At 39.8% G+C, this 288,358-nt stretch overlaps 1 protein-coding gene across 3 annotated transcripts; it reads right to left on the reverse strand.

Moving 5' to 3' along the window:
• Positions 1-22,118: 22,118 nt before the first annotated feature.
• Positions 22,119-145,313, reverse strand: GLRA2 (glycine receptor alpha 2). Of its 3 annotated transcripts, none has more exons than XM_069003311.1 (9): positions 145,064-145,313; positions 142,811-142,944; positions 119,996-120,063; positions 112,913-113,136; positions 99,459-99,541; positions 98,395-98,532; positions 95,938-96,014; positions 50,956-51,105; positions 22,119-23,607 (listed from the first exon to the last, which is right to left on the reverse strand). In XM_069003311.1, the coding sequence occupies exons 1-9, from the start codon at positions 145,129-145,131 to the stop codon at positions 23,329-23,331; spliced, it is 1,221 nt and encodes a 406-aa protein (XP_068859412.1). In that variant the 5' UTR covers positions 145,132-145,313; the 3' UTR covers positions 22,119-23,328. The 3 variants fall into 3 exon arrangements, with proteins under 3 accessions (XP_068859412.1, XP_068859401.1, XP_068859421.1); XM_069003300.1 differs by having other exon boundaries at positions 95,938-96,152; XM_069003320.1 differs by lacking the exon at positions 22,119-23,607 and adding an exon at positions 50,797-50,860 and having other exon boundaries at positions 95,938-96,152.
• Positions 145,314-288,358: the final 143,045 nt, after the last annotated feature.

Below are 288,358 nucleotides of genomic sequence, written 5' to 3' on the forward strand. Positions count from 1 at the left end.
AGAGGAGGGACTGTGCAACCCAGGGCTGGGAGCCGCCTGCCTGGCACCGTGCGCCCCGCAGGGTGGGGAGAGAGGCTCTGGCCGCTGGAGAGCAGGAAGGCATCAGGGGCTTTGATGTGCCCCGGGGAAAGGCGCTGTGGGGAGCAGGGACAGCGGCAGAACTCTGCCCTGGCACCTTGGGGTCACAGCACTCCTGCTGAGAGAGGGCAGCATGAGGCACCCCATTTCAGCAAGCCTTGTGCGACGAGTGAGAACAGTGGTGCCATTTTTCCTCCCTTACACAGCTTTCTCTGATGCTTTTCTAGTCACAACCTGATCGCTTGCCCTTACCCAGCCTGGAATACAAATTCAACGAATTTACAGAGGGACTGCTGTGATGCCAACAAATCCAGTACTTCTCCAGGTGTAAAATACCATCCCTGATCTTCTACTGGCATGAGAAGTGCTTTTGAGAACTTTTATCTGGTGGCATCTGACTCTTTGCTTGGTCTCTCAATGCACCACTGCTCCTGAAGCAATTTCCTGTTACTCTGCACTCCTTTCTCTTGCATTGACCCACAGTAAGATGTTATGAAAGGAACTGTTCATCCACCTTCGTATGAATTTGAGCTCTGAATGGTAAAGATTGTAAAAAACCCAATAATTTCTGAAAATAAACTAGTGTCCAGAATGCAATAGATGCTCTCCAGCAACAGAAGAAAAGGTGTAAACTTTTCAAATAAACAGCACAAACTTTAAAAGAGACATTCATGATTTTTTCAAACTAATTTTTATATTTATATCATTAATCACATACAAAAGAGAGAAAAAATATTTCTAGTTCATTGTGGCCAAACTCTTCTCTGTGCAAATTCTCTGATGTTGGGAAGCTATAAGAAGAGAGGATTTGGCCTTTCGTCTTGATAGTGTGAATGTGCTAAGAGCAGAAACAAAGGATTTATCAAAGATGACCAGTACACTGTACAAGTATTTATCAACAATTTTTTGGCAATTTTTTTTTCTTTTTTTTTTTTTTTTTTTTTTGTGGAGATGTCTCTATAGAAGACTGAAAGACAGCTGTGATTAAAGCTGCTGAAATGCTAGTTTACTTTTAAATGGTGTAGTAAAAAGAGAAAAAAATCCTTTTTACAGGAATCAGTAGTTACTTATAAGAGAGCTGATCTCACCCAGCGGACTGTGAAGTTGATAATTAACCAGAAACAGGCAGGTTCATCATTCTCTAATGAGCTGCCTGCAAAACCATCTGATGAATAAAGGCTGTCAAACAAAATCTCTTGGCATGGCACGCTCACCTGCAGGGCTTACTACAGATGGCATGACGGTGTCTGACCATCTGATTCAGTCAGGAGAGGCCAATGGAAACGTGGCGTGTGCTCCAAACAATATTTCTAATTCTTCACATGCTGCAGCAACAAATGATAGAATTTCTATATCCACAACTGAATTTCAGGGTAAGAAGGGAAACACAGTCTCAGTCCAGTGTTAGAAGCAAAACACAGCATAAAATAACAAAATTACATATGCATTATTTAACACCATTACTGGAGAGGATGCAGTGGTGGAGAAAAAGCTACTATAAAAGGATGGAGTCCCAGAGCATTTGTAATATCTACCTTCCCTGTGGCGCAGGCTGGCATACATACAACTAGCTACTATTTGTTGCAATTTGTTCAATTCAAAGCTATTTTCAACCCTTTTAAAAAGGCCTACCCAGTAGTCTTCACTCAAAAGAAAATTGTAAATGATAGTTTCTGAAGGCTGGAGCTCCATTCATCCAGTAATACAGATCTGAGTTGTGCAATGACAATTTTCAGTTTGTAAGGCTGTGTTGCAGTGCTGAAGGCACCACAGATGGTAAAGATTTAAGGTGCTTACAGGGGACCATGCAGTGCATAAAAGCCAATTGGGTAGAAGTATAGGGTGATAAAGAAACATATCTTTCCTTTCTTCAAACCAAACTAAACCAGAACATATTCTGGCTATCATTCAACCCCCTTTCTCAAGGCGAAGAGTTTCAATGGCACTTAGTCAACGTGAGTCACTGGGAGCTGACCCCAGGCAAGCCACACAAATGAACAGAAAAGGCCCAGCATGATCACGTGCATTTGGCCACATGGGTTTGCAGGATCTCATGTAGATGTGAGATTCCCAGGGCCAACTGCTTCCAGCAGTGAGGGAGCTGCTCGTAAACAGCGCAGCTATGGGGGCTGCACCATTCAGAGGGAACAAGGAGGCTGCTCTGCAGAGACCCTCATTATTAAGGCTCAGCACAGCTCCAAATACCTGCGAGCACCTTCTTCAGCTGTCAAAGAGCTTGCCCAGGGTGGATCACTCGCCGCCATTGCCAGAGGATAGTGTTTCCTGAATCATTTAGGCAAAATGGGAGCCAGCCATAGAGCTGCACAAGTCACCTCTGTGCTTGCATTGTGCCTCATCTCAGGTAGGGAGTCTGCCTGGACCCCGGGAGAGCCCAAAGGATGGGGAGATTTGTAAGGGAAACGTGAACATTGGCAGGAACAGAGTATGATCGGGCACCAGAAGGACTGGAAGAACAAAGGGTTAAATGCATAGATACTCCCCTCAAAAAACCCCCTTTCCAGCAGTAAAATGGAGACAAGGGTGGTTATACCAAGCCCAGAAGACCTACACTATGAAAGAGCCCAGCCCAGCCGACTCCACAGCAGACCCTACATCCTAACAACAGGAGAGTGGCATCGACATGGCAACAGATCCCATATAACATTGCATATGTGCTTTTTCCCATTAGACCACAAGGAAAATTTTCCAAAAAAGAAAAAAGCAACCTAGCTTAAGGATTAAAGACCTGAAATCAACAATGCTCATACTAGGGACTGCCCCATAAGAGATGACAGTTCCTAACAGTATGAGATCTGTCCAAAAAGAGATTGTATGGCCCTCAAAAAGAACTCCAGGGACAAATGGAAGACTTGGCAACTTGTGTTCTTTGTTCTTGGTGTCATACACAAGTGGTCCAGGTCAGACATCTTGTTGCTTGTACATATGTGGAATGAGAGAATGTGTGAATAAAGTGTATAGGGGAATGGCTGTGGACAGGTAACATCGACTTTCTCGTAGATGTTTGTAAAGAAATATCCCCTCCCCCTCCATCAGATTCTACACCAACTTTTGTACCACTGATTTCCATCCAAGTATACACATCTGCCCAGGTTTAATAAATCTGCTGCTTCCCAGGCAGGCTGGATATGGGTGAGTTGTGCTTTTGGTGCTTTGCCCAGCTGTAGGGATCATGTGACAGCTGCCCCTGGCTGGCCTTGTATGTGAAGAGCTTGGGTTTAGCAGGTTTGGTCCAGGCTTCTCACCAAGGTGGACTGGCATACCTGTTTTTCAAGGCACTCTTAGAAACAATATAGTCATGTTCACACCTAATAAACCTGGCTCCATGTGAGATGCCTATGATAGAGCTTGTTCATCAGTGGTGCCAAGGGATGGGTATTTTGGGGTGAGGTCAAATACCCTACTTCCGTTTTCTCTGGGGCCTGATTGGCTGACCAGTGAAGGATACTGATGTGCAAAAGGCAGGAACAATGCCTGATGTTCTTGTTCCACACCTGTGGGATTTCCTAGAGAGGGTTGTCAGCAACATGTTGACCTGCTGAATCACATAAGGGTCTATGATTATTGATTAATTCCTTGCAGAGCCACTTGCTGTGGTTTGTAAGTGCAAACCAAGAAGAGGTTGACATTTTTGTTGATGATATTGTTGGTAGCTTCATTTCAAGGTAATTGAGACTAATATTGCAATGACTAGAAAAAATATTTCCCGTTTCCCCAGTGCCAGCCCATGCAGGACACATATGACTGCTGTGGTGACACCATATGTCTTGAATATAATTTAATTTGTAGAATTTCGTACATGCAGCAGCAAACAGTGTACTGACTATGTTATTTGACTGAACTCACAAACCTTCAATTTAATTGTATTTTAAGGGGGGTTTTTTGACATTTGAGATAGTTTAATTATGAAGGTTAGGAGCAGCTCCATAGGCAGGGTTAAAATGAATTCTGTACTCAAAACCTCTCATTTTCTTAGTATGTGTCCTTCCCAAATGACACCAATTGCATTTTCTAAGGCTTTGCAAATTAAACATACTGATTCAAAATTAAAATTTATTCATATTAGTATGCCAGAGCACGTAACAACCAACATACAAATTTTTGTGCCTGTGCCCTTTATCTCCCTAGCAAAAACACACAATCTTATGTCTTGCTTTGTACAAGGCAACAGCATTACAAAAGCCCTCCCTCTCCCCATTCCGCCAAGCTGAACTCAAACCGACTGTTTACTCACAAAACATGAAGCCTGCAAGCTACACAAAGCCTGTCATGTCACCTGGTCTCTAAAACAGTCACAGAAGGGGTCAGGTTGGAAGGGACTACAGAGGCTTCTCCCTGCTCAAGCAGGGTCATCCCAGTGCACGTGGCAGAGGATTGCAGCCAGAAGATTCTTGAATATCTCCAGTGAGGGAGACTCCACACCTGCTCCAGGCAACCTGTTCCAGTGCTTGGTCACCTGCACATTAAAAAGTTCTTGCTCATGTTCAGGTGGAACTTCCTGTGCATCAGTTTCTGCCCCTTGCCTCTTGTCCTCTTGCTCAACACTGCCAAAGTCCCCTCTCACTCATCTCTTGTAGAGTCTGAACAGGTTGAGCTGCCTCAGCCTATCCTTGAAAGAGAAATGCTCCAGTCCTTTAATTATATTTGTTGTCCTCCCCTGAACCCACTCCAGGAGCTCTGTGTCTGTACTGAGGAGCCCAGAACTGGACACAGCACTCCAGGTGATTGTCACAAGGGCTCAGTAGAGGGGCAGGGTCAGCTCCTATGACCTGCTGGCAATGCTCTTCCTGATGCACCCCAGGATTTCATTGCTTTTCTTGGCCACAAGGACACTGCTGAACAGAGATGTTGCATTACCTTCAAACCATGCATTTTTAGCCAAGGTGTTTATAGTTAACGTGAACAGCTTATTGTCCACCAAGATTCCCAGGTCCTTCTCTGCAGAGCTGCTTTCCAGCAGGTTGGCCCCCAGCCTGTGCTGCTTCCGGGGGTTATTCCTCCTCAGGTGCAGAACCCTGCAGTTGCCCTTGTCGAACTTCACTGAACTAAAGCCCTGCTGGAGGTGTTATAAAGCATTTCAAGTGCTGACTTGCTATTTGACCACACAGCACGGAGGTGCAGCTCACATATATGGAAGTCTTATACCAGTATTCATCTCAATATGAATGCCCTCTGGAAGAAGCAGCGATCATTTGCAGCTGCTCTTCCTCATAAAGAACAATCCCTCCGACACCCAAGATGGCTGGTCACTGTAGTTTGCTAAAACAGGGGACATTTCCCGAAATATCTGCCTCTGCACTCAGCAGAGGTGAGGCCACACAGCCCTGAGTGGGGGCCATTTCCAGGACCACATTTCTGGTGACATTCTTGGGTCATGTCTACAGAAAGCTTCTATAAGGGCTTGTATTTATGACAAGTGTTGGGCATACAACAAAAAGAGTGAGTAGGAGAGGGGCCAGAGCAAATGGGTGCAGCCACCAGGCTGACCCCACCACCAAATCAGCCAGGCCAGACCAGGCTCCCACAGGGAAGCCACCTCCAGGTCACCCTGGGGCCTGCCATTGCTCTCCAGGAGGCTAAGCAATTTATTCCATGACACAAGGAATAAGAGATGGCCTCTTCTGAAAAAAACCCCAGTTTTTTGTGTAAGATCATATTTAGTTGCAGAAATAATGTCAAAACCAAATGTTGATCCAAAACACTTTCTGAAAATCATGAGATACTTGTATCTCCTCTGGAAAAGAGGAAAAAGGAAAAGGCAAGTGAAACTGTAGAAATATGGGATGTGTACAGGAGAAGTTGAGAGGTGGTACAGCTAACAGAAAGCTGTTCATCAGGAGTGGTGCCATAAAGCCCCACACTGTCATGAGCTGCTCCAGGAGACCAGGCAGCTGTCCATCCAGGTGGTCTTGTGCTTCCTGTTTCTTTAGCAGTAATTTGAAATGCACATTCTGGTTATTTATTTTTAATGTTTTCCCCTCAAGGTGTCACTGCAGGGTAGACTTAAGGCTGTTTACAGGCACCAGCTGAGTATTCTCATTCCTGAAATTGTTTGCCTTTCTTTGAAATAAAATGTTAACTATAAACACCATGGCTAAAAATGCATGGTTTGAAGGCAATGCAACATCTCCATGTGATGTTGGTCTCCTTCATGTTACTCTTCTTCACTTTACTTCTTTGTGTTTTCTCCATCTTTGCATATTTCATCTGGGAAGAGGAACACTTGTGAATGCCTAAGGCATTGGATTTAAGCAGCTCTCTTGCTGGTACCAGAGAAAAGCTGATCTGGGATATCACATGTCCTTCTTGTCCATGCAGTAGGGCTGCTGCCTGCACCAGTGAGCTATTGAAACCCCTCTCCAGAACCCCTTAATATTCTGTCAAAGTCTTAAATCCAAGATGCTATCAGCACTGACTACCTCTTTACCTGGCATTGCAGGTGGTGAAGGGCTTAGGGAGAACAACACAGCCTTACTTAGAGTGATTGCCTCTTTGCTGAACAGGCATTGAGATGGACACTTTTTTCGTTATTTTGTCTTCAAGTGGTGCCATTGGTAGGACCCTTCAGTAATCTGTGAAAGGAAAAAATCAGTTATTCTACTGGCAAGGAGAAATAAAGCCTTATACTCATAAACATTCCCTGCTTTACAGTAAGTTCAGTTTCCTTGTCTGTCCCTTGTGACAACTCACTCTGAGGGCAAAATACATGCCAGTGGCTCAGCTAGCAATTGTTACAGGTATGTGTTACACCTGAAATCTGCCTAACTCTTCATCAGGGAGATGAAGGGAATAATTTTTTTCCCCATGAGATCTTAGTTTTCACATATCTTTATTTTAAACATGGACCTTACCACCACATGTGGTTGCAGTTAGCCAGGGAGCTCAAGAGCTGTGATTCTTAAGCATCGTTTTCTTAGGACACCAAGCTAATGCATAAAAAAGATCCAGGAGATGAGCTAGGCAAGTTTCTTCTGGTATGACTCAGATCCTGCAAGATCACTTATCTACTTGCTCATACACAGGTTGCAGAGGTGTGTGAAAAGATGTAACACCTCATTGAAGCATCTTTTATAAAGGAACTAGTACTCTATTGGCATGGAAGTGAATAGGAGGCTTCTGGTACTTGGGTTGGTACCTGCTCAGGCCCCTGGTAATTCTATATCCTATACATAATGCATCCAGCTGCTAGTGACAAGTGCCTTCATCACAGATGGGGCTTGCCAAAAATATTCACCTCAGTTTTAGCAGATGCAGCGACAGAGCGAATCAGCCATGGGAACTGGCCCACCTTAGCCTCGATTGCTTCGTGCATGTCAAGCTCAAATATGTCTCGGTGGGAGATGGTAGCTCTCACTTGTGGTTCTCATTCCACTCCTGTCTTCTAGATGTTTTGACTCCAGGCTTTCTTAATTTTTTTCCTTGTCCCACCTGCTTAGCCAAGTACAGTACACAATGAGTGGGAGCAAAAGGAATCTTGTTTCTACCTCTCCTCTTCCCCTGACTGCATTTTGTCTTGCACCCTTCATCTCCTTCTTGTGACATTTCCCTGTTGTTGACAACAATAAGATATTAACATTGCTACTTTTGCTGTCAGAATGTCAGAGCTACCTCTCAGAAAAGTGATTGGATCAACAGTGGGTATTAGCAGGGAATCTGAATTAAAGCACGCTGGGCTGATGCATAGAGAGATATGAAACGAGGAGCTGTTAAGCTGAGCATCTCCCCTTGTGATGCAGTTGTGGTGATGTTTTAAGCCAGCCTCTGTGATCCAATTACATTCACTAACTATATTAACAGAGTGTTTTAAGAGTGATAATTCAATCACTCTGAAGTTAGAAAATACCAGCATTTAGGTTATCTCTGCAATCCAAAATGCATGTTATACAACAGTCTCCAATTACTTTCTTTTAAATATATTTTTAAAATCACCTTCTAAAATGAAATCTAAATACAAGAGCAGGACTTGGAGGTTGATCCAAGATGTGGGCTGAAGTCCTCCCTGTGGCTGCTATCCTAGCTCATAGGGTGTACATGCTAGTGAGAATTTGTTCACACCCCCCAGTCCATACCCCTGACAGCTTTCAGATACCTCCAGCCACCTCTTTTCTCACCCTCTGGTTCTGTTCTCTCAAATGACATTACTCTTGTACAGCAGGACAGGGGTGCACTGACCCCAACAGCCTCTTCACAGAAATAGGCTCCTACCTGCAGATTTCTGTTCAGTGGACACTCATCAGGATTTCTCCCTCCTGTCCTTACACATGCAGGCACCTTCTGTGGCAGGTGGACTTCACAGTCAACATTTAACACTGGGATTTTGTGAAATTTGGTTGCTGCCTGGTAAAAGGACAGAAATGAAGAATGGAAATCCCTTGGTGTACAGAGCCTGGGGGCCAGACTGGCCCAGAGTGATGAGTCTAGAAGGGCAGTCACCACCAGATCAGGAAAGCATCAATGTGCAAATCATTCCGAGGAAAAATCATCATAGATTACTACCCCTGAACCTACAAAGTTTATGTCTAAATTGCAGCCACAGCTGTGATTGCTCTATATGCTGGCACATACAAGCAAGCTTAACCTCCCGAATTCAGTAATAGTGACAAGTTCAAGCAATTCAATACTGGTACAAGCTCAGTCACAGTAACAACAGCAGTGCAGGTGTAGCAACAATAACCTCTCTGTGCTGCTCTCCAGGCAGCCAGGCTCTCAGGTGACTCAGACAGCTTGGTGTTACCAGAGCATAGGTTTCAGTGCGTTGTTGTCATACCTGTGCACTACATTAAAGCTAGCTCCTATGTGTAGTACAATGAGTACCTCGGATTTTATAACAGGTGCAAGAAGCAGCCTAATTTAAGAGGGCCATATACCATTTAACTGTCCCTGACTATGATTATAACAAATGTGAATACTGATAATCATTTATATAAGTCATGATTTAGTTTCTTCAGGCATGGTTAAGTGCTCATTTTCCGTAAGATATGAAAAATTTGAGTAATCCATGCCATTGCTTTATCAAGCTCATTAGAGCCAACCACTATGAAGCAACTTGCTCTGAATATGAAGAAAAAAAACGAAGGAAAAAGAAAAATATTCATTTGTGAAGAGAAAAGCATCCTAACCCATGAAAACTCAATATTTCTCTGGAGAGAAACAATGTATTAGATTTTTTTTAAGAAGTCCCTCAGAGCAACCCAGACTTAGACCACAGGGTAAAGTAAGGATGTTTTTTCTTTTCATAAAATAAAGGCAGACCTCTGAGTTACCCAGACCTGTTCCACTCTTCAGCACTCATGAAGGTGCAAATGTTGAGGCTCAGAGAACACAGCAGTCACCTTGTACTCTAGGATGTATAACAGCTCTATCCAATTTTACTAGCCCTGCTTAATGCAGTATGCCAATTCATGACATATTGATTCAACTCATAGAAATAATTTTTTTTCCAGTCCATTTAAATTATAGTTTAGACTGTACATGCGTGAAGGAGACGTCCATAAATTATGTCAGCTTTCAGTAAGTCTACATTGAAAAATGCAAAGTAAATGAAATGTGCTAACTAATTTTTGTTTAATTATTGATTTAAGCCTACTCTGCTTTGGAAAATGTAATTAAGAAAGTTGAATTTGGCCAGATCTACAGAGGGTTATATGGATTCAAGTGGTAAAGGAAAGAATTCAGTCTGTTCGATTAATGATGAAAAAGTGTCCTTTGACAGTGGCTCCAAAGAAGAAGTCCAACAGCATTTCAGAGTGCCTGTTTGTCCTTCTAGCCATTCTCCAAAGGACAGCAAATTTGAAGGAGTTTCTGGGTTCTCTCCAACATGGAATCTCACTGAAATACGACAAGGGTGATGCTTTTTGAATTAAAAGGAGGTCAATTAGGTATTGACCTGAAATGAATGTCTATGCATGCCTTATACACAAATTATACCTTCCTGGCTACCTATTTATTATCCTCAGAGGCTGTTTTATTTTTCCTCTATACCCCAATATTTACTTCTACAGCAGAACAGGGGAGTCTTCTCAGGAGGGAAAGAGACACTCCTGGAAGCATCTCTGCCATCCTCAAACCTTTGAAGTACAGAAGGACAGAGTCCCAGGCCCTGACATGAGAAGAGGCCCTAAATAAGGATTGCAGTTGAAATTGGTGTCATTCAAATGGATCCTGCATGTTGCCCAAGGAGACCACCCCCTAAGGCTTTATACACCCGGGAATCAATCAGGCCCTTGGGAGAGGTATTTTGACCAGGTTGCTCCCATCCATAATGTTTCCTCACTTAATCTTGCCAAACCAGCAGGTTAAAAAGTTTTAAACCAAAATTTTTAACATAACCTTTTCAGACTACCAAAATATTAATTCAGATTTTTTTAATGACTGACATAGTACTACTGAAGGTTAAATTTATTAGTCCTAAAAGATTTCAGTGCTGATAAAATAAAAATCTTTTGCTGATACATTCTTGAAGGATAATATTAGGTTTGTAGGTGGATTTAAAAGATTATTTGAGGGATTGTGAAACAATTCCTGGATAACCTCAAATTCATGTTTTTGAATGATGGCCGCTTCAGTGTAGAAACCACATTAGGAAGCTTTCCTTCCATTACAATTCTTCAGCTTGCTTTCTGTCAGGAAATCAGGGGGCCTTGAAGGGATTCTCTTTCCCAAATAATTTAGGTTTGCTCACAGCCCTTCTCCAATAGGAGCTGTTTGTTTTCCACTTGTTTGTACTGCTGAGCAATTAGCGGGTTGAGAAGTAAGTTGGGACCATCGAGGAGCTCAGCCACACTTGCTCTCCTCTGTCTGCTCAACTTGCCAGACCTTTGCCAATCCCAGCAATCTTTTTGGCAGGGCAGTATCAGGAATATTTGTAAAAGGATTTGGAAGTCAGCCAGGAGAATTCGACTGGAAGCAAATGTTGTGGAGGTCATTTGCTGCAGCAGGAATGCTTGTATCTGTTCAGGATCAACTGGGAAAATCGATCATGGGAAAATCCCTGTGCTCCTTGCAAGGCCAGGGAGCTGGAATCTGGTTGGGTTTTTTTAAAGGCTGTATATTCGAGAGTCTTTTCCTCTGTAAATCTTTGCTTCACATAGTACCTGCAGGAAAGATATTTCTGTGAGGAGCTGAGATAAAGTTGATGCACTTCTGCCAGGAGTTTTCTACAGACAAAAAGTAAACATGCTCTTGCCCTGCTTGGTCGGCAGCCGGGAAGAAGTCCTTGCTCACCAGGCAGCTGGGGTTGTCTCCCTCTGAGCTCTCAGCCAAGAGAAAACAGCTTGCAGCCCATGTGGCACTTCAGTGTGAGCAGTAAACATCACATTACCGTTTGTAGGAGCCCAATAACCTGTCACTGCGGGTTTGGCAGTGCTGCTTGAACTGCCCCAGCAACGGTGAGCCATGTGGCCGAGGCAGCTGGGAGCACTTAGGGACAGCTGGCCCCTGCCCCTGGGGGCTGCACAGGCTCGGGGGGGTGGGGGGAGCAGGGTGTATTGCCTGTGGCCAAGCCATCTCTGCACCCACCTTGTGAAGGAAAGCCAAAACTGAAATAAGGGGTAGCCCCCATGTGCTCAGCTCTACCCTGGCCCAGGGAAGGCTGGAGCAAAAGGGGGGGAATGTTGGTGGTATCTGACATGTGCTCACAGGCCAGGGCAGTGAGGAGGAGCAGGAGAAGACCCGTCAGGCCCTACACAGCCATGGGTTGGCAACCACTTGCCCAAAGAACAATGGAGATTAAAAGCCACTCCTGACTCAGTCTCTGTAAAGCTGCCCTGGGGCAATAGCTTCATAAAAATATAGGCTTTTACCCTTTTTTCCATTTTATTTATTAGTGCTGTTCATTCCTTAAAATAGAGACTCAATGTTTTGCATAGGCACGTGGACTGGAAAGCTGTACAGTTCTACCATAGCCAGGATAAGGATATCTGCAGGGAAAGACTGGCTGAGGACCCCTGGCTGTGTTATTTTGCAGGGGTGCTGCGGAAACCAAAGTAATTTCAAACACATGATGGTGCTTTCAGGAGGCTTCTTTTTTCCCTGGGAGGAGTCTCATCATCTCTCCTGTAAAAGCCCCATAGCCTGCCCTATGCTGACAGCAGTTTGTGGCACTGGAAAAAGCAGGGGTCCAAAACACAGGGAAAGTGCAAAACATGGTGACATGAGGAATCATGGTAGAGCACCCCACGGCTCCTGTTAGAGGACAATGGAACTGATGTGATAAATACATACATGCATAGTTCCAGGAAGGGACGAAACTGAGACCTACACTCATGGGAGAGTTACTCTTTTGAATATCGATATATTCAAATCTTACTTCTGAAAGCCTCTGCTGAAAATTATTCAGAAACAAACAAGGATGTGTTTTCTGGAAAGATTTTGGTGTCCTTCTTTAATCGTCTGCTATAAGGTACATAGGGAATATTAACATGATGGAATTACCTTCTGAACTTGCCTTTTTGCTAGGATGCTGCTCTTAGGAAAATGTCTGACAGGCATCTTTTCCAGTTTTTCTTTTTCCTGTTAAGCAAATTCCACAGTCCTCTTCTTACTGTAGAGATACAAAAAAACCCTCACCATGTGCCCAGGGGTTTTGGCCTCTGGTGAAAAGGCCAGGAATCTGCTCAGAAACTACTCTTTGGGAGAAGAAAGTAAAAGAGGGAGCTGCAAGTAAATGACCAGGAAAGACTCCAGGTAAAAGTAGTTTGACCATAATACTCAAGACTGAGATTTCCAAAAGCACTTAATGATTTTGAGTGCCTCACTTCTTGGGTATTCTAACAGAGAAGTCTTTGGAGGCCTTACACTCAGAGAATAAGTGCTTGGCATTTCCTGAAAGTTATGTCTCCATTAACATATTTCAAGTGGTGCATGAAGAACAGGAGCTATTGAAAAATCACAAGGCCAAGATATTCTTTAGTGACTTGAAATGGTCAGACAAAGCATATTGTCATGCTCAGACACAGCTCTTCAAGGATTTCGAACATTTTTTTTCTTTCTCTGAAAGAGATTAAATAATGGTATATCTGAAATCTTACACTGCACTTCAGTTGTGTCATGAAAGATAGAATTCATATTTGATATTAATGGAGCAGGTGAAACGTGAAATGATATTTCTTTAATCTTTAATGAAATTTCTGGTTTTAGCATTTAGGTTGTCTGTTCAATGACACAGAAGAGCTAATAATATCACTGTTTTTGAAGAATTCATTCACTACAGGCAGCCTGATTTTCTGAATCTGTTGGAAGCTCTTTAGGTGCTCCAATGACGCATGAAAAGCATAAGAATAAAAACATCCTTTGTCCTTGAAGCCCAGTGATCATAATTGGAAACATATAATTAAAAAAGAGAAAAAAAATCTCCCAATAAGCCACTACTCCAGAACAGGGATGCAGTAGTTTAGAAAATAACAGGTCTACAGGAATTAGCAGGAACAATGGGGTTTCAGGAACTCTTCAACCAAGTATGCTCTATAGCTTGGATGAACACCTATATATTCAACATCAAAAAGCTGAATGGTGCTTTCTGTAGCAAACTGTTTCTTTGCTGAATAACTTTGGTGTTTTAAAATCTAATAATTGCTTTTGTAAACCCCCATGAAACAGGAAAAGTTAGTAAAAATGCTGCAAGCTTTTGTGGGGAGAAACTGATTTTTTTTCTCATGGGGATATATAAATGTGAAAATGCTTTGCACAACAAAAAGTTTGCTATGAGACAGGGCAGGACTAAGAGGAGTTTCCAGGGGACACACACCCAGTATTCCATCTTCAGCCAGTCCCTTTGAGGCCAAAGTAGATTTTGCAGTCTCTTAAGGTCATTCACACTTTGATTTTTCATTATTTCAGCCTAGGATTTTAATTTTTACTTTGAAGGACCAATGCTGACCTTCTTGAAACAGAGGAACATTGGAGTAGTGTCCAAAGGATGCAGTTATACTTCCAAAAATCATAGATGCTCTCTAGTACCCATCAAAGCTGGTAATGGGGATAATGTAAACCTTGGCCATTCTCCCAGCTGGCTGTCCTAATAATAGAAAAGACCCTCTGAGTGAGTAGCTGATACTGGGGATCTGCCAGGCAATTTTCATTATAAACACAATTGGTGACAACATCCTTGGTGAAGATCTGCTTGTCTTACTCATATCACCATTGAAATGGGAAAGAGGACTCTTTCTGTTTTTAGTTCTCCTTTTGCTGTTAGAATTTTCTTGAAGTCTCTGATCTTTTTGAGATGTTTCTTAAACCTGCTCCCCTTTGCTTTCCAATTACACTTTTTTTTTTTTGCACACACAGTGCTACACCCTCTTGCCCTTTCATCAGCTCACAGGGAACCTCCCAAGCCTGTGTGGCTGAGATCAGGAGCAGCTCTCTGGGTGGTTTGGTGTTGGCAGGTAGGTTTTTTATCCATCTTTCTTGTTTTACAGATGAGCTGGCTCACTTCTTCTGTCCAGCCTGAAGTGTGAATAGCTAGCGAAAATCGGAGGGCAGCTAGAAAACCGCTCAGGGAATGGCCAGAGGTGAGATGTACATAAGGCAGTTGCAAAAGCCACCAGAGTGTAACTATGTGGGCACCTAACCTCAGCTTGAAAATAGAAGTGTGAACATTAGGGCTTGGGCCACCTTGAAAAGATAATTTGATCAAACTGTGGTGAGGAGAATAAACCACTTGTAAAGTAGCCTCTTCTTGGGCTGCTCCAAGGATGAACATTGCTGATAATGAAGTCTGGATGTCCCCTGACCTGTCTGTTGTTGCAATGCAGCCCCTCTATGCCCTGTGGGATGTCTGGGAGGTTGGGATTCCTTCCCCAGGCACTAGTGCCATGGAGACCCTCCCCAGATGCAAAAGGGGCTTATGGTATCCTTCTGCATTGTTGTGGCTCTTGTGCCTACAGCATGCAGAGGGAGAGGTGAAAGAGTTCTCCCTTTTTAGTACATGTTTCCCTTGTGATTTATTAAGATCAGGTTGAATTTTAAGTTGCAGAAAAGATGTCCGTCAGTAGTAACCACAATCACATTTTCTGCTGAGGTCTTCAGATGTGACCCAGAAACCTTATCAGAGAGCACTGGGCAGAGTGCCTGCTTAGCAAAACCCACTGCAGATACATCCCAGTACTGCCATTTACAGGATGTCTGAGCTGTGCCTCAGCTATTTCAGATGACATGTATATATTTAATCCATGCAGCATATTAGCAGATCAGACTTAGATTAATCAGGCTAAAGATAGCTTTTGGACCTTTTCCACATCTAGGTCAGAGGAAAAGAAGGTAGATACTCATCTGTGCTACAACACTAGCTAGCACTGTGTAGCAGATGAAATTTTCAGGGATATCAGTCAAAGAAATACTGTACTAAGACTAAGGGAAGCAAAGTGAAAGGAGTGTGTGTGTGTGCGTGTGTGTCTTTATGTGTGTGCACAAATGCAATACAAGATTTGCAATTTCCAGAAACTATCAATTTCCAGTGCAATTCTCTCTGCTATTATAGCAGCAAATATGCAAATTTCCTTTATGCTAAAATATCCTCCTTTGTTTCCTTAGTGCCATAAAACAAGCCCTGCCCACTGATATTATTACAGAAAACTACAGATAGAAAGTGCAGCTGTTCAAGGAAACCTTGCTGCATGTCAGGAACAGGCTTCATGTTTTCAGCCTTGGTGATGCCTGGAATAAGTCAACCAATGCATGGGAATTAGTTCCTTTAAAAATAGATTAGGTCACATTTAGGATGTTTAATGTGAAATGTTACTGTGGGTATTAATGGAGCACTTCTTTTCTGCAAATTAAAAACTGAGCTAGTGTTAATAAATCAAAGGAAACATTAAAATGCTCTTTAGCCTCTGCCAGTTTCCTTTTGAAAAGGCCTTTGAAAGACTATTACACACACAGATTCTGATGAGAGGAAAATTTCATTGAAATTCTAAATGTTCTTTAGCAAATTCTTCATTTTTGACCTCACTTACTGCACTTGCAGCACCAGAAGGGTCAGTGATGAAACTTCTCATTGTGGTAATTCAAGAAAACAAAGTCACTGGGCTCCAAAGTGAGAAGCAAATGTGCCATAACAGCAGACAGATAAGATGTAGGCTGAGACCCTGCCCATATTGAAATTTTCACCATCAACCTGTAACAGCTTGGCTTACATTGAAGGCCAGAATAAAAGTTTCTCTTGGTTTTGACTTGAGCTACTATAAGAAAAAATTGTCAAGCAAAAGTACTTTTTCTTTTTTAGCTTTGCTTCTTTCATGGATTAGTGGAAAACTGTGATATTCTTCCAAGCAGAAAGTATGCTTTCAGAACCCTTTTATATGTAATGTAATACACATGGAAGGGGAACCCAATTTTCCTGCAGCAGGCAACCATTTCAACTCTTGTTTTTTAAGCTAATGACTCAGTAACAGCCCTGCTCTTCAGCCCTCCTCTGAAGAGCATCTTTGGCAAACCCCAGTTAGGAGCCTCATTGATTATGTCCCTCATCTCTCCCAGAGGATAGAGTTCATTAGCTTATTACAGGCAAAATGTGCTCACTCTCCTTTTCTAAAGGTTAATTAGCTCATCACAGACATTTGTCTATGCTGTCCTCCTTGGTCTCCCCCAAATGCAGCCATACATGCATCCCTTTGAACTCCAAGCCATGGCTAAGAGGAAAACTTTAACCACACATTGGCAGTTTCTTCACTGCCAGACTCTCATGCCTTTTCATAGCATCTCTGTCTGACAATGCAGAGAGAGGAGGAGGTAGTGTCTCCAGTGTAAATTAAGTGATTAGTGCTCTCATTTTCTCACGGGAAAACCCTACCAAAGACTCTCTTCTGGTTCCCCATGCAACAATATGATTTCCTGTTTGGAGCATGGTGCCCAATCAAGTCTTCTGCCATAGAATTTGGATTTTTATAATGGGGTTGCACCCAGCAGATGAGACAGAAGATATTCTGTAAATACATATTTTAGACTTGACTCACCTTTGATGAGTTCTCCCCCTTCCTGTTAGTCTGATCTGGGAGGCTGCTCTTGGCTGTTACTGGACCACTTCCCACCCCTGGGAGTCCCCTTTCCTTGTTTCCCTTGGCTGGTCCTGCCCAGGGGACACTGTTGAGCATAGTAGGCTCCTGCCTCAGTCCAGGCTTGCAGAGCAGCCCAAGAAGGTGTCTGTGTTGATCGTCTCATGCCCACAGCTCCCCACTGCCTGTGCCCTTGAGCTCCCTTTCTTCTTGCACCAGCCCTTGGGCCTCTCAGATCCCTCACTGCATTCTTCTGAGTCAGGGAAAAACAATGTCCTGGCTGCTGCTATGACACATCCTCACACAAGGTTTTTAGCACTGATGCAAACACCAGTAATGCACTGAATTTACTTCATGTTTCATATATTGGCATAGCTCTTTTCTCTTTTGTACTAAAGGGAAATCAGGGAAGGTATTGTCCAGAAGCCAGGTGATAAATATGGGATTTCCAAACATGTCCAGCCACAGGCCTGACCCTGTGATGTCAAGGGAGGCACTCTTCATCACCTGAGGGGAAACGGATTCATGCCAAAGCAACGGTAAGGTGGAAATCTGTTGAGTCCTTCAACTGCTCTGTCTGAAGCACTTTCATTAAGCACTGCTATGGAAGATACTGCCTGTGTGCACTCTCAGGGATCTTGCCGTTTTTCCTGTGGAAAGAGGAGGGATGCTACCAGCTGCCATCTTCCTGGCATGGCACCCACTGTCCACCATCTTCACAACAGGAACCCACTCTGCTGGACATCAGATTCAAGCCTTGTGATAATCGGAAGGAGCTGGTTTTGAATCAGTTGTACAGCTGTTCAGATGATGAGAAAGGATATTATATAATTTGTCCCAGTAAAATCCCATTTTTAAATGAAATAAAATGAGATCAGGATTCATTACTTTCTTCCTAATAGTGCCTCAACAGCATTTCTCCATAGCAAAGAAAATTATTTAGCATGTTTATTTCAGTGTGTGTATTTCACAGAGTCAGTTTTCCTAATTATTATCTGAGATGCTTATTTTGACTCAAGTTTCTATTCCTCCTGAGAGGAAGAGAGTTAATCCACTCTGAATATTTTCCAGCTCAGATTATTTCTAGTGCTTAGTGTTGGAAACCGATCCTTTATTAGGAACTGATCTAGAAGCTATTGAAGATTTTTTTTTTTCCTTCTGCTTTCAGTAAGCACTGCACTGGATTTGGAAGTAAATTGGATGGATGAGTTTGTCTGGAACTGGTGAAGCTTCTCTTGTTCTGCAGCTAAGCCCTAAATGTGATGTTATTTCACAATTGCCTTGCAAAATTAGGAAACGTATCTTCAAATGGCAAAAATATCTTCTTTTTATCTTCCTCTTAAACTAGAGAAGATTAATTTTTAATGTAAAATCTGTGAGGGGCATTTATGGACACAGCATGTTCTTGCTTGAAGTATTTTCCCAGGCAGACGTTTCTCTAGGCAGCCTTGATTTTGGTTTTCTAGTTTTCCAAAACATTGTAAGACACAAACTTCTATGCCAAAAACCATTAGCATAAATTACTTTAAAAGTCTGGCAGAAGAGAATTTTCCACAGATACTACAATATAGATAACGAACACAAATATATTAAATAAAATTATTTTCATACTACTTTGTGTAATACAAAGCTCGTCTTTGTACAAAGATTTTGTTTCTTTGTTTATTGCTGTGTTCTAATTTTAAATGAATTAGAAATCTGTGCATATGCTTTTTACAACCACACATTAAATATATTTCTTCATTTATTTAGAAATACATTTCCAAATACAGAAGTGCCACTGTTGGACTGAGTCGGATTTTTGAATAAGTTCACAAAATGCAACTTCCAGGTGCAGATGCAGAATCCTGTTGCTGAGGCAGACACCACTTCAGCCCAATGAAAGGCCTTCCCAGGAAATGCCCATGACTGTAATCTCAAAGACTAGTTCAGATTCCTTCACAATAATTTCAGTAACATCAGCTACAAAAGACTGTAAGTTGTGGTTGGTTTGGGCAGCAGCTCCTGTGTCACCAATGTCAGGCAGGTTTGCATAAAGATGAAGAGCTGCAGCAGTTCAGCAGCAGTATACAAAAATCATTTTTCCATCAGCTCTTTCCTATTGCTTTCAACATCTCATGCTGGGAAAAAACGGAATCAAAGCGAGAAAATCTCAATGTCTGTGGATGAGGTTCACTCTTACTCCTCACCTCTGTAGCAAATGAAAAAATCTGACCCCAGAGTCATTGCATATCCTGGAGTTGTCCTCCAGCAGTTATGAATTGCTGATACCTGATATTGGATACTCCAAAAGCCTCTATTGCTACACCACCTTTGATTCAGTACATCACAAGTGATGGCTCTGACACCGAAAGAAATAAGGAGAGAAAAGAAACAGAAAAGAGTAACAAAGAGATCTCTCATTTCATATTGCACCTTTTTTTATTTTTCACTTTCCTCCTAACATAGTAAGGTTTGTTTTAAAGATCTCTTTTATCAATTAGGCTTTATCACAAAACCTGACAGCATCTATCTGGTGAAAAATGGCTAAACATTTCCCCTTGAGTATTGAACCACTCAGGTCCAGCCTGCAACAACAGGATGCCAATGATCTGACTTGATGCTGCATCCTTTAAAGATGTGCTTAAAGTTTTTTAAGATTTCTTGGTAAATTAGAAGTCATCATAATTGTTTTATAGCTAAATGCAAGTAGTTTAAATGCCCTAGGGCTTAATTTTATTTTACCAGCTAGAATTGTAGCATGCAGGCTTTCCAATATGTGTGGAAGCTCTTCAGAATTAATCCCAGGTCTCTTTCCTTCCATCCTGCTGTGTCTCCTGTTTCACAAAGGCTATTTGTCTGGGAGTTATTTTCTAAGCCATTCTTTTTTCTCTTGCAGTGGTGTCTTGAAATGAAACTGCTACACTATTTAATTCTGCTGCTTCCTTGAGAGCAAGATGACCATTTTTTGAGTCTTTTTTCTCTGTTAACCCTACTGAGAATTTGTTTAGGGAAGTTGTGTTCTCCTATAAGTCCTGCTATCCTTGTTATTTGATGTTTTATCTGCAGGCAGTTTCTCAACCAGTTTCTGGTGCCAGCCATGTTCTTTGAGAGAAGGTTCTTTAATAGATGGCCAGTATCAAACCATCTCTATGTCAGAGGGTTCACAGGCCACTAGCCAGCCTGTGACAACCCTTCTGTATCATGTGGCCATTCCTAATTGCCATGCTTGGTGGACCTTGTCCATCTGCATGCATATTTTGTTTCCAAAATTTAGTTAGGTAATTTCAATATTCATGACTAATTGATTAATTGCCATGTAGCCATAAATTCTGTCTTCAAAAGAGAGAGAGAGAGACCTATTCAAATTTTATGCACAGATTATTCTGATGACTGGACCAAAGTTTATACAGAAGGCAACAGCAGAGCAATCTTCCCATGGATACTGTCAGCAAACCTCAATTCTGATCAGCAAGACATTTTATTAAACTATTTAGTAAATGCTAATAGCCAAGCACTGCAAAGAGTGCAGTTGAATTTGTGGTGTGGATGCTGGAGGAACATAAGCTTCACCACAGAAAGGGACACAAAGGTATCCATCAGCTGAGAGTAGATTTGCATTCCTACTGCAGTGGTCTGCAGTCATTTGGGGAAACTGTGAGCAGTAGGCTCTGACATTCATTAGCAACACATCTGGGCACTGAGGATTAACCTTAATACTGGCATTACACCTTCATTAGAAGCAGAGTTTTTGGAACAAGGGGTAAGTAAAAGTGAGCTCTGAATGTTTACATACCAGTGAAGGCTCCTAACTTCCCATACAAACATGATTTACAGCTGGGTGTCCTCACTCTGCCACAGTTCATGGTGCTAGGATTGTGCTGGAGTTTTCCTCTACTACATTATCCATAATCAAATACCGTTCCAATTAAAAAATGAATAAAAGCAAATCTGATCCTATAAAAATTGCAAATATTATGATACTTGAATTTGTATCAGAAGTTTTTTCAAAGCAGAATAGTTTGGACAGTTGTTTTGAGTTCTCACTGGTTCCCCTTCCTGGGGCAGTCACGTCTGGATTCACGGTCTCGATGAGTTGCAGGTGATGTTGCCAGTTCCATTAGAAGTGTAAGCAACAGAAGAATCTACAGAGCTCAAGAGGGTATGGGAAGATAAAATGCATGACTGGCTTTTTGCCATTAATTTATTGTTCAGGAATCAGAGTTGTCATGATCTCTAGATTCCCTCCCCTCTCCTGGGGAGGAACAAAGCCTGGCAGTTACAGGCAGCCATGTGGAGAGAGATGGGAACACAGACACAGACACACAAATACAGGCTCAGACAGGCTGTGGAACCTGTATCCTCTCAGCAGAAGCTGGTCCAGGAGTGAAAGCAGAGTGAGAGGTGCTGAGGATTCAGTATGTCTCAGTACCACGTCTCATTAGAACAGTGGGAAATAAATGTCTGTACTGGGCAGCTACAGGGTGTGTATTTGAGCCTCACAAGGGAAGGGCAGAAAACTGAATGCAGTTTTTAATTTGATTTTAAACTATTGGTCATTCCCATGTCTACAAGAAGCACCTGGCATAGGCCAGCTCAGCATCGCCTTCAGCTCACCCAAGTGGTGAAGCTGTAAGAAAGTCAGAAGAAAGTTCAGGGTACCCTCAAGACAGGCACAGCACATGTGAGGCTGCGTTGTATTTCTTGCTGTGCAAGGATGCTGTGAGAGGGGAGCAGTGTCCCTCCTCCCCCAGGCCTGGCTCAGCACATACAAATGTTCTACAAACGCTCCCATCCTATCCTAGCCACGCTTCTGACACATTCTTTGACGTACTCCCAGGGGCTGCAATAGTCCCTTTGCTGCAGAATAGATAGCAGATTTTGGCATGCTAAGTCAGGTCAGCAGAAGGCTGCTTTTCACCCTTTCTGCTGACAGAGCAGTGGAAAAGCTGGGCTCTGGCATGGACAGCCCTGCTGCTGCTGCTGCAAATGAAGAAAAGAGTGAAGAAATGTTAGTACCACATTTAGCTTTATTGAAATTGAACAAATACCTTTTTTTAATAAACCCTTTTACAGCAAGTGTAAAATTTTAATGTTTTACTCTTCTTATGTTACAGGTTGTCTTCTTCCATGTAAGCAAAAATACCATCTTTTTTTTCTTCTTTTTTTTTTTAACTTTTTAAAATTTTCTACTTTAAAACATGTAGCAAGGATTTGAATAACGCAGATCTGGCACCAAAAGGTAACAGGTTCTGAAAATCACAGTACAGTTTTAAAATTCTTAGGTTAATTAATGATATTTAAAATGATAGCCACTTTGAGTAAAGATATAAATTAGAGGTCTGTAAACAAGTTGTGTTTACCTATAGAGCTATTGACTGCAGCTACAATGAGAGCGGTAATAGAAACTCAATGCTAAACTGAGCTACACCTTTGAGGAAACAAGTTCTTACTAAGTAGTGTGGTACAGGGTAGCACAATAGGTAAAATACAGTTTGGCACCTCAAGTTGCATGTAAAATCAGCAGAAATAAAATTAAGTAAGTGCACTGTCTCCCAACAGAAATAAACCAGGCAGTTTCACTGGTTTTGGAGTGTCAACTATCAAATAAATCACACGACGCACAAGTTCAACCCCAAAATTACAATTCTAGTAAAGCAAGATAATATTAAAATGCACACCCACAAGGATAGTAAAGTATAAATCTTTTTTTTTTTTTTTTCTTTTTTTTTTCCCTCTCCCCTATCAGTAGAAATAATTTACAACCCACAAAAGGACTCCTTGGTGAAACCACTACCTACAGGCATGGTCATGGAATGTAGCTCAGTAGACTTGTTTCAAATAGAAAGGCAACATTACCCTGAAAAGTTTTGGTCCTCTTATAACTCACTGTACTGTAGCCACCACAGTCTCTTGATAGATGTTTTAGGAGAATTGTTTGTTTTCTGATTCTCTATTGTTCTGAAAGGTAAGATCTTGCTGATAAAGCTGGGCAAAATTTGGCCCCAATTATAGGTGTCTGATCAATGCTGAATCTGGAAGAATACACTAGGAGTACATAGGGGGAGCCTCTTGACTGGTCTCACAGCATATTTTGTCATGGAATCACTTTTCCTTCTACACTTCTTTTCCTCTTTGCTAATTTTTTCTCCAGTGTTCTGGGGGAGTGGGGAAGAAGTCCTTAGTCCATATGACAGAAAGACATTTCACTGTTTATTTACATGTGGATCACTTTGGCTAAGAAGTCCTGGAGAACCAGAGTTGCCTATTTCTTGTGAATGTCCTCATGCCGTATAATTTTGTATGTAATCCAGTAAAAGATGTTGAAAATGAGGAAGGCGAGTGGGAACGCAGCACGGGATATTGTATCAATCCTTTTTGCACGGTCAACAAACTTCTTTTTGATGGACTCTGAATCCTTTGGTGGTACTGGGGGTGGGTTGGGTGGTGTAGCCTTGACTGCTGTGCCATCTTTGACTTGGAGGCAGTGGCCCATGCCATAGCCACTGAAATTGAATCGACTGTCACGAGCAACTTCGTCTTCCTAGAGGATAAAGAAGACAAATAAGACACACAATCACCTGTCTATAGAGCATACCATATAGCTGAGTAGCTGAGGTGCACCCTCCTAAGTACCTCAGCAGATCACCTGGTTAAGCAATGATACAAGGTCTGGGTTTTAAAGACAAACAAGAAGTTAAAACCCACGTAAAAATATGTGGAAATCAGGTGACTTCCAGTGTTTGTGAATCGGAGCTTTAATTTTTCTAGCTATGTCTAAATCAAGTGCCCTGAGCATCAAGCTGTATCCCAGCCCCACAGGGAAGAGATTTGACTCCACAGGTTTATCATTGCTCTCCTTGAGCTTTCTGTGGGGAGGAAACACGGTCATGTTGGTAGCAGGGTGTCTGCTCCAGCCGGGCTGAACTGAATGACCCAGAGATCCAGGGGCCCAAGTTCATGGGAATGTGTTTCCATTGTTCAACCTAGCAGCAGCCTTACAGCTCCATCTCAAACCTACAAACAAGGGTAGATCATGGTCCCTCCTTGCTCACAGGAGTGCTCTGACAATCAATACTTCAAAGTGCACTGGGCAGCTGGATTTAGTGGGAGCTGGGAGTCAGGTGCAGTAGCATGAGCTAATGTAGCAGCACCCTGCAGAAATCCATTCACTCTTGTCTGAGTGGGTGATATTTGTTTTCGGAGAGGTGAGTAACTACCACGGAACTTTATCACTATAATAACTGTGTGATGAAAGGCTTGTGACTATGCTGGTAAATTCTGCCTGAAGTTTCTCCTGTCTGACAGCACAGTAATACACAAGTTAACAGCCACTGGCAGCTCTCCATGAAGGATTCAAAACCAACAGACAAAGCAGCTCCATTCTTTTTCATTCCAGCAGGGATGAATTGCAAGTTCAGGAGCTTGTTCTAGTTAAAGACCTTTTCTTTGACCGACAGATGCTTCACTGTTGACAGAAAATGACCACTTCTTGGGCTGACAAGGAGCCCAATCCTACTCCCTCATATCTCTTACTAAACCACAGCCTTCTGAACTTAACAGAGCATCAAAAACTCCAAGAAAAAAAAAGCATCACAGCAGCAAGATATTGAATAATCACTATATTGGCTGAACTTGGGGGTGGGAAGAGAGGATAATTTGCATCTATTCAGGATGTAAATCACTGCTCCTTCACAGAAGAACCTCTTTCAATAGTTGCATTTTTCTCTCTCCCCAGCTTCAGCATTGGAATTAAATATATCACCCAACTTGCTCTCCTTACCTTGGAGTTGACATGCAAAGGTGAATAACCAGTAGTGTGATTCAAGGCTACCAAATGAGAAATAGTCTCTCTGACTGCTTATGGCATTGAATGTTTATGGAAGGAGGGTGGGCCGTAAACAGTGCATTGGAGACCCTGTCACTTCAGCCTGAAGGACTTTTCCACAATGTATCCATAAGCAGGTGGGACATTGTGTCATTGCAAGGCTGTTTGAGCACTTATCCAGGGCTTATAACCTTTTCATTTCAAAAGTTCACCATCAGTAAGAAAAAGACGGATGGTCCTCTCCTTTTTCAATTTTAATTATTTGCAGTTTGCAGTACCTTTGAAAACTCTGCTTGTCCTAGTGATTATATATACGTAAAGTATTTTAAAGATGAACCCACTGAGGCCTAAGTTCTGGACAGCCTTATTAGGCAAGGCTTTTCTTGCATGACTTAATGACTTAATAACACTACCAAGTCCCCCAATAATACAGGGAGATGCCTTCCTCTCAGTGTTTTTCATTTTACTGAGTTTGAATGATAAAATGCATGCCCAGGACATGAGAGGTGATTAAAAAGGGTAACAGATTTTCAGCAGCTGTGTTGCCATATGTACTTCATTCATTTTTTAAAAATTTAATTTCTGTTGCTCCTGAGAGATCTGTGGTAAGAATAAAAAGTACTGAGCTCAACACAAGCTTGGAGAGTCCTGACTTCCACTGTGCCCTGGTGGGTCACAGCTTTGTCACATGGGGCTGAGCAATTCATCTTCAGTGTCACAGCCTTCCTTTTGAGCTTACGCTGTGGCAACTTGAGCGGGAAGCCACCTGAGATTAGGGACAGGGATGTTTAAATCAAATTCTTTTAGGTATTTAGCACCCAGATTTTAACTGTAAGAAGCCACTTATGTCCCAATGGGATCTAGAGCCCTGCTTTTCCCACCCAGACCATTGTCTGTGTCACTTCTTTCTCACAAAAGCCAGAGGGAAGCGTGTCCAGTCCCCATGTTAGTTTTTTATTTAGGACTGCAGTAGATGCTATTTACCCTGGGTACAAGAGGTACAGCATTCATGAGGGGTATGAGTGATACATGCTCAGTTTCCCTCTCTGCTTCAGCAGATTTGAATCTCCTTCTCCCTGATAAATATCTGGATGAGTATGTTACTGTTTTCCCAACATGGAGCTGTTGGCTGGCTGCAAAAAAAATATGTGTTTATGTAGGGGTTTTTTAGCCTGCATCAGAAAAACCTTTTTCAAAGACTAAATAACCAATTAATAATATAGCATTGTGTTGCCATTTCCACTTGTTACTGTCTGATACTATGGATTTACACAAACACAGCACTAGAGACACCTAAGCTGTAGATGTTGGGATCATTTAAGTACCATCAGAAGCAAGGAAAGCCAGAGTCCTTACAGCCTGACCTCCAACCCTGGAGATACCACAGCTCCATAACCACCATGGGATTTTTAACAGTAAAATCCCCCAGCAGCTGAAGGGGCTTTGCAGTCTGGCATGTGCCTACACTCTGAGCACAGCCAGGTCTCACAGGCAAGACCTGACCCCATCAGAGCTCTCCTACCTTACCAGACATCACCTGAAAGACCTCAGGGTGGTGAGATCTCTGCCCTTTCCAATGAAACTGGCTAATAGTGTTGAAAGTTAACAATGAAACCCTGGACATATCAAGACCCACGTCTGTGCTAAGAGGATACTTTTCCCATTAGACTGCAGAAGTGGGCTTGTGTCCTTTTGACACTTTGAGCCCCTAAACAAAATGAAGCAGAGGGGACAGAAAGGCTTCCTCCATGCTGCTGAGGGGAGCTGGGGAATCAGCCCATGTGCTGGAAGTTCATTGTCCATGCTGCTTGTGGGTTAGCTCACTCTGGGGTGGATGATACCAAAAAGCTGTATCCCAGACAAATCTGCTCCACTGGGGACTGATGCTACACACTGCCATCATGAGCCATGTGGTGATATCTGGCCTCAGGAACAATAAAATTCTCCATCTGATTTACTTTAGCATTATGGATGTATTTAAAAAATCTGTCTTTAAACCACCATAATCTTATGACAAAACTACAATTTGACATTTCAAGTAATCTTCCAACATCCTGTTACATATAAAGGACCTGGGGGAATAGCCACAGAGAAAAAAAAAAATTATACACTTTGATAAAGAAACTTTTTTAAAATTATATTTCAAAATGCGAGATGAAGAACTGACCTCAAGCGCTTTCCCTCAAGTAGTGGATATGTCTTCCTTTAACCTAGAGGGTTGGTGAGCTACTGAGTGACTTACCTTGGTACCTTCTGGTGGGGTTGCAGAGTCACTCTTCATTCTCAAGGTCATATTCAGTTCATACCATCTGACATATCTATCATGGACACTCATCCATTGACAGTCTTCAAGCTGTTCACTAGCTTAGTCACTGATAAAATAGTCCAAATGACTTTTTCAAACATCTCTATCATTATTTTAATCAGACCACCCTTAAAACTTATTAATTTTAACCTGGAGAGGATCTCACTTGCATAAATCCCAAAATATTTATGTGTTTACAGATTTTAAAACCAAAATCAAAGAGCAGCTAGAAGCCACTGGACATCAACTGGAGTGGCAGAATCCACTGCCACTGAAGTTATTAACTTTATTCTTCTAAAGTGATATGAAGTGTTACATAATATGGAGTCACAACTCCATCTGTCTTTGATTAAGGCATAGGGAAAAGGGTCATAAGCTCGTATGAGAAACAGAAAAGAAATAAATAGCAAGATGAAAGTGTTCTTTTGATAGTTTTCTTTCAGGTGTTCACACCCTAAGTATTTTAGAAGACTTGTCCTTTGAAAGATAATTATATTTCCTGAGATTTGAGCAAATGCTTTCTATAGATGTTTTTTCAACGACATAAATTTATGTGTCTTGTCCTACGATGTCAAAATGAACAGGCTTAGGTATTGGCTTTAAACAATTTCCAGCAAACAAGAATTACATATTTTTCTCAATTTTAATTACCCTTTATGAATTTAGTAATTTTTTTGTGCTGTACAAAGTGATGGCATTAAAGTCTCTTGACTTAGCTTTACAGTAAGCAACACATAAATGGGGGTAATACTTCTGAAATGGCTTTTGTTTTTCATCTTTCATTTTTGTAAAGCTTTTATTTCTACTTCATCAGGTCTGGAATGTATTTCATACTAGTAGTTTCATACCAAAGCAATCAGAAATAGGGAAAACACTTCAGAAAATCTAACCCATTCAGTGCCTTCCAAGCACAGCTTTCTGTACAATGCATTTTGAAGTGCTTTGTCCTCACCACTTTTAAATGCTTATTGTCAGCATTGACTCAGTTTTAACAATGAGGAAAATGAGAGAGAGGCTGGCTTCAAACAGTGTATTTAATTTACTCTCTGATGTGATTTATTCTTTTAATTTTGCTACTCTTTTTCCAACATATGGTGGAAAAACTATTTAAAAGACTATCTGGTTTAATTAAATTTCAAGGACATAGATGATTAATTTTAGGTATAGGATAGAGAACATCAGAGAAATTTTCCTTTTGGTATTCATAAGCACAAAGTTAGAAACCCAGAATCAATTCAGATTTGAATGCAAAATGGAATCATTAGGGAATGGACACCAAAATACCTTTGGGATTTCATTCTTAAATCATCTTTATGACTTTGAGACACCTCCCATCTCTCAATATTTACATAATTCATGGTGTGGTTTTGCAGACAGTCATGCTTACATGGTTTCAGTTCTCAGGAGTCATTGAGTATGTGGACAAAGATAGTTCAGCTGAGAAGCATATTTGGACTTTCAAATCCCCTTTGGTTCCTCACAGAAGCCTCTTACAAAATTCAATTCAATTCAATTCAATTCAATTGTAAGGAGATGAGAGGGAAGGTCTTTTCATAGACTAACAGTCTAAAAGGCAGTAATGGAGTTTAGGAGTAAAAGATCAATTTCATAACTGGGGGATTCGCTGGAGGGGATCTCTGAGAATCTGTGTGAGAACCCTTCAGAAGGAATTGAGTTATAAATAAGTTGGGACAAAGGTTGCCAAGGGAAGGTACACAGGTGAAACACAGTATTCAAAGCAGACAAAGTTAAGCCAGGCTTTCCAGAAGGCTTCTAAAAGCTGAGTGACTAAGTAACAAAATGGCACTAAATGAAATACAGGGTTTATAAGTGCAAGGTAAAGCATTGCAGAAGACAACCCTAATTATACATAGAAGGTAGTGGGCTCAGAATGGTTTTGGGTTTTTTTCTCATGTGGGAGTTTGGGAAATTACCACATAGATGATTCTGAGAACATTAGTCTTCTGCTAAGCAGCAGTCAGGCAAGGGGCAAACAAAACATTAAATGCCATTCTGCCATTTTATCTACTCACAGTGCAATCAGTTTTTGGACACGAGGTATTTCTGGTCACTCAAACCTAGTGAAGACATAGCGGAAGTAGATAAAATACAGAGAAGAGCAGCAAGGATGATAAAAGCCTTTTTTTTTGCATAAGGAAGAAGAAAATTAATGAGATCCCCTCATCTTAGAAAAGCTGTGTTTGGAAGATGATATCACAGGATACTAACAAACTTCTCTGATTTCTTACCACCTGAAAAGCTCTGGATCTCAGCTCACCTATGCCAGATGTCATTCCCACTTCTCCTTAATCCAGACTTCAGAGGAGCGGAAGGTGATGTAAAATTGTCACCTTCTCACCTCAATCCTGCCCAAAGTATAAACCAAATACTTCCCAGGATTTTGTTTAAACATTGTTTCTCCTAAATATTCATCAAGACATTTAATCAAAAACACAGTCTCTGATCAATCCTACTGCAAGATGACACTCCATCAGGACCCATGATTCAGCATGTGACAGGGGCATTCACCCTGTTTCTGCCTCTCTTAACAGCAATTTTCCTGCTCACTGAGGTTTGCTTTTGGTCTCATTTGAACCCTCATGCCTTATGGAATCTAAGTAAAACAGACCTTGTATTATAAAAAGACATTTTAATTAATGGAAGAGAAATTGGCCATTGTTGTCTTTGGTAAGGGTTTCCAATGGACGAATTTAGATTTGCTTTGGAAATCTGTGTTTAGTAGTATGTCCTGTTTCCAATAAACAGCAGAAAAGTCTCTGAAGCATGAGTGATTTACTTACTCAGTCTGTAAGAACAGCAAGTGAACTGTTGCTAATGCAATAATGAAATAGTAGTTAATGCGGCTTCGCCCTTTTCAAGTAGGAATTGAACATTATCCAACCGAAAGAGTAACATAATTTAAACATGTTGTGAGCAAAAATGTTTTCCTGGCTTGAAATATCTCTAAGTAGAATCTAAATTTTTCAAGAATTACTTTAATAATATGGATTATACAATCAGTAAGGGTGACTGGCTTCTTAAAAAAAAAAATCCTTTTTCTTTAGTAAAGCAAGGCTTTAATCTCTAAATTTTGCAAACACAATTAATGAAAACTTCTTATTCAATTTCAATTTTTATATATAATATAATTAATGTGTTAATTTTGGGGGACGGAGAACCAGATGAACTACTGTTTTGCAAAACATCATAAATGTTATGATAGAGTCATTCCTCCTAAAAAAATAGCTTATTGATTCCTGACATAGTCTTGATTTCTTGGTTTCCCTTTATTTTAAATGAAAGTAATGCCTTAAAATACCCACATATGATGATCTGTGAGTCTTACAGGTATAATTTGAGTGGATATTAAATTCTCTTGGGACAGTAAAGTCTGGAGATTTGACTGCTCTTGGGTAACTTCTGCCAGTCTCTCTCCAAAGAAAAAAAGAGGTTGGCCAGTATATCAGTGGGGATGGCAAATTATTTTGTTTTACATCAGACAAAGATATGTTAGTGACCTAGATTTGAAGGATAATCTGCTCTGACCAGAAATCCGTTGGATAAAGGGCAACTGACTTCTGCTCATTCTGTCGGCATGCAGGGCTGAGTAAAACACAAAGCTGGCATTTAAATATGTGACTATTTCATCTAGAACATGAAATATCTGTTAATGGGCACATCAAACGAAACAATGTAAAGCAAGACTACATTTGTTAAAATTTTTGGAAGATCAAAAACCTAAAACATCAATGGAAATGTACCTAAAATTCACTTACTCCATTTTCTCTTGCTTTCTGCAGGATGTCTGCCTCAGGAGAGATGTGCAGACTCTCACCTGCCCCCTTGCAGCAGTCTTCAAGCCCAAGCCTCAGCCTTAAGTGCTCCCCCTCCCTGAAACCTGCTGCAGGGCCAGAGTCACAGGACAAGGGCACACAGTGTCCCCAGGTGTGTGACAGGTGTGGGGGAACTGCCACCACAACATGTGGGGCACCCACGCTCAAATACCCCAGTCACAGACAGGAATATCTCAGCATCGTACTCCACAGGATTTTTCACATCAGGTTCTCTGGTCCTTTTCTCAAAGCAGATTTAGATACTTTGGGGATGATGATTTTTATCACACCTTTGTGAAATTTCTCAGTGGCCTTTGCCTTAACTGTAATTGTCCTAGGAGACTTTGCTAGACCATTCCTGTGCCTTGGCTGTGCCATTTCAGAGTACCTCATTAGCCAGTCAGCCAAAATTAAAAAAGAAAAAAAGGCCATACAGGGCCCATAAACAGCACCCATGACTGGAGTAATGCAGATTACCCTCTAGAACAGTATATTGCTGGGGGTGTTTTACGGCTCAGGTTTTGATTGTCTCAGCTTCCCCACTTCTTGGGGCTGATCTGCAGCCCACCCTGTAGGCACCGTCCTCCCTGCCTGGGCCAGGGATGGGGATGAAGTGCTGGGACCTGTGGTATCTGCACTCCTTGCTGAGGTCTCCTGCTTGGTACCAGGAAGGGGCAAAGGAAGGGGATGGGCAAAGGGAAGGAAGAGGAAAAGGCTTTTTGCCTCTCTGGTTGTGGATTCTCTCCTCCAAGCCATTTTCTACAACAAACACCCAGAACAAATCCCAGCAAATGCAGACAGAGTTTACCAGGGCTTTCTCAGACATTCATGCATTTAATTTATGCAAATACTGAACAAAATGAATTAAATATTGCAAATTACTTTAGTAATTTAAATTCTGTATCTAAAAATAGTCAAGAATATTTGAATAATCTTAAAGTGTTCACATGCAAATTTTATAAATTTAGGGGGGAAGGTTATGGGGTTTTTTTTGTTTGTTTCCTTGGTTTTGGGTTTGAGTGGTTTTTGTTCCAGAAGGGACAAGCCTTTCTTTTCCAGTTATCAGTTCTTAATACCAGGCTTCCAATAAATAATGTTTTGGGGTTGATTTTATTTTCTTATCTTCTATTACACAAGTTACCCTTTCTGGCTTTCCATATCACTTAGTTCTCGTTGTTAGTCAAGATCTCAGTCTAGATTTCTCTAGCTATTCTTACATAGGTCCAAAGCATCATTGAGTTAAACAAAATATTTGCCTGCTATCTGCCCTTCAAACTTGTTTACAAAATTAAATTTTGCATCTTAGAAACATCTTGACTGCTTGAATGTATTAGACATTTACTACACATGTAGACATATAGACTTCTGTATTTTCATTTTTATTTGCTTCTATGAGGATTGCTCTATAAAATTCTGATATTATTTATTCTCAGGAAAATGAACATTCATGATGAGGTAAAAATTGATGACACTCAATGCTATAGCAACTTGACAGTGCAATCTCTACACAGAATTGTTGGGGTGGTTTTTTTCTCATCTGGTAAGTAATAAATCCACAACTTCTACAAGGTCATTGGAAGTATGCATATAGTGGAAATTAAATAATATTTCATTTAAAATGGGTTTGATAGGTTTTCTTTTGCTGTATTATACACACACAGAGACACAAGAGTGTACACACTCACACAGTCTGCATGCACCTGTCCATGAAGATATTTGTACCTACATATGGATGTGGGCATCTACTTAATCTAGTCCTCTAATGTGTTCCCTGAAGGCATTAGTTAGTGGCATATCTCACCTAGTGAGAATGTTTTTATTCCATTTTAAGATTAGAAGCACTCTTCAGAGCATTTATTAATTATTAATTTTGAGTAACTTCTCAAAATGCTAACTTTTATGCTAGCTTTTCCCCCACAGTAGTTCTGAGGAGCAGGATACAGAACACATGGGCAAGGGCCATTAAACCTTCCTTCTCTGTCCATAAACAGGCTCTTTGGTGGGGTGCTGGCATTTCTCCAGAAGGACCATCTGCCCAGGCCAGTAGCTAAGCAACAGATCTCCTGGTGATGGCCTTTTATTACTTGGCAACACTGATAAAAGGATAACCTGAAACAAGAGATTTAACTGTGTATGAGAAAAGTCAGTACTGAGAGGTACACACAGATGAAATGTGGAAGAATGTCTATAGCACTGGAAGAGGTATTCTTGGGAGAAAATCTCAGATACTTATGTGAACTCAAGTTTTGTTCAAGAATATCAAGGAAAACAGGAGAAGAAATGCCCAATCAATTTATCTAAAAGAGCGCACAAGAATAACACAAAAATAAAAGGTTGCTATACCAGTCATCTTCCTGAGATGTTCATGTTGTATATTTCATCTTTTATGTCCTGGAGTAATTCTAAACCAGTGTTTGCAGTGCCAGAGCCCTGGAGAAGCCTGTCATTAGGTACATGGAAGAGGTCAGGACTCACCCTGACTGCCTACAACCTCCTGACCTTGAGGTTCCACCTTTGAGAAGGGATGACACCAGAGGAAGGATTGCATTCAGAAAATATACCAATAGGCCAAGGAATGAAGCAAAGCAAGAGCCCCCTGAGAGAAAGGGAGACCATGCAGCACAGGTTTCTTCTTCACTGAACATCCAAGAGCATCATGAGCACCAGGCAGGAGCATTCTGCCCAGACCAGACAAGATGAGGTGTTTGGTGACAACCTAAGTACTGCACAGGAGGATATCACACACGCTGTGCAGTTACAGTAGGTGGGCATTAAACTGATTTGTTGTCCTCTGAGCTAGAAATATGAATGGGGTCTTAGAAACCCTAATGTGAAACACAGGCAGTTTGATATCTACTCCTGGTCTTCTGCTTCCCTGTTGTCTTATTTCTGCAACTGTCTCTTCTCTTCTTAACTCCTTTTTAACTTTTTTTTCTATCACACATTTTGCCCCACTAATTCCCAGACCCGTTTTTGCCCACCTCCTCTTTGATGCTTTCATCCTCACTCTTTTCCTTATATGTGGTCTATACCTTCTGCTTGCAAAATTCAGTTCCTTCCTTAAGTCCTATGTGCTCTGGCCCTTTCTGCTTTTTGCATCTAAATTATCTTCCTCCAAAGAAAAGGCAAGCCATAAAAGTAGAACTCCACCTTGCCAAGACCACCTTTAAACTGAGAGGTGTTGTTCTATTTTTGAAGAATAGCCAGGAAATAGGTTTCCTTTTCTTTTCTTTTCTTTTCTTTTCTTTTCTTTTCTTTTCTTTTCTTTTCTTTTCTTTTCTTTTCTTTTCTTTTCTTTTCTTTTCTTTTCTTTTCTTTTCTTTTCTTTTCTTTTCTTTTCTTTTCTTTTCTTTTCTTTTCTTTTCTTTTCTTTTCTTTTCTTTTCTTTTCTTTTCTTTTCTTTTCTTTTCTATTAAAACCTTCTGCTTTTGGGTATCCACTGAGCTGATAATTGCTCAAAGAGTTTCCCATACCATAAAGCATTTTGAAATATGATGCTCCTCATTTGATCTTCTGTTCATGACACACAGCCTGTCCCATTGCAGGCACAGAAAGCTGAACATCACTGAGTGTGTGGGCCCATGTAACACGGCAATGTGACTGTGTTCTGACTGCCCAGAACGTGCAGCATGAACCTTTTGGAGGCTTTGGAAAGTGATCACGAGTGCTGCAAAACCAGCAAATGGAATTTCATTTTTATTCTAAGTTTAAAACTCAGAAAGAAAGAGTTGTTGTTTGTGCATAGCACATGTTGTCCTAGTCTACTGAAAACTGAGTAATGTGGCAGTATATGCAAATAGTAATAGATTAAAGACTTGGCATGCTCTGGAATACTCCAATGACATGTCCAATCACAGCAGTACCATCTGCTTTTCCTTATATGTGCTAAATTTATAACACTGTGCTAATTTCTGTAAAAGTCTACTCACCAGTTTCAGGAAATTATACTTAACAGACATGCAATATTTGGGTTTTGTGACTTACTGTTAGCAAGCAGTTAGTAAATGTCTCTTCAGTTACTCATCTTTATTCTTAGACAAAGGACTTTAGAAATCAATAACATTGATTATAATTCTTAACCCTGAAGGAATGGCAGTGAATGGCAGTGATTTGCAATTCAAATGTTGATTCCCTACGCTTTTGCTCATGCTCGAATTTTGACCCAAAGGCAATCAGACTTTCACATGGAGCTTTGACATCAGTAAAATACAAGAAGTCTGGTATTGTACAGCTAAATTAAAATTAACTCCTTCTGTTTGGAGTGGAATTTTTATCAGGTTGCTTAACTGTACCTTCTCTTCAGGCAGTGTTCAGTTTGGCCCAAGGAGACTGCACAATATCAGCAATATCCCCCTCATAATTGCTCACTGACACTCTGAGAAACAGGAAAATAGAAAACAAGGCAAGGAAAGGCTCCCTTCAATGGCCATTTGGGGTTTCCATGAGCGTTTTGCCCTGTTTGCTTCACAGCTTTTTACTGCTGATACTGGAGTTCATTTAGAGTGTCTCTTCATGGTGCTGTGTTGAATGATTTCTTCCCACAGGATGAAAGGCTGAGTTATCCCTTCTTTGGGTCTGAAGGGAGCAGGTATTTCAAAGTGTGAGACCATTGAACCATCACCTGAGGGGACAGTGGTCTAGAGGATATTTTAAACGTGTTTGACACATTTAAATAGATGGTTTCAGCTTGCCAATTTTGGAATGGGTCCTAAAATAAATGTCACTATAACGAATAAGGCAATTGGTTTTGGATGATTAGGAGAATCTGGCTCATATATCCAAGGTGTGACAATTCCAATCACATCTTCATTTCAATTTACAGGAAAGAAATAAACTAGGCTTCATTATTGCTCATACTGTGGGTGCTATATATTTGACATGATAATCTACAGTATTAGTCAGTAAATTGACTCACTGGACTGCCCTTGATCATATGCTCCATTTTCCACTCAGCAGGGCTCTCTCTAACAGCTATATATAACCAGGGAGGGAAAAAAAAGAGAAGGCTCTCTCTTAGATCATTATAAAATGATGTTGCGTTCAGTTTTCCTGTTGCTTCAAAGGTTATAAGTGATGTGATCTTTTCACCATCACAGATAATATATGGCTGCTGTTTGTCTGACTTGTCAGCTCCTCACACAGAAATCCAATACTTCCCTCTTGTCACATATTCATTTCAGAAATGTGTTCTCTCGCTGGCCTGAAATGGTCTCTGTATTCCTATCTGCCAGTTTTCAAGTCTCACCTTGTGTGGTCCCTCCTTGTCATACCACGGTTGTCACATTAGCAACCCATATAAGTACTTGCAGCAAACGTAAAATCTCCTGATTGTAATTAAAATTCTGCATGCTTTTCTATTAAATAAAATAAATCATTATGCATCATAATTCATAGCTCTGCTCCTCTGCCACTGTTTTAAAATGTCTGATTACTGAGCTAATTGCTCAGGCAGGTTGTTTTTAGACTGTATAATGCATTTATGGGTTATATATCTCTGTCAAAATAAGTATTGGATTAATCTTGGCTCCTCATCTGCATGTCGACAAATTGCTTCTTCAGTCCAGACAGAAGTTAAAGCCAGAGGCAGCCTCTAAAACAGGCTAAAGGGTGAAGTGCAGCTAAAAAAGAATGAGGTCCAAGAGAAAAAAAGCAGACACCTCAGTAGAAGATTGGCATGTGCTATAAATACAAACCTGTGTAGCTGTATTTCAGCAGCATATCTGCAGCTGCGTTGCTGCTGAAGGAAGGGGAACCAAACACTCTTAGGACAGAAAGAGCCTATCACTATTCCTATCCCGAATGGTAAATAATTGTTCAGAGACTTTTTCACTCACCTCTGTTCCAGAAATACTTGCAAGTCAAAGAGAATTACAGGGTGTAAATCAGAAACAGTCAACTATGGGTCAGCATATCCACAAAGAGATGTAATTCAGCTCACAGTCTCCCTGAGGAGCAACCCCTGACAAATCTCTCTTAAACTCACTCCTGATATATTTGGCATATTACAGAAGAATGTTTAACAGCACTGATTAATATTTTCAGCAACTGTAAATTGTCCAGTGTACTGCCTGGTGCTGGCTCTGCCAGCTGGCTCTCAAGGGCTCTTCTGGTCCTGTTCCCTGCCATCCTGCAATTCTGTGCTTGTAGTTTGAAGAATAAAATAGAAATCAATAATTGTCCAGGCCAAACATCTTCCTCTAAATTGTAATGCTTTCAAAATGCAAAGAGGCTAAAGTCTAAGCCTCTTTGCTTCAAAGGTTTGAAAGCTGCCAGCAGAAAAGATCCCCAGATTCATATGGTACCAATTCCTAAGACAACTTTACTCTGAAATCAAAGGCAAGAGGGGATGACTTATGGTAAAAGAAAGGTCCAAATTTACATCCCACCATGTCATACTGATTACCCTTTGGGTACCCTTGTACCCCTGGGGTATAGTGCTTTTGGCTAAATACCTTTCTATCTCCCCTTAGATGAATAAGACCTCACCGTGGGAGAACAGGGTTCTGGTTTCATAGCTGAAGGAGGCAAATATTTGACAGACTCACAAGAGTCAGGTGTGGCAGCAATGAATATACAGCAGTGACAGGAAAAAAAAGTGAGACTCTGAGAGCACTGGCTGGGATGCCACATGCAATAAAAACATCACTAAGTTTGACATGGGGCTCAAAAAATATTCATTAAATAGCAGCTGTTAGATTCAAACACAGCATCTGATAATAAAGATTCGTTGTCATAATATAAGCCTGATCTACATCTACATCTACACAAATACCCACAAGAGAACTCACCAAACAAAGAGGAAAGCAGTAATGGTACAGAGAAGTGTGACAAAAGCATCAGTTTCCATGCATCAAAAAGTAAAAGTTAAATAGATTATTTTTACAGCAAAATAACACGATATAAGCCACAAGGGAAAGTGAACAAAGATCAAAGAGCAAATAAGAGACAGGCAACATAAACAGGCATCCCCAGTATCTAGAAGTAAAAGAACAGCAGCATACAGCACCAGAGCATCTTAAAAGAGCTGTCATGTATTTGGGGAAAAACATCCTTTGTGCAAACTTGAAAAAAAGGAGTATTTACATTTAGGAAGCAAGACAACATTTTCTGTGCCTGAAAAAAGCTACCCTCTCTGGACTTTTTATTACTTTTTCTTCACACTCCTGTTTGGTCCCTATGAAAAAAGTATAGTTTGTGTCTCCATTGCATGAACATCCAGCACAGATAACAGTAAGGGCAGAATAATAAAAGACCAACCCATTAGCAAAAAACACAAAACTGACTCCACCAGAGCTCATGACAGAAAAATCTAGGACATCTTCAAGGTAAGGAACAAAATGGCACTGCTCAAAGACACTTTAAAAGAGAACTGCAACAGCTAGATAATCAATTGCTTTCACATAAAATCTGAAGCCAAGGTGATGATTTGGAACAGCAGCACTGACTTAGTGTTTAATGATTTTCTTTTTTAATGTTTTTAATTATGAGAGCAAATAATCTTGTTTTCCCCATTCCTTTTCCTTCTTTGCATGGGCTAAGGACCACCAGTCGCCCCCCAATCACCATCTGAGAAACCTGAAATGGCAGAATGAAATTGTCTCATTCTAAATCCCCAAATGTGCTGAATTTGTTCCTGCTCTTGTTTGTGTAATTGTGCAAACAGAAATACATCAGATAAGGAAAAAACCTAGCACAACTACCTGCCCTCCTGTCTCTTTCAACACTGCCCTCCTTGCAGGCCCAGTCACTGAACCCAGGTTTACTTTGCTCATGACAAATACTCACTGAACGCTGCAAATATTCACTACAGTCTGCAAAACCATTAGTCATCCTGTTTGCTGTCATCAAATGCACAGCTTTGGTTATTTCTGGTTTTGAATTCACCTCACACAAGATCTTCCTCCACTTCCAATACCCTTTTCCCTCCCAGCATTCACTCCTGTTGGCTCCAGTGGCCATACATACTCCTAGTGCCACAAGCACTGCAGACTTAATAAGAACAACTCATAGCAAGTTTTAGAAATGTATTTTAATAATTCATAAATAATCACATTGAACTGACTGCTCTATCCTAAACAGAAAAGGCTGCTCATCACAAAAATACCACCTCTGGTTTAGAGAGTCCTTGAGCTGCAAAGTCCTGCAGCCCAGGAGAATGCATCAAGGACACATTGCTGTCACACAGAGCTTCCTGTGCAAGGCAGAGCCCTGGCCCAATACAGGACAGCCTTCCTGGAGTTTGTCATCTCCAGATGGAGCTTCCCACAGCAAGGAGATGTGGCCAGTTGCTGAACAACTGCCTCATGAATTTCAAAGCTACACTGGCTATTTAACTTAAAAGTCTGGATAACAACCCAAATAAATGTTCCTACCAAATCCCTGTGCTTTATGACTATAATGCAGCATGTTTAGCTTGAAAAGGTGACAAGTCTGTTTTTCCTAAGATGTAAACCTGAAAATAAGAATCCAAATTCAATGTTATTGAATTTCCATAGCCATTACTAAAACAATTGTTTACAAGCATTTAAAAAAATAATCTGTAATAGAGATATATTTTATTTCTGATAGGAATCCAGTTTTATGGGGTCCATGACAAGAAATTAGACTGTTGCTAGGTAGAAAGGTAAAGCTGAAAACAAACGCTACATGAAAAACACACTGAGTAGGTTGAAAAACTAAAAAACAGATTTGCAAACTAGGACAAGCATCTAAGCTCATACTTGGTAGGAAAGAGATGAGAAGTAATTAGAAAAAGAAGCTATATAGAGCAATAATTTTGAAAGTAGAAGATAAATTTAAAAAAAACCTAATCCTCTTTAATTTTGCCAGAGAATTCATAGCTAGAAATATTGGTGAGGCTACCTGGAGTGAGAAGCATGATACCCAAATGTAAGATGCTCAAAAGGAGAACTAGATTTAACAAATTCAGGAAAGCTGAAGCCCAGGCACAGCAGAATATGCCAATATATGGGGAAACTGGCAATTACTACGTAGACAGACACAAAAGAAATCCAGAGACCTCTATGGGAAAATGCCATGTAAAGCTAGTGTAGGGAAAATAATATCTAAAATAAGTTACGCCTCCTCTGCTTTTTTGTCTTGGACACACACACATACAGGTGTGTGTTCCAAAACAAATGCCTTGGAGGTATTTGTCTGTACCCCAAAAGGGACCTGTCTGATGGAAGATTAGCTGACATTATGGTCAAACAAGGAAATTGCAGTCAAATAGCTGCATAATTTGCCACTGTTCCTCTGGAAAGGATGGGGCAAGAGCTTGCAAATCTTGAAAGAAAGGCCATTTTCTTCTGCAAGAGTCACTGGAAAGTTATAAGTAAAACATATATAGACTATTAGTAGGGCAGGAAAATTACTGAACAAGAGCACATAGTGATTTTCAGAAGACTTGATTATCCGCTCGTTGGTGTATATGCACCCATTCTGGACACGCAATGAAACACTTGCACCAGACAAATACCCCTTAATTCATCTAACTAGGTATGTCATGGTGAAAAAAGAGCATTAGGACTTTGAAGTTCTTCCAGACAGAAGATATGAAGGACTGTAAAAGAGCATCCTGTGATGCACAAGTTCTCTCTATCTCACCAGCCTGTAGTGGCATCACACCTGATCAGACTTGCTAGAATTTCTGTTGCCTGTGAGGATCAGCACAGAAAAAAAGCCTGGAAGATGAAAATCCTGCTGATGGGGCAAATGAGTAGACTTGGTGTCTGACCCCACTGTGGAAGTCAAAAAGAAAGCTGGCATAAGTTAACAGACAACAGATAGATAAATTTCATGCAAAGTTTGTGCTAGAGAGAGTCAAGGCTGCAACTTGCAGATGCCTGTAAGACTTTACACCCTGAAGAGGAAATGCGCAACTTTCTTTACTAGAATGGTGTGCAAGATCTCACATTTGTGCAACTCAGATAATCTCTAACAAACAAAGTTTGTGATCTCTATTCTAAAGTAGTTATTCTTTTGACAGATGAAGATTACAGAGAACCTGAAAGCAAGTCTCTACCACCACCAGGCTTGTTGGGAAGGCTTAACAGAAAAATTAATGAGTCAGTCACAGGCAGAGTACTTCCACATGACTAGCAGAAAGGGTTATATCGGAAAACTACATGGAGAACCACTTGAAGAGAGTGAGGTGAAGCATGAAAACAAGGGTGTCATGTCTCCTAAGAGACTTGTCATGTTATTGCAGAGAAAATAAAACCTTGGACCCTTGGTAGAAAACTTGCACTTACACAGGTGGACTATTTGTATGTACAAACGCACACACAGTAACTGTATGAAAAATTACATATACAAGTCAGAAATTAAGTTACTTTAAGAGCTATGTCCTTGCTCAAAGAGAAGTTACAGGATCGATGAAGAAATTCACAGGTAGGATTCTGGACTTCTGGCACTTCATGTGTATTTGCAAACACTGAAGCCTTTTCTGACCTTTCCAATCTGCTTCTCTGGGAGCTAAAAACACTCTGACATACTCAGTATGCCAGATATATTCAACCAGCCACTGGAAAATGGAGCTTTTCAATAGTAAGTCCTTCTTGACATTGATCCAGCTCTAGCAAAGATGTATAGTGTGGGAAGAGCCATTACGACAGCTCTGAGATACCATTGAGTCTAATCACAGAGAGTGGAAGCGGGTAAATTCTTAGTGACATATGGTTGGGCTTGGCATGGAGTTTTCAGTTGCTCCCAACTTTAAATAAGTCTTTGTGAGGACTCTGGCAAGAGTCAGTGTGGATGCTAGCAAGGGCTAGCAGAGGAATTTTCCTGTGAAATTTTTCTTTCTCATAAGAAAGCAGTTAGAGAAATCCAGCTTCCCACAGCTTCTCTGTGAAAGCTTTTGTTCTCATGCAAATTGGATGGACAACAGTTTGAGAGAATGTAAACCATTTCTGCACCTGCAGGCTGTTGTGAGAACAGTGGAATTGTTTTCAGTCTTGTGAGAATAATATTTGGAAATGGGTGCCTTACTGCTCAACCTATCACCTTCAGAGGTGGTGGGTCAATAGGCCAATCGTGTAATTTCTCTTTTGGGAACCATGCTATAAAAGGTATGGCTGATCAAACCAGGTCGCTTCAGCCATATCATCTGACCTGGATTCATGTGGTGATTTTGCCGTTCTCTGGGGATAACAGTGACAAGTCAGCAACAAGTACTTGGAATATGTAGAGTTTCAAGGTGTAGCCCTAGCCCCCTCCTCATGTTGGAGAAAATAAAATCTCCTTCCTCACCTATCCATCTACTCCCAGTAACACGGAGTGCAAGATTAGTGTTATCCCCCTGCCCCCCCCCAAAATAAAACAAACAAAAACCCCAAAACCCACCAAAAAAAACCCCAAACACAAACAAATAATCAAAAGAATTAAAGTATCAGGCCACAAGAGAAATACCCAACTACAAATTATCATATTACAGTAAATATCATCTTTCTCCAGCAGTAGATCACGAGAAATAAATACATCTGATCATTAAATCAAGCCACATGTGTCAGAATCAGGCTCTGAATGATCAATTTGCCGTCAGAAAAGCTGTCAACTTGAACATGAATGACTATAAACAAGGATGTTTTCCCTCAGGAAAAAAAAAAAAGATGGAGAAATAAATGGCTTCAACATCACTTTTTTAAAAGTACTGTAAAAACTGGATTTTACTGGAACCCATGAAGTTTTTCAGACTTAGGAGAGAATGAGCTTTCAGCAGTCTAGTTAATACAATTTGGTTTTGAACAATGTCATTTGGACAACATCATTACAGAATGCTTCACAATTAATTACATTCAAATAGCAGCTTCTATCCCCTGTGGAGAACGGGATTAATTGGGTCAGATGTAAATATGCATTTCATGGATCCTACTGAACACTTGCCCATCTCACCAATTTACCATGTAATTTGATACAACTGGTGTAGTATGCTCTGGAGATCTACAGGGCGAGCACGGCTGCTAGTGAGGGTAGGAATACACAGATACAGAATGCTGGCATTCTCAGCCTGCATTATGCTTGGCTCTAACTGCTCGACCCCTTCACTATCTTGTAGAAATACTAATTTATATTTAATAACACTGAAATACTTTGCTGTTGAAAATGAGGCTTGGGACAGAACTAGAACTGATATGAAGCATCACGACAGACCCCCAGCAACGATGGATCAGAAACTGTTCTCCTCCTGGTGTCTTCACTTCCTCCATTGGAAAGAGGACTTGGCCATCACATCAGCCTGAGATCAAGGCCTAGGTCCTGACTGGGCACGGAAAGAGTAAAGGTAAGCTACCTACAATGAAAGAACATAGGAACCAATTCGGGGCAAAGTTATCTCTTGTGCTGCCTAAGCCTATATCTTGGGACTGTGATGGCTTTTCACTCTCTTTCTGGAGTCTTGGGTAGGGGCAGCTTAGGTTAAACATACTCCTTCTGAAGTCTACTTTCTTTATTTTTTTATCATTAACACATATTTGACAATTTTTTCACTGTTTAGGGTTTTTTTCTTTCCATTAAATGAGGTGGGCCAGAACACATCCAATGAAAGAATCACCATTTTCTAAAATTATCTGGAAAACAAAAGCTGGTGCCTGTGGCAGGCGGTTCTTGAAAAGCTACTTCTTGTTGCTTTAAAGCTGCAAAAATAAGAACACCATATCCTGTCTCTTTCTAACTTCCTCTGCCCTATTTTCAGTTTACACTCTCCCCTAGGTATAATAAGAAATAAGACATTTGCACCCAGCTGGAGAGTACCTTTCATGAGCTGGAAAACTGCAGCGTTCCTTTTTGGCGTGTCTCCTGCTGTTCATGAGTAACTACCAGGACAAACTCACTCGAGTGAAGTGCAAACTTCACTCCCTAAGGCTTGTCAGTTCAGGTCTGATCCTTTCAGCCATGGCATGCTGGGTAGGTACAAGAGAGGACTCAGAGTTTCTAAAGCAAAGTTCCACTATTGAGCAAACAAGAAAAAACTTTATCCAGTACTCCATCTGACTTTTCCAGTCTACATGTCCCAGGTGGCACAGCACACAGTCACTTCAGCACCTCAGACTGGAAATACTGCAATAGTGCTGTTCTGTAGCTTATGTCCTGTTCCTATCTTATTTAACCTTAAGGAATAATTTGCTTAAGTATTGGTAAGCTGGCCAACATGAGTCATTACACTGTATCATGTCCTGCTTGCCGCTTTAGTGCCATGCCTGGTCCCTACAGTTTGAATATCTGTCCCCTGTCCCACAGAGTACTCATTGTTGTACCACTGATCAGTTCAGTGGGTATAAAGAGTCATCATTCTGCAGCCTTACCTACTCCCCACCAGTTATCCACTTCTCCGTTTCCATCCTTTCTAGACTGGGCATGGTTTCCCTATTGTCAATTTCTGTGTGTTTCTTTTTGTTCGTTTGTTTGTTGTGGTTTCTTTTTGGTTTGGTTTGATGCTGTTTGTTCAGGTTTTTTTTCCCCCAGAAATTCCAATTTTTTCTCCTGATTTTGCTCTCCTGGTTTTTCTTCTACTCTGGTACCTGGATTCCATTACTCCAGCTTGTGCACTGGCACTCTACCCACTTCAATTATTGTTTAGATATCTGGGACTTGACAGGTGGAGGTCTTTCTCAGGAACTCATGTGACATGTTCCATAAATTAGTCTGCCTTTTATTACAGAATGTTTAAGGGTTTTTATTTGGCTTTCAGAATTCTCTCCCTTGAAATGAAACTACCCTTTTTCTCTTCTGTTTCTTGGTTTGGGGTGAAAAATCCACCCCACATAGTCCATCATCTTTTTGTGTCTGAGGCAGTAAATCATAAAATACAGATATTTGTTTAGAATTCTTAACCTTCCCTCCACCAATAAGGGAGGGAAAAGCTTTCATTTCACTTTCAATTACACTTGTAAACAGAACACCAGAAAACCCATTTTTTCTCTTCCCCTGTTTCTTTGTCTGTGTTTGCTTTTCATTGAAAAATCTACATTTCCAGTAAGCTTAGTTGCTCCATCTGGTCAGACTGCTCTTATTAGAATTTTTTGATCCATTGCTTGGATACCACCCCCATGGCTGAACTGCTTTTCTTCCCACAGGTTGCTCTTTCTTTGGATACTCCTGTCTCTAGACTTGTGCCCAGAGCTAGACTAAGGATTTATATAACGATACTTTTCAAATTTGAGATGATGCTTTTGTTTAAATGTTTAAAGTAAATGTGGTATGTCCATTTTATAAAAAATACACATATTTATACTGATATTAACTAGGGCCATTCCTAGCCTATTCATGCTCACAATAAAAAGACAGACAAGGACATTCAGATGAAGCCACCAAGTGACATGGCAACATGATGCAATGAATTGTGTCTATTTTTTAACTACAGCTAAATATTCATTTCAGTTGTATGTGGGACTATAACTTCAAGCTAAATGATCATTTTAGTGTATTTATCTCCTATTGGCTTTTTTCTGCACAGTTACATTAAAGTGCTAATGCAATTGCCCTGGAGAAATAAAAGTAACCATAGTATCTTTAGGGTGCTTATCTACAGCAGAAGCTACATGCTCTTTAATCCGTTAAGTAAGCAAGACAAGAGAGAGAGAGAAAAAGCCATTCAGACTCGGATTCCTGTTTTTCACAATGAAACTCATGTTTGAGCTCGCTCAGTGAGTTCCAAAAATAGCTTGGCAAAAGGGCTTTCCTTGAGCACTTCCATTATTCACATGATGCGGCACCTTACATAACGCGGAGCGTACACATCCTCCCGCCGAATGATGCGCACACGGACAACAGCAGGCAAACATTCCCACCAGGGACAGTAGTGCCAAGTGCTTTAAAGGCAAAGTCATGCTGGAGGCACTGATTTTTTTTTCAATGGGCAAGTCTAGAAAATCTTAGAAAATTATTTGGGGGATCTGACAGAGGGATTTCAGTATGATTAAAATGATAGAGATGGCTTATTAAAGCTGGTGCTACTCAATGCATACCTCTTCTCCTTTTGAAAGGTAGAAATACTGTATTATCTCAGTAATGTTGTTTTTGCATTTGTGGTACTTGCTTCACCACTGGCAGCTCCATCCAAAGGCCAACAATTCTCTGCAACATTCAACCAGGTGTTTCCAGCTTTGCTTAGAGGAGTTATCCTTTGCTTCTGTAATCACTTAGTCCCAGTCCCAGCTCTTTCATTTGAAAACACCATTTGTGCCTCCCTTTGCTAATCTGCATGCATGTGAACCCCCTTGGCTGCAGCATTGTTGTTTGTATTGCTCTGTGTTCCCTGCACATGGGATTATATCTGTCACATCTTCCAGCTGCACAATTTTTCATTCAAGATATAAAATATTGCTTTTAACACTAACAGTCCCAACTTAACCCCTAGTCTTGGTCACAGTGGTAACCAGCACACACATAATTTAGGAAGCCATCTCTGAGATGATGATATGAGTACTAGTGTACTGCAACTTATTTTGATTGCTGATCATATAATATAATAATTATTGTTTTCAAAAAGGAATGATTGAACCTGTGTAAACAGTTCTGCTTCCCTGGAAGTCCATCATTTTGAAAACTAAGAAATCACACTTGGTTATTAAAAATCGTATTTTAAAAAGAAGTTCATGTCTTCCAAGTGATCTGGCACCATGAAAATTCAGATTTTAATACAACGAAACTTCACTACATCCTCAGTACCATTAGACTCATGGCTTCTGCAGCCTGTAATCTCTCTGTGTATCATGATATACAAGAAATAGGCAACCATTTCTTTCAGCAATCAAGTATGGCTACTGATGGGTGTATTTTACTTGAGCAGAAAGACTACATGAACCTTTAGGACAAACTTTGAATGCTTCCTCCAAGAGAAACTGCATGGGGAAGACAGACAGGGTGAATAACCTGAGGATATAAGGATTTAGTCTGTGTGGAAGATGCCAACAGGTAAAGAAATCTTTTCAAATGATTCATCTGCACTACAATTTCTGGATGTTTCACAATACAACCCAGACTTTTCCTAGAAAAACATTAAGAATTTGATCTTTGACTTAAGAGATTTGATGGTCTCTTAAGATACCTGCTTTCATGCAATGGTCTGAGGGTTGCAGCCCTAAGAAGAACAAACCCAGCACAAGCAATAACAAAAGCAGTGCCAGAGATACAGGCTTACAAAAATGAGAGCAGGTATTTTCTTGTTTTGTAAATCAAGTTGCAAATCCAGGAACCATGGCCAGGTGTGATTTTGCACCTTTTTTCTCTCCCTAGATTAGCACCAAGTGATGCAGTATAGATATTCAACCAGACTCTTACACTGTCTTCTCTTGACTGTGACTTACACGTGCATTCAACACACGCTTTGATTCAGTGAGTAATACCTCAGCAAGTCAAGTTCCCTGCTTGTGAGGCTCTTTGTGGCACCACAGCCTCTATTCCTATGTTCTCTTCTGCACATAAACATCCTTCTCTTGAGCAGAAGAGGACCAAGCTGCAACCATGGCAGCATTGCTCCAGAAACCTCCGCCTTGCTACATCTCCTCTGTTGACCTCTCAAGTGTGCGTCACTTATGTGATGGGAGTTCTCCAGGGGAAAACAATGCCAGAGCAGCTCCAGCTCTTAGGGCTCTGCAGCAAAAGCACTGCAGCGACACGGCCCCTCTGTGTACTGCCCTGGCTGTCTGTGTAATACACAATATTCAAAAGGAAAAGAGAGGTTTCTGCAAGCTTCCCTAAAGGAGAGAATAACCACAACTTACACAGACTTTAGCTGGACTACCAGCACTTTGTGACTGGTGAGACATGCAGCACTGATACTTACTTTGACTGCTTTTGTAGTTTTATGGCATCAGCTTTTCTGTGGCAGCATACTAATACTGGTCATATCTCCTAGAGAGACCCTGATTTTTTTCTTTTTACATTCAGTTTTGTATATGTGCAAATATGATTATTTCTACAATAGAAAGTACCCAGAAATTAAGGCTCTCTTCTACTGCTTGCTATTGTAGCTCTGACTGTGAATGATTTATCGTATTGTGAACACTCTATATTAATTTTGCTGTGTAAGATGAACTGTGGGTTTTGCTTTGATTTTGGAAGCTACTAATTCCCTTTACAATGTATAAAATTCACTGAAATCATCTGCATCTTATAATCACATGACTTTACAGAGCTTGATCAAAGTTAGAGGCCCTTTACAGCTCAAAAGTGACTCAGACAATGTTTTTGTTCTGGGAAATCAAGTTGTGAAAGATTAAAATCCCAGTCCCATTTTATTTAAATGAACACATCTCATTCCTCAGCCACTAGTAGCAAGCAATGAGCTGCACGCTAAGCTCGTTTTTTTTTCTCCGTCATTGATTTTATTACCTCCACAACTCACCCATAATCTAGATCTATCAGCTGTTATCTTATTGCTTCTGATCTGCTACATGTTACACTGTGTTAAAGATTTCAGCCTCATGGCTCTTCTCCAAGCAAATAAAAAGAAACCAATTAAATACTTTTTTTCATTCATAGCTATTCATACTTCACTAAGAAGGGTTCAGGACATCATGATGAGGAGGGCTGCAGGTTGACAGTTCAGGAATAAATACCACACCAGTAAAAATGCATTTTTTTATACATACCAAATTCTGTTGGAATACGCTCACCTGAAAGATGACACAATGTGGGATTTACTGTCTCAAGGCGTTTCCTATGGCCCTGTCCCCCCACCCCATTCACTCTATCTTTACACAGGACCAAGCTACTGAATATCCATGCACTTTCCTTAAGAGGTTTGGAATAGGGGTGGCATAGCCCAGCCACAGGAAAAAGCAAGCATAAAGATGGGCCATAAGAATGTACAACATGAAACTGCTGTTCATGCTGGGGACAGTACTGTGTATTTTGTGGGGACATTTAGCAAAGAGAATGCAAGAGACTGCTAGTGATGCCATCAAAATGATCCATTTTGCTGATTTATGACATCGTTCCACATACTAAAACTCTCTTGCTTTCTCTTTCTCACTACAGTTTTACCCTCAAACTTGAATTGCCGATCTGATTCACTGTCCCGTAAGCTGATGACTCTTTGCTCCGCAAGCCATTCATGCGCCGCATGGACTCAACGCTCTCATTCCCAACAGTCATAGTCTGTGCCTGTCCCCAGAGTGTCAGCATAGATAGCAGCAGCAAGAATGGGAATACCACAGCAGCAACGTGACGACACACACACACACACACAACAGGCAAAGAGAAGAATGGCTTGGTTAGAGAAGACCATCATGCAAAACAGTGAGAATCACTTCCAAGGCAAAATAAACTGAGAAAATCGTGAGAGACAAAATCAAGTAGAGATGCAGAAAATACCTCCTAAAGAAACTGCCTTACTAACATTGCTCCCTATTTTGAAATTCATGCAAACAGATTCATAGGGAAAAAGCAACCCTCTGCAAATGGACAGGTGTCTCTTACTCGGCTGCATAGCTCCTTGTATTTAATTAGGTCGTTACCTATTTTGCAAAGAATCCATGCACCACCTGGCTTAGGATAAGCACAAGTCTTCTGCTGATTTGATTTTAAATATCTTTCTTTTAATAATCTTTCTTTTATTTTTTAATAAATAATAGTTTTCGAAGCAGATTAAGGACCGCTTCCATGGACCAAAATCTCATAAGCTTGAGTAATGTCACTAGATACTGTTACTTACCAAGGATGGCTTCTTACCTACTTGTTCACCTCTAAAAAAGACCTTGCATCCAAAAATGAAATTACAGATGCCATACAGAAGCTTCTGCTGCTGCCGTGCTGGGTTTGAAAACAAAGGCTTCCAGTGGCAGTGCATGTGGTCTGTGTGCCTGTAAACAGGCAGGCATCTCTCCTTTCTCCTGTAATCTAATCTTCATTGGAATCTCAATTCATCTGATAATAATATCAAACTAGAGAACAGCACTGGATTGCTTCCCAGAGCATCCATCAAATATTACATTAGCTACAGAACATTTATTAGACAGACCTGTCAAAACATAAATGCCCTGTGCCATTGTTGTCATCCCTCTTGTAAAGGAAACCATTATTTGTAGCTTGAAGCAGCTCAAGCAAATATTTACTTCACCTAGCAAATGTATATGTACAGTTTACAGTTCCCACATTCCGTAGATGTGGGAATGATCATGACTGGACTAAAACTCAATTTAATATCTACTCTTGTCTTCCCATTAACTGAAAAAAAAAAAAAAAATCCAGGACAGATGGACAGACTTCCTAAAATTATTTCTAGACTGACATCTAGGTTACAAGCAATCCCCTCTTCTACATTTCAGTCACTGGCACAAAATTATGTGAAAATGACATTCACAGATATGTCTTTTGCTAAAATTTTGAAGTTTATATCAGTGGCAATCTGTGAAATAATAGATTCCAGGGAGGAAACCCTCCTAATCCTTTTCCTTTTTTAAAATGACTGTGTTTCCTGGTTTCAGCTGGGAAAGACACCAGTTGCTGGTGGTCTAAAAGCAAGGGCAGAACTGCCAATCATTGCAATTGGCTATCCTAGGGAATCTCCCAATTTAGCATAGCCAGCTGAGGCAGCACTAGAAAAGACAGGCATGTTCTGATGACAGCACATCTGGATAATGCTGTTCCTCTATCTATGTCATTGCACCCAACAGTTCCTTATCCACTGGTGGTGCCACATAGCAGCACAGTATTTGTAGAGGTCCAGCTGCCTCAGCAATTGCACAAAGAGAAGAAAATTCTTGGAATTGCTGACCAATTACTGATGTTCAATAACTTCATGAACTGCAAATAAACCCAGCAGCCAATTATCAGATCTTTATCAAGGAGCAAATCACTCAAAAGGAAACTTTAGAATGAGACTCTCCTGCAAGGGCAAGAAGAAATGAGGCAAGTAATCAACTGCACATGAGCAGGGCTGCCAGGGCAGACCCAGTCACCCCAGGTAAAGAGCAGCTGTACCTTGTTTTGTCTTCTTTGTCTTCTTCGAAGCCTCAGAAATTCTTTGTGCTGCCGTGATACAAAGTTGACTGCTGCATATTCCAGCAAAGCAGCAAAGACAAAGAGAAGACACACCGCCATCCAAATGTCAATAGCTTTTACATAGGAGACCTAGAAAGAAATAGGACACAGCATGTTATATCTCAAACTACTTCATAAGCTGAAGATATCGATGCAAAAAAACAAAGACATTTTTGCACAGCATGAGTTCCATGAGGTGGTGTTTTTCTTGTTCTGTGTTTTGATTTGTTAATTTATTGGCTGATAACAAATGCATAATTTAACTATTAATGAAGATGAATGTCCACAAGGAATGCACAAATGAGCTACTGCCTTTAGGGAAAGAGCAGGACTACTCTAACAAAATACAAATGTTCTTTTAGTCCCAGTCAAAGTTTGGAAAAAAGAATACAAATACAAGGTGTGATAAAATACCTATTGAAAAACAATTGTAGAAAGTTTATAGGTTATACCTTTTTAATTTTTTATTAACCAATTACCATATTGTTTAATTAGCTATATTTGGTATCCACAATCTCAAAGTAAACTCAGGGTATTCTATTGTATGGGCTGATACCACTTTACCAATTAAATATTCAATCCTAGTTGTTTGACCTTTATCCAACATCTCTATAAGAAAAATAAATCTTTATAGATATTATCTACTAAAAATACCAGCTGCCTCTGTTCTAGTAAAAATCTATTCTGATTTGAATTGACTGGTCCACAACAAAATCAGATATATTACAGCACTGCAATGTTACAAGACTTTTATCATATTACCCTGGGCCAAACAGTAGCCAATTAATGAGCTACATACTATGTATATCAAAGGTACATTCTCCATAGGTGTGTTTGGTCTCTGCCTTTCTTTGTAGTCTTGCAGTTTTTAAGAAGAAATCTTATGATTAGGCAACAGCAGGTTGTCTCTGTTGTTGGTATTACCTCCTGAGTGGAATTACAATGATCTGACTTAATGTCTACAATGTACATGTGAGCAAGTTGCATAAACTACTTTGACATAAATAAATGAAGGAATGAAGAAGAATGGGCATATCTAGGATGCAATGCATGTGAACTGTTTTACATGTCTTCTCTACAATGAGATTAAAACCACCCAAATAGAGTTTCTTCTTCTTCATGTCTGTGAGGAGGAGCTTAGAACACCTCTGTAAGCAGACGCACCCAGGGCTTTACTCTGTTGTCCAAATAACAGCATCACAAACTGATACATTAGGTACCTAGTGCCCATTTGCAAATGCAGCAGAGCACAAACCTTCAGTATCTCATATTAACCAGTCCTCTACAGATATCTCAGATACTCAAGGTCACCTCAGTTTGGCAGAGACCCACGGCACCCCCACACAGATAATCAAAATAAGCAAAATGGATCGTACCTAAACCTTGAAATATTATAAACATTTGAATAATGCCCTGCAGGCCAAACATGTCAATGCAGTCAAAACACATAGTGGTCTGAAAAGGCTGCAGAAAAGGATGTGTTGTGTTCCTAATGCTCATGTTCAGGAGACCAAATCTCCACTTTGGAAAACTGCACCTCTACCCTTTCCATACACTATTCAAAATGACCTCGCTCTTCTGGCTGGACAACCATTTCATGATGGAAGGAATCACACCTCTATCAGTGGGTTTTGCTTGTATTTGCCATGTGCTTGAATAGCATCATTTTTCAAAGTCCATAGAACATCTTCTGTTAATGTCAAATGGAATATACTGCACTACATGCTTCAGCAAGCAGCATGAGCAGAGGAACTGGTATTTAAAGCACAACAGAAAGGATACAGAGCTTCACCCTGCAGATCCTGAACACTGAGAAGGACATTTTGGAGGAGCCAAGCACTGTTATCCAGCCTGCATCAGTGCCTTTCAGTAGCAATAATGCAGCTCCACATGGCAATGCCCAGCATACAGCTCGCATAGGCTGACACGTAGCAGGCTGAGGTGAGACCATGAATCTGTGCCTTTCAATTAGATACACAGCAGGTAAGTAGTTCACTCTCCCACACACAAAAAATTGTACAAGTTACATCTTTACTGAGCAGCTGTGAAACCCAGAGAAAACTCAACAATGTCCCAGACACTCTGTGCCACAGGCTGAGGCGCAGTAGGCATCAATTCACTGTAATTTGTATAAAATGCAGCTGAGTTTAGATTGTTTGCTGCTTTCCTTGAAGGGGCAGCTTGTTTTCCTTTACAAATGTCCTTAGGAGATGTATTAGACATGCATAAACAGCTGGACTGTGCTGCCAGAGACAGCACAATGCAGGGAGCTGAAGTCAGAAGAATCAGCACTTCTGACTGTGCAAATCCTGTCCTGGTGGGCTTAAAGCAGGGAAGGCAAAATGATAAAGGAAGCCCTGAGTTAGCCATCCTGCCACTTACACTGTGCTGCCATAAATGGCATCCATACAGCTGCTGAGCCAGCTGGATTATTTTAACTGCAGCCTGCTGGGCTGGAATCAGAGAATCATGATATACTTGGCAGACACATAGCTTGTTCTATTGTTTGGCCAGTGCCACACCGTGGCACAGCTGTAAATGAGAAAACAGAAAGGAATTGCTTCCAGCACCATATTAAAAGTAAATAAATGGTAACATCTTGCAATGAGTAAAAGATGACACCTTTGTTTTCAAATCAGTTTAGTTTACCTATGAATCTCTCATATGTACAGAATTGTGCTGCTAAATGCCTGAAAACATACGGAATCTTCTGACATGCTAACAGAAGCTGGAGTCTGCAAAACTGAGTAAATCATGATAGCATAAACACATCCATTGCTCAGGGAGGTTCTTCCATCAACCTCAAAAACAGTGTTATCAGCTAGGGGGTTTTTCCCCAGATCATAGTATAGCATGAAAACTCTGTTCAATTTGTTCAACTTAATTTGTTCAACTTAAAGGCTTATAGCATCTGCTTTGGTAAGGACTCATCAAACAGTACTGTATCTCCAGCTTTCCTAACTACCATGTCCATGCTTCATGCTCCATGGTCACTACTGGGTACATGTAGTGCAGTGCAGACTGATTTTTTGATGGAGGTTTTTTCTCACCTAACTCAAAAAGCACTATGTACATGTGGGGATTTTTTTTCAATTAATGCTAAGAAACAAGCAATTTTAGGACAAAATTCTTCTAAGTGGAACGTAGATATCTACACTATAGTCAAATAAACAGTACCCTAAAAATGCCAGTCTCACCTTTTTGACCAAGACTGGAGTTCTGGAAGGCTATTTCAGGCATACATGTATGCTTGATATACACCAACTTTGGCTAGATAAAGCCTATGAATTATCTCTGTTAGCCAGTACCTCTGCCAGCAGAGCAGAATAACAGAAAAGACCCCACATAAGCCTTATGTAATAGAGACTATTACCTGAGCATTTGACACCTTTCCCATAATTTCACTTGCAGCACAGAATCCAGCAACAATACAAATTCCAAGTTGACATTATTAAGCTAGCATGTATAAAATGAAAAATAAGTGGGTTTTTTTTTCAAAGGGAAGTCTTGTAAAAGTTCCTCTGAAAAGCCTGTAACACCGACAGCATACTGGCTCCATTTACTATAAAATACTTATAGAAGTGGATATTTGAAAACTCTGCCTTCTTCAGCATTATCATGTTCAGAAAGCTCAATAAGATTTTCTTGTCCTTTTCTTTCTTTAAATAGCTGCTCCATTTTTTACTGCATGTTGCCAAGCTTCCTCCCTAATGCTGTTTGGGAAGAAGGGATTTAATGGCTCCCACCAATAAAACCATAAATTATATCAATTATTCACATGCTTTGTAAATGTTTTAGGGCCGGCTAATGAGAGAACTTTTTCAGAATTAGAGTTGTCTGCATCAGGAGCCAAGTATTGTAAGGCTAAGCATAGTAAATCTGACAAAGCTGCTTCTTTCCCTTCATGATTTTCCTCATTTGTTATTTGGCCATACCCACTATATAAAAAAGACCAGTTTGTTCTCTGGACAGCAGTGCTGTAGCATCAATGATCCCAGTGAAGTTCCTGAAAATGAAAGTACAAGAAGAATTACACTGTTCATGAAGGACTTGCAGGGATTAAACCTTCCACCTCTCAAGCTCTTTTTATTTTATCACCCTGACTCTCCCACAACTCTTGGGCCCCTTTCAGCACAATGCTGTGTGTCACCACTAGAATGAAGAATGCTTTTGTGGAGAGAATCCAGGGGAAAACATGGTCATGGGTCCTGCAGCTCAGCAGTTGCCATTTGTTGACATTTGTGAATCAACCCAAATGTGAGCTCTGTTTTTACTACAATGCCAGTCTCATGAGTATCTGGACAACTGCTTTAACTCTCTGAGTCTGTCAAACAAGTGTAAAATGGAAATAAAGACACATCCATCCTCTCCCAGGGTTCTGCATTGTGAAAATAACTTCAATATGCAGCAAAAGGGACTCAGTTTGTGTTAAAAGACATATATCCACTTATTTTGGTAGGTGGAATCTTATGAAAAAATATCTTTTACTCATGATATGAAGCCCCAAACCTCTGTTTTTACACAATACCGTATTCTAGGCAAGGTTTTTTGAAAGAATAAAATTTTCAGCTACCATGAAATCTTACAATTTGAAATTAACTTCTCCTATGCATTAAAATAAACTCTTGGGGAAAAAAGTTTCAGAGAATTTTTCAGATTGGAAAGGTGGAAATAGAAAAAAGTATCATTTTAAATCAAAACTGAAACAAAAGTTACTTTAAATTAAAAGTGGAAAATTTTCAAAACAAAACAAAACAAGAAATAAGCAGGAAATAATTAATTTAAACAGGGTAAAAAAATGTCCTATCCTCCCTCTATTATTCAGATTCCATATGAAAGTATTCACCTAACTCAGCAGGGATTCACAAGTTGTTCCAGCCATCCAAAATTGCCTTTTTTTAGTGAATAAACTATTCATCCAAAATTTTTTGCTCTATTTCTATTGCTGGTTCTGCCAAGTCATGAGATGCTAAACCTCCCACTCACTGCTGATGCAGAAATAAATGCTGACTGCATTCAAGCCAGGAAATGTAAGAGAAACATTTATGGTTTGTTTTCCCTTCAAAGATAAAGGGAAATTTTCTTCAAGTCTTTAAAGAAGATCAGTGAGTTAAGGTATTTCCAAAGATGTTCAGAGAGCCCCCCAGGCAGGGGCCAGAAGAGGTGATCACAGGCATGTAACAAAATTCACTAGTAGGGCTAATAGCTATCTTTGTTGTCCTAACCAGGCCAAGATGCCAAAAATACAGACCTGGTTTGTGAGTTGTCACAGATATCTCTGCGCCAGTTCCATCCAACTCCCAGTGAAGAGAGAAAGCAAGATGCTCCCCAGTTTCAGAGCGGGGCTGGCCCCCGAGAAACTGCAGGAATTATCCAACACTCTGCAGGACATGGCTAACAAGTGACACAGGACTGTGTTACAGTACATCCTGCTGGATGTAAATAAGGGAGGACAGAGCAATAACTGCAACCAGAGACTGCCATTTCTTTATATCATCGAACTATATTCCACATGAAACATCACCAAAAAAAGGAGTAAACTTGTCTTCCAGATAAAGTAAAGCCACTTTAGAAAAGCAATAAAATATTTCTTTCTAGCATGGGTAGTGTCATCGACACATTTTGCTCTTTCTTCTCAAATTGTGTATTTCTACCTTTGAAAAATGTAATACCTTGAATACAAAATCAGTTAGCAGATTGGTGAAGCCAATACTGCTTGGGGTTTTTTTCCAAGGCCATATGAAGTATTGACACACTCATCATGTGTCATTTTGTGCAATCATATGTTGTAGTTGCCTTGTATTTCCCATTCCTGACAATTCATTCTTTCTGTACAGTAAATTTAAGACAGGACTTAGTACTTCATCCTGCTTGAGCAGGGAGCTTGGACCAGATGACCCCATGTGGTCCCTTCCAATCTTACCCATTTTGTGATGCTGTGATTCAAAAGCCCTCAACTTCCCTAAAAATAGTATGACTATTTTGCAGACAAAGAAAAAGAAGTCTGAGTGATAGCTTAAGGCAGTTTTTCTAACCGAGCAGGTTACAGCTGAGAAAACAAAGGCTTGTGATTTGGACAGATAATGGTGCTGCTGCTCAGCTTGGGAGCAAACTGTGAGATTTTCTTATACATTAATGATGCAGGGACAGGCTGACCTCTGCCACTGAGCATCAAGTAACACTAATTGAAATTGTAACCACAGTCAAAAGCCCACTTTTGCACATTGATAGTCAACTGCATGTTGTAACACTTCTCTCTAAAATGACAATAAAGTGGAAATGTCTCGTATGTCAGGAGTTCAAGTCTAGCTCAGACCACTGCAGAAATAGTTAACAATAAGATATAGAAGTGAAATGCTAAATTATTTGGAAACTGGAGATTCTGGTGGCCCCACGTGAGAAGTGTGCTGAGTTCATGCCTTGTAAACAATGGTAGAGTACAACTAAGATTGAACAGAGCCTTAGCCCCCTGTGGAAACAGATTTAAACTATAAAAAATGAGAGGGAAAAAATGCAATTTCCTCTGCTCATTATTTATTAGTACTTTGGTATGCACCAGAGCACTGCTGACTTTTCTCATTGCCCTGATCCTGAAAAACACTGGGGAGGAACAGGATGTGGACACCACCCCTCCCACCAGCTCAGCCACATCCTTCCCACTATGTGTAAATAGGAATTTGTGGTTCTTGCAACTCTTCAGCCTGGTTGCTTCTCTCTGCCCTCTTGGTGAAAAGATTCTGGCTTAGCTGGCCAATAAGTATGTGCTCTACAGTAGTGTCAGAGACCAAGAGACACCTCACCCCACCCAATGTCATGGGCAGAGGCAGTATTGTTTGGTCAGACTTCAGAGAAGCCAATAAGACCCACAGTCTGTGCTTGACCTGTCCCAGCAATAAACCTGCAACACCAAACATCAGCTTCTCACCATTTGTATTCTGCACATCTTTGCTCTTTTCCTTGGTCTCACTTTGTATGTTCTGTCTTCCTCTGTTTTCAAGAAATTGGTCTTGAATAAGCACTTACAACCATTTGATTAAGTTTTTTTCTTTTTTTTTTTCCCTTGAAAACCAACCAGACTTCCAATAAAGCTTTCTACAGTTAAACGGAGAAGAAATATTCCTGCCCCACAAAAACCTTAGGACTCTGTGCTCACACAGCCCCCATAGATTACGACAGCCCCACCATCTGAGCATATCTCAGTGCCCTTCAAACACTGTGAACAAAGCAAGTTCACATTGGCAGAAATAACATAAATAATACCAATATTTGCCATGTTTCTTGTGTATGAACCAAAGAAAGTAATCAACAGATTGGTGAAGCCACGGTGATCAGTTTACAAAGGTGACAAATAAGGATTGATGTCTCTGCTACAAGGAAGCAGCTTCTTATTGCAAAGTAATTGGAAGACATTTATCACACAGAAACACCCCCACATATAACCAGAGCTCAGTGCAAATTGAGAATTATATGTGGCCGCATTGAGACACGGATAAAAACATATCCTGTCAGCCCTTGCAGACAGATGACAAGTCAATCTTGGGTCTCATTTACAATCAGAAGATTTTGGCTCTTCCTTCCCAGTGAAATCAACAGATAATATTTCTTTAATGTCATTAAATGCTCTCTTGAATACTTGGACTCTAAGTGGTAAATTTTTCAGTGGATAAGAGCTTGGATAAAAACAATTACTCAGGAGAAAAAAATGAGAAAGATTGCATGATTGCTAGCAAGAACCACTGGCAGAGTCTTTGAACAATGTCATTAAACTCATAAAGAGAGTCAAATGCTGATATTGACCAAAGAAGCAGTTATATTTAAGATTCTTTTGAAATCAGGATTCAATGTGGTATGTATCTGAGCACAGCCAGAGTGCCTACTTCTGTAAGGACAGCTTTTCTGCTGCGATTATGCTTTTCTGAATTTTTTTTTCTTTTGTTAACTCAGCTTTAGAAAACTTTTTGTTTGTAGATCCAAAAGTTCTTCAACTGCCTCAGGTGAAAAGTAGTATTTGTTCAGCTCAGCCACAGCCATGCAGGTTCAGTTATTACCTTTGCCATCCAGTTAGGAAGAATTGCACCAAATTGTATTATTCATTGACCTTTGAAGAGTTAACTGACTTAGTGCATGACTGTTATCAAATAACAAGTCAGGATTTCATTTTTGCAGCAATAGAAACAAATCTCTTCCTTCCAAGTAAAGCAGGTAAGGGTCACAGAAGTGGCATATGTCAGCGTAGCTACTGTGATGAATACCAAGAACATGTGCACCAATATATACATATTCTGGTATTATTTCTCCATTGGATAGCATAAAAATTGTGTTAAATCTCAGGTGACTTCAGAACATTCTACAACATATTCTCTATGCTGTATTTCCTATTGTAGTCACAACTAAGTGAACCACTAAAAGTGATCCAATTCACTGAACCAAACAACAAAAATCTAAAATTAGAAAAGGATGCCTAGGGTAATATAGCTTTTTTCTTCCACTTTTGTTCTCTGCTGTTTGTGAATAGAGAGTTGATTTTCTAATTCTTCTCTAAGATTGTACTCCTAAATTCTGGATTTCCTAGGACTTTCAGCAATGAAATCTGGTGGGAAAACGCATTTGTTTATTTTTATGACTGCCAGTCTCTCTAGATTAGAGATGGGTAGATCAAAGTAATCCTTTGGTCAGAGAAAATTGCCTTATCAATAATAAATATAAAATCAGACTAAAAAAACCTGAGAATGGCATGGGTCATTACATTACTCAGTAACTCTATATCCTTCTTCCTCGACTATTACTTGATCAGTTACTTACTATTCCTGAGCCACTTATCATTCTTATCTTAGCATATCTTCTGGCTCTGGATTCTGAATTGTTTCTTTCATCTGATTAAACTGGAAGGGGAAAAAAATGCTTTTTATGTGGATAATTTAAGCAATTTGTAACTGACAATAATGGTGTAATAAATAGATCTGTATATACAGTCCATGAAATTTCTCTTTTTATTTTCTTTTTCTTCTCTTTCTATCTTTGAAAAAAATGTTTTAAGATGAAAAATAAAAACATCTGTAAAAACATTTTGAAGCTGAGCTCATATCAAATAAAACATAGGCTCTGGCAGGATAATATGGTCCATTTCCAATTTTAAGTGTGAGTGAGTTACATTTCATGTACAGTAAAGCACTTAAGGAAATGCAGAATTGAAAGAGGATGTACAATGGGAATAATAGAATATGGCAAAGGTGAAAATGTACATTGAAAGAAATTGATGGTCTGAATATTAATAAACAGAAAGAAAGAAAATGGGATAAGGAGGGCAGGTTAGAGGAAAGGAAATGGAATTCAAATAAAGGGGAATGAACAGCAGCATTTAGCAAGATTCACACAAAGATTTCTTTTTTTAATTTAACTGAATCAGTTCCCGTATTCTAAAGAGATCAGAGCTGCCACATTAACGTAAATGTACCTATCACACCCAAATTAGCTTGAGCCTGTAGGCTCAGGACCTGGGATCAACACTGCCTGTGGTGAAACCCAGGTTGCATGTCCAGACCTCTGTTTCTCACCTCACTTGGGATGATGGAGAAAGCCAAGTGATCCATACTTTCCCATGGACTCTTCCAACCAAGGATCTGCCTGACCCACTCTGTGGATCCCACTAACCAACTACAGACCATCAACCTGCACGACCTCTATTGAAGAAAACTCCTGGGCCTGAGGGCTCCTGGAGCACCACGCTTTGTGATAGAAGCAGACCTGCACAGTTTGAAACTACTGGCATGTACCTCCCTCCTTGTTTTTCCGAGTCACATTTTTTGAAATGTAATGATTTTTTTGTCCTCTTTTCTGTAGTACTTCCTAATCAAGATCTACCCGTCCTTTACAGGCAGAGATATCTGACCAATTGGCATTGTTAAGTAAATTATGCTTTCAATCCCTTCGTGGGAGACCAGCCCTGGAACAAAAAAAGCAGGAAAAATCTGCAGAGGAACACATCATTGTAGGCTCCCTTTTGTGTTCGTGTGGAACCAGCAGGAACATCTGCAAGGACTCACAAGGCTACTCAAGCACAGAAGAGACAGAGTCACCTTTCATGTTCATTTTCTGATGCAGATTTTGATTATTGTAATAACTTGGTGATGGGCTGCTGCACAATTGTCTCCCTGGAGATTCAAAAGACAAAGAAAATTCTGCTGATTTAGAGTAAAGATTGGTTGTCCCAAATCCTGAACCTTTGCTTCCAAGCAGAGCCTTGTACTAAGGTTTTGTTTGCAGCTATCATGTTTTTCACAGGATTTCATTTTCACCTGAGCTATAAATCTAAGAACTTCCTGAATCATATTGTAAGGTTAAACTGTCTCCAGGACTCATACCAAGAGCTTTGTTCAAAACAGTGTCATCACACATTTCACTCAGGCTGAGTGAAATCATTTTCAGTCACAATAGTTGGGAACTTAGTGCAAATATATAATCAAAGCAATAACTAAGAATACCACTGCTTCTCACTGAAAGATGTTTGTGCAGAAGCCTTTTAGCCATGCAGTGTCATGTACGGAGCACATCTATATTCCCTTCTCAACTTAACTTTGAGCCTAAGTATGGGACTTTCATAACAGGAAAATTGTTTTCTGAAGTTTATTTGATTGCTTAGCCTGTAGGCCAGTGTTTACTCCTATAAACTGCTCTTTTTTCCTCATCCCTTTTCTAAAGCCACAGCGGCTGTATTTGTTCTGTACAGTCTGCAGCTGTAGTTAAAGTACCCAGAGACTCTCCAAGGAGCCACACACCACGGAGCACCAGCAGTGCCCACAACACTCAGTACCAGTGACAGAAGAAGCCTGGAGTACAGATGGAGAGCTCTTTGAAGGACAGCACAGGCACCTCTCAGACTGCTGGATGGCCCTCAAGGTTCAAAGCACTGTAGCACAAGTAAAGGGAATGGTTTTCATGTCAGCCTGATACCACATGCTCAAGGCTTGTTGAACTCTGTTGTCCTGTGGCAAGCAAAATCTTGCTGCCAGAATGACTTCGTGATACTGACAGATGAATGTTCACCTCATGAAAAGGCTGGAGACAACCAGGATGGAGATAACAGTCCTGGAGGGAGCTACTGAGGATATCACCACTGCTCAGTGAAGATTCACACTGAAGATTGCTCATCTCTGCAGGAAGTAAGAACCAGACAATTTCTGATTTTCTTATTTCTATTTGCAACTTTATTTGAAAGGGTCTTGCATATGGTGTGTTGGGTTACATCCTTTCTACAAGAATGGCATTATAATCGATGGTATAGTCCTTTTACTTCTCTTGGTGTGCATGTTTGTGTGTGTGTTCCTAGTTTGTGTCACATACTGTGCCAGTAAAACAGTAAATAGATGAAGTTGAACCACCTACAAGGAGGAGAGACTTCTGCATCCTTGGGGAACTGCTAATCCTGCTCAGACAGAGAAGGTTCAAAAGCTTAAATGATATGGGATCTGGAGAAACTGTACTGAGAAACTCTCAGAGATGATAAACAAAACAATTTCCTGAAAGCTCAGGGGGGACCAAACTGAGTTTTCTGCCACTTAAAATCATTGGGATGGCTGTAGCTGAGGACACACTAGGTGGGAGGAGGGCTGTGCATGAACTTTTGCACTCCTGCTTAGCCTTATCTAGTTGCTCTGACTTCTGTTCATTAAGAAAAAAAATTAACTTTTCTTGTTTTATTCATGTTCTGATGAAACATGGGTAATTTTTAAGTCCAGCTAAAACTTTTAATCTCTTGTGGCATCTCATTGTGAGAAGAAGATGAAGACATCCACTTCAAAGCCCTGGTGTGGGACTGTTCCTCTTGCAAAGCCACAGACCTGGTGCCCCAGAGCCTGTTTTCTGCTATCCCTCCAATCGTAGGGACACCTGGCACAGCCACTGCACAAGCCCAGGTTCCCCAGGCTGGGCACAGCTCATGTCAGAGGTGGGAGAGGAAGGGAAAAATGGAACAGCTTTTCTGACTCTCAGGCAATTCTGGCATGCTCAGCTGACTCGTGTAACTTAAAAGAAGCTGCAAAACCGAGTCAGCCTACGCAAGAGAAGAAAACAGCCTATATATAAATAACAACCTATATAGCTTTCCCCCTGTCAGTTCCATAAGTAGCTGGAGAAGAACAAAGCTTTGAAGTGAGTCATGTTACCCCCCAACCCACCCCCAGTCTCTCTCTCTCTCTCTCTGAAAGTTCTAAGGAAGCTCAGAAAACACATTGGTCAGAATTTTAAGTCATGAAGATCAGGGTCAAACTATAACTTTCTCAGGAGATTTTAATGATCTGCCTAAGCCAGGAATTCTATCTGCATAGTTGGAAATGAACATGTGTCTTTCTTGAACCATTCTTTAGGCATTTGCTTTACTGGTAAGTCTAGGGTAGTAATAGCTCACCACCAGGTTTCTTTCCAGCACTAAATATTCTTACAACATGGGTCTGTTCCTGCTACTAACTTAAATGTAGGACTGCATACCTACATCATTTATATCCATGTGGTCATTATAACCTTCATTTCCATTATGACTCAGCACATATTACACAGATTTGACTCCTTTTAGATCAAAAGATCTGCTGGTCCTGTACAGAAGCCTGGATTGTATTGCTGTGTTACCCAGTATTCATGTTCAGCATAAATAAATATATCTTTTGAAAAATCCTCCCTCTTAATAACTCCAACCTCACTATCAAGTTTCTGAGGAGAGTCACACATGGCTAGAAATACAAAGACACACACTTCATATTATATTTAAGAGCTATTTTTCAATTTGGTAACTTATTAATAGACTTCAGAAATTTCACTTGCACTTGCTCCATCATTATTTAGAGCTGTGGGGAAGTACAGGGTTCACCAGCCTTGCCTGGCTGGTGAACCCTGTACATGTTTCTCACTTTAACTGACATTTAGTCACTTGCAATTATGGTGGAGATAGAAAATAAACAAACAAAAAAATAATTAGAGAAATATTTTGCATGGAACATCACAAGTTAGCAGAGAATAGATTGCATCTAATGAGACTCAAAGACTAAGGAGTATTTCAGGTTACAAGTATTTCAAAAAAGGAGTATTTCTCTGCCTCTTTCTTCTGAAAGATCTTAATGAAGAGTCTTAAAGAAGCTAATCCACCTGTTTCTCAATGAGTATGTGCAATGTAGGGAAATATTCTTAGCTCCATTTTACAAGTAGGGAAATTAAGGTGTGTATATGGTAAGCACCTTGCCTAGGTTTTCTGGAGGGGCCAGTGGCAGAGCTCTGAATGAAACCTTAATCCATGTTTTAGAGTTCAGATCATCCTTCCTGGATCCACATTGCTGCCTGCTCCACAGAACTGCCAAAACCCACAAGGATTTTCCTGAGGAGACTCTGCATCACTGACATACTACAAATGGGATTTTGCAAAAAATGCATATCTGTATCACTGTCAGACACATCAGGAGGAGAACAGGAGATAGACAGGGAAAAAATGTGCAATAATAGTGCCCACTCCTTCTTGGCTGTTGCTGTCAGCTTGGTTTTGGACATAATAAGAAGCAATGAAGAGAAATTAAAACAGACTTAGGTTTTTTTCAGAGTAGGCCATACTCATGGGTAAGGTGGGGGGAGGGCAAGGGAGATGTTCCAGCATATGCAGCTGCAAGAGAGATTTTTGCTTAAGTTGTCAATACAATGTTTATTTTGTAAACATATTTGTCAATTTTGCAACACTTACTCTGCCTAAAGGGTACCTTGGATCTAATGTTATTTCAGCAGCCATGACTTTGATTGATTGCACATCAGGAAGCTTAAGTGCAGAAAACTCCTACACAAAAACACTTTAAAGTGTGGAAATTAAAAGTTAAAGGCTGCTTTTTTAACATGCTTTGTGTGCCAGAGGAGCCCAGCCTCAGTCTGAACCGTGAGGGAAGCAAGGAGGAAGGGCATCACAGCCACTCAGTCCTACTCACACAGGACATGTCCTAGGCACAGACATTACATTAAGTGGTGTTAAGGTGGGAGGGGAGCGAAAGAACAGAGCCTGCTGTTTCTAACAAACCCACATCTGTTTAACATCCCCAGCTGCCAAATAACTGCAGAAGAGCACAGAAAAAGCCACAAGCAGGACCTGGTTCTCCAACAAATATGCTCACCACATTTCTTTTCATGCACATCCCATGAAAATCCATCAGTGCCATTCAGTCAATATTAATGTACTTTTACCAGAGGAAGGGGTGCACAAAGCATCCTCAGGAAAATCTTCTTATCCTTAGTGAATACCATCAGAGCTGCCCTGCACAGCTGGCAGCAGCCATTCCTGCACAGAATGGTCTCCACAGAGGATCTACTGAGCTCTTGGGAAGCCCTCTGCATTCTTATCTGAGGGCTGTTATTTTTTGAGTACTCCTCAATATATCTTCAGAAAGGCTGGAAGTCAACATTCCTCTTGGCACTGGTGTTGCCATGCAGCAGGTGCATTGGCACTGATTTTCCATTGCTACAATAAAACCTCACAATCTCTTTCCTGAGGAAAATAAGCCACTTTTACAGGGCAGGTGATTTCTCATGGCTGCATTAGGTCCAATGGCCTGTAAAGTAATTTGCTGTATCATAGTATGTTCTTTCTTTCAACTCAACTCAAGCGATGTTCCCCTCTTGGCCTTAACAACCCAGTTCTCCTAAGTATTTACTCTTTTCTTTTCCACCCAGTAGCTGTACAAAGGGATAAAAATTAACTGGAGGGGAGTGTTTATTTCATCTTTCCTCTCTATCCAATCCCTTTGATCACAGATACAGAAAAGATCTAAGTGCTTAAGTCCAAACACTTTGCCCTTGTTCAGCTGCTGCTTAGCTCTGGAGATGACTTAAGTTCAGTAGGTCCTTCACTGTTCAACATTTTCTGGGCAGCTGAGTTCTGCTCACGCCCAGAATCCCTCCTTCTGTGTGCAGGGAGGTATCTAGCTCCAACCTGGGTCAAACGTGATTCGGGAGCTACAATGAGGACATACAAGGACTGTGTACAGGAGTTTATTCAGAGTCCACCAAGCACATACTGACAGCTTTGGGGTCCTTTAAAGAAACGCCAAAGTAACTGCAGGAATAGTAAAACAAAATCTTGTCAATCTTTCTGTTGGAAGCTTTGTGGTACTGGCACTCATCAAGGAAGAGGGAAATACACCTTAAATGCCTTCCCAAGCCTGACAGGATATTAGTGCATCTCTTCGACCTCCCACAACATGTATAGTAGGCCACAAGCAGGGCTGGGAAGAGAAGGGGTTGTAAAGCTCAAATGGAACCCTTCTGCTGCACAGAAAAGAAAGCAAAATTCCTGAATTTTGTTCCAACAAAAAGGAGAAAAGGAGCTATGCCTTAATTGCCCCTTCTATATTGTCACTCACTGGCTAGAATGAAGAAGCAGTTTATTTGATTGCTAAGTTATTTGCTGTCTGTTCAATTTTCAATAATGCTACAGCTGCTGTCTGAGGAAAGGTCCTCAGTCATGTGAATGATGGACACAGGATTCAGCTCACCATTTTAACAGATAGGGACCTCCATGGGAGATTTCAACCCATCTGGTTTAGATGTTGATTGGCCATAGGGGTGAACTGACTCTCTGGAGGTATCCATTTTTGCCCACTGAAAAGGGAATTATGATAAAGGATACCTGCTGGCCAAATCGATTTGAGAAACCAGGTCACGCATTCAAAGGGGGAGGAAGGAGGGAATAGAAGTATAGGGGAGAAGAATCCAATTAAGTTAACTTGGGGTTAAATTCAGAAACTAGAAAGTCATAGGGTTCTCTGATTCATTCTGCCCTCCTTCTTGCTGTGAACAGTCTTTTAACCAGAGGAGAAGTTCCCATGTTTTATACTTGTTTGTCTATCTCCAAGGCTTAGCAGAGACAATTATTAAAACACATTTTGGAAAAGCCTTTCAACACTGCCATTTATTTTAAATATTATTGTTCAATCACTGATTTCCCTCTGGTAATTATGCTGTATTTAGGCTTTGGAGTTTTTTAATCGGTGTTTTCCTGGGGCTTGGGTGTGATTCCTGCAGAAGCCTTGTAATAACCAAATAACTAGGACAGTCTAATCTAATAATTTGTGCATGCATATGATGTTCAGAGGGATTATTAAAGTTGTTTTCTCACTAAAATGTTATCAGCTTAGAAAGTCGAGCTGTTCCAAGCCGATGGCTTTTTATTGCAAAAATGTTTAATACTGTTGTATGCACCAGACTGCAATTGCACACGTTAATGTCATTTATTCCATTGATTTTGCCTTTTGAAAGGAACCTTCCTGGTCCCTATTTTTGCATAAAAATAACCTAACAACCAAACCAATTTTGCTCAAATGGAAAATGTTTTCTGAAACTGAAACTGGAGTATTTGTTTAGACTAAAAGGGTTGGATAGGCTTTAGTTTGACAGGACTTGTTATTAGCTTAGGACATGAAGCCTTGAGAATTTTCTCCTGCTATAATAGCATTTTATTTCAGGCCCCTAGCACAAATAATTTAAATGGTTCCGGGGTAGAACATAATCAATTTTACAACCAAGATGGAAGTCAGTTCCTTAGTAGTAATTTCCCTGAAGGATAAAAACAGTGATAACAAAACAAACAAGAAAAAAAGGACCAAAAAAAAAAAAAAAAAAAACAACCAAAAAAACCCCAGCATGAATGCAAATAGCATTACTCAGACTTTTTTGTTCTGCTGGAGTAGTCTAAATTTCAAAGCCACCTCCCACACATATACTTATATATAACATTTAGAAATACAATACTTCCTTAGATGTTGCATTCATTGTCACACAGTTTGTTCCTAGATATGGAGTATTTTGCTACAGAAATCAAGACCACGTTGGTATTTTTCTGCATTCATGATTCATTCTGGACACTGAGAGAAAGACCTGGTATACGATAAAACAGGAGTACAAGCAAAGGGAAAGAGATAAAGATATGGGCTGACAAATGTCAAATACTATTCAGCTGCTTGAGCCACGATATGCACAATATGTCATGACTGCAGCTCTACATGCCTCATATTTCACATTTGAATGATAATCCCTCTTGGTGTAATTGTAGCAAATATAGCCATGCTGCAATTAACACTGTATCTATTATTCTTTCAGTGAATTATCTTAAGGGGGTTTTTTTAAGTTTCGGAACCCACACTAGGAAGGCTTTGTTTAATCAGCTAGAGAGACCACAGCAAACTGTGACAAGACTTTCTTAGATTCTCTAAGGAGACAAAGGCTTAACCTGCTGTTCATATATCATTGTTACTTAGCTTTGATTATTGCAGAAATAATGATTACTGCAGAAAAGTTCAAATAAAGCATTGCTTTCTAACATTCAGTTGCAGCTGAGATATTGGCCCATTCTTTTGAGTGTTTGTTTAACAAAGCCTCTTGTTGAACAAGGTCAGTAGCAAATGTGGTAGGGAATATGAAGATACTGTCTGGTCCACAGGGGCTCCAGGGAAGTGGGGACTGGCTGCCCTGACCACTCTCACTTGAGCCCCCAGCCCAGTTTGGGCTGTATCATACAAAGGTCATAGTCAGCCAGGTCTCCTGCATGGACCTGTGACCTGTGTTACAGTTGGCCCTGCCACCAGCCTGGCCTCCAGCTGTCCTTGATCCATTGGCTACACAGATTCATGTATTACTGTGCTCAAAACAATGACACTGAAATCATAATATCCTAAAATTAGTTGGTTTTGGTGGGGTTTAAGATGGATTGCATTAAAATCAGAATGAAATTCAAGAGAAGAAAAGAAAGGAGTCAGGATGATATGACTTTGATCTCCTAATGTGAAACATACAAGGGGTAGTGATGAACATTTATACCACTTGTAACCTTTACGGGAACATTTATTTTATATATATATACAATGTGAAATCATTGTTTTTACTGAAAAGTTCAACTGTATCACAAAAGGGGAATGTCAGCAATTTGTTAAGAATATGAGCATAGTCTTTCTAAAAGTAGTCATCTGTCACAAATCTGGGGTAGAATACAAGAAGTTCCAAAATAGGGCTATTTTCAAAACTTATTTGTGTTTTCCAGTGACCTTACGGTCACAGAAATTTCTACTGCCAGGTAGAAACTCTTTTTTTTTTAACTTCTTTACTGAGCTCCAGCACAGCAGATTTTTCCCATAACTCCTGTGAGCCTGACAGAAATCACGTGTGAAAAGGTGTCTTAACTGCAATTTGTAAGAATCTGGTGTAGCTTTTTTACCTGATCCGACATTTTTTGGCTCACTGAAGCTCACTTTTGATCAATGCCACTGTCATTTCTAGACTCATCTTCATTTACAAGTAATGACAGAACCTCCTCTCTCAATTTCTATCCTTAAGCAATGGCACAATATCCATGATTTTTGGGTACCGATTGTTTTGTACAAGACTAGAGATGACTACTCTGAGAAACACAACATAATATACACATCACTTCTTTGGTCCTGCTCAGACAAGTGAAACAGCATAATGCTACATCTGAGGAGCCTGGTGCTATGGTAACCTGCCTCATGAAGCATCCCTAGGAAGCCCCTTATCTGCAGCAGATGGGAATCAACTGAAGCCTCCAGTAACACACAGTCTCCACATAAACACTCATCGAATCCTTGAGTCAGTGTCCAGCTGCACTGCAGGACTTCAGCTTCACAGTTCACACACTCCAAAATGAAACATAGCTAGATTTGGACAAAGGAGGAATGCTCAGCACCCAACACGATAGATTCTAACAAAGCCAGCAAGGTGACTTCTTACAAGTGGAAGTAACTTCAGTTTTCCCTACATTATTATTTCACATGTTTTCAGTAAGTAATTTTTAATTCACAGTTGCATATGTATATGCAATTTCAAACCATTTTGTTTTCCCTGTAAAACATGTAATTTCCCTGCCAAAAGGAGATATGAAGAGCTTGAATCCCTTTTAATCCATATTTGGCCAACATGAGAGCATGCTAAAACTCCAAACTACATCTTGTGTCTTACCAGCACCACAGATGAAGAAATGCTGTTTAACCTTCCCCAGACCCCAGCTGGCTCCTTCCCTTTCAAATGCTGCATTTATGGATAATGATCTCTGAGCTACAAGAAAGCTTTGGTCCACTTTATACTCCTTGCACTGAGACACAGAGGGATGGGGACACAGAAACCACCTGATCTTGGAGACACAGGAACTGATCATGTGTGACTGGACAGTCTGGCCACTCCCAAGCTCACTTGAGCACAGTAAAACTCCTGAGCCATCCTCAAAGGTCTTCTGCTCTCTACCAAAATTAAGTCAAATACTTAGCAGACTGAGGTCCTGTTTTGTGTTGTCGGGATGTAAAGAGTAGTCAGGGAGCATGGTCTGAGCAGGACTACACGCTGTCTCCCCCATTTGCATACAAATCAAGCAGGAGGGCAAGTAGGATTCGCCTCCCACATATTTCACCCTTTTTTCCATCACTCAGAGCCAATGACCAGGTGCTTATAAGCCATGATCTTGCAAACCCCTCCCCTGAAGGTGCAGCAGGCCCAGGCAATGTGTTGAACTGCTTGGAAAATCCTCCTCTAGCCCAGGTCTACTTGGCATGGTGAGCACATGCACCTACAAAATGCCACCGTTTCCCACCAGCCAGTTCCAAGAACCTGCATTCTCCCCGGGGCCCTACAGTTTTAAAACACTTGAAATTGTAAAACACTTGTGTTGTGTTTAGCCTTGCCATTTTCACATCAGGGAGCCTGTCAGCAATCTGCTGCAGGGATGGGTCCTGTACAGAAACACTGGAAAATCACCTGCCACCTTTGTCAGCTCGATGCATAACAACCCCTCGGTGCATAACAACAGCTCAGTGGTTCTTGCTCTCAGGACAAGACAGAGCTGTAGCAGGAGCACCTAAAGCTGTGTGTCTATAGGATGTCTATAGGTGTCTGCAGATACTGGCTGCACCCCCTCAACATTCAGCTTTTCCCTTTCAGGCAATGTTAAACTAGACAGGCAGCCCATACAGTAATTTTGTCTCCTGGGAATGTGCAAACTGGCTTCTGTGTGCCACAGGCCTGACCCAGAATTTTTTTAAGGGCCTCCTCATTGTAACTGGAAATGCTTTAGAAATAAAGCCAGATTTTTTAGTGAGATCGTGATGGAAGACTAGAAAATTCCTGCCCTTTTGTTCCTCTGTGGAGGAGGACAAACTTGAACTTTAGCAATATCATCTATTTTGTTGTCTTGTGGAAAGTGCAGCAGACAGCTCCTGGTTCAAACTTGCTCTATTCCCATCTTTAAATCATTCACATTTTGAAAGGATTCTTTTCAAGAAACAAGCTTCATGTTACTATGGGGAAAATTTTAAGAAAGTGCCCATGAAGTAGTGTTCAAAAAGGGTTTTATGAATCTATAACACTCATGTTAAAGTACCTTTGAAATACCAAAGTTCGTGGGCAAAATAAAAGCATTTTTTCAGTTTCTTTAACAAAAGGGTAGTCACATTAAGATTCACAGCAGGCCTTCTATTCCTTTAGGTTTTTTACATGAATGCATGCTGAATTAAAAGATTAATGATGGTGTCATTGGCACATAATTTGCAAAAGGCTTTGTGAGACGTTTCTTGCATTTTGTGTAAGTATTTTTGCATGACCCATGTATTCAAAGTGGGTGAGTTGTGGGAAGAGAAAAAGTATGACAACTCTATAATCCCCATACAAAGATAAGAGTAATAGGCCAAAACTAGTTATTCACATCTTGAGAAGGGCAAGAAGAACTTATTTACTCTTAACAAGTCTGATTCATTGTTTTCTGTTCTCTGAAAAATATCTAGCTGAAATGCTTGCTTCAATCATGACATTTTTACTGTGTTCTGATCCTGAATTTAAAAAAGAAGTAAAAATCTGCATATGCTAACATGATGTAATTTTGCTGGATATCATGTTTACTCACTGCCTTTCTCAGCCTTACAGGTAGCCAGACCCTGGAAGGGAGTCTATGTAAGTATCTCAAAGTGTGAGTCAAATTCCAGAAGACCAAAATTGGTCACACAGTTATGTTTTATCAACTTCAGATAAATATTAAAATAACAAGAAAGTTTCCAGTTCTTTCTCATTAACTCTACCCTGACAGAAGACAGACTGCCAGCTCCATCATTTGGAGCACATCCATGTGTGCTGTGCATACTTACCAAAAATGGAACCAGTTTATCACAATTTAATGACGTGACTAACCTGACTCAACCGAGTAGCCAGTAATCTTCAACATTAACTGACAAGAACTCTCTGTCTGCCACCTATTTAACCATAATTAGCTGACATGATACTGGATGTTAAGTTCCTCAGAAGAGTCAGTCAAGGAGAGCATTGTGTTAGCTAGTTTGATTTTTGGCTCCACATTCAAAGGAAAACTGATGTCTAATCAAGAAAGCACACACACAGTGTCTCTCTCATTTCTCTTGTGCATGTTACAAGGTTTCAAACTGACACATTCATTTGAGACCACACTAATCAGCACACTATCGACTATACGTGCAACATGTTTGAATGTCAATGAAGGCAAAGAAATTCCCTGCATATACTGCAACTTTGAGAGTATGAGTTTCTGGAATAAAGACACCTGTAACAAAGTGGCTTTATTTCTAAAGCATTGACAGCAACAATGAACAGGCCCTTAAAAAATTCTGGGTCAGGCCTGTGGCACACAGAAGCCAGTTTGCACATTCCCAGGAGACAAAATTACTGTATGGGCTGCCTGTCTAGTTTAACATTGCCTAAAACTGAAAAACTAAAATCTGAATGCTGAAGCGGTGCAGCCACTGCTGTCCCTATAGACACACAGCTTTAGGTGCTCCTGCTACAGCTCTGTCTTGTCCTGAGAGCAAGAACCACTGAGCTGTTATGCACCGAGGGGTTGTTATGCATCGAGCTGACAAAGGTGGCAGGTAATTTTCCAGTGTTTCTGTACAGGACCCATCCCTGCAGCAGATTGCTGACAGGCTCCCTGATGTGAAAATGGCAAGGCTAAACACAACACAAGTGTTTTACAATTTCAAGTGTTTTAAAATTGTAGGGCCCCGGGGAGAATGCAGGTTCTTGGAACTGGCTGGTGGGAAACGGTGGCATTTTGTAGGTGCATGTGCTCACCATGCCAAGTAGACCTGGGCTAGAGGAGGATTTTCCAAGCAGTTCAACACATTGCCTGGGCCTGCTGCACCTTCAGGGGTTTAAGGTATCTCCCATTGCTTTTATCTCCATAGTTACTACCTCTCTACAGGACTCCATGTTTTGGAGCCTGCAATGTGAAAGCATAAGAAGAGTAAATGTGGAAGCACTAAGTTTTCAGTGTGTGTTAGCTCTATTGAGTATGGACATCTTCATAATTCACCTGCTTCTGAAAACACTTGGCCCAAGGAATGCTATGCTGGAATTGCTTCTCTGTATCTACCTATATCTGTACCTGTATCTACTCTGTTTCCAGAGTATCTCACACTGAAGAGATGCCCTTAATTAGTGGCAGGAGCCAAACAACAGGATTGAAACCCTTGAGCCCTGAACAATAATCACCAGGAAAAGAAATTAATTTTCATGGGGGTGTACTGTAAGTACTCCTTGGTGCCCAGATTAGAGACTGCCAGGCTCAGAGCCACTCCTTAGGAAGCATCTGTTTTTCACTGACCGCTTGTGTTGAAGCACCTCTACTGAACCTTTCTTCTCTCCCAATCAACTAATTAATTCCCACAATGGAAAGCAAATTTGATCAACCTGGGATCCCTCCTGCCTCCTCATCTGATCCCTGCACATGTAACTAACACTCTCTGCTGCCTTTTTTCTCTGCTCCCCACAGCCAGGTCCCTTCCCCAGTATCTCCAGCCCATTTGCCAGTTCCCTGCTCTGCACACACTCTGCTCAGGAGCTGAAGAGTCCATCAGAAAAGCTCTTGGCTTTCCAAGGAGCAGTATGGAGTGATGAGGGATTCCTCCAAATGGCATTTACCTGTTGTCTCCTTCCAGCCCCTGCCTTTCTCATTTGGCTTCCCCTCTGTAATAGCCTGCACCAGATGTTTGATATTTCACTCAGCACTAATTAGAGATGCATGTTGTTTTAATTTCCATTAGTGAATCCCTAACACTTTCAAAGTCTTTTTCTCATGTATTTTATTACTCAGCTGGTACTCAACACAATTAAAAGATCCATCTCACAGTGGCTGTTCAAAATGTGTACTGAAAGAAAAAAAGCAATTGAACTGACTGTGCAGCCTACACAATGGTTGCCTTGACTGAAGAGTTTTTTAATAAAAAACCTGCAGAAGATAATGGTGGCAGATCTTTAGTCAGAGCCATGCCAGGATATTGTTCCAGGACCATCCAGAAGTAATCCCATCAATATTGAGGAAGAACTTAATTTTTAGCAGCTGAGACTTGAAATCTACTGCAATTCAGCAGAATGCAAAACAACAGCAGAGGAGTTGCTGCAGCCATGATGGGCTACAGATTTAGAAGGAACTGGGTTTGAGGAGATGAGTTCTCTCTTACTAGGGCAGACAATGTTCCTGAGAAGAAAAGATTGCTTTTGGGATGAGAGATCCTTCATAGACATAATGCTGACAGGAAGCATCACCATCCAACAGAGCAGCACACGTACAATAAAGGTGCCTGTTGAGCCCTTCTCCCTTTTCCTGAGATGATTCTCTGCTCTTACCTCTGTCACCCTGTAAGTCTGACCTCTGGTCCCTGTCTCAGAGGCTGCCTCACCAACTCAGCTCTCAGCTGATCTGTGCTCATGGAGGAGGCAGGAAGGAGGTCCCCAGGGCACACAAGAACCAGATGGAAAGGTGCACTGAGGTACAGGTGCCTGTGTCTTTCCCAGTCTTGTTTTCTTGAACCCTTTGATTGCAACGAGCAATTCCCACATCCTCCGTACTTTAGCTTAGTTGAGAGGATGCTGCAGAGGGGTGGCCACAGAGTGAACACAGGCAGGGGTGGTCCAGAGAAGCTTCTAAGGTGGAACTGTAGTGTGTCAGGAAAGGAACTGGAAGGCACCTTCAGTGAGGCAAAAGAGAACTTTAGATATAGTTGCATCTTTTCTCTGACTCTTCCTTTGATTCCCCCTCTCATTTGGAGCAAGGATGAGGAGAGGGGGAAAAGTTCTGTGGCTGGAGAGTGGATGGCATGGAAAAGACAAAACAAAGAAGCTTCAAAAGGCTCATTAAGACCAGCTGCTGTGTACATGGCAGATTGATGTGAATGTTTACACATGTGAGTTAGGATAAGCTGCCTTTTACTTTCAACTGGAAATATATGATCTGTTCCAAAGGCAAGGAACATGGTTCTCTCTGCCTCCTCTTGTCTGCCCTCATATTGGAAACTGTGTTTTGTCCTCCTTCAAAGTGTTTAAGTTGCACAGCACATAGATTTAAGTCAAAAATTTACTTTATCCTGATTAGGCATGCATAAAATTAGTTTTCCTCCATTTAATAATAACAGCAAAAAAGTAAATATGCCAAAACATTAACAGCTATTTCCTTGATACAGTAAGTGGGTTAAATCTCATTACTGATATACTTTTTTTATAAAAGCATCAGTTCAGTTTGTTCATTATCCCAATATTTGCTTGAATTTCTATCCCAAATAAATACTCTATGTTAAGAAAACAATTTTCTCACAAAGAGCTGTTTATATACCCTGAATGAGGAAATGGTCATAAAAGGCTTTAAAGAAAGTTTCTTGGAATAGAAAGAGTAAAAAAAATCTCAATTATATGAGCTTCTGAATACTGTTCCTCCAACAAACTTCCAGCCCAGTATCTGCCATGGATCAATGTTCCTCCAGGTATTTACAAGACTGCTCCTCCCTTTGCCCACCCCTGTAAACACATTCCCTGCCCTCACATGCAATATTAGAGCTCCTTCTTCCAGAATGTAGAATTTGGCTGAGTTGGGGAAGCAAAGTATGAACTTCAGGGTAAGAATTTATTTTGATTCTAAAAGTCATGAAGCATCATTAAAAGTATTATTGGTAATCAGGAAAGAATATGCAGGTGTCCTTATAGGGTTTTTCTACACTTAAATCATGCACATAGAGGCAAATCAGCAGCAGACATTCTGCTGGGAGTTTGCAATTTCTTTGAGAAGGGGCAAAGGGCAAACCACTTTTCATTTTTTTCTAAGACGCACAGTTATTTAAAATTCATGTATGCTGTTGTTCTAATGATTTTGAAGTGGCACAAATCTACAAATCTGTCTGACAAACACAAAGAGATGAGTGATGCTGTTCATAATTCTTACATAAAATCCTTCCTATCTCAAGGTGTTTTCTGCCTCAGTCCTTTCAATTTGCTTCTATCAGTGTCATCCATAGGAACTCAGCAGTTACTGTGGCTTATTTTCACACCTTTACAAAAGTCACAATCAAAAGCAGTAGGACCTCTGCCCTGAGGGGCACATTGCAAAATAGTTGTTCTTTTTCTCTAAAAGGTGAAGTCACCAATTATTCTTGTCCCTCCACACAGGGCTTCCTTAGCCTAAGAACTTTCAATTATTACAATCCAAACCTCAGTTTCCTGTGTCATCCTTGCTAACCTGCAGTAGATAAGTTGCCTTCTAAAGGATTTAATGTGAGTGGGCAGGACTGACTCCTTATACAGGCTAAAAATATTTGCTCTCTTAATGCCATGGTATGTTCTGTCCATAAGAGGATTAATTAAACCATGTCTGTGAATATACAGATATAGTCACCAACTACAGAGCACATTCGCACACACCCACAGTGAAATGAATTAATGTCTCCAGAGAACTGTGTTGCTTTATCTACCAGAAAACTCCCCCACACAGGTCCTGTTTGGCTGCCTCTGAAGTGGGGGCAAGAGACCTGAGCCTGGTTTTGGGTCCTTGGAAGCAGGACTGAGTCCTACCACACAGCAGACAGCAGGGAGTGCTCCAAACCTCTTCTGCCTCTGCACGGACCCAGAGAATGCCAAGAGATGTCTGCCAAGAGATGTCCCCAAACACCCCTCAGGAGACTGAATCTCACCAGCAGGATTAACCCACACCTCACCAAGGAAGGAGTATTGCAGATGAGTTTACAAACCAATGGTTGCAGAACTGAGGATGCCACCAGGTGTTCTCTGCAGGACAGGGTGTCTTGTTAACCTTAGGGTGACATAATGTGCTCTAGCAACAATATCTTTTTTTTTAGGTGGACATGCAATAGCAGGTTGGTCAGAGCAGAGGGCAGTACTGGCTCCACTGCTGTATGTCAGCTTGTGACTGTGTTATTTCACTTGAATGGGTTTGGAGTTCACAAGCAACATTCCGTGACGCAGAGCCTAGTAGAAATGTGTTAACCCAGCCTTCAACTAAGTACCATGCAGCTGCTCACTCCCCACTCCCTGCTGAGGTGTGGAGGAGAATCAGAAAGAGGTAAAATCCTTGGGTTGAGATAAGAACAATCTAATAATGGAAATAAAATAATACTACTACTGGTATCATTAATAATAATAGTAGTAGCAGTAATGAAGGAAGAGGAGGACAGGGGGAAGAGAAAGAGGAATAAAAGCCAGGAAAGACAAGTAATGCAGAGTACAGTTGCTCACTCCCTCTGACTGACATCCACATCCAACCCGGCCCCAAACAGTGACTGGCACCTCCCAGCCCACTGCCTCCAGTTTATATTCTAGGCATGAAATTGTGTGGTATTGAATATCCCTTCATCTAGCTCAGGACAACTGTCCTGGCCATGCTCCCTCCCAGTTTCTTTTGTACCTGCCCTCTGTCAGAACATGGGAAACTGAAAAAGTACTGGACTTAAAGCAAGCACTACTTAGCAACCACCCCTGTGTTACCAATATTACTCTCATAGTAAGTCCAAACAATAGCATTGTAACAGCTTCTAGAAGAAAAGTAACTCTATCCAAGCTGAAACCAGGACAGATCATAAGGTACTTCCAGAGCTGGTAACTCATTTCTGAACTGAAGTTCAGGGCTCCTCCCACCAGACAAGCCCAGGCCATCAAGTCCTAACAGTATCAGGGAAAAACAGGCACCAGCTGAACATCTTACCTCCCAGTTACTGCCTACTCAAGGAGATAGGAACAGTGCCAAAAGGTCAGGGGAAGGAGAAAGGAAGAAGGAAAGGGCAAGGTTTTTCTCTACTACACAGGTGATAACAGACTTTTAAGGAAACACATTTCAAGCAGCAGCTTCCTGTCTTTAGCTCCAGGCAGTGGCAAGAAGCTAATTCCAAATCTTTCATGCACCTGAAGCATCACTGGCACCGGGACATGACTGCGTCTCACCCCTCTCTGACAGTACCTACAGCACCTACTGGGCTGGGGAGACATTCTGGCTCCGAGATCTGCTTCCAAGGCTTTGGCATGAGCTGGGGTTCCAATGGGTCAGAGGTGACACTGGTGCTGAAACAGCATAGAGAGCTTAGACTTTTAAAGGATTAAGCTGTCAGTGTGTGGGGGCCCCTAAATAACATAATGCTATCAGTCCTTGTCTCACGGCACACGTTTTTAGAGACCTATAAGCAAACTCTCTGCTTGATGCTGACCATGTGATATCACTACACAACCAGAGGGGGTAGACTGAAGGGGACACTGGCTAGGCATAATCTACCTGATTCACTCACATAACTTCTCCTGTCGTAGTCCCCTGAGTTCATATACACCTTAGAGGGGCACAAAGCAAGTCAGGATTGAGCACAGGACTTGGAGTTTAGTGTGGTTTCCCACTGGCTCTTACTGTGCTTCCCTTGGCCGTGTCCAAAGCAGAAGATTTCAGAGTAGTGCAGCTAAGCTGGACACTGAGCTGGGCCATTGCTTGCACACTGGAGACAGCTGAACAAACAGATGTCCTAGCTAGATGTGGTTGGGAATTTACTTCCACTTATCAAAAGACAAAGTAGAGAAAAGTGAAATTCTTGTAAAATAATTTAGCCATCTGAATTTCAGTTCTGTATCACATCTTAGGACAAATGAAAAGGGGATGAAACTCTGAAAAATGTTCTTATCCCTTTTGGCAGTGCCTGTGCTGTCTGTATAAGTGATGTGTGTGTTTACTGATTGCAACTACCTGCACGAATCTATCAGGCCACACAGAGCTTTACTGCACAAGATGGCAGGACAATGTCAAAGGGTTTCAACACAGAATATGAAAAAAAAGAGGCCTGTAATCTCAGCAAAAAACAGATGAGAGTAAAACTGTATCCAGGACCATTTCACAAAAAGTACAGATTTTAGTTTTATGAAGTAGGTAGCTCTATTTTCCCTGGTCACAGAAAAATGGGATTATACAAGTGTTAGTCATAAAAATGCTATATAAAGACATAAAGTTATCTTTCCATTCCCATTCACAGCTGACTCGCCCATAGACCAATTTAGTCCCTTTTACATGGTATCTGTCTGTAGTCCTTGTGTCATTGCTTGTCCCTTATAGTTTCTAAAACTGGGATTTACTGATTTCTAGAACATATTTCCTGAAGTGTGAGCATGCATGTGTAATAGTCTGAATATAAAAACTTTGTGCTGGAAATATTTGGAGTAAAACCAGATTAAGAGATTTCTATTTCCTCGTTTTGTGCTTCAGTCTGCTAGTTGCTCTGGGATCAAAGAACAGCATCCTGTCCCTAGGAAAGTTTCCTGAATTGGACAAATCAGGTTTTCCAAATAAAAGAATAAGACCGTGCTGAAAAAACACCAATAAAATCAAAATCCGTATTTACCACCAGATAAGTCTGGTGCTTGTCTCCATAAATGAGTCCAGAGCATCACTGGGACCTCTGTGCACTGCAGGGGATAAAGAGTAGCTGTTGTCATCACCTTCTTTTTGCTCCTTCAAGAGCCATAAATGCTAGGCAGTCTCAAGGTCAGTGTAGCTTATCTGAGACAAATGTGAAGGATACTTTTCACATTCTGTGAAAGACACAGAAGGAGCCAATCTCAAGAAGCACATGGTCCAGTATTCTCCTGTATTGATGTACCTCCCCTGAGAGTGCTTGTGGAGGTGCTTCTTACACACATCTCCTGAGCCTGCCAACACAACATGGAAACAGCAGGAAGAGAAGCCCTCTCCAAAGGAGTCAGTTCTGTACCTGGTCACAGCTGGGAGCCCTAAGAACAGCCTTTCTCACAGTATCCTGGCAACTCTGGATGGAGTGTGCTTATGTGGAAGGGAGGAGAGATAGGAGAGGGAATGATGTGGGGCTGTTGGAAAACACTTGTATAATTATGTTCACTTCAGGTTCATTTTTACAAATGACATGTACAATACAACAACAGATTCCTTTGTATGGTTTTTTTTTTCCATTGCAGCTTTGGTTTTCTATGAAACCACCAATTTTCAGATTTTCACCCAAGTTCCTAGAATCAGAAATGATTAAAAAAAAGTTAAAAAGCAAAAAGGATACAGGACAATTACTTTCCTTCAGTTCTATTCTAACACTGAAGTCTCAGTCGCAGTGCTCTTATCTACTGTTATTGCCAGGCATTGGTAGCAATGGCGAAATAGTTAAAGGCTTTTTGTGATGCAGCAGTAAGCAGAATTGTTGAACATGTACAATAGCCTTGATAAAATTCTCACAGGAGGGGAATGCTTTCTGCAGTTGGAAAAGTATGAGCTTGTTTGTTAGATAAAATGTAATTTCTCTTCTGGTTTAATCTCGTTACAGAATTCTTGCACTTCAATCCATTTCCGAGAGTCAGAATTACAAAATATTCTGCCTTTGTCACCCAATTCATGTATGAACAATGACATCTGAAAATTTAAATATTTGCATTTGAAAAGTAAGGTGTAATGTGACCACTGCTAGCTTTAGAGCTAAACTGTTACACTGGAGATTATCTAGTAGAATAAAATAAAATAAAACACTTTCAGGAGAACAGCATATTGGGAACTGGCTGTGGTTTCACAGATCTGTTTTCCTTAATCAGCAAAACTGTGCTGTTTTGGGATCCTAGATTTAGAAATGACCAAGAGACAACACAGGGAGATGGTAAAGCACAAAAGTTATTATGTCAGTGTTGAAATATTAACAGCAGATTCTGTCAAATGGAGCACTGGAAGCAGCAAGAGCACACACAACAACCTACATGTGTCAGCTTTCAAATTTGGAACAAACCAAAAATCATCCAATAAAGAAGGGCTACCACATGTTTTCTGGGGTATGGTTTAGCTCTTTGTTCTCCTGGGTTACTTGTGAACCTCTAAATTTTACACTAAAAGAAGACACTTATCTGCAAAATGTTGACTTAATTAAGGAAAAAAATCTTCCATTAAAAAATAAATATAGTCAAAAGTTCTCCAGTTAGGAATTAGTCAGAGGTTTTGTGTCATTTTAAAGGAATTTAAGATTTAGCCTCCACTCTGTAAAGCAGATCTCAGTTTTATGGCATATGAAGGATCCACAGATCCACACCAAATACAGCAGAATTTAACCAGCAAAGCTCAGCTTTTTATTTTCTGTCAGGTTGCAGAATCTCCCCAGGCAGCCTGTTGGGCACACTAGAGCAAAGGACTCAATTAAATACTTTGTGTCAGATTCTGAGACACACTTGTAACCTTGCTCAGTACTGACCTCTCCATGCATTTACACAGAAAATAGCAAACAAAACATGACCCCAATAAGCAAGAAGCTCTAACATTATGTATTTGACTCAAGCACTGATCTTCTTCACAGAGGGAAAGATACCTCCTGAGTCAGACTTGCATTTGCCTCTCCCTCCTTCAAACATGCATAATCACAGTGACATCCACAAAGGCCTGAAAATCCACTGTGTGAACAAGTGCAACCCCGAGCTCTGACAGAACACCACATAAATGCTCTAAGCATGGCAGACCTATGCATAAATGGAAAAATGACACTGGTACATCACTCTAAATGGTGTAAGAAAACCAGTATTGGCTCCAGTCAGTATGAAATGTGACCATTTTATAAGCAGGAGGATTTGATAAGTTTAGTTGATGATAATCCCTTCTTGAAATGCTTAAAATCATTTTTATCTAGAAATGCTTGCATTGAAGAAACTACTAATAGCAGCCTCCTAGAATGATTTCCTCCTAGAATTCCAGTTTATGCTGAGAATTGATTTTTTAATCCACTGTGAAGTCACATGCTTGAATTATTTTTACTTTGTATGCATTCAATTTTATAACTTACAGCTCCAAGAGTCAAACTGAGTCTTTGTGATAGTGCAGTTCTTTGCCTATAAAACTGGAACTGGAGACTGAATTATGCCCTGTGGGCAGCCTCACTGTCCCTGTGCAGGGTCTTAGAGTCACCTCCTGTAACCTATTTGTCTTTAATATTAACAAACCTGTAACAGACTGAAATGAAACAAGGGTTTGGATACCACATCATCTACTATTCATTTCTTCTAATCCCCACAGGCATGGCATGTGAAAAAGAATGAGAAGGAAAAAAATAATTTCTTTTCTTAAATAAAACAGGTGTGAGCTTAAACACATATAAATAGTAGATGTAGGTAAGAAGATTCTTGTATAGCTACTTGCCTGAAAAAACCCCTCAAAACACAAAGTTTTGAATACTTCTGCATTATGATGTGTTTTTTAGTACTTTTCCTATTGCATGTTTGGGATGGGATTTACCTCACACAGCTTCAGACATCTGACTTTCAGACTGGTTAGCCTGGCTTCCCTTGTTGACACTTGAAACAAGAGGTCATCTAACCTACCTCACATACCTATCCGAGTATTCCTATCAGTATCCACCTATCAGAAGAATTTGGCAGTGGAGGTGCCTCCTTCTCTCAGGTGACTAGAAAGACAGTCCAAAACAAGTTTCAGCCACCTCAGTTTTGACAGCTGAATCACACTTCAGGTTTATAAGTCAGTTATTTACTTTCTGATTCAAAATTAGTGCTAGAATATAGATGCCTGTAATAGAATAATCATCACTAGTAAAAGTAGAAAAAAATTCTCTGGCTTTCTCTGGAAAACTTCAGAAATGCAAAAGTAAATGGAACACAATTTCTTTCCATTATGGGATATTTTACTCTTTCCTCAATCTGTTATTACAAACCACAGCTGAAAAAATAGTTCTCTATTCATAATTACATACAACTCCAAATGAATATTTTCAGTGCATGTTTAGAATCATAGAATCATAAAAGTGTTAAGACTGTAAAAGATCTTTAAGACCATGAAATTCAACTGTCAATGCAGTACCATCACCATATTCCCTATTAAATCATGTTCTTAAGTGCCACATCCACACATTTTTGAACACTTTCAGGGGTGGTGACTCAACCGCTTCCTGGACAGTCTCTTCCAAAGCTTTGCAACCCTTTCTGTGAAAAGAATCTTTCCTAATATCTAATCTAAACTTCCCCTGGTACACCTTGTGGTCATTTCCTCCCATCCTGTCACTTGTCATCTGAGAGAAGAGGCTGACCCCACCTGGCTACAGCGTCCTTTCAGTCAGTTGTAGAGAGCAATAACGTCCCACCTCAGCCTCCTTATCTCCAGGCTAAACAGTCACAGCTCCCTTGGCTGCTCCACATCAGACTTGTGTTCCAGACCCTTCAGCAGCTCTTTCTCTACACATGCTGTAGCACCTCAGTGTCCTTCTTGTAGTGAGGGGCCCAAAACTGAACACAAGATTTGATATGTGGCCTCAACGTCATTAGTGATGTACATCACTAGTTGATTTTAAGCTATTAAAAGTCTTGTTATATATCTCTTTCTCTCTTCACCCTGCCCCATATGTTAAACAGGTTTTTCTTCTTCCTTTTTATCTTGCATGGATGAAGAAGTGACTTGTTACATTGGTACAGTTCCTCTTATTCAAAAGCAGTTCTGCATTTTTAATTTTTTACTATTTTTAACACTTTATTATTCACTTTAATTGATATTAGAAATTATTGCCTATCCGCTTTGCTCATGAAGAGCTTTTTCTCTCTCAGACTAATGCTGTCGCTGGAACTCTTCTGTCTTATAATTAATGAAACTCATACATTTATATGTTCCATACTAACCCACATTGTTCCCATTTGATGATACAAAGACTTAAAAATTCTGACTTCACCTCCCCCATACACCCAAACCATCAGTTGTTTGTCTGGCTGGGACCTGGGAGGCTCTCAGGCAATCACACTTCTCCCAGCTGCCCTAGACTCTATTGCTATTTAAGTGGCTAAAATGAATCTAAACTGCCACTTGAACAACCCTGTCTGATACGCCTTCTAAGTTACTACTCATTTTAATTGAACTTGTCCATTTTTATTTCAAGTGGTACAGAAAGGGACTGGCAATGGAGCATCAGCTCTGCAAAGCTGTGGGGAAAAGATGAATATGACTACTGAGTCTATAAACAGAACAGGGGAGGAGGAGAAGGAAGAAGAAAGCTATATCAAGAGTTTCCACGGTAGCGTAGTTGTGGTTGCTATATTTTAAAAGATTATATTGGCACAGTGAGAAAGATAGAAGATTGAAGGCTGAAGAAGACATTGAATGAGTGAGAGACAAAAGAAGCCCAATTTGTAGTTCACAAAAAAACCCCCAAAGTTTTAAAGGCCACTTGGTTTCATCATAGGATTTCTTGAATGAGAAGAAACTGGGTCTGGACAACATTTGTAGACCAAACAAAAATTGCATTGCAAGGAACACTGGCTGGAGGGTAAAGACAGAGAATCCTGTCTTAAAAAACACTTCCCTTCAAGAGTGTGCCTGTGTAGTTATTGAAATAAAATTCCAAACTTCACTTTCAAAAGAAGACTGCACACCTTCAAGACATGCTTAAGCCACATATAGAGCATCTATAGAACACAACTGTAGCAGAAATTGGATGCAAAAAAAGTGTTATCCTGCAAGGTCTCATTGTCCCTTCTGGACTGTGAAAATTATTTCTACAAGTCACTAAGCCATATCAACATTCAAGCAGGCTAAACTATGCCCCAGTGACTTGAAGCTTCATATGCTGGCTACAGTGAGCATGGCTGGAGCTCACTGTGAGGCAGTTTGATTTTATTCTCTTCTCTTCAGTGTTTGTGTGCCTGAGCTTGATCTTGTGGAGTGAGGTTTTAATTAGAGCAATTTTTCTCTGAACTCTTAGTATTATTCACACTTGAAAAGTACCTACCAGTATCTCAGTAAATGTTAGATCTGAGTAGGATGCAATTTTTCCCTTCCCTTGATATTGCTGACATTTCAGAAATGTCTTTTAAATTAGAATAAAAAAAGAATATGTAAAAAAAGTCACAAATCACAAATTTGGGGTTTTGAAATAAGGTCAATTGAATAATTTCTATCATTCCCATTTTCATGTCAAACTTTTCAGATATTTTAGACTGATTAACTTTTGATTTCCAGGTATCAAGGTATTTCAATAATAATAATAATAATAATAATAATAATAATAATAATAAAGATGTTTTGGAGAAATCAGACAGTGGTGGCTGAAAGTCAACAGAAATTATTTAGGAAATTTTTCCAACAAATGAAAACATTACTCTAAAGCACCCTTTTCATAGCTTCAACAAAGGGACATGTTTTTTACAAAAAGCAGCTCCTCAGAGAAAATGCCTGACCCCACATAAAGTGTGTGTCACTGCTGGAGCACAGATCTAATACAATGTGTACTACACAAAGAGGAGATAGGAAGAACTATTTATTTGATTTTAGCTGTAAACTCCAGAATTCGTTTTTAGCTGAAGATAGCATATCTGAAAATTCATTTTCATTCTCTCTTCAGGGTGATCTTCACTTGCCTTTTAGAAGAGCATCTCAAAAGAGTATAAATTGAAAAACAAAATAATCACAATGAGAACAGCTAGCAGCACCAAGGATTTATTTTAAAAGTCTCTTTCACAGATGGCAGACAGAAGAGCTGGGTAAGATGATTTTGAACTCTGCTGTGGTCAACAGCTGCTATTGAAAACACCTAGCTTTAACTAAGAGGGAAGTACATCTGGAGGAAGTCAGCCTAATCACAGAAATCATGAATGAAACTAGTCAGATGAACTGCCATGAAGTACAGTTCCCACATTAAGGCATTCCACAGCATTTAATTAGATATGCCTTTCAGTTTGGGAAAAGCTTTTACTGAAACCTCATTAATGTAAGAAGCTAATCAACTCTTATAACTGCACTCACCAAGAGAATTCTACCTTTAAACAATTCACCCTGAAATCATCTGCCAAGCTACAGGTCTTTCCTGGAAGGATGTGTAGTACACACATTTTTAACTCGCTGCGAAACATCTGTCTCCTGTTCCAGCCAATGAAGACTGTTCCAGTCTGTTCCAGCTCTGTGGTTCACACATAACACTTCCAGCGTGAGCAATGCAGTGTTCATCCTGATTCTAACAGGGCACTGGAAAATTGTTAGGGAAAAAAATTCTCATTTCTTGTTTACCAAAAATCCCCAAGCATACCCAGTTAAAATCAACACTACACCATTACTAAAATATGACAAATGAACCAACTTCAGAGGGAATAATTAACCAATTAATAGAATAACTATGTGTTTTTCTTCCCACTCACTAGATGGGGCAGATAAAGAAAATAAGACACCAAAAAAAGACCACATTGCTTCCTAGAGTGGTATTTTAGCCTTTTTGAGATACATAAAAACCATGTTGAGGTGGATTTTTTCATATCTAGGCATACATATATGTATAACTGAGTTTTTCTGTCCTATTTTTGTAGCATAACTCTGCCATCCTTGACTTTGGGGAGCCCTGGTAAAAATAAAGGCAGCAGTAAAGCCTGAGCATCTGAATGCTTAAAGTCACATTATTCCTAGTGACAGGATTTTGTTTTCATTCTGAGCAGATTCTGTTTGTGCTAGAAGGTTCAGGAGGCAGCAAAATGCAGCCAACAAACTCATAAAATAGATCCTGTCAGACAACTACAGCTTCCTTAAAAAAGCAAGTGAGTGTCTTGATTGTTTGATTTAGAAAAAGCAACAGAACACAGTGTCTAACTCTAAAGAGCTTTTATTATAATCCTGACATTTGGGCTGCTTCACTTTTTTAATTTTTCATTTTTTCTTTGTCAGTTCTATGGAAAATCAAAGTGTCTTTAAGTCATTTTTTATGAGCAGAGCACACTCAAGCATAGACTGGTGTGGTCCAGGAGGGTGGTACTCTCATTGCTGTCACCAATCTATATATGGTTCCCTCAGAAATTAAGTGACGTTTTCAAGTTGATCATCCCCTAAAACATGGATGGACATCAACACCTCCTGACTACAGATAAATGTAAAAAGTAGAACTGTTAATCAAATTTTAGTACAAATCAGTCAATAAAGTGTTTCAATTGCCATTACACACACAAAGGAAAATGCCCTTGTGCAGAAAAGAGAAAATGCAATAATTTACATCAATGAAGTAATTTAAGGCAATTTTTAGTTTCTCAGTAGACAACCTTATGACAGAAAGGGTTTCTCCAATAAGTGACAAATATTGAAATATTGTCCTTATAAGGGTGTCATTATCGATAATTATTTGTAATATAATTGTGCTATCTTTTCTATGAATCAGTGAACTGAGCAATATTAGTTAAGTGTTCTCCCTTTTTTGTAACTTATATTTTCTGCTGTGACTTAGTCATTACCTTCCTCTCCAGACATACTGAAAGTTCAGGCTGCATTCTCCAGAGCCTTAACCTTTGGCAGAATGAGGGAAGACAGCACACTGTGTCTCTTTCTCACAGGCAGGGCAGCCTAACACCAGATAGAAGCTACTGAGGATCAAAGCTTTTTACTTCATGCTCCTTTCTTTTTGATACAAGATATCTCAATTAACTCCAAGCTTCTAGGAAGAAGAAATAAGGAGAAAAAGGCACTATTTTATCAGGGTTTAAAACTTTAATGCAAGGGTTTGTGAACAATGACACATTCTAGAATGCATGACCATGACTTAAAATCAAAAATTATATTTTCTTGCCAATCCCTAGTTTAGAATTGTTTAATTTCCAAAGCTGATTTTACTTCAGCAGAGATTATTGTGCCACACTATTAGTGAATTAAAGTTGTAGTTTTGTCACAACACAGATATTATATGTAAAAACAAGACACACTGACTCATTGAGTTCCTGCAGAAGTTTGTTTGATGCATCCATTAAAAAATAAATTGTCTCTGTTTTCCTTGTAAGGAAGAGGGAGAGGAGAAGAAGGAGTTAATACTTTTAGGTATCAATATCAACAAGCAATCCTTTCTTCCCATGAAAATGTTTCCCAAAGGAAAAAAAAAAAGACCTGTCATTCAAGTAACAGAATTCAAATGGCTCCCTTGTCACTCAAAGACAACTTTTGGGAGTAAGATGTCAATGGCCCAGCTGCTTCAGCAGCCATGTGCAGTGAGCACTGATATTCAGACTGAAAGGCAGCAGCCTTGAGGTAAACTGCAAACGAAAGTGGTTTTCCCAGACTCCAGGGGGTCCCATCAACATTATTTCAAATGAAATATTAACAGAAGATATTCATAAGTAATAGTTCTAGGTGATCTAATAGAGTAAAGTCTTGCAATTACTTGGAACAGATGAGCCACAACACAGTACGCCATTGCTTCAGAGAGGGTTTGCAGTGCTTATGTCTGTGAAAGAGCAGCACAAGGCACTCCTCAGAGAGACACTAAAAGCCACCAGAATGTCCTGAATGGTGTGACAATGAAGCTGAAGAGCTCCAGTATCGTGCCAGGGTTATGAAACAATCAGCAGACTGGTGTGCACAATAACTTCAGCTCTTCTCTGATGCTTGAAATAGACTCTGCTGAATGCCAGCCCCCCCAGATGAATGCATTATAAAACCTGCTGAGGAAGTGCCAGGAGTACTCAAACTACATCCCAGAGGTATTCAGACACATCTTATAGGATATTTTTAGCTGTCACACATGACAGCAACTACTGCTTTTGTTGTACAGTAAATACCACTGTCTTCACTATACAGAAAAGTAAACTTTAAAGCTTAGATGAGTACAGGGAAAAAGGTGACAGATTTACTCAGTCGTTCATTTTTCACTTTCACAGAGTAGAATCTGGTATAGATCCTAATGTATTGGTATTAATTAGACAACATACCAGTCAGTATCTCAGCAGTCAGCTTTGCACAGAATGAAGGACAGAGAGAACCACTAGAACCCACACATAACCACTGTAAGACCCAAAGATTGTCCAGGGCACCACATATCTGTGGCCATGCTAAAGAGAACAATTTCTAGCATTAGATTTAGGGGCTGTGCTTAACTTTTACATCCTTCTTCCTCCTGCTTTTCTCACAAGTAGCCTGGATCCTGCTGGGTTTTGTCTTCTTACCTATGCAGAACACTGAAGACTTCAGTTTCATAGAATTGGAAATAGTAGTGGAATGGAAGGAAAATAACTCTTCCTATTATGGATGCATGATCACAGCATATATAACTGTGCCAAAGCTCATCCAACATCATATTAATTGAGATTTCTGCTCACAGTGAAGTTGTAACTGCACAGGCTGGCTCTGTAAGTATCTACCTAGATCTCAAAGGTGCAAAATGAAGTGTCTTTTACAAGACCAGCTGCTGTAGCTGGGAGAAGCAGAGAAGTTTCTGGGCACCACACATTCTTTTAATCGGGGCTGAGGATATATTTTCAAGCTGGTACTAAGATGGCCACAGTGCTATTAATATTTGAAGTGACTGGGAACTTCTCCCTGGTACACCACGTATCATCTGATGCACATCCCACGTCTCCCACTGCCATTCAAACAATCTCTTGCCCTCAAGCACAAACACATTAATATCCTGTCTCAAAACCACTATTGAGAAAACATATTTAAAGGGAGAAGACATAAGAATAAAGAAATGGAATATGAAAAATTGTAGAGCAGAACCAGAAAACACCTTTTCTGAACTATAAGTTATGAGCAGGTGCTTATAAACTACTTGTCAGGAATTTTTTATAGTATTTTGTAAGACTGTTTATTTACACAAAAAGGTTTATATTTAGTCCCAATCAGTTTGTAGCCATTTAATTGTTTCAATAAGTCACAGTATGCAAATAAATGTTCACTTACTTAAACCTTTTTTTACTTTTGGAACTGTTCTGTTGAAAATTAGGTTCCGTCTATATGATTTCCTTTGTCATACAGAGTAGAACAGATTTCTGTATCCAGATTCAAATACTGTATGGAATACACCAATGGATATTGAAAATATTGTCTCAATACCAAAATTAGTTGTATCTCACTTTGTCAAGCACCCCCCCCCCCCCAAAAAAAAAAAAAAAAAAAAGAGTTAAAGCAGGTTTCAGGGTCTTTTAGTATTAGTAACACAAGGAATATATGTTGTATGTTAAAACTATGATGTGAACAAAAAAGAAAGTTATACAAGAATGCTGGAAATTAACAAAACAAGTGAGTCCTAAAACATTTCTGTGTAGGCACATAACTGAAGAGTAGCTCCTCATGGCTACCTGACAATGCAGCCTGACTTCCCAAGAGCTTGGACAGGATACCCTCTTTCACTCTTTTAGAAAATCAACAACCAATAAAATACTTATTTGTAAATCAACTCAAGGGGCCTGAACAAATTTTTTTAAAGTGGAAATTTGTTTGCAGTACCACTATCAGGATACATAAATATGTGATGTAGAGCAGACACATTAAAGTATCAAGGTTTAGGACCATTAGGTCTCCAACAGGAATTTGTAAATAGCTAATAAAAATAAGGTTGTCCTAATTACTTAAGCAGTGTGTAAAATGCTCAGACATCCACATAATCCAAGTGTCAATTAACAAATCTCATTATTGCCAAATTAGTTCTATATTTCCTCTTCAGATCCTGAGACTAGATTAAAAGTAATTAGTCAAAAAAACTGCTTCCATTCCAAATTACTTCATTATTGCTTTTTTACCATAATGCCGCACCAAAATGTATCATCTCTGTGCTTTGCTAATAAAAGAGTAAGCAATCACCTTCAGTGCTCTACTTCCTATGGAAACAAATGAACACAGCACAAATCATCACTGATAACAGTATCTATTGCTTTGTCTTTATTGGTATTGCTCCTTGTTAATTCTTTTTTTATTCCTTTTATTATGGTATCATTTTAACCTTAATTAAAAAAAAAAAAAAAAAAAAAAAGTGCCATATTCTTGTATCTTCTTTACTTGATAGATTCTGGCATTCAAAAAAAAAAGGAGAGACTGGCCTGCCAGAAGCCCAAGAATCTTTAAAAGTCTCCAAATATGCTGGGGATAGTGGATGAAACATAAAAATAGTCATTTCCTGCCAAAGGCGATAGACTTCATTGGCTTTGGTTTTTCAAGTCTCTGCACCTATGCTTTTATTGCATTGGTAATGTAGGTAGTGATTTAAAGTAAAATGAAGTGAATGAAAGGATTCCCAGAAGTTTTGGCGAGCTTTGAATGAGACTTTTTTCTGCACAGATTGCTCCCTGGGGACAGAAAATGCATTCATTAAGCACTGTGCATTAAAGTAACACAATATGAATGCTATGCAACTGTGTAAAATACAGTTGCTATCACTTGACTTAAAATATCCTGAAATGTTTTGCTTTATGGCATTAAAAGGAATTCATTTCCTTGGACTGTTGTTGCTAAGGTTTGGTTTATGTAAGTGTTTTAAGAAAAAAGCAATCTGAAAAATACACAAATAGAACAGCAGAGAACTCATTATTCTTTCAAATGCCTCTTTTGAAAATCCTTTCAAACTTTTTATTCTTTTGATTCAACAGAAGGAGAGCCATTTACAAGTAAAAAGAATAGCAAGAAAATGGTGCTTCAATGCTCTGAAGAAAATAATTGTTTTGCAACACTTCTTAAAAATTCTGTGCTACTGGACCTTGAATTATCCCCCTAACTCCCCCAGTTCATACACATCTGGGCCTGTAAGTAAAGACATATGTCTAGGTGTCCCTTGTGGTGCCCAGACAATCCTCAGTCCATACTCTGATGGATTCATAGAGCCCTTTGGGTCTGTGGGTCTGATACTTCCAGAGGACAAGCATGTGCTGAGCCCTGCATGGATGTACAGCAGCTCACATCAGATTCCTAACTGGTGTTCCCTGGAGTTTCTCTGCAGAGGTGAAGTCCAGCACAGCCTAGGTGCAAGGGATGTCCCTGGCTCGTGCACAGGACTCACACAGAATGCTCAGGGTTTCCCAGGGATTTCACTGTGGATGTGTGGTCACAGTGATCACCCAGCTGGCGCCCAGGATTTCTGCTCAGCTGGCTGATCTGCAAGAGCCACTGGTGCAGCTGGGTGCACAAACATTACCCAGATGGAGTTTCTAAGTGGAAAGTGATGGTGTGACCAGAGGAATTCAGACATAAGAGCATCAGATGGGGGTAAAACTTATACACATAAACATGTGGGAACAGGAACTGATCATAGTAATCCTGATATTTTGGATCACCATTCCTAGGCATCGCAGTGATGGATTAGTCAAACTGGAAGGAGGGTATTCCATCCCAGCTTTCTGGATGAGCTCTTTACCACCCCCTAACACAGCCAACGAGGGCAATTCTGGTTACAGGACCCATCACAACTCTTCTGTAACAAACACAAAATAATTTCATCACTTTAAAAGAGATTGGCTCCATGGTGAATATTTCTCTGCAGATACTCCCTACACACAAAATCATTATTTCATGGAATCATGGTGCATTATTGCTCAGTTTATGCTAGAATTGTGGAGGAAGAGAATCTTTCTGCTTTCTGAGACAGGCACTGCAGGTCACCCTTCACAGAACAGTAGCTTTGCTGTGATGTAATAGTCTACTCTTGCCTTTGGTAAGAAAGAAATTGACTTTGCAGAAGAATAAGGGAAAAAAAATCACATTGATTTCTTTATTACTATGTTTCTGATATTGGAGTTTCACCCTATATTCTTAGACAGAATTACAAAATACTCCAAATATAGTAATTCCACAGAAATACTACAAAATTTACCAAAGAGATATATTTCATTTAGAAGAGTGCATTCTAGATACTTCTCTTATATGCAGCAAATATGAGCTTCAGATTGAATTAATTTTATTCTTTCATTTCCTTTTATTTTCTTTTCTTTTCAGCAATCTCAGTCTTATGTCTAATTTTCAACAGCTGAGTGCCTAATGTCTGTGTTGCCATGACCTACTATTATGAAATCCGTGTATGGAAATGAATGTTAGTAATTAATATGAAAAAGAGCAATTTTAAGCAAACAGAACATTGGTGTGTTATCTTACACCAGGGCTGAGAACAATATGTAGGTAATTACTTCTAAACAGTAACACTTTAGTCATTTAGATAGTAGCTTGGAAACAGACAAAAAAACCTAAGGAATCTTATCACAAGTCTTCTTTGCCTTTCTCTAGGTAAAGGAATTATTCCTGTTAAATTTGGCAATTTTTGATACTTTGGGGTTTTTTTTGTGATAAAGCTCTATTAAAATAGAGAAGAATGGAAAGAAACTCTTGGCATGAAACCAGGTAAATTAAAGTTAAATTGCATAAATCTATATTAATAAGAACAGGACATAAAGAAGGATGGGGAAATTACAGCTCTTGTATTCAATCCTATGCTGCTTTCACAAAGAAAGTTGCACAGTTTTTTTCAGTATTCTTGCAAAAATAATTGTCCTGAAAGATCTTATTCTGTTAGACATTCATGCTTGGAGCAACTTTTAAATGGATGTTTTATGGGCAGCCTAACTTCTTCTGTCTTGGCAATATGTAGACAGGGCTTAGAAAACCATTATTTTTAAACAGGGATTTTGAGACTTCAGATCTGACATTGATTTGATTCAATTCTCTTCATATTTTTATTCCTAAGTGCATTTCAGCTGGACAGATTTTATTAATAAATACAATTTTGATATTGAGTTACAGATGGGGTTTTAAAGCTAAGTGCCTGCAACAGCAATAGCAAGGAAACCTTGCTTCTATGTATAAGGAATCAGGTACTGGTGATTCTGGTGATGAATGGTGCCCATGTTTCCCCAAGCACCTGCATCATCTGGGGTGGGAGTCAGCTGGCTGGAATGCTGCCATTTACTTCAAACCACATTTTTAAGTCAACTGATGCACCTTCAAAAGTCCCCACAAGGATTAACTAACATAGAGAGATCAAATCTCTAAAATAGAGCTCAGCCGAATTACACAGAGAAAATGCAACAGCTAGGCGCAGCCTAAGTGTGCCAGGCTTTCTGGTGAGATACTTTTCTTAGTGCCTATCTTCTGGCAAAGGAACACAGCATAGCAGGAGAAGATGGAGTATGGCCAGAGCACCACCATTCCCTGACAGCCGCTAAGATAAATGTATTTAATCCTGAGGCTGAAGAAGAACCTCTCCGATAATCAACATATCACAGTCAACATATTTTGAATCTTCCCATTTCTTCCACTCAGCAAATACTTTTCTACTCAAACACAACAGCACGCAAAAGGGAAAACATTTCAGCTGGATCAAAGGCCTGTGATGAAAACACTTTCTAAAGTGTTAGTGTTTGGGGTATGCTGACACTGCAGAGCCTCTTGGCAGGGTTTGTTTGCCCAGTAGGAAATGTTGGTGGAAATCTCCACTACAGTGATTGTATTAGCTATATTTCTCAAGCCAGATAATTTGTAAGAAACTTAGAATATATCACATGGCTTCATGTTGTGCCATCTAGACACAGTCTTCAGCGAGTCCAAACTTGCTATTTAAAGAGCCTGTATGCTTCTTGCCAAGATAATCTTTTCAGACTTTCTTTTCAGAATGTTCACTAGTAATATCAGCTGCACTGTCTGAACAAACGTTTAATACATTTTCCATCTGAAATTCTGAGTTAATATATGAGAGGCTTTCAGTTTGCATGGAAAATTATGCATATGTCCAAGTGAATAAGTGAAGCTGAACCAAATGTTGTACTCACCAGATTTTTAAGTGATACTTTTTCATTACTAACAAAGGAGTAACACAATCTGTGCACTTTCTGGAGTTGCCCTATATTTTTTAAGTTGCCCTCCACTTGAACAACTTGCATATTTGGAATGAGACTAAATGTGATACAGAGGGTGAAACACCACAATATACAGCATGCTTTCTTGGAATGGATCATGATCTACACAAACACTCAAAATTTGTGTTCTTCATTGTTACTATGATCCCTGTCCCTGTGATGCTGGACTGCTAGAAAAGGATTCTTCATATACCTCAGAACTCCATACACTATTGCAAACTTACCTACCTCTGAGCTCCCTTCCAGAAAAGTGTATAAAACCTGAGCTTGCACATTAAATTCTACTGGGAATGCTGTTATCAGAAGCATTTGAGCTGTGCCTATGCTGAAAAGAGCTGTCAGCCTGACTAAACAGAGAATTCAGTCTGTAATCTGTAAACCCATCTACAGCATCTGGCCAGGATTAAAAAGACCACAATATTGGAATGAGAGGATATGTTTGTGCATAGACAGGATGAAGGTCTTCAGATGACACTTGAATGAGTATATGGACAAATTCAGCTGGGAAACAAAGACATCAACAGTTCCACACTGAAAAGGTTCTCCAGAGAAATCTTTTAGGTGTATATCTGTTACATACATATATTTTATATATATATATTTGGGTGTAATATTTATATATTCATTGGACTAAGTGCCACATCTATAAACATCAAGATATATGAGAGTCTAACAGTCCAGAAAGGATCAGACAGTGTTTTTAAAGTCCCCAATCTGAAAGGAATCCAGTCAGGTTTCTAAATACCTCAGAAAATCTGGTTTCTAAACACTCAAAACTGAGTGTCAAAAGTAGTAGAAACTCATTAAAAATTCATACTGCTGCACCATTCAGCCATCCACCAAAACGGCAGCAACATTCTTTAATCCAAATGCAAGGATATTGCAAGTCTAACATCACACTGTTACCACTTTCTCACATACCCTTATCAGATGCATAGTTACACAGACCTTTCTGACATTTAAAAGAGTAGCACAAACATTTCTTATTAAAAACAAATTCGCGGTACAAAATTATTTCCTTACTTTTGGGAGGGAAGCTCTCGATCCTGAGCTTTGCGTAGTCATTGTCAAAACTGTAGTGATACCCAGTGCAACTCTGGCTGGAGCAGCATCCATATTGATCCAGAAAGAAACCCAGGATAAAATGACAATCAGCAGGCTAGGAATGTACATCTGGATTAAATAGTATCCCATCTGACGCTCCAAATGAAACTTGACTTCAATGCATGTAAACTTTCCTAGAACATGAAATTACTTTCATAAATGTTTTTTGCACATTTTTATCTTGTTTTCTGAATATAAATTAGATGTGTAGCCTGTTTCCTAACCTAATACTGTAAGCAGATCCTGATACACAGACACTAGTCAGCCACTTGTTGCATGCTAGCTTGGGGGAAGCATGAGACCACTGAAGCAGACTGTGCCCAGTTCTTCATATTAACTGAGAAAATGAATACTAGCACAATTGTTTCACCTCCAGAAAATATAACGTAATGCTTCCTTTCTCAAAATTCAATGAGCTTTTACTTTAGTCAAATATAATGTTAAGTATTAAAAGGGGACAGCATTTTGGTCATTTAGTGACATGAGATTAAGCAATCATGTTTGAACAGACAAATTGTAAACTACCACTCTTGCAGCCTATGGTAGGTCACACTCCTCCTCATTCTGCTCATGTCATTTACCTGTGTCTGTGGATTATGTCTCACAGGAGAATCAACTCAAAGTCTACTTCGAATTTTGCTAAAAGTCTGACTCCAGGAAACCTAAACCAATTTCTCGTGAGAGGTGAGTGATTCTTCAAACAACCGATAGTGGCTGCACAGCAGTCCTGGAGGACTGAAGTTTCGATTGCCTGACGGTGGAACTAGTTGTGCAGCAGGAGATGCAGAGTCCTGAGCTGCAACAGCTCGTCAGCTGTAAATGCAATCACTCCGTGCTGCTCTCAAAATTACTCTGGGTTAGGCACTGTGAGTGCTTTGGCTCCAGGCAGACTACAGGAAAGCCTCTCGTTCCTGAAGTGCCATGCCAATGGTTTCAAAGGATCCCTTTTGAGTTAGTTTGGAAAATGCATGAAGACACACTGCTCCTCATTCACCCTTTCAGGGGATATTAGATGGTTTGCTCCTTTTTGTGACGTTCCTTTACTTTTCTGGTGGACTACGGTGCTGAATGGTGGGTGCAAGAGCTAGCACAAAGGGGAGTGCAGAGGCTGTTTGACAAAGAAAGGAGTGGAGACTGAATAATATCGTCTGACAGCACAAAAGTTCTAAAATGAGTGAGCCGTGACTCAAAAGGCAGATGCTGAGACCTAGGCAGTGGCTGTCCCTGACCAGTCTGCCCATACAGAAGGGGACTGGAAAGGGCTGTGGTGGCCACGTGTGGCAGCAATGGCATGAGTAGCCCAATCTGTCAGAGGCTCTCCAGACTTTTGTGGCACAGCCTGGACAGTGAGTTTAGGAGAAGGCCGAGCTATAAGTTTTATCCACATTTTAATTTCACACCAAACCTGAAGGAGCAAACTACAGAGAAGACAGTATTGGAGGTGCCAATCACAAAGTTTTCCATCCTTGGTACTTAGGGCTCCAAAATGATAAGTTGAATTTATAAAAATTAAAACCAATAATTTTCTTTTCATAGAAATAAATGTGACTTTATTTCTGGAAGAGGCAGAACCTCTCACATTGTATTATTTCATAAAGTGAAAGAAATGTATTTGATGCAACCAGATCAGCTCTTATGCTGCAATGATGAAAAAGCTATTTTAGATGAGAGGGATTATATTTAATCCCAGAAACTACCCAGAAAACTGTTCTCTAAATGCTGTCCCTATTAAATAAACTCCAAGCAGATAAAAATTTTAACAGAGTTTCTTCTTCTCTGTAAAGCTAAAGATAGAAAACACAGCATTATAAACTCCTAAACAGCAAATGAAAGAAAAACTTTAGAGTATTAAACAAAAATTTAATTTCCCAACATTCCATGTCTGTACATTATTCAGATCAGCAATGAAAACAGTGTCTTTTTACATGCTACATCTCATAAATTAGACCACATAAAAGCTGGTGAAAAATTGATATTTTCCCTCACTGGCAATTTGATATGCTGGAGAAATAAACCAGGTTCAGAAAAATCAGTACTTTAAAAGTGATGAATCAATATTTAATAAAATAGTTAGTTTGTTTAAAAAAAGTTTCATTTTAAGGATAGCAAAACAATTAGATTTTTTATCAATATTTAATATTTGAAATGCTTTAATGACTTTAAGTATATTAGAATACCTTAATGAAATTAAACAAAATCTGGAAATTAAATCTTTCAAAAAAAGAGACAATTTCTGTATTTTCAGATTTAAAAATAAGTATGACTGAAAAAAATTTTAATTTCATTTTTTTTTTCATTTTACCTATATTTTCCCATTACAAATTCACAATAGATACCACTGGAACAATTGATAGAAAAAAATAGAATAATGCTCACCAGTGTTGTAATGTTTTGTGCAATAACCAAGTTCTTTATCTTCTTTCAAAATAAACTGTGGCAAGGTTAAACCCTCTGCAACTTGCACAGGTCCATCACTTAGCCACTCAAATATCAGATCATTCATGGTGTAGCCAACTGCAACAAAGAAATCAAAGTTTATTAGATGGCAGCTGACTAGAAAACAGCAAATGTTCTTATGTCTGAGAAACATCTTTTATTGCAATACGTTATCTGTTACATTTTCAAGGTGTTCAGTTAACAACAGCACAGTTCCTCTTAGTTGTTGGTTGCTATAACTACACTATTGCCCTATTAAAAGCAAGAAGTAAACACTGTTATATTCTGAAGCACTGCCCTGGTTTGCCACTAAAAAATAATTTTGCTGGCCCAAACCAGTCTAAGATTCCCTGTGGCAGCCCACAGTTCATAGCCATACAGCTAAATACTTTCTCCCTAAATAGAAAAACCCCAGGGTGGACTGGTACCTACTGAATATTGGGAACGATCACTGGCATCTGCCATTGTCTGAGCCACTCCTGGGTTTGCCTGATTGTTACCTGGTCAGGTTGAAGCAGTGCTGTGGTGGGTGCTGGCAGCTACACAGTATGGAGGGTGTGTGCTGCTTCCCCAGTCCATGCCTTGCCTGTGTTTAGCACACCAGCTTAAGAATCACTATTAGGACCTGAGCTTCATCAGGTATTTTGCCTCCATTTTCCAAAAGTGAGCCTGATTCAGTCAGGCATAGCGAATCCCTGGCTATGTAATAACTGTTCACACTTTCCTGAGACTTAATCATTTCTCCCACACAGCATTGCTGTATCCACCCCTGGAAGTGATGCAACTCTGATGTGTAAGGTGATGTGACCCAGGAGGGAGAAAGATAAGGGAGCAGGAACAGCACAGGTACAGGCAACCCTCACATTATGGTGATAAACATAACTCCCTTACAAAATAGGAATACTGAGTCTCACCACATAAATGTGATAATGTAGATACTATCTAATCACTGAATGTTAGGGTAAAAATTTGTTATTTAATAGATAAAGTAGTTGGGCACTCACAGCTCTCTAGCTGCATTGTACATGTCTGCACATCCATAGGAAAATTCTTCAAGTCCATGGGACAGGACAAGGTTAAAGTAAGCCTAAAATTAGACGGGAAAAAAATATGTTAGACATGTACAGGTTTTATCTAAAGCCTCATACTTAAGAGTTTAAAGGATCAAGACCAAATCTTAACACCTCAAAGGCTGGGCTTGTCTCCCCTTTGAGCTCTTCAGCACATGAGAGCTGTGGTGACAAAGTGTGTGAGCAAACGGGGCACTCTGAGCCTGCTCTGGCTGAGCAGAACAGAGGCAGAGAAGACAACATCGGGATAGCAAGGCATGCTCTCCACTAATGCACCAGTGAATGTTTTATGTACAATACTGAACCAAATAATCCAAAAGCTGAAATGTCTGGTCAAGGGACACATGTTTTTAAGTTTATTTTGGAAAAGCAAAAAAAGGGAAACAACAACCATGGGGGTTTTTTTACAGAGTGCACAATGAGTCCCATTTCCAAGCCTTCATTCTTACTGCTTAGCCACTAAAAGAAGGCAAAAACCATTATACAGTAAAAGCTGGAATCACATTGCATTAAAGGAGTACAGATAAAAGAAAGTAAGCCTAAAGGAACATAATCATACAAAATATATGTCTTTTAATTTTTCAGTTGTTATTGTCCCAGCTAAAGCATAACGTTACTTAAATGGGAATACTTCTAATGTTTCTTTCTTTCTTTCTTTCCTTTTTTTTTAGTTCATTTTACCTTCTAACATTTGATTGAAATCCATTTCAAGACAGTCTCTTCTATTTCTTTTCTTTTTTTTGTGTGAGGAGCAGAAACCATTTTTAGCTAACCAAGGTATTGGAATGGCCTAGTTATAAACAACTAGCTTTGGGAAACAGTATAAGTGTTAGGATTTTGTTTCAAATCATATTTTAAAAGTACATTTTTATTTCTGATTACATTCAGCACAAAAAACACTTTGAAACAAAGAAAGCAAAAAAATTCCCCTCTGTGCCCTTTTTTTATGAAGGCCAATAACAAGATTGTCTGATTTGAAGGGACACTGAAACATTAACACAGTAATTATGTCAGTAATTATTTAATTATGTCAGTGAACCTACAGGTCAGCTTTTTAAAAGTATAACCTTGAAACCATGTTTTCCCACAATCATATGTGATCTCTACGGAGAAATACTTGACTAAGTTCTGTCTCCCACGGTGACTTTGTGGTTCCTACAACATACAACTGATTCAAGGTCTTTGAGTCTATTTCTTCACCATGTGAAGTTTTGGGGACCACCTGGCTGGGGCTTCTAGCTGTAAAATCACTGTGACAAAAAGATGATATTTAGGTAACTGAGATCAAAATTGTCTCAGCCAGATCTAAGATCACATTCAACATCACTGCTGTTGCCTACATGGGGGCTACCTTGAAAAAGTCACACTATTTTCATCTTGATACAGTCTTCAGCAAACAAGGTTATAGTACCAGGAAATTAGAGATCACTTTTATGTGGCAGTGAGATGAAGAAAAGTCCTCAGTACTCTTCTCAACATCACCATAGGAAGTAAACTCACATTTTACATCAAACCTTTGGGACCAAATAGCAGAAATATTCAAAAAGAAAAATTGTCATCTAGAGAAAAAAGTTTATCTAATAGACATATAAGTGTCATTGAAAATTTGTCCTTTCCTCATTTAAATATTTTAAATCCTTGCAAATGTTAACTAGGTACTAGGTAATTTCCTGCACTAAAGATTGAGCTAATTAAGTTGCTAATCCCCAGCACTAACAAAACAGTGCCTCTGCCTCTTTCCTGAAACATTGCTATATCAAATTCCCTTCTTTTCAGTCATCTTCTAAATATGGCTTAGACATTTTAAGTTCTTTTCAAACATGCCTTTATGCAAATGCAGCCTTTGCAAATACGTCATTTGTTTCCATTCATTTAAGTAGGCATGGGCTATCCACCCCTTGGATTTTACTGACTGTCAGGTGTGGACTGCACACTGATTTTGTTTCCTTTCTCCTTCATGCCTTTCTACACCCCAAAAATTGAAGTAATCTGGGGGTTTGACTACATACATATTCAGGAAGGTCTCATTATTTTAATATCAAATTTATGAGAAAGTAAATACACCCAGTTGCAGTTTTCAAGATTCACAAGGAAAAAATAATCTATCTCCATTGATATAAGATAGATATATCTTTTTTTTTTTCCCTGGAGGTGAGAGGAGAAAATTGTGTAGGCTCATTTTGTATGTCCACACAAAGCCTAATACCCTACTTTCTCTTCCTAATAATTGTTGTCTTTCACAAAGACTAAATTATTCTCTTCTCCCCTTGAAAAATGAAAAACAATTTTTATTCACTGTGTTGATGAGACCAGCTCAAGACATCATGCCCTTATAGTTCTACCCCTACCACTTGTTCACCTCAGCACAGTAGACATTCATAATTAGTATCTTTGCCTCTAATCCCTTTTACCAGCCATAATGCAAGTGTTGAAACACTTGAACAAAAGGTTATAGCCTTGTATCATCCACAGATCCACTGATTTTCAGTAAGATTACTCCATGCTAAATTTTCAGCAGCTGGAATTTGAAATAGATCCACTGAAGTCCATGGTGATGGGTCAATTTATACCAGTTGACTCTTTTTCAGTAAAACTATGAGACTGCAAATGTTTCCAACCCCTGGTGCCACATCACTATTTATGTATCTACATTAATAAGGACACAGGGTCATAAAAACAAAGTCTTGGGTAGATAAAGCTACCCACACTGCTGATAATAACAGTGTCATTGACAAAAAATATTTCAGCAAAAAGAATGTCTCACATGTGGCAAATTCAAGAAGGGCCCCTGGAGGTTTGGAGCAAAGAGCAAATTTAATGAGGAATTACACTGACGAACACTTTAATCGTTAATAAAACAGAACAAACTGCTATAGAACAATTATTTTCTTTTTCAGGCACCCCGCCACCAAGCCCTTTGAGATGCATAAACAACAGATTGGTGGTGGAGAACCATAAACACTGATGGGAAGTGTTTTATGAAATGAGAAGAAGCTGACTGGGGACTCGATTCTGCCTTCAGTTACCTGAGCATCCTCCACCTCACGCCAGCCAGACCCAGGTGGCACAGCTGGCTCACGGAAAGCTCTGGGGCTGGGCACGTTATGTTTTCCAGCTGAGCACAGAGGGCTCAGGAGGGAGGAGAGAGTCACGTCTCCAGTGCCTCAGCACACCAGGCACAGTGCCAGGGACAGCACACTGCCTCAGAGAAGAGGCAAAGCTGCTCTCTTCTTTCCCTCCTTGCTCTCTCACCCAACCCACAGCCAAGGAAGAATTAAACCCTGGAATAATGCAAATAAGAGTATGAACAGAACAGAATCAGAGCCAGAAGACAAAAAATGAACAATTAGCTGTCACCGTGACAAAAATAATAAATAAATAAATCAGTAATATTACTGAGCAACACTGTAGCATAGACAGGGCTATAATCCAAGTACTCCAGGGCAGCATTGTCTTTAACATGCTTTGGACTCTCTTCCTGAGGATTCCCTCATACATTAGGCAGGTCCTTCTGAGCAGCATCTGCTGACACCTTAAATGCCTTCAAGGTGCAGCAGGCACTGTTGGGATTTCTTCACTCAGCATTTCATTCGAACTCCCCTCTTTCATCCCCTGGTTTCACTATAAAGTCCTGAGCTATCACTAAGACCTGGGTTGTGGGCCTGTCTCTCTTCCCACCCCTGCTCAAAATTCTTAATTTCTGGTCACTCCAGGGACCCACTCATAGCATCACTCAGAGAGCTGCATTCCCCAATTTCTGCAGGCAGGAGGGCAAAGTCCTCCAGGCTGTGGCCTCCTTTGTCACAGAAGTCAGAATAAGGCATCTCATGGGAAAAAATAAATAGCCTGACTATTTAATCAGAAACCCTCATGCTTGTTATCTTTCACACCTGAACATGTTTTGCAATGCCAGTGTTTTCTCCTGGTGTAAGTAGCCATGGCCCCAGATGGGCCAGCAGCAGAACTCAGCACAGGCACTGCTGCTGCCCTGAACGCAGCTGCTGCACCCAGCCATCATCCTCCAAGGAAAAGGCAGTGGAGGGGTGACACACCTGTGCAGCCAAGGGGCTCAGAGGTATTTATGTGTGTGCAACCAAATCCTGAGCTCAGCAGAGGGGCCAAGATACTGTTTCCTGTTTGTCCTTCAACCACTCCTGCCTTTATCCTGTTCTTTCTCCAGCCTGGAGGCATTTTCCTCATGTCTTCCTATGCCTGCCTATCTACCCTGTCCCTGTCTCCCAGGGACACCTACATGACACAGAGCCCACACATTTTCCTTTGCCTCCTGGTCGGTCCTCACTCTCTTTCCCCCTCCTTTTCCTGTTGACCAATTCCTCTCAAAAGCCACTCCCACCTGCTTTCAGGGCATAAAGTCTTGAGGCCAGTCAGCATTTGACCACTGACCCCCAAAGCAGCACCATCAGTAGAGGGTAAGGATCTTGAATTAAAAAAAAAAAAAATAAAAAAAGAAAAGAAAGCAATTCAATATGAATAAAATGTATGTAAATAGATTATTCTCAATATGATTTCCAATCTCATTCTTTCCCTAGAGGGTTTTGAATGCTGGGGCTCCCAGACATCACAGCACATCTATGGTAATCTCACAACATTACAAAACACTTCAGAGTACTACATAGACAGACTGTTTGTGAATGGTCTGCAAACCAAATCTGAAGTAATGAACTGCTAGTATTGTGTTGAACACTTAGGGAACTGGGTTTACACATTACGTAATCCAGGAACTTTTTTTAAAATAAATTTGAGAGAATATGTAATTTTAACTGAGATTTGACATATTGTCTTGTCTGCAGCAGCCACTGAACTGTATTCTAACCCACTCCTTTACAAGCAGCTATCACTCCTTAGCTTGATGTGTTGCAAGACACCCAAAACTTCCCTTGATCTCAGTGACATTTCATCCCAGAGGAGGACACTGGTTCCACAAGAGAAAGACCCTGGGGATCATAATATGTGGTATATGATGACAGGGGAGTATTCTTTTCATTAGTTATTCTGCAAGAAGGGTTGGTTATGAGTGGGCTACAGAACAACAGCCTCCTCACAGAGTTTTTTCTAACAATAAATAACTAGGATCAGTCCTGTTATGTATAGAAATACTGTTGGGAATTTAAAAAGCCCTGTAGATAAGGGTACAAATCCCTTCCATCTGCAAAAGCCCCCATGATTATCTCCCTCACTAGCATGAAAAGCAACAAATGCCTCACCATGAGTAGGCATGGTGTCAAAAATAGCATTTTGTTTCTATTCTTATCATTTCATTCTTTCACGCTACGCCCATCTGCACCTCAGCTGCTGGGACAGGAGATTTCACAATCTAGGATTTTATGCTGCAAATACCAGAACATAAATAGCACATGCATGATCACTGGTAGCATTGCCTATGTGCCATTTTTGTCAAAAGAATAATACCTGTGCAAAACCCTCAGTGCTGGATTTAGTGAGACAAGTGGGATTTCTTTTTTCCAGCATTGTTAAATCTAAAGATGCTATTGTAAATTGCAAGGTTTCTGGTATTTTTCTTAAAGCTCCAAGCTGACAATAAAGTTAAAGATATTTTAGCAGTATTTTTTTTCTTTGAAAGATTAAACTCCTGATCCTTGTAGCTACTGAAATAACATTAAAATATTACCTAAGCACAAGCAGACAAAGTTCCCTATTAAACTGGCAGGGGAGATGAAGTTGCACAGCAACCATGACAGCATCGCATGACACAGGAGCAAATGGCATTCAGGCTAGTGACACTGAAACAGGGAGGAGAATCTAAAATCTCTTTCTATTCCTCCCAGCCCCCTCTCTTGGGTGCCTGAAAGAAGGGCACACAGACTGTTCACTTATCAGAGGGCAAAAAAAAGAAAAACAATTCCCAGTGCCATTCTTCTTTTAAATGTCTTTTCATTTTGTAGTCCATCTCATTATTTTTTCAAGGACCTGACTCATCATTTTGAATGTCAATTCTGGTAATTTTTACAGTCTGCAGGCTTTGTCCTGTTAAATGGAACAGTCAAACTGACTTCTTTTTTCCTTAATTTTGAGGAGTCCTGGAATTCCTCTCTAATATTTGTCATGTTCTGCAGCTTCATTTCTCTCAAGTAGGAATGGGCTGAAGTTGAGCTTAGAGGAGATGTGGAACCTTCTCTGCTATGGCAAAATGTGAGTTATAGGCTGGAGTTTCACGTACTGCTGTTTCTGAGCATGTTTTCACTCCCTCCAGTGCTTTGCTTTGCTTCATGTGCTGCTTAACAACACAGGAGCTGGCACAGAGCAGGGTGGTGGATTTCTCATTACAGGCATCCCACTTCTCATTGTAATGCAATCACTGTCTGCAGATACACAATGCCGGCACATGAGCTGCCAGCAAATGATTTTCCAATTATTGCTCAAACAAATCTGTGAAATTAAATTCAGGTGTGATTGTATGTAACAGTTAAATTCTGTAACCACCTGTTTCCTTTACATGAGGAACAGTATTTTACCTTTTCTTTTTTCTCTGTCATTTTCTATCTTAGTTTTCCCGCAGTGTGTGTTTGGTATGGTGTTGCTTTCCTCCTGGCATGATGAGATCTCTGTTCTAAGCCATATACTGCAATCCAGTTGGCAAAAGACCTTTATCCCTGGGACCATGTTCTAGGAAAACATGATTTTTGTACAATTTAGGAAGGGTTCCTTCCCCTACATCATTTTACACCTAACCTTTAACTGCTCCAGTGCAAGTTCAATGGTTAAATGAAGTGATTGATCACCAGCAGTCGAGGACAGGCATTGCCAGTAGCCATAAGGAGAGCGGGTACACAGACATGTATTGGCTGTGCAACCATCCTGTTGGCACAGATATCCATCAGTAGCCACCTGCCAGTACTTTTTGATCCTGCTAGCCAAGACCAACTTCATGTGTACAAATTGGTCTCTAGCAGCATTTCTTACTTTTTTACTTAGAAAAAAATCTTCCTTTTTAATTGAGACACAGGAGTATAGGGCTGTAGAAATGACATTTCATGCCATCAAAGCTGATCATCTGCTATTAGCTAGAGTCACGTCCTCTCAACCTTCTCAAAAATGATCAAAGTTCATTTCATGGTGTCTACTGTGTGTGTCCCTGTTTGTGTTGGAATATTGTTCCAGGAATTCAAGGTGTACGTGGCTTTAAACTTTATAACTTCCTCTGTGATCTTGCTTATGACCAGTTCAGAGCCATTTTTTCTCCTGGCAGCATTGTCCTTCAGTCTCAGCAGCTCCCCTCTTGTGTTTGTAATTACCTCCAGTGCTCTCATGTCTCATCTGGGGATGTGTGTGGCATTAGAGAAAGAAGTGAGGCAGTACATGCTCAGATACAATGCCCATATCTCTGCTTTGCTTTAAATGCCTTATGAAGTAAAAAGCAACTAATTTTGTGTCATTAAAATGTAAATTATTCTTTTCTTAAGCAGTATAATCAATGGGGTTTTAACAATAGCTCTGTTAGTTGCATAACAAAGTATCCATATTAGGCTTTATTATTTATTTAGTAGATGTTATTATCTGTTATGCAAAGCAAGTACTTTAGATACAACAGCAAAGTAAGGGTATTGGAAACCTGGGGCTCCCAGCCTCAGACTGAATTTGTAGATTGGGAGGGAATGACAAAGAAGCTAGTGGGTGATGTAGATAAGAGTATTAGGAAACAGCCCCAAAGGATGCGAAGAATCTGAGTTGATTTATTTAAAAAGCCCCAAAATTAAGGGGAGTGGGGCTGGAAGGAGAGGCAGGAGTAAGGGCAAAAAGGAAAGAAAAAGGAAGGATGAACAACAGAGAGCTACTGATAATCCAAGGACATTGGGTTCAGGGGTAATGAGAACGGCTGCTTGTCCCACAAAAGACTGCTATTTTTTAGCTTCTGGAACCATTGTTATTATTGTAATCATGCTTATGGGAAGACAAATTTGTCAAATTCACTTGATTCCCATAGCATGCAGCCACAATTTGGGAAGTCTCCACATCCCAGTAACATTGTGAAATTCACTTGATTCCCATAGCATACAGCCACAATTTGGGAAGTCTCCATGTCCCAGTAACATTGTGCAGCATAATAAATTTTAGTGATTGTAGCTCTGTAAGGCCTCAGCCTACAGTACGTATTAGCTGCCAAACACCAAAATATTTTAGGTGTTCTCTATTTCAGTTAGCACTTCCATTGATTATTCTTCAATGTTTTGGTTTGGTTCAAATGTAGAAAATTTACTTTGTATATGAAGACATTTTATGCTTTTGGAAAGCCAGAGCAGTTAGAATGAGGTAGTGTACAGTTTTGCCAATGCAAGAATGAAATAATTTTCAATGAAAATGTCCCTGTGCTTATTGACATTCACTTCCAAACGAAAATTGCCACCTTGTCAATACCAGTGTTATTCTGATAGGACCTGAGGTAATAGATATGTTTGTGTGAGGTGGGAGTTTAATAAGCAAAAAGACATGTCAATCATGACAAACATCTCCATGATCCCACCTCTGCCAATCTGTCACATGGAAAGACAATGCTGCTAGTAAAGTCCAAATCCTCTTAAATCCCAACACTAGACTGTAAAATAAAAATGAAGTCATCAAATTAAAGCACAGAATGCACACAGAGCTATAGAACATAAAATTTTCTACCACTGTGCTAGGCTAGACTGTGCTGTGACATGGATGATTTACACACAATGGGTATAAGTGGATCCTTAATACCATTCAGCTGATAAAGTCTGTACCCAAAAATGTTTTAGAAAACCTACACCTGACTTCACTGTAACATGGCAACATATTCTATAGTAGCCATGCAAAAAATCCAAGACTGTATCTTATTGAAAAGCAATATATTTCAGCAGGAGAGTGAAGTTTTTGCCATGAGCAGTCTGTTGCAGAGGGACCAGCAGTGCTACCTATGTATTTCCTTAATCTGCTTTTCTTTCCCATAGGGCAAAGAACACGAGTACAGAGGAGACTACAAGACACAGAAGTTTCTCTCAAAAAAGCTGGATTATAAAAGTGCTATGGATTACTTGTGATGATTTATGTGATGGACATGGCAGTCATAACTCCTGATCTAACACCAAGTGGTGTATGGGGTCATGGGGGTGCAGGAGGGAGTTGACTCAGTGCTCTGTCCCTCAGCACTATGGCCACACTAGGAAGAGCTGATTTTGGATGCTCCTGAGTAAGGCAGCTGGCATGGGAGGTGGCATTGCAAATAGATGTACTGTGTTCACAGATACTTCTCTTGGCTTGCATAAGCAGGTGAGGGCTTTGGGATGTACCAGCTGCCCCTGTCAGCTACTTGTTGTGGAATGGAGGGGCTGGTAACCATTCCCAGAACAACTACACCAACAGAGAAATCCAATAGCTTGAGCCTTCTCTGTTTCCTAGTGCCCTACAGCACAGAAGTGCTTTCTAGCAGACACTCTGCCCTCAGCCACAGTAACATTTACAATTAAAACTAGGTCAATAGTTGAAACCACAAGGAACTAATTGTCTACATAACTAACAATTCTGGCACTGGGAAGACAAAGACAGAAAAACAGATATTTTGAAAGACTTGAGGAAATTCTTCCTAGGTAGTTAATTGCTCTTGGACCAGGAATAGCAAAAATAGGGGAAGAAATGTAATTTGTGAATTTGCACAGATCTCCTCCCTAGAATTCCAAGTATCTCTCTTGTCAAATTATGCAACACATTCTAAAATCTTCTCATATTTAAAAAATATGTAGTAATCTGCTTTGTAACTATTCCTGGCTAAATACACTGGCACTAAAATTCAGAGCAAAGCTCAACTGAGAGTGTTTTCTGGACTGCAAGTAAAAAAAAAAAAAAATATATATATATATATAGTTACAATGCTTTTACCTTCCTGACTAATATATTCTAGATTCAATGCTGTGGATCAATATTACTGTTGAATTATATCACCTTCTGAATCAATCTCATATGGGTGAGATGCACTGAAAATATTAAAAAGAGAAGGAGGCAATTAATGCAGAAAAAAAAATCCACAAACCTTAAATAAAACCACTTTCTATCACTTTGCTAAAATAAGCTTTTAGGCAGATGCTAATATTCTGAGCTGGCTGGCAGCTTGAAATGAATTTGTGGGAATCAGGTAGCAAAAATGGGTGACTCAGAGAGAAAATAAAGCCTTCTGTGTGTTTATTTAGCATTTTCCTCTCCCAGGTGTCCTCAGGGGGCTACAGAAGACATGACCCTTGTCCCTGGAACATAAAGCCTGTGCAGTGGGGTGTGCAATACAAAATGCAGGTGTCATACAGAATGTGAGTGCCTGGAACAGAATTCTTGGTACCATCATGCAGTGCTGCCACACTTTCCAAGTGCAGAACCCTCTCCAAAATCCAATTCATGCAGAAATCAGTCAAGGATTGGGAGCAGATGAGTCACAAGTATCTAGGGGGTGACATTGTGTAGGTTATGATTTGAACTCTTATTTTTTTTTTTTCAGTATACAATATAAACACAAACTAGTTTATTGAACACTGCTATTACAAACATTTCCTGTTGGCTGCTCTCTACAGATTACTTTAAAATAAATGTTATAGCTATTTAACAGTTTTTCAATTGTTATATATGAGTGGAACTGAGACTGAACTTGACTAAAGTGAAGTTGCTTGCTGAATATATCTTTGCTGTAATTTCAGACTTCTCAAAATACATGTGCCTCTAAGATCTCTTGCTACATCTCCAGTGGCAATAGCATACATTTGCAGTATTAAGTAGTTCTGGGTTCCCTCCACAAGGTTCTAGTTTTCCCTGCAGCACCAAAAGGTTTAGACCTGTTACTCAGCTATAGAGCCTGAGGCTGTATATAGCATGCTATCCGAGATCAGAACAGGTATCATGCAGCATGCAGCAAACATACAAACATGGGGTTGGATTCCTAAAGTTATGATTCAGAGGGGGGCACATCAAACATCAACAACTTCTTATTTTCTGTAACAACTCCCAGGGAATTAAATGTAGTTGTAGGAATCTGCAAGCATGAGCATCATGATTATCATAAGGCAAACTATGATGGAAATCTACATTATGCCTCTTCTGTGCTGTGTTAGGGTTGTTTCTTTGACAAACTATACAAGAGAAGGATGAAGAACCTCATGCTTACCACAGGGTGATATAATTGCCTTAGCCAAGCACTGCAGTGGAGGTGATACATGGCCCAGACCCTCACTCACTCTTTTGTTTATTTATTTTATTTATCTGAGCACCCATATGCTACACCAAATGTCTCATTTTAATAAAATATGGACCATGAGCTGTTGTGCCAGGTGACCTTCCAAATTCTGTTCAGAAAGGGCAGGTTTGGCCTCTGAGAGCATTTAACAGCATAAGTCAGTTCAGCCCCCTGCCTGGTTCATTCTCATGTTTTCAGGGCAGTATCTAGGAAGAGGGATACCACTGCCATATAATACACACACCTCGCTTCTTGTGCATTAATTACCACGGGCACTTCTAAAATCACTCTATGAAAAGAACAGTTTGTGTTTATGCAAGATTAATTTGATTTTGATTTTGTTACATTTGGAAATACAACAAAACAGCCTACCTGCTATATCCCAGAGGCATTTTCAAAGTGCTTTAAACAATTAAAGCACTTTAAATGCTAAATGTTAAATATCACAACAGGCAAAGTGCTATTGGTGCAGTAGTGAACATTCACAATGTACTGAATCTAATCACTAAAATATTGTTTGTTTCTGCATAGCACAACTACAAGTGGCTGACATTAAACAGAAGTATCTAGCCCAGTATCTAGAGAATAAGGACAATATTTTCTAATTGCTCCTGATTTCAAGTTTCTGTACTCTGTAAAGTTTTCTTCACTGTAAAGTGTTAAAAATTTGTATGCCATGTTAGAGGTGCCAGGTAAGCCTCTGTTACTGCTGCACAATACAAACGAGAAGCAATGAGCTTTGCTTAGTGCTCTCTTGGAATACTGCTTATGCTGCTTCAAATTAATTTGCATTTAGGTGTGGGAATTTTACAAATGTGATATGGCAGCTCAAAATATCACTTTTGCCACATGAGCAAATGTCAGGAAAACTATCCATCTGCATTCAGAGCAGCACCCAACTGCACTGTTTCCTCCAATAAGATGGTGTCTGACGTCATTCAAACAAACAGATGCATTCATTTCTTTCAGGGTGAAACAGGAAATATTTGTAAGTGACAGCATATTTATCACTCTGCTAGTGCTGGTACCATCCTTGTATCCTATTATTTCTCTCAAACTGTTCAGGTACAGCAATTTGAAACCCTCCTCAGTAACCCAGCTTCATCTGTCGAAATCTTACTTAGCAAGGAATTTCCACAAGAATTATGTAAGTGGATGAAGTTTCATGCTAATATTTATTTATTTAATATCCTAAAGAACACAGCTATCCCAAGCCTGGATCAACAGTAATTCCTTAATGAAAATGCAGTCAAAACCAGAATGCCCCATCAGAAATAACTGCCTGCTAAACTAATCTGCTTTGCAGACGAGCAAAGTCACTAAACAACCTGTTAAACAAATACTATCATGTTTGCTTTCCACAACACAAGAAAGGCAAAAGCCAAGAAGCATTCCCAGCAAAAAGAATACCCCAGTAATTACTTCATTTTACACAATCCTAAGAGCAATAATAGAGTCGTTTGAGTCTTTGGCTACCTCTATTAAGCAATTAATGGCTCACAGTAAGCTGAATGTCAAATGAATACTGCAGGTTGTTTGCTGCTGTTTATGCCTGTGGAATGCAATTTTGTTTTTCTGCTTATGTCCCATTTCATCAGGTCATATCAAATCATATTTTGTCTGTGTTTATTAATTCAGCTAAATCTAGTCAGATGACACACACTTCAACGCACTTAGTATTAAAAACAAATGCTTTCCAGAGTTCCAGGGGTTTTTTTAAACATGGTTAGATACATACAATTAGCCAGTGACTTGCACGTCAAATTTATTGCATTGCAAGCATGTTTGTACCTAAAGTGTTGAGCAGTCATTTAAATTAATATTCCCCTTTACTTTTAAATTGCAACCCACAGATGACTGAAGAGACGATTTTGTCTTTGTAAGAGGAGTGACTTGAGCTAATGCTAATGGGAATTACTGAGGCATACCATTAAAGTTCTACACAGCCTCAAGTTTTCAGCAAGACCAGGAAGTACTGCTGTGCCACTTAGAGACTATTTTGTAAAAAGTAAAATGTTAGGAAAGAAACATAGGCAAATTTTCCTTCTACCCCGCTGGGACTAGGTCTCATTTCAGTTGGACACATGGGACAACAAAACATTAAACATGCACATTGCATCCAGAAAAACAGAGAGGGAAAGAAAGGGATGAAGAGAGAAAAAAAATTTAATTGGTTTACCTGATACTGTACAACACCTTTCCAGTTTTAGAAATTCTCAGCAACTTGTTGTCTGTTGTGACATCATGGAAATTTGCTCCTTTCTCATTGGCAAAGAATAAATCTGGCTTCCAAATAGAATCCAACATAGAGGGATCCAAATCCAGGGAATCATCAGGATATTCGCTGTAAGCCAGACGTGAGTCATTCCACTGCTGTCTCAAAAAAATGTTCACTCTGTAGTCCTACAGAAATGTCATGTAAAAAGGTTACTAAGCCACCAAAACTGAAATCCCACTTTAGCTTGCTTTATGTTCTTAGACTTACTGCAGTATGAGCATTACAGCAAACATTTGTGTTATCCTTTGAACATCAGAGTTGTCATTTGAAAATAAAGTTGCCAAAATGCTGCATTGAACCAAACAAACACAACTCGTACATTCTCCAAATCAAAATTCCTTCAGTGATGAGAAAAATATTAACTGCAATCTCCACTATTAAATATAACCCTCTTTCAAATGCTGTGCATTAACTGAGAGATATTTGGAAATTCAAAAAGCATGTCAGCTAAATATATACAATTTCATCAAAGAGTCTATAAAATTAACAATTTAAATAAATTGATTCCGATATGTAACTCATTAATGTCTAATGTACTCATGAATAGTTTTTAATTCCAGTGAAGCCTAAATTGTATAGAAGAAATTAAATCACCACTTCTTATGTATTACTTGTTTCCTTTTCCTATTTACTGTATGCTTTTCTGTGTATGTTTGTTCATTTACTCCTCCCTGTCTGCATCCCATTAAAATTGGCCTAATTGTATTCTGCTTGGTGGTCTGCTAGTCACAACTGGGAAAGGAAGTAATTACTTAGAGGTTCATTTAGAACCAACATTAACACTGTGTCAAGAACTGGTTATTAAGGGAGAGTGCAAAAAGATCTTTCAGGTTCTAAACTCTCTGCAGGGAATGGAAAGAAGCAAATTCTTACTCTCCTTATCTCAGATTTCCAAAGCCAGCAAATAAGATCTTCATCTCTCTGAAATTACTATTTCTAATTTGTTTGTGAACACTCTCTTAGAAATGCACCTACTCTTCCTCTAAAAGAAAAATATTTAATAATATTTGTACTGATTATATTAGCTAAAGGAATGCTTTATCAAATAATTCTGCTGACAGTACAAAGCATTAACGTTTAGGATTTGCTTTATGGTAGCGGCTGTACATTAAAGTGGCAGCACTGTGGTTTTGACTTGGAAAATGTATGAGCTGACTGGGTCTTAGTCAAGTAACTGAACTGCATGGGAAAGAACTTATCACCCTTGAAATGCAGATAAATAGTCTCACTCTGATCAGAGCTGCAGAAAGCAGCTCGCAGACTCTGTGAACAAACCCCTCCGAGCTTCAGCTTTTGCACCCTTTGCTCAGTGGGGTGGTGGAGAGCTGTGCTGCTGCCCTGACAGAATATTTCTGACATCCAAACTGATGCACGTTTTGATGCCAGTGGGACGATGCTTTACAATCTCAGTAGCTGAATAACTTTTCTTTCTTTGTTTTTCATTTTCATTTTGCTCTTGGGTAGATGTGATTCAAAACAGGAATGTTGACTAATCAGAGCAAGGCAGACCTGAGAGAGGTCTCAAGAATAGCATTTATTAAAGATACTTACAAAAGCCTCTATCTGTTTTTCACAAGTCGTTGTACTTTTTATGATGATCTTGTTTCAGACATTTAAATATCAAATAGTTACTTGCAGTTCTGAGCTTATAAAATATCATCACATCTTGTGAGGATACACCATCCATAATCACACTATCCCTTATTTCTAGTTCTTAGAAATTGAGTGTCTTATATTTATAATGTGTCTTTAAGCTTATATGTCTTTAAGTATATATGTGTCTCAGAGTTTATATGGGACAGCTTTAGCTACAAGTCCAGGAATGCACTGATTCTTATTCTGCAGAAAAGAAGGCAGGAGCAATTGCTGATAGCATGAAATTGCTACAACTAGTTGTGATACTGCCTTTAAATTTCATTGTAATATGATATATAATGAAGTCTATGGAAAGCAGAGGGATTTTTCCCCCCATGACATAGAAATCATAAGTAAGTTAGATTAGTAAATTGTATAGAAATATCTAAAAAATTTCTTTGATGAAATTCAGTGGTTGGTGATTTATATAATAAAAAACAGTCTGAAAAATCTTTATTCATAGAAGAGCTTGCATATGATAACATATATTATACCAAAATTATAAATAGTGCCAATACGATTACACTATATTTTCCAATGTGTCCTTTCATAAATATATCAGAGCTGTCACACCAATATATTTAGAAATGCTTTCCCTCTCCAAGCTTTGTTCTTAGAAGCAGTACAGAACTGAAACCTTTGTTTACATCTGACAGGCTTTGCATATATATGTATAGATATTTTTATGAGAAATAAAAATGTAGATATAACATGTACATCACAAGAACAGCATTATTTTTTCTCCTGTGCTTGCAGAATAAGCAGTTGAGAGGGATGTGTGTTTACACAGTCAGACCTAATCATGTGCAGAATTTTGAATTTACTTTTCCTGAGTTAACACTGTAACTATGTTTTGAAGGAAAATTCTCTTGAGGATGGTAGAACAACATGGAGTTGAGGCAGACTACAGTGTGTATTTTTCAAAGTCCTGAGGGTAGAAGTGGGTGGACTGTAGTAATGCACTCCTACACAACCACAAGTATACCTACTCTGCAAATTCTTTCTGACAGCACCATTGCTCTGAACAAGGAGTGTGGACCTGGAGATTCGATATCAGTTGCAATACCAGTGTCAGCAATAGTTCAAGGCAACTCAGATAAACAGTTTTCCTCTGTTCTCAAGCCATAAGCTCAGAGTAATACAAACATACTGAAAGAATATTAATCTGATTAAATTTAGTAGCTTTATCTGAAGATTTCAGGATTTGATCCACATATATACTTAGTTTGTATTAGAGGAATGTAGATAGATACCATGTTTCAGCAAATCCAAATCCAGATGCACTGCCCAGAGCAAAGCTCTGGATCCCTTTGGTCTCAGGCACTGCTGTGGCAGGGGGATGCAGGGGAGCCCCCTGCCCTGTTCAGTGCTACTTTCTGTCTCTGAACTAGCACTTGTCTTAGGTCTTAGCTTCCCTCCCATCCTCCCCTCTGACAGCAGTGGTTGCCCACGAGTTGAGTTGGGAGTCTGAAACAAACAGCAGACTTAGCTGGCCTCCCATGAATAGGAGGGGTTTGCCAAAAAGACTACTCTGTTTCTGTCTCTAAATCCTAAATATGAATGGTAACTGAAAAGTAGAGGTTTGTGACCTATTCCAAGGCTATGCAACAGAAAAAGCACTTGGCTACCTATGGACATAAGCATGCAATGTGACCCCAGTGGCTTCAGTGGGAGCCTTTTATTTAAAGTACACATGTACTTGTACAAGCTTATTTGTAATTATGGGGTTTTTTTTTTCTCTAGCTGGGAGATAGTATCATACAGCCAGACATAGCAAAGCTTTTAAAATTAAGAAATGGTAATTTTTTTCTGCTAACATGAGCACTCAAAACACAACTGGAGTTTGAATCATTTACCCTGACAGAGAACCTTCTGCATAGTGTCAGTCATTGATTATAACACATAATAATAATGTCCTCACAGTTAGTCATTTCTGTAATTAACAATTAGCTTGTCAACGTGCAAACCACTCTTAACTTCTCCTACAGCTCATAGCTAAAAAATCCTGGTCATTAGGAATACTGAACATCTGAATTCTTTGGGATGCTGCCCAGGCTGATGTAGATTACTCTGTGATACTCAACTGCAGTCATGCTGTACAGTGAATTTTCTGCTGAATACTGCATGTGTAAATACTTACAAAAATAGATACAGAGTTTACTGGCATAACTTCTTTATTCAGTGAAGTTATTCAGGAACATGTCTTTCTCTTTCTTTGCAAGTCAGGGCTTAAATTAAAGACAAATAAACGAAAGAAGAAAATTTTCAACTATATTATCTTGACTCTGGCCCTTTTTTTTATTATTTTCATTTTGGTATAATATATATCATTTAATAAGGAAGAAAACCATTTCTTTTGCAGGAAAAATAATCCATTGGGATACTGTCCCATATGTGCATTATAGAGCAGAAAGACAGATACATCTGCATTTTGTTTCTCTAGATCTTTAGGGAAAAAACTCATGAAGAGTCTGTGGAGTTCATCCATCTGAAGCAGCATAAAATCCTGTTTTATTTCTTAATGTAAGGTTTTAGCTTTTAGAAGAGTGTGCTGGATATCAGTGTTGTGCTGGCCTTTTGTGTAAGGAGGAATTTTATCCTGTACTGTGTGTCTTAATCAGAGAACTAAAACTATTCCTGCTAATGTTACTGAAATCCTGGCTTACTGAATTTAGCAGGTCTGGGACTGTTTGCCACATTAATTTCTCCTACTGAAAGCTTCTCTGAGCAAGTTTTCATCTCCCAAGTTTCCATCTCCCAAGTTTCCAATGAATTGCTGTAGATGGTCTAAGTTATATTCTGATAATGTCCCTTCAGTGCATATACATGGTTTCACTAAGCACTCCTCTCCTCTGAGACAGGAGTGTCTCTATTGAATTTGCAACCCAGGCTTTTAAATGAATTGTTTAGTTTTATGTCAAAACAATCAAGAGCATTTTATACAGAAAAATGATTCCTAGGAGTCAAACAAACTTGTTATTTATCACAAGGGGTACCAACAATTTTACCACATGATCATATCTATTTCAAAAAAAGCAAAGTAGTTGGAACAGTAATTGATGTCTTCCTCTCAGAGCAGACTCCTAAATTAGTCACAATAGTCATTAAAGAAGTGACAGCATTAAGAAAATCAATATCAAATAGTTGAACATCATCTTAGAGAAATCTTTCCACACTTTCAGCAGATATAATGAACAAAGCAAAATAAGAAAGCCAATAGTCTTTGTTTTCATCTATTTGTTTGGCTGTTTTCAGCAAAATGTGTTAATGAACATTGGAAAGGTGCACATTAACATATTTGATAGAAGGTAAAATGCAATGAGGGGATTTAATCAAAGCAATGAAGGAGTCTAATTAATGCAATCAGCATTAGGTCGTGCAAATATTTTCATTGAATGCCATCTTGTAAAGCTAGTGACGTGCAGGATTTTTGCTACTTAATGCTGATGTCTCTACACACTAGGATCAACAGACATAGCTGGGTAAAAAGACTACATTCACAGCTATCTTCTCAGAATCCTTCAAACACAGGAAAACAATTAATATTTTCTGAAAATAATGACAATTAAGTCTGTTGACAATTATTTTACATCCTGGTATGTTTTTCTCCCTGTTATTTTTAAATTGATTTTAGTTTTCTTTTAAGTTGTTTTTAAAATATTACAGATATGTAGTCTAAAGCATTAACTTATCTGTTTGTTTTATAGCTCTGTATGTTACAGCTTGTCATTTATAGCAGAGTCTTTCCCACACTATTAAAGAAAGCAATCTGGCCTAGCAATAACTTGCCTTTTATCTCTAGAAAACATTAAATAACAGGGTGGGTTTTTAAAATAAAATTATTTAGGAGCAGAAGATTTGTGTTCCTATATTCCTTAAGCAGCACTTTCTGAAATTATGGCATGAATTACAATTGAATCTAAATTAATATTAAGCAAAATACATAAGCCAGGCTAAATATCTGCTTTTCCTTCATAATGTAAGACTTGCAAGGCAGTATCTATTCAATTTTATAAAAAACTAGGGTTTTTTTGTTTACTTCACGTGGGTACCAGGTTCATTTTTAATTACCAAGATCTCAATCCTACAGGAAGCCAAGCACCTTTATTGCCTCTGGCTTCAGCAAATCCAGAAGGACCTGGAGGCTGTGTAGGAATCTCTGAAAAACAGAGCTGTGAAACTAAATTTCAATTTCTTCAAAAGTGCCATAGATATGAGCACCTAACAATTATTATGGGTTTATCACATTATTATGATAAATCTGTTGAAAATACCTCTGTGGATTAACCCCCATAGTCAGTTTATGTAGGCTTGAAAAAAAAACTGATCTTTTTTATTCATTTTTGAAAAAGATTTAAAAACTCAGCATCTTTTAAGATGGAATCAGAACTTTTTTTTCTTAGCAAATACTGAAAAAAGATAATAGACTGATAGACTTCTAGACTAAAAAAATAAAAAAAAGTTGGATGAAAACTTCAATTTTCTTTTTTTTAGTTTGATTTTGTTTATCCTAAATTTTATCAATTTTTAAAATGAAAATCTGACTTTTTTTTCTTTTTTACTGTGTTCTTTACATTCAGTCAAAATACAAATTTCAGTCGGGTGGAATCCCATCATTTCCTAGTACTTATTTAACCTCAAAATACCTAAGTCTTATATGTTCTAGTCATTTGACTCAAATTTTACACTTATTTCTGTTACTGATGTGGCTGCTGTTCACAGAGATCTATCTCAGTTAAACAAGACCATTTTTCTGCAGCAGCAGATAATTCAGCATGTGGTGTAAAACACATTCAAATATGGTGCACTTGGCAGGGAGCCCCACAGCTGAGCTCCAGCCATTCCTCTGTCTCTCCAGAGCTAATAAAACCTGAAAAAGCAGGTTTGCACACAACTATATTTGCTGCCATCACAGTCACTACAGACTGTGGTGCAATCCCTGTGTAGGTGTGTTTAGACTTGAAAGGTGAGTTTAATAATTTAGATATCTCTTTATATATATATATATATATAATTATTTTGTATGTATTTTATATGTATTTTATGTTATTTTATTTTTTTTTATTCATCTGGTAGGTTTTTAGTAGCTTCATAACATATTAAAGGTCCCCATGTCCTGAGCATCTCTATTCTACATCATATCCCACTTCTTCACAAGATGGCTTCAATGATCAGTCCCACTCACCATTGTAGTTTCTGCTATTGAACCAAAGCTGTTGATAAATATGTTGCAGGTAACATTTACAGGAGGACCTGCAAGTTGAACAATAAATAGAAAAATTGACAGGTTGTGTTCATGACATATATTAAGTATTGCTGTTCTCTTGCCAATGGCATCATAGCACTTACCATTGTGGTTTCTGTGACTGATCCAAAACTGTTGATAAAAATATTGCAAGTAACGTTTACTGGAGGACCTGTGGAATGCAATAAAAATGTTGCAATATACATTGAAACAAAAGTACAGATCCCTCAGCCTCCGTACAATCTGGTACAGATGTGGCTGAAAACAAGCAGAAAGTGAGTTTTCCCAAACAGATCACGTCAATTTTGATCAAAAGAGAAATATTATCAACACTAATTCATGTAACCTAGTTTTGTTGGAAGTAGTTATATAAACAAAAGAGAAATATTATCAACACTAATTCATTTAACCTAGTTTTGTTGGAAGTAGTTATATAAACACACAGAACTACATCCTTGCATTTAGAGATTCACAAGAAAATTGAGTGAGGGCTTTTTTCTTATCGACAGTACCAGCGCAGAATATGCTTTAGCACTGCAACCACTTGTCTCTCCCTTCCTCCAGGACTTAAAGTTGAAAGGCTATCTCTCCACATTTACTCCACTCTGTAGGCAGAGGTTTGCCACTGAAATTCCCAGCAAAGGACACTTCACATTGACTCCAGTCCACAAGAAGCTCTTCGTGCACCTGATCTTGAAGTGTCTGGCTTGCCATAACCAAATATTTTAGCAATATCTGTTCTGGCTTGAACAGATAGCTTTCATTAAATAGCTGTTTGTATTCTCTTCCCTCCCACCGCCTTTGCTGTTATTCAGCAGTCACTGACGTGTGGCAGAATGAATGGGAACTTAATACTTAATTAGTTGCCTATTAGCCTCCTTGATTTTTTAGGTGTGATGAAATAAACAGGGGTTCTCAACAGAATCAAAAAGAGTTAATGCTAAAGGCCTGAATTTCAGTGACACAGAAGTTGGTACAAGTATTGAATAACAAGTACTTTCTTTTACCATTATTATTTTTAATGACATCGTATTCCGTATAAGTGAAAATGTCAGTGCAGAGAATATAAGTATCCCCATTTGGTTTATAATGTAGATCTGAAATTTATTTACAAAAGATGGAAACATTGTTACTTTCTTTTTTGAAAAATGGAAAAATAAACTAATGAGCCCAGTGAAACCCATTGTCAACTTCCTGAGTGCTAGACCATCCACCTTAAAGGAAGCAATCATGTTGGTTTTGGGAATCAAAACCATAACACTAACATATTTTGAGGCTGTTAAATTCCAATGAAGTGTGTTGTGCAACTCAGTTTTTTACAAGAATTGTTTTTAAACCACTTCCTTTTTGTCTTAAAATTGTGTTTCATTTCCAGTACCAAGCCAAAACCAAGCCAAATAGTCTGCCATTCTCCCTCCATATTATAATTTTTGTTCCTTTGAATTGGCAGTATTTCTACTAGCTAGGCACCTTGAACAATGTATTTATGTACATCCAGACATACGGAATCACTGTATCATTGAAGCTGGGAGAAACCTCTGGAGATGACCCAGTTCCCCTAGTCCATCTTGTCCCAGAGCAGGATCAGCTAGAGAAGGTTTCTCAGGACTGTGCCACATCAGATTTGGAATATATCCAGAGATGGACACTCCACAGCTTCTCTAGGCAACCTGTGCAGTGTGTGGTCACCCTCACAGCAAAATGCTTCTCTTATGTTTAGGTGGAATTTCATGTGTTTCAGCTTGTGTCCACTGCCTTTTGTCCTTTAACTAGGCACCAGTGAGAAAAATCTGGCTCCCTCTTCTTTACTTACACCCCATCAGCTATTCATGCACATGGTTGAGATCCCCCAGACCCTTTTTTGCTCCAGGTTGAGTGGCCTCAGCAATCTCAGCCTCTTCTTGTATGGCGGATCCTCCAGTCTCTTAATTACCTTCATAACATTTTGCTGGACCCGTGGCAATAAGACCATGTCTCTCTCATACTGGGGAGCCCAGAGCTGGACTCAGCATTCCAGGCGTGTCTCACCACTTCTGAGCAGAGAAAAGGATCCCTTCCCTCAGCCTGCTGGCCATGCTCTGCCTAATGCAGCCCAAGAGTCCATTGGCTGCCTTTGCTGCAGGGGCATGTTGCTGACTCATGTTCCGCTTGGTGTCCACCAGGACCCCCATAGCCTTTTCTGCAAAGCTGCATTCCAGCTGGGCATCTCCCAGACTGTTCCTTCAAAGGTGCAGGACTGCATTCCCTTTGCTGAACATGGTGAAGTCCTGTTGGCTCATTTCTGCAGCTTCTCCTGGTCCCTCTGAATATCAGGAAACTCTCTAGGGCATCAACCATTCCTCCCGTCTTATATCTCCTGCAAATTAGTTGAGGGCACACCATGTCCCATCATCCACGTAATCAATGAAGATGTTAAACAATACTGGCCCAGTACTGGTGCCTGTCGTACAACAGCAGTGACTGGCCACTAGCTGGACTTTGTGCTGCTGATCAAAACCCTTTGAGCATTGCCATTCAGTCAGTTTTCCATGCCCATTTATCTGGTTTGTTCCAAAAATTCCATGTTGTGAGAGACAGTGCCAAAAGCCCTGCTAAAGTTGAGATATACACTGCTCTGCCCTTACTCATGAAGCCTTTCAAGTTGTCATAGAAGGCTATGAGCATTCCAATGAATGATTTCCCCTTCAGAAATCCATGTTGACTACCGCCAGTCGTCTTCCTGTCCTTCACATCTGGAAATGGCTTCAAGAGGATTTGCTCCAGGCTTTGAGGTAAGGATGGCCAGCCTGTAGCTCCTGTATTCTCCTCCTTGTCTTTCTTAGAGATAGGAGTGATGTTTTTTTTCCACATGATTAGGAACCTCCTCCAGTTGCCAGGACCTTTTAAAGATAATTAAGAATGCAACCACCCAGCTTCCACGGCTATGCTAAGCACTTGTGGGTGTTTCCTATGTGGTCTCATAGATTCATGTGTGTCCAGTTTGCCTAAGTGCTCTGGAGCCTAATTCTTCACCACTAAGTTTCTATTGATCTGGACTTTTTTACAGGTCTCAGTGGCATGGGATTCCTGAAGACCATTCTTGACGGTAAAAACTGTGGAGAAGGAGGCTCACAGCTGTTGTCCTGCAAAGGCCATCATACATGAGCATCACAGTTCCAGCTCCTGAGTGCCAGCAGAACCTAGCAAACATGCTTAACTATGTTGGGAAAACATGGCTTATGCATGTTAGGAAATACGCTGCCACATCACAGACTGCAGTCCAGATGTGCATGAGTAAGTACATGCCAGAGCACTGTATCCTACAACAAAACAAATACCTCCCTCCATTCCCCTACCTAATTATAATGTCTTTTACTTGCCTTCTGCTGATAGATGTGGAGCACTATAAGAACTCAGTAAATGCAGTAAAAAAATAGATCAGATTTGTTCAAGTTCCTCATGTGAGGAACTTGAATATAAATAAATTTATGGACCTGACTGGATACATCCCAGAGTCTTGAGGGAATTGACTGATGTACTTGTCAAATCACTCTCCATGATATTTGAAAAACCATGGCCATCAGGTGAAGTTCTTGGTGACTGGCAAAAGGGAAGCAGTGCACCCATTTTTAAAAACAGGAGAAAAGGGGACCCTGAGAACTGATGACCTTTCAGCTTCACCTCTATGCCTGGGAAAATCATAGAACAGATCCTCTGTACCGGTTTGGCCAAATTTAGAAATATATCCTCTGAGAGAAGGCACAACCACCCCTCCCCCCCAGGTTCGGGAAAAAAAAATAAATTTTCCTCAAAGGAAAGTGAAGAAGATACAACTATTTATTTAACAAACACACAGGAAAGGAAAATGAGGTTAAATGGTAAAATCTTTCGCTGTGGAGGAAAAACCTGACACAAAAATTAATTTCTGGGCATAGGCAGCGATATGGGATACACATCATAACGTCACCCCAAGACATCCTCCTAGGAGCTGTGCTAAGGCACATGGAGGACAGGGAGGTGATTTGGGACAGCCAGCACAGCTCCACGAAGGATACCTCTTGCCTGGCCTTCTACAGTAGAGTGACTACATCAGTGGCCAAGGGAAGGGCTACAGATGTCATTTATCTGAACTTCTGTAAGGCCTTTGACACAATCACCCACAACATCCTCTCTGGAAATTGGAAAGGTATGTAAGGTTTGTTCAGCCTGGAGAGGAGAAGGTCCTAGGGATACCTCATTGTGGTTTTTCAATACTTAAAGCAGGCCTGTGAGAAAGATGGGAACAATTCTTTTTGTGGGGCATTCTGCGGTAGGACAAGGGGTAACAGTAAACTAAAACACACTTCATCCTGTAAGATTTTTCTAATCTAATAGTTCAATGAAAATGAAAGCATCAAATTTCTGTGAAGTATATCCAAGGTTTGAGAACACAATCTAAAAATCTTCAAAGGCAAAGGAAATAATTAGACTTTATTGCCTGAAATCTAAAAAGAGTTGACATTACATATGAAAAATTAAGCAAAGTATACTTTATAACTAAATAATTTTCTCCCCCTAGTTTTCCTTTTGTCACTTCCAATGTAACAAGGTAACAGTCCAGGTGCCTTTCAGGCATATTCAAGATAATCAAAGTGTTCTTTGAGTCATAAGGAAAATGTTTCTTGAAAGGACTCTGGCAAAAAAACACCAAACCAAGCCCAAACCAGGCAGCTAATGCTCAAATCAACCAGAAAGTACGTCTGGTATTCCGATAAACAGCTAAGATATCGCTTCTGTTCCCTGCAGCTCCCTTTCCCCTGCTTCCCCAGAGGGGCTGCTGCTGCCAGTCAACAGGACTCTGATACACTGCCTTCTTGAAAAACCCTGACATTATAATGTATCACACACCTCCTGTGACTTCGGGGCACTTAACACTTACAGAAAGTCCCTGGCACTCATCTGCTCACCTTACCCATGAGAAAACTGAATACACGGAATATTGCCCTCAATTTGCTGCGACATATTGTCTCAAAACTCCAGTGCCCAAGGTGTCTGTGATCTTATTGCCATCTGGCTAGAGCAAATCCTTTCCTTAGTAGCTGCCAGAGGGGGTGAATCCATCCCAATGCATGGAAGAGTCCCCATATGGAATGATGAGTGCTGAAAGACTATATTTGAGCCCCATCCAGATCCTAACTCCAGCCTCTGCTGAATATTCTTCAGTATTGATAGTGCACAGTCACAAATCTTGCTTCATTTGGTACAGTCTTGAGAAGATTTACTTGTACTCTTTCAATGGAGATTATCCTAACTGCAACTAATCATATCTGTATCCTCAATTTCATCCCAACTCTTGTCTTTTTTGGTGTAGAGTTTCCAGGTTGCAGCTGGCAGCCTTTTCTCTTCACATTAATTCCAACCATATAGCTAAATTGTCCTTAGTGGGAAGGGAATATTATAATGATACAGGAGATTTAAAATTATACCTGTGCACTTGCCAATTTTCTCTGATATGTGTATTTATTAAGGGATTTTGTAAGGCAAACTAAAATACAGTACACAGAGAACTGTGGACAAACCAGAGACATGTGGAAGCAAAAATAAAAGATAATGAGGCAGAACCACCTTATGGAATGACAATGGAAATATTGGCAAGATATTTAGAGATCTGTGGGGAATCTTGTATCTTTTTCTATATGTAGTATATTCTACTCTACCTTCTCACTTTGATCCTTGTGCCAATGAAGAGTTTTTTCCCACTATCTCAAATGGTTTATTTTGTATATACAGAGGAGGAAGATGAGCCAAACCTCCTTTCTCCCCTGACCATGGAGAGCAGGATAATCAAGACTATTTGAAAAGACTAAAATCAATCCCACCTGAGTGTGGAGACAGATCAGTAATCCAGGAACAGGACCAAGGGGCTAAGTGTGGAGGCAGTGATCCCACCAGAGACTGAGAATCCCTTTGTCTGTGGGACAGGGATTTATGTCACAACTCAAACAAGGGAGGTGATCAAAATGTGGATGATGGCAGAACAAAGACCCACATGCTGATGTGAGCACCAGTGACACAAATCCTAGGACAGCAGGGAAGGATAGAGGATCTTTTTGGAGATGGTTTTTTGAATGTGAGTTCTGGAGACAGCTGGGGTTTTGGAAACCATTTGTCCCCAACCAAACTGAACAACCTCCACCATCCATCAGAGTCCTCATGAGACCTGAAGCAGAGCTAACCCCTATGGAGGCCCCTGCTTCTGCAGCTGCAGTACTACAGGTGCCTGAATTACCACTTCAAGAGCTTGCCAAGGCACTGCAGGCACATCCCTGTAAGGCAGATGAGGATAAACTGCTGCTGGGACACCTCAGCTGGCCATGGTCATTAGACAGGGACAAGTTGTTCATCATCCTAGCTCCTTCTCTGCTCAGAGTGTAGCACACAGGATAAGGACTGGAGAAGTGGTATCAAAGGCAGCTCAGCCAGTCCTGTGGCCAGTGACCATGGGTATTGGGCCAGTGAGACAAGGGTGACTTTGATGCACTGAAAAACTTCCTCTGAGACACAGGGATCCTGCAGCTACTCCAGAAGAAGTGCAGCTGCACACTTGTTTTCAAGGGCCTGTATAATGTGTAGTCCAAACTCTGATGAGAAAATTCACACAATTTAAAAAGTTTGCTTAAGGTTCTAGTAAGAAAACAGGAGGCAGACCACAGGTAGGCTTTTTTGCAAGAACCTAGGTAACATTTCTCTCTTTCCCTAGCATTTTGCCTTTGGACAAAACCAATCTTTTCCTCTATTTAAACATCATCATCTCATTAGAGTCTTAACAGCTCAGTCACAGGAGGCAAAATTAATGGCACCAGGACAACATAGTTACCCTAAGGCTTACAAATCAAGGTGAAATTTTTTTGTTGGGTAGTGATGCCTTTTGTCTATGAGGTTGTCTTTCTATGGGATTTCTGTCAAGTTCATCGCCCTGACTGCCTAAGTATAATCATGCTCAGTAAAGAGAGAATTCCTTCTTCCTTAGAAGTGTTCAACACAGTCCAGTGTGGATTATTAAGCTTATGTCACTTATTATTAATTCATGATAATAATACCTACTAAATAAACAAACAAACCTCCAAATTTTAAAAAACCAACAAACAAAAAACAACAACAACAAAAAAAAACCCAAACCAAACCAAAAAATCTGTAAGGGCAGAGGTTTCAAAAAATGCAGTAATTGTATGGTACTTTGCACTGATTCAATTTGCTGGTAAAACGAAATAAAGACGAAATTATTGTTCTGCTTCATCAAGCTAAAACCAATATCCTCTGAAAGTTCATCTGTCATATATAATAACTTAGCATGCTGAGAATACCATTTGTCCTGGTAGGAATATGGCAATGATTTTGGGCACTTACTGTTGCATTCAACACTCAGAATCGTATTCTTTGTAATCAATATATATTTATGATCAACAGCCTAAGGCTAAGAGCCACAAAAGCACTTAGAGAACCAGAGAAAAACCTGAAGAGATCTTTAGGTGTCTAAAATCTTTTTAGGACGCTCATTCCCATCGATATCACTCAGTCCAAGAATTACCAAGCCTCTGAGAAATACGTGTGAGCAATACCACTTATGAAAATGGTATCTTTCAGACTGGGGGAGACACAACATGCCCTACCCATAGAAGGTGAGATACAGAAGCAGTTCTGGATGGAATCAGCAGGAAAGCATGACAGATAGCAGAAAGTAAAATTTTTCCCTAGTTCCAGCTGCCTGTTTCCAGAAGTGCACATGCAGGGACACACACAAATATACATGAACAAAATAACAAAAAGAGAACTCTACTCTTACGTCAATATTTAAGCTGCTTCCCTTCACTTACTTGAGAAGGCATCTGAGCAAGTATGTGGCCCTATGAGATGACCTGGATGTAAAAAGGGCATGTAATATTTCAGAACTGAAAGCTCTCCTTCAGCAAAATACCACTGAGACCTCCCAAGACAAATACTCCAGTGATTGTCAAGTCCAGGTGATTACAGGAAGAGTCACAGAAAGAAAATTCTCTGGAGTAAGTACTGCTAAAGCCATCTCTCTATATATATACATTGACACAGACTGAATTCAAACAGTGAATAGTCAATTCCTGAAGTGGTATGTGAGTTTTCAGCTGTGGGACTATTGCTGAATGTAACAGGAGTCATGCTGGTAAAATCCTATCAACATTTTAAGGAAGGAGAATCCCTGCTAAGATGCACTTTTTTGTGCCTTAAAGCTCTTGTGAAAATTGTTGGATTGGCATGCTTCACATTCAGTGAATGCTTTTGTCCATAGACCCAGTTCTGGAAGAGAAAGGTAAGTCACACTCTACAAAGCCTCCTCAGTTCTGCATTTGGCATTACAGGATAGGCCATATGAGGTGTTCATTCTTCCCTGACTCTTTCTGCTGAGGCTGATAACAGAAATATACATTACTGTCAGCTCTGGCTTACAGTGGGATATATCCACATAGGTGATCTAACAGACACTGAACAAGAACAATTTTTGGGCACTATTTCATCCCGCTCACACTATTTCTCACAAACCAGGAGGTCAGAAAAGAAAAAGCCCTTTAAACAGTTGACATGCTCCTGATTTACCCAGCTAACTTGAGTTAGTCTACAAAGAATATATAGCCATAGCAGTCACAACGGATTGTACAAATGTGCTAGAGCTGTCTTTCACGTAGGTAGTTTGAGGGATGGTACCAATGTAGTCATGGCAGGCTGGAATTCACTGGAGGCCATTAGCCTCAGACATTATAGCTTGTGCTGAGCTCTGTATCATAGCTGTGCTGTGCAGTGCATCTCTGAGCAAATCACTTGAAAGCTCACTCAGATATTTCTACACAACCCTCAGCAACACTTGTGACTGGGTGCAGCCAGTCCCAGAGCTAAAGTCTTCCATGTGCAAATGAAACTGTGGAAATAAGTAAAAAACAGTGAATCAGAAATCTTACATCTGGAAACTTCCCATTGGAACTACAAGATTGAGTGCAGTTATTTAGAATTTATGTCAACTTTGAGAATATTCAAATCAATCTTTTAATCTTTCATATGTCTATCAAATCGTTTATCTTTCTCTGAGCTTTCCACTTGTCTTGGGGTGACTTTATGATGTGTATCCCATGTCGCTGCCCTATGCCCAGAAATTAATTTTGTGCCTTTCCCTGCCTTTAAACTGAGCAAAACTTCTTCAAAGCAGTTTGCAGTTTGTCATCGTGTTCCAAGGACACAGGGATAAAAAGCAGTCTGCATTTCAGCGGCGGCAGGAGAGAGAGAGCAGAGGGAAACACCCGGCTTGTTCTCATTTCCAGCCAGCTTTTCGGCCAGTTGTTTTTTCAGCTCCTTTGCCTCCAGAGAGTTGAACTTTGTTTTCCTGGGACTCTGATTTTTTCCTTTCTTCTCTGCTGGGCTGCTTCAACATCAGAACACATCGGGAGGACTTTCCACCGAACACAGAGGGCCTGGCCCTTGGCCAAGTCCCAGCTCCAAGGAGAAGGGAGGCCAAAAGGGAGGATTCTAATATTTTCCCAGTTTTTTTCTCTACAGTGAGAGATTTTATTATTTAGCATTATTAACCTTTTCCTGTGTGTTTATTAAATAAATAGTTTTTATCTCTTTCGCTTTCTTTCGAGGAAAATTTATTTTTTTCCTGAACCTGGTTGGGGGGGAGGGGTGCTTGTGACCTGCCTTCTCTCAGAGGATATATTTCTAAATTTGGCCAAACTGGCACACACTGATCTTTCAAATTTCCAAGTCATGACAAGCATCTCTTCGCAAGGCATCTCTTTTTAAAGTTTTCCTTGTTCCAGTGCAATAGAGCAATGGATAGTATTTGGGCAAATGGAATTGTTTGCTTTTCCTTTGACATTAAAAGATCCAGACCCCTATTTCTCTTCTTATCACAAAACAGTGTGAAGTGCCTCTCAGCCTCTCTGAGACCAGGTAGCAGAGATGCTCCTCACACCTGATCCTGAGAAACTGCTCAGTTGCCCTGCATTAATGAAAACAGAGCTCTTCCCTGCTCATTGGCATGTGAACTGCATAATGTATGCAGAGGCCTGGGACACTCCTGAATGTGGTTAAATAAAAGATTATATTACATCTACAGTCGTGAAATCTGCACTCCAGCATAGGGTCAGACAAACTCCTTCTGGGTAATCTTATTAATAATGTTTTATGAAACCAGAGTAGCCAATTCATCCAAGAGACTGCATGGAACCACAAGATATAAATATGTTCACTGAAAAGAGAAGGCAGGAGGGAAGATCTACTTAATGAAAAAAAAAAAGAAAGAAATGTATTAATAATAATTTTAAAATGTTGTTACCAGCCTAGGTTTCTATTTTCAGTCAGAATGAACTGATTACTTTTACTTGGCATACTCATTTCAAAATATTTCTTTAAAAAGAAATGTTACTTTGTTCATTTCTCTCTAAATATGTCTTACTTTGTTCTTTGTAATTCTGATCTTGTGTTGCAGAAATGAATGGAAGCTCAGCTATAAGTGTCAATAACTATAGTCTCAAATACAGGGCTTAGACAATACCTATCTCTGTGGCCACAGAAAGGACTCAGAATCGATTTTAACTTCTTTCTTGTTCCTCTGAGCCTCAGAAAGTCACTTTATTTCACAATTCTGCCAGCTTTTTCTCCATAATGTTCCTTGTTTTACTGTCTGAAGCCATATGCAGGACTTGAATTATAAAAGCAGCTTGGGTGACTAATATTAGAGAGCAGACTTTGATTTATGGCTGATATGGAATTATACACCAAATGATACATGGGACAGAGGTGAACAATGTGATTTAAACAGATAGGATGGTTCAGTGATACGGACAAATGACAACAGAAATGATCAGGAGCTGGTATAGATGTCAATCAGCGACAGATCAAAGACACTGACCCAAACATCCACCACATCTTGCACTAACAGAATAAAATTTTCCTTTTATTTTTAAGTATTTACCTCCTTACAATTCAACTTATTTCCACACAATGTAATCAGAAGATTATTTTGAAATTAAGTCTTCTCATCTTCAATACTCCCATCACTTGATCTGTTGCTTGTTTAACTCAGCCTCCTATCCCTCTCCCTCACACATCTCCTTTCCTTTTGGAAACCTCCTATCTGGTCTCCCACATCCTAAATGCAAAAAATGATCTATGTTTTTACTGCAAGGCATCCTTAAGGTACTTCTTGGGTGTCTTTCAGAAGCATTTTTTTCTGTCATCAGTTCTTCATAGATATAAAATGACTGGAAGAATGGGAGGGGAATGAGAACTCTTTGCCAGCCTAAAAAATAAGCATCTTATAAATTGACTGCCTTACTTTTTATCAATACCAAACCTGCTCTTTGATGCAGAATGCTCACTGCATTGCTGTGAGGAGCCCCACACAGCTTTCACATAGGCTGAGGTCTCTGCTGACTTAAACCATGCTTCAGGGTCAGGGCATATGATCTTCTTCTAGCTTCTACCACCAACAGTCATGCTGAGCAGAAGTCTTCTACAAAGTCATCCAAATGAGACTATGTCCACACTAAGAAACTTACTGACCTGAATTGAATCTATCTGTAATTATTTTTAACTTTGATAAGTCAAACTTATATTTTATTTTAAAAAAAGGAGCTAAAATCTGGTTTTAACAGATTGTGTATGCTTTACCTCACATAAAACACACCTCAGAAATGTGACAAAACTAAAACTCTCAGGGGTATGAAGCCAAAGAGTGCAAAAGTATTCACAGGAGTACAGAGCCAAAGAGCTGAAAAATTCTCCCAGATGCTTATTTTCAGATGTTTCCTATAAGCAGACTGGCCAAAGGCTTTTAACACCTCAGAGTACTCCATCTGATGGGATATCACTGTATGAAAAGGAAAATTTCTGCAGTCTGAAACTTATGTAGAGTGAACACATCTTCATTTTTAGTTTAACATGAGGGAGAGTATGCACATGTGTTTATGCACAGGCAACAGGCAAATTCACAAAAGAAAAAAAAAGGAGTTTTTGCATATGCTCCTGCTTTGGCACCATGCATGTAATTTGCATCTCTTCAAGAACTGATTTAAACTGCAGTGTGAGAGTTTATAGCAGCATTCTGAGCAAGCTGTTCTGTTGTTTTATTTATTATTTAGGACTAATTCTTTATCAGACATAGTAAACAGTGCAAGTAGAAATAGCAATTCTGATACAATAGTTTCATAGGCTGAGACATGGACATAAAAACAACACACATCGGGAATGTAGTCATTAGAGGCAGTCTAACATGATGAGTATCGGTCCAGTAAATTTGAATCCTAGGTTTTCCCCGACTAATTGTGTCAGTTTAAGGAAAGCATTTAGCCTTTTCTCAGATATATTTCCCCAAGGACAAAAGCAAGGGAGATAACCTGTAGTTGTGTTCCTGGGGTGGAGGAGCAATGAGTTTGTTTGTGCAGTGTGCATCAACTGAGTGTTGGTTACCATTGTTTAAGGGAGAGTGCTCACAATTCAGCTAGTCACAGATGTGCCCAGTTGCTGCTCTGCAGCCCTGGGCTTTGGAGACACAGAAACACAGAGGTAGAGGTTATTAGCTTTTGGAGAAGAGCATCATTCTGCTACGGTGCTTCCACAGACAGCCCACTGTTTGCTACAGCCAAGGAAATCTCAGCCCCATGGCAGGCAGAAGGAGTTGCAGTGGCTGATGCTTTGGTGCAGATTACCCAGGCCCTTGTGGAGGAACCATGTGGTCCATGGGCAGAACATGATTGTTCAGCACAGCGGGCGGGGTTCCACCTGCAGAGAGCAAGTAATCTGCAATGGGCTCTTTGTGCACCCTCCTGAGACTGTCATTACAGCAGGGCTGAGGTACCTCCTTCAGGATCCACTGCTCAGACCACTCTGCACCAGATCAACATACACTGAAAAATCAGTCAAGATTTTCATTCTTTCCTTCTAAAACACAATCAGTTTTGTGGCAAATAACAAAGTATTGAGAGATTTCATGAAGAAAGGGTCCTTTCTAAGAGCTTCTATGCCTGTCTCAGATTGAAGGGATGCTGACTTGCATCTCTTAGACTACAAGGCTGTGGATTTCTTAGAAAATGGGGTGGGATATCTCTCACTGTCTCTTATTCAGAGGAAGTGGGATTCATCCTAAAGTGCAGCTATAGTCACCGCTAAAAATACTTCTATCTTAGCGGTCGGGGCAATTATCAGGAAATGTTAGAGAAGTGCTGTTTCTCAAACCCTGTCCTTACAACACCTTCTGTTACAGTCACATCAGCTGCCCCTAAGGTGTACTGGCTACAACAGGCACCTCTGTGCATCTCATCAAAGTGGTCAAGAGTAAAGGCCACCCTTTCTCAGACAAGCAGCTACACTGAAAGTTTGAAAAGTCATGTTCCCTTTGCATTTTTCCCTGGCTTAGTCAAGTTTGAATTCTTTGCTTCAAAATAGACCTCTCAGAATCATTTATCCTCCTTTGGATCAGATAGAGAACTCTATAAGCTGAGAGAAAACTATCGCAGGGGGTCCAATGCTAGTCAGCACTGTTGTGCCACAACCTTCCTAGAGTGTCCTGCAAGGAACAGCTCTTCCAGGGGTGGTGGCCGGCCTCCCTGGGCAGCAGGTGATTCCAGCAAGTGTAGCAACTTCTCAGCTACAAGTGATAGCAGCTCTTGTGATTCAGCCCTTTGTGAAATCACCCAAGGCAAACTCGGGGACAGAGAGACAGGAGACTCGTTTGGCCGTTCCACAGAGGTGGCTTTTATTGTCCAGCAGCCTCTGTGAAGGGAAGGCCAGGGACAAATGCTCCCTGATCAGGGGCAGAAACAGGGGCTTTCTATGGGAAAGGCAGGGGTTGGGGTAGAAACCAATTATCCAAATGGGTACAGGCTATTACCATATAGAAACAAGGCATGCTGGGGTTGGTTCACTTTGTCACCATGACTCGAGGAAGGTTGCTTATCCCTGGGGAGAGTCTTTTTGCCTTCAGGTCTCTCTCCTCCAAGGGAGTGCAGAGGGCTCTTTTGCCAAGGGCTCACAGCCCTCCACAGAAAACTGGAGCAAAAAATCTATGTATTGCAGAGGAAGGCAGGCCACCCAGAGAGGGGTGGCAGCGTGGCATGTTAAGTGATTACAGATCCACAGAGAGAGGAAGCTTTTTCCTGTGGAATACAAGACAGGCTTTGAGAGGCCTGGTCCATATAGGGAGATGGAGGTGGAGCAGTGCCTCATCAGAGAGTCTGAATTCGGGTTAGGAGAGAGGTGGGTGCTCGGTGAAGCAGACTGGAGCAGTACTTTGCACACTTGAGAGAAAAACTGAGAGAATCTTAGGAACTTTAAGTAAAACAGTAATGCACTGCCAAGTGTTACAAAGCAGGTGGATCAGAGATTTCCAGGGAGGGGGCATGGGGGTTGTTTGTGGGCTCAAATTCCACCAAAGTCCTCTTTTAAATGCTTTCTTCTTTTATTGACTCATGAAGTGCTAACACAGTTGATGCATCAGGAGTAATGATTATGTCTTCATTCCCTGGTAATACTTGAGGATTGCTGGTAGTTGGCACAGTTCAAATAAGCCACTAGGCTGCTCTTATTTAACTCTCATAAGTAACTGAATGACTGGCAAATTACACTTCTCTCTCATGTACTGTACTGCTTAGATCTTGCACAGTTTCCAGTATCAGAGCATTTATATTTCTGCAAATTTAGAAATTTAATCATGGACTTGGTGTTTATGACATTGTCAGGTCACTATTTATGCCATACATTGTGCACCCTTCATCTTAGAGTTTTGCCAGACCCTGTACCACCCTGTCTGCATCATCTGAGGGGCTCCTCTCTGCAGACTGAAAATCACACATCTGTGAAAGCCTGTGAAATGCATATTTGGAAGCTGAACGGTCAAACATACATTTTCTGATGACTTAATCAGAGATTTATACGGACCCACAGCCCACAGCCAAACACCCAAGAACCCCCCCAGCACACACAGAGGGAGTGGAGCAGTAATGCGGAAGAATGGAACTTTGAACCGGCAAGGACCTGCAGGAGGAAGAGACTTCCCCTGGAGGCTGAGGTGCCCTCACAGAGCCACTTCACTGCTCTGGAGAGTGAAGAGGAAAGACCTGTCAGATCAGGATTGTTGCTGGAACTGAGCAAGGCAGCTCCATCTGCTCCCTGTGTAAAGACCTGTGCAGCTGAGAAAAGGTGACAGTGGGTGACTCTTCCACGAGGTATGGAGGGAGGCCCCTGTGTGCTCTCAAGAGAGGTGAGCTGCTTACCCTCATACAGCCCACTATTACCCACTGCTGCTGGTTCACATGGGCACCAGTGACACAGCCAGCAGCCTGAGGAGCATCAGGAAAGATTAGAGAGCCCTGAGCATGGTGATAAGGGACTCTGGAGTGCAGGATGCTCTTTCATCAATCCTGCTAGACTTGCAGTCAACAGCTCAATGTCCCAGTCCAACAGCTCATGTCAGTATTGGGACTGGTGCTGCTTAACACCTTTGTCAGTGACATGGACAGTGGGACTGAGTGCACCCTCAGCAAGTGTTCTCATGACACCCAGCTGTGTGGTGTAGTCGACACACTGGAGGAAAGGGATGCCATCCAGACGGTCCTTGAGAGGCTTGAGAGGTGGGCTTGTGTGAACCTCATGAAGTTTAATGAGGCCAAGTGCAAGGTCCTGTATGTTGGGCAATGCCAAACAGCAGTACAGGCTGGGCAGAGAATGGATTGAAAACAGCCCTGAGGACAAAGACTTGGACATGACCCAGCAGTGTGTGCTCACAGCCCCGAAAGCCAAACCTGTCCAGGGCTGCATGAAAAGCAGTGTGGGCAGCAGGGAGAGGGAGAGGACTGTCCTCCTTTGCTCTACTCTCAAGAGACCCCACCTGAGATACTGCATCTAGCTCTGGCACCCTCAGCACAGGAAAGACATGGGTTTGTTGGAACAGGTCCAAAGAAGGGCCACAAAAATTATCAGAGGGATGGAGCACCTCTTCTATGAGGACAGACTGAGAGAGTTGGGGCTGTTCATCCTGGAGAAGAGAAGGCTCTGGGGAGACCTTACAGCAGCCTTCCAGCCTACCTAAAGGGAGCCTACAAGAAAGCTTGAGAGGGGCATTTTACAAGGATGTGTAGGGACAGGACAAGAGATAATGTTTTTAAACTGAGAGTAGGTTTAGGTCAGATGTTAGAAAGAAATTATTTTTGTGAGGGTGGTGAGACACTGGAACAAGTTGTCCAGAGAAGTTGTGGATGACCTGTGCCTGGATGTTCTCAAGGCCAGGTTGGCCTGAGATCTGAGTAATCTTGTCTAGTGGAAGGTGTCCATTCCTGTGGCAGGGGGGTGGGAACTAGATGTTCTTTAAAGTCCCTTCCAACCCAAAGCATTGTAGGATTCTATGGAAATCTATAGAGGAAAAAAATAAGCAGGCTTCAACTGCATAGAAAATTTAAGTGTGAACATGACACTGGATGTGATAAAAACATAACACTTAAATTAGAATATGATCAAAACAATAGCATCTCCTCCTTTGATATCAAAGGTCTTTAGCTCTGCTTTGACATTTGTTTCTCATAAATCCCCTTTGCAGTTTATGCAGCAGCTGAATAATGATCCATGACAACATCCAAATCTATTGATATCTCTTAATTAAATAACTGGTTCTGAATAAAGGCAACACACCAATACAATATGGATGACTGTGGCTAAACATCTATATATAAAAGAAGACCTGGTCAGATCCTCAGGTTGGATGCCAGGCAGCATTGTTTAGCTTGTGCTTTACACTGCTGCATGCTCACAGCCTTTCTGTCTTGCCTTAGAATCAGCTGGCTGCAGGAAGCTCAGAAAGAGATCCAGGAAATGAACAAACAGCCAAGCAGCGTAGATAATCACGGGTGCCTTGAGCTTGCTGTCTGGCCCCATTTGTCTAGTAGCCTAGACATAACCTAAGTAGCCGTGCAACTCATCCAGCCTATTCATGTTCTGAGAAAGAACCTGAAATTAAAGTAAGAGAGGAAGAAGTGCAAGGTTCATAGCCCTTTTTTTTTCCCCCCAGCAGTTTTAAAAGAAACACAATTAAAAGGATACTTCTGACGAAAATGTGCATACCTATGGCAGAGACTGAGCATCATTTCCTTAGCCTCATTTTTGCAGTTGAAGAAAAATAAACCAAAACCAAATAAACCCCATGTCCTGCAGGTAAGTATCCTCGTGCAGCATCTTACCGTGCAATGAGATGTGTGTACACAGCTTTATCTGGAAACAGTGTAAGTTTTAGATCTTTCAAGACAGAAAAGAAACCAGAGGCTTACCTTTCTAATAATATATGCTTGGACATCGTAAGCAACTGTATTTAGGGAGTGCAATGGTCTGGCCAGAAATGAAAACTGGCCCAGTAGTCTCCCTTCTCCGATAATGAATCTTCATCCCATGCTCTGAAACTTGAGTGCATCAACAATATGCCCTTTCTTACTACATGCTGCTCTGCCTGAACAGGATTTGAGTCTCCATTGGACTTGGCCCTTTGAGCCTTTGAACTTGGCCCTTTGTGAAGAAGAGCCCAGTACAGGATATTCACCACATCTGACTTCATGGCCAGAAATTATTACTGCCTGAAGTGTAGTGGGAAGGTTGTTAACCACTAGAGAACAAATTGCTACAGTCCCACAGCCTATCTTCGGTATGCTTTTCAACTTTTATATGTCTAGATGAAAGTCAACTTTTTGCAGACTCTTACCACATGCATAGAAACTGCTTTTATTTATTAAGCTTGATGCCATTAGTTTCACCTTGAAATGTCATTCAGAGTTTTCTATTCACGTTTCTTAAGCTTTCATTACTGGTTAACTCAGGGGCCAAATAAGTAAGCAATGGGTTTGAACATATGGGAAAACCTGATCCTTGCTGCCAAGGAGTTAAAGTATTAAAGTGCATAAGCCATTTCCTGTAACAGTTGTCAGGCTAATTTTCAGTAAATTACTTAGTCCATGTGTTTATTATTCAGATATAAACCCACAGACTCGGCATGAAAATGGCATTACACTGCTGTAATCACAGACTAATCTTTTACCACTATGGCCCTACACCCACAAAATGCATCACTAACAAAACAGTAGCTTATGAGCAAGTTAATTCACGCTGTATTGCACCATCCAGTCATGAGGGTAACATTAATAGGCACTGTTGCTGCACACCTCCACGTAATTCCATAAAAATCAGAATACTCCTTAGTAAATAATGATACAATGGGAAAAGATTGAATTTAAAACATGGAATCAAATTCAATACAAATAAAATCATCTTCATTGCAAATATTTTCCATACCTGATAACACTTCTGCAGCTCTTGGTGACCAGCTCCCCTGCTCTGTGCCGAGTGCATGACAGCCAGCCTATTACTTAAAGTATTTGGCATAAGGGACATAGCAGTGCCTATAGATAATGGGGGTTTTTTCCTATCTTATAATTCTAGATTATGATTAGTTTTTAAGTGGTGTTAGATGATGACAGTGTTTTAGAAAGTCGAAATAATTTAGTAACCTCTGAAGATCAACACCTGCTAGGAAATGTTAAATTCAAGTTGGCTTTCCATTAGCCCCACATCTCATGCTGTGATTCAGTTTTAGATTGATCCCTCATATCATGGCATTACATGGAGTGCTCTTGAGCCTGAGCTGAATGTACACTAAGCTAAGATACCACATCACAATCCCTGGTTTCTAGCAATGAGAAAGCACATTCTTGGCTAGTTTCATAACACAAGTACCCTAGGCTGCTGTTTCTGAGGTTTATTTCACTTTGAAAGCAAAGTGAGCACTGGAGAAAGTAAAAGACTGATTCTCTTGGGTTTTACCATTAAAAAAATAGAAAAGTAATATTAATAAAGTAAAAATGCATCATGCAAGCCTCACCTTTTATTATTTTACAGAAACCATGCTCAACTGATGTCATAATTGAAGAGGAAACTGCAAATCAACTCATAGGACCATGAGCATACATTTGCCGTTAACAGAAAGACTGTCGGGGACTTCAGTTAGTACTGGATCGCAGTCTTCATATTTACAAGTATTCCCCTCTGTGTCCTTACACAAATTATTAGCCTATTCAAACTCAATGAAAGGTAAATGGAAGATGAAAAAGTATGCAATATCTGACAGAGGGTGATTAAAGAAGCGCAATTTTGAGAGCTGTCACTCTGGCACTTCCTTCTGGATTTTCAGAAGGCTTTTTTTTATCAGGGGGATATCCCCTCTTAGTTTCTGGTCATTTTGTATCCAACCATTTGGTGAATCAAAAAGAAAAAGAAATATGTTCCTCTGAATTCAAATAAATGTACAAGACAGAACAATACAGAAGAGAAAGTATCTTTCATTATACAGTGCTTCTGGAAAAAAAACAAGCACAAAACCAAAAAGAAAACCACACACAAAAAAAATCACAACCAAAAAACTCCTGTTGTTGATGTCTAAATGTTTATATATTCACCTGTTGCTCTCCCACTATCTTCCTAAATTTTTTAATTTGCAAGAACAAGATAGGAAAAAGCAGTCACTAATGATGAAATGCTTTATCTGGATAAAACACCTTGTTCCAGTAAGTAGCATTTTCCTCTCTCTTTAGAGTGCACAGCCTTTATTTCAAAAATTAATCTAATAGCTGCTGTTTTCCAGTAATTCAAACTAGTCATAAAAGTATATTTAATTATTGTATAATCAGTGGCATAAGATAAATGTGTTCTACTCAGTTGCATTTCCATGAAATCAGACTTTTCTGACACTTTAAAATGCCTGTAGTGGACTCAGAAAAAGCTGTGTAACTGGTCTAAAGCAGAAAAAGCTAGATGAATGCACGAGTAGAATCAGAGAATCACAGAATAAACTGAGTTGGAAGAGACCATCGGGATCATCAAGCCCAACTCCTGGTCCTGCACAGGACACCCCAAGAGTCACACCCTGTGCCCAAGAGCATTGTCCAAATGCTTCTTGATCTCTGTCAGGCTTGGTGCCATGACTGCTTCCCTGGGGAGCCTGTTCCAGCGCCCAACTACACTTTGGGTGAAAAATCTTTTTCTAATATTGAACCTAAACCTCAGAGGAGGTTTTGGTTCACACAACTTCAGGCCATTCCCACAGGTCCTGTCACTGTCACCACAGAGAAGAGACCAGTGTCTGCCCCTCCACTTCCCCTCATGGGGATGTTGAAGACCACAATGAGATCTCCCCTCAGTCTCCTCTTCTCCAGGCTGAACAGAACAAGTGACCTCAGCCACTCCTCAAACAGCTGCCCCTCAAGACCCTACGAGGAGAAGCTGAATAGTGGCACAACTATCTTGATTCACAGTGTCTTCTGAAACATAGTAAACAAATATTATCCCCAGACTAATATCAAAGCCAGATAAAAGATCCCTAGTTTAAACCATTGCTCCAGTGGCCTCTTTCATGATAAAAAGTTCTTTCCTTAAAATACAGAAAGTGTTATGAATCAGGTACTCGTTCAGCATTTCATACATTCTTCCATTTATTTGATTTAGAATATCAGTATTGTACAATAGGCCTTACCCCCAAAATTATCTCAAACATATTTATGAATGTTAAAAACTGGAACAATTTATTATGGACACAGTAAAGACTCAGTAAAAATAAAATCTTTTTATACTAACTTCAAGCAAAATAAATTTATTTTGACTCCTTTGCAGCTGTCCTTATTTTTTAAAAGGAAGAAGTATGCAATATAGAACAATAAGTATTTTCAATTTTTTTGAAACATTAATGAGACTTGGGCAACTAGAACATGGATATTGACTAATAAACAGAGTTATCAGCTGACAAGGTTTTGACTGGTGATGTGAAGTTCAAAACTGCATGACCTAACTCTCTAGTTCTAAACTCTGAGGTCCAAAATACCATTCAAATGAATATAGCAAAGAACAAGAAGAACTTTCAGGCCTCTCACCAGAAGACTGAGAGCTCTGGGAGAGCTCACAGACACGACATTATGAGAAAGCTTTTAAGATCTGCTTATCAGTTCAAACTGCCGCAAAGTACCATCCTGCTCTGGAGCGTGACTTAAGGAAAAAATCAAAAAACAAAATATGGCAGATGCTTTGCCAGTGAGGGTTCATAGGTGTCAACAGGCAGCAACTTCACTTTGGTAATGCAAACAAAATACAGGACTCAGAGGGGAGAAGTGTCTGTCAAAGAGCTCATCGTGCACCAACCATACAGTACTGTGCACACCCTACCTGCTGTGCACACCATACCTGCTCTACACACTTGAGTGTGAGGGGAGCAAAGCTACGAACCTGTTTCCTATGTTTTTCATGAAATGGCTGTAGACACATACTGGGGAGCAATAGAGAGCTGTCTCTAAGACATGTATGTTCATGGGACTGTTGCTATTACTGTTTTTTGTCTGAGATACAAGAGATGAAGATTTTTTAGCGCCCCTCCCATTTGAAGAGCAATAATAAGTTCTTAAGGATTGATACCTTACTCAATTCAGGCAATTTCTGCCTTCATTTATGTTTCCTAAAATTTCACTGATGCACATGCAAACACAAAATGAATGTGACAGATTAATGCAATATTACATACTTTAAGCTGATGTGAACACCAGTTCAGGAACTCAATAAGCACTTTGAAAAATACTCTGAAATTAAGACTTTCGACTTCACTGACTTGGTTTTTTTAACTTATCAGCTTTCAAACCTTTGGATCTGAAATCCATACTAGTTTGCTCCTCACTCAGGCATAGGAAGCAGTCAAAAAAGGCACTTTGTTCTAAATCTTGTAATTTGCACATGTGGAACAGAGAGAAGAAACTGATCTTTGATCTAAATTTAATTAAACACTTTTCTCATTGACATGTGAGCTTCTTCTCTCCTTAGAGTTCATTCACTGGCTAAGAAACGATTATTTTTCCAGCCATTATCAACCTTCACAGCACTGCTAAAAAGGCTTAATACAGGAAAAAATGCATTTCAGTGACCAAAGCTAATAGATATGAGTTGCAAATGTATATTGGCATAAGATTTGTTAAGGGAGAAAGCATTTGATAGGTTTTCAAAGTAAAACCATATTCTGAGCTTTAAATTGGAATAGAGGAGATGATTTGGTGGAATTATAGGACTCTCCCAAAATGCTAAATATTGGCAATGAAAACTTCTCTCCCAACTCCTTTCATAGAAAGCCACAAGATATTCTGTACTCTCTTCTGTAGGGATTTACAGGACTACAGCAAGGAAAACTTGCTTTGAGTAATAATGTTTGCAAAAGAATCTTCCAGTACACAGCTTTATTTGTGCAGGGATGGTGGTGATGATGTTCCACATATCAGTCCAAATTTTGGAAGAAAAGGCGACTGTCATGGAAATTCCAAACAGAATACAGTTTCTATCTTTTATAGGGATCCTGAGACATTGGTTCTTATTATTCATTCAGCATTTGCAGGATAAAATTTGTGTACATTCCTTGAGTTCCCCCTACCTTGGGGAAGAAGCTTTTACTTTCTTTGAGTTGAAAGAAAACGTAGATTTCTTTTTTCTTCCAACTGCTATAAAGAAGACAATATCTCAGCATGGAAGTTTTAATGATAATGTCTTTGTGGCTTAAAAATTTCAGGAACAAGTCATCTCATTTGGTTTTAGTGTGAAGCTCATAATCTTACTGACTACGTTAATTTAGTACGGCCTTCAGAAGCATTTTCTGACAGCTGAACATTAGTGTCATGTCAAAAGAGGGTTTTCAAGCTCTGGACCCTTATCACCTACACTGGTCTAGTCCACCCCATGGATCAACTGTTCTCCATGGCACTGTAAGACTGGAAAACTGAAGTTATTGAAAACATAACCTAAACCCAGAGGTTAAAAACCCCTCAAAACCTATAATTTGTCCCAAAAGTTATCAATTAATTAATTAGAAGTCTTAGAAAACTTACCTTTAAAATTTGGTCTGATTCTAGCATCATACCCCGATGTCCTTCCCATCAATTTGTCCAAAAAATCTGAAGGAGACAGGGTCTGTGAGGGGGATTTTCCAGATCTTGAATCATGTTCTTTACAGAAAGTCGTCCTAAATAAATTATTAGCCACCATTAGCTAATATTTAGCTTGTATCGTATTCGAGTCATGGAGAAATTACAGCACTAAATAAAATTAATATTTTTAAAGAGCAACACACTCTACCTTTTATCTGAAAACTTTATTCTAGAAATAAAGATGAGTTTTAGGTATCAAGCATGAACACAATTTTCTGTTCAGAAAAAATCTTAGCTTTAAAAATACATTTTTTACAGTTTTAAGACTTTAGAAGATTCAATTTACTCTTCACCTTAACATCTTAGAGTGACTTTGATACCCTATTGTATATCATTATTTTAGTTACATGGATGCTGTTAAAATGTTATGTTAACACTGGTTTAAGGTGGTCTTAAACTTCCAAACAACAGCCAGCAACACTTAAAAAGCAACACTGAAAAATACCGGGTTTGTTAATGTCAGGAAAGATACAGATAGAAAAAAAATTGGATTTTACAGATGCTACCCAAAAAAGATTTAAATCATGCTAGAGAGTGTCTGGATTCTTTCCCAACCTGGCAAAAAGGGTTCCAGAGTCATTCACAACCGATCTTAGGGGGGTTTCACCCCCCACTCGATGAGCACTGAGTAATAAAATTTATTATGGTATTTATATGTGAGTCTTTGAACATATCTGTTTTAAGGATTTAAGAGCAAACTTATGGTACCATATCATGTGTGTGAAATGATGTGTACACAGCACATTGCATATTGCAAGCACATTAGATATTGCAGAGAAAGACAATTTAGGAGTTCCCCATGGTTGTTCCCCAGGGAGAAAGAAACTAGGATGAAAATGGTCATATTTGGTGTGTAGAGGCACAGACTTAATAATAAAACATTATCTTGCTTCTTAAACAACCAATTTCATTGTTTCTGTTTCCACTTTATCTTTGAGCTAAATTAAAAGTAATTCTGACTGTGACTTCTTAACCAATCTTTGTTTAAATATTTGCCCAAAGGAAACCCCTCAGTTTCAGGAGTCTTTCATGGGGTATTTTCATGCATCTACACGCAAGTATAAAAAAATCACATATACATGTGATCATCTGAAAGGAGAAGCAAATATCAAATCCTTTCTCTCGCTACAAAAGAGAAACAATTCACTAGAATTGTTAAAAGGTAAGGTGATAGTAAATTCTCGTGGTGTGATTCCACACATTTTTTTTCAGGTTCCGTTTATAGGAGGCGGTTGCTTCTTTTTGCTTTTGTCAATGACAGGGTTCCATTACGAATATCTTTAATATTTAATACACAGCAGATGATACATCCAACTTAAATAATGAAATAATTCAGTTAAGAAAATAAAAACTGGAAAATAATATGCTACACTTCTTGCTAGACAAATTACTTCTGTTTTCATTCAGAGCCCACTAGCTATGAGTCGTGTCGTGAACCCAGGCTCACAAATATAAACACTGTTCCACTCTGTCACTATATGTATACCTCATTACTCTTAGAAAAGCACTTTTCCATGCAGATACATCTGTACGTGCAGATGCACAGCAGCATACAGTACTGTAATGAATCTCATCTTAAATGCTATTCTGGTTAATAAGACGAACCTGTTTGCTTAGTACCACAAAAAAAGTCAATAGCTGAAGCAAAAGCTCATAAAATGTTAAAAAAATTTCAGAAACCCTGGTACTTTAAGTGAACACAATACTAGTCTGATCCAGGGTTTTCCCAAAATCAGAGGGCTGGTTCTCTAATTTCAAATAACTACATCCCTGACAAAACTGGTACAATAATTTCCAAAGACTGAAGAGGGGGAAACGAAAGCAACTTCCTAAACAACCTCTGCCGAGAGCTGAGAATTTGCATTTTGGAAGAAAAGCCAAAGAAAATGTTCTTAGCTATATTGATATACAGTGAAAAAAACCCACATCTTTGCATCAGAAAATAGAAAATAGAACACCCAAACTTGAGATTATTATTTTTTGTGTTTGTTACCAAGCAACGAGTCTCTGAGTGTAAAAGGGATAGTCTATATAGAATGAACACAAAACACTCTCAAATACAGCAAACAAACTAGGTTATTGTGACGTAGTATCTTTATAGTTATGATTCTCACAACCTTTTGACAAATATTATTACAGAGTGGTATCACCTACCTGAAGTGGTTTGTCTCTAAGAAAAATGCAAACAAGGTTGTCAAAATTTTCACTAGCTGCCGGTTCATTCCTCCTGCTTTCTGTGATGATTTGGAAATATCCCAGAAACGATTCCAGAGAGATGCAGGGAAAAAGTAAACTGCTGCTGCCTAGATTTCCAAATTCAGCAATAATTTAATTTTCTTGACAATCAGGAAGAGAAGGTCTGGATCTCTACAAAGTAGGGGTAAAAGAGAAGTGCCAGTCCTTGGAATCATGGTCAGGTCAAGCCTAGGCTCATCTCCAGCAGTCAGCACAAAAGAGATAAGGCATCAGACACAGTCGTTCCCCCGACTTGCTTTTGGTGATGGAGGGAAAAAAAACAAAAAAAAAACAACAACAAAAAAAACCAAATAATAAGAAGAAAAGAAATGGAAAGAAAGGGGGGGGGAAAAGGAAAAGAAAAGAAGAGAAAACCCAACTATGCGAGGAGCATCAGGCAAAAGGGAACAGCGCTGAGAGCAGTTCTGTTTTCCGTATGTTTTATTCCCCTTTCGCTTTGAAAATTAGTATTTATGAACGGTGGTGGGGCTACTGGGTCGCTCTGCTTTCCCCCTCTCTGGGTAGGGAAGCGTCGGCGTTGCGGGGAGGGAGGGAGGGTGTGAGGGAGGGGGGATGCAGGGACGGAGGGAGCGGGGCCGCGGGGAACCCCAGCGCTGTGCTGGAATGGGGCGGGCGGGAGCGCACGGATTCAGCGCTCGGACAGCTCCGCGTCCGCGCTGCGCATGCGGGGGGGGGGGAGCGTGTGCGCGCCCGGGGCGTGTGCGGGGTGCGGGCGCTGTGCCGGGGGTGTCTGCGAGCGGTGTGTTGGCTGCGGGGCGCTCCCGGGGTGCTCCTGCGAGAGCGGGGGGCTGCGCTGGCGGAGGGGTGTGTGTGTCTGTGTGGGTGGGTGGGTGCCAGCGCGGTGTGCTGGCGAGCGCGGCAGTCACGCGTGGGGCTGCGGACTGCCGCTGCCCGCGGGCGCGGTGCGAGTGCGCTCTCCCGCCGCTGGGGGCGCTGGCGCGCCGCGGGCACGGCCCTGGCCGGGCGGGAGCCGCCTCTCGCTCCCCGCGGGTCCGCGGCCGCGAACGCGGAGCTGCGCGGAACTGCGCCCCTTCCGCTCCGCCCTGCGCAGGGCACCCACCCCAGAAAGGGGCGGCTGAGACGGGACCCCACACCGTGTTTGAATATCGAAAGTGGGGGTGTCGAGAGGAGGATGCCAGGCTCTTGTCGGTGGTGCCAAGCTGATGCACAAGTTCCACCTGAACACGAAGAACTTTACTATGAGAGACTGCCCTGAGAGGGTGTGGAGTGTCCCTCACTGCAGATATTCCAGAAACAGTCTGGACACAATCCTGTGCCATATGCTCTAGGATGACCCTGCTTAAACAGGGAGGTTGGACCAGGTGACCCACGGCGGTCCCTTCCAACCTGACCGATTCCGTGATTCTGTGACAGGTGTGCAAAAGGATGGTCCCCACAACAGGCGCTGGCTCCTCTCATGGGAGCTACTCTACAAAGACCCAAGTGGGTGTGAGGAGAAGGAGTAATAAAGAGCTGTCTGAGGGGAGCTTGTGGAGAAACCACAGGGGGAAGATTGCATAGTCTCCATTTCCAGTTGGTTTTATTTCCCCATGGCTTAGAGAAGACAATTCAGCACCTTTCTAGAGGATGTTGCTATCTCTAGACCTGACACGTGGGAGGGAGATCCTTCTCTTTTTATACATGGGATGTTGAAGCAGAGGATGTAATTACCTGAGACTCCACAGATGGCCAGTGCCAGAGTAGGTGTGAGGCACAGCTTTGGCATTCTCCACAGTCACAGTCCTATGTCCTTCCCACAACTATTCCCACAATTGTAATTGCTCAGTTAGAGGTCCTCATGTTAAACCCAAGCTGTCAATGAGGAGTCACGTAGTTCAAGAGGAAGAAAATAATAACTTGTTCCTCTGAAACACAGATGGTGGCCAACAGAAGCTCTGCTCAACACGGTACAACCCTTTAAGCATTTTGGTTACATGGTTTTAAACAGGGAGCTGGGGAATCTCATCTTGCAATATTCAGGGTATATAAAATGCTTTTTCCTCTGCTATTACCATGCTTTCTCCTCTCTACCACCATTGTTTAGTGTCTGATTCTGTATGCTCTGCTTCAACCTGAGAAGAAGCTGGATGCTTCTTCACCAGTTACTCAGTTTGTTCCTATTGAAAAAGCCTAAATGTTGTGAAAATCCAAATCAAATCTATTTCAACAATGTGGAAATCAATTCCTGCAAAGAAGTTGAGATTTTTATCCAGCCTGCACTCTCAAAACAAATGAGCTATTGTTCTTTCTTCAGTTTTAGGTTCATCTGTATTTTTTAAGTCCAGCTGTATTCTCCTGCCACAGAACCAGTCCACCTGAACACTGCTTCACTTCCACAAAAGTATTTGCACACACACACACATTTCCCATATCTCCAAATAAAAAAACTACTGCTTCATGACAGATACTGTTACCATGTGTCTAGTCATCTTAAAAAAAATGCTTCTGAGGAAGAGTTGTTCTGTTCACACATTAGCAAGAGATCAAAGCCACATACTGTTCATTAAATGAAACTAAGTTGTTGCATTTTGTTTGTTTATTTTAGTTTAATAAGGTAGGATGTATCTGATAAAAGTAGAAACTAAATAAAATATATACAATTTAAAAATATAGAAAATCATAGAATGGTTGTGGTTGGAAGGGACCCTAGACATCATCTAGTTCCAACCTCCCTGCCATAGGCATGGACACCTTCCACTAGACCAGGTTGTTCAAAGCTCCCCCCAGCCTGACCTTGAACACATCCAGGGATGGAGTGTCCATAACCTCTCTGGGCAACATTTTGCAATACCTCACCACCCTCACAGTAAAGAATCTCCTCCTAATATCTAATCCAAACCTGCCCTCTTTCAGTTTAAGGTCTATCACTACCTGTCTTTGTAAAATGTCCCTCTCCACCTCCCTTGTAAGCTCCCTTTAGGTACTGGAAGGTGCTGTAAGATCTCCCTGGAGCCTTCTCTTCTCCAGGCTGAACAAGCCCAACTCTCTCATAGGAGAGGTGCTCCCTCCCTCCAGTCATCTCAATCATCTTTATGGCTTCCTCTGGACTTGCCCCAAGAGGTCAATGTCCTTCTTGTTCGGGATGACCCCCTGAACCTGGACACAGCACTCCAGGAGGGGTCTTACAAGAGCAGAGGGGGAGAATCACCTCCCTCGATCTGCTGGTCACGCTGCTTTTGGTGCAGTACAGGATATGTTAGGATTTCTGAGCTGCAAACACACATTGCCAGCTCACATCCAGCTTCCTGTCCACCAACACCACAAAGTCCTTTTCCTCAGGGCTGCTCTCAATCCATCCTCTGCTTAGCCAGTATTTGTACTTGGGATTTCCTCGATCCAGTGCAGGACCTTGTTCTTGGTCTTGTTGGACTTCACAAGGTTCATATGGCCCACCTTTCAAGCCTCTCAAGAACCTTGTGGATGGCATCCCATCCCTCAAGAGTGTCAATCACACCACACAGCTGTCATCGTTAAACTCGTTGAGGGTGCACTCCATCCCACCATCCATGTCGCTGTCAAAGATGTTAAAATCAACCTTATTCGTGATTTTTAGGTACGAACGCTAGATAATGCAACATTTTATGCACAAAAGATTGAAATAACTGAAAGAGCAACCCAAAGTTGCAAATGTGAGCTAAATCCCTTATTGCCTTAACTGCTGAGTCTGTGTTGGTGGCATAAATTAAGGTCCAGTGGAAGAAAGGCCGCTCAATTTGCTTTTATTAAAGCTATCAATGTTTATCATTAGACACTGAGTGCTGATGCTGAATCACTGCACTGTAACATCACCTAACCCCTTCAAAAGATAGGTCTTCCTACTGTCATATTAAAGAAGAGAGGTTGAGTTATGTCTCTTACTGCAGTGTCTCATTCTGAGAAATAAAGCTCACAAAGCTTATCTGGAAATACTGGAAATACTTTGTTGAGTCAACAAAGAAGTGCATTTCAAAGTTCATGCTTGTTCCCATCTAGATAGGAACCCAACAACAGTGCTGTATATTTTTACCTTAGGTTGAGATAAATGGGAAAATTGGAAAGCATGGTTTCTATCAGCTGCAGGAAAAATCTATGTCTCTTTAACCTACACTGCCACCTGCTTAAAAGTGTGGGGAATCTCAGAACTGCTTGCAGAGTTCCTAATGCAGAAGTCACTGAATACAGCAGATGTCTTTCCAATGAGTCTGTTAATATGGATTTTTTGACATGGCATGCTTTTAAAGACCTATAAATGTTCATTACCCTTTTTGGTAATGGCAAGTAACTGAACATTTCCTTAAGTTTTCTAACTAGAGAAAACCTACTTAAAAGTCTGTTTTCCAAGATTTAGCTGCCACTGGCCATTTTCTGAACTTCATGGCTATTTGAAATGCTAAATAACTATATCTCTAAGCTAAATAAAAATTGCAGGAAGTTCTTCAAAGCATACTTCCCTCAATTGATGTGGGCTTTTTAAAAACATGGTGAGAGATGTCATGATGAAAATTTTAAGTATCTGCTCCATCATTCTGTAGACCTCCAAATGTCTGGTTTTCAGTGAGATATTACTCAGCATGGTTGTTACGTGGAATTGCCAAACAAAACCTAGTAATTAAGGATTGAAAATAGTCTGTTACTGGTGCTTATTGCAGTAACAGCAGCAGTCATTCAAATAGTTCTTTGCTTGAAATTCTGAGGACTCAAAGCAAACTTTTTCTCTGATTGAAGGGTTCTAGGTTAAGCTCCCATCTATACTGGAGGGAATGGGGATCAGATTTCAGTCCATTACCACCTTTTTGTGAATTATCACATGAAAAAGTTCTTACTTTCAGCTGTTCTTGCAACACAGTTTCTCCTCATCCTCCTCTCATAAAAAAAAAAAAAAGCTGTTCATAGTTGGTTTGAGTACTGTAAGTCTCCAAGCTATCATTCACTCCCAATTAATTAGTGTTTATCAAATGTGCACCCAATGGTGAGGGATGATTCACAGCTCCGCAGAGCAGGGGGGACATTTGGAAGCACAGTGCCCAGATGTACATGGCACTTTCTGGTGTTCCCCTCCTGTGCCAGAGCCAGAACTATGAGCAGTAGTGCCGCTGATGTGCAGCAGTTTCTGGATGAGCTGTGTATGTTCAATTGCACAGATGTGATTTCTTTTCAGTGTCACTCATCTGTTATCTCCCACAACACATTTCTGACAGCAGAAGTGTTGCAAATGAATAGGAGTCAAAGACTCCCACCTGGGATTGGAGGGGAGGCTTGTAAAATGGCACAGCAATGTGCATGAAGACAAGATGGAAATGTTTCCAGGTGAAAAGGCTAAATAACACATCCCTGTGGTTTCCCAGGCATATACAGAAGCTTAATAATTGTGCCAAATATGGCATATTATTTCAAGTATGAGCTAATTCAGTCCAATTTCTCTGTTCCACCTGAGTTTCTTAAGCACTAACTACTGGGCAGAAAATAGGACAGAATTACCCTGTTTCCATGTAAATGGTTTTATAACAGTTAGTTGATGGAACATGATCTATGTTTGTTTGCATTGTTTATGTATTTCTGAAAACCTAAGAAATGGAAGGAATAAGGTCATACCTCTTTCTCAAATTATGATAAATAAGGGATCCAGAACATGCTTCTGAGAGAACAAGATCCATCACTTCAAATATGCAATTAGTATTTATAAGAAGAGAAAATTCAATATAACTTTCAAAATGGTACATCAAATTATCATAATTGTTGGATGTTGGTTAACAATGACAAGTGTATTTCAATACAGTGCCAAATATAAATGAATCAAGAGTACAGTCTATGTAAAATGTCCAATTATAGTTAAGGCAAAAAAAACCAAAACAAAAACCTGAAGGTAATCTAATGTGACTGCATGTTGAGCTAAGGATAAGAAACCAACTGGCCTGGATTTTGAACCATACATAACTGTGTATGAACCATAACAAATTGTGTAAAGGATTAAACAATGTAATTAAATCCTGTTTCTTTTTAATTTTGAGAATTCTCTTAATAAGAAGTCCTTTCAGTGAATGACAGTGATAGCCTTAGTTATATTAGGACAAGGCAATAACTAGATGTTCAGCTGTCCAATATGAAAACAAATGTTTTATTTAAAATATTTTTATACCTGGCATTAACAGACATAACAAAGCATTTGTCAGTAAAGCTCCATTTTGTATATATGCAAAATATTTTCACATCCTTCCATCTTTTTTTTTTTTTGGTTATTACTTGCCATATTATCTCTAAATTTAAAAAAAACTCTCCCATAGAAATCCCTAATTGTTCTATAGTATGCAGTTTTTCCTTTTAAATAATAACAAACAGAGCTGGAAAGCAAGCATAAAAAATTTTATTTTTAATGGAATTAGGTAATTTAAATATATTGCTTGTATCAAGTTTACTTTCCTATACCTGAATTTTGTTTTCTGAAACGTTGAATATATTTCATAAATAATATACATAAATAATAATTTATGATATATGCATGTATTTCTCTTTGTATTATAAAGCACCTTATAATATCAATTCCTGGTGTAATTTTTTACACTGCAAATGTAAGAAATAAAGAATGAACTAAATCTCATTTGGAAATTTGTTGTCTCCTCTATTAAAGGTCTGGTAATTTTACAGTGTCGTTATGTAGGGAACTACTTCACCTTCACCAGCTGGCTCAAGTAGGTCCAGCTACTGAGTTCTGGCATTATTATAGTCTCGATTTTCATGATTTGTAACACTTTACTCCTTGTGGGGTACCAGTGGTACCATAACAGAACAGGAGAGCATTTCATACAAATAAAGTAAAAATATCTGGCATTTGGAATTTGCTAATGTTTTAAATAAGGAGAAAATATGAATAAGTTATTTATGTTTCAGTCTGACAGTAGGAGAAGGAAGGAAGGTTAAAATGAGCAACTCATTCAGTCCTTGACCTTCAGCCCCAGTATGCAATTCATATTGGGAGGGGCTGTCAGATACTCTAACGGGAGGAAAAAACAGTAGTCAGAAACAGCACAAAATTGTCTCATTTCCCCTTTCTTATTTCCTCCTGGCAATTCAGATATGAATCTGAATAATTCCTAGCACTTTGTGTCATTTATGACTTAAATTCCTTAAGACAGCATGTACCATATATTGTATTTCAAGAAAGTATCCAAAGAGGACCCTTTCACCCAAGGCAATCTGGTCATGATGAGAAAATCTGTCTTTAAAATTAAACTGGTGTCTTGGTTTTTTAAATCTTCTCTTGTGAAACCAGAACCTCCTTACTTGGAAATACTGGTTGGCTTAGAGGAAGGGATCCCAGTAGCCAGAAGTGATTCCAAACCCATTCCAGCAGTGCATTTCTCCCTCTCTGCCCTGTGCTACTTCAGTTCATGATAGCCAGGAGGCAAAGAAGATGGCATGAGTTGACAGGGTAGTGTCCATTGCCTGTCTTTGTTTAGGGTCAGGGACAGGGAAACAGCAAATAACCTTGTTTGCTTCTACACACTTACACCCAAAATATAGTTGAATGAGTTGTGAGATAAGCTCTTGTTCCTTTGAACAAGTCTGGGCTTTGGATCACCACCCTTAGGTCATCATTGCTACAGGAAAACAGACTCTTGTTGTGACGTCACTTGAATGGAAACATCAGTTACAATTTTTACAAAACACATCACGTGCAAATGGGGATCACTAAGTGGGGCCACTCAAAAGGAAAAGCAATTGCTTGAACTAAGTTATGTTTATGTTTACTGTATATGAACCTGTATTTAACAAATTTATTGTAAATATATGCTATTATCCACCTCCTTTGTTTACTTTCTCTGAACTAACGACAGCTATGAGGGACATTATTTTCACAGAAAATCAACATGCCATCCATTTCTTAGAATTTAGTAGCAAAAATTAAATGTCTAACCAGCATTCATTCATCTTTAGTATTTCAATTTTTTAAAGTTCTGACAGAAACAGCAGCAGAAAAAAAACTATACAAGAGTTTTATCTAATGTATGTCTGATAGGGTGACTAACAAATAGCTCTGTTACGTTGAGATGATTTATCTCAGCAACACTTGCTTCCTATATGTATGTATAATTACATGAAAATTCCATCACACTTCTCGATTTCATTTGCAGTAATTATTTTGTGCCAGCTGTTATATATTAACCTGATGGATAAAATGTCTTACTTCTACTGTAGATTAGATACTTCAGCAGACAGCAGAATTGTATAGTAACAATGACTAATGCTGTGCATAGTAATCAGTTTAATCATATCTTCCCTTAATGCTTGTAAGCTAAATTTGCTTCTGTTCTCATGGTATTATTTTGTAAATTTTGGTCTTTGATATTTAATCAAGTATGCATTCTTTCTGGCTTGCAACAAAACAAATTTTTTACCCTATTTAATGCTTATCAAGCCTACTCAAAATAACATTTTAAAATAGATTTTACAATATGGTATCTGATCTAGCCATAAGGATGCTGTGATCTTGAGTGGTATAATCATGTATGCAGACCAAAGAAAAGCTCTAAAGCTTAATTTATTTATAAATGGATTACAAGGGTTTCTTAAAATCGATGTTTAATTTTATATGCCTGCTGAAGAGCATGATGAAAATAATCATTATACAAAACATAGATGTTTTAGATAATGATGTGTCTACTTGTGCTGGTTCTACCTTGTCAGAACTAGCTACTCTCTAGCAACTCCAGAATGCAGACACATACTCATTTTCAGTACTGCTAACACATGTAAAAACCCAACATAATAGAAAGGGGGAAATACTTCATTCCAGGTGGTATTTGGGACCCTTACCTGTGGCATAAGAACTACTATAGCATGGAGTATGCAATGAGGTATCAGCATCGCAAAACAAATACTGATGTGTGCACTGAAATTATTTTGTGATTTTCCATGCCACAGAAGTGTCTTATTTCTACTTTTCTCCCTAGTGTTTACTAGAGAGGAGTATCAAGAGCAAATGTGTGAATGTGTGGATGCATAAATTCTTTGCCCATATCTTTTCCATGGTTCTACTTGCTAGGAAGGACAGTGTAATTTCTACCTCAGCTGACAATCTCTTTAGCTTCTGTGGTGCAGCATAGAGAGGGAAGGATCTCAGGTTTGGCATTCCAGTGACTCACTGCTGGCTCTTCTGCTGCCTGGTAGCAGGCAGAATTTGGGTATTCCTGTGGTCAGGAGTCTGTTGAACTTCCAAAGCAGAGAAAAGACCTAGCAATGTATTGACTTCAGCCTCACAGGCTGCATGTTTTTGGTGTGCATATCCATAATCGATTTTCTCTATGAATAGAGATATCTGCAAGGTATCATCTAAGGCGTTAGCAATTTTAGAGCTATGATTGTTTCTTAACTTTAGAACGTGTTTGCTTATACCAATAATGCATGCTGTGGAGGGGTCAGGTAGTTGGAACCTAGAGGAATTAAAATTCTGCTGAGGTATGTCTTAGTCCCCTGTAAGGCTGTCTGAGATCCAAAGAGGAACAGTGTTCCAGAAAGGGGTGATTTATTTGTAAATGTGTTGAGCAACATTAGCATGCTATGTCATTTTATATAAAGACTTTCTTGGATTCTTCCTAGCATATACTGAATAATAGATAACACTAGAAAAACTGCATAAACCAGTATTTAAAACATGGTAAAGAAAATAGTTTTATTCAAGAAGTGGTATACAATCATATAATTAAAGGTTGTAGCATAATGCATTGTTCATTATGGGGTGTTGCAATGGGGTAATATGAAGATTGCCCATACATTTCCTGAAATGCTTAACCATGCAGGTCAGTATTCTCTCCTCTTGCTTTTTATATGAAATTTTTATTATTACAATTATTTAAATGATCTTCTCACATCTTGTGGTATTCACTGACAAAACCAGTATTAAGTAACAGAGAGCTACAATAAAGAAGACTTTTTTACAAAACATACATATTATATAAGCTCTTTTATCTTTGGAAAGTAATTAAAAAACAAGTTTTTATTAAATATTTTACCTATATTAATCCTACTTCCCTGACAGGAATTTGACTAATGCTTATTAACCCACTGTATTGAACAGTGGCCTATAGAACTGTTGTAATAAGATTTTATGAAGAGTTACCAATTTAAAATTTCGTTCCTTCCCAGTGCATGTACATAATTACTATCGACACCAATGTGAGTTACAGGTTCATTACACAATATGCACTGAGAGGAGAGAAAGGCTCCAACAGAGAATGTGGATCTGTTCATATCTATCTCTCAGTTGTTTACACTCTAGGGAATAAGTAAAGGTCATTCTCCCAGGCTTTTCTCCTTTCCTGCCAAAGTATGAGCCAAATTAAAGTCAATTGGAGTTTCATTGGAGCTTTCAGACATTGTAAGTATTCAGCTTGTTAAACAGGTTTATTTCAAAGATCTTATAAACAACAATCCTCTCCAAGAACCCCCCAACATAAAACAAACAAACAAACAAAGAAAATAAGCCTGCTTTTTAAAGCAATAAAAGCTTCAGTAAAAGCTGCTTATGCCAAGGTTTCAGTCATCTCCACAGTTATAGTTAGATAGATACTGGCTCTTCTAAAATCATCTGGGTGATGGTGTAGCTTAACAATATCTCTCAGAATCTGCTATTCATAAAGGAATACACATTTTTCAAAATTGGAGTGATGAGGTTTTGCTGCTTCAATAATTATTAGTATACAACAGAAGACAAAAAGAAAATAAAAATAACAAACCCAAAGCCTTCCTAACAACATAATCTAAAAATACTAAGATTGTCTTGCAGCTGTTGATCTCTATATTAAAAAAAGACAAGAACAGCACTGATGTTTTGAAAGATAGATATTATGCACCTACTAGTTAAAGTTATGTTGCTGTGGAATTAATCCTGTTAGCAAGCTTAAGGTTGACACCAATATGGAAAGACAGCCTTCATATTTATTTAAGCAAATACAGATCCAGGAGTATTCAACACCCAAAGCACTACAGAGCCTTGGTGAAACACTTAGACTGCTTCCATGATCCAGTTAGAGACATTGGGACCCTGGACTTCCAGCACCCTCAATCTTTGTCCTTTCTCTTAAACTTGAGGTCTTCCAAGTTAAAACATGCAATGTTCTGACTAATGTTGAGTGATTCAGTCACATGAACTCTACAGTACTTTAAAACCATAGGAAAATACCTTTAGAACAATATCTACCAAACTCTACAGATTATGGTTTTGTTAATGACACTGAGAAGTATGGCAGCTGGTGAGGGGTCAGTAGCTCTGACCCAGGAAGAGGTGACCGGTCCAGAGAGATGGTCCCGAAAGGAATCGCCTTCCCGAGGCCCGGTGTCTTCCCTCAGCTGCTGGCAGGAGGGCCCTTGCAGAGGCTGTCAGCTCTTTAGTGATTATCAGCTCGTGATTCCAGCTCAGCTCTGCAGGGCAGCCTCCAGGCCAGATCAGGGAGAGGAGAGGCTCGTGTGGCTGTTCCGCACGAGGCAGCTTTATTGGTCCGGCGAAGGGGGGAGCTGGGGACGAGCATCTCTGTCTCGCAGGGGCAGAGGGCTGGCTTTATTGGGATACAGGGGGTGGGTGTCAGAGGGTAAAGGCCAATGGGTTACAAAGGATCTGCATAGGGTCTCCCAGAGGCTTCTGGGTCTGTCTTCTTCTTGCCATAACTGAAAAGTAGCTGCTTTCCCAGGGGGGGTCCTGCTGGGAGATTGCTCAACCTCCTTATCTCAGCAGACATCCCTCCAGGGCAGAGGCTGGGCATACCCCACAGAGAAGAAGGCACCATTAAAAAAATTACCAAGCCTGGATGTTTGTTTGTTTGTTTGTTTGTTTGTTTGTTTGTTTTTATGTTTGTTTGTTTTTTAAGGAAAAGTCTCCCCATAACATGAACAAAAGATCCAGTACAGTGTAGAATGTCCTCCAAATTAGATCTGGCAAAACAGGATGCAGTAAAGCTTTGGAGCCTATGAAGTTTTCACTGAGACTCAGAAAACAGCAAGTTATCACCCAGGAAAAAGTAGCAACTCTCTTACATCCTCTAACCTCTCTCTGCTGGTACAAGCCAAGGCAACTCTTTCACCTGGCTGCCAGATCAGATGTTTCAACAATTTGTCAGCACTTCTAACTCTGTTCTCTTGGATGCCAACCAAAAATTTTTTAGGAGAGGGTTCAAGAAAAAGAGTATTTATACTATAAATGCAGGGGGAAACGCCACCATCACAGCAAATGTGTAGCTATTCCTTAGCATCTCCTTGAAGAGATCTTGGAACAGAAGACAATGAATGTGTCAATTTTCCCAGTATTTAAGCTCAGAATTGCATGTGGAACTTTTGGGCATCTGAAGGCAGACTTCTAAAATACTTTCAGATAACTTAACATCAGCTTGCCTTGGCTTTCCCACCTAAGCCATTGCAAACAGTGAATTTCAGCTGTGTCTCACGAATCCTCATGCACTCTGAGACAGAGAAAGCTCAACCCAAGGAGCATTTGTTCCTCTGACAGCTACTGTTTCTGAGCTGTGGAACTGGAAATTCACAGTATGTATTGAGAAACAGTTGGTATCTTTGAATTAACCAAAAGCTCATGTGTTTCAGTTTACTCTCTAATCCTTCATCTTTTAAGAAAAATTTGCTAGAATGCCGAGGTCTTTCTTTGGGCAGTATGATTATTTGGAATCTTTTGATGTGGGGTTATCCTCTGGTATCAGCTGTTGAGATAACACAAAGCAACTGGAACATGTCACAAACTTAAGATATATGGTAATCAGTATATAATTAATTAATAAATCATCTTCCCTCTTGTGCTTAACCCAGAAGGATAATCAAATGTGCTTCAGGCCAAACTGAAGTGTGATACACTGTTACCAAGTGCAGTAAGTAAGCAGGTAAGTTTTTTAAAAACTTAGATTAATTTATATAGTGCACCTAACTGGTTCCTTTAGAGTACTACTGAAGATGTTTATTCAACCTGTTTTGAGTATTTGAAGGTTTATTGTATATCACTGATAGCACTTTTTGTTAATAAGCAGTGCAGAGACTTGAAAAGATTTATTTGGTATATACTCTGATCACATCCTTCTGTTACGTTGCTACCTAATTTTATCTGGAAAAGGAAACTACCCTCAATTAACAAGGGAAGATTTACACAGTTAAATTCACTTGCATATTCCTTATGTAGCTCATGAATGCTGGCCTGAATCAGTGTTGCTTTTTTTTTTTTCCCCTTATTTTTTGCCAGAACCACTGATAGGACTATATTTCATATTTACTTAGTTTTGGTTTTTTTTAAATCTAAAGTCTCTTCCCTGACCTGCACCACTTATTTCTATGTGTCTTCATACAGAACTCATGTTGGTATCAAGAGGAATTGTGAATATTTAAGATGACCTACTTGCTAATGCAGTCAAAATAAGTGTCTGTTCTGACTTCAGTTAGAACTCATGTTTGTTAGGAAAAGATGAATAAATATGTGAAGAAAGGAAAGGGGAAATTCAGGTCTTTGATTAATTTTTTGTATAATTGCTTTCGAAGAAACTTTTTGGAGATATCTATGAATAAGACTGTTAGTCTTTTCCATTCAGCAAACATCAATCTTCTTGTTAGGTATTTTCTTTAGAGCAGTATTTCTTCATTTAATTTTCTTTCTTGTGATGAAACATTACTCATGATTTCTCGACCCTTCACAACAAATTCACATAGCAGTGTAGTCCTTACACATTATATATTTGCTTTCATTTTTGTAACACAAGTCCTCAAAGTAACTTCCCACTTATATGCTAGACACTGCTTCAGAGCCACAAAAAGCACTCTTCCCTCAAATAATCTTCACAGGAAGGATCGCCCAATTCCATTGTAGCCATGAACTTCATTGGGGTCTTCCTGCTTCATTACAAAATTAGGACCTTGCTGAAATCCTGCATCACTTCATGGTCTAAACAAGTGACAAATATCTGTAATGAGAAATGCCCCCTTTCCCAACACAGAGCTACAAGATACTTTTTGAGATCACTCCCCATGAAGACAAATCTAGACTTACTCTACAATATAAATAGCTTAAAAGGAAGATGGTGTTCAAGCTAGAAGGGAGCAATCCTATTTGGATAAACAAGGGAGTATAATGAATGTGCGGGATCCTGTATGGATCTGGGTAAAGATCTGTAAGTATTATCCAGATTATGTCATTACTAACTCTGATGAACACAATCAGATTACAGAGCAGTGTTTCTGGGTCATCAGTGCAATACTTTTCCAATAGAAATCTTGTTTCAGGACAGCTGCCTGGGAACACTGAAAAAGCCAAATCTCCTATGTCCAGTATGACATCTCAGGGACACTTGCTGTACTTTGAAATAGGGGAGGGTCTTATAACCACTAATAGTAGTTTATCAAGACCTGTTCCATCCATCAAATAATTTTTTGTTTGGCTCCTCCTCATACCTCTAGAACAATGAAGTTAACCTTGTGTCCTTTACACCCGTTTTTCATTAAAATGTAGTAGGAAACACAGATGCAGAAAGAAAAAGTTAACATAACCATCTTACAAGAGATAGATAAATTAGTAGCTATAGATAATGTTTAATGGGAGATGTTAATAGAATTTCCACTCTATGAAAAAATGAAATTTCTAATCTGATATTTAAAAACATGTACCCATTGAATGTGCATAGTACTTTAAAAAGTAGTATGATACTTATGTATTAAAGTTTTAATTTCTCAAATAATTAACTTCTTTTCTTAATTAGAAGAACAGATGTCTTGCTTTTTTATTTTTATTTTCTGCCGTGCCATGCATTCTACTAGATGTAGCCACATATTTATTCAGCTTATGACTTTGCCACATTTCTTTTTCAAAACACTAACTTTGACACCCAATTCTGCTCTTGGTCAGTAAGTGGAACCAAGCCATGAAATCACAAGGGAGAAAATTACTGTCTTGCTGAGATGTTTCAGACCATTCCCTGCCTACAGACCAGACCATTATGCCTCTAAGGTCTTGCGTGTGTCTGTGTCTTCACCTCCTGCCTCCTGGGTTCTCTGTTGCCCTGTCTTTTCTGTCCTGCCTCCCCAGTTGCAGTTCACAGTTCTTTTCCAAGTAACAACCACAGGCACACTCTGCCTACGTGTTTATCTCAGGGTCAGATATCCTATAGTCTTCCTTTTATGTGGACTTTGTAGTGTTTTAGTGACTGGATGCTTAATATTGCAGGAAAAACTTATTACTACAGCTGATTGTATGAAAGAATTGAAACAGCCAGCAATCAACAGGAAAAAATATCAGGGAAAAAAAGAGCAGTGTGCACCAGATTTTGGATCAAACAGCTTGAAATGATCAGTAAAGTTATTTCTGTGTATAAAGAAAATAAACCTCCCTAATATAAACTGAACTGTAACTGTAAGAGCTAAGCATTTCCTTATTTGATACTAAGCCCTGGAAGTTATCTTATCCATATTGCTGGTATAAGTATGTGGAAATGCCAACATTGTGACACATCTCTTCAGACTTAAATTTAATTTTGCCTTTTATACCCACAGGAGACAGCAAGAGCCTTGTGATCTATGTCTCTTTGTATTAATGACTCCACAACTATAGTCCACAGTCCACTGGTGTCTGTGAAATGGTCGCAAAATATGTTTTCAGATAAAAGTTTGAGATAAAGAATGCCCAGTAGTCCATGAAAAGTCATGCAAGTTGGCAGTAATTTATTAAAGGACTCTGAGGATCACTGTTATAGACAACTTATGAGATGAATGGGAAGCTTTGCTTTTGCCTTGAGTTTAGTAGGACGTGCACAATGCCAGCACTCCTGACATTTGATGGCTTTCCTGCTCTCCTTAACACAAGCTTCTTTCATCTGTATACCTTCAAAACAGTAAGTACCTGAACCTAATATTGCATGGCATGTCTCATTTAGCTTAATAGTCACATTTTGTCCTTCAGTTCTTTAAATGAGCAATAGCTCCGCACCTTTCAGACCAGGATTCATTGGATGTGCCTCATTCTGCCATAGATCTTTTGCAGACTGGCCTCGCAATTCTCCCTGGTCTCGGTCTCCCTTGCACAGAAAAGCATCCAATGACTACTAATGGATTTGAAGGTCGATATTTCACTGTTTTTTTACTGTAGTTTGAGATAGAAAGAACTAAAAAAGGTTTCTATAAGGCATCATTATTTTACATAATCTGAAGTTATCCATCCTGTGCATAGTACTCCTGAGGCATTCCTAGAAGCATTCATTTAAGTGACAGTGTTTTGTTGGTAGGGAAGGCAGCATTCCAAGGCTACCTCATTATTTCTAGATGTCCCTCAGAATATGACTGTTAACAATTTTACTTCATTGCAGAGAACACAGGATGAAAATTACAATGTAAAAAGTACTGTAGCTAATAAGGAAATCCAACCAAGTACAGGAACTCCACTTTTTTTTTTTAACTCCTTTTCAATGAGTAGGAAATTTAATGCCGCCTGCTGTTCTTTCTGATTGCAAATGACAAAGCAGAACAAAATATTTGCAATAATTAACTGAAAATACATGCTAAGATATTATTACTAGTCTGTAAGCATTCATTCCTTCCTTTCAGAAGAGGTCATCTATTTCTGTAGCACAGGGGGCATTTAGGAAAGTCCATATTCACGTTTTCCTGTGAAATACATCCATTATGAGTACACAGCACTCCAGACAGTGTTCTCCTATATTTTTTTTCCTTGTTGTAGAGAGCTGTATCTCACCAAAAGACATAATGATAGCAATGTGATAATTGAAAAATGTCTGAGAACATTTAGGCTGAGGATCATGCTTTAAAATGCTTACAGCTGAAGCTGAGTCAGTGATATTATGCTGATTTTAAATGGCAAAACTGTATTGTGATCGACTATTGCTAAAACATTTCAAATTATCTCAGTTCTACTCAGCTCTGGGACGGTCTCACCTGTAGAGCTAGGTCCAAGTTGGGGCTTTGTGTTCCTGAGATCCATGGACTCATTAGAGAAGGTTCGAGGGAAATAACAAGAATTCTCAGATGTCTATGTGCCCTGTGGACTGAAAAAATCTGGGTTGCTTAGTCTAGGGAAAATGACCCCACGGTGATGTACAGCTGGCTTCAGCTGGAGAAAAGGTAGCTGCAAAACAGATGATTAATGAACTCTTCTTTGCCAGCACTGAGTTTAGGGCAAATACAATCAGCTTAAATTACATCAGGAGAGATTTAGATTTGATGTCAAGGAAAAGGTCCAAATAGTAAGAATTTTTGGATGCTGGAACAGATTTCTGGGAGGCTGTGAAAATAAATGTCTATGCACAGAGAAAATTCCCAATATTTTAGCCCAGAGAAACAGGCACATCTGAAAACAGGTGACACTGAACTGGGAGAGGATGGAATAAATGGCCTCCTGAAACCTTGTGCAGTGCACTTTTCTAGACTTTTTATGTGTATAAAAATACACCTATGGAATCAAAGAGTAATTTACTTTGTAAGAGATCTCTGAAGGTTGTCTGGTCCTATTCACTTGCTCAAAAAATGCCAATTTATATTGCAACTGCCCTATTTGGTCAGGCCCCTCAGATCCTATTTTTTTCTCATTGATTGAAGAGGAAAGTATCCATCATGGTTTGTGTGGTCTTTTCTATAATTAATATTCTATTTCCTCCATCTTTCCTCCTGGAATCTTAATAACTCAAAACTTTCTTTATCCTTATGTAGAGGCATTTCCATGAAAAGGGCAGTTGTCTTTCACAATCCATGCATGCCAGTAAATGTATGTTCAAATTCCTGAGTCCAGAGCAACAGTAATGGACACTATTGCAGATGCAGACAGAAAATTTACTGAAGTCCTATCAAGAGGGTAGTTTGAATCCAATGATGTGTGGAAGCAGTGTTTGAAAAAGATTGGACATGGCACTCAGTGCCATGGTTTAGTTGAGGTGGTTAGGGCATGGGTTGGACTCGGTGACCTTGGAGGTCTCTTCCAACCTGGTGATTCTGTGAAATCAGTGTACTTCTGGAAAATTATTTTTCTGAATGCTTCTTGCAATGTTCATATCTTGAAAGAAACAAGTTTGAAGACCAGAGGTGCAAGGAGCAGTTCTAGCAATCAGTGAACTGCTTTTCTTAGAAGCATCTATTGCTTCTAAGAAAGTTCCTTGATTAACAGGAATAGCTGAGTAGAGACAGATTCTGCTGAGTTTCAAACACTGCTCAGCTCTACAAACACCAGACAGAAAGCACCTTGAGAACACCTCTTACACTTTCCCCTGTTCAAGGTGATAAATGTCTAAAGCTGTAAGAGATAACAGGTTTAATTTTATCTGCATAAGGTTCCTCCAGAATGCAAAATCTGTAACTATTGGTTTCACCAAACTAAATGGTCAATTAAATTGGAGCCTGGAACATCAGAGGACAATAAAGACTCCCTCAAAGCCTTCCCATGCCTTTTCAATAACCTCTGTAATGTAAATATTAAGAACACCACAGAAAGTAAATGTTTAGTTATGGGAATTCTGAAATTTTCACAGAGAGCATGAAATGTATGAGAATTGTTTCTAGTTGGATAACAGCTTTCTGTGTTATAGATTAGTTGGGTTAGGTATTGAAACTTGCTGTCTTACTTCTCACCTTGAGGAACACAGTGACCTAATTTTCAGTATGAAACCAAAAGTCACCCACCATTGCCTTCCCTGCTGTTTTGAGGCACTGAGCACTTTTGGGACTCGTGTAAACCAAGTCAGTCCAGCAACACGTTTGTCCTAGACAGTGCTCAGGCAATAACCTCCATTCTTAAGATCTGGAGGTAAACACTGTTACAGAATGACGAATGCCTTGAAATCTTCATCATTAGATTGGATATAGACAAGATAAATGTCAGTTAGGAATGATGAAAGGTGAGAACTTTCTCCCTGTTCTTTGGGACAGGGATTGGACTTCCTGCCCTTCAAATTTTTGATGGTATTTCCAAAGCATACAGATTTACATAATCTGATATTTGCTTCCTTTGTCTCATAGAAAAAGAAATTTAGGTCATTACAGAGTTTTCAGCTTTCTAATTTGATGTGTATTCTTGGGGTAGCTCTTCAAAGTATTCTACCATTAATACTGTACCTTTTGCAGAATTATAATATAGTCCCAAAGAGACAGAATCATTTTGAATGTACTTTCTTTTAATTTGCAGAACACTGAATTTAGAAGAACAGTTTTGGTATTTTTAAGAAAGTGGAGGTATGCCAACATTACTGCTACTAAGATTTTTTTTTTTCCTAATTACAATGTTGAACATGGTTAATTTCATACCAGTCTTGAGATCTTACAGTAGTTTGTAATATACTGTGAACCTGAACTTCCAAATTCAGAAGTATTAATTGCACTGTACCATCCTACAATAATGGTCCAATTAACCTATCATACTCTGCTCCTGTAGATCCCATTTTGATGACATAGATTTGTCTAGTTAAATACAAAAAAAAGAAACAAGAATGAAAATTGAGAGAAAAAATATCTTCACTCTAAGCATTAAATAAGTAGATAATTCCTCACTTCCTATGACAGGGAGAGCATTACATCCTAAATGAAATTATTATTTTTTTCCTACAATCTGGGTCTTCCAAAGAAGGGTACCCTGGGGCATTCTGGAATATCACCAAAAAAAGTCTATCTGTGATGAAGTAATTAAACAGAAAAGTCTTGCCAGCAGCCTTCCTCTAAGGCTGATACTAAAGAAAACATCTTGGGCTTCTATAGCTGCTACAAACATGTTGACTTTTGGTTTCAGTTCCTCCCACTGAAAGTTGATTTCTATAGTTTCTTGGTATTTTCCCATTTTCTCACAATGTATTTCCCTTTTGGGATTTCTTAAGTGCACTTGCATTTCAAATGAACCTACACTAACATCAAGTTCCCACAATCTGACAGAAACAGTGAATTGTTCAATGTGGGCTACCATGAGGCTGCTTTTTTGCCAGTGCTCCCATTTTCATTTATGGCTGTGCCTAAAGGAGTGTTTGTGGAACACGTCCCTTGCTTAATGCCACCTTGACTTTTTTCGCTCAGAAACCTGGTCCTACACCAATGTTAGACTTCCCGTAGGTAAAGAGAAGAGGAACTTCTGTTCCAGTGGACAAACATAGATTGAGAGACGCAGAACAGTTCGGTTCCTAAGGAAAAATGGATCTGTATTTATATAAAGCCCTTTCACAGTGAGGAAATCACAACAGAAAAACATCCATACAGTGTGGCACAAGAGTACTGGGGAGGAGTGGTGACCTTCGTGCCCTTTCTGTGAATTCCCCTCCTCAGTTCAATTCAAGGTTAAACTTAAATCTATCCCACTTAACTTGCACTCTTACAACTATTATAACTGTTATGTTTTAATCCACCACTATCTCCATGAGTGGGATGGATTCAAGGAAAGGCTTTAAAAGCATTGATTCTTTTTCCAAAAAGCAGCTGCTGGAAGGAATTAATCCTCCTGCTGGTGGGAGGCTGAGGTTGACTTTCAGTCGAACCAGCTTTTTTATGGGTCATGATACAAGTGTGGATCTTCAGAACTTTGTTGAGGGTGATTTTTTTTCCTGTGATGAAATTTAGTGGAACTGTAGGAACTGAACTATAACTTAGAAATAATTTTCATTAAAAGGGTGAGAAATCATTCAGGGAAGCTGAGAACTTCTACTAAGGCAGAGTAATGAAAAGTGAAACTGGAATGCACTGGAACTATTTTGGCAAAACATTAACATAAAAGGCAGAAACATTTAAGAAAATATTTAAGAGGAAATAGTTAAGAATTAAGAGTCACTCAAAGGTAAGTCAATTAAGCCATTGTCCAAAAAACTTATTAAAAAACTTTAAAAGGATGGCATTTGTGCTTTACAAATAGATACTGATTTGAAATGTGGAAAGAATGTTTTCTACAAAATAGAAATGATACACTTTTTTTTCTCATTACTGTCAACAAGCAATATCTAAAGTCAGGTTCACAGAGTGTAATTGGCAGATTTCCATTTATGCCAGTTTCTTGTTTCCTTCACATTTCTGTTTCTAGTATCAGCAAAAAGAAGTGTTAATTAACCTTAGCAGTAAAGCAATGTAAGACTATGCTCTAAATTCAGAATCTCATCTGAGAGGAGACTGCAATCTGTAATGCTGGCCTGTCAATTAAACAGGACAACACATGGAAAGAGGGCAGAAGGTCTTCATATTGTTTCCTTGAACCAAAAAGATCAACAACTCAGTCAGTCAGAAATAATTATCTGCATTACTGTCTGCAATTACTTTTAATGGGACAGAGATAATATCTGCACGCTGTGCCTGTGCAGTACTTCTGAGCCAGAGAGATGAAACAGGGCTTGTTCAGCTCTTTGAAAGAAGGAATCAAGGAGAGATGTTTCACTGGAAAATTGCTGGTGTGTTTCAGAAGGAAATGCACAGATCTATGGTATTCTGTATGTTGTCTGCAAACTGGCACAACACACTTCTGAAACTGGCCAAAGTTGTTCAGACTGGTGTATTGGGCTTGGATAACAACAGCAGTGCTATGCATGGACTGGCAAAACAAAACTTGAATAGCTGCCTTTCCATGGAGGGGAAATTTCAATTCCAGTGAAAACCAACAAGGACCTGTATGGCTTGCAGTTTCTTTGGGGGTGGGGATTTATGACAACAGATTTTTCTTGATCCCCTTAGAGCTTAAAAATCTGTGGTTTTTCATATCTCGTAAGCTTTTTATGTGTTTTTCATAAGCAGTTGATGTTTGCTTGTTTGTCACAAAATTCATATTAACCAGAAAATGGAAAAATGACATTTTTCTAGAAAAATGGTCCCAAAATTTGAATGATATTTTCAATATATAGAATCAAGAATGAGTGGGGTATATGAGGGATTTTGTTTGTTTGTCTGGAGTAAATAACTGTGTAATTATAAGTCCATTAATTTATCAAATTAAATACACAATAATTAAAATTTAACAGCAAACTAGAAAATATTATAAACACCACAGGCCTCCTTAGTTTTCTAATAATGAAAGTTTCACATGTACAAACAAAAATTTATTAAAAAACACATGCACAAAAGGGTATGATTATGGATGGCATACTTCTCCATGAATTAAATAAAATCATCATCATGAATTTCAATGGGATTTTTTTTCTTGGGGTATTTTGTTCTTTATTCTACTGAGGTCTTCTTGCATAGTCTACTCCTTGTTGTCCAAATCATCTCATGATTTTTTAGTAAATAACAAAAATGGGTTTTGTGCCAGTAATGAGTAGAATTTCAGTTTGGAGGCTACAGACTACTAGTTTCAGTTCTACAGGGATATGTTACTCCAAGAAATTTTTGAAAATCCCATTTACTGACCAATTATGTACTCTGTTCTCTCAAGGGTTTTCTCAATTTACTGCCAGAATTCAATTCTTCCACCTTCTACCACCCTTGAAAGAATCTCTATAATTCCTTTGGGAAGGCTGTTCAGTGTAAAGACAGTCTGCATAACATCCGTGCATTGAATTTAAGGTTTCTACTAACAAAAGTCACCTCTTTTACAGTTTGACTACTGCCAAAGAAAAATTCTTCTTTTCTTTATCACAACCCTATCTCCAGATTCATATTAAAGGTATGAAGAGAAATTTTTAGCCATAAGTTAACTAGAAATAGTTGCCTTCTGGCATTCATATGACCAGTCCAATATCTTATGTTTCAGAAACAATTTGCTCACGTTTTGCATGGGCAAGGAAGCATGAAATGACTTGTCCCTAGAATCATAGCAAAGGCAGGAGAGTCCACAGCTTATGCTGGGTCTCTCATTTGCATTTCTAATAGCTGAATTCCAGCACCATCAACTCTTCCTCTGAAATTATTTAGAATTGACTGCAAATGCTTGTGGTTTTCTTTCTCACTCTTAATACAAAGGTGGACATTCTGTTGAATATAATTTCCAAGTTTCAAGTACCAGTGTGTTTCTGCAGTCACTAGATGCCATCCAAGTAATTCTGTGTAGCAGCTGCTCTACACTGATTTTTAAAAAAATACAATGCTGAATTCCTGCATCCCAGGGCAACAAGTTACACTGGAATAATCCTGTCAATAACTAATGGCAAGGCAGGGTGACCAGCCAGCACCACCTTCTGGTAAGCAGGGACGGAGCTTGATGAGCCCCTGCCCTCCTGTGATGAGCTGAGGGAAGGAGGCATTGATCCATGTCTGAAGAAAGATTAATTGCTGGTTTTAAATCCTCATAAATTTGTGCCTTGCCATCTGTTTTCACTACAGCACACATCTAACAGGGAAGATTATCCCTTCATTTTCTATCTCCCTGCGCTTCAGTTTCACAGAGGCTGATCTTTTGGAAGCTTTGGGGACTTTTGTGTGGATTGTGAAACCACTCTGCTTCTGCACTTGACTTTTAGACTTGACTTTTGGACTCAGCATTGTTACCAGAGCTTGCTCCTAAGGTGAGCATGGACATTTGCTCAATGAGCAGATCCCTGCTGACCGAGCATGCTGCCCAACACCTGACCTCTCTCACCCTCTGGGACCAGCTGGTGTAGCAGACTCCTGTAAAACTCCAGACCCCCACCTACTCTTCCTGCCTAATGCTCCCGTGTCTGCTGCCAGTGCCCACCAGCTGGCACACCATCATGGCAGGGTATCCAATAGTCTGATACAGTCGCCTTGCACACCCAGCTTCACTTGGGTGGAGAGATCTGCTCAGCCCCTCAAGATTGTACTCACTGCAGTGGTAGCACCAATCTGTCAAAGCATGCTGAAGGTGCAGCCTTTTATACCATAGCTTAGGCATAAAAATGCAAAGAATACAGCATTTTCTGTCTTACTGTATTACTGATAACTGAACTGGGGCGACCAATTTTTGAAATGAAGAGCAGAGATAACACATTCCTTTAGAGAACTGAAAAACAGCAGTTGCATCACGGAATCAAGTATCACAAGTACTGAGATCTTTTATTAAAGAACCCAGATGGTGTGGCAAACTCTTTGTCAGATATGCCTTTTCTCTGGCTAACTCAGAAAGTGATGAAATTGCACATTTAATGAAATTCCATTTTTCAAACCCCAGTTCTAATGGTTTTGGGGTTTTTTTAGGGTTGTAACAGACTGTTATTCTTTTTATCTACAACAGTAAATAAGGAGTTTTTTGTTTTGCTATACCTAGAGGTCTCATGAGCTTTATAAATAAAAAACATCTCTAGCATTGAAATAAAAGCAGCAAACTTTCAGTGTCTCATCATATCCAGGTATTTTGTTTTTAAGTTAGCTGATCCCACCTTGAAGAGATGAGGTTTATATGCAATTAAATTAAATTAAATAAAGGAGAAGATAAAACCCAACAGCAGAAAGGTCTTCAATTTGTGTGTGCCTCAAATAAGAATCACGGAATCAATCTTTAGGTTGGAAAAGACCTTTGAGATTATCAAGTCCAACATATGACCCAACACCATGGGTCACCCTGTCAGCCAGACCGTGCCACATCCAGTTTTTCCTTAAACATCCTCAGGGATGGTGACTCCACCACCTCCCTGGGCAGCCCATTCCAATGCTCAGTCATTCCTTCTGTGAAGAAATTCTTCCTAATATCCAACCTAAACCTCCCCTGGCGCATCTTAAGTCTATGTCCTCTTGTCCTATTCCTTGATTTGCTTTGCTTGTGTACACAGCTTTTGTCTTCCCTATTAAACTGTCTTTATCTCAAACCATGAGTTTTCTAACTTTTCTATTGCTCTCCCCCATCCTGCTGGCGAGGGACTGAGCAAGTGGTTGCGTAGTACTTAGTTGATTACTGGGGTTAAACCATGACACTTCAGAAAACGTTTTTCAGAGGCTTTTACAACTCTCAACCCACTGTTACTCATACTGCATTTGATGGCCACAGGTGCAAGGAGCAGCAGTCAGCAGCAAGTGCATCAGGGAAGGCCAACTTTTAGAATTTTTAGGTGAGAAGAAAAAGGATCCTTTAGCACAAACTACACTCTACCCTGACCTTTGTACATTCAATACTCTCTGTTCATGTTGTTCCCCATTTAGCTATTAAAATTTAGCTTTGAAAAAGTTAATCTTTACAGAAAATTTTGTTATTTTTCATTATGTACTAAATCTGAACTTCGGCAAACTTTTTACTGCAGCAGCATCTGACTCCATTTGCCTCTGTTGTACTGCCATAGCACCCAATGGCATCCTCAAGAGCTTCCTGTTCACCATCAGCTAGCCTCAAGGCATCTATATGGAGTCTCCTAAAGCCCCAGCCTATGATGCCTCCCCTGGTCTTGTTGGTGAACACAGCAGGGCCTTTGGGAGAGGATCTGACTCTTTCTTCTGTGTCAACATCCTGTGAGGGGGAGGATGAGCTCCTTCCAGCTGCACCATGAAGAAGAGCCATGCTATTTTTCAGTCACAGTATTAAACATGTACTTCTATACAAAGATCCAAGACAGCAAGAGAAGATCACACATAATCACACTCAAAGCCCACCAGTCATCACTGAGAGCCAGATGCACTGTGCACTATGTTACTGTACAAAGCAGAGTGAAATTTTATAAATCCTGCTACAAAGAAGCAAGATTCAATCCCAGTTACTTCTAGGAGTGTCTTTCCTCTTTCTCCTTGTTTTGTTGGAAATGTATTCCATTCTTTCCATGATTTAAAAGTAGAATTCCTCTCCTATTCTCAGGACAGGAAAAATTTTTCCCAGGTAGGAAGCAAATGCTTGAGATAGTCAAGCTTGAAATGCACTCAGCAGGCTTGAGCAGGGACAGGAGCTAGGAAACTGCTGGAATTATTTGTGCAGAGAACAGCCCTTAAGATTACACAAGCTTAGGATAAACCATTGAGAACAGAAGTCAATTTTATCCCTTTTTTTCAGTGATCTGAAAATTTACTTCTACATTATATAGGAGAAAATAGCTATCTATACCTTTTACTTGTTAACAGCAAATGGAACTGATGCCTTTTCCTGGTCTTAAAATCAAGAGTCAAACACAGTTAGAAGGGAAAAGGGATTTTACCTTGGTATTTATTTTAAGGATCCTTAGCTGCACAGTCCAGGTCGAATGCACCTCAATGCACACCTCAATGCACACCCCAAAAGATCTGGTATAACATTATAGGTCTTACTAATTAGCATATCTATCAAAGATTCCCCAATTAGAGGCTTGAATGGGCCACCCTCCCCAAGGAACCTTCCCCTGGATGGTTCTATCTTGGTTTACAGAATGTGTTCTGGAGAGGACCTTGGGGTCTGGGGCACACTGATCTCTGGCTACGAAGCTTCTAAAATGTTGAGTCTTCTAGCTGAACAAACAAGACCAAGAATGCAGGCAAAAGCACTAAGAATACAGAAGTTGTAAAAAGGTATAACAGGCATAGAAAAGAAAAGGCAAAAATCTTCATGGCATCAAAACGACAGTGGCTCCATGCCATAGAGATAACTTCTCTGGCTTGCTCTTCTCTGAACTAGATCCTTCTCTATCAAGCAACACAAGCAGTGCACATCAGTGCCAGCCCATTTTCAGCAGAGTCCCAGAAGAGCTGGCATCCCTATACCTAAGCAAGAACAGGTGACCGAACAAATGATTCATCCTTCCATCTCGTCAGATTAGCTGGATAACTGACTCTTCACCAGACAACACAGAAACTGTTGCCAAAGGGGGTAAAAGATGGGAGAGATTAATTAAAGAATTTCAGCGTGAAACAGAAAAACATCTGCCTATAACGATCTACCAGAAGAAATGGCATTGGAAAACTCTTTCTCATGCCTCTGCATGCTGTCATGAAACAGTGCACGCTGAAAGGCATTCAGAGTGAGCTTTTAAATGATTTTAATCTTTATTGCATATTGCCCTGAAGATATTTTAGTATGACATGGCATAAGTTTGTTGCCCATGACATTTATTTTAATTCCTACAATCTGACAGCTTTGCCACTGCATCTGCAGTGCAACTCAAGAATAGAACAAAGTGCAAATAAATGTTAATGTGCCGTATGCATACAACAATTAAATTTGCTGCTAGCAGCATAATTTGAAGCATTATTCAGGAAACTTCTGGTCATGGCCCCTATCAAAAATGTCAGTCTGCTGTAAAGTATTTGCATGTACATGAACAGAAATAAAAACTCAGACTTTTTAAAATTAGTGATTGGGATATTCTTAAACGTTTTAACTTACTGCTACTGACACCAGCGTACACTTTGTAATCTTAACAAAACCTACCTTTACTAATGGTATATTGAACAATATACTTTATCATGTGAACAAGATGGGCTTCAACCATTAAAATATTTTAAGATCCAGACCGTTAATTTTGCTTTTAATTTCAGAATTTTACATCAAAGTTGAGAAAATTTGGCTCAAAAAGAGTAACTACAGTAAGTTTAGCCACAATCCACGTATCCACTTTATGTTAAACAGACTTTTTGTTCAGGAAGTGCCTCCTAAAATAACACACTTGTTGATGCCTGACTGGTTGATGCCCGACTTCTGATGAAAGTCCATTTCAACAAAAACCTTGTTGCAACTGCAAAGTATCTCTGTAGAAGAAGAAGAAGAAAGTCTTGATGTGCTGGTATAGCCAGTAGAATATACACTCTCAAATCCTTTCTAGTAAGATTGAAGCAATTTCTGTTAACCTCAAATAAGAATATAAATCAAGGTCTACAGTGTTCAATACACTGAATTTGAAACTTATAAGGAAGTTCCTGGGGAAAATTGTAGGGGAGGATGATCCAGCAGCTGTAGTCTTCCTTTCATGACAAGCAGCAATGGAGAGGTCCCCAGTATGCTCAGTCCTGTGTCCTCCAACAGTGAGGGTATCACCACACCCCTGATATGGATCTGCTCACTGTAATTGTTGCAGTACACTGCACTGGTCAGATACCTACCTTCTGATAACATCAAATCAAAAGTTTTCAGTCTTGTCAAGACAGAAGTAAATGTTAACATTTTAATCAATGGCTTTTGATGGCACTATAAACTTAAATAGTGTCAGCACTTTAGACACATGTGTGTGCATGTGTCCTATGAGCTTGCGTACAGGTGTATTTGTTTGCCCAGGAAAATCTTTCATCCAAGGCTTTTCAAGTAGCAGGACGTATATATCTCTTTTTAGTCAGTTTCTTCTAATATTGTTTTAAATAAAGCCAAACACAGCCATCGAGCTTAGGTCCATAAATATACATCAGAGGTGTCTGTATAATATTTATTCCTAACTGACTATGTTTAAGGGTTTAGCATTTATCAATGTTGTGGCGTTATAAGTTAAAACCCATCTAGCTGTGTATAGTTCAGGTGGGTTTTGTGTGTACTATGATGGAACTCTAATTACAGTTCAAGGTTTTCAATTTACTGGTTTCACAGAATGGCTGGGTTTGCAAGGGGCCCCTGGAGATCATCTAGTCCAACCCCCAATTTCATTAGTGTGACTTCTGTTTCAGGAAAAAGGTGGTGAACCAGTATTTTCAATGTACAGTATTTTCAATCCAGGTAAAAGCACAACATCCTTACAAAGATACAACTATTGGCTTCTGTCTATGGCCAATGAGGCCATTCAAGTGGATCAGGTCAGCAGAGCTGGCACAAGATGACTTGCATTTATTGATTAGGGAATCTCATTCAAGAGACATCCTCATAACTTGTTGAATTTGAGATTCTAAAATTTACTATCGGGTGATCTTAACTTTGCTTTGCCCAGAGAGAGAGGGCAGATATAAGCACTGGGCAGGAGTATATTTGAGAACAGCAAGGGGGTTCAGACCCCAATTCCGACACCTAGGGGAAGGTGAAGCTGGAAAACTGCACAGGCAACAGACACTGCCAACTTCCCACTGACAATGAGCTCAAAACAATTCCATTAAACTGGGAAAAGTCTCAAAACAAGAAACCCTCAAGCCAGTGCTAGTGAAATTCTTCTAGACCTTGGAGGGTAAAAAAATTCATTAAATTAAGATTGCCATACAATTTACAGCTTGATGGTACTAGGAAATTTTAGGACATTCAGTCCCTGAAAAGCATTAACCAAAATGCCTCTTTCCAGCAGAGTACTCTGAGAGAGGAGAGGTAGATAGCCTCTGGGTGCTGAGGCTGGCATGGATGGAAGAGGCTTAAACTCAGGACTGAGGGAGAAAGCCGGCAGGTAGTGGTGTAGTCACCATATTTGGTGCTACTGTATAGCCAAGCAAAATTCCATTCAATTGATGGCAGTAAAGGAGTGTCAAATCCTGGCGGCTGTGTATCCTGTAGAAAAAAGTTGGTAGTAATGGTTAGAAACATGGTCAAATGTGCAATCTTCCCAGGCAGCTATACATAAAATCCTGTGCCTCATCCACACAGATGCTGGGATAAAACCAGTAGAAGCACATCATATGTTGGCTGTCTTTGACGTAGCCATATTCTCATTCACAGCAATGGCTCCATACTCTACACCGAGTTGCCTTGCTTGAAACACACAGTGTTTCTGGGAGTGTTGTGCCATTCATTTCTCAGAGTTTTCATTCTTACCTTCACAACAGCAACACTGCACCCCTCTTGGCTCACTCTAGCAGGCAGCTCTGCCCTTGGGGCCCCGCATGCAGCCAGGCCCACCCCATGCTGTCAGTGTGACAGTGCTGCCCTGCCTGATCCCTTCTGCAAACACTGGTACACCACTCAGCTTTCAGGATACTGAGCAAGGGCTCAAACAAGCTTCAGACACAGGAGCCTTTGAAGCTTTGTGTGGGAATAGGAGAGGGTGTCAGTGAAAAGAAAGGAGTGTGACTTTCAGTCTCTCACCCTGTGGGCACCAAGGCAGAACATGCATTAGCCTTAGAGTGTATTGAATTAATTCGTACAATTGAGGCTCATAATGTTTTCATGGTGCTCTACGTACATTGTTCCTGAGGTGCCCTAAAGCAACACACATGTTCTAGCATAGTCTGCACCTTTAAAGACAATTCCAAGAGCGTTGGTGTATCAGCTCCCTGCTGTTCCAGTTAGACAGTAAGGAACAGATAGCTGGAGCTTGCAGGGGTTCCTTATGCTCTTTCACCCAAGCAGCGTGCATCAGATCTCACCATTTATGTTCTAGCAACAAAGTGTCACAGGGCACAAATACCTTTGATGCCTCTAACTCCCAAGTTTATTAAAACAGGTGAAGAGTAAAAAACGATTATCCAAATCACAACTCAGCTGTCTGAAGCTGTGACAGATCTCATACCTCATGATATATCATTTTTCTAAGTGATCTGACACCCCAGCAGGTATGACAGATGCCCGTTCTGTGATTCCCCAGTCCTTGGGAAGATTATTCAAAAAATTATTTGGATTTTCATTTGCATGGTGTGTCAAGCAAAATAGAGTTTGGGTAGTCATCTTTCATTAGGCAAAGAAAGTAAGTGTTTCCTCTTCAGTGGGTAGCATCCTTTCATTCATTGCTCACAGAGCTCACCTCAAGAGATGTGGAAGCTGAAGGTGTGGGAAGCTGTTCCTCTTACCCCAGGTACATTAGCAGGTAAGTCCCTTCACCTCCTCGGGTGTGGCCCACGTGGATGGAAAGACAGGTGGCCTGTATCTCGTTCACACTGGCAGTATTTGTCTTTTGCTCAGACCTTGTGCTTCTGGCAAGTCTGATTGTTCCTATTTAACACAGTCCAGTGATTTTTTGAGGGGTTCCTTGCAACTTCACATTGAACCAACTCTTTTGGTTGGTTCAATGTGAAGTTTTATCTTCGTTTTTATCTCCACAGCATATGAACTGATAGTTTGATCAAGGAACAAGGTGGCACCGGACTTTTCTAATTGGCACAGTAAAGGGCCTTTGAAAGACTTGCCTTTTCACCAGGACAAAAAAACCAAAAAAGCAGGAAACAACCTTTTAATTATTTAGGCTGGGGAAACAATTAGGAAAACTAATGATAGCAGTGGAAAACTCTTTCCATTGACAAGTGTCTCTTTGCACCACTTCTTATGAAATATTTCACTACATTTATTTTGTCTCCATGAAGGAAATGGTGGATTTCCAAAGCTTTCTGCTCACATTAGAGAATTTGCTGTAGAAAGAAAAAATCTTTGTTTTTCACTTGCTTAGTTCAAGTTAACTGTTTCAACTGTTAACTGGTTTTTTACTTCTGATTAAAGCCTCTCAAAAATTCTTAATCAATCTGAATATTACTATCCTCTTGAGTTGCAATTCCTGTTCTCCTTATTTAAAAGAAATTTATTTAAAATAAATCCACCATTTCAGAAAATAATTTTAAAAAGAAGAATCTGATATTTTGGAGATCAAATACCTGAAGTGAAATCCTGTCTCTCTGAAAGTCAGTGGGAATTCTACAGGGGTGCAAAATTACTGTAAACAGGAGAGTGAACAATGAATGTTTGAACCTCATCCCTTTAAAAGATACAGGGAAGACCTCTTCTGAGCCTGCTTTTCAACCTTCCACTTCAGGAACAGAAGCTGACACCCTTAGACACAGAATCTCTGAAGTCTCTTTAAGTGAATATGATGGGAACAGGTACTACCTGATGAATGCTGTGTCTGAACATAACACATATATTTGTTATTCCTCTTCTAGGTAGTGTGGGATTACAAATTGCACACTTTAGTCTTACTAGGTTCAATTTTTGTCACTTAAATCAAAGTTGCTGCCACAATAACCCACCATAAAAATTCCCTCATCCTATTTCACAGAATAGTTACTGCTTTTGTTATCTCTCTGTTCACTTCTGAGGAAGATGTTGCATGTTATCTCCTTTAAATCTGTGTAGTGGCACAACCTGCAATGATCACAAAAACTAGAAAATTATTTCTGGACCCCATCCTGAGTACACATACAATAGAGTTGTATAGTAGCTGTAAGAAAGACAAAGCACGGGGCTGATTCACCTCACTGTCAGAGGACAAGGCTGCCATGGTTTCCAAGCTGATTCCTATTTAACTAAAAACCTAGAAATTCTACCAATTAGTATAAACTTTAAGACAAACTTAAAAATTGTCTGCCTATGACATTTCTTCCATTTCCTTTCCAGTGGGCCCTGGGGTTTTGGCCCTTGGTTTCATAATGATGTCAGGTTGTATGAATTAATTTTCACTTTTCAAAGGAAAAATTCTGTCAAGGCTGTCAATCAAAAGGCAATTTGAGTCATTCTGTTCTGCTTCCGCCTCTCTCCTGCCTCTTTAAAATATATCAAATCAAATATACACAATCCAGCTGGGGATTTTATATATGACACAATTGTGTAATGTTGTGTACATATGTAATTTTTTCATTATCATTTTCCTGAATTTTCTCTACCATCCATGAACATTTTTAAACATCTCAAATTACATCTTATTTGATAATGACTATGAGCCTCCCCTTTTGAAGATACTCCAACAGAAGGATCCTAAATCTAATTTGTGTTTCTTGCCTTGTCCAAGAATATTGTAAACAGCCAGTTTCATCTCATGGGAAATCCACTTAAAAGAAACAACTGCAGAGAAGTTCCTTTTAGATGTGTAGTAAGGTGTTCTGCAGAAAGAAAACTGTAACCTCACTTTTCTCTTAGCTGGAAGGTAGTGGAGTTTGCAAAGCATGAATAAAGTGCTTGTGAAGGCTCAGCCAACCGAACTTGTATTTTCTCCTTCCCAGTTATGGCTGTGTCTGAGGGAAACCAGGTCAGCTCCCTCTGTTCCTCTGGCAGGTGAACAACTTGTTCCATCCTTTTTCTCTTGTTTGTTTGGAAATCAAAAGGAACAATTTTCAGAGAGGAAGCTGATCGTGTATGCATTAATCATAGCAGTTTGTGGGGGAATCTCCCCTGGGGCTGTACAAGGAGAGGAAAAGGAAGTACCTGCTTCAGGAAGCAAGCCCTTTGGGACATTCTGCAAAGGCGAGTCAAGGCAAACAGTTGCCTTGCTGGTGAGGGTAGGCTGAGGAAAACCTTGCTGTAACACACCCCAGCAGTGCAACTTGGAGGAAGCTGTGCAGGGCAAGAGTTTTCAGAATATTTCAGCACATAATAGATACAATCAGGGGCCACTGGGATTTTCCAAACTTTTGGAGCAACTCAGGTGCTTTACACCTTCTTACTGGAAATTCCTATCTTTTTTGCTGCTTCAGAACTTGTAAATCTGTCTGATCATCTGATCATTAAGTGCCCACAAATGCCCAGAGCTAAGAGGGAAAGAGATGGTCCTAGAAACCATCCTTAGAGGTAGAGCCAAGTTAACAAGCCAAAGTGAAGCTGCAGCAAGGTAGCTTGCTCAGCCAAGTCCCCCATTGCCACAAACTTTGTGGCAGGTGAGGGGAGAGCTTGAGACAGTTTGAAGAAATACCATCAGTCCCTATATGGACTAAGGAGAGGGCACAGCACTAAAAGAAATGCGAGTCTCAAGTATGTATCAGCAGCTTACAAATTAAAAATTGAAGCTAAAGTTAAAATTGAAAGCTCAATATTTGTCTCTAGGTTCAAGTGGTCCAGGTCTTCTGCACATCACACAGTTGTCATGTATGTTCTTATGGCACTTGAGGACATGGTTTGATGGTGAACATGGTGGTGGTACTAGGTTAACAGTTGGATTTGATGATCTTAAATGTCTTTTTAAACCTCAACTGTTCTATGACTCTGTGATTCTAGATCCAATAGAGTATACCTAAGTGGTGACAGTCTCATTTTTTATCATCTGCACAAAATTATTTCCATTCATTCTTCCATATTGCTATTACGTCATTCTTCCTCACTTTCATTTTACCCTTTGTCTTCCCATCATGCTTTTTTTTGCCAGTGCCATAACACAGTTGTAAAACCCTAAGTCTGGAATAATGTTGTGAATAGTATTAGTGTTAGGGGCTGGTAAAAAGATAGTTCAAAATATGTTCTCTGGGAGCAAGAAGAGGTGTATTTTCTGCCATTATCGTAACTGACAACTACTCAAACCTCAGAATTCCTGACTACTGAGAGAGATGCCACTACATTATGCCCTGCAGAGTTCCACGTTGTGGATTGTCATACATGAAATCCCTATTTGTGCTTGGTCTTTGCATATTAAGTGCTTTAATTAATTTTGAGTTAAATATTTTTAAATTGAATGTTAAAATTAACCCATCAGCCCTAGTACACAAATCAAGTTTTATTATTATGGGTTTCACTTGTTCAAAGCAGTTCATTTGCACCCTTCCCAGTAAAAAAATCCCCAGTTAAAAGTTCCCCAGTTAAAATCCCTTTTCAAACATTAATCACTTGTACACCATAAGAGTTATCCTTCCTGTGTTTACTGTATACTTTTACAAGTGTTTTAAGATGTGTTGGATGTATTTTTTTATGTTTTTACTTGTACTTTGGTTCCAAGGCAGATTTCAAAACCCCAGTTCCAACAAACAGCCCAGCCCCCGTAGCCATTGCCCTGTAGGCAAGTACCATAGCAACCTGAATTTTAATGACCCTTATCTCAACTAATACCACCCCTCTGACAAGGATGAGCCATTGGTGGACAGAGATAATCTGTCAAAGGGAAAACACCAATCACCTTAAACCAAAGGGGCAGACTGTGGGCGGACTGTGGGCGGCGCAAAGGCTATAAAACAGGGAGCACAAGAAAGACACGCCCTTTTTGTCTCCAGCCTGCTGAGAAGTTCAGTGCTGGAAAAACCTACTCCTTTTAAGGAGCTTTTAGGAATATTTTTTTTTTTTTTTGACCAACCTAGCACTGCAAGCCCTTTTTTTCTCTACCTGAGGTGCAGTGCTGTCTAAGCCTGAAGATCTCGAATCCCTGCACTCCTGGGGCATACCTCCTGAGCCACTAGGATCCCAAATTTTTATATTTTTCTAATTTCTGTAATTTTTCAATTTTTCTGTTTTTAATAAATTGTTTTAATTTCTGCTAAGAGTTGTCTCATTCCTCACATGGATGAGGGATTTATGGTTGCTCAAAGAATCACTGTGTCCTGGGATGACTGTATGATACTGTATTCCCTATCATCAGCTTATTGCCCAGACATGAGCTCTGTACCTTTAAGCTAGGTCCGGGAGATGGGGGGAAGCCGGTGGAATTCTTTCGGTGGCCTGTGGCCTGTGTTCAAAACACAGATTGCTCGCTCACTCTCTCCCCAGCTCTCGGCTCTGCGGCAGGGAAGAGAGTTGAATTCCTTTGCCTTTTAGCTAGCTTTTTATTCACTAGCTGAGGCAAGTAGTTTTCCTGGGACTGTGGCTTCTTCTCCTGGAACTGTTCAACTTTGCTCCAGTCTGGAACACCATCACTGGGAGGCCCCCACCATGGCCCAGAGGGGCTCACACCGCACCCCAGCTCCGGAGAGAGCAGAGCCACACCTACAGAAAGGACTCTGAATCTACCAGGTCTTCTCCACAGCGAGAGGTTTGATTATCTAACATCATTCATTTTTCCTTTGTGCCTGTGTGCACCCTGCTTGTTAAATAAACACGTTTTTTTCACTTTCCTCCAAGAAATTCCATTTGAACCTGTGGGGAGGGGCTGCTGAAACCTGCCTTCCATTAGAGGGGATGTTCATCTCAGGACATTTCCTCCTAATTTGTCTCAAACCGAGTCAAAGACATCAGCAAAAGTGGTGTTAATATGAACTTGTAAAAGTGCAACTTAATAAAGTTTGATGGCAAAGTTCGCTCTTTTACTACATAGATGAAACATACAAAGGAAAATCAAGTTAGAATCGAGCTAGAATAATTTACACAGAGACCAAAGACTAAAAGGATGATGGAGACCCTCCCATTTAATCATGAGCCTCGGACTGGGCACCCTAAACACCTGATGCAGCTAAGGAGTCTTAGCGTCAGACTTGGATAATGATTTATATCTAAAGGAATTAGCTACACAGTTATCATTGGTATTGATTAGTGTGCTCTCAGCCACTTCCCAATGATCTGTTGTGAATGAGGCACCTCTCCACCTAGGGTAAAGAAGATCTTTCAGTTCTTGGGTAAGGTATCTCAAAACTCGAGAGACATCCCAGCTCCAGGGGAGAGTCACTGGAGTGCAGTCCAGCTGAAATATAGAGGGAATTCAGACTCATACAAAGACCTGTCATTAGTAGGTCTCTCTGCCCTAAGGAGCAACCTTGAGAGGCATCCCAGCTTGAGGGTAGATCACTGCCCCTCAGCCAGAGTGCTCCCCCTCAGGGGGAGCTCAAAGGCAGCTCCCTCAGTCTGTCATAGTTAAGGGATAAGAGGTTTGCTTCTGGTTGGGTTGCATACATTGGAAAAGGTGTACATGGCATTCCTTGTACCTTCATCTTTCTTCACAGAATCTTGAAAAAGTCACCTGCTATTAATGCATTAATGCACAGTCTGGGTTCCAAGCTCATGTGCATCGATGTTCTCTGTGTCATGGCTCCTTTGTGCATTTCCTAGAGGAATTCATGGCCCGGCTACAGTGAAGGCCTTTGCCTCCTTTGGAGTCTGTACCAAACTACAGCTCATTTGGTAAAGGGGTCAAATGTGTCCATTGCATCCCCTTCCCACTACCCTGCACCAACCTACACTTACCACAGCAGCACTGCTGGGAAACCACAGAGATCCAGTGTTCACTTGGACTACAAAATACCTTTTCTTTTTTTTTTTTTTTGAAATATGTTTGAAGGTGCCCTTGTAATTGTGTGTGGTCACATATAACCACTGTTTCAAGATTGCTGTGGTTTCATATCACCATTAATCAATGCAACACATATTCACTAAGTACTTCATTCTGCTTTTGCATGATTTATTAGGCCTTCCTTCATTAATGTGTTTGATCAAAAAACTAATTAAACAATGAACTGTGACAATAACACATACTTTGCATCCATTATTAAAGACAGGTTTCTTGGAATAAAAATGTGGTACTGAACACTTGAGTTACCATGGGCTACGCTTTATTTCCAATTATCTGAACTGTTATTAACGCTAATCCTTGGCTTTCCCATTTATTAGCAAGCTAGATATGAAAGCACTGAAGACAAGCAAGCTAAGTTTATTTCCAACACTAATACTTTAAATACCAGCAAGTAGGCAGTAAATTCCAAGATGTGAATTACTGTACAGGTACAGTCTATATATTAACATCTGCTTTTTTTGAAACAATGTAAGGCCTCATTTTTCATCTTCATTACTAATCTCTGAGTATACTCATAATGCATCTGGAGTTTGCTGTGTTGAACACAAAGATATTAGTAATACCTTCATGGATAAAGCAATATTAATTCTACTAAATAGAATTATAACTGTCCTGGTTTTGGCCAGAAAAAAGAGTTAAATTTTTCACAGTAGCTGTGAGGGGCCAGAGCCTGGAGCCGTGTGGGTATGTCTGGGTTGTTATTCTATCCCACTCACATCACTACCAGGGACAGAAGTTAAGGGACTCTTGCTTCTGGGAAGAAGGGCTGCATTAAGGCTGTTGTGGTTTCGGAATGGTATTCCCCAATTTAGTATTCTCATCTAAAGGAAAATGATGAGCTGCTCTCCTCCCTCCTCCAGTGAGAGAGACAAGAGGCAGAGATTATGGGTTGAGATAAGAACAATTTACAGCAACAAGATAAGAAAAACAAGCAGCAACACCAACAATATTAATAACAAAAGTGTACAAAGGCGGTGATTTACATGCAAAGTGTTCACTGAGGACCCCACAATGAGCAATGGTGGAGGGGTTTCCCCTTCCTGCCACACTTTTTTCTCAACCTGAAGCCACTCCCTTCCTCCCAGAAGCAAGAATCTCTTATTCCCACTCCCCAGTGGTATAGAATAACAACCTAGACATGCCCACATGGCTGCAGCCATGAAGGGGTGAAACATGGCTGTTTCACCCCTTCAAGGCTGTTGCAAAATATCCCTGTCCTGGCCAAAACCAGGATATTATTTTAACAAATTTCAAAGCTATTCGCTTACTTACTCTTCGGAATGCATGCTTCTTGCACCATTGTGGTTCATTTTCCCATGGTTTATTGAGCCTGGTTTATGGCAGTCAGATTACCCCTGCTGTCAGATACTCAGAGCTCGCAGACAGCAGGGCTGCTCACCTGCTTGAAATTCTTTCCGCTCACATTCCACCTTCTCGTACTGAGAGTAGCACTCAGGGGACTTAGTCTGCAGTTTTTTCCTCACAGTTATTCCTGAGGAGAGTCTCTCATATATTTGTGCAATGGAAGAAAAAGAATATGTAAAAATAACTATCCCACACCCCTAAAGAGGGAAGTACTCGGTATCACTTTTCATTACTGCTATTTAAAGGCCCTCCTCCCTGTCATAGTTGGAGATTGACACAATAATCCAGCAAGCTGGTTTGATTCCTTAAACCTGAAACCCAGATTGCTTTCAGAAATAGTGCATCCCTGGAACCATGAATTCATATGGGCCTTATTAAAACATACAATTTTAAGAAGCAGTTTCCCCTTTGTTCCCCTGTTCATCCAACTGTAGTTTTAGCATTCTACACCATCATTAGGTAGCTGGGAGTGAATTTCCTCAGTGAAAATTTCAGATGCTGCTCAGATCATCTCCCAGATGAGGCTGGCCATGAGCTGATTAGCTTCTCGACCAGTAGGACACTTGGAGCAATAAATTTCTGTAAAGGGTTTTAGCTTGTGCGAGGGAAAGTGAGTACTCCAGTGAGAGGGAGTTTCTCACCTTTCCTGTAATCAGCTGACAGTGCACCACTGCCCTCTGATTTACAGAATGCACACTCGCTCCCATCTGGGTGAGTTAGTGGGGTACCTACCTGTACCTCTCCTTCACTTCTAGCTGACAGCTACACATTATGCAAATCCCTGTGCTCTGATGCAGAACAAAGATAAACAATAAGCAGTCATCAGTTTATAATCAGTGCACATTTCTTACAAATTCTGTTTCTAAAAAGACGTCCACCTTCCCCACTGCACTCAGCTGAGTGTAGCAATGATCCTCCTCTAAATAACTACTCAGTCTCTTACCAGGTCCTACTTTCCTCTTTTAAATTGGTGTCTCACTAAGAGAAAGATGCCTCCGTCTTTCTTCTGTCTTATGCAGAAGCCAGAGCACACATACCCTACACATGCAAGAAGTGTGTAAGAGCCATGCATGCTTCTGTGTGTGTTAAAAAGAAGTGGGCTGCTGTTTTGAATAAGGGAAGGATTTTAAATTAAAATTGTTTTGAAATTAATTGATTCATTTCACTGCAACTCCCATATCTTTTAAGCTTTTTCTCATTATGAATTTAGAAATATATATATTCTACACTTATTCTCTGTTTCACCTGAAAATTTTAGCAAGATACAATCAGTAACACAGCTCAACCACCAATTTTCATTTCACTAAAAACAGACTTTTATCTAGAAGTCTAGCAGATTTCATTTCATTAGACTAAACAGTGCAAGTACCAGGATGTTTTGAAGCATTCTGATGTTTTGCTGTAACATGTTTAACATTTATGTTATACACTACTAGATAAAAATACTATTTCAGCATTTACCATACCTGCAGTATGGTAAATACATTATACAAGATTTTTGGGCTTTCCAGATCTTTATACAGCCTCACAGCTCCCTGATACTGCATATTCTAGAAATTGTCATTAATTGTGATGTAGATAAAAGAACACTATTATCTGCAGGAAGGGAAAAAAAAAAAAAAAAAAGAAAACACAAAAAAGCCCTAACAGTTCTTCATGCAAGACACACAGTCCTTTTACTTAAGCAAAGATAATTTAAGGACACCATTAGCTGTTATCTGAGATAAAGGCTTAAGCGTCAAACTGCTATGAAAAATTAACTCTGATAAGTCGGTAGACATGCCTCTACCTGACCCACAGCACTCTCACTTGTTTCACTTTCCCCACAACTTGCTTTGTCACTAACTAACCCTCATTCTGCGTTATCAGGTCACAGCCTCGGGCTGAGCTTTCAGGCCTGTGTGCCTTTTGAACACTGTTGGCCTCGTACTTCAGAAAGTTATCTCAGGAATTTTGTGAAGCTCTGATTGAGGATATTTTTCCCAAGTGGATGCTGGAAACAGAATGCTTTGTTTTATCGTATGCCAGCTTAACTGCAGCCCACACTCCCTGTGCAGACCTCTGAAAGGGATTTTAGCTTGTAATATACTTTACAGTTCATTCAGAGCTCAGAGGCCACAGATCTGCACATGTGTTTCTGTTATGGGCAGTGTCAGAGATCCCTTTAAGGTGACATGTATTTATGTCTTTACTGCAGGCCAGGGCATGGACCCTCAGAGCCAAAGCAATTTCACATTGTCCTGACATTATCCAGATTAATTGAACTGTTAAAGTAAAGCATACTAAATTCTTCTAGCTGCCTTGCAATGTTGTAGAAGGTGGTAAAAAGTGTTTCAAGGGAAATTCTAATGCTGAATATTTAATGAATGTTTGTCAACAAGTTCCTGAGCTGCAGATGTGATGAAGAATGACACTCTACAGAAAAAATAGTCACTTCAGAGATGACCACACACAGAGGTCAGATCGTGCTTCTGCCCTGCCAGTTGCCCAGAAGAACATCTGCTCCAGAACCTTGTCTCCATAGGAACATCTTCCTCTTGAAGCTGTTTTAACTCAGCCTTATTTTATCCTAGATTTTGTATTTCTGCCAGTACACAAGCTGACTATGCAAAAAATGGCTACCAAAGTCAAGCAGACTATGCAAAAACTGGCTACTAGAAGAGGTGATTTATCCCTCTGTATTTGTGAAGAAAAATCCACCAACTTGTTGATAGAAAACTACAAGTGGAATGTGGTTTACATTTTTATCTGCATTTTGCTAATTACTGCAGCATATTGCAGCTGAATGCCTGATGAAAGAAGAGGAAAGAAGAGTTTTAAGGCCCATTCACTATGAAGGGTGGTTAGAGAGAGACCCCTTAAAATAAAAGCATGGGAGCTGCTAGTTTGCTTGGCATTGCTTTCAGACAACTGTTTTATAAGTCCTTGTTTTTTCCCCAAATTTTGCTGATAAGGCTTTAAATTACAGTGCTTCTGCCAGTTATAACTCATTTCCTCACCTATGGGGATGGCTGCTTTGTGGATACACCTCCAAGGTGGTAAATAAGTTGTGCAGCTGAAGATCCGTGGATCTCGAAGATCTCCCATACTCTCACTCTTCTATCTGTAGCAGGAAGGGAAGTGTCCACACACACACTGTTTACTGCTTTCCTGTCAGATTAATTCCTTGCTTTTGAAGACAGGCAGCTCAAAACTGTAGTAGACTTGCTGCTACTTCAGAGTTATTTGTGTAGCAGTCTGGCCCTCAGTCTGCATCAGGGTGGCAGAACAAATGTCTGTACTTTTTTTTCCTGATTACACAAAGTACTGCTTGAGCACAAAGACAGCCAGCCTTCTGTCACTACACAGAAGATGTACAGACTCACTTAAAAAACAAAAAAATGCCCAATTTTACAGTTATTTGCAGGAACATGAAGATCCCACAGATATAAACCAGCTGCTGTACATTGATATTTCAGCCTTCAAAGAGCTCATCTTCCTTCTATACTGAGACACTTCCCATTCTGGGAAGCTTTAGATGGATTATTTATGCCTTTCCAATGTCCCATTAGATTCCACAACGTCGTGTACTACCAGAAGGAAAAAATGTGCCAGTTTTGGAGTCAGATTAGGTTTTTCTTAAAGGATTGAAGAAATAATGTTCTCCAAGAACAGCATTTTCTTGCTGAATTATCCTGAAGCAATTGTGGTGCAGACGTGACTCTAATTAGACATTGCACTTTTTAAGTCATTACCACTCTGTCAGCTACTCAAGCACCATTGAAGGCAAAAAGCAGATGTTGCTGGGGAATGCCTGCTTTCTTCAGACCAGGCTTGATCCCATCCTTCTTACCATGGTACAATCAAGACTAATGTATGCTTTTGTATCTCAAGTTAAACTGTCAGATTGCATCCCAATGAATGGGTGTCAACACTCCATCAAGCATTTTTTTTTCATGCATACCATTTTATCAGCCATTTTTTCAAAATGGAAAACAATGCATATCACTCCAAAGTGAGTGTTGTAGAAAGAGCCATTAGAGTCAAACCAAGAATAGTTTCTAACACCAAATGTATTTTATTTGACCAAAACCAACCAAGGCCCCTTTCTATGTAATTTCTGTGCATTTTTGTAACATGCTCAGAAAGTTGTGTGTTCTAAAACACATGTACATAAAATATGTGTAATGCCATCACACAGTTGTTGGAACTATTTAGAGAACAGAGAATGGAAGTCCAAACTAAATAGGATATGTTCTAGGTTGTGGAAACAGAAGTATGAGGAAATTTAGACAGATATCCACCGTAGGAAGAAGTTTGGCCCCTGAGAACTGGTCTTCCACCCTGCTGTTAGTTCCTGAGGCAGAAAACACCAAAAAGATGCTTGTGTATTTTATGGACTCAGTAAGTCTGACTGGAGTACTCTCTCTCCCATCTGGTCCTAGGGAAGGTGATCACAGTTCCATCCAAATTTGCTGGCTACACATGAAACAACAGAGGTGGTCAGTGAATTGCACTTACTACCACCAGCACCTGAGAAGAAGGGGGCCATGAGGAAGGCAAAGATTCTTCGCCAAGAGGCATTTTAGGTCTGTAAGAGAAACATGAACAGAGAGTACCTGTGCCTGGAAGCAACACAGCAGTCTGCCAGCTGCCTGGCACATCTGAGGGCAGGTCCAGCGCTCCTCAGCAGCAGCAGCAGCAGCAGCAGCAGCAGCTTTCTGTACACTTCTGCAGCGCCACACACACCTGCAACATGCTGGATGCACACAGGCTGCTCACTCAGAAGACTGTGCCACAGATGTAAAAACTGAACCTGCAGTTCACACACAGCAAAATATCTCCTTCATGTTACCGTCAAATGTGCTCTGCTGAGTAATACAGAAAGGACAAGCCGCCTGAAAGAGGCAGCTGGTCCCGAGCTTGCTACTCAGACTGTTTTAATGTGTGCCTTCTTTTAGACTCTTTCACCTCATTTTGGAAGATTTTGCATCACACAACCCCCCAGTATTTCTTTCTAAATATACAATAAACTTTCTAAAGGTAGTGCACATTTTCTTGAGTATATGAAAGGATATAACTTTGTCTCTGTTACTGTGTTTCACTGAATTTTTGTGACTAAAAAATTCAAAGCAAATTTAAAGTGTCTGAAAGCATTTGGGTTTTTCTGAACATATTTTGTTGTACTTTAAGGAAAAAATAATCTTATCCTAGATTTATTAAGACAATTTTATGAGGAGCAGCTGAGGTCATTTGGTTTTTTCAGCCTGGAGGAGACTGAGGGGAGACTTCATTGTGGTCTTCAACATCCTTGTGAGGGGAAGTGGAGGGAGTGCCTGATCTCGTCACCCTTCTGACCAGTGACAGGACCTATGGGAGCAGCATGAAGCTGAGTCATGGGAGCTTTAGGTTGGATATCAGGAAAAGGTTCTTCATCCAGAGGGTAGTTGGGCACTGGAACAGGCTCCCCAGGGAAGTGATCACAGCACCAAGCCTGGCAGAGTTCAAGAAGTGTTTGAACAATGCTCTCAGGAACATAGTGAGACTCTTGGGGTGTCCTGGGCAGGGCTAAGAGTTGGACTCTATAACCCTTGTGGGTCCCTTCCAACTCAGGATATTCTGTAATTATGGGAAATAACTGAAGTTATTTTCACCAGGTACTTCTAATATGTACTTCAAATTTTCTTTAAAATATCAGACTCAGAGAATTAATTGTAAGCATTCCAGATGTCTTTTCACACTCAATGTTCAAGAAATCTGTATTAGTCTGTATACTGTACTTCAGATACACCCTCCAAATAAAGAGAGGAGTCCTTACAGGTCTTCAGGTGCTTATGGTATTGACAGTTCTCAAGATAAGTGCTGAGGTCTAAACATAAGCTGTAGCAGAAAAGAAAATATTTTCTTCGCTACTTTCTTCACTTGTACCTCTACAATTTTCAGTGCCCCTAAAAAAATACTCTCTTTAGCTTTCTGTCCATTCCTTTTGCAACTATACTGCAGTTACTATAACTACAGCTGCTTTTAGAACTCACCAAAGAGCAATTAAGAATAAAATTTTCCAGTGAAACACAGTGTCAAGAATTTTTCATGCAGTCTACTGCCAAAGGTAATTCTGAAGGCTCTATTGTCAGTACATGCTTCAGAGCACATGAAAACGAAATCTTTTAAGGCAGGCAGTCTCAGGCTCTAAAGGATATCACATAGAGCACAATGACATTTAAAGAGGCTTCAGAAGTTCTGTTAAGTGCAACCTGTACCTAAGTCAAGGCATTATGTCTCAAACTTGCAGATGTATGTTTTAATATTTTGCTTCAATGTGACATTAACTCCCTTTGGCATCTTTCGAAATCATAAATCCATACAAATCAAAAGTTTAAATATTGTCAAGAAAAATAAAAGTGTAGTGATGTGCCTGGAGGGACTCTTAAGGTCTTTGATCCCTTTTAGAAACCTGGTCACCAAGCTGAGGAGAAGTTGGGCTGATTTTCCTGCTTCTGGTGGAGATGGCTCAGTGCTGGGTACGGCCAGAGCTGAAGCTGTGGGAGTGGGAAATGCACTGCTGAGTCTGGTGCCCTGGTTAGTGCACTGAATGCCATTCTTCCTCCCCACTCAGCTTCACTGTATTTTTTTAATACAAAGCACAAAACAACAGGAAAAGGAATGAAAACCTGAGGAGGATATCTCCATGTTGCGTCCACAGTCTCAATTTCTCCTGAACCAAGTGACTAATTTGTAACATGCAACCGGCTCAGGCCTGTCACTGTTTAGCGACAAGGTGGAAGAGCTTGCTGCAGAACTGGGAGTATTGCCTGCTATTCAGCCTCCAGGATTTCCCCTGTAAATGGATCAAAGAGTTAGATTCAGAATTGCAACCGTTCTTTTGCTGAAATGCCAACTTTTTTCTTTACATTTATTTCTATGAAAAGGTGGGACATCTAAAGAAAACATTTTCATAAACAAACAGAGGGAGGAAGGATTACAAATCAGCTCCAAAGTCAGGCTATTGCTCTGTGTTGTGCTCTGTGATAAAAAAAAAAAAAAAGCTGCCTTATATGTAAAATCCTTCATAAACTTTTCATGCTGTACTGACGGTTAATTAGGACAATTAATAATGACACACTGACAAGTCTGCTGCTCTTAATATCATAATGAGTTTGCAGCTTCATTCATGTGCCACTGTACTCAAGGGACACCAAACAGATTTGTACTAGACCACTAAGGATTGTTGATTTTTAATGTAGATCAAATAAGTCCTACCCAAAGACAAAAAGTTCTAGGACCTTGAAGGATGTCCAGAGTTTTATCTCTCGTATGGACCCCCTCATAGTATCAAAAAAGGATGGGGAAGCATAAAGGTGTGCCCACACGCACATACTTCCATATACAACTGGATGCATGTTTCCTTCTGAATGTGAGAACTAAATTAAGAGACAGGGAATTGTGAGTGGAAGTGAGAGCAAGTGAGAGTCTCCATTCTTGAAGATTTTCATAAGTCATCTGGACATGGTGTTGGACAATCATTTGTAGGTGCTCCTTTCTGAGCAGTGGAGTTGGACCAGATGACCTCCAGAGGTCCCTTCCTATCTCAACCACCCTCTGCCTCTGATTTTGTGGTTTCTACAACTAGCAATAATAACAGTAAAAATTAAAAAAAACTAAACCCTACTCTGCTGAAATACAAGGCAGAAATTCAAATTTTGTTACCTCCTTAGCAGTATTATTAGCTCAGAAGTATTAAAAAGAGTAAATGTAGCACACATAGAACATCCATCTCTCCATCCATCCATCTGGAAAGTGCTCTGACTGCACTTGTCTCAGAACATTGTGGCGGGATGTAGGGATGTCAAGCAGGTGACTTCTTTGTATTGCCTTTCCTGCCTGCACCCCTGAGTTAGGATCTATCCTCAACTACCATTTCATGCTTGGGCTTTTTTCCACCGCTTTTGTGCAAGTGGAAATTGAGTCCCTTGTCCTAAGCTGAGATGTCAGCCTTCCTATAGCTCCTGTGAGCATCAGAGGAGTCTGCTGACTGTCAATGAGTGCCTTCAGCTATGACTTATTTTGATGCCATAATTGTCTCATGAAATGCTAAGGTCTACAGTGCAGAAGTAAAACTATTATTAGTGAGTTTAAATTTTACTCAGTATCTGCCCACACCTTCAGTAACCAAAAGTTCAATTGGCAACTTACAAACTCCAAGAAGAAAAGGATCTTAAACTGAAATAGGGAGATCCTCTGAGAATGTCTTTGCAAATATTATGAAGTTTGTGGCATACAGCCATTAGAGCTGAAGGTTTTGTAAACTCTAAGTGAACTCACCTGTAAACTAGGACTTTGTTAGCATGTCTCTTGGGCATCAGTACTAAGTATTAATGCTTTACTGTCCCACAAAAGAAAGGGAAAAAAAGCATCTGCAGAAAAAGCAGATGAGCAGAAATAAACAAAAGGCAGAATGGTTCACCAGTGATGCAGACATCTGCTTGTGTTAAAGTATCACAGAGAAAAAGGTCATGAATGAGAACAAGGTCCCTTGGCCCCACCACCACTCAGCCTTACGCGTCAGCATTTCAAAAATAAGATATTTGCTTTGTCTTGCTTAAGGTACCTAAAGGTTATAGGACAATAAATTCCATGTAACAAAAGTGGCTGATTGGATACAGTGTGTAGGGATGGCCAAGCCTGGAGCTGTGATTAATTAAGTTCAACACTCTATTTCCAAGAGCAGTAAGTGCCACATGTTTCAGAGAATGTTACAAAAACAGCCTGTCATGGACAATTAAGGGAATTACTTCTTCATGGAGAGAATAATATTTCAGGCTCTGGGTCTTAATCAACAGAAGCAAGGATTGATTTGTGAATCCAGTCCCTTGCTATTTTAAGCATCCACATCTTGTAATGTCTTTCAGGAAGTGATCAAAAAGAATTGGTTAAGCCCTGAAGTGTGAAAGTTTATCTCATTTCTCTAAGTGGATCTGTCTCCAATGTAACTATGATATATCTACACATTCCTTTTTCATCCCTGAATTCTTCACATCACTAACGTTTATGACAAAATGCAGCATACACTAATACCTTATATTTTTTGGCAGGCTTTAATTTTACAGCCTTTCAGAGCAGCAGGAGTAGAGTATAGCTCAGATTCAGTTTAGTCTGGACAAAAGGAGGGTCAGATGGAACCTCATTGCTCTCAATTACCTGAAGGGAGGTTGTAGTGAGGTGGGGGTTGGTCTCTTCTGCCATGCCTCAAGTGAAAAGATGAGAGGACATGGCCTGAAGTTGTGCCAAGGGCAGTTCAGATGAGACACTAGAAAAACTGACTCACTGAAAGAGGGCGTAGGCATTGGAATAAACTGCCCAGGGAAGTGGTGGAGTCCCTTTCTCTGAAAGCATTTGAGGCATCTGGATGTAGCACCTGGGGATATGGTTTAGGGGTGAATATGGTGGCGCTGGGTTGATGGTTGTACTGGAGATCCTGAAGGTCCGTTCCAGCCTTAATGATCCTGTGACGCCTATAGTTAGTTTAAACATGAGCAAAATACAATGTAAAGCAACGAGAAGGCCTGAAGCTGTACTTCAAGGACCAATTTTGAACCTGGTTGAAGCCAAGATATTTGACTTCAGAACTAAAAAAAGCCAAATCCACACACAGATTCAATATATCTCAGTTGGGCTAAGAAGTGACAACATGTAAATACATCACTAGCAGTTTACTTCTGATTTTTCTTAAAAGCTACTCCATTGCCTCAACCACATCTCAGTGTGCTTTTCTCAGACTGGCATTTTGGAGTACAGTCAAGTGCTTCTTGAATTACGGTTGCATCCATTTATGTGCCACAACATTTTCTTTGTGTTAACTACAGATGCAAACATGCTGTTGGTGTGCCTGAGCCCAGGACTTGAAACACCTGTATGATGTTTAAACTGTAGATGGTTCCTTTTTCCATGAGTGGCTGACATCAGATTCAGCAACATTTCAGTTAGCAACTCAGCTGACTGAAGAAGGGATATTTAGTTTAAAAATAGGAAATAGTAGATAATTTCTGATCTGCTTGTAGGCAATTTTATATTAAATATTTGACAATTTTAAGACTGAAAACTTTTCACTGAACTTTTCTTGATTTATAAGTCTCAGAATTATGAAAATGAGGCCTGAAATGCTTATTTTAAAGTTTTTTTCCTATTTACTCAAACACAACTGTAAAAGAATCTTTAAAAGACTCAGAGAACTTATTTAATTACACTCAGTGTTAGAAATTTTTGCACTGTGCAGTCTGAGAGTTATAAATCAGTTAAATTAAAAAGTTTAGAGAAGAAACTACAATCTATAATTTAATCTCTGAGTGTAAATTTCTATCTTACATTGCGTGAATGTGGGCTCTATACAACTCCATAATTTTCTAGAGAGATGTTTTAAAAGGTGATAACATGGAGTGACTTGTGAAAAGAAGAGAGTTAATAAGCTGTGTTGTAAACCTGGAGTTTAAAGAGGTGATGAGTGTATCAATCTGCACAGTGTGGGGCTGAAAATTTCAGATTAATCTGGTTTTGGTACCCAGTAGGGTTTTGGCAAAATGCATGTTTTCTCCTTAATCAAAAAATTATTGCAAAGACTTGGAAATATCCTCCTTCTAGTTCAGAGAAGCTGTACTTCAGTCATCTCCTGTACTAGTTCTCTCGTACTGTCTGCTTCAAGTGGCTAAACTTCATTTTCAGGTCATTGACACTCATGATGAAAAGGGCTCTTCTCTCACAGGAAAGGTGACTCTTGCTTCTGTTATATATAGTATATAGAGAGGAATGGAAATTTACAGCAGCCAAACTACAGCCTCCATGAGATATCGCAGAATTGCTTTCAAGTTGAGAAGTCAGAAGCTCTTAGTATGACTTTTTGGGGGGCCAAAATATACTGAAGAAATACCAGCACTTTTAAATCCATTTAATTTGCTTATTTGTTTAATTTATTTTGGTAACACCTTGAAATGCATATTAACACAAAGAGGAGGAATATGTGTAGCCCAACATCAGACAAGTGCAGACGCAGTTACGAATGTCAGAGTTTGGGTTGTTAATTTGCACTTCTTTCACAGCTACAATGTGCTACAGTCACCAGCCAGCTCTGCTGTGGTTACACTCCCCCAGAAACACAGAGCAGCCTCAGCTGTGTTTAACTGGGCAGGCTTGCAGTTGTTTGGTATTGCCAGAATGATGTGAGGACACAAACTGACCATGGGAATCAGAGACAGCAATTTCCCTTTCTCACAGTGCAGCAAAAAGTATAATCCCTTTATTTGTGTTTGCTTGCAAAAGTCACATTTCTTGACCTTTGCTGAAAAAAAGCTTCATGAAGAAACTGCACAGGCCCAGCTGGGGGCCACTTAGTTACTGTGCAAAATCCATGAGATGCAACTGGCTGCCCTGGAAAGTTTCTGGCATCTTCTTAAATGCAGAGCAAAGCAAGAGTCAACAGAGAGACTGAAGAAAGGCTCTTCCATTCTTACGTGTGGCATACAAAATTAAGGAGATGGAGTGGTACAAGATTTTTTTTCCATCTTAATCATGGTCCAGTCCCAAACTGACACTGCAGAGTTTTAAAGCCATTTCTGTTTACAAACCCCAAACACTTGGGGCCTACACCATAAAAGTAACAATGGTGTCATAGCTATAATATCTGTCAGTTCCTATGAAAGCTGGGCAATTTTTTCAGTACAGAAACATCAAACTTGCAACCTCAGTTCAATGCAACCTTATGATCTCTTGGTTTATAAACCTGCCACTACGGCTTACTTCCATAAACTCAAATTGGAATCGCTTTAGTGCAATAATGTCTGGTCTATTAATTTACAAATTGTCTTGATCCTTTGAAGGTGGCAGGAGTTGCATTCCTCAACAAAGAGCAGTAAAATAAAAAAAATAAATCTCTCTCTTTCCTCTTGCACAGAAAATGTGAACCTACTGCACAGTATCTGATATGAGCTCTACAGCACAGGGAAGGAAATCTATGTTTGGTCTGTTTGGCAAATAAACCCAGAGCTCAGAGCATGCCTGAGCCACAGGGACTGGTTTATAAGCTAACAAATCGTAAGGTTTCAGGGAAGAGAGGTGCCAAGCCTGATGACTATCTGATGAGAAAATTGCTTATGAGAAAGAATTTAAATTTGTTTTAAGTGAGTGTTTGAGCAAGTAAGTTTCATTTTCCTTAAATATTTATGGCAGAAGAAAATTAATAACACATATCTACAGAAAGGGAAAACAAAACAAAACAAAAAAGATTATGAGTGGTTTTCTCTGAAATTGCAAGTTAAGAACCAGAAGTCCTTTCAGTAACTGCTATATTTCCTTCAGTAGTTACCAAGAGCTTTTTAAAGGTACCCAAAAGGCAAATAGGACATACACCTACAGGCACCATTCAGCCATTGTAACACAGAAGAACTCAAACTGCTATTCTCCTTCTGTATTTTTTAATGCAATTGCAATATTCTTTTGATTTTAAGAACAACTTTCTTAAAAAAATATTTAAACTATTTTTGTTTGTTTCTCCAGTTGAAATTCTCCTTGGGCTTGAAGTTAAATTACAATTAACTCAAAAAAGGCATAATGGATCAAATCACTATACCTTTAGGGACATCTATTGGCACAGCAGTCCCTTATATCAGCTGAAGACAGAAGTGATAAACTTTGTAGTGGCTAACTTACACTTCCTTTTTTGAATACTTTAGTTATATTTTCTTCTCTCCCAAAGCTTTGTGCCAAAGCACATATCAAAGACAAGAGCCTGTGATGATGGATATCCGGTGTGATTCTTCTCAACACTCAGTGGGCTTTTCCTAGCATCTCCCAGTTGCTTCTTCCTGACTGTATTCATTATCTGCCTTCAAAGCATTCCCTCAGACCTCCTGTCTCAGGAGGATCTAAGAGTTCTTACACAGCCCCCACTGTGCACTGGCAAAATCTGCTCAGGACTGTCTTCACCAATTTGTGTGAGCAGTTTCACTTCATATATTTTCTTCAACATTTTTAAAATTTAAATAGCAACTTTGGTTTTTTCAGCATATACTCATAATTAGTTTCCTCCTGATTCCTTTTTGCCTCTCATTTCCAAGTGGAAAATTGTCACTCGGAGACACTCTTTGTTCTAATTTAAGAGCCAGGTACTTCCAATCACCTGGAAGGGGTCACGCTGAGTCCAGATGAGCCTGACTTAAAAGAGAAGATGTTCCAGTTTTCTTTCAGTTCCTTGCCAAGTTTTCCTACATTCTTGATTGTTTATATGTGAATATTGATGGATTAACACCAATGGACCAGGGCTGAGTTCCCAGCCCATCAGTGAGATATTCAAGCAACACCACATGACCCCCCAAACTTTCCCAGGCAGTCAGCCTTCCAATTCAGGGTCAGACCAACCAACTCCACAAAGGAGAAGGCTCATGCAACTGCACTGCTGTTCATATCATTTTATACCTGCAAATCTACTTGCCTAGCTGTGGAAACTACACTAAACTCTCAGGAAGCATTTACTTATGCAAGTATGAGATGGGTTGCAGAACAAAGTGCCCAGCTGCTGAATCAGGGCTGCCATCTCACTTGTGATGGGAAAGGACATTGCTATGAGATTTTACATGATGGAAGCGTGTGCAATGCTGTATGGAATGGAATGAAATGAAAGAGTTGGAATGAAAGAGTTTGAAGAATTAATCAGATTGTTTTGAGGCATATTGATGGCAAAGGATTTGACTTGAGGCTACTCCTGTCTGAGGTTGTCTTTGCTTGCACTGAAACTATTCACATGGAAAGCAGCATTTTGCCCAGTGTAAGTAACTCACAAAGACAACCAAGACCAGGGTATCTCAGGCTGAATTCCCTTCCCTCATCCCTTTTCCTTTGAATAAATGAACTTCCTTACACTCTGACAGACTAGGGAGATTAATTCAAAATATGTGTGTGTACAGTACACCTGGCAGACATGATAAAGGCTGGCTCAAGGAGCTAAGATAAAACAAAGGCATGAATAATACTGGTGAAGGACAAAATATGGGCAGCCATTTAGAGGTGACAGTAATTACTTAAGTAAATGTCAAAACTTTAAAGAAACAAGAGGAAGATATTAATGAATACTTAAGGCTGAAACACATGAGTGTGTTGATTTGCCATTTGGAAGGTTATGTTCCTGTCTAATCTTCCTGTGATGGATATGGGAATGGATATTAAAATCTGTTGCAGGAAAAACTATTACTGGTTAAGGGCCTATTGATGCCCAGATGCATTGAAACCAAGAGTTTTTTTATTCACTCAGGGCACCTAAAAACATTTATACCATTCCTGAGCCTAGCTACAACAAGGAGGGAAACAAGCAAGTAGCATAAAGCACTCCAGATACCTGTAAACATGAACAGTGCAACAAAAGAAGTTCATTGGACCTAAACTGGAGTTTACAAAGACTGAACAGCATCTCCAAAGAGATGTGTTAGAGCTGTCCAGATTGGCAGAACATTGCAAAGACAAGTGAATGTAAATAAAAGGTCAGATTAAATCAAGTAGATTTCATTCTATATTCAGGGGATGCAAAACTCAGTGCTTGAAATGATGGGTTTTGGGGTTATACATGATGGCTCCTGTTATAACACAGGAAAAAAATCTTGACTTTATCACAGACAATTCAAAGAAAACTTTGGTTCAATACCTACCAAAAGAGCAGGTCAGTATTCAAATTAATTAGGAAAGGAATAGAAGATGGAAAAAAAAAAAGAACTTTATTATGCTCCTATGTAATGCATTGTTTGCTTAATGCAGTCTTTATCCTCATTTATCAAAAGTTGTAGAATATAATTAGAGATGAGCTGAAGAAGGGCATGAAGAGTTATCAGAAATAAACAATGGCTTCTACATGAAGAATAACTTTGTAAATTAGATCTCTTCAGCATAGTAAAGGTATGGCTGAAGGGAATATGACAGAGATCTACACAATGATGGCAGGAGAAGAAGGGGCAAAGTGCTATGTGCACCCATTTTCTTGCACACTTCCCTAGATACCTGCTTTTGACTGACATTGGAATCAGTTTGTGGGCTAGGAAACTTGGATCTAATTTAAACTTAAGTTTTTAGCTAACATATCACATAAAACTCAGCAGCTGTAGTAGTTACATAGTTCAACGCTGCACAACAGTCTTATCAGATGTTGGAGGTTTTTTCTGCCCATTTGATTAGCTCATATTTAAGCCTTAAGCAAGTTCATTCTACCTGAATCCAGAGGAAAATGTGAAAACCATTTTATATTGCAGCTAACCCACTTCTTGACAGGTAGAGGTTATTCTTGACTGGTATAAATGTCATAATCCTCAGTATTCTCTCACTTTCACTAAAGACAAAAGCAGCAGCCTCACAGATCCAGTTAGTTGATAATTTTATCTCTCTGCTTTTCTTTTTTTAAGTGTGCCAAGCACATACATATCTCCAACATGTCACATCTCAAATAAACGCCACCAAAGATGACCTTTAAATCCAGAAAGAGTTTTAGAGTGTTTTATATTGCAGACATTTAAAAAATATGATACAGACAATCCTGAACACAGTGGTATCAAATAGTTTCATTTAATGTAGTGGTTTGTTTCAATGGAAACTTCTACCTGGAATAAAATTAGGCAATGAACTAGCACTTACTTGAAATACTTTCAATGGTCCTGATAAATGCTCAACAGCAGGACATGAGCTACTTGCAGTTAGCCAGAAGGCCTCTTCTTTGTTCTCACATCTGACTAATCTAGGTTTGATATCAAGGGAAATCATTTAAGTTATTCAATGCTGGAGAAAGAGAGCCTGTTTTAAGAAAGGGTAAGTGGGAGAATTCAATCTGATGGTAGTTGAATACCACTAAATCCTGTAATCTGCCATACTGTACAATCCAAAGAATATTTCAGTTTGAAAAACAATGACACGTTTTCATTCTTAATTATCATAGGTGATGAAAGAAGTGATAGTTAGCTATGAATTAGCCACTAAATGTATTTTAGTAACTCCAGTAAAATCCACCAAGAATTTACTTTTTTAATATATACTTTGGAAATACAAATTCTTCTGCAGAAGGAAAGTAATGATATAGAGAAATTTTGGTAATGGGCATTAAAATATTTGTCTATACAAGCTATTTGCTCTAATGTAATGAGCTACATCCCAGTAACACTCATAGGAACTCAGGACTGGAAGGGGCAACCTAATCTTCAATGACAAGGAGAGTTTTCTGCAAGTGTCAACGATTAGTAAGTACTAAAGGGTTCACAGAACAACTGCTGTCCATTATTCACACAACACCCTTACCAGCCTGTCTTAATCTGAAAGCCTTCTCAGTTCTTGGCTATCTTCTACATTGTTGTTGTGAGGAGGAGATGTTATTCTTTAAAACAGTAATGGGATAATAAAAAGCACAGGAGTAGGGGCAGTCTGAGTGCAGAAGAAAGAAACCAATACATCTGAGAAAATTATGTCTTGCTTTTCCCATTTTAAAAATCATATCTGATAAAAAAATCCAGCCTTTAGGAATGAGAATTAAAGTGCAGGTCATGTGCATCATAGAAGGACCAGAGGTCCAACTGCCAGCACTGTTTGTGACTCCCTCTGCTCCTTCACTTCCAACATAATTCACAATGCTTTGTGACAGTCTGGCGAGATCAACCAGAAGGCGAATTATCCCAGTGATGTTGTGTGAATGGTGGTTTTGATCTGAGGTATCATGGTCCTGGGTTTTTCCTCTCTATTTTCCTTATGCCTTTAATGCTTGAAAAGAACAATCTATCAATTTCATAGCCAGATGAGAATACTTATTCTCTTCCATAGATAAATGCTGCTTAGCTGTTTTCAGACACTGGTATTCCTTATTTCCCCAATAATGCAAATCTGACCTCTTTATTGTATGGTTTAAGTCTGTTTTTTCAGGGCTGATTTTATCCCTGATTATTTATGTTTCATTTTCATTTAGAGTCTTCTATCCCAGTGTGAAAAAAAAATTTAAAAATTTATATACTGTCATCCCTACCTGCCCACCACTACCCCAGTCCCATGTGAAAGACTCCAAAGAAACATGCCATAATTTTCTGGAATCACAGAGAATCACTGAATTACTTTTTTGAGTGCCTGACCTCTTTTAACCCTAGAAGTTAGGCTTTTCTTAAAACAAAAAAACAAACAAACAAAAAAAAAAAGTAAACAAACAAAACCCACAGGAAATCTATTCATTCAGTGAATTAAGTGTGCAGGTGCTGAACTCTCAGAGAAACTGAGACACTGGAGCTCCCACAAGTCTGGTCTCCCTGGAGGTACTAAAACCATTGGGACCTTGCTTAGTCCCATAAGTCTTTCTGAGCTTCTGCTTCTCTATCAGCAAAGCCAAGTTTGCTGCACAACTCCAGGAATATTCTGCACACTTAAAGCCAAATTGACCTGGACCAGTGTCCTCCCTCCCAGCCAAGGTGTCTCATCCCTCCTGTTGCCAGGTATTATTATTAAAAGTCCAAATGTGTGCCTGTGTTCTCTACTAAGTACACAGGCATTCTGTTCCAGGAAATTAATCATTGCCACCTTGTCTCCTCTGCCATAAGCTGTAGACTCCAGCAGGCTATTCAGGCATGTATATGGATGTGGGCAGTTTTTGTCCATGCTTTTCATACTCAGTGAAAGACAGACATGTTATTAATATTCTGCATGTATGGGCACAACTCCTTTCTCCGTAGAACCTGAGAGGAGCTGAGGACTTCTACATGACTTCTGCAGGCGACTGTAAAGCCTCTGCCAGCTTTAGACTATAGGATGGCTTTTTAAAATTAGATTAACACCTAGTTATTCCACCCTGCTTCATTTTCTCTACACAGTTTAGGGCAAGACTAGGATCCTCCAGGCCAAAATTCTTCACATTTAGTCCACCTGTTGCTATTTAGAGTAATAGCACTGTCATCACTTTCAAAGGGAATTTAATTGTTCCGCTAAGGGAGATTACCATTCCTTTCACTCAACTGTCTCAGGCCATACAGTGACCTCTGAAGAACACATCCAGCTTCATTTGATGAGAATTCTTATGCCTTTTCCTCTATATATACTGTCATGCTCTAAGACACCCAATGCTATACATCCCAAGAGCATCTGGTTTGAGGAGGCATCAGCCTCAGCTTCCTTAATTCCTGGTGTTAGCAAGAATTCTAGTGTTGGTTATTTTTGACCCTTCATCTCACAATCACTTTCAAATGGCAAATTTCTGAAAACTTACTTTTTCCATAGAATATATTACAGACTTCAAATAAATGATCCATTTGACATTAATATACATATATTTATTTTGCTTTGGTCTCAAAAAGTGAAAATTGGTACTGTAACTGGATTTAAAACATCTACATTTAAAACCATGTTCACCCATCAGAATTTAATGAGCTTTTCTACTTTCTGATCTATGCATTGATTCCACCAACTCCCACAGCTTTGTTCACTTCTGCATTTTCTCCACTATTTTTCATTGTAGCAATTAAAAATGCATTAATCAGGCCTTCTCTGACATAGGAATACATCAAATTCGTTTTTTAATTGTGTGATGAAGCAGAAGAAAGTCTTGAACACATTGTGTTTGCCATAACAAGCTGTCTCATGATTCACATAATTCTTGAGAAACTCTTGTAGTGCAAATACTACCCAGGTATTTGCATAATTCCTACAGGAGTCTAGCCCCAGAGTTGCTGCATACTGTGAGTAAAGGCCCTCATGTCTTCCACACTGGCTAGAAGGGTACGAGGATACAAGGATATCTTGCTAGGTTTTGCAGGAGTGCACCTCCAGGTTCTTCCCATCCAGGTTATAAACTCTGTGCTCATTTGCAAGGACTTCAGGTGAAACCTGGTTCTGCTGGTACAGCCTCCAACTAATACATTCATGTATTCTGGTCCTGGAAGGATGAGCAAGCTCTTTGCACGGGTTTCTCAGAGGCATGCAATTCCTCTGAGAGAGGTTTATAGACAGGACAAAACAGCATCTGTCTCTCTCAGGGCCTCCAATCCCGTTCATCCAGAGCAATGGGACTCAAATGGAGATCAGTATTGATCACACCACAAGACATCTCAAGAAAGCCAGGTGGGACACTTCATATGCCCTTTTTGGTGTGACACATCTTTCTCAGTCCTAGTAACAGGGGTGTTGCACTCACATGGAAGAGCTCATGTGGTCAGTGAAGGACAGAATTGCATGGCTGTCCATAGGAGAAGATGCTTCTCAAAACAACTGGCCCACCTCTGGGACAGCTCAGTCCTGAGTCTCAAGGATTGAAACCCAAAGGATGACACTGGAAACTCAGTTCATCATTCTAATGGATACTCAAAATCCCACACAGACAGAGATTATTTTGGCACATTAATATTTACTCCCACCTCTGGTAACATCTCCCTTCCACTGGTAATAATTACCTGGTTTTCTTTTTGCTGTGTCAAAATGACTAAAAATATTAAAATATTAGCAATGTCCTTGCTAGATCTCTCTCTGCTCCGAAGGTACCAATCATCCTTTTCTCTCAGTTTTATATGGATTGCCATAATTAAGTTAAACTCAATTGTTACCAGTTCACTCTTAGTTTGAAGTGTGATGCTGCTCCTCCTTCAGAGCTCAAGAAGGGCTCTTGTGTTTCAAAATCCTGTGTGTTTCTTCCAATATAGCTGGGAAAAAAAACAAAACAAAACAGACACTACCCATCTCTTCAAACTTTGCCTCTGTGAAGTGCAAAAAGTCTCTTGCAACATGATATTGATATGGCTGAGCCTTTGTCTGACTTCTCTGACTTGTCTCTGAGGACCTGCTCTTCTTGGCTGTTTCACATTGTTACAATCATATAATAAAATGCAGGAAGCTTATGTTGACTAAAGCCATGGCAAGGGCTAAAACAACTTCTAAGAGGATGTTTTAAGGTGGGAGCTTTTCAAGAAGAAGAAAAAAGGGTATTTGAAGGATTTGTCCCACTACACCCCACGGGAGAATAGATAAATAAGTGTACAAGAACAGCATAAGACATGGTTACACAAGCAGTCCAGAAAAGGACAAGACTTTAAGATTTGGTTCAGGTCAATGAAACACAGAAGAGTGTGTTGGTAGTAGCATTGCTCATTGTGATGGTACTAACTTGTCTTTCAATAGCTGTGAGCGATTGAATGTTGTAAGATACTAAAAAACTGTGAATGAAGGTCTTAATCCAATAATGGAATTAAAAGTCATTATAGATGTGTATTAAATACAAATTTGTGGTGACAGACAGAATACTGTTATCTGTCCCTAAGGCTTGACATGATGGCTGTGGCATATGAGAGGGCACAAGCAGAAGTGAGGAGACAAGAAATGTTTTCACTGTAGTGAGGTTGGTACATTTTGCACTGGGTCTGCTGAAGGCACCAAATGTCTTAGTAGGGGATGAATGGGGATACATTTTCAAAGTCACTACATTTGGCAAACTGGAAAGCTGAGTTTACACAATCAAAGCTGCCTGAAGCACAGTAGCAGATGGCATTGCAGACAGATGCTAGGGGAAAAAAAATGTTATTTTCTGCAAACATATTATAAGCACTGAAAATCTGTTTAGATGAAAAGGTTTCTCCCTCATGTACTAGTTGCTAGCTGCTTTTTAAAAAACAGGGCACAAACTTAAACTTTTCCTTTTCCTTGAAAAATGGATAAGAAAAAATGAAACCATGTTTATTTTATGCACTAAGGTATTAAGACAGAAAAATTAACAACTTGGGTTTGAGTTCTGTCTCAGTTTCTCTCTCTTTTGTGAACTATAAATTATTGTATTAGGAAGAACCACTAACTTTCAAGTTTACTGTTAACACACAGCACACAAAATGGTATACTTTTTCCATTGGAAATGAAGTTTAAGGAAATTTATTTTCATAACATTGTTAATGAAATCCCTGTGAAATTCTTCTGATTTAACAATCTTCATTTTCTAATGGAAGATGGTTTCATACAGTTGCTGCTGGGCAAGATGGATACTTCACTGTAGTGATGTCATTGTTATTTTTCATAGCCTTATTTAAAGACACCTAATCTTCTCCCCATTTCCCCTCTCTTCCCCCCACACCCTGAAAGACACTGCACCCAAACCCAAGAAGAGAATGTATAAGAAATTGAGTCAATGTTGTCCTGTGCTGCTATCCAAACTATTTTCAGGAAGCAGGTGATTTTCAAAACTAATTCCTCCCATGAAATACGTCCCTGACCAGAAGAAATCTAGGCTGTTTATTAACAGCCATGTCTTTAGATATACCTATAATGGAGACCACACTTGTAACTGGAGATTACAATGCTTTAGAGAAAAGGCATGGAAAACATGGACCCCTCACTTCTAGGGTCCTGAGAGATCAAACTTTTCCCTCTTGCTCTTACTCTGTGTAAGCAATTGGTTATTGCCTAAGGGCAGTTTAGTGACAAAAACTCATCATGCATGTTTTAGTTTGTTTTTCTAGCTTGACATTTTAAAACAATGTTAAAAATACTATCAAGTTCTTTTGATGGCTTGCTGATTTTAACACAAGCAGAAGTAGTACTGTTACATTTTACATGGGCTAGACAATTTAATCATAAAATGTATTAATTGTATTTTCTAGTCACAGTAAGCAGGAGAGCTAAAGTAAAAACTTCCAGCTAGCTTAATACACTGTTCAGAAATACCAAGGATAATAGTTCTTGTTAGTAAAAGCTATCACCACTTAGGGTACTAAGCTTTTTGTTACGGCAGAAGAAAAAGTCTGACCTTCACATTCATCTACTCTATGGTATATTTCAGTCTGTTTCTTGCAAATACCATTGCAAAAAGAAAATTTATGGCAGCTTCCAAATACGTGTGTAGTTTTAAGCGGTCATTCCATCAATCAGTGTCTCTTACTCTGTTAGAAATTGACAGGAGATAAACCAGGCTTAAATCTTTCAAGGGTAAACCCCATTAGGCAGTGGTCAAGAGGATTCAATCCCAGTTCTATTAAGCAGAGAAATTCATGAGATCTACTCACTCTGGGAGAGAGGCAAGCTTTCTGGTTAATATGTGAAAGATGATTCAGAAGTATAAAAGGCATATTTAGACCCAGTGACTTATGCATGTCAAAAGTACAGTTCTTGAGAAGAGCTGTGAATTAAATGAGGAGCAACTATAAATTCAGACTTAAAATATCAATGTGTATTTTTGTTTATTTCCTTTAAGATATATAGCAGCAGATCAGAAGCATATTTTAAGGTACATATTTTAGCAACTCTATGGCAGATGTTTGGTTTTCATAAACCAAGCATATGGCTTACATTTAAAATAAAGCAGGTGCACAGACTAATTGTACTGCAAAGCAAAACCAGCATGTTCCTGTACATAGAATTACCAAAGTCATCATCCTTGAACTAGATCTGGCTACTTAATAGTATTCATTATTTGGGAACAGTTCCCAGGGCCATCTATTAAGGCAATTTCCAAATCACCTTGTCCTAGACTGGGAAGGAAAATTGGCACATATCCAAACAAGAACTGCAACAACATTTTCTGTTCTCAGAATAAAAAATTAAACAAATGCTCTTGAATTTTCTTGTGCATGACATAGGAAAACAATAGAAAAATAATAAACAAACAAACAAAAAAAAGAAAATAGCTTTTTTGACAATGAGCTGTTCTGTAGTAAACAGTACCTTAGGTTGGTTCTATTACATAGTGTCTTGGGGAACCTCAACATAACCAGTCTGCCTCTGACTCTGTGTCAGTGTGAGGATTAGAAGGAACAGTAAAGAAAACTGTGTTTAAATGTATTTTTATTAATAAAGATGAATTAAGTCACTTCAGTTTCTGCAGCACAGTTTTCTTGCTTTCAGGGAACATCTCTATGAGCAATCTCCACCTTTAACAATCCTTCTTAAAATGAAAAAGAACACCTCCCATTTTCTATGGCAAACATATATCTACACAAGTGCTCACTCACAAAATATCCATGGCTTGATGCGCTCAAGCTTCCTCTTCTCCAGAGCACAACTCAGGTAGGGCCAGGAAGAAGTTTTTAAAGCAACTGTGGTAAGAACAACTCATTTGCTGAAAGGCACACTCATAAAATGCTATGTAAAACATGAGTTTTCATATTAGCAGCTGTGGCAGAGATGTGGGACACCTTCTCTAATCCACAGTTCATTCTAAGAATACATAATGTGAACTTCCCTTCTCTGTTCTCTGCCTTGTCCTTACAACAACCACAGGGTACTCAACTGAGAGGGAATGCATATAGAAATCTACCAAACAGACATAAGACATCTTGTGCCAGTTAAGTCTCCCTAGTCCCAGCTGGACTACAACCAAAGAGGTGCAGATCTCTTGCAGGCTTATGAGTGCATCAGGTGTCCCAAGGCATCTCAGATGACACTGATGCATAAGCACCTGAGTACTGCCCCATGATTTGCCAGGTGAAAATCACAAGAGTATAATGAGAATTCTTTCTTGAAGGAACACCATCTTCAGGCTTTGGTTCCTCTCATGAGCTGGTTCATGCTTTCACCTGTATCATTTTGTTTTGGGCAGGAGGGAAAAAAGCACTCCATGTGTAAGCCCTTTGTGAGCTGAATTTCTAGTACAAACTTGAGAAGCCTTAGCACAGCTGTTTCCAAATCACACACAGCTGCAACCGTGCCAAAGGACTGCCATCCTGCACCCAAGAGAATACAGAAACACCCTAGATGTCCTTCCTTTCTTTTAAGCCAGAAGGTCAGTATTTCCAATATTATGATGCTGGTTGCAACCAAAACCAGCGTTGACAGCTTCCAGGAGAAGCCAAGTCAAATACCAGCGGTTTGAATTACAGAACAAAAATTACAAGAGAGGGAAAGTGGAACTGAAGCATCCCTCATATTCTAAATGTATCCCTAGAAACAGGAACAAAACATTGCTAGTAGGGAAGTTGGAAATAATACAAGCAAAACACATTAAAATAAGTGCCCCAAAATTTACTCCTAGAACATTTTCTTTGCAAAATTACAGGTTGCTGATAGAACAGCTTTTGTGCTGGATCCTCTTTCTTCTAGATTGAGCTGTTGAAGAGATAGTTAAATTGTTAAGGAATTGTAATCAAGGCTAAATAAAAGTATAATAAATGATAGCCTAGAGTTCACAAAAGAAAAGAGTATTTTTTCAGATAAAGGCCCTACTCAGCAAACCTGTAAAAAGTTTTTTTAGAGTGAATAATCATTTAAACTGCATTTATACAAAATATGTGTTCTAGTGATTATTGTAATGTAGAAGTCTACCTGTATACCCCAATGTGCCAAACCTTTGGAAAAGTGATGGACTGCGTTTAATGTAGGACTCATTTTCCAGGTCTCATTTGCACTGTATCCTTCCTGCAATAGTGAATTATGAAAGCATTTAGCTCGATATTTTGAAATTCATTTACTCATGCCAAGCAGCACTGTGAATAAAGATAATATTAATCAAGTATCCATTCAAGTGGCAGCCTGTCAAGACAGATAGAGTTCATGGCTATATTTTTTTGCTGAATGTGCATACATACTCCTAGGATTTCATCAGAGCTGTCAAATTACGTCAGCTCTAAAATTTTGAGTATATCCTGGCTTCAAGCTGCCAGAATCTGAGCTCTCATTCTTCCTCTTTCATGCTGCTTTGTCAGCTTTATTGTATCTTCTGCTTCAAGTTTGTTTGTCATCAGTAGGAAGAGATTGTCATACCTTTGTTCAATTCGTTCTTTAATAGTTCATTCAAAAGAGAAATGGAATGTAGACACAGAAATAAATGTGACTTGGTCATATTACTTTCTAAATTCCTCTAAAATATGATGTTTGCTTAAGCTTTGGCTGAGAAAAAAAAACTACACTTGCCTGTAGTAGTAAAAGTACCTCCCTCAACTTCCCTGTCAATACACCAAACTCTCATTTGAAAAAACTGTTTGGAAGGTCCACTTGCATATAGTTTACAAGCCAATTCTGTATTAGACTTTCGTGCCAACACTAGCAGGAAGATATCTTTTTGCCTGTTAATTGAAATGGTGGCTTGGGATTTTGGACATTTCTTCACCCAATGTAAAGTGTGTGCAACAACAATCACAGTAACCAGGGACTTTGGTGAGCAGTACTAAAAAAGAAAAAAAAAGTAATTTGGAATTAAATCCTGACCCAGCTCTTACATACCCATGTCATGAGGTCAAGTGCCTCATACTAAACAATCTGAAAGTAGCTGCTTAAAAACATGAATGAGAGGTCATTTTTCTTCCTGCTGTCAGGCCGTCAGAAAATACACAGCACTCATATCTGAGTGGGGATTGGACCTGATGTAGCCTGACCCTTCACACTGTGAATTTAATAAGCAGGCATGAAAAACTACACACATAACATGGCAGAGAAAACTCACTGCAGCAACAAAATGCTGAGTACTTAAAATGTTAGTACTAGTGGGAATTTGCTGAGTGCAAGCATGCACTCAGGCTCTAGTAGAAGGAATATTTTAATGTGTTACAAATGTTCAGCCCAAATAAGGCAGGAAGAATCACTCTAGAACACAGAAAAAGCTCAAAAATCCTCATTTTATCAAAACCAATGATGCTGGAGAAAGCAATTGTTTGTAAGTTATTTCTTAGGGATCATCCTTTTTTAATATCCACATACCATATTCCATTGGAACAACCACTTTCACAATTACACCTAAATTATGTTCCATATTTCTGCCTACAAACTATTCCTGATTCTTTTGTGTTCCATTCATTTTTCCCTTTCTTGAAACTTGGCCTTTTAGTCAATGTATTCATGAGTGCAAATGCATCATGATTTCACTGTGAAATATTTCTGTTGTGGTTGTTTAGAAAGATTCGTGTCTAAGATCTATGCTTGGGAAAGAAACTCAGTTTGGATATAGAAAGCAGAAAAGAAAAAAAAAAGCTAAAAGAAAGTGGGGGAAGAAAGCCTTCCTGTGAGCAGGGAGGGAGGATTCTGAGGGGTTGAAATGGGTTCTGAACCATGGGCAAGGTGGGGGAACCCAGCTGAGTGACCAGGAATGGTCAGGGCTGGTGGTACGCCCAGGACCAAGACATTTTTACCCTGTGAAATATCTATAAAACTTACTCTTCAACATACCTTTTAATTGTTGTAACCCACAATTTGAGTTGTGAGTTAATAGGAAGCACTATATCAGGAACCACTCCAACAGATGGAGGACAAGCCTCACAAGAAGCTGGAATGCAGCAATAAAAAGATGGTTTATGACCATTGGAAGCTGGTGCAGGCAACCCAGGAGGACTACAAGGATGTTGTGAGGTTAAGCAGTGAGGAAAGGAGAAGGAACAAAGCCCAGCTAGAACTTAATCTGGCTACTGTTGTAAAAGGCAGTCAAAAATGTTTCTATAAACACATTAGCAACAAAAGGAGGGCAAAAGAAAATCTCCCTCCTTTATCGGAAGCAGGGGAAAACATGGTGACAAAGGATGAGGAAAAGGCTGAGATACTTCATGGCTTCTTTTCCTCAGTCTTGATAAGAACAATTTCTCTTCAGGTACCCAGCACCCTGGCAGGGACAAAGCATAGCCAGGACAGATGACCTGAACTGATTGAAGGGATATCCCATACTACAACGATGGGCCTAGCAATAAATTTTGGGGAAAGGAGGAGGAAGTCATAGGTGTTTCAAGTTATGTCACCTGCCTTCCCAAGTAACCAAAGCATGCTGAGGCATGCCAGTGGAAAGCGGACAACAAATCCCTTTGCTTGTGCATGCAGCTTTCCTTCACTTATTAAGCTGTCTTGATCTTGACCCAACAGTTGTTTACACTTTTGCCCTTCAGATTCTCTCCCCCTTCTGATGGAGGAGTGAACAAGGTGGGGCCTTAGCTGCCAGCCAGGCTTAGCCCACCACCATGATAAACCTATTTTTACATAGAGCAAAATAAATAAAAAATATTCTCCTCATGATGTTTCTCACCATGCTTAAATAAATGTAATGAGCTGGAAGGGAGGAGCTAGAAGATTCTTGTTTTCAGGTGGGGTGATGAATAAACATTTTCAACACTCTGCCTTACTGACATGAAACTGCATTGGACAACAAAATCCAGACTCGGTAACACCATATGTGAGCATTCAAAATCCATTTTAGTCAGCCACAATGTCATCAGGTCAGAAGCTACACAAGATTTCATCTGGATAAACCACTGTTTGAGTAACCTCATAAAGCTGTTGTTTGCAATTTGGGATGAAAACTAATCACCCTGAAGAACACAGTCTGCTCAAGCATTCCCAGGGGAGCACAGAAGGATGCCTCTCTCCATCTGTGGGTACTACTGCCCTTCAGAGGTGACACACAGGACACATCTAAAGGCACCGAGGGGTGTCTGGAAGGGGACACTCTGCCTCCTGTTTAGGAAAGCAGGTACAGAAGGATGAACACATGCAGCCTGTCCCTGATAGATCCATCTGGGAAATCTTTGATGGCTCTTCACCCTCACTAGGTTTCTCCTCCCTGCCCCAAGCCTCTTGTTTTCTCTAGCCAAGATTACACTTTGTCTTTTCTCGTTCCAAACAAGCATCACTGCTATCCTAGACCTGTCCATCATTTCCTAACTGAGTTTTTAGCAGGAACATTTGTTTTCAAAAAAAGAAGTTTCACCAGTTAATAAACAAATAAACAAAACATAACAAACCAAACAAACGAAAACCCCTCACAAATTCACAGAAGGATCTCCAGTCAGATCTTGTACCTTTCACTGTATTTCCCATCTATGTAGGGGCTGTATTGGCAAAACACTTTAACAGTTGCTCTTCCTGGGGCTTCATCTCTCCACACACACTGATGATCATCATCAGAAGTATATCAGTGGAGCTGCAGTGAGAGCAAGACTACCTCACTCTCCTGTCCTTTGCATGGGTTAAAATATGTCCAAAAAAAGAGAAATTTTTTCTTTCTGTTTGTACCTGGCTGTCCCTTCCATTGAACAGGCAAACTAGCCCACTAAGCCTATATGAGGAAAAGCAGTTGTCAATTAAGTAATTCAGGCCAAGTAGAACAGAAAATGTGGTGCTCCTTTGAATCAGGGCAAGGAGAAAACTTGGTAGGGAATGTATTAGAGATAAGAATGAGGTATTGCTAGCAAGGGAAAGCCAGGTATAGGACACAGTGTAAAGGAGAACAGCGATCAGTGTCACCTCATTGGTGTATGCTATTAAACTTTCTGTTCAAAAGCAAAAGACAAAACAAAAACTAGCTAGACATTGACAAAGTGTCTTCTAAAAACTGATGTTCAAAAATAGTTCAACTCCAAATTTAGCTGGCTGGTGTTGCAATGCTGAGAAGAAACATAAAACCCTGAAGGTGATGAAGAACTGAGAAGTGTCAGTGGAGCAAGTATAAGCAAAACTGTGTAACCTTGCTTGAGCACCTTTCAGAGTCAGAAAAACACTTCCAGGCCAAGCTGGCCTTCTCTGGGGATGATTTGACCCTCCCAGTATCTGACCTCTCAGAGTAAATACTCCTGTGGCACTGGCCACTCATAACCACATCTCAGACACATTTAGGTACCTTGTTACTCACTTGTTAAGATGTGCTAGCACAGTTTCCATAAGGCTTGCCTTACACCCTGATCAGGCCTAGCTCTCAAACTACACAACTGGTTTTCTACACTGATGTTCCTGTGATAGTAAATGGGGCACTGGGTCCAGAAGTGATCTTCATCTTAAAACAGTTCTAATGTTACTAGTATTCAAACCTATAAGCAGTCCATAACATTCGTATCAGTCAGAATAAAAAGCTTTTACTTACTGCTGTTAGAAATTATTTTGTTTAATTCTTACATGCAATTTATTTTATAACTGACTGCTACCCATGTTACAACAGTGTGAGTAACTGAGCACAGGACTTTTTATCTTGGTAACTTTTCTCCCTAAGAGGGACCTCTAACTTCTATGGATTGTTTTACCACATCAGTTGTTGTCTGATTGTCACTTCAGACCAGCATCTTTTTTTTCTTTCAGTGGCTGTGCTTAACATGCTTGTGCTGCCAATTTCATCCCTTGTCAGGCTGGATCATGACCTCTTCTGGCTGCTCTCTGCTCCTGAAATGGGGTTTGTGGCTGAGATTACAATTTAAGATATTTATCCCCAACTTGACTCTATTCTCATTTCTCAGGAATCATTTTCTTCCCCCCGTGTTTATAAGCCTGTAATACTGTTGAGGATTTTCAGGCCACCAAATAAATTTAAATTTAGTTGTTTCATTAAATAGAGCTACTCCCCTGAGAAAACACTGGCAGAAACCCTGCCTATGATATTAAACAAGGAGTTGGGTGGGAGATTCAGAAGCATGACTGCAATATGATCTTAGTTTTAGTATTAATAATTGTTAGGCAGAGAAGGAAAATTTGTACTGCCTTCAGAGCACAATTATGAACCATGAGAGGAGGTGGACTCTGTTAGACACCTAATTTCAGCAGCTCTTTCTAAAATGTTTCATTTCCTTTTTTATTTTTTTTGTTATTGAAATTCTTTAGAATTAATCCCAACTGCTTTGCTGCTATCATTCCTGACTCTACCACAGACTGAGTTCAGCAATGCTTACAAGAACTTCAGATATGAAGGTGCTTCTCAGCTTCTCATATTTCTAGTCCTTCATCAAAACACAGACACCTATAACTCTCCCCAGGATGTCCATTTGCACAGGCATGGTTATCACAGAGTTGACCTTAGCAAAATTTTCCAGAGCGCTGTGCAATACACCACAAAAAGACATTAGATGTCTCCTTCATCCTTCAGTCCAATGCTAGCAAGTCTAGAAACTACTCCTAGATCAGAGACCACACCTCCCATGAAGACAGACACCTCTCCCCGTGAAGCAACAGCACAGAACTCGTCCAAGGTTTGTGTATCTGATCTTCAGCAGTGGTGATCACAAGGATATATCCTGGTTAGCGGGGGCTCTCTTCATAAAATTATGGCTAGTCTGGCACTTCAATTTTGACATTCTGTCAGTTTTTGTATCTAAGTTGGAACTCCAGGAGGGAGATATCAGTGCTTCAAGATGAGTAGCCTGCCAAACGCAGGGCTTTTAAACAATCTTTTTTTAACCATCTCTGTTCATAAATGTTTTCAAGCCTCAAGATTTTCTTTCACCAGCAGGCCCCGATAAACACTGTGGCACCTCAGTTATAAATGAATAAAAGGTATAGCTGATAATTTAGCACAGGCACATGCTGGGACACTTAGGGTAAATAATTCACAGAGCCAGTTGTGTGTCAGCACCTTGCTATGTGAATTTCTAGCTTTTCTCATAAGTTATTCTAGTACAGTAGTTTCATTCACACAAACCTGGCAGTTTGCTAGACTAATCTCAGAGAGATACTATAAATTGCATAAAAATAGGGCATGATTTCCACATGGGGAACTATGTTGTGACAGAATATGAACTGGCAACAAGATAAATATGAATGCAGAATTTACCTCAAAAATGCACATGATAAACATTCCCTGAAACTGGCTGTGGGACAGGAATAAGACTCAAGCTATATTTAATTTTCTTTAGTTTGTTTTTTCTCTTCTATCCTGTCTGTAACCTAGCAGCTATAGGTCCTAGCAACTGTATCTCCACCCTCAGATCATTTATTCTGATTTTTTAAACCTGACCAAAGGGACCATGGAGAGAAGCAGAGGCTGTTGTGATGGGGGTTGTATCCATCTATGTAGAAAACACCCCAACTCCTAGTTTTTCTGGAGAATCACCTCTAAATTCCTGATATAAAAAAAATCACAGAGAGTGAGAGAAGGAACAAGTACTTGAGCTTCAAAGTATTTCTGCACCTTTCTCCTACTGGTTGCCTGATATCACTTACAGTCATTGCCATTTCAGATCCAGCCTTCTCTGACTCTTCTTACAGTCATGTGCTTTTCTGTCTGGAGTCCCAAACAATCTTTCTGGTACCATTATCTACTGTGAGAGAAAAATCCACCTGATACCTTTTCTGACACCTTGGATATGTCTCAGCTCTCTGGCAATCTGCACCATTTGACAAGTGTATACCAGGTCAAACAACCTCTGGAAAGGGCGGAGGATGAGGAAAATGTGCTGTTACAGCTCTATCTGAAAACAGCCTGCCAGCTCTGCAAAGTGGAAAGCAGACTCATTATCCTCAAAATTGGATTCACATGCTATCTTCTGCCCTCTTCCATTAGCATCATGAAAATTCCCTGGTTTTGGCTCAGGAATCAGCCATCCAAACAGAGACAGTCCCTTTCAGCTTTCAGTACAGGAGAAAAAAAGGTGACCCTAATACTTATTATTTGAAAGAGAGTGCAGCTATTTAAGCTTTGATATGCAGGCCACTGATCATAAATTACACTTTAATGACATCTGGCAAGAGAAATCATATGAATCAGTTTTGCAGAAACCTGTTTCTTACTTAGTGCTTTTCTATGAGGTGATCCTTTGGAAAGTGTGATTAAATGTTGGTATTACCACTTGGAATATACTAAAGTATCTTTTGCAGAGGAAGCACCTTCCACTCCTCCTGATCAGCAGTGTTAATCATAATTATTTTGTTAAAATCAAGATCCATTCCATATTAAGGTTTGTTTAACAAGCTTCCTGGCCTCCAATATCTTACTTCATGTCATCCAGAGCTGGATAGACACATGAAGACACATGCTTTCTTTCAGCTTACTTTTGCATAAAGAAGTTAAAAACTTGATTTTTCTTTTTTTCCCTGAAGACTTCTGCTTACTGTTCATTTCTTCTTTCTGAGATATAATCTACTGCCTTCTTCAATTTTTTAATCCCTTGCTAGGGGACTGAGAAACTTTTCTGTTGAGTTTTCTCAAGACTTGAGTGTCTAGCAGGTGCTCAAATTAGTTAAGAGTTTAAAAAGAGACATGGGAAAGAGTTTTAAGTAACCTGGCTAGAAATCCATGTCCTCTTTCTCACTTTGCACTGCTTTTGTTCTTCTGATGATAAAAACTTGTGTTTTTCAGTTATCCACAGAGTCCTCTGGGGAAAAGAGAGTAGACTGTGTCTATATTTCTGGTGGGACAGGAAACTGGAATACAAATAATTTAAAACAAAACACCAAAATAAATATTTCAGGCTAACTTTTTCTAAAGAAAGAAACAAAAAGGAGATCACGTGACTGAGACACAGCACAATGTCCATTTAAACTCTGTTAAAGTTTGAAGTATTCAAAATAAACTGCACTTGCAAAGATTTTCCTTGTGATGTACACCCACAGCAGTATTCAGCAGCAAAGCTAGCCTCCAAGTTAAAGAAGGGCCTTTTATCCATGCTGTCCTGAGGGTAGAAATGGAGGAATGGGGTCAAGTGTACAGAGCCTATTGCAGCCCATAGTGGCCATGTGGCCTGTGGTCCTGATGTGCAATGAATGGAGATCAGAGACATTAGAAATTGCAGGCAAGAATCGCCCCTTCAGCATCTTGCCTAGATGTGTTCTGACAAGAAACAGACACATTTACCAATAATTGACTGTAAAACCTCACTGCTTCTTCCAGAATTCACTTTTTGGCTGACTCAGTCCAAGATCAAGTGACTCTTCTCTGTGCTAAATCTTGTGTGGAAGGGCTATGTACCATTCATAGAATCATAAAATTGTTTATTTTGGAAAATACTTTTAAGGTCATAAAGTTCAACTGTTAACCCAGCACTGACTAGCCCACTGCAATATAAGCCAATACAAGAACTGTAACAGTTATTTTTAAAATGTCTGAAAATTAAGATCTCAGTCCTTCTGCTATCATTCATTTCTTAATCCAAAATAAGTAATGCTGCTGAAAGGGTTACTTACAGAGAGCTCAAATAGGGGTTTAGACAATCTATGCTATGGCTGACTACACATACAGGGCCTCCAGCAGGAATAAAAAAGCTCCTGTCAGGAAAATTACAAGGAGAAAAACTATGAGAATCTTTTTTTTTTTTGACTAATGAAGTAAGCACACTGACAGGAGAGTTGTGTGCTATATTTATTCCAGCAGTGCTGAGTTATCTTCTTTAATACATGAGGTAGAGGGGAAGGCAGATAGCAGATAATACTGGAAATGGTAATAGGATATGGACTCAAAGGACAGCTGAGCTTGTACATGTTCTTCCTGGATCAGCTCAGATCCCATTGGGGGTCTGCCTGTCAGGGACATGGACATGGACAGTCATCAGCCCCCCTCAAAATATAGTTGAAAAGTGACACACAATCACAGCCAGCTTAAGCTTTTGAGAAAGATATAAATTCATGTGTCTCCACTGCATTGCAAATTACCATGTGTCCCCAAGAAGTATAAGTGTGCTCAGCTCCATGGGATACATGTTGGGTTTTATTCACCTGGTGATTTGAGGTCTGGGACACAAAGGCAGTGGAGAACAGGGATACAGGGCCCTCAACAGGAGCCCTGTCTGCCACTCTAATCATAGAATCATAGAATCTTAGAATCATAGAATCATAGAATCATAGAATCATAGAATGGTTTGGGTTAGAAGGGACCTCAAGGATCATCTAGTTTCAGCCTCTCCACCATGCACAGGGATACCACAAGGCTTAATCCTTCGAGGCTTTCTCGGACACACTGAAGCACCCTGGCTGCCCTCCAGGGCATCCTGAAGCTGTACTCCTGCAACACCGATGAAACGGGTTCTCCTGCTTCTCTGTGGCTGCAGCTGAAATCAGAAATAGGACAGAATATGATGTAGCTGAACTACTAATGTAAAAAATGTGCCTGAGAGGGGAAAAATGTAGAAGGCAAGTGCTGTTCAGATCACAGTGCATCAGGTCTGTATTGATGATGTCCCTCGAGGGAAGAGTAAGGGAAGCAGGTGAGGGAATGCTCGGAATCTTCTTCCTATTGGACTGACCTGTGTGCTGTAGCCAAGGGTTAGCCTGGGGTCTTATGTGCTGGCTGCCTCAGCTCCAGAACTGGTCAGTGTCTGGGGTCATTGTGTCTGTGTCTGTGGATACCACGTGCTATCAGCAGCCAAAACAGCAGTACACTGTTGAAGAGCAGAAAGGAATCAGATGATCTTTAGCAGTATAGCAGTCTAAATAGTTATACAATAGTCAGTGTAAATTTGGCTGTGTCAGAAGGTTGAAGGTTTTTTTCCACAGGTAATTCCTTGAAAAGCACAATCATCCAAGCTCCAAAATTATGTCGTGGCAAAAATCAGAAATTGGTCTATTTTTTGAGAACAATGCTGCACCAGCAAGTGGATGGTCCAGGGAGGTAACTTAATGCTTCCTTTTATCAGCAATTTTATTTTCAGCTGGACTTCAGCCACAAGCAAATAGAAAATGGCTTCTCTTCAGGCACGGTGAGTATCAATGGACTTTTGAATTCCTCCACACCTCCCTCCTCCCCAGAAATCAGCTGAGCTGTTGATCTCAACAACTGCTCCACACGGACAGCAAATGAACCATCCTCCACCATCCTGCCATTTTTCCAGGTACTCCCTTCATCTGTCATGTATTGTCTCATTACTGGAAGCTGCAAATGTCCTTGTTGTTTTCAAGGTCAGCTTTTACTCCACAGTGCTATTTCTGAGAGTTGTATGTTCCATGAATAGCATCCTCCTTTTCAAACAAAAGACTCATATCAGGTGGGTACATGATCCTACAGAGAAGCTGGATTTATTTATCAGTGAAGAGATACACATTAAACCTCCTCAAAATACTTATAGCCAGGAAGATAGATTATTTTGGCTGTAGGAGAGGAACAGCTCTACTGAAAGAAAATGAAGCCCCAGATAATTTGTTCTAGGCTACTAAGAAATCCAAGAAAGCAATTCTCTGTTAGAAGACAAATTCCTCCCACTCATTTACAATATAATTCCTCTGTTATACATGCTTTCAAAAGGTTTTGTTCTGAGAAATCTCATGGAAAAAGTCACAAGAACAGATTTTGTATGATGTTTCTATTGACTTAATTTTCTGAGAGCATCATAATTGTTTTCTGAGAGCACTTTGTGCTATTTCCTTCAGATTTCTAGTCCCAGCCTGTAGATACAAAAATGCTGCTAGCAAGGATTTTCTTGCTATTTTCTAAGCCCATGAGAGACTTTTCTCTCTCACAGAAGAGGTAGCAGAGTTCTGTAAACAACCAAACACCTGCAGCTTTGAAAAGTCTTGTTTATAGTACAGTAGAAAAATATTTTGACAATGGATGTTTAGGATTTTAGCCAATCACCCCAAGGGGTGGCTGATCCTTTGTACAATTAGACTATGAAGAAAAAAGTCTATAAAAGAGTTTGTAAAATAATTAAATAGATCAATCTTGCTGCACAACTCCTGCTGCTGGATCTTCTCTCCTCCTCCCTATGGCTGCGGGACACGGCGATAGGGCCTAGGACTGTGGTAATCCCAGCCTATGGCTAAAACACGTGGGATCCACCCAAGCACACAGCTCTTGTCTTCCCTCTGATTTATGAGGCGTCCCCGAGCAATTCTAGCAGAAGGACCAGATGAAACTCTACCATCCAACTGGCTATATGCAGAGCTGACCGATGTTTTTTGATAAACACTTCTTCCAGATCTGTCTGAACAGATTTGCCCATCCTTGCTGTGAGTGAAAACAGACAACCTCTATGCAAGGTTTCTGACTTGCTGTGTATGTGGAGAGCACAGTTCTCCATGTGACGATTGGAAATGGAAATTGCTGAAATGATCAGAATGTGTTGTGTCACTGGAAGCCTCACAGCATAATCTAGATAGATCCCTCTTCCAAACAAAAGCTCCACTCTTGCAATTACTCAAACAGCATATCTGCACAACTGTACAGAATGAGAGAGAGACAATAAAAAAATAAACTTCAAAAGAAACCTAAGCTATAAATTATGGAGATCCATATTTGCATTTGACAAGTAAAGTGGCATGCGTGATAAAACCTGTCTTCCATCATCTTTCCAAAGAAATTGGATTGCGTGTGACAGCACCCCCTGCTGCACCACGCCGTGAGTGATACAGGAGCACTGCTGTGATTCTCCTGATCTCTGAAGCTCCCGGCCCTTCTGCAATTTTATTTATAGGTTTCTAACTCTATAAAATGATCTCCATATGGAACTGCATAAACTTGTTTTCAGGCTGAAGTGACAATCACAAAAAGAAAATGGAAGGGAAGCTGACTCTAAAGGGTGCCAAATACTCCATCTTCTCATAGGGTCCAAGTTTTCTTTAGAGATGCTTTAAAGAGAGTAGCTCCACTCACTTTAAAGATGCATTCAAATCTAACAGCATTAAGATAATGGAGACTGAGGCCCAAATGCCTCACTGAGCATTGAAGTACTCACTACCCTCCAGGCAGCCCTTAGCCATTTGGGTAGTCAATCCCATAGAGCAAATACCCTGTTGGATCACCCTGAAGGATAGGGGCAATTTTTCTTGATACCCTGAAGATGACTTGGTTGTCTCTGCACTTGTGCAGCAATGTTTATTCTGAGGAGGGTTAGAAAGAAGCTTTACATTCACAGAGTAGAAATGCATTTCAGAAATATATAAAACATGAAAACAAGGCATATCCCTTCAAATCTGTATTAAAGATTTGCTTATTCAAATTGGATTTTCACAGTTAAAAACGCAGTCCTTTTTAATGAGTGTTTTAACATGATCAATTGACTGTTCCATGCATCTGGCAGATAACTGAATTCATAAGGTATTGTTATTATTCCCATATTTTAAGCTAAAGAGTGATGAATAATAAACAGCAAAGTTCTTGTCCATGGACGAATAGGCAGCTTCACATTAAATCTGTATTAAATCAGCTATTCCACAAATGCTGCACAAATAGAACCATATTCTCTTCTCATTTGCAAATAGGAAGTTGCAAAACATCATCAGGCCTGGTAGCTATCAGGCATTTAAGTTATAAACTCTATTTTAAGTTTATCAATGCAGTAAAAATATCCAAATGTTGGAAATTAACCATTTTTGGAGGATTTATCAGCCTTATTACAGAAAAAGTATGCTAATGCATGCTTAGCTTCAGGCCTACTGACCTCTGGACTCATCTGTACAATGCTAAACTTGCCAACATTCCCTTTTCATTTCTCTGAATTAAATCAGGCTTAGGAGCAATAATATCAATAAGGTTACAGCATTTCAACAGGAAAATCTGGGAGGGGAAAGGCAGTCTAGACACCAGCTGATACTCAGAAAGCTTTTCCTCTGGATAAGGTTTCTACATAACCTCTGATAAAATGAGAGTTTGTGTTGTGCATGATCCAATGCCCTTACATTTTTTTATAGTAACACAATCATAAATAAATTACTTCAGTTTTATTCTTTTCTTAAAACACAGTGTTCTGAGATGTTATTTAAAATATCACTGTATTGCCCTTTTCAAGCAGCCTTTCCTGTGTTGATAACCTTGTGGTTTGCTTTCTAGAACAACTGCTGTTGAACCACATACAGTGAAAACTCGTTATTCCTGGCTCAAGAGACATCGTCTTCCCTTTTTTTTTGGTATTCTAATCCACCAGTGAATCACTGCTGAACTCCTGAAAAAAAGGTCATAAGCAAGCATTGCCTATATGTTCTACAATTTTTCAATCACTAGATGGAATAAAAAAAGGCAAGAAAAATGTGTGTTAGGGGTGAAAATTATATGTTATATAACATTATATCCAGAAATCACACATTTATGTTTTATACTGAATGTTCTCTGAAATTGTCAGAACAACAACAAAAAGCAGTAGAGGGAACCAAATGCTGGCACAAAATGCTTTACAAACCTTCCTTCTTCAGCATGGCTTTTCTACTCCCACTTCATAAAGATCGCTCTCAGCAGCTGCCATTGTCCACTGACGGGAGTTGCATGATCCAAATTATTTGTGGTGTTGAGCAAATGTATCAAGTAGACAAACCTCACCTAGAGCTTGGGCATAGAATAGAGCTGAACTCTGATTGTCTCTGTCTCTTAAATGATTCTTTGATCACTACATCTCAATCTCTCAAGGAGACTTTTCAGATCACAAAGGTAGCAGTGGTGTACAGAGATTTCATTTACTTTTCATGCTTGAAGTCAGTGAGACCAAGTTCAGGTATCAAGCAACTTTTAAGAATGACCTGCTGCTCTTTCAGCTGCCACTAGGATGCTGCCCTGCAGGCAGCACTTGCTGAAGATTTGAAAAAAAATACGTTCTTTTGGCTAACCCTTGTTGAATATGTGTATTCAGCTTCCATATGTTCTTGTGTGAGGATTTGAATTGATTTCCCTGTATCCTTGCAGTTCTGCAAAAGGCAAGGAAAGGCAGAGACCTGGGGAATACAGAGCACTGAAGAAGCATGGTTGCTGCAGAGGGTTTTTTTTTTTTTTGCAGGTACACTTGAGCATATGTCCTGTCACAGATATTCACAAAGAAAGATGAGAGAAAGGACTATTCATGGTTTCTGCTGAACAGTAATTATTGTATTGCCCTTCTGAACTTGGCACACGATCCAGCACCTAATTCCAGTTCCTAACATTCTAGAAAGATTAATGACTTGCACCATGTCGCTGCTTTGCAGATTTCTGATTTGGCATATTTCTGATACCATAAGAAAATGACCTCTGAATTCTGCTTCAGTCAGCCTTGCTGTCTCACCAGCTACACCAGCTACGCTCTTACACGCTTTTCAATCCATACTGATATTCCTTCAGATGAGATAACTTGACCTTTAGGAAACCCATCTACAGCTGAATGTGCAAGAAGTGACAGCCAGAAATGGTATGTTCTTGTCAGAGTAATAAAGCCAAGCTCCAAAAAAAATAGCTAATGTATGCAAATTCCTTTTCTTTCAGGGGTGACTGTAATTTCAGGGAAAAGGCAAGCAGGTGATTGATTTGTTTATAGCGAGTCAGGAGAGCAGGCTGGAGGAATTTCAAGTCTGCTCTCTGTTACAGCTGTGGAATGATGCACGGGTTAAAGGGTCAGGTACTCTCCCAGTGCCTGCAACTCAGATATCGACCTGGCTTCCTGTTGGGGTCCAGAAAGATAGTTCAGGGTGAAAGGTTGTAAAGAACATTCCAAGAAACATTGTAAAAGATAGTGCGTAAGAAGTAGGAGGATTGAGCAGTTAAAATGGTAACTCTCCTTTGGAAAATTTTCAATAGCAATAATTAAAATGACCATCCAAGATTCCTAAAAGACTTATACAAAGCTATAAAAATTATGAGAGCTTCTTTATAGAGGTAAGTACTCAGAGATTTTACAATGATTGCTTGAAGGAAGCCTACATGTTATATGTCTACATTTGTTGGTAATGGCTTCCATTTGAAGAACTTCTGTACTGGCACAGATTTTCCTGATCTACAATGCAATTTTCTGGACCTGTCAGAAGTATTAACTCACCCACCAGCTTTGGTCATGGCTTTTGGTCTGTGAATGTCCACGGTATGTAGGGATGGGTATATTGATAGCTGCCTTGGACATTGAATAACTGATATATATCCATCAGCCAACACTGCCTCAAGTCAGTTCAAGACTAGATTTTTTCCTTTTTGATTCCAGAAACCATTCTGGGAATTGGGTAATTCATTGAAGAGATTGGTCTCTGTTTCACTAAAGGAAAAAAATCAAACAAACCCTTGACTCAGGATTTAGGCTCCCTCCAGAGGACAAATTCAGACATTTCTTTTAATTGCAGATAACATATAAATCTGCCATAGGGGATTCCTACAAAGCATGGGCCCTTCATGATTGGTCATAGACAAACTGCTTAGCAGTTGCAGACATGTTGAAAATGAGGGGAATAAGAAGAATTTTACAAATATCTATGCTACATACCATGACGGTGATGGCACAGTGGCACCCATTTTTCAAAGCCATCCTTATGTGACTTGTCAATTGTAGCATGTGAATTCTACCCAAACAACCCTTCCAGGCAGATGAAGAAAGGAACCAAAGAAGGCAAGTGGTGCAAGCGTGGAAACTGTAAGGGTGGATTTACAGCTCTCCAAACCTTGCAATGGACTCCTACAGGCATCTTGCTTGTTTGTGTTTCTGCTGATAGTGCAGCCAGCAGAATGTTGCCCAGACATACCGAGATAATGGGAACAAGTAAATTATTAATTCCAATGGGACGCCTGTTTGAAAAATTCTGGAATGATGACTTATTTGTAATACCAAGTAAAGTACAGATCTTTTATCTAACTGTCATCTCAGAATGACAGTGAACTAAACCTGATAATGGGCTCATTTATCCAGCCTGGTTAAATTGCAATTTATCTTTCTTGTTCACACTAAACATCACAGAAGGAACAGTTGTTAGGGTTTAGCATGTTGCTGTGAATCATTGAATGCGAAGCTGCCAAAGGTCTCTCTATCAGATTCATAGTATATGTTTGGCACAATTCAGTATTTGTTATTGCCAGAAACAACAGGATATGCAAATTAATCAGGTTAATTAAAATCAACTTGTGGAAATGAAAAATGACCTTTTTTCTCTTTCATGATGTTGGTAACCTTTTTGCACACTGCTGACAACCCAATATTAATATGCACTTTTATTATCACATGGGAATGTGCACTTAGTTATACTCCCAGAATACAACTATCATAATAATGGATTTTCTCAGATTATTTGCTAAGAAGTCTATCGTGTAGTATCTGGGGCTGATGTTCTGCCACAGATCATATTCCTATAAGTAGCTTTGCAAGGAATCATGCTTACACCCAAGGTGGGGGCTTGGTTAAGGAAGACTCCCTGTCACTGTTGTAATACAGCATTTCTCACACCTGTAGGATCTCAAACCTGTATCAGGAGAGAGAATGATCTAAAGGTAAATTCAGTATCTCAAACTTCATTTTGATTACATTTATACTATATAATAACTCTGTATTTTCTGACCATGAGGCCTCAAATAAGTTGAAAAATACATCCAGATTCTATTAAAAAAAATAAAGTCCGTCTTACTTGAGGTTTGTAATACAGGGCATGTTTTGACCCACAGCTGTTTTATGTAAGCTTTTAAACAGACTGTCATCAGACCTTCCATCAGTGTGTGAGGGGCCTGAAAAAAAATCTGTTTCACAGTTCCTCTGTTTCTTCATCTCCTAATGTGATTAATGTGATTCATACTCCTCCTTGCCATTTTGTCACTAGCCATGAAAAGCAGCCACAACTCACTGTTGCAACAAGGAAAAAAATCTGGTTTTGCAATTGGTTTTTGTACATAGTCCTTTATATATATATATATATATATATATATATACTTGTGTATGTATGTGTGTGTGTGTGTATTTCATAATTACAATATTTCCTAAAATATACTCAGTTTATAAGCACTGCCATTAAGATCTGGTAGATGCCCATTAAAGTATGTGGATGCTACTACATTCTCAATCAGGCTACTTGATTTCTGACCATGGGGAAGTTTCTTGTGTTGGCAACAGAACATAGGCAATGTCTTGCTCTGTAACTCTCAATTGAGGAGGTTTTTTCCAAGACTATATAAAGTCCTGTTTTGAAATTTTAATAACAAGTGTGATGATTAAAATCAGATTTTATTAAAAAAAAAAAAAAAAAAAAAAAAGAAAGAAGAAAGAACCAGTAAGAACCAGTCTGCCACTTTGGAACAATTGAGGAGTAATACGTAATTTCATACACAATATGACATTTGTTTTTGAGATCTGTCAGAGAAGACTCAGTCATTCAGAAAACAGTCTTTGACCAAATACATACCTACAAAGAGAGAGAGAAAGAGAGAAAGAGAGAAAGAGAGAAAGAGAAAGAGAAAGAGAAAGAGAAAGAGAAAGAGAAAGAGAAAGAGAAAGAGAAAGAGAAAGAGAAAGAGAAAGAGAAAGAGAAAGAGAAAGAGAGAGAGAGAAAGAATTTGCTTTCTCTGTGCCTAATCTCATAAAGAGAATTTTTACTGGAAATTATGTCCAGTGTCAAATTTCAGCACATGAGAATTTGCATTACTTGTGGAATATCCACTCTGGAATATATTTATTTCTCTGGAATCTGTCCATATTGCAACTGACAAGGTGAAGAACAAGTTCAAGCACAAGTTGAATCCCACATATCTTAAGCAGATGATTTACATGTACAATATTTTGAGAGATGAGGGATAAACTGAGATCTGTGAAGTTCCTCTGGATTATGAAATATTTCATAGGGTAGCTACTTTTCTTGACAAAGTAGTATTTTAGTCATCACAGCCTACTTTTTTTTCCCACACACTGTGCCATTAACACATATTTTCCTTTCACTCAATACCTTAAATGTAGACCAGCAAGAATGACTGATATTGTTCTTTCTGTCCACTAAATGTATGAATGCATTTTCAAGCATAGCTGTATGCACAGGAGTGTAGAGCAAAAAGACCCCTCTATGTAAGTCCAACTGGAGAGGTAAAAAGGAAGTAAATCCTGCTTACAGCCGCTGTACACGCAGCCTGTTGGCCTAAATGAGCTGCAGCATCTCCCAGCAGCAGGAGCAAAGTGAGCCTGCACCCCATCAAGGACTCAGCATCCGGGCGAACAGGCAGAGCCAGTGGTGGGTGTGCTGGGAAGCTGGTTTGTCCCCTCACAGATGACAAGGGCCATCTGCAGGGCTCCCCAGGGCAGAGCCAGACTGCGAGAATGTTGGGATCTTGACAAGATCCATTCTTTCTTCCACTCCAAAACGTGGTAGTAGCACAGAGCAAGTGTGCAGCCTTCAGTACACAAAACTCTCTAAGTATATATTTAAATAAACTGAGCACAGGCGTTTGTACATATGCCAGGCCTGCTGTCTGGCTTTTCCAGCCTGAGTGACAGAGAGAGCATCTGTGCATAGCTGTAGTAGAGATATCATGCCCTGAGGGCCCAAATGCTTAGTCCTGCTGAGGTCTTATGCCACTTCTTTGCAAAATTATTCCTCAGTTCCTCTGGTCTCTACAAAATCAACAGATCCAACTTCTCTCTCACTTTGCCAGGTTTCCCTTTGATTGCTGAAAGAAGCCAGATGTATGAAGTGTCTTCAGAACCAAGAAAGTGAGCATTTGGAAACCTGTGCCCTACAAGAGCTGGTTGTTCATGCCTTTCCTTGGTCTTGTGCCATGACATTGGTGTTTTCTCCAGGTGCTTTCCCTCTCTCAAATAGCTTCTCTCATTCCTTGACTCTCAATCTGCTCCAGCAAATGGCAAGATTCACAAGACTTCCCCCCAAACCCACTCTTTGAAGTCAGTGTTCCACTTTCAGGCCTCCTGCCATCCCGCAAACATCCACAGATTATGATGCTGTTTAATTCAGGGACATAGACACAATCCCTTGTTTGGAAATACCATGCACAAATGCTTTCCATGACTGGTGGTGATCTACCAGAGAGCTTCCTACAATAATGGCTTTTGCCACAATATAATCAACCCATCTTGAACTTGAAATGCTTCACAGAATGGTGTAGGATACAGCACTATCGGTAAGTATTAAAACATTTAACTTGATTGGGTAAGATGTAACATGGGAAGATGAAATACTGAATCAAAAAAGAGCTGCAGCCACAACAGAGAAAAGATACTATTTAATTCTAACTGTGGCTTCAAAAAGAAAAGACTTTAGGTACCATCATACTAATGAGAAAATTTCACTATCTCTGAAAAGGAATAATTTGGGGCCTTCTTAAATCAGCTCTTGTGCATGTAAATAGCATTAGCCCTTTGTTTTGCAGCTTGCATTTTGCATAGCTCAGTCTTGGATCCCTTTTCTATTCAGTTTTAGATTGGCAGTCTGGCTTGATTGCTTTTCATTGGCTTGTGAACATCACTAATAAAACACTCGGAAAGCTGTCTGTATTGTATGTCAGGGAATAGCTATGTTCTTTTATTCCTGTTGAGAGACACTCACCTGTCTTTTCCAGACTACCTAGAATGTCTTGTAGCACACAAAGGAGATTTAAAAAACAAGAAATGAAAAATACTGAAAAGGCCAGTCCAAAGGTCTAGGAGAGCAAATGATGTTTAATCAGAACAGGCAGGGTTGTGAAGACAGGTAACTGCAAAACACACAATAGGATGGAGAGTTTATTGTTTCAGTTCCCAGAACTTGTAAGCCCAGGCACATACTGATACGGTGAATCTTTTTTCATGTTGAGGGCACACATGGATCTGACTGGACCAAAGAGTGTCCACTTGAGTTATGCAGCTAGTCCAGTTAATTTCCACTGGAATACTGCCCAAAACATCAAGATGTGCCAATATGAGCCTTCTGTTAAAAAAAAAAAAAAAAAAAAAAAAAAAAACAACAAAAAAAAACACAAAGACAAAAACAGCAAGCAAAGTCTGCCCCAGAATTTACGTACTAGTTCAGGCTCTTTCCATGTAGCTTGTTCTTGATCAGAATTATAGATATGTGACACAGCTAAAAAATAATTGATTCATGATTTTATGTTAAATTAAGGCAAATCAGACTCTAAGGGTGTTAGGGAGACACTAATTATATCTGCCAGAGGGAAAGCAAATAATACTTAGAGATCATTAAATCAAATTTGCTCTTGAGGCTGCTGCTGTGAGCCCTTTTCTTACAGAATGCCTTAAATTAGTTGCATAAAGCCTCACCAGCTTCTGTAGAATTTTATTTTGAACCAAAATTAATTTAATTTTTTAATTGAATAATTTTTTTTCAAAACTAGATTTGATAGATTAATATTACTTTATTTAGTGTTACTAATGTTAACTCTTATTAATGAAGCACATGGCATCTGCTAGGGCCAGCAATTAATTTCTTACTCATACATCTCTCTCCTGCAGCTCCTGCCAAAACCCCACGTCAGTCTGCCACCACAGGCTGCCATTCAGCTGATAGCAGTGCCTCCACAATCTGTTCATTCTTCACTTACTGCATGGGGTTGGCTGCGACCACAGCAAAATCAAGCTCATTTCACCTCATTTCAGGACCTCAGAATCATGCACAGTGCAGAAGTCACTAAGGCAGACTGGGCCATCGAGAGCAGCTCTGTGCCTGAAGGGGCCATGGATCCATCCTGATCCTACAGAATTAAGTTTGGGGCTCACAAGGATCAGTGGGCACAGGGCAGACCCTGCAAGCATCCCTAGTCTAGGTGAGGTTAATGCTAACAGGAGCTACGAGGCATCGCGGTACCAGGAGTGGACATGGGCAGGTTGTCTCTTGAGGTCACTGGGCAAGATTTAGGGCAGTGACTGGCAGCATCTAGTGGATAAGCACCAAGATTCCTGGCCCAGAGATAAGGTAATTTGTCTTTAGGAGAAAAGAGACACAAGTAACAGCATCAACTTCAATTTTATTCCAAGAAATCTTGCTCCAATATCCGTGGGAATGTTGCCACTGACTTGAACAGCAGCTGAGAGACTCACCGCTGTGCCTGTCAGAGGAAACTGAAACTTTTCACTGGCTGTTGAGAAATTCTAGTGAAAGACAAGCAATTCTGGGTGTCAGAATTCTTAATATGCTAATTTCCCATTGATACTTTGATAAATCAATAAAGTAAAAAGTCCTTAGTAACCCCCCCCTTTTAATTATCAGACAGTGACATATTAAGTCTATTGACTCACTGTAGTGGGTTGCATAATGAAAATGCCCTTGGAAACACATGCTTTTGTACCCTTCGTGTTTATCCATCATAATTCCATAGATTTATACATCGTCAATGTGCTATTTTGGGCTAATATATTGCAAGGACATAGGGGTGGTGGCAGTTTATCAATGACTTTTTGTCCTCTTTTTCATTAGTGCTATTTAAGAAGGCAAGCTATTTCTGTCAGGAGCTTCCTATAAACATAATGGATTTTACAGTATAACCATCATAGCGCAGTACTATGCCTGTCCCTGCTTTGTATTAATTATGATCATATTTGCATTCAGGATGCAACCTTATCTGAATTCAATGCAAATTTCTGTCTTTGAAGGAGAAAGGCACTAGCACAGCAATTGTTCAAGCTGTCCCTGGAGGTAATAGGACACTACTGCATGTGCTATCTAAGGGCAATACCAGAGCAATAACTTTCCTGATCCACGCAAATATATCTTAAGAAATGTTTCTCTGGAAATGGAAATTATGCATTGTAATGCAGATTTGGAGGTTAGTCTAGCTTTTTTTTTTTCTTTTTTTTTTAACTGTACATCCCCTCACTGGCATTCAGTCAGTATTATATAAGACCATAGTCAGCTTCACCTTAACATACTTTTTTTTTCCAGTCAGTGAAAATAGGTAGCAATCCATTTTTCATACATATTACTTTTATTAAGAGAGATTTAATAGTTCCTCTTTGACTGTGATCTACCCAAAACAGCCTGGTATTTTTCATCTACCAACTTCACAAGTGACAGATCAATAACCTTTTCCTTTTTTTGCCTGGCTATCTAAATCATTAATTTTCAAAGGCATAAGCACTGAGAACAACAGGAAAGGCACTTAAGTACCTTCTTAAAGCCCATATATTCAGTGAAATTAAAAGTATATCTTATGTCCCTTTCAATAAAGCAAGCATTAATTCCATCTTCAAGGCCAAATGACCATGCATGCTTGTGTATAGTCTCAACTAACAGACTATTTCTCCTGTTTAAAATACATGCACAAGAGCCCTGTTAAAGCTTGACCTTTAAGTGATATGCATACCAGAAGAGCAGAGTGATGCCTGGAAATGTCTGTCAATGGTGATATCTGCTGAAATAAGCAAATTAGAGTTCACTGACTTTAAAAGTACATAACTTGAATAATTTTTTCTGTTTTGCAAGAGAGAGGTGCATAGGCTATGCAAAACTTCAAAACATTTAGTCCTCCTGCAAACTTTGCCCTTGCAAATGAAAAAATGAAAGAAAAATGGAAAAAAAAAAACAAAACAACCTTCCAAAACATAGAAAGTTGCCTTATCCAGAGATTTATTCTTTTCTTCACTGTGGTATTGTTTGGGAAGGGACATTTTAAGAGGATTTAATCACTTTTCTTCTTGAAACTGAACAGCAGGTGGAAGTTCTCAGGTAAAACAACAACTTAAAATTGTGCATGATAGGTAGACATAAAGATTCTTATAAAATAAAGTTGCCATATCTCCTGGTACCATCAGACCCAATGTGTAAAATGAAAAAAGTGCAGGTTTGCCTTTATTTTCCTGTTGAACCCACTCAAAAGGTATTGAAAAAGCATCTTGTGTATCAAGAACTAGAAGAAGTCCTTATAATAGGAGGTGTCCATGAAGCACACCAGAAGCTGCAGTGAGAGCCAAGAGCAGTGATGTACCAAGTGTCAGATACTAACAGGTACTGAGGGTACTAACAGGGCACGAGTACCTGCTCCCATCACCACCTCCATCACCACCTCCACCTTTCAAGGGCTCAGGAGTCCCATTTCAACCCAGTCTGGACCTCTCCACCCCTGATCCAGTGATGCTGCCACAAGTGCCAGTCCATCAGGGAGTGGGCAGCCTTCACTGTCCCCTGACAATAAGCAGGTAGAGATGGCAAGAATTAGATCCCATAGATGTATGTGTATGTGATGTGTGCTGGACACCTGTCCATCCCAGTGGTTCCCCTGAAATGGCATCTCTCTTCTGCCATTCTCATTATGAAGTGTCAGAAAATGCTCAGTTGATGAGGACCTCATGGTGCTCTGTTGTATCTTTGTAAGCTGCACACTGCAGGAATTACACCTGAGGGACAGACCCTGAGGACAACAGTTTAATAGCTTCACAGTATCACTGGACTTTCCCAGCTGCTTTTAAACCATGCTTTCATTAAGTATCTGTTCATAAGCCCATCACTTAATGAAAGAAAACAATTAAACATGGAAAAACATTTTCAGAAAATTTTATATATATATATATATATATATATATATATATATATATATATATATATATATATATATATATATAATATATGTACTGATCCATAATGGTTTTGAAACATTTTTTAAGAAAAAGGTCTCATTTTCTCATAAATATTTACACAGAAAAGGATGCACACACATGGAAATGTACAAGCACAGGCAAGGGCTCTCAGATTTTATTTTCCAAATAACAAACCAGGCTGCTTGAGGCTTTCCAAATTCAGTTAGATGCCCTTTGCATTACAGAGCTTGCCCAACCCATCTGTCACACAGCCATCCTCAAAGTGCATGTATTAAAATTTAAGCTAGGTTGTTTACAAAATAGTTCCAAGGCTGTCCCTTTGTGGAAGTAGTGGTTTGCAGAACATCTGTTGCTTTCGATAGTCAATACAAAGACATTTGTTTCATCTGAAAGCAATGGCATTTCCCTGTGCTATAACCATGGTCCCATGAATCAAAGGAATTATGTTAAAGCCATTCAGCCATTATTAATCTTTTATCTGGGGACTCTGCCTTTCTCTGATCACATATTTATGAGCATTAATTTTGGCTTGGTTTGTAATAGCATGTTCTCTGTGATGATTTTCACAAAATAAGAAGACAGAATCTGAATGGGTAGAATGGTTCAGTGCAGATTTATTGGTGGTTTTGGCTTCATTTCTATACATCCCAGTTGATCCATTGTGTTGAAAAAGTAACTATCAATTGTGTCAGCTTCCCTTTGGCTATCACCATCTTCTCTGGAAAGGAGTTCCAGCAAGCAGGACCAGCCTGGCCCATAGTGGTTTCTTGTTTTTCTTAAGACTTGCCCTTTTTGTTTCGTTCAAGTTTTGTTGGTGTTGGTCAGAATTCAATATAAGTCTAGAAAAAATTTATATTAAGTATTATTGAAGTTACATCACTGCAAAGGTAAGGCAGCCTAAAAGTCAGAAGTGAAAAAATGATCAAAAAGCATCATTGCCAAAATGTTTTATTTGCAAATTTATCCATATCACATCTCTGCAAAGCTGCAGGATTAATGAAGATGTCTGAAATTAAAAATAAAGGTTTGATTTTTCTCTGAGATAAATTTGTAGAGAAAGCATTGTGTTGGTTCATTCTGACTTTGTAGACTGTCTTGAAATAGGTCACCAGCATGCAAAGCAGTATGAGTTCAAATAAATGCTATCTTGAAATGGTGTCTTCAGTAAACTTCTCATTGTAAAAGCTACTGCAGCTGCTAAATTCAGAGCATCAGGACCAAAACGATGGAAAGATATACGACAATGGCAAAAAACCAGAAACATTTCTAGTTCATGTGATTCTCTCAAACTCTGTGAATGATATATAGATCATCAGAGAAACTCCTAATCATCAATTTTATGACAATTGCAAATTTTAGGTTTAGAAATTAGCTGGGGTGAATGAGTAAACAGATAATATGTCAGGAAATTCCCTCTAGCTTTGGAGATGCCTTAGTACACTCTGCTGTTTACCCTTTGCAAGGAATGTGTTACATTCAAGGAATAATGAATCAATAAAAGAATCAATTTACAAGAAGCATCTGAGAATCTGGAGAATTCCTCCTGATAGACTGCACAAGCTGACTGGATGTCCTATTTCTTAGGAGGAATAGCCACAACATCCTAAGAGATAGATAGTGTGAGCTAGCTTGTTCATTTTGGTCACAAAAGACAAGTCATTGGAACAATGATTATGGTAGAATGGCCTGCAATTAGTTGAGAAAAATGTGTACAGAGGGGAGGGATCTTGACCTTACCTAACTCCAATGGTAAAATTCAAAAATTGACATAAAAATAGTTCCTTTTAAAAGGAGCTTTGAGAAGTTAATTTTTAAAAAATAAAGCTGGGCATCATTGAGCATTAAATGAAACTAACACCTTTCTTTTTTGATTGTCCCCCTTAAGAATGACAGGAGAGATACTTAAACTGGGATGTGTATAGCCCTTTCTGAGTCATATACACAAACCCAAGCTGCTTTCAAACATTTTCTTGAAACATAAAAAACAATGTATAAATTATCAAATTAATATTATATCTTTGTGGAAAAGAATTTAGGATCATTGTAAAATCAGATATTTATTCAAACAGCACTTATAGATGGACAGAACATCTGCATGTGTGTTCTCACAGACAGGTTTGGCTCTTCCTTATTCCACCCCTCTTCCTTACTCCACAGAAAGCACAGCTGGCTATTCTTCCACTACAAAGAAGCTTCTTCAGTGAATATTGCATGACTACACCATGCTCTTGTGCTGAAACATGGCCCTGCATTAGGCATTTTGGATATGCTAATAGGTTGTGTCCTGGTACCTTTTAGCTTTTCACAGACCTAGACCATTAATGAACAAAAATGGCATTAAGGCAGTGGTCACACAATTAGCATAATTGAATAAGGGCCTTTGAAGGCTACAGCTCCAGTGCTTGCATTAGATTGAAGGATTCTTTCTGCCATATTATTCTCTGCTCATTTGCCTTCACAATGGAAATCCTGGTAATCATCATTCATTCCAGCCATCCCAGCCATTTCACCTGATGCATAGAAATCATTTTGCTTCTTCTCTCATGCACACATCAGACTGCAGAGGCTGTGAGAGGAATGCTGTGTGATTCCGCCAGTAAAGGAGGAGAAATAGGATGTCTGGAAGGAAATCTGAATTGTTGCTTGACTGGAACAAATGCTCAAAATATATAATTAATATGATTTCCACCAGCCAATAATTTGAAAGTTTCTCTTTCAATTTGTGATTTTTAACATTTGTCTAAAAAATTCTACCATTTGAAAATTAATAAGGTAATTTTTCACTTAAGAATGTAAAAGTAATAAGACTGCCATTTCATGCATCTATTTCTTTAAAAATATTTTCCAATTAGAAATACTATCAGAAGCAACTCATTTTTGTCACCATATCCTTCTTGCAGAACTAGAAAAAAAAAAATATCAGGAAAATGGAGTTGCAGGACTTTTTTCTAAAGTGTTTGGAAAAAAAAGAAACCCTATTTGGATTCCTTCATGATGGTACTTCCATTTCTGCAAGCTCTAGATTCAGAAGGAAAAAAAAAACCCAACAACCCAAAACGTTAGTAACGCTGTCCAGGGGAAGAGAGGAATCCAAGGGAGATGGTGTGCAAAGCACTTTCCCACTTTGTGTAGCATGTACAGTGATTGGCTACAAACACTGTCTCCGTTTTCTCATGAGCACAGATGGCCCATGGATGTGAGGAGCACTGAGTATGCAACATAATGAATATGGGCACATTCATCCTTCCAGATCAGCAGCCACTCTCTGATTGCCTGTGAAATGATTTAGCTTTAGCATTACTCTTGCAGGGCAGAACCTTGCAGGCATCACACAGGCCAGCACTTATCAGATGCAGTGTAGTGCAGCATCACTGGGATCTGTTAGCTCCCAAACACAGTCAGGGAGAATCCTGAGGCACAGATCATGGTTCTGGGCAAGTTCAACACTATTAATTAATGAAGCTGAGAGCTGCAGAAGTTCAGCATTTGAGAATTCTGGAAGGAAAATTACCAAAAGCTCTTTCAGTTCTGATTATCCATTCAAAATGTTAAATTTTTGTTTCTAACTTAGAAATATCAAAAAAACCCTCGGTGTCTTTTTCCATCATGCTTTATTTTTCAGCTGAGATCCAGTGGCAGAGATGCAAACTGAATTAAGGGCTAGGAGGAGGAATGAACTGTCTTCATGCTATAACCACTTGCATTTGTAGCTACAAAGGCCTTTCCAAGAGAATTAAAGGTAACTTAATTTATGATATCATGATGAAAATGGAGAGACAAATAAAGTGGTAACTATTTCAGTTTTCAGACTTCCATTGGCAAGTTTATTTTGTTGTAAATATATCACTTTCCTACATCTGACTCAGAAGCTAGCTCGTTAAGTACTCAGAATGGCTGCAGGGTAGAGAAACCTGTAGGTTATGAAGGAGGAAGCCCTTGTGGATTTCTGTTCTCGCCAGGAATAACAAATCTAGAAAAACAGATCTCTCAGGCTAGGGTTGAGAGGTTGAGGTTGAGAAAGTATTCTCTTCTAGGTATAAATACAAGTTCCTTTACTCTTAGAAATCACAAATATATGTGGATTTCTGAGTAATTATAAGAAAATATTATCAATAATCTTTAGGAAAGTTATCTAATATTTTACACTATAGAGCTATTATAGAAGTAGCGTCACTGATTCTCTATCTGGATGAACCATTCCACATAGAGAGATTGACAGAAATTGAACAAGTTAACCACCTTCAGTACCCTGTAGCAATCTATAAATCCAGAAACCGGTTTTATGTGTGTGTGGTTCGGGTTAGGTTTTTTCCTCCCTCAGCATTCATCCTTCACCTTAAAGGTTATTGTCAAATGCTTTGAATTTTTTGCTGTCTGTAGGAGTAGTTTAAGTTCACTTCAGGGTCACTGCTTTAAATACTCCATGCGGGAAAATCTCTCATTTCCTCATCTCCTCATATTTCCTCTTCAGTTTCTATTGGTGAAGTTCATTCTTATCCTTAATTAAGAGAAGTGCTCTTATTGAACTGAGCAACAGGGTTTCCAGACAGCTAATGAATATTTGGGGCTTCCCCACAAGATCATTTAAAGTTGAATTCTTCTTGTCGGAATGGAATTGTCTTAAAAGTTTATCCTCGTGGAAAAAATTACATGATGAGTAGAAAAAATAAGCCAATAACCGAGGAAATTATCTGTGTACGTACCAAAGATAAAAATCTACTGAAGTGCAATTGACCTCATTCAGAAGAAATAAATCTGACCCAAGAGAAGTCAATAAGGAAAATAGCAAGCCACCAGTGGCAATGTGCAGAAATGAAGATAGAAGAGAAAAAAGGGAATAGGGAGAATAATTACTAGATGTAACAGAAACCTGATTAATGTCTTCAGCTAATACAGAAACAGGAAAGGAAGTGGTGAAGTCACTATGCCTGGAAGTGTTCAGGAAACAACTCAAAGTGGCACTAAGTGCTGTGGTTTAGTTGACACAGTGGTGGTCAGTCAAAGGTTGGACTCCATGATCTTGGAGGTCTTTTCCAACCCTAATGATCCTTAATTAATTAGCAAATCTCAAGACAAGATGAGCAAAAGCTAAAAAGAGGCAACAATGAAAATAAATTAAAAGAATTCTTTGAATAATACTTTCCCACCATTTCACAACAAAATTATATAGTTTCTAATCCAGTATCAGAAATTTCAAGTAGTGAGGACAGGCCATGAACAGAAGTAGAAGAAGAAAAGCTGGAATACACTGGCAAATTGAACAACAACAACTCATTAGGACTGGCTGATACCTACCTAAAGACTACCATTGCTGAAGACAGAAAGTATTTAAAAACTCCAGCTAATAAAATATGCAGTTTCTAGTTAAAATGAGCATCTCTATTGGAGGTCTGCAGGTTAGCAACTGTTCTTGGTCTAAAAACTTACCAGGGGTCTAGGGAATTACAAATCACAGTATTTCACTATCAGTTAATCTTGTCAAAGCAATAATTAAAAATAGTCTTTTTTTAAGATAATTCTTCTAAAAGAGTAGGAACATGGCAGGAGCAGCAATCTTTTTAGCAACTCTTCATCTCTCTTCAAGAAGGACAAGCAGGAGGATCCAGGTAACTAACTAAAGGCTGGCCAGCCTTATCTCAGTCCCTGGGAAAGTGATGGAGCTGTCATCAGTGGTACAAAGTCCAGCTGGCAATAATATCCAGCATTATCCCTCAGGGGTGGACACTGGAGCAGTTGTTTTCTGCTTTGGTTCCTGTAGCAACACAATTCAAAATGTTCCTCTGTCTGAGAATACAGGATGATAATTGTTCTGAACAGTGAAAATTATTATGGCTTGTTTTGCGTGGAGTGACAGGTTAGAGGAATAATGAAGTCAGTGAAGGACTATAAGCAAAAAGAAGGAATATTGACAAGGTGTCAGTATCAAACAAGACAAGCATATTCCAGCTGGTGCAAGAAATGCTACTCAATTGTTTGAAATCTTCCATACCTAGATGAATCAGTCAACAGCATGTTACAAGCTGTATTAGAATAGAAAACACTGCAATCACTAAAATAATGGAGGGAGGATGAATGACAAAAGAATGAGAAACAAACAACGACAAAAGAATGAGAAACAAACAACAACAAAAAACTAGATCAGGTTTTAAATAGGTAAACTGCGAGGGGAATAATTCAAAACACAAATATTCACCTGTGTGAAATATTTTAAAATATGTAGCATTAAAAACATTCTAACTTGTGCCTGAAAATCAAAAGAGGCATCTGCTTGCAATGCAGTATTGCTGTATAAAACACTGTGATTGCAGGGAATGATAGTCTTGCAACACATGTCAAGGAGATAAAATCTGCTGTTTATCACAGTGGCAAACATCAGCTAGTACACTGCATACATATCAAAGCACTTGTGCAGAAGAAAGATGCCTCTGAAGGATTTTTGGGAAAAGAAGAAGAGGTGATTTGGATGTTTCTATCAGTGAAAAGCTGCTGAGAGCAGAATACTACCAATGTATTTTGTCTTAGTACCTGGAAGACACAACGTCACACTAGGAGACATAAAAATCTGTATTGCAAGTAGGGCTACACAGCTAGATGTGATTAAAATTTAAAAAGCCCTTCTCTCTTTCTCAGAACTGTGACAAACAACAAAATGAAACCTGCACTCCACTTATCTTGACATTTTTAGTTCCGTAGCTAATATTTTCTAAACGTATATTCCATCTTTTATGTGACAGCCTATCAATGACCTTCCTTCCTTCACCTGTCTTACCAAAGCCTCTTTTTGGGGTTTTTTTTGCATCTTGGAGCATTCTTAAGATGAGGAGTCTAAGGGTGGGATCTTCCTACTGTCTTCAACCACCTAACAGGAGGCTAGAAAAAAGAAGTGTCACACTTCTCTTGAAGATACATGGTGAAAAAGATGAGAGGCAAAAGACACATGTTGCAACAAGGGGAATTCTGTTTAGGTATTAGGAGAAAATCTTCTCACAGGAAGAGCAGCCAAACTCTAGAAGATGTTCTTCAACAAGGGATGTGGAATCCATTTCCTGAAGAGCTGCTCAGGACTTCCCTGGGAAAGGCCCTGAGCAGTGGGACCTAACCTGTGCCCCACTGAAGTGCAGGCTTGCTTTGAGTCTCTGGAGAGCTCCCTTTCATGAGTAATTCTGTGCTTCTAACAAGTCTCTAGAGGAGGAACCCACACGACTGATACCCTTCATAAGCCAGCAGTGTTGACAGGGTGAAAGTGGGTGACATACCTGGGAGAAGACGTGCCCCAGTTCAGCTGACAGGTACCTCCATCACTGCACCTCACTGCCCCCCTCCACATATGATGTGGTTTTTCCATTTATGTATTCAGAGTAGCATTCTGTCCTTTTGCCAAGATTATGGCACCAGGATTTGAAAAGTGGTAATCAAAAACTAAACTACCTTCATAGGGAAAGAAGACTCCTCTTGCTGCCTGTCTTCAGGTTTATTTTGCTCATTTTTAATAAGAGATTCTTAATTAGAAAAAAAATAGTTTCCTTGTCAACTGTATGGTCTGGTTTCTCAGCAAGGACTTCCTTCGTTTACAGATTACTTAAGAATATTCCTTTTTTACACTTCCTTATTCTTCCACTGATAAAACCCCAATTTGCAGAGGCTCAGCTGCTATCAGTTCTTCTTATTAAGAAGATTCAAAATGCACATCACAGATACTTTTGCTGATCTGAAATAGCTTATGGCAGTAGTCATAAGTTTTACCCACATTATAGGTCTAATATACAATCACAAAATTAGCCTCTCCTGGCAAATGGCAAGGGCTCTGCCTGGTATTGAGTTGAATTGAACACAATTTTAAAAGGAATGTGCTCCAAAAAGCAAATGGTTATAGATGTATTAAAATAGCATCAAGGATTTGATGGAAAAGAAGATTTAACAAAGAGCAAGAAAAAGCTCACAATTCTTTCAGACACCACAGACATTCACAGACAAGATGTACCACTCACACATATGAATACAAACCACTCCATGAAAATAAGGGCAAGGTTGATTCACAAGCACAGGATGATATTCTGTTACTGGAAGAGATCTACAGGAATGGTTTGGGTTTAAAGCAGTAAATAAAGTGACTCTGGTGCTATATTTCCAACACAGGAGGGGGTTAGGGGTTTGCATCCTTTTTATCTTGTGCCACAACAACTAAATCCCTTGTTGCTCCCACCATCACAGAAGGTATGTAGACAGGAGTTTTGCAGTGGTTCCCTGCTAAATCCAGGCTTCCACAGTTGCAGGAGCAGGAATTGGAAACACCAAGCACATCTGACAAGAGCTTATGATCACAGAAAAAGGAGAGGAAAATCTACTGTCACTCTTCAGCTGCTGGAAAACTCTGGGTATTGGACATGGTGGGAATTGTGAGCCAGGGTTAGACATTTCCTGCCACATCTTCCATCATTCTGGCTGGAAAAAGCAGCCTCCAATTAACAGAGTAGAAAAGAAGGGGCCTGCTGGGTTCCTACAGAAATCAGTAGGAGTAATGACACTGAGTCCAATGGGCCTTTAATTATCAGGAGAGGGCAGCTTTTGAAGGGACAGTTACTGCTACAGGACTGAGAGTGTTATTTATTTACCCTTAAGGGTAATCATAGCTGCTGTGTACCGTTTCATTCTGTGGTATATATCAAACACTTCATAGAACTGTGAGCACAGGAACAAATCACAAACGAGTGTAAGGAGGTCTAATTAGGGTGCTGATGTCTCAGTCACTCACCAAGCTGATCATTATCAGACTTGATGATTTCCCTGGTTATTCTATGGCTTTTCAAAATGAAGAAGAAAAAGAACACTATGTCCTCAAAACAAGGGACAGATTCTCTCACATTTAATCATACTGGATAATACCATGTCTCACAAGCTCTTCATGCAAGTCAACTGAGAAAAGGGACATTTCTTTCAAGGAACAGGGGCTTTGGTAAAGCACGTGCCTAGCAAAGTATAACACAGTGTGAGCAGGGATGGAATAATAAACCTTAAGGATGCTTCATGACCTCTTTTTCACACGACAGCAGTGATCTCACCAGACACCTAGATACGTGGTGTGTAAATTCAGAACTCCCAGGGTGAGAACACCTGCCCAGAGTATTGCAACCTGTCCTAACACTTGATGCACAAAAGTATTGGTGTATCCATTTGAAATGGTGGGATTACATAGCACCATTTATAAGATATTTCAGCAGCTGCGTGCCCAGTTTGACTTGGGGAATGAAACTATGACCTCTTTCACATTTTTGCATCCCACACAAGGAAAAACAAACACTTGTCAAACTCTGAATAGATCTAAGTCCCTCACACAAAGGTGTTTCTTGCTCCCAACCAATTCTCTAATTCAGACTTTTTCACCACTTCAGAAGGATCCTGAATATCCTGCTTTCATAATGAGGATAATTTCCTTGGCATTGCAAGCAGAACATTCAGAAGTCTCATAACAAAGAGGCTCTCTGAGCAGCAGAGCCTGTAGCCTCACACAGCATCTCAAATCCTTTCTCAATCTGCATAGATAACTGAAAACCTCTCAGGCAACAACATTCAAATTTTTTTCTCTTTAGGTATTCCCTCAGCTGGAAATGTAATCTCAAAACTCATACTTTTCTATTTTTAACTTCTTCTGGAGGGTTGTTTTTCTTGATGGGAGCTTCTAAAATAACACTGTTTTTCACCAATTAATCTTTGAAACTTTTCCAGAACAGTCTCTTTTTAGATCTCTTGCTGTTGTCAGTTTGATCATGACAATATCCTGATTTTAACCTCCACCTGTGCTTTCTTTCTAATGTGATGCTTCAGGTTATATCGTTAAACTTTTCGATAGATAGTCAGAGGTAGGAAAATGTAGGCACCGAGTCCCTCCCTTATTTTCTGATGTTCTGACAGCAGATAAATTCAGATTGCTTCCTTTGCTTTTGGGGGTGTTTGCAGCACTTCAGAAAATTTTCCAACTAGCAAGGTTTTGACTTCGTAAAAGATGCAACACGTTTCTAGTTCACCTTTGGAACCAGCCTGGGTGTAGGTGTGTGCAGAGCTCACCCCCTGAGAAAATACAACAAGGCAGGAGAATGAGAGGTCACACTCACTGGGAGTAAACCCCACTGAGACTGTCCAGCTTGTCAAAGATACCTTTATCACTCCCATGTGTTTATACCTCTGCTGTCAGATAACCATGCCCCATCAATAGATTTGGGTAGAGCTACTTGGTACTTAGGTGAGTTTAGACTGGGGGTGTGTGGCTAGATAACATCCCTAAAATACTCAAGACCCCAAAACTTTAGGTTATAAGAAATAGCAATAAAATTACAGCAAGTCCAGTGCTCAATAAAGATTCAACAGTCAACACTTCAAAAAGGCACTAAATCAGCAAAGCCAGATTACATTCTATGTGACCAGGAGCAGAACTTAACCCTTTTCTGCTCTTTTCAGTAACTGTTCTGGCTATTGCCGAGCACTTATCTGATTTAGGTATATATGAATCACACAGAGTCTGACCCAGCTCCTCCCAGCTCAAAGTTTAGGTAAATGCAAGGGTAAAGAAAGGTTCCTTTCCATGGGTGAAATAACAAAGGCACTCCACCACTTATTACAGTTCTAACTGCTTGACACCAAAGAGCCTGACCACAAAATATAGGCTGACCATGGGATGAACCTGAACTATCAGTGTGGAGCCTCTCTCCTTACCGGAAATTTTTAAAAAATATAATAGCTGCCAGGTGACAACTTGTCTCTGTTCCCAAGGTGCAAACAAAACTTGGCCAGAAAATATGCCCAAGGACAGCTTAGCTTCTGCTACCATGTTCCAGAACTGACATCACAACTCAAGACACAACAGGGCAGCCAGTCCTACAAAGCACCAACTCAAAACATTACTGACGTTTTAAAGTCTACAGTATTTAAAAGACCTGTTCTTTCTAATTTTCTGCAGTAGTAGTCTGGTTTTCCTGCTGACCTTTTATGGGAATGGATGGAGTCCCTCCTGACAGTTAGGGTCCTCACACCACCTTTTTCAGGGTCTCATGAGCATGGGTTTTGCCCTAGTTTCCTAGAGAGGTTCAGCAGCTCCATGGTGAAATGACAGAAGAGCTGATAAATGTTGCAAAAAGATCTTACAATATTATCAGAGCTAATTTGTACATGCTAAGATTTGAAAATTCACCTGGAGTTCAGATGGATAGAAAGGTTTCTGCAGCATCACTCCAGCACAAAATCTACCTGGATTTAACACAGATCTAGATACCAACAGAATGGTGTGGGGGCTTGAAAGGTAAAAGGTAATAGGTATTTACAGAGCTGCTCAACACTTCCTGTCTTCTACCAAAAAGGCACTATTAGTTTCTCACTTACAATGATAATTTCAAGCAGAAACACACAAACCTCCACACCCTCCACAAACCTAAAAAACCTATACTAACATCTGAATACATAAGACGATGGCCCATAGATATAAAGAAAATTATTTTTTTTTTATCTCTACATATGTTTCCTACTGGGCCACATGGATCAAAGGGATATCTAATCAGAGTAATGCCTAATGGTAATGGTCATTGAAAGAACGTTGAAGAGTTTTCCTTTTAAATGAAAACAATATTCTAAATTCTGGAGGTGAGTAATTTCAGTATTAACATCATTATTTGCACATCCTCACTGAAAAGATGAGTTCTTCAGTATCCAGCCTGCCAGAAAACTGATTTGCACAATTTTACACACTGAGCTCTCAAATACACTGTGGAGGCATTTTTCTGAGTGAAGAAAATGGCTCTCATTTAAGAAGAAAAAAATAGGCAGTAATTTTTACTTTATTTTATTTCATCAAGTAAAAATTCTCATTTCAGTGGTCCCTGTTTTGCCAAGGTTTCTAAAGCTCTGTCTGAATGCTGGGTAGATTAATTGATTTAATTCGGGTTTAAAAGGAACAATTTCTGACAAACTATTTTTCTCCTTTCTGAAAAGTTCATTCCTGTTTTTTTACCTGGAAAATTCTATTATGTTCTTAGAATTCATACCTATTTGTCCTTACTATTTCTGTTTGTTTTTATCCTGACACCAAATCTGATGTCTCAGGTTTTTCATTGGAAAAGATATTAAATTATGAATCCATACCACTTATAGCACCAAGAATGGTAGAAATGTAATTTCATTGAAATTGAAAGCAATATTGAAACATTGAAAGCAACTAATATTTCCCAAAGTTCACCTTCCTGTGAAGGAGATGCAATGAATTACACCCAATAATGAAAGAAACAGGCTTTTTTTTTCAGCTGGAAGGCCAAAACATTGCAAATCTTCTTCCTGAATGTCTCCATAAATATACTGTCTGTGATAGTCTGCACAGCTCTGGATAAATACAGGGTAAGTGCCAATCAGACAGAGAGAAAGGAACATAATGAATTTTTGATTTTGCTTTATTGACTTCTAAGGGAACAGTGGGTTTTAGCTTTGCCAAATTCCAGATGCAAAGTTGTTCTGAGTTCTCCAATGCAGTGCTCAAATCTGCAGCATAGGTATAGATTTATGCTGAGGGAAGAACATTCCAAGGCCATGGATTTTGCTGAATGCCTGAGCAGCTCTATGCCACCAGCTTCCTAAAAGCATTTGAAGATTGCCAGGCTCTTCAAAGAGTGACGTCCTCCACCACATAGGAGAAGACCTAGTAACCACCTTATTGGTCATTGCACCTTGAAAACAATATTCCATTTTCTTTTATTTCAACTGAAGTTCCCTGATACACTACATATGGTTAATATTTTGCTGATACTATAACATTATTAAATTTCCCTGCTCAAGCTCACTGCTGGTGTGGATGTGCTAAACCAGTTTTTTTTGCTCTTTGAGAAAATGATACACATTTTTCTATACATTATGAAAAGGAAATTTATAAGCTTTTTTCCATATGAATTTTCCATTACAATCAAGTGTACATTTTCTGGTATGTTTTCCTCATCTGCAAAACAAAGGCATTTACAGGATATCAGTGATGTCAAAGGTTTTATAGGAGTAGGATTTTGATGGCTGATACCATAGTACCAGTCCCTCCCTGTCCATACAGACATTTTTCTGTCTAACATTTATGCTTAGTAAGGTAGGATGTGCACTGCCCCAAGGGGGCTGTCTGATGCTGCAACGCACAGGTATTACATACTCAAACCACAGTTAGGTTTGAGACAGGCAAGGAAATTCTTCGTGTCAGATTATGAACAGCTAAAATTCACACACACAGGTTTTCTGATGATTTCAAGAGAAAAACATAAAATCCAACCCAGATATCTATCAAATGCAGGACATCTCCACCTACGCTGGGAAAAAACCTTCCAAAATAATCATGATCATTGAAGCATTTTAATGGTGTTTTACTGAATTCACATATTTTTGCATTAATACATTCAAAAAGTATTTTGAATTATTGTTCCAGTTCCTTGTGCCCTTGGTGGATCCATTTGACATTTAAAATTCAATCTCTGCTGAGGATGCACACAGATTAAATTTATTACATAACAAATCTGAAAGGCAATAATGCACAAACATATCCCTACAGTGTCTTTATTCTCAAAAGGGAGTTTCAGATCAATGTGAGGCAAGGTGGAAAATGCTTGCCAAATACTAAGTGTCAAAAAAACCCTTCCTCTTCAAATAATTTGCCAAGAGATGAAAGTAAATCTTATCAGACATTTTCTGATTTTTGCACCAATCATTTGGGACATTTTTTAAAATCAAAACAAATTGATTTGGACTCTAACTGTTCATATTGGAAAGCATGAAAATATCCTTTTCTCGGCTGACTTCCACATTGCTCCACTGAGTAAAAGCATTGACACAGGACAGTCAGGTAACACTGAAAAGGTTAGTAATGTTCTGCAAAGAGCCCTGGTCTGATTTATCTTTCATTTTAGATCAAGATAATATAACTAAGTGAAAAAGTAACAGACAGTAACCCCTAAAAGACTAACTGCTATTCTTACCAGCCTCTTTGCACAGTCCTATCACCTGCCATTTTATCTTTACAATCTCCATATTGCAAGACCCTTCAGCAGATCTTCATAGGCAGTATTAATTTTCATTATGTTGAATAATTTTATACTGTCATTAGATTTTGTCACCTCTTCATTCATGTCATTTTCCTCATAACTGAGAAAAATTTTGAGTGGCACTGATCAAGATGTCACTGATCATGCTCAATCTTTCTTCCTGTTTTGAAAACAATCCATCTATCTCTTTTTGTTGTTTTCTGGGTTTTATACAGTTATTAATTCATGAGACCATCTTCCTTTTTTCATTTTCTGACTGTTTCATTTCTTTAAGAGCTTCTACTGACAAATCTTGCAAAAGCATTTTCAAAATTCATATATGTTAGATCCTCTTTTATACAGACCCTCTTTTTTTGTTGCATCTCTTGAGCCTTTCAGAACTTGACAGATGATGTAAGGTATTACCTTCTTCTACAAAACTCTATTAGAGTCCTGATCATTATATTAATATTTATTTGCATGTCCATTCACTTTATAATTTGCTATTATTTTATTATTTTATATTTATTATTATTTTTGCCAGTCTCACAGGTGTCTTTCTTTATAATGTGCGATTTTTTTTTAGAACATTCTTAGATTAATTTTAACCAAATTAGTGCCATTATTCATATTTGCCTGAAACTGAGGTTCTTTGGACTAGAGTTAATATACTGCTATCCATTGCAGTCCAGCAATTCTCTCTGCTAACTCCCTACAAACCTGTGAGCAAATATCATCTCATTCAAGTAAAATCTTAACATCTTTGACAATTTATTCCACAATATATTCCATGCCTTAGATTTGAGTGGGTTCTTCAAACTCCTGTCCTACTGAAGATTATAACCAATTTAGGAATATTTCTAACTTTTTGTATAGCAAGCACTGATACAGACAATTCATGACATTTTGTCCTTGAGTAATCCTTCTATGTTTATGCCAGCTATCAGCCCCATGGATTCTCTGGCAGGCTTCCTGCTTCCGATGATTTTTTTTAAGTTGTCTTTTTATGGCTAGTTTAAATGCTTTTAGCAATTTTCTCATAAAAATCTTTTTTGGCTTGCCTTTCTGTGACTTAACTTTTAACTTCCCAGAGTTTGTGGCTCTTTGTACTTTCCTCATTTGAGCAGAGTTTTAGAGACATCTTCTTACTTTCAAGAGTTTCCTTCTTTCTCTTCCTTTAGCATGGCCTTTTTTCTTTTTTAAGATCCTCTTCAAGTCCTTTCTGATTTATGATACGCTTACTCTGAACCAAAAACATTGATTTGCGATGCACATCAACTGACACAAAAAATTAGTCTGAGCCTTCAAACAGTCTCCATGCTGTCTGAAATATTTTTATGCTTTTAGCCACTTTCTAGTTAATCATCTGCTAACATTTTGGTAGTTTTACCAGAACATACATTTTAGTGTTGAGTTTCTTTTCACTTACCAGGATATTGAATCTGACTACACTGTTACAGGCAACTGTTAATTCAGTCTTAAACCAGTCCCTGTAGATTGTCCAAGATTAAATCAGGATCTGTTTTTCTACAGACAGGACAATGTGCTCTGAGGGATACATCTAATGGTGTCTGAACATGTAACCAAGGCATTATGGTGATACAATTTTCTGAATCTGAAGTAGACCTGGAAAGTTACAAACATTTGATAATACTCGTGTTTTCCTTTTTGCTTCAGACTGTTGATAATGTCTCCCAGACATATGGGGAAAAATCTCATACACTTTCTGGGAAATCAGCACATCTGAGTGCCTCTCTGAAGAGCTGTACAGCAGTGCCTGCAGTGTGAAGAATAGGAGGAACAAAGGTCTGTGTGCATCTCCAGGCATGTGGGATAGCCTGTACAACTGGAGTCCTTCAGATAACTGGAAGAAACCTCAGGTTTTCAGACCCTCATACCTGCTGAAGGGGTGATACCATGTGAAAAACCATCCAGGATGGCATTAAGGACAACATCCCAGCACAGCTGAACTGGAAGTCAAAAAGTGAAGATACTCTTCTGGACCTCATACTTAGAAAAGGCAGTCAGGGATGTGAAGGTCAGGAGCAGCCTTGGCTGTAATGATCGTGGGATGGCAGAGTTCAGGATCCTGAGAGGAGGAAACAAGGCAAAAAGCAGCAGAATCACAACTCTAGTTCAGAGATGTGCTTGGAAGAATTTCACAGGATACAGCTCTGGAGAGAAGAGGGGTCCAGCAGAGCTGCTTGATTCTCCTCCAAGCTCAAAAATGGACCAACTTAATGAGCAGAATATCAAGCAGAAGTGGCAGGAGATGAGCACGAATGAAAAACAAGCTCTTCACTAAACTCTAACATAAACAGGTTAAGCACAGGAGCTGAAAGAAACAACAGGTGAAAGGAAACAAGAAGGGCTTCTACTGGTACATAAGCAGAAAAAGGAAAATGAGGGAATATGTGTGCCTGCTTCCAAATGAGGCAGCAGCCCCATTTGTTGTCAGCAACAAAAGACACAGAAAAGCCTGATGTTCTCAATGTTTTACTTGCCTCAGTCTTTCCTAGCAACACTGGCCTCTAGGAATGAATCCCAGGCTCCTGAGACCAGTGGGAAAGTCTGAAGCAAGGAAAAGTTACCCTTGGTAAAGAAAGATCAAGTTTAGGAACTTGAAATACTCAAGCCACTGGTGCCTGCTGAATACACCCAGGAATGGCAAGAGAGCTGCTCAGTGTCATTGCAAGGCCACACCCAGTTATTTTGGAAAGGTGGCCGTGCTACCTCTGTCCTTGGTGTTTTTAAACACTCAACTGGACAAAGCCCTGAGCAATGCAGTCTGACACTAGAGGAGGCCCTACTTTGGCACAGAGAGCTTCCAAACCCCCTTCCCATCTGGATGGCTCCATGGTAAGTAGCATCTCGTGGTCACTTGCATGGGCTGTCATTCACACTGCTGCCATGCTTTTCTCTGCTTGTTTAGGTGTGAAGTTCCCACCCACAAAAATCCCATGGTACATCATCTTATTTCATTTATATTAACTGATACTTTCCGTAATTTATTCATTCCTATGTAATTTGTGCACTGTTAGTACTGCCCTTCTGAAGCTCTGCCTTCTACCTACTTTCTAAGATGTCTACAAAGCAATTTTTAATCCAGGCATCCTATTTCACCCATTTTAACTTTCAGAGTTACAGTCCATGTCTGTCATCTCAAAAAAAAGGGGCATGCTTTGGCTCTAAAACTTTGTATGTGTATTTCGGAAGTGTCGAAATACCTCACAAATGTGCATGGGAGTTGCTGACTGTGCTAATGAAAACTAATTTTTCAGACACTTAACGATGGACTTTATGCATTCATGTTTGGCAGAACAGAGAAAATCACACAAAAAATGAACACATTTTTTTGCACATTGTTTTGCACACAATACCCCTCTTCAGGCTAAGCTGTAAACTTGGCAGAGCTTGGACAACAAGGAGATGGGCTTTTTAAAGATATGACTCAAAACTAGCTCCCATAAGCCAAGCTTATAAGACTTTAGGAAGTTTTGCAGGTTTTTAGCATTAAAAATGGATGTGCAGGATTGCCTTCTTCAAAACAGGTTTGCTCATCTAGGAATTATAATATTAATATGTAGTCAATAAATAATAGCATTTAAGTATTTTATAGAGGAAAAAAAGTCCTTTTCCTTCATCTTGAAAACATATGCACAGCTGTAGCTATTTTTTATATTTTTAATATGTATTTCTACAATATGTGTGTTTTACAATGGTATTCGTTCATATAGAATAGGAGTTTCCTAGAACAAACATAATACTGTAAAACAATTACAGAAAAAAAAAGAAAATCATTTCATGGCAACTTAAAAGTAGCTCAATACACAGAGTGTCCACAGGTAAGGTTTGAGGGCATGGTCTCCAGGAAAACATGGCTATAAGACTAATTAATAATCAAATCATATATGCCTTTCTGCAGCTGGCATAACTGAAATGTAATTATTTTGACCAGGACTTTTTTTGTTGTTGTTGCATTAATTCCTTATACCATACTATTGTGCTACCTGACAAATGAATTCCAGGCTGCTGTGGAATTTTTGTCTTTGTTTTGTCTTTGCTTATTTGTTCTCACACACTGAATGGAAGAATGCAGACTCACAGGAACTAATGAGGTAATTAGTAAACCTGTCAGCAAGAGACATGAGAATTAATCTAGTGGTGGTCTGGTGAAAGGGGAGAAGAGGATTACAGGTACACGGTTGCCAGCCAAAGTGCATCCACAGGAGGCCTGAAACAACATAAGAATTCCCTCTTCCCCTAAATCCCACTTGAACCTTCCACATTTGCACTGCGTTATTTCCTTCTTTGTGCCTCCTTGCAGTAGTGCTATGCAGGGTATAAACTCTGCAGCAGATGTGATATTCCATCTCCAGCACTCCTATTCGTTGCACAAATGTCTGCTTGGGGCTCCCCTGAAGGAGACTTCTCAAGGATGAAATTGTGCCAAAACCCGTAAGGGCTGTTTATTGCCTCATTACTTTTATTCTATATGATTCTCAGCAACAACAGCATGTTTTTGAGAAGTACTAGGTGACAAAGCAGGACTTCATTACTAATGTCATGTGCATTTTATTTTCTTGAGAGGAACTGAGGAGAGCAGTCCCTCATGCAACTTCATGTTTGTTAGTTTTATTCTGCAAGGAAGTGAGAGAGACCACCTATATCTGCTGCTATTCTTTGTTTTTCATGGGGGAGCAAGAAGTCTTATTGGCTTTACTGTTGCTCTATTTTTCCTACTCACATTCTAAGGAGAGACATCTGGGGAGAAGGTTATGAAAATGTGTGGGAGGAGAAGATATTAAAGGCAAGGGAAGTGGTTTTATAATAACCCATGAGGAAAGTTTCCCAACAGGAAAACAAACTTTGGAGGAGAAACTACTAAATGGAAATGAAATTATCAGGATGCCTATATAATTATTGTCTCTCCTGTATTATAAGTTTCCAGGAAAATCATGATTTTTTATGGATAAGACCAATCTGTTTTGTTGTTCTATTACTTGGCAAGCTTTATGTATATCTCGTTACACAGTTCCACACTGCTGCTGATCTCCACTGGTTATCCGACCTTTCATCAGTCCCATGCTGAGCAAAGGGTCCTTGGGGAAGCAATAACTTTTAGCTTTGCAGTGGCAACGCAGAAATGGGTTCTGTTTGACCTTTTCTAGACACAGATGCTCAAATTCTTTGTGTATCATGATAAGACCACCACGTCTTCTAAGACAAGTTCACCAAACAGATAAGACTTCAAGAATTTTTACAGCTTTTACTGACACTCATACACTATACTTGAGCTGATTATTCATTGACAGCTCTCAGAAGAATGTTCAAACCCCTCATTCCACGCCAAATTCTTATGTTCTCAGTCCCTTGAACACTGCTGTAATAATAAAGGATGGAAAAAAACTATTAATCAATAATGAGAAACTTCACATCTGGCTTATACTTTAGAGATGAGAAAGATGAAGATTTGATCTCTTGCCCTGTAAACAACAAGTACATGGGCCATGACTGAGGTCATGGATTTGTCAAGGAAAAATCTTGTCAAGAAAATCAAATATGCTATCACAGGACAAGGTTTGGGGGTAAAAAGGGAAGGAATGCTTAATATATAAATTAATTTTAGTAAGGTTTTAAGAGAAGAATCCATAGAAAAGTAGCAAAACCCTTCAGAAGTCAAGAAAACATGATCTTCAAGGAAGAACTGAACAAACTCAGATTTCTTGGCAGTGAGAATGCTGAACAAGGCATATGAGAAAAATACAAAAGTACATCGAAAGCTGGTGCAAAGACAAAATAAACTGCTTCCCAAATCTGTAGTCAGTAGGACAAGATACAGCTTAAGCTGATGCATGGAAGAGTTTGTGCAGACATGAGGAAAAATGAGAAAAGCAAGTTGAACTAAATACTGTGGGAATGCTGTTGGATGGATAAAGGGTATCTCAATTATTAGAGACTTTCAAGAACTGGTCAGACAAACAAGGGTCAAGAATAATACATCTTGTTACTGCCTTCCAAGAGGTTGATAGAGGAGATGTTATCTTGAGGCACCAACTGACCTTTCAATTTTATAATACATATATTTGGGTATATGTACTGAAAATAGCTGAACCCTTTTTAGTAGAATACATTCTTCTTTAACAGCTCTGAGCTGATGAAAAATATTCTAGAATGTTTTTTCTCCCCATGTAAGTTATTTAATTAAAGCTGCATTCTTGCATATTGTTACTTCTTCTTTTTTAAATCATCTTATCTTTTTTCATATTTTATTTCATTTTCCAGTCACCCGTAAAGGGTTTAGAAAACATTTCATATAAAATTCTGACAGAAAAATGATCTGCTTCATGTAGGAATTGCAGAAACCTGTGTGAGGATTTTGTATCTATTTCAGAGACCTTAGAAGCTCTATTGGTCAACATAAAGAAGACATGCAAGGGCAGTGGGAATAAAAGTTATCACCGTAGCATCCTGTTAATTAGCTGCCACCTTGTTTTAAAGACAAGGTGTCGTTCAGCTACTTTACCTGTCCAATTAATTATCTCTCTCCCAAGCTTGTGAAGCAGTAGAATAATGATTTCATTTATGTGATGATGTTAACTGTCCAGCAGGAGAGAGTCTGAGATCATCAATTAATTTCCCAAAAGTCACCCATTACTTACTAGTAATGTCTTCAACACTGGGACTCATCTGAGTCAGATGCAATATTCATATACCACTTGCTGTCTGGAGTCTGTACTATGTAGTGTTTGCATGGTTTGTACATAAAATTTTTTGTTTCACGTATCACAGTTCTACAAACACTTTAAACATGCAAATATGACAGAAAAATCTATGCAAATGTTCATTAAACAAATCGTTCACTTTCTTTTTTAACACGCTTTTGAAAGTCCATTGCATGGCAGGTTGTCAGTAAAAATTTTTGAAGACAGGGCCACTGGACCTGATTTTGCAGAGGTTTACAAAAATATGTGGGCACACTGGAAGACAATATATCTCTCTTTGGAGACTTAATGAGACTTTGAGCCAAGGAGGAAGTATAAAATACATGAATTGGATTACCAGTGACAAAGCACACATTAATAATAAGTCTGAGAGCTATAGCAATTAATTCAAAGGAGCTTAAGCAAGCACTGTGGCAAAGCCTACTTCCAGGTGATTCTTAAATAGAAGGGAGTGAGCAGGTCACTGTCATTGTCCTGTGAAAAAGTTTGCCAAACTCTCTTACTGCAGCTCTTCTTTTCAGCTTGCCTCATTCCCTTGTATCTTAGTCCCCTTAGGTACAGCAAACTCCCCATTGTCTCCAGTGCATGGACCTGAATGCTGACACTGGTGGCTACAGCTTAAACAGACCTCATCCATCATATGTGAAAGGATAAAGCTGGGAAGAAGCTTAAAGTCTGTGGTTATACTACCTGATTATGAGAACAGCGTTTGGATGAAGGCCAGCAATATCTACAAAAGAAAAGGATAAAAGCAGGAAACAAAATACACCGGATTTGAGGAAGCAAGCCATCACACAAAGTGATTAAAAGGAATGAGAATTTACTGATTTAAGACGAAATTGTGCATGATGTATTTGCAACTCATTTCAGCATAGTCAGTAAAATAAATTGCAATAAAAGCATTCTCATCGGTTTGAAACAAATGTAGACATTACCAATGATACAGGAAAAGAGACAAATAATATCAAAAACATTATGTAAAGCAGTATTTATAAAACCTAACTAGAAAGAGGTAACCATGATAATTAAAGCCATGATAATTTAACCATGATAAAATCTGTTTATCTTTGTAAGAAAAGACAACAATAGTAATATTAAACCTTATATGTAGAAAAAAAATACCCCAAACATTGCCGAAAACCTGATGCATCCACATGAGCAATCCCATTTTAATACATGGAAATACTTATGTGAGTAAACCCCTTTATATCAGCTTTAAAGTGGCAGAATTTTGGGAAGTATTTACTCTGGGCTCTCTAAGCCCTAATATTTTGTTTCTTCTGCTCATTCAGCTGTCAGCATTAGCAGCAGTAGGAACCTCACCTGTTGTGCTGTGATATCACTTGTCCACACTTTCTGTGTTCTTCTCTGGCAAGAAGAGGAACTGCTGAGCTGCGGCATTCCCAGAGTGGAGGCCACCAGGAAGGCTCCACTGGGGTGCAGTCATTCCTACCTGTCTGGCAGCATCTTGGGCAGTGCTCCTGATATCCTGTGCACATCAGGCTTTGTGTTCTCAGACTTGGGTTCTGGACCCAGGCATTCCAGTATGCACAGAGAAGTTGCTCAAGACACTTTCCTCTGATTTCAGTGTGAAATATGTTCAAGGAACTCACATCTCTGCCAGTGCTTAGGAGCTGTCATTCTGTGTATACCACACTCATCCAAACTCTGTCAGGGTATGAAGGATGGGGGTCTTTCTCTAGCACAAGTGTAGAGATCTCATCTGGTATCCTCGTGCTGCCACTGTGGATGTTTTGTTATTGTGCACCTTGATTAGCACTATTTTCCCACCTACTCATGGCCTCTCTTGAGGAAAGGTATGAAAATGGGGCAGGATGACCTTTCATCTCACAGAAGCTTCAATGTTTGCATGCCTTGGGCTTTAGTTGCCTGATTGCCTGAGAGTGACATTAAAGGATATAATTTACATCTAATGGAATGGATATATTTATTAGAAAAAGGTTCTTCACTCAGAGAGTGGTCGGGCACTGCAACAGTCTCCCCAGAAAAGTGCTCATAGCACGAAGCCTGTCTGTGCTCAAGGAGAGTTTGGACAATGCTCTCGGGCACATGGTGTGATTCCTGGGGTGTCCTGTGCAGGGTCAGGAGTTGGACTCGATGATCCTGATGGGTCCCTCCAACTCAGCATATTCTGTGATTCTATGAAGTGACCATTGAAGCAATTCACCCTGTCAGCGCCACATTTACAGGTAGAATGAATAACCTAGAGAGCAGAATTTAAGGAATGGGGAACTGTATCTTTCCTTTCTTATAATTTCATGTGCTTTATTTTCCCAGCACTGTCTTTTCAGCTGACCTTTTTCTCCTGGCTTCTATCACAAGTATTACTGTTCACATTCTGTGCACCTGCCAGTAGCTTCTCCCTCTGCCTGTCTCTTCCAACCTTCACAAAAACACCTGCTCCATCTTAAAGGTATCAAACCCTAAGGTTCCTGTCCTGAGCACTGAAATTGTTTCTGTTCTTTCTTGTCTTCCCTCACTGTAGGATTTTGCTACCTTTTCACCCATGAGATCATTTGATTGAATAAAAGGATTTTCTTTGATCTCTAAGTATTGAGTAGAAATGTATGATATAAATTCCAGTGACATTTAAACGAGTGTCTAAATACATTTATGAGAAACCAAAACAGGAAGAAGGTTCTTCACTTTCCTGTATCAGAAGATCACATCAGATTATTAGAGGCAAAAAAATAGCTGAAGAAATATTTCCCAGAGCTTTCACCAGCATAACATCAGTGAAAATCATCAAAGATCAGCATCCAGAGAGGAAATCTCTGGGCAAGAGAAAGTAAATTCACTTGTGGTAACAAAAGCCACTCTATTTTCCTAGGCAAGGAGACATAGGAAGTGTTCTGCATTTGAGAGTGGGGTGAGACCATACCAGCACTGGAGGATCCACATGGAAACCAGCTCCTTACAACATACAGTCTGTCATGTCCCAAGTCCATTCATCTACAACAGAGAAGCGATGAGGGAGAATGTGCTGATGGAGGGAAAATGGTTCCAAAGAAACAGCAAGAGAAATAACACACTGAAATATTTTCCACTGTTAACCTGTAGATGACTAATTGAGGGACAGTCTACCTACCCTAGAATAGATGGGGGTACTTCTCTTTCACTTTTCACCCTCTTGTCAGTCATCAAAGTAGAAGTGGAAGCTTCTACTCTCTTTGCAATATGTTTTAGCCCAGAGAAACAAATCACAGCATGATTTTAGACCAATTACTGCCATAGTAGGGAAAGCTCCTTTCAGAGACAGCAGAGGCCAGACCTTCCAAAGGCCAGCTTTGTGTTAGGCTTCATCACCTTGCCCACAACATGGCTGAGCTGTCTATGAGCTGGTGGCAAATATTCTCCAGCTTTAGCTTCATTGAGATTGAGGGACAGTATAATCCCTACTGAGCAGGCAGGAGATGTTTCTGACTCCCTATCACTGCTCACACAGAGCATGGAGCAGAGAGAGTGGCACAAAAAAAATCCAGCCAACACCTGCCATGAAGTTCATTATTCACTTGTTTAATGCCTGAAACTTGTTTGCAGCTGTGTAAGGCATCACATCCACACTTGGAGGCAAACCGCTCAACGCCCTTTCATCTTTTCCTAGTACTGTCTCTTTCAGTACTCTTGCCCCACCTTTTTATCTTTTGAGAACTCTTGCTCCACTTGCTTTGATGGAAAGTGGAAGAAAAGATGATGAACAGAGTTCACTTACAGTGTTTGGTAGAGATTTATAATGCTTCCTCTCATTTCTGCCATAACTCTCTGTGAGTAAAATCAATTATACTTTCTCACTTGGCAGAAGAATCTCACACGTGATATATGGAAATTATTGTCTCAATGTATGTGATCTGAACTCTAACAATTTCATTTCCTTCTCCTTGCTCCTCTGCTTCCAAGCTAACTTCTCCTTAACTGGTTGGCACTGTTCAGTTGCAGTCAAAGCAACTTTTCTCACACTGTATTTACCTTTGAAGATCAGTGCCACCACCCATTTTCCATTTCACATCTGCAAGGGCCTGATATAGCTTCTCTATATTTTTTCCAGATAGTGCAGAAAAAGGAATCACTTCACCCTACAAATCTTACGAGGGTGACATTCTCTCATTCATACAAAGTTACGGGGTAAAATTTATTTTCCATCTTCACACATGACAATTATACTTGTGTTAAAAAAAGAATAGTAAGTATAAAATTAGCTAGGATTCAATAACATGAGGCCAGATAGAAATATATGGAAAAGATATAATTAACATCCTTGGGACCATAACATAATGGCATTGTAGTGACTGAGATTTCTTATTTTAGGGAAGTTATGATTAAGATTTACTTTAGTTCAGCTAAAACTGTATTACAGTCTTGAGGAAAATGTATGGTGGAACTGAGGTCCTCCTCAATGTACTTAGTGCCTTGTACACACTTTTTTAGGTAAAGTATCCCAGGAATCAATACTGAGGCAAATACTGGCTAACATCTTCATTAATTATCTAGATGTTTGGAGAGAGTGCACCCTCTGCAAGTTTGCAGATGATACAAAACTGGGACAAGTTTTACCATAACAGTTGGATGTGCTGCCATTTAGGGGGATCTGGACAGGCTGGAGAACTGGACTGAAAGTAATGTCATGAAATTCAACAAGGGGAAATGCAAAGTCTTGCATCTGGTGAGGAATAATCCCAGGCATCAGGACAGGCTGGGGGCTACAGGCTTGGAAGCAGCACTGCAGAGAAGGATCTGGGGATCTTCAGGGACACTGGGCTGACCAAGATCCAGAAATGTGCCTTTGTGACCAAAGATGGTCAATAGCCTCCTGGGCTGTGTTAGACACAGCATAGGCAGCAGGCTGAGGGAAGGGATTCTTCTCCACTCAGCACTGGTGCATTTGTAGTGCTGGGTCCAGCTCTGGGCTCCCCAGGGGTACTGGAGTGAGTCCAGCAAAGGGCCATGAAAGTGATGAGGATGAGAGACCTGGGAGTGCTTAGACTAGAGAAGAAAATTCTAGGGGAACTTATCAAGGTGTAGAATGCCTGGTAGAAGAGAATGAAGAAGAGAGTGACAGATTCTGCTCACTCGTGCCCAATAACAGGACAAAAGCCAATGGGCACAAACTGAATTCATGTGAAATTGCATCTGAACACAATAAAACAATTCTTTTACTGTGAAGCTGATCAAACACAGGCATAGGTTGTCCAAAGAGGTATCTCCACCTTTGGAGATATTCAAAACCCAGCTGGATGCAGTCCTGAGCAAGTTGCTGTTGCTGGCCTTGCTTGAGCAAGGCTTGGACAAGAAAATCTCCAGAGGTGCCCTTTCAGTCTCAGTGATTCTGTGACTCTTCATCTGAATTTTTCTGAAATTTCACCTTTTGGTACCTTGTCAAGAAAAAGTAATGGATGTTCCTACACCACGTTACTAATCACATAATTTCTCCCCCAAATAGGATTATAGGATCTAATACCAAGAGAGTTTACTTTTTCAAGGCTGCCATCTTGTAAGTAATTAAGCATCTTTGTTTTGTATGAAAGGCAACATTCATTCAATCTGGAGTTTACTTTAAGGAGTTTGCTTTACGATATTTACTCCATACTTTCTTAAGTAAATCACTACATCAGAGATTCCAGCCTCTCTCTAAATGTAATGATGCCTTCCCTGAATGCCATGAGATCTGACTCTGGGAGTTCACAAACCATATCTGCACATTATCCGAAATTGCAGGAAGCAAAAATTACTTGCTATATTTTTCACTTGAATAAAAACCTCAAAGTGCACAGAGAGGATATGGTCATCCCTGTTACAGTGGGGATACTCCAACACGATGTATCAGACAACGAGGTCCATGGAAAAGAAATATCTATGGACCGATTCTTGGTCGATGTTTCAGAGATGTTCATTTCTCCAGCTGCATGGCCGGGATCTGATGAGGAACTGAGGTAATCACAGGACCCGAGGGTCCTTGCCCACGCAGGGGAACACAAAACAACCCATGGGGAACGAGGCTGACCAGGGGCAGGGAAACCCCGTGTCTCCCCCACAGGGCCCCTCTCCAAGGGCTACATGGCAGGGGGGAGGGACCCCAACACATCCCCTGCAGCCACTGGCTGATGCATCCCATCAGCAGGGAGCATGTCAGACATTCTGTGAGATATGGTGAAGCTAAGGTTTCATATGGGGTATTCTGCACAGCTCTTACTGAGCTGCAACTTCTTAGTCAATCATCTCCAGTCTTTGGACACCTCATGCTCCAAGTGAAAGCCCTGCTCAGGACTCTGTGATTCTACTGTGCCCTAGCCTACATTCTTCAGGAGATGTCCTTCTGTTTGAAGTTGCCTCGGGCTCACCTGATGGCAGTAAGTCCGACCTGTTGTTGAGTCTACATGTTCTACCTTCACTACCATGGCATTGATACCCAAAGCTTTCATGATATTTAACAAAAAAGGGAAGGGGGAGGTTTGGGAGGGGTGTGGGTGGTAACAAAGAATTTGAGTACAGAAATGTTCTGCAGAAAATGAGATAATTTCTTTTACCAAGAGTTAACACAAAAACATAAAAAAGTACAGAAGGTAGCACATGTTATCTGCAGTCTATCCAACAAGCCAAGTGTAAGTATGGATGTGCTTTTTAACTCTTTCACATTTTTCTGTAGGGTTAATGCCCTTCAGATTAAACAGGTCTGGGATTTTTAGGTGTGAAGTCGTTGCTATAAGCGTGTAGGGTATGCCCAGCCTCTGCCCTGGAGGGATGTCTGCTGAGATAAGGAGGTTGAGCAATCTCCCAGCAGGACCCTCCCTGGGAAAGCAGCTACTTTTCAGTTATGGCAAGAAGAAGACAGACCCAGAAGCCTCTGGGAGACCCTATGCAGATCCTTTGTAACCCATTGGCCTTTACCCTCTGACACCCACCCCCTGTATCCCTATAAAGCCAGCCCTCTGCCCCTGCGAGACAGAGATGCTCGTCCCCAGCTCCCCCCTTCGCCGGACCAATAAAGCTGCCTCGTGCGGAACAGCCACACGAGCCTCTCCTCTCCCTGCTCTGGCCTGGAGGCTGCCCTGCAGAGCTGAGCTGGAATCACGAGCTGACAATCACTAAAGAGCTGACAGCCTCTGCAAGGGCCCTCCTGCCAGCAGCTGAGGGAAGACACCGGGGCTTGGGAAGGCAATTCCTTTCGGGACCATCTCCCCAGAGCGGTCACCTCTTCCTGGGTCAGAGCTACTGACCCCTCACCAGCTGTCATATAAGCATGTGAGGAAAAATACAAAGCAATCTGATCTGAAACAATTGGAAATTGCCTACCTGACTGTAAAGGAAATGGGAAAAACATAAACTTTGAAAAATTCTTTTATGATACCCTAGAAAGATGCATGTGATATTGCTTGTTATGAAGTATTATGTAAAATAATCTCTTTTGCATAACCCGTACTAATTTCACGTTGTTTGTTCAGACTTGACCTTCGGTGCTGGTCTACTCTTATCCACAAAGTCTACTGAAATCATTAGAGATAGGTTCATGTTAACAAGATTTGAAAGCTCTTCTCACCCAGAATGTCTAATTGGACAAAATGCTGTGCAGTTTATCTCCACCTTTAATCCCTGGGAGAATTTTCTCCCAATTCCATGGGAGAAAAGCAAATTTCAGAGGACAGAAGGCAGCAGCAGAGCACCATGGATGTGTGAGGACCGTGGTTGTGCTAGGTGCCCACAAAGCCACTTACACTCTTCACATAATCTTTCCTTGACTTCAGCAACTCAACTTTGGATAGGGCACTCACTCTCTCAACTACTGTTAAAAGAACTTCAGATAATTAAAATTGGTTGTCATGGGAACAAAGATTTAGTACCGCTTGAACTCATGGAAAACAGGATTGCTTCATAAGTCCTCCTTAGCAAGACGTGGTCACTCCAACACCATGGACACCAACTCCAACTCTGATCTAAGTTATCAAATCAGAGATTTATCTTTGCTGCCACTTTTTCTGCCGGGAAAGTTTACAGTGATGGAATGACCAGCTAAGACTTCAGATGAACCTTTAAGAAATTCATTTAGTATTTACTGCAATATGAGAAAGTTATAAAGCAGCCAGAGGCACTAGTATTTGGATTCAAAATCCATGAAACCACTACTTTTTCTGCTGATCCTACTCACTTTTTTCTCTGTCTTTCCCACTTTCACCACAGAGCTCAAAGAAAAGTCATTAGAGATTGGCAGCTCTCTCCTTTTTTATGTGGCCAACTTCCTCCATGAAATCAGTTACTCAACTGAGCTCTCTATATAAAGATATGTTGGGGGACAGAGAAAAATGCTTGGGTACCTAATTTTAATAGAACACTAAAAATATGGGGTTTAAATCACCTTTGTGATAACTTTTAGCACACACATCATTAATAAATCCTCATGCAATTTTCCTAAACTAGTATTTTACTGCTATCATTTTTTTTTCTTGACCCCGTGTTTAAATTAAATGGCTGCAAATTCATACATTTAAAGCTGAAGAAAATGCACAGAGAGAACTTACAAATTTGCCATTGAGTCTCAGGAAATGGAGCCTGGTGCCAGAGCAATAGAAATACAAAGCCCAGGGTTATGAGCAGGTCTCTCTATGATATGAGTATTGACAGAACGACTGTACCTCTCTGACAAAGCTATTATCAAATCCCAATATCAAATCCCAATATCTTCACTGTTCAAGGCAAGGGAGATTAAGAGCTGACATTTCAAGACCAAGTCAGAGAACCTACTGATTAAACACTAATCCAAACTGTCCTTTCTTTGCCATAGTCACGGAGGAGAGTGAGCTATATTAAAAGGAGAGTATAATTCTGTTGATTGATTTGCAGAGCTGTTGCATATTTCCCAAGGTTACGACATAAGAGTTTGCAGTGAAACATGGAAGACTAGTTTTGGTGTGTCCCAACATGAGAACAGAAAATACTGCATACTCTGTTCTAGTGATAGCTAGTTATCTTTGTACCTGTAGATCACTTATGTTCTCTTGAAATATATTCTTGAAATATATCACCCAAACACAGATGTCCTCAAAGAAACCTTGAAAAGAGATTTTTAACCACTGTTAGGCTGATTCAACTAGTAATATCTCTTCTTTTCTTGGGGTTGGATGCAGCCCTCCTTTGATGTAAGAGTATATTCTGGCAGATGACCTGGTACACTTAATTGATTCATCATAATCCAGCTCTGAAGTCATTATGGTCAGCATTCAGATAACAGAAACCCAGGGATTAATCAATCTGTGCAAATAGTAAAATTTTGAAAACCAGATGCTCAGATGACTCTTTGACTTCACATTCATGTATTTGTCTGTTTTACTGTTTTAAGAGAGAAATACAGATTTTTTTTTTTGCAAAATAGGTGCTAATTCATTGCAGAGCTGTCTCCTGCACTGCATTTTAGCAAAATCCTTGGCCAGAATCTTACATTGTTTGGGGACCAAAAAGATACCAATTAATGTAAAACTAAGCAGACGTGAGAAAAATACCAGCTCGAGATATTTGAAACTGTCCTTTGCAGAAAATCTTGTGGAGTATAATTCCCTTATAGAATATTCTTTTCTGTGATTTTGTTCAAATCATTGCACTTACATTATACCAAGAAAATATCTTTTCTGATTTTAGCTTAAAAGAGAAACCATGGCAATATCTAAATGCTTGAAATATTACCCCTGAAGACTATGTCCATGATTTCTTGTTCTTATTGCAGCTGTACTGAAGGAGTGATTACCCAGACAGCAGGGGTTTGGTTGAGCTCTCTCCTTGTCCTTAGAGTGCTTACATCCAAATCACCAACCTTTCTGTCAAGTGTGTCAAGCACAGGGCTTTGAGAATGGCAGGAAAGGAGTGTAAAAGTACACACAAACACCCCACTCACCCTTTCTTGTTCCTGCTTGTTTGGGGCTCTTTTTTTTCACCTTATATCAACAAATTCAGAATTCATCAGTCCAGCGAGTAAGAAACACAGGCACATAAATAACACACACCACATTTTATAGAACATCAGTCGCATGCCTGTGTGTTCATTTTTACTGCAAACAATTAATGAATAAATTACTGAACGAATTTTCAGACTAAGAGTTGAAGCTACATTTAAATTCCTTCCAGGCAAAGCCCTGATCACAAGGCTTCACAGCTTTCCTGTTGTTGACATTTTCTTGCTGGTGAGTGTGAAGCAACCACACTCAGTGGCTCATAACTGGATCTGCCTGGGGTACTGCAGCAATGAGATGACTGCTTGTCATTTTTTTTGGCTTTTTGGAGCTGAATTTTATTTCCTTACTCCAAAGATACAAGGACACATTGAACCCATTTCTATACACTGAACATGTGCTCCAATCAGCATATAAAGCAGCTTTGCCTTAAAATTGTGTAGAAGTGTGGTGTATATCAAAGACATATGTACAGGCTGCTGGGGATGAGAGAAGGACCCCCAGACTCATTTGGACCAAGAGCAGGAGACAAGGAGAGATAACTGAGGGCACCTCAACTGGCATCAGGTCCTGTTGTGTGGGGAAGCAAGTCAAGACCCTAGATCCCACATGGACATCTATGTAGAGACACCTAAATTCAGGAAATTAATTAAATATTTGTAGATGGAATCTCATTGTTCCGGTAAAAGGATTTCATCTTCAGTGCAACTTTTTAAAATGCTTTCATAAGAGCAGGAAATAAATTCTTTAAAAATATTATTTTGTTCAAATTTGCCACCTCCCCATGATACTACAGAGCCCATTCTCTATTACCAAATTCTTCTACCCTTCTCAGTGGAAAAGGGAAACTGAAACCAATGCTATCCCAATTAGACCCTTCTGCTTCTTGCAAAATATGATTGATAAAGACTATACTGGTGTAAAGTCCCTGAGGGCTAAATACCTCTGTTTGCAAAAATCTCTTTAAGCTGCTGCTGCCTTACCCTCTCATTCCCACCTGTCCTTGATGTAATTTATACAGGCCCAACTAATGATTGCACTGACCTGAGGAGGGTCACAAAGTGCTGCAGAAATTAGAAACTGAAAGGATCATGTCTCAAACAGGTTTTACTAAAGACTGTTTTCATGCAGACCTCTGCCCTGGGAACTCGGGTTTCTTACTGAGCTGCAAATGAAGTTACCCCTGTTTCCTTGATCTCTTCTCAGATCTCAGCTGGTTTGGGAAGGGTGACACCTGTTACTCTGCTTCTACATCAGCATGGGATCGCACCCCCAAGATCTCCCATTTGAGCAGTAACCAAATATAATCTCTGTTTCAACTGTGTGATGCTGTGAGATCAGTGTCTGACAGGGGGTCTCTGGCTTGAGAAAAAAGGCTGGATGTGATGAGAACTTTCTTCTTATTCACATCTATCACTTTTATCTCAATCTGTGAGTGAACATCTTGTTTTCACCAACTGCAAATTTCAAGATTTCAGCTTTTGCTTTGCAAGAAATTCCACTGAAGCCACAGATAAGGTGCAACATAGACATGCTGATTATCATCTCTTCCCCCAGAAAACAGAAGAGATGTAGACATCACAGAAAATGTAACATTTTTTGGCCCCTTTACATTTCAAAAATTGGGAACTTTTCCTATCAGTGAAGCACTTTCTGAAAAGGCATTCTGGTTTTGAAGGGAACAAAGCCCTACCCTGTGCTATCCAGTGCTGTGAGATGAACCAAAGATACACAGGCATTCTGCAGCTCCCAGTGAGTTGTGCTGGTTCATCCCATACAGAGGGGGCTTTAAACTGTTTTCTTAAAGAGCCTTCCAGCATGAGGCAAGGCAGAGATAAGACATACATAAAATGAATACATAATATATCCTTAAGTGAAAAAAAACCCAACCTAAAAACCAAACAAAAAATCCCAAAACCCAACAGCCAGGCATATGCTTTGCCTACTAAGAGCATCTCTGAAAGAGCTTCTTATTTAGGGCTCAGCCAAGGCCCCTTTGCAATAGCTCTAATATTCCTGGGTGCTGATTAAAGAGTGCTGGAATTTATGCTAAATTTTTTATATTTAGAGGTTAACAGACAGCATATAAAAGAACTTCAGAAACAGGAAGACTCGTTCATGTCTCCTTCAGTCTGTTAACTTTGTCAGCTGTATATAGGTGAGAGACAATTTCAGTAGTTTAATTGGGCAATGGCTATGAGTGAATAGATGGAGAATACTCAGATCTGCAATCTAACTTTTGCCACTTTTGCTGGCCACAGAGAAGCCAAGAAGGGCCATGTCTGAATGGTCCTTTTAGGGTGAATAGCACTTCCCATGGGAGCACTAAAAGGAACCACTTCTGTCTTCTCCCTTTCCCTACGTGTAAATCCTTTTTTAATCCATCCATTTGATTAAACAGAAGGAGAATGCAAACTCCTCAAATATACCTGTAATATATGAAGGTGCAGCTCTCCTAACTTATGAGAAATTGCATCTCGTTCCACTAAAGGTAGATTTGGCTTCAGGTTTGTCCAGAATACATTTTCCTTCATAATTTCATTCCATTTAATCAGAGTAGTGGGTTGAGTGGTACAGGAGAAACACTAAATGATTCTCAAAAGTGTAGAGAACATGGTAGCAAGTGTGCCAAAGCTATTCCGTTTTCTCTTGTCCCCCAAACGTGGTAGTTGCCATCCACTCTCCCAGAATGATTATGGAGTGGTCATAGCTGCAAACAGATGGAGTAAACCATTAAGACAGGTGAGAAAGGACACCTGAACATTAAGACTGATCATCTCTAGCAGTAATGCCCGAGTTTATAGCTTTCTATACCTTTCTCTGGAAAATATTTATGAAGGGAGAGCCCCCCATCCCCAGGAGTTACATTGCCTGCAGCAGGAATTATCCACTTTGGATGGCCATTGTTTACTTATAAACATTTACAACTTTCTCTCCTCCAAGAAAAACAGCATCTTTCAACACAGCAATAATCTATTGAATTCCTTATCTCTTTAAAGTTGCATTTTTCAGGGAATGAGGAAAGGGCAAGAGGAGAAATATGACATACTGCCAATTTTCTCTTGAGTCATATCTGTAATGTACTCCGTGGGATCCTGTTACTTTAGGCAGCCACTCACAATTGAGGAATTGCAGCATGTCATCTTTAATTGGCATATCATAAAATAGTTTTTAAAGCATTGAACATTAGGGGATTTAAATCTTTTTAATGCTTCTGGATGGCAATTTTTCAAGGTTCATACTGAGGTCAGATCCTCATAATAAATAGAAAGAAGGCAAAAAAGCAGTAACACAAATTAATGGTATGTATTATAGAAAAAGTTTGAAACAGTTGAAATAAGATCTCTGTGAGTTCTGAGTTTCCAAAAAAGCCACAGCACTAAGTGGAAGGAAGGAGAAGAAACTTCTATTCCTTCACCATGCTGAGTTAAAGTCATTTATTGCTTTCCAAGGAAAAGATTTTATGTATTTCAGTACAGGCAGATCCAGATGTGTGAAATCAAACCTACACAAAGGAAGGACCCAATCCAGCCATCAGATTTGCATAGACTGAGGTACAGCAGTATGAAAACCATGGAATTGCAGTAACAGAAAGATACTCCCAAGGAAATGAGAGTGTTACTATCAGAGAGGGTAATATTCAAGATATTTAAGACACTCAGGTACACATTGCAATGTGAGCTAGCTGGGGGATGTAGTAGCTGTCTTTTCCTAAATATCCAGAATAACCATGTAATTTCCAGAAGTCTGTGGGTATCTAAGAAATGCACACAGAGATAAGTATTGGAAAAAGTGGTCATTTTAATTAATTATAGCATTTTCCTAGCAAATTCTTTGTAAGGTAAAAACAAGACTCAAGATGTTTATATAACTGAGTTTGCTCAATATGCAAGTATTTGAAAAATTATGTAGACACTGTGTGTCCTTAATGAACAGTTTTAAAAATTGAAAAGCTCGGTCAAAAATTGCCATCCATAAACTTAGCAACACATATTTGGACTTCAGTGAGCCAGGTCTGGCATGAGGAAGATCCTTTTGAGAGCACTTTTTTTCCTGTTATCATAGAGTCAGTCAAATAGAATCTTGTCAGAATATTTGTTTTTTAGTATCCAAAATAAAAATACTATTACACAAATCTGCTTTTATTTTATTAATTCCTAGCACAGGTGATAATGGTGGGTTTTATTTTTATTGAGATTTACTTTCAGAGTGGTTTTGGTATGTTTTAATGTCTGACCTAAGCTTATTTTCATTAGTTTCCAGCCATTATTGTTGTGCAAAATACTAGAGTGCATGTATTTGTAAGTACCCTTGTAAATTTGCACAGTACAGAAGTACCAAAAATTTCCAAAATAAATGCTAGTTCTTGGAGTAGCAAATTCATTCTTGATTATATAAAACATTTTTCCTCATTTCATCTGAATTATTCCAATCACTTAACAGCCTTTTTCTGCTTATGTTAAAAGAATAAACAAGTATGTCACTCATAATTACTATAATCTTTCTGTCCAAAATCTCAGTCACAGCTGATTGAAGTTTTAGAAACTTCAAATTCAAGAAGAAAATGTCTCCAATTGCATATTACCTACACACAAACTATAACTGCCAAGTTGCTCCCAAAATCCTATGGACAAAAAACTTCCAGTGTTTCCTTTTCACAGACCCTTCCCCAATTCTAGAAGGCATTGTCCATAGAATCATGATGACTTCTATATTTAAGGAAGTCCATCTGTTAGGTATTAAATTATTTAAGTGGCCCCTTTTCTCAGACCAAGTTTGTATTTAGCAGCTTTCCAGGAGCAGCACCTGGTGTTCATCCAGACCAAGCCTACAGCTGGGAGTGATAAAAGTCAAGGACTCTGACTAATGGTCTGTAGTGACCAGATCAAGGTTGAATCAACCCTTCATACACTGAATCAATATTTTAAAGTTAGGCTCAAACTACAGCAAAGCCAAACTGGGGACCTCTGTCCTGTCCTTCACAACAGAATGAATGATAGCATAAATAGTTTAGATACATGCTTTAAGGAAAATAAAAAACAAAAAAACAGCCTTCCTTCAGCAAACTGAGCATATACTCAATTTACAACTGAAAACTATTACTTCTTAAACAAAATTAATAGAAACAAAAGAATACCTTTGAAGGCAAATTGTATGGAAAACAGCCAGATACAAAATTGAAGGACCTTGATATCTAAAAAGAAAGCTTGAAGGACTGGAAACACTTTAAAAGCAGCCTTGTGAAAGTTTTGAAACTTCCCTAAACAACAAAAAAATTCATGACTGCCTGATCAGATAGAATCAGTGTAGCAAGAAACTCATCAGCCAAGTATGAAGAGGAAGTTGCACTGTCTGGACACCAAGGCTAGGAAAAATGGAAACTACATATAAAAAAAATGTAATTTGATAATTGCAGAGAGAAAAGCAGGGAAATGCCTGATTGCAGGGTTAAAGCATAGAGAGGATTGAATAGAGTTGAGATTCTGCCAAGCAATAAAATTATAAACTAATAGGTGACTTTGGGGAGATGATCTTTATTAGCTCAAGATTGGGATAGCTGAAAGTAAAGAGAAAAGAATCATCTTGAATCAGAATCACCTGAAACAAAAATTTGGCATTCTCTCTAATGTTTCCCTATATAGTCATTGTCAAACTGTCTTTAAGCACCCCTAAAACCATTCTTCCTTTCTGTTTAGCCATATGAGAGACCAAATACACACACCTCAGCATAAGGTTTCAAGGAAAAACTTATTAGCAGGGTAAATAAAGGATCTGAAGACAAGGACAGGAAAAAAATACCTACCAGATGAGAAGCCATAAACAAGGTGTAAGGGCAGGTCATGCCCAGTGCTTTGGGTATGCTTCAGAGCAGGGAGTATCTGTATTTTTGTTCAGCATCTGCCATGATGATGGTCTCCACAGTGAAAATACTACTATGTACATTAATGATATCTGATCTTTCACTGGGAGAAAATCTATTTACTCATTGAATTAGTTAGCTGCAAAAGTAGCATTTCAAAAGTCCCAAAGCCATTTGCTCACAACCTCTAAGGGTGCACATCTGTACTTGGGAGAGACTGAGATACAAAAGCATCTTAAATCGAACTTTCCTTCCAGGAAGAGATGTCAGTTTGACTCAAAAAGTCACCCTGGGAATTTCATGAAAACAAGTGCACACATCTCAGTGCAAAATTTCCTAACAGTAAGTCTGACATAAAGGTTATCTTAGAATGTACCTTTCCTATGCTGGGCTAAAACAACCAGCCTGGATCACTGCTCCGTGCATCTGTCCCAGCTGTCAATTTGATATTGTAACGTTTTAAGCTTCTTTCACAGAGACATCATGTGTGGGGCTTTGCTAAGGCCTCCTCAGTTTAGTGTGCATCGCTTTGTTGCAGAAGAGCAGCTGAGTAAAAAGCCCAGGATGTACAGTAGAGGAACAAGGGCATTTAGCAGAAATGCCCCAAAATAACATATGTGCTTAGTTAACAAGCTTTACAAAGCTTCCACAAAAAACAAATACAGACACTGCTTGCATGAGCTCCACAGATGTTCTGAAGACATTACAGTGGTCTTGACTGAAGACCATTGCACATTGAGGAGACAGCAACCCCCATAGCAGCTAGCTCAGGCCCATGCTGTGCTGTGCAATGCTGTCCTGCAAGCCCAGCCTGGCCTTCAGGCAGTGTTGTGCACACAAAGGTCTTGGATGCAGGATAAACTCAGCCAGTTTGTTGTAACAGAGCAGCCTGCAGGCAGCTTCCACTTGGTACCAGGGTTTAGGCCACCACCCTAACCCCACCTTTATCAATAACAAGAAATTCCTAAGTTTGACAGTAGAAATTATGAATAGAGCCATTTTCTTGTAAGAAAATTTTATAATACTTCAAATGATCAAAATGAACCAACCTCTTCTACGGGCAAGGTCTGCACTGTGTGGATCAGAAGCCCCTTCAACTGCATGAACTGTGGTTTCTGGCATCTAAAGGGATATAAGATTATCGATACTAGTTTATCCTCCAGTGTTAGTGCTAATAAATAGCATTTTAAATGATGCCTTATGGAGTCTGAGTGCCTTTCTTACAAGGATCATAATGGACCATCACCTCCAGGACAGGAAATCTCTTTGATTCTCAAAATGAATAAGATAACCACATCCTTTTTAAAAGAGACAGAACAGTTAAACTCTGCCCTTGCCAACTGCAATCTATATTTAAGAACAGCAATGCATGGGAGTCTTCACATGGATTACTGAAACAGGATTCCTCTTCTCTATAATAAGCCTTCTGAAACTTAGTCATATCACCTTAAGCCAAAGCTTAGATTCCCTATGTATTGAGCAAAGAGGTGATTCTGTACAGCAATCCATCCCTTTTTAAGATAGGTATCTGGAAAAGGCAAAATTAAGCTTCCTCTGCAGATGCACTTAGTGTGTCCATAGCAGCCAAGCCTGATCTTCAGCCAGCTTAAATTTCGTATCTAACTGTTATGGGTTCAAAGTTTAGTGAGGTAATTTATACTGCCAGTTGGTACTGACAGCGAAGTCAGAACATGTTGGAAGCAAAATGTTTGCAACGTACTAAAGACAGGATAACTATAGCCATCTGTTTTTTTATATTAATAAAAAAAAGATTCTGAGAAATACATTTGTCCATCTGGTACTGCTGCATTCATTCACTTTGTTATACCCTCAGTTTGCTCCACACAGTTTTGCCTGTTTCTTCAGGTTGTAATGAATCATTCATCTGCTGAACAGACCAGAGAGATGTATTGCCCTGTCCATGACTGGTACAACCCACCTCTTGTTTATGCCCACTCGCACTCTTCATATGCTTGCAGGCATTTGTTGTGACCTCAAGAACTGATCATGAATAGGTGATTGATCTATCAGGACATCACAGTTTTCTGTAAGGAGCAGGCTGTTTGAGATAAGGCTGCTGCAGACAGAGTTGAAGATAAAGGATTAGAAAAGTACAAAAGAATTGTGGTGCAACAGGAACTTCTGTGCATATAATGCATTTGCTACCATGTCATGTTGATAACATGGGTTTCAAGTTTGTGCCCCAGCTCAAATTTTTTCAACCTTTTGCAAGCCTCTAAGTACACTCTTGTCTGGAGAGTGGAGTGGTGATGTACCATTGGAAAAGCATGGGCCTTGGGATGCAGGGAGGAAAGGAAAGTTCCTGAGCACAGATCTTTGGAGGCTTTATGGACACAGAGTCACTTGGCTTGAGGAACTTGACAACGAATTCAAGCAAAGCTACCTAAAGGTATGAGTGTGTGTGTGGGCAGACACATCTCTATACACACACCTAAGCATACAGTCAGGCTGGACAAAAAGAAAGGCATTTTTAACCATTTCTGTAATATAATATGTATGCTTAAAATGCTTTTGGTCCATAATTTAGTGACTCAGTTACATATTAACAGTTTTCTACTATTTGACCAACTCCAAATATAATGCTATGCACACACAAAGACAAAAACAGATTGTTTCAATCTCCTACTTAAATAAACTGTCAAATCTAACAACTCAAGAGGAAATAGTTGGATTAAGACTCCGTGTTCCCCTAACTTTAAGTATTTCTCTAACTTACTGTCTTAGATCAGAATTCCTTAGTGATGATTGAATGAAATCCATCCATACTTCTCCTTTTCTCCTGTACTTCCTTCTTGCTTTCAAGAAAATAAATGATAGAAATGTGATAATAAGTAGTCAGTTCTTTGTCTGGAAGAATTCTCTGCCTACCTCTGATTTGGCTGTTTTACTGCAGGGCTTATCTTTGGTCCAAATGCTGGAATTCACTAGGCTTTTTCTTTTTGCCCCAGATACTTCCCCCTTACAAGAAATTGGGCAATCCCAGCTCCATCTGCCATGAAACGCAACAAACAGCTTCAGGAATGTATGTAAGCATGCCAGTCACATTGCTTGGCCACTTTCCAAGTTGTTGGGTATTGTCCAACTTGAACATGGGTCTACTGCATCCCTACAGGCTGAAGGTGAGCTGAGCTCAGAATACCTGCTGGTAACCCAGACTGTCACCTCTTCAACCAGACCAGGTCCTGTCTACTCATGACATGTGAACAAGTATCTGGTGAGACAGTCTCTTCCTCTAAAGAATGTTTCAGAACCCAGTCTAAACCTGCCTCTCCAGGAATGCTTCCAAGTAAAATTGTGTACAGAGAAAGAGTGGCCTTGAGAAAAGCTCAATTAAGGATTAATCAAGGATTAGTTGATCATATAGATATGATAAGAATTTCCTTGCTCCTCTACCTCCCTTTAGGTTTCTACAGTCTACAAGTGGATGCAATCTTAAACCTGAGTGTCAGCGATTGAATCGCGGACCCGGACCAGCAGGGAATCTGAACTTTTTTTCAAAGGAATGAGCTGGTTTTATACACTTTTCTAAGGCACAGTATTTCCTTAAACGGTGTGACCTATCCCATGTTGCCACATCAGCACCACACTTTCTCAATGTCCTTTAATGAGGTGGTCAGTCACTGTTCGCCTGTCCGGCAGCTCCCGGCAGGCTCCCCTCCGTAGGGCTCTGCCGTGTGACACCTCCTCCCCCCAGGGTCCGGGGGAGACAAGCCTCTGTGTGCTGCCATGTGCTCCTGTGTTCTGCCATGTGCCTCTGCAGGCAGGTTTTACAGCTCACAACTCAATTCTCTCTTATAATTCCCCATACCTGAGATATAGAATAAAAGCGAGTTAAGTTTCACTATGGGGATAAAAGCAATGGACTCAACAGATTTTATTAAAAATCTTCTGATTGCAACACTACATTTACCACAGGCTGATTCTCTGGAACCTAAGCACACTCAGCAAACTAGCACTTGAACCCACCTTTGTACTCCCAGGACAACCCTCATTGACAGCCAGAATCAGAAAGAAGGAGTTAATGCCCCAGAGGGAAAAAGAGAAATATGGTGAAAGTACTGGATTTTAGTTAGGAGATTAGAAAAAAGTAATATAAGCCAGGACAAAGAACTGGAAAAAAGTATAACTAGACTTATGACCTTCCCTGAAATACTGACAGTCAAGTAAAAAAAGCAATCACAGCAATTCACAGACCAGAAAATCCCAGGATCATGCTCACTCAAGGAGGCAGGTTTTTAATTGATCACCTACATTCATAACACAGTTGAAGGTATTGTAGAAAAAAAAAAATTGTACCCGGCTCCTTCAGTAACAGCTAACCAAGGAGCACAAGAGGTGGTGGATGTCCTTAAGCCTTTCAGGAGCTGTGTTAGTGGTTGTCCTGGGTCCCTGATCCCCCACTCCAGCCACTGAGGACCTCAAGGTTGCCATAGTGTCCCTCTCCTGGCTCTATGACTGTACCCAAGCTGCCTTGTGCCATGCTCAAGAGACTCTGTCGTACTCAGCTCACCAGCACAACGCAGGGTCAGCCCCTAAGGCACCCTGCCAGGGAGATAGAAACTTATCCTTGTGCTGGCCCTCTTGCACCCCCCAGCCCCTGGTTTGAACATATTCTCCTGGCAACTCAAATACATTCATGACAGAAATTGCAGCATTACAAAATTAGAACTCACAAGACCATCTACAATGCCGTTTGCAACAGCATTTCTTTTAGTGTTTAGACACACTTTATACTCACATTTGGGGAAAAAAAATTCATATTCAAGGTCAAAATTTTCTCGAATAGAAAGACCTTATCCCTTCCTGTAGCAGTCCCAAAAAGACACACAACTCATTTTGCTGTTTTGTCTGCACGGTGCCATTTTGTCAGTTCAACAGACTCTTGAATTGTTTGCAGCCTGTAAAACCTATTTTGTTGCTAAGGTGATCAGCTCTTCAAAACACCACTACCAGATCAAAAAAACCAAAACAAAATAAAAAAAGCCTCAACACATCCAAGGTCTGATGATTTTGCTATGATTTTGCCCAATTTCACATGAAAATTTTTCTACATTTAGAACCTTGAGAGATAACTGGTGGCTCAAGTCAAGAGCAAAATGCCGAAAAGATGTGCCCTGCAGCTTTAAAGTGGTACATAAATCACTTTAACAAAATGAATGGAACACAACTCCCTGAAAAGCATAGAAACTTCAGAAACACATGATGCTCAAAATTTATATTTGCAGCAGATTTAATTTTAATGTGACTGTCAATTGACAGCTGGCTGACAATTCAGTGAGTGTCACTGCCCGGCTCAGCACTGGTGAGACAACAACTCAAATCCTGTGTTTGATTTTGGGCCCCTCAGTTCAGGAAGGACATTGAGGTGCTGGAATGAGTCCAGAGAAGGGCAACGGAGCTGGTGAAGGGTCTGGAGCACAAGTCTGATGTGGAGCAGCAGAGGGAGCTGGGGCTGTGTAGCCTGTGGAGAAAAGGAGGCTCAGGGTGAGACCTTATCACTCTCTACAACTCCCTGAAAGGAGGCTGTAGCCAGGTGAAGGTTGGTTTCAGGTAAAAAGTGACAGAACAAGAGAAAACTAGCTCAAGTTTTACCAGGAGAAGTTCAGACTGAATATTAGGAAAAATGTCTTCACTGAAAGGGTTATCAAGCACCAGAACAGGCTGTCCAGGGCAGTGATTGAATCACCAGTCCTGGAGGTATTTAGAAGAAGGGTAGATGTGGCACTGAGGACATGGTTTAGTGGTGGGCTTGGCAGCCACTGCTAGGCAAGTGGTTAGAATCTATTATCTAAGAGATATTTTTCAATCCAAAGGATTCTATGGTTCTGATTTCAAACCATCAACTTACAAGTCTGCTTCACTCAACAACTATTTTCAATATGCATTGGAAATCAAAAGGTGATAATGAAGATAAATGTGTTATTTTTCTAAAGATGAGACATCAAAGAGAAGCTGTTCTTACATGGAGAATAATAAAGCCTCACAGAAGAGTAAGTTAGAAAAATGCGTATCTTCCTCCTGTACTTTCATGCATGGGTGAATATGGACATAAACTTGTCAGCTTGATTGTTAACTTTTTAAGAAAACACAAGTGCCTAATGAGAAGATTTCCATGGAGTATCAAGTAAATGAAAGGACAAAGAATCAATAGGGAGAGATAAAGCCATGGTTTACCCAATATTATCACTGAAAGCTCATAGGCTATTTCATTCCCTCACAATTACTTGATTGTGTTTTCACATTATTGATTTTGCAATGAAAAGCTAGATGGAAATTTAGTGGGACTTACACACTTCTTTTACAAGCCTTTACTATTTATTAGTATACTGCTTTCAAATTTAGTGTTAAAATTAAGCTGGGAATAGAGTATTTATCACTTTATTAACATTGCAATCTAAAGGAACAGTCAGATCCTTGTTGCATCACCTTGACTCCATATCCCTATGATATATCTCCATTTTATATCTAGAGAACCTCTCATTCCTCAGCACACTGGCAAAACCAAAAGAAAGCAAATTATTGGCAATGGTTTAGTTTGCAAATTGTATTCAAAACCTAGCATGCATGTCATTGGATGCTGTTGGTCAATATTTACATAAAATGTTTTCATTCAACATCACCAAAACATATTGGTTTTGGAAGTATCAAAGATATTGGCTCAACTAGATGGAAAAATAGACTCAAATGCAGATCTTTTAATGCTAATAAATATTCTTTACGTAAGTGTTCTCACAGGTAATGCACCCTTCATTTCAATATTGATTTATTTCCATCTAGTTCAACTCTATGGGTATTTGTTATTTGAACTGTCATACTGCTGTAACATTCCAGTCATCAGCCATAACCCCACTGACTAAAGACTGAACAAACAGGACATACATCTGCCAAGTGGCCCTGAGAGAATGAGTTTGCCTTTAGTCACAGATAAGTAAAGTGTATCACTGAACACTCAGAAGGAAGTACCAAAGAGAAAAACCAGCATTTGGTACAAGAGAAAATATGTTTGGCTGTCTTCTTAGGGACCAGAGCTGAGTTTGTTTTCTGATGAAATTATTCAAAGACAGTGCATGCTGATAGGGTCATAAAACAGCTACTGAAAACCCAGAGAAGGTTAAAGGAATTGTCTCCAATAAACATGATTAGAGAGTAGGAAAGTAGCCCAGAAAGGACAGAGTCCCTGGGGAAGGGCAAGAATTAAGGTAGAAAAGCCTGGTTAAACATGCTGCATGAGCCTGACAGCTTGAAAAAGATAAGCTGACTGTGGATCTGAGATGCAGCTGCTGTCATCAAAGGCCTTGGTGAGAGAAATTTTAGAGATATGTCAGGGATATTGGAAAGACTGGAGATGGGATGAAGAAAAGAGTTTAGAGTAATAACAAGCTTATGAATGGAGGAAAAAGGTCTGGGAAGGGGTTAGAATGGTAGGTGAGGGTTGTGGGTGGGTTTCTTAAATGGAGAAAATGGGGCAACACTCTCAGCTAACACTCAGGAGCACAAGAAAGGCATCTGAAGACACTGGGAGATAACAGAAGCAAAATGAAGAAAAACAAATGAGAGGTTTATATTTGTGAATGGAAAGGAGTGGTAGAAAGATAAAAAAATCAAAGTCCAGAGAGTACCTGTCTAAGTCATCTCTTTGAAGAAATTAATGAAAATTTAATTGTAGAGAAGGAAGTGGAGGCAAGAGGAGTTATATGGAGACAAGACAGTATTAGAAGTCCTGAGGGAATAAGGTTTAGGTTTTTTTAATCATCCACCCAGGGCTATTTTCAGAATAAACATGTTTTATCTGGTGGGGGAGAGTTTAGGACCCTTCATGAAGTGTCTCTGTTTTGTACTCTCATCACTGAACACAGCAACACCAGAGCAGGAACTTATGTCCATGTGGGAAAACCACAGGCACTTTTCCTGGCACAGATCCTTTTCCAAATGAATTTGACACATCTACAACCTATGTGTAGAGACAAGTATATTTGAGAAAACTGAGCAGTATTTCAGTGCCTATGGTGAGGAGATTTTGTAGTAAACCCTCTATACTTGGTACTGCTCTGCTCCCAGAAGACTCTTCAAGTATTTTGAGAAATAATTTATGTCCTCTTTAATGTGAAATCCTGTGATATGGTCTTTGTGTTTGCAGAAGACTGTCACAACAGTCTCTGAGCTAGTGGTACTCCATGATTGCACACATATATTTTGCTTCACAGAAATGCCAATTACGTGTTTTCTTTAAACACCGGAGGCAGCTAAAACTTTTTGGATGTCTGTATTAAAGAAAATATAATTCACTCATATCTTTTGCTGCTTAAAAGCAGCAGGTGAACTACAAGCATTTTCTGTCTGCTTGATTTCTTTGAAGCTCAAACAGCCATAAAATATCACTGAAAAGAAAAACAACAACAAAAAAAACCCCAACCAAACAAGATTGTTTCAGAACTTTATGAATCAGACTTTACCAGGAATATCTTCCTGAGTTCAAACCCCACCTTGGGGCTAGAAGGAAGTGTTCTTTTTCTTATTATCCCTATCAAGCACACTAAAAAATATGCTTTTTTTTCTACTGCATCTGTCAAAGATTCTGTGATGCTTTTTAAAGGAAAGCATTCATTGCATTTACAATTCTAACAAATTCTACAAATATGTGACTTAATCATCAAGCTAATAATTATCATTTGCAGTTCACTATGATTCTTGAAGAACGTATAGCTGCCTAAGGTATCAAAAAAAGCTCATGATTTTTGTTTAAAGATACAATTACCCCATTTGTTTATATATATTTTTGTTTAATATAATTTCTTCCATTATGTTTAAAAATATAATTCCCCATATTAGAGAGATAATTGTCTCATCTGTGTAGACAAAAATTTTTCTGCTCTTTCATTTCAGTCCGGTTTAACATCTTAATCAATGATGTGGATGAGGACTTCGAGTGTACCCTCAGCAAGTTCCCAGACTACAAGTTGGGTGGCAGTTTTGATCTGCTGGAGGGTAGGAAGGATCTACAGAGGGATCTGGACAGGCTGGACCAACAGGCTGAGGCCGACTGTATGAGGTTCAATAAGGTGAAGTGCCAGGTCCTACACTTGGGTCACAGTAGCCCCATGCAATGCTACAGGCTGGGGGAAGAGTGGCTGGAAAGGGGCCCAGCAGAAAAGGACCTGGGGTGCAGGTTGACAGACAATGAACATGAGTCAGCTGTGCCCAGGTGGCCAGGAAGGCAAATGGCATCCTGGACTCTATCAGGAATGGTGTGACCAGCAGGACCAGGGCAGTGATTGTCCTGCTGTACTTGGAATTGGTGAGGCTGCACCTCAAATCCTGTGTTCAGTTCTGGGTCCCTCATTTCAAGAAAGACATTGAGGTGCTGAAGCCTGTCCAGACAAGGTCAACAGAGCTGGTGGAGGGTATGGAGACTAAACAATATGAGGAGCAGCTGAAGGAGCTGGGGTTGTTCAGCCTGGAGAAAAAGAGTATCAGGGGAAACCTTATCACTCTCTACAACTCCCTGAAAGGAGGGTGTAGCCAGGCAGGGGTGGTTTCTTCTCCCAGGCAGCCAGTGACAGGATGAGAGGAAGGAAATGGCCTCAAGCTGTGCCAGGGAAGATTCAGGTTGGACATCAGAAGGAATTTCTGCAGTGAAAGGGTTGCCAAGCATTGGAATGGGCTGCTCAGGGATGTGGTGGAGTCACCATCCCTAGAGGTGATCAAGAAAAAAACTGGACATAGCATTTAGTGCTATGGTTTTGTTGACATGACGGTGTTCAGTCAAAGGTTGGACTTAATGATCTTGAAGGCCTTTTCCAACTGTAATGACTCTGTGATGCTATGATTTTATGATTTCAGACACCAGCAATAAAATGTCAAGTTCAGAGTTAGTGTGAATTGCAATCACATCAATCACACATGATGTACAATGGGGACAGGAGAGATGGGTTTTGACTGACCCGGCCACCATCAGTGTCTTTCATAATCAGCTCAGAGAAAGAGCCACTTAGGTGTGATTCACGTCATCCTGAAGGAGCAGTCTAAAATAAGCCAGATGAGTCATGTCCCAGAAATGCTTATTTCTCAACAAAAGACTTTGATGGGAGCTGTGGAGGGCTACCTTAGATTTAGTTAACTGCATTTCTGAGTTCTAAAGTGAGGTAGATCTAAAGTAAGAATCTCGTCAGATCTGTCTCTGCTGCTGTCTACTCACTCTGAAGAGAAAGGTATGAAATGAACACAAGCAGTTTCATTAACAGCAAAAAAATTATGCTCACCAGAAAATAATAAATTTTTAAATAAAAAATGAGATAGTCTAGAGAAACTAAGCATTTTAATTACATATTTTCATTATGCTTTTGATGACTGGTTATCAAACTACAGCATTTACTTTTGGGTCGTAAGTGATATCAAACTATCCTAGTGACTGCTAACAGCTTTTGAGTAGAACTTGGAAAAAGCCTGAACAATGTAATTTTTTTTTATTCTAGAGGTCCTTTTGTAAGGTGTAGGCAATGAAAGCAGTACAGGAATGGACCAAAGCAGGATGCTGCTGTCTGATTACTGGCCACAATCAGAGGAAAATCGTTGAGAAAAACACTGAACAAGAAAGGAGAACAGGGTGAGCCACAAGTACTCCCTCCTAGTTGGGAATGTGCTAGAAAAGTACACTGTGCACCAGAAAAGGACCTGAGTACTAAGGAAATTAGGTTAGAGCAAAGGAAGGCAGTGAATTTGAACAGTAATTGGGAAGGTTTTCTTTTCACGGTTATAGGCTGATGGAAGGTATATTCCTCATTATCAGTTCGATGGGTCTAACAGCTTCTACCACAGTAGCAAGGGAAAAAAACTTAAAAGGCTGTTATACCATTTCTTCTGATCAGTTACCCAGGGACACAGAAACAATATGGAAAATCCAAAGTATTTTTGGAAAATGGGTTATATGTCATCCTTCATAAAAACTATACTCTGCCTCAGTGAAGTAAACAGCTAGCAGACATAGAAGAATTAAAAGAAAACTTCACTTCCTATTTAAAATTATGTAGGAAATGTTCTAACCAACTCTTACTATTTTTTAAAGTACTTTTAGATATAATAACAGGAAAGCTCTTCACAAAAAGTGATAGGCTTTTGACTGAACTTTGTAGGAAATTCATAATTTGACCATTGCTACACAAGGTTGTGAAAGCCTTCTCTATATTTCTTCCTGAAAACTGGTAATGCAACAAGATGTAAAAAGATAGCTATTATGATATATGCATCTGATAGTAGCAGGACCAGAGTATGACCTGTTATTGAATGTCTGTATCTGCTAAATATTACATTATTTCAGCATCAGGTACAAAGTTTATCCCATGTTTGTTTTTCTTTCCCAGAAATTCCAAGACTACCTGATCTGATGGCTAGCAATCATATAATTTTACTGTCAGATCACATAATATCGATCTCTTTGGACCTTTTTGAGTGTGTCCATCTGACCTTAGTGGAGCATCTCTAGCAACACCCATAGCAGTCAGGTCTTGGACTCCCCTCACTGTGTCATAACAGCTGCCTCACTGGTAGAAGAGGGATAAGTGATTGGGACTGGGCTGTACCTGAACTATTCATTGGGGATGCGGTATCAGCATAGGACACATGCACCCTGATAGATATATACATATTCTTTAGTTTCACTGTTGCATATGACATGGTTTGGAAAGGGCATTCACAAGTTTCTGAAGGAAAATACCCAACTTCTGAAACACAGAGACATAATATGCAGGGTGTGTCCAGTATCAGCATGCATAAATAAGTATGATCACTGATTTACCAAATGCAAGTTAGAAAGTACTCCTCACAGTTACCGTAGTCATGGCTTCTCTCAGAGAACACTGAACAATAAACGTGATTTTGACAACCTTATAATGCTGGGCATGCCAAACTTCTAGAATTAGGATCCTTACTGGTGGTGTCAATTCAGGGCAAAGGAAATACATAGGGTTTTCCATAACTCATCACAGCAATTGTCACAGCAGGATTTCTAGTACTGCACTGCTGTGCCACAGCTGAAGAGCAAGATAGCTGTGCCAGCTTCCATCTAGAGATGACCAGATGTTTCCTGACCACAATGAGGCAATTGAAACAATTGTCCTGTTCCTTAAGAGCCTATACCACTTCTAACATATGGTCAGGAAGGACATTGGCAGTCACAGATTACTAGCCTACTGCAAGTCATTCATTTAGCCTCACATTCAAAGGCCCTGGCTCTCAGGGGGGACATCGATCGCCCCAAATCTTCTAGAGGACAACAGTACAGGGAAAAAGCAATCCAGGAGGTTCTTTATATCATCCTCCTCCAAATGAGGAGTCAATGAAGACACTGTGTTGGACCTCGTACCAGATCTTGTTGGGAATGTGAGGGTCAAAGGCAGTCTTGGTTGCAGTAAACATGAGATGATGGAGTTCAGGGCACCTCATGAAATTCAACAAAGAGAAGTGCAAACCTATTAATCTTCAGCCTACATCTGAGGAACAACAACCCACTGCACCAATATATGCTGGGGACCCCTCAGCTGGAAAGCAAACTGACAGAAAAGAGGTGCCCAGTGCCAGAACCAGAGGCAATGGGCACAAACTGAAATACAGAAAGTTTTCTCTCAAGATCAGGAAACACTTTTTCACTGTGAGAGTGGCTGAACACTGGCACGAGTTCCCCAGAGAAGTTGTCAAGTCTCCCACCTCTATGATATTCAAAACCAGTCTGGGCATGGTCCTGGGCAACCAGCTCTAGGTGGTCCTGCTTGAGCAGGGGATTGGTCAAGATGACCTCTAGAGGTCCCTTTCAACCTCAAGCATTCTGTGATTCCCATCTGGAGGACTGTGTGCTGCTGTCCTTGACTGGTCAAGCACTGTATACACAAAATCATCAGCATACAGTGTGTCTGAGCATAAGGCTTATGATATCCTGTGACTGTTTCCTGATTTTAGTGTATTTAGCTGAAAGACCTACAGATGACATTGCTCAGAACAATGTCACTGACATTGACGACTGTCATTGTCAATTGACATTGTGCTTGAGACAGAGTGGGTATCTAATATGAATGCTGCAAGGTGTGCCCCCCCCCCTTTCCTTGAAACTCCCTGGAGAGCTGAGTGGTGAGATGTGTCTGCACCTGCCCTGTGAGGGCACTGGCATCACCGCAGTATACCCAGTTTGGGAGCTCTGGCTCCATATCTCATGCTGTATTTGTGACCTTTGCCACTTGCTGCTGGCTTCAATATACACATGAAGTAATTTTATAGCTACTGTGCAGGATTTACTGGCACATTTTTAGTTACAGTTGAGAGACTTCATTATGCCTCAGTGAACAATACAGTTCCCCAACAAGCTGGTATATGCACTTCCTTACACATGGGCCCGAAGACAGAATTGTCAACTGTGAAGCAGCTATTACAACCAGGGATGTTTCTTCACTTCCTAAGCAGTAGAAGTGACTACATAGCCTGCATTTGCAAGAGCTGGGCACAGCAATGCTGAGACTTGTCACTGTCCACAATTCTAACATTAAGTGTTGAGAAATCCATCTAAATACCGGTTTTATCTTCTTCTTCAGTTGTGGTAGGATTGTTATCCTCTGAATTGTGAAGTGATTTCTAGTATAACTGTCACTTTTGCATTTTTGATCACATCTGTGTGATTTTACAACACCCCAAGTCAGGATCTCAGCTGGCACAAACACCAAACTGCTTTGATCATCTCCCTTGAATTAAAAAAGTTAAATTCTGGCTTTAGTAAAATAGATGGGAATTTGGAGGCCAAGGGTTTACTCCAAATATCTTTGCCTGTGCAACTGGAGCTGTAGAGTCAAAATCATTCTGTCAAGGAAGTGCATCAAATTATTGTGAATCTGCCTTATTGCGTTGCTTTGGTAACAAACGTTCTTAGTGTTAAAATGATGGCTCAGAAAACCTCAGACTGGATATCATTGCCAATAAAATCATACAAACCAGTGGTTCTTGAAATACAAGACCCCTTATTATATGAATAGTGGAAGGTTCCCTTGTCCATGACAGGGAATCAGATGATCTTGAAGGTCCCTTCCAACTCAAACCATTCTGTGATTCTCTGACTGAGGTCTTCAGGGAATTAGAAGGGCTTACTAGGCATGGTGGCAGAGACCAGGAAAGGGTTGGACTTTTCAGAAACCAGGAAGCATCTACCTAGCCAGGCTAGCCTGGGATAAGTGGAAGCTGCAACCCCAAATAGAGCTTTTGTTGTGGTTTAATCCCAACCAGCAACTCAGCCCCACACAGCCACTGTCTCCATCCCTCACAGTGGGGTAGGAGAGAGAATCAAAAGAGAAAAAGTGAAAACTCATGGTTGAGACAAAGACAGATGGGTAAAGCAAAAGTCATGGACAGAAGCAAAGAAAAACAAGGAATTAATTTACCACTTCCCATGGGCAGGCAGGTGTTCAGCCATCTCCAGGAAAGTCAGGGTCCATCACATGTGATGGTGACTTTGGAAGACAAACACCAGAACTCCAAATGTCTCTGTCTTCCTCCATTTTCCCCAGGTCTATATGCTGACCATGATGTCACATGGTACGGGATACTCTTCGGATCAGTTGGGGTCAGTTGTCCTGGTTGTATCCCCTCCCAACCCTTGTGCACCCCCAGCTTGCTCACTGGTGGGGTGGAGTGAGAAGCAGAAAAGGCCTTGACTCTGTTCATTATGGTTTTTTATGCTCAGCCATAACAAAATGACTCTGTTTTGTTATGCTCAGCCATAACAAAAACAACCCCATATTATCCACACTGTTTCCAGAAAAAATACAAACATGGCTCCCCTACTGACTACTATGAAGAAAATAAAGCCTATTCCAGTCAAAACCAGCACATGTGGAAATAAAGATGGACTCTCTGATGCCAACCAAAAGCTCTAAATCTTTAAAAGAGTTAGAGGTGTAGATCACAGAGGCACAGAATCATTTCTGTTGGAAAAGACCTCTGAGGTCATCAAGTCCAAGCTTTGACTGGACACCACCTCATCAACTAAACAATGGCACTGAGTGCCACGTCCAGTCTTTCCTTAAACACCTCCAGGCATGGTGACTCCACCACGTCCCTGGGCAGTCCATTCCAACGTTTGGCAACCCCTTCTGTGAAGAAACTCCTCCTAATGCACAGCCTGAATCTCCCCTGGTGCAGCTTGGGTGTATGTCCTCTTGTCCTTTAACTTGCCTGGGAGAAGAAGTTGACCCCCACCTGGCTACAGCCTCCTTTCAGGTGGTTGTAGAGTGATAAGGTCACCCCCAAGCCTGGCTGAGCAACCCCAGCTCCCTCAGCCACTCCACATAGAATTTACTCCCTAGACCCCTTCACCAGCTTCATTGCCCTTCCCTGAACAAAGACATGTAACTGCATAAATGTTCTGGGACTGCATCAGGACTAATCCTACTTGACAAATGGATTTCAAATTCTTATGTTTCAGCATCACAGAAAACATAGTTTCAGAGAGATACAAGTGCACCTAAAATGGAATGAAAGAGTACACCTAATTTTTCAACATCTGAAACTCGCAACTCACTTAAAGAATTGTGTAGACTCTAGCTACGGTCAATGTAGATGAATAGAAACTTCCAAAGGGAATAGATTATATGAAAACTTTCTGAGAAGGCATACCCCTGACAGTTTAGTTTAGAGTAGATAAACTATGTTAGACAAATAAATCATTTGCCATGATTCCACCTTTACTGATTTAACTCCTTATTGAAGCTGAGGTTTACTGAACAGCTTAAGTGAAATTCCTCTTCCATCCCAGAGTGGTTATTTCAATAAAAGTCAGCAAATAAAATGTTATTTTCTATCTCCATCAAAAGTAGCTCCTGCCCAGTAAGCGCTGGCTCAGTAAGTGCTGGCTCAGTAAGCTCAGAGGCACATTTGGCTTAAGGAATAGAAGAAACAAAATCACAAAGTACAGGAGATAAATCTCTGCAAATGCTTCTAACACCTGAATTGACTAAGAGAAGTTAAATAACAGGAAGGTATTATAAATCTTCCCCCACTTCAGCTAAACTAATCATCTGTACACATTAAGATAGCATTTAATAAATGGTGCCCCAGGAAAAGTAAAAAATCTACTTGCTGAGAAATTCTCTGCCAACAGCAGAGTGAAGCCAAGATTACAGTGGTCTTTTAACACAGCTAACAAAAAAATCAATAGCTTTTTATTTTTATTAAATTACTATCAGTGCAGAGAATGACTGAAGTATGCTTTCCATTTACTCCATAGAATCATATCTGCAAGGAGCTTGCAAATAATTGGATACAGAACCCTTTGATGGAGAGGTTCAGATATCTTTATTGTTAGAGAGGATGCTTAATGTACTGCCTTCCAGTGGCCCTTCAACACAGAAGGAAAAAGAATCTGAGGACTCAGTAATTGACTGCTGCTTCAAAAATTAATAAAAAGCACCACACTTAGGCAGCAGTTGTAACTATGAATTGAACTGTGCTCTCAGAGGTTTTGCTCTCCTAGAAAACCTATCAGAATTTCTATTATTAAACAAAGTACATGTAGCCTCAACAGGGGAAGTGGAGAGGGAGGAGAGTTGTCATGATAATGAATATAAAACATGTTATATTCTAAATGCTGCTCTCTTGAAGTTCGAATGATCAGACATTATTAAACATGCCCTGAAAGAGCGTAGATCAACAAGATGTACATTTCCATTTTTATCAAATATTTTCACTTGCTCTTTACCACACACTCTTTTTTTGGTCCTTTTCACATTTGCCTGCCAAGGAATACTCAGAGGGTGGGACAGGCTGAAGAACTGCTGAAGAATTCACTACAAAAGATTCCTACAAGTGCACCTGCCTACCTGCGGTGATTTGGAAAATTTTTTCCAAACACAGACTGTTTCAGTGGTTTTCAACCTGCCCAGAAACTGCAGCCCTGCACATTTCCTAGCATTATTGTGTGTGCTCTGAATTTACACGTTCCTCCACAATTTTTCACACGCCTCCAGGGATCCACAGACCCCAGGTAAAAAAATCACTGCTTTTTACACAGCCTCATATGAGATGTGCTTCTGCCCCAGGTGCATTAGGGGTCACTGACCCAGGAAGGCTTCCCATTCACTATGCACACTAACTGCCTGGAGCTTTACAGCAGGTAATAGGCAGCAGCAGCACTACCCAGCCTCCTGGAGCTCACCTCACACCAAACACAGAGGCCAACAGTGATAATGTATGCGAGGCAGTGCAAGGCAGCTGGGATGAATCCCTCCTCAGACTCAAGCTATTCACACTCGGTAGAATGAGATGAAGCAGGGTGCATGGCATACATAGAATTTAAGGGACCTTTTCCACCTCAAGCATCCTGAATAAGAGGGAGTTGGGAGGAAAGCTGTTCAAAAACAACCAAGAAAAAGGCAATTATGGAAAAATAATAATCTCAGGACAGTTTTTCCCCGACCACAATGCTGACCTGAATATAAAAGCTCATTTCTTTTTCATAGACAAAACATCTCAAAAACCCATTTAATGTCTCAGAAAAGTAGTAGTAGGCAGAGGCAAAAGACAGGTGAGATGAAATTTATTCAGAAGTAATGAAAATACCATTTTCAATCACATTTGGAAAACAATGGAACTGTGTTTTTAATAATCTCAAGGTACTATACCGAAAGTACTCCTGTTCATCGACACTGCCACAGAATTATATCTGAGAAAATCCACTATGGTTTAGAAAGCTATGAAAAAAATCAGTGACTTGAAAAAAATCATTACATACTGCGAGTTTTTAAAAAGCCTGCACCAAATTAATCAGATGCATCTTCATTGAAAATTGTATACTGTTTTGTTTTATGTCATGGTACCATGATGTCACTAAATAAATCAGAAAATACCAATGGTTACTCACAATTGTGCCAGAAGTCCAGGATTAAGCAATGCTACAGGAAATTATTTCTATTTTGTTTTCTCTGTGATTATAACTTCTTTAAATATCTCCTAATATTCTTTTAATATTTTTACTTTCCCACCCTCATCTTCATCTTCCCATAGGAAGCATCATAGAATCATAGAACAATTGAGATTGGAAAAGATCTCTAAAACCATTGAGTCCAACTGATAACCCAGGACAACCTTGTTCACCACTAAACTATGTTCTTAAGCACCACATCCAAGTGCCTTTTGATCACTTCCAGGGATCGTGACTCCACCACTTCCCTAGGCAACCTATTTCAATACCTGACCACCCTTTCAGTGAAGAAATTTTTCCCAATATCCAATCTAAACCTTGCCTGCTGCAACTCGAGGGCATTTCCTCTCATTCTGTAATCACACTGTTCAGTATATCTAAATACCAAATATCCCCCGTTAGAGGGTACACAGTATAACTGAAAGGTAATTTCTAGAACAAAGAGCAATATAGTCATATAGTATTTTATTTAATCTGGATAAGAAAGTCTGACACAAGGAGATATCATGATCTTCAGTGTGATTAATCTTGTAACATAACGCTTTTCTATGAGGTCAAAGAGAAAGTCTAACAACAAAAGCCAGAGCTAGTCTTAGACCTTGTCTGTAGATGGAAAATCACCCAAATTCTTTCCACAGAGATATTTTAAATTATATTTGCATGATCTCAAAGAAACCACTAGGTATATTTAAAGACAACCAAACTGAGGGGGCGGGAGTGCAATGCATGACAAAGGGAAGACAAGCTGGTGTTTCACAAACACAAAGGTTGATATCAGAGTTTTGACTTTGTTTCCTTTTAGTTTCTGTGGACATGCCACAGTTCAGGGGTGGCTCAGCTGCATGTACTTGTGAGGAGACCTAAGGCAGAGAAGGAGATCACCAAAGAAGGTGGTGAACTTGAACTGAGAGCAGCCCTTCAAGGCCATGCCAGACCCTGATGGCACCATGGGCACAGGGACCTGGCACTGAGTGACACACTCCAGTGAATGCCACCCAGAGCCTGAGCCTGACCAGTTCCAGTGTCCCTGGCCTCAGGCCCCAGCCCCACCTCCCCACCCTTCCTGCCACCTTCAGAGCCCTGGCAGAGCTGCTGACATGGGGATAGATGTCACCTGTGCAGTGGGGAATTAGAGGAATTTGTTACATCTGAAACCAAGAGGCTGTGCTAACATCTCCATTGCTAGTCTGTTTTCCATTGTAATTAAATTAATTAGTGATTAAAATCCTCTGCCCTGGCTTGTTGAAAACAATGCAATCTGTTCCATAGCATAGTCTGATGTTTATGGAATTCTTTCCTCTAGAGAAAATAACAGCCAAAGACACACTAACTTTTGCTAAGAAAGGATAGCTAGGAATGGTATGTTTTCACAGAATGTAATGGAAGACACCTTCAAGGAGGTAGCCAGCTCATGATGTGGTAGCAAGATGACATTCAAGCACACAAAATTCCAGGCTTGCTGAAATTACCTGCTGCAGGTGATCAGCTGAGCAGGAGGCACTCACTACAGAGACTCCTCTCCCTGATGCTGTTGCAGACCATAGTGAGTTACCCCAGCTGAATGCCAGCCACTCACCAAAGCCACTCTATCACTCCCCTCCACAAGTGGACAGGAAAGAGAAAATATAACCAAGGGTTCATGGGCTGAGGTAAGGTCTGGGAGAGATCACTCACCAAATACCATCACAGGCAAAACAGATTCAGCTTGGGGATGTTAATTGAATTTATTACTAACAAAATCAGAACAGGATAATGAGAAGTAAAATAAATCATAAAAACACCTTCCCCCCACCCCTACATCCTTCACAAGCTTTACCTCCTCCTCACTAGTGGCACAGGGAGACAGGGAATGGGGGTTATGGTCAGTTCATCACATCTTTTTCTGTCCTGCTCAGGGAGAACCGTCCTCCTGCTGCACCATGGGAGACAGTTCTTCACAAACTGCTCCAGCACAGGTCACTCTTCCACAGAGTGCAGTCCTTCGGGCACTTTTAGTCCTTCCAGCATGGGTCCCCCACAGGGTCACAAGTCCTACCAGGAAATGTGCTCCAGTACGGGCTCTTCTCTCCATAGGGCTACAGGTTGCTGCCAGGACCCAGTTCCAGCACAGGCCTCCCCTGGGTTCACAGCCTCCTCTCAGGCATCCACCTGCTCTGGTGTGAGTTTCCTCCACAGGCTGGATCTCTCCATCCCTGTGCTCTCAGGCACATGTGAGCTTCTGCCTCCCCGTGGTCCTTCATGGGCTGCAGGGGCACAGCTGCTTCACCATGGGCTGCAGGGGCACAGCTGCCTCACCATGGGCTGCACCACAGGCTGCAGGGGAATCCCAGCTCCAGCATCTGGAGCACCTCCTGCCTCTCCTTCTGCACTGACCTTGGTGTCTGCAGAGTTGTTCCTCTCACATCTTCTCACTCCACTCTTCTCTGGCTGCAATTACATCTGTGCAATAACTTTTTTTTCCCTTCTTAAATCTGTTATTACAGAGGTGTTACCATCATTTCTAATTGGCCCAGCCTTTACCAGCAGCAAATCTGTCTTGGAGCTGCCAAGGATTGGCTCTGCCAGACATGGGGGAAGCTTCTGGCAGCTTCTCACAGAAGCCACCCCTGTAGCCTCCCCACTACCAAAATCTGGCCAAACAAACACAATACACAGACCCACATCCACTCTGCTTTGTTTCTTAGTCAGGTTGGTTGTTTCAGACTGACCTCTTCTAAGCCATAGCAAATCTCTTTTCCCATGTCTGAGAAGCTAAAAATTACTGAAAATATGCAACAAAAAGGACTACAAGGGGGGGGGGGGGGGGGAAGATGAAAATGAGGCACTAGAAGGAAGAAAAAGGGGCTGGGGAGTCTCAGGCTGTTGGCTTTCTTCACCACTGCACAATACACCTTCAGGAGTGTTTAATCCTTTTGGGTTCCACCTACATGCTGGGCTGAGCTGAGACTACACACAGAGCCCATTGCATTGTGCCACTTAATGGAAGGTGAATGTGCAGCAACA

Source organism: Aphelocoma coerulescens, chromosome 1 (assembly GCF_041296385.1).
Source record: "Aphelocoma coerulescens isolate FSJ_1873_10779 chromosome 1, UR_Acoe_1.0, whole genome shotgun sequence".
NCBI classification, from domain to species: domain Eukaryota; kingdom Metazoa; phylum Chordata; class Aves; order Passeriformes; family Corvidae; genus Aphelocoma; species Aphelocoma coerulescens.

Excerpts from the sequence above, each read along its gene's own strand:
- GLRA2 (XM_069003300.1), bottom strand. The coding sequence starts at position 145,131 with ATGAACCGGCAGCTAGTGAAAATTTTGACAACCTTGTTTGCATTTTTC. Across the intron at positions 99,542-112,912 it reads AAGGTGTTGTACAGTATCAG|GCTTACTTTAACCTTGTCCT; the intron begins GTAAACCAATTA and ends GTCTAATTTTAG. Across the intron at positions 23,608-50,955 it reads GACAAAGAAGACAAAACAAG|GAAGACGAAGTTGCTCGTGA; the intron begins GTACAGCTGCTC and ends TTTATCCTCTAG.